The sequence below is a fragment of the Diprion similis genome, chromosome 4 (genome assembly GCF_021155765.1).
Source record: "Diprion similis isolate iyDipSimi1 chromosome 4, iyDipSimi1.1, whole genome shotgun sequence".
Classification (NCBI taxonomy): Eukaryota; Metazoa; Arthropoda; class Insecta; order Hymenoptera; family Diprionidae; genus Diprion; species Diprion similis.
The window spans coordinates 20,005,685-20,218,945 of record NC_060108.1 but is presented as its reverse complement, the minus strand read 5'-3'; the positions used below and the strand labels follow the sequence as shown (position 1 = coordinate 20,218,945).

The 213,261-nt window shown below is 43.0% G+C and overlaps 1 protein-coding gene across 5 annotated transcripts; it reads left to right on the top strand.

Moving 5' to 3' along the window:
* Positions 1 to 3,455: 3,455 nt before the first annotated feature.
* On the top strand, positions 3,456 to 178,893 carry LOC124405310 (POU domain, class 6, transcription factor 1). Of its 5 annotated transcripts, XM_046880116.1 has the most exons (14): positions 3,456 to 3,470; positions 18,396 to 18,501; positions 97,920 to 98,212; positions 167,010 to 167,187; positions 167,952 to 168,110; positions 168,472 to 168,663; positions 170,124 to 170,285; positions 170,388 to 170,689; positions 170,885 to 171,104; positions 172,084 to 172,264; positions 172,775 to 172,831; positions 173,991 to 174,074; positions 175,387 to 175,538; positions 175,627 to 178,893. In XM_046880116.1, the coding sequence occupies exons 3-14, from the start codon at positions 97,949 to 97,951 to the stop codon at positions 175,752 to 175,754; spliced, it is 2,079 nt and encodes a 692-aa protein (XP_046736072.1). In that variant the 5' UTR covers positions 3,456 to 3,470; positions 18,396 to 18,501; positions 97,920 to 97,948; the 3' UTR covers positions 175,755 to 178,893. The 5 variants fall into 5 exon arrangements, with proteins under 5 accessions (XP_046736072.1, XP_046736073.1, XP_046736071.1 ...); XM_046880117.1 differs by lacking the exons at positions 3,456 to 3,470; positions 18,396 to 18,501 and adding an exon at positions 83,741 to 83,889 and having other exon boundaries at positions 175,402 to 175,538; XM_046880115.1 differs by lacking the exons at positions 3,456 to 3,470; positions 18,396 to 18,501 and adding an exon at positions 83,741 to 83,889.
* The last annotated feature ends 34,368 nt before the right edge of the window (positions 178,894 to 213,261 follow it).

Genomic DNA, 213,261 nt, shown 5'->3' with positions numbered 1-213,261 from the left:
AGCGCGGTAAGGAGCAAGAAAAAAAGGAAAAGAGATATATATGTATAAAGATTGTATGAAGAGAGTGAGAGAGATAACGGAGAAGAAGAAGGGTGAAAAAAAGTTGGATGAAACTACCAAACTACTTTTCAACCAGCTCTTCCCCTGTATATCCCCCTTCCACGCTTGGCGGCCAAGATTATAATTAAAACGTCGCAGTCTGGGATAATAAATTAATGCATAATTAACATAGCTAATTATAATACCAGCAAAATTTTTCGTCGTGTGTATAATATATAATTTACACACTTATATACACCTCCTACCGCAAGTGCGTCGTCCCTGCGAAACTTTCATGTACTATGTATGTATACCTGTGCGAAATTTCAACCTTATACATGTATAATCTGCACGTATATAACATTGTACATATGTTTCGCATTATACAGAAGCGGCACGAAGTAGAGAAGCGCGGCTCATGCGGAGACCGCGAGGCAACGGGGAGAACTTCATGGAGTGAGAAAGAAGCCCCTTGATAATTTATGATCAGACATGAAAAATTACCGTCTCGGAGGGTTTAATCACCCCCTCCTCTCGCCACAGTCGCTGGACCCTCACCCCTGCCAACGCAACGCGCTGGACTTAATAACTTATTATTATAATTCGCCGCAGAGCGGATCTCGAGTTGCCAACCGGTGTGATCACTTGCTGAGGTTTATAATATTTCTTCGCGTACGATTAAGGAATTGGAAACAATAAAATTACGAATAGTGGATGGATCAAGGATTATAACTGAGAGTCTGTGGTACTGCACCCTTGAACGCGCTGCGGAAATCTGTCAGAGCGATACCCGCGAATTTGAAAGATGCAAATCGCTAGGTTTGAAACGTGTGCATGCAGTAAGAGGGAAACAGGAAAATATTGGTAGGTATGTATGATCGCGCATCGTGCAAATCCGTAACAGCTACGCGGCTGCAGACGCGCTGGTTCGCGCGGATCGTGCGATATAAAATCGCAGCTGGATTCCCTGCAATTAAAACGTCGACGAGCGTCCCTGAATAATTCATATATCTGGGCTGAAATTGATTAGAAGTTATGCGCTACTCCCGGCTCCTGCGCTGCAGCAGGTACAATTTTTATCCAATCTCTTCACGCGCTGCGCTTTGTACTCTATACATGTACACACGAATCCTTCACCTGCTACATGCACTCCGATCGAGCTGTCGAACAACTGGTGAATTCTTTTTTATCTCTCTCTCTCTCTCTCTCTTTCACCCTCTCAATTCTTTGCGGTGAAATTGTGCAAATTACCATTCTCGAGATTTGCGAAATTACAAAATCGTCTAAGCACTTTTGTAAGTGTGCAAAAATTATTGCTACACATAACTAACGCATCATGAGTGGAATGTAGAAAATAGCAGGAGGTAAATATATGCTTGTGTATTTACATTTAATCGCACACCGATGCGTAGGTATATTATATTTTTGCGAGGAATGTGTGTGAATGTACATTTCTATAAATATTATACCTACTATGCATGGTGTTAATGCTGCACGTGGTTGAGAATCGTAACAAAAAAGGTAAAATAATTAAATTAGCATTATAATCCAGGCACGCGGAAGATAAGCCGCAGGATGAGTTAGCTTTGTTTTCAGTTTTCGCCACCGTAAAACAATCTTGCTTTATTCGCAAATACTCTACCTTACAATTAGCGTCCAGCTCAAAAACTATACACGTATGAATATTAGCGTGCAGAGAATATAAGAAGCGGACGTTCAAGTAGTTATGATGTGAATTCATTAGTTATTCCATCTTATTAACAATATAGTAACGTCCACTTGTAAAATCTCATTATAGCATAACTCCATTACAAAGTAATTATAGTTTATAACGAGTTTTTTTTTCTCTTTTTTTCTATTCATTTCGTTGTTTTTCTTTCATTTTTTTTTTCTTTCATTTTTATTTTCACGCCGTCGTCCGGGTTCTGCAGCTTTAACACAGGTCGTAATAAATTCAAACTTTATACGTAATTTTTAAACTGAACTACTACGTGTGTATGTGTATAAACTGTACACGTAGGTGTGTATACATATAATGTCACAGCTATAACTGGCGAAAAGCAGCCGTCGCATCGCGTCGCCCAAAATCTCCCCGTCAGAGTTCTCTCTTGAGTTCTCTGTTTGCTGTCGCTCAAAACGCAACTGCTAAAGTGCTTTATACCTTAAACCGCGGTGTAATTCGCACGCCTTGTTTGTCAACCCTTAAACCGTGCAGTCGGGGTTTTTGCTGCCCCTGCATGCGAATTATAAACTATAAAAATTATGCAATTCATCCATTCCTTGTGTCATAAAGATGTGCAAAAACTTGTTGTTAAGATCGGTCTTATTGCATGACGAGAAAGTTTTAGTTTTAGTGAGGAATGACGTATTGAATATTGACAAAACAAAGTGGCTCGTATAATTGTTTAAGTTTTTTGTTACCTTCACAGCGTTGGTAAAATATATAACACGCGAAAGAAAAGTGGTAGGAATTTTTTTATTCCCTCGTTCAGTAGATCGAAGCCTGTATAACTGGAATTGCGGGAAGAAACAGGAGTTAATTGTCAGAGAATTACAGCCCATTTCGAAGGTACGCAGAGATACCACCTTGAAGGCACGAGAGAAGTGCAATTATGTGGCAACTAAGAAAGCATAGAATGCCGCGGAATTAAATTTTAAGTGCACATAACAGTAAATAAAGTGGAGAATGCACGTTGACCTCGTAAATGTAAGCGCGTGCAGGAATACCTACATCGGTATAATATAAGTGCAAGGTTTTTGTCGCCTCAGAAATCGGATGTAAATTTAACGACTTCGGTTTAAGACATTCGCGTACTATTTACCACCGAAACGACGTATAACTATATTACGTATACACAATCTAAGATGATTTTTGTATCTGTTTGATCCTTAGTTCTAAGATTACAAAACAATAAATTTGTAGTCTCTAACCCTCTAGCAATTGTTTTTAATCATCGAGAAATTCACAATTTTCACCGTCAATTCATTATTTCAGAAAATAGAAGGTTCGAGAATCGAATTTAAACGTGTCAATAACTTGTACACTTACCTCACATCAACAGCAACGCTCTTTGTGTACAATCAAACGTTTCAGTTTGGATTCCTGACCTTCGGCTTCAGTCTCGGTTCATCGGCCGAAGCGGGAACTTCGGTCCCATAATTCGCGAGTGTAGTGTATACCTATCCCTACGTGCGAAATAGAGGGGGGGGGGGGGGGGGGGGGGGGATGCTCGACGAGCTTTCGGAGTGACGCGGTATGGAGAGGGTGAGGTGCTGCCCGGTCGAGGGATCTCAGGGTCGTAAACAAAGAATTAGAAATTGGTGTGGGTGCGGAAAGTGCGGAAAGTGAAAGTGAAAGTGCAGGAATACGAGAAATGAATCCAACCGAGCAGTAATGCACGTGCAGCGGACGTTATCTACCTCCAGACCAGGTATGTCGTGCCTACGTCTCCTAGGTATGTATGTATGTATGTGTGGGTGTGTGTGCATGTGTGACTCGCAGGTTGGTTCTCACAGATAATAATTTGTTTGCTTATTAACGTGTATAGTCCGATTCATTATACGTATCCCTGTACACCTTCTGCGGAAGGCAAGCTAAGGTTCTAAAAACGTGTTTATAAACATGCACGCCGAGCTGGTGCAGACTGTGGTTGTGTGATAAGGACTTAAGAACGTTGTAAATATCGTCATCACTGTCTGATTTATCGATGCCAATTACGCCTCGGCAGCAACGACGTCTTGTTGCTTATAATCACTCGCCTCTTGTGTACCGTGCAAGTAATATTGCACCGTATTAGGTGTGTTTTCTTGGGCAGTATGGGAAGTTATAGAAATGAGCGAATTGTTTAGTTGAAATGGAAAATAATTGATCGGGTGCAAGGAACGTACACGTTGAAAGTAATTGTGAGTTTTCATTCGGTGGACGTTTATAGATTCAACCGAAATTCTAAGTTTATAAGGGATTTGTGGCCCTCTTCTCTATATCTCTGAAATTCGATGTTGTAATAGCGCGTTAACTTGCCGCTTTTCAAATCCCGTAAGACCCAACCGAAACGATGAAATCCTAGAGAAATCCATTGAATCCCTTTTAGACCCCTTCGTGAAACCTCTGAATTTTCACTATAATATCCATCGGCTTTTTGATACATGATACCGCGATACGCATGCCATATTCCGTTAATTCCCTGAAACGTTAGCGATTACCTCGATTCCCGATCTGAGACGGTGTAACGAACGAATCAAGAAACCCGAAAATCGTCGTCGTGATCATCAATTTCCGCGATCGTTAAAAAACGTAACAAGTCGATATAAAATCGTTGGCCAACATTGATTTCGAAGATAGGTGAAAGGTTGCCAGAGGATAAAAGGGGAAGTGCAGGCGTGGGTGTAAACGCGTGTAGTAATTTGTTGGCGTTATCCGCGACCTGGGCACGGCGACGTACCGAGGCGTCGGATCGCTGGAGGGTGGCGTCGAGGGCGACGCGACGGGGACGTTCGAAATGCGAACAAATGAGTGAAAACGCGTCGAGCCGTCGCGCGAGCGATTTGACATTGTCGAAAGTTAATCAATGCCCAACGGCTAACTGGCGAACGCGGCTCGCGAAGCGGAGTTTCGTCAATTTTTAAAAATTAAATCACTATCTGTCCTTGTTAAATGCGTTTTCCGGATCCCAGCCGCTTCCATGTTGCACCTAATGACGGACAGTTGCCGGGTGAAAAAAAATTCTCCCAATTCCTGTTTCGAGTCGAGTGCTCTGCCGCCGTTGCAACGCGACCAGTTTTTTCACCCCGCTCGCATGCTGTGCGTTATATACCTACGCAGGTATACCTACGTATACCTACATATGAACCAGCTGCCTCTCGGAAAAGCTCACTAAATGCCCCCGGAATCAAAATAATGGCTCGAAATATACACCGGGATTAGCGGAGCCTCCATTTGTCTTCTATTTGCAAGAATTTAAAACACACCGTATCATTTATAGTTTTCATATCCTCGTCCAGCTGCGGGGCGGCTCTCCCGCCTTTTACACGTAACCTACCCTTAACCCCCCGCATCCCCAACCCCTTGCTTTCTAAACGACGAGTAATCTCGTCAGTCGAAACAGTCGCGACGCGACGCTCGAATTTGCGAATCCCTGCGCCGCGCTCGATGTCACCGCAATTTTCCACCCCGCATTTTTTCGTCGCAATATGTTGGATAAGCCAGTTAGGTGTCTATTGTTCAACTATTTCGTTAGCTTTGATTTTCGATAGGAAAAATCTAAATTTGCGGTCACTCTGATTGTTTTCTGGAAAAGTGCTTTTTTTTTTTGGTTTTTTTTTTTTAGAGGAAAAAAATTCGGATATCCGTCAGTCACGGGTATCGCCAGTGCGACTTCCGAACTTGAGTGATTTATTTCAGTACGATATGATCTTGAAAAATTAATTGCGATGCATGGAAAGGAACGAATCTCTATCTTTTATCGACTTCACTGAATGACTGAAAATTTTTGAAACACGAATGAATCCACGCTTTCGTCGTCGTCTGTCAACGACGTAAATTCTTACTATTATTCTTCGGAATAAACGTCATCCAAGTTTCGTTCTGTTCTTTTGATTCTTCCTGATTACTGACCGTACAGTTTTTCGTTAATAAACTTACGGACATGGAATATGCGTGTCCTGAAAATATACTTTAAAAATGTGAGTGCCTGGAGAGTTTTGAGCTTTCTTGTTGATTTTTAGCCGGGCACGGGGTAATGCGTCCGCTCGTCGCGTTGGGTGGATTTTGAGTGAATTCGAAATCGAGTTAAGAATATATATTCCGTATACACATTCCACGCGTACCCTTATGCTGCGTAAACACGTGGTAATTAAAATATTCATGACTTTAATATCCGCACGTATCAGGCCGTGCTCGCTTATAATACAGACAGAGGGAAATCCCGGTCGAGGTGTCACCTGCTGTCACGATATGTAACGTACAAAAGGAAGCTTGAGAAAACATCAGGACGTTTTTCTTTGGGGGTAAAAAAATTAATCGATCAATTTTGAAATCGCGAAATGATCTTCGTATATCATATGCGTTATGCGTAAGTGAAATAAGAAAACGAGGCGAGATGAAAGGAACGGAGCAAAAGCAGCCCCGCATCACCGCCGGTGTACTCGATACGTCAGGATGAGGATGAATGTTCATTCGCGAAGGCTGGAAGTCGCCTCGTTGCTGCTGCTGCTGCTGCTGCAGAGAACGCAAAGCAACGCAACGCAACGCAACCGCAAATCTGATTGGCTCATGAATATTAAGTTGGGCCCGCAATTATTATCTGCGTTATAAATCGAGCAGCCGGGCTGTCCTGCGCCGCGCTTTAATCCCTCGACGCTGCACGAGCTGCGTTTCCTTCGCCTCGTTTCTGCACAGACCAGCCCCGCCTGCATCTCAACGCTCACCGAGTGTTAATTACTAATCTCGATTCGACTAATTATAATTAACGTCTCACCGAGCTCCATCACGCAAATTCACCGTGAAAAAATGGCGTCGACTCGGTGGTAGAGGGGAAGAAAATATTATCAAACGGCAAAAACTCGAGTGATGGATGCAAAATAATTATAGGTATATATGATTCGGAATGCATTACAATCTTGGAAATCAATTTGATAGCCATGGTTTACGGATAAGCGTATAGGAGTAAAATTTTCGCCTAAGAACTGATCGGTTTTTTCCAATCTTGAGAATATTTTTATCGTTTCCTTTTTCCACCGTACATTGACGCCGATTGTTTGGAATAGGTTATTCGAGAGGGCGAGGTCCGCGCTAAATCCATCGCGTATAGTGTTTCGCGGGGCAGCTTGGCTACCGCGGGCGCATCTCGTAACCGGAGGCTGTGTGGCGGGTGTGCCTCATTAAAATATGCAAATATAACGAAGTCGTCCTTTCCGCCGCCCCTCGCGTACATTAGAGAGCACGCGTGTGTGCGTCGTCGTCGTCGTCGTCGTCGTCGAAGTGTTTACGACCCCGGCAAAATTGAAAAAGTGCCACTAAAATACTGCCTAATACCTACGCGTGTAACAGAGTGCCAATCGTTAGGCAACTAAGTATGTTGATGTGCGATCCTCTCAAGTGTGCCGCGTCCCGATTAGATAAGATCGAAAAAATGAATAATTAATTTACTCGATAAATTTCTGCCGTCATCGGCGGATAAATACTTTTGAATTTAGTACACTTTCATCGACGAAAGTTATACTACCCGTTGCGCGCAAAAGAGCGAACTAAACTGCACGGGATGTACCTAGCATAGGATTTACTCTCTAGTGAAGCGGTGATTTTTATGCTGATCGAGGTGAGCTAACGAGAGGCGGTGGTGCCGCTGATACCACCCTTCTTGTTCCTTCTCTCGATCTCCGCTCTCTCCTCCTCTCTCTCATCCTCTCTCTCATCCTTTATTTTCCTTCCCTCTTTTAGCCGCGAAGTAAACTCTTATGCGACGATAATTCTTCATTATCGCACATTGTTGCACTCGCCACCACCGCCAAGTGCCTCCGCGAGCTACACAAATATTTTTACGAGACGAGTCGAGAAGCCCCCTGCCCCCACTTCTTCGTCTTCTTCTTCTTCTTCTTCTTCGCTCTTCTCTTCGTTACTCCGCACCCCGACCGTAATCAGGACGGGTTTTAATTGCCTTCGTTTTTGCTGTTCTAAATTTGCTTTTTACGACACGTCAATGTTTGCGAAATGCATATCGTTCCCGCGACAGCTTCAAAGTATAACCATGAACTCGTTTTTCTTCTTTGTATTTGTATGCATACTATAGGTATATTACATATATATATATATATATACACACTATATATATATATATATATATATATAGATATAATAAGACCTTTTCGATCTTGGCTTTTGGACAAATCTGTGAGATTGAATCGCGAACGATTTTTTCCAGATTTAAAAATCTGTTGCAGATATACTTTCGGAGTGATTCGTTTTACTGATGGTATAAAAAAGTGACCCATCACCATAGTCGTCTCAACAACTGTTATAATCCTAAACACTGTTTCAATTTCTCCCGGACTTACTTTTGCGGAGACTGTTTGTAATTTATTGGATATCCCGGAGAACGTGTTCTGCGGAAAACAGAGGCGAGAAACATTGCAAACAATTAGCGGTATAATACAAAGAAGTATTTATCACTAGCAAAGTAGAATAAACGGAGCGCAAGTTTGCAAGGCGAGCAATGTTGATATCAATTTTTTAACATTTTTCCTATTTACATTGTCGGCCAATTTGTATGGATAATACAATTGAAAGGAAAACATAAGTGATTAGTGTCAGAATGGCGAAATGTTTTTTCTTTGCTCCGGGTATTAAAATACGTGTTCACGGCGCTGGTTAAAAATCCGAACTTGATTGTGACGGGCTGCTAATTATGGGCAACGAGGAGGACGGCCGTTGGTTGCGGTATTATAAATTATGGAAGGCATACGTGACACACGTACCTTCATATATAGGTACTGCATTTATGCATCATATAAGTTTATAAGCAATGGTATTGAGTTGGACAGCTTCCCAATTGCACTCGCAATAAATATGGCGACGCGTAGCGAAGGATGAAAGATGGCGAGACATTCGTTAGGTTAATGCTCGATTTTATTGCGTCCCTATTCTTAATTATTCTCATAATGACGCCCGGAGAGTTGGACCGTAGAATTACAGTCGACCCTCGGAATTTTTATTTCAACACAGCTCGGTCTTCAGAGTGACCTGAATTTCAATTGTACAAAAGTTGCGGCGGAAGCCGCGGTGTGCAGATTCCGTTGTGGAAACGCGCTAAAAAGAACATTGTACTTCGATTAAATGCACCGTTAACTTGCGGAGATTAAAAGAACCGTGGCACAGAGCCACGCGGCGAGCTTAAGCTGCTGTGGCTGCAGCTGCAAATCTCCAATCTTCTGGAGGCTTTATTTATTTCCGCGAGCTATGAGAAGAAGGAAAATATAATTCCTCCGTCTCGGTGACTTATAAGAAACGGTTATAAGTACGAAACGCGGGCAATTAGGGTACAGATTCAAGACGTGTGGCGCCAGAAGGAATCCTTTGATATACAAAGGCTTGTTATACGCAATCTTACGTCGGGTTTATTTAGTCCCTCCAGGCCGATCAATCATTGAAATAAATTGCACACCCCTATCGCTTTTAATTCGCAAGGAAATCCTGACAATAGCGAAAACGGTGAACGTCTTGCGGGAGCTGTTCTCCGAAACCGAGTGGAATGAAATTCCTAAATTATTCCGATGCACTCTCATCACTGCACAGTAGTGCATCCTCGCTGTGTACGTATATATACACGTACGTATAACGGCGTCGCCCAGTGTAAAGTTTCAAAGGCAGTCTATACTTATCCTCATTGGGTCTTCTGATTTATCCACGCCCAGTAGCCGCCTGTTTATCATCCCAACCACGTTATTACCCATCCTTGTACCAAATGATCCGCTACATGCCGAGGAAAAGGGATCGCACGATGCTGCATTTAGAGCTTGTGTACATATTACCCGCGTATAGTTATACGCTAGAGCTCGCAATTAACATGGTTCTGTAATTAGCGAGCGTCGTAAAAGAGCAGAACCGAGAAACGCGTCACGACCATACCACACCGCAACACTCGAACCACCTTCGGAAACAAACCGGAGAATCCTTCCAATCGGCAATGCATGCATCCAATTCCAATCCATTCGTCCATCAAGTACTACCCTATCGATAACAAAGATTACGGACCTGCCTCGTTGAAATTTCTTCGGGGATGATATCACATGAAACGTTCGGTACATAAGCAATCGTTAGAAATCTTCACCCTACTCGTAAAGGACGTTGGTGCTTGTACACGGAATAAATAATGTTCAGCTAGCATGTCTGATGCAGAAGCCGAGTCAACACTGTATATACCTGATGTTCTTTTATAATGACGAGAGGCAGATGGGCGGGGAATCGAATGCCGAGTAGATCAACTTACTTCTGATCGTCGTTTAACGAGGATGATTGCCTCCGGGCGAGTCGTTATCATCGGCATAACGACCGTAGGGGGAAAACGTGCGAAGGCGTACATACAGGGGGGATAATTTTTGTTCCCGTTTTGAAGCGTGGGTAGTAACCTACAAGGCGGTTATAATTGTTTGCCAAAGATACTTTACGATTCGGAAAAAGAAACAGAGTCGGCAACCGAACGAGAACTAAGTTACGGTAGCATCCTCGCGATAAATTTCGTCTCACGCGTCGCCTTGGCAAATTGAATTGCAGCACATTTGGCAAAATGAAAAAAGCTCACAGAGCGAGGTTCTGCCAGGGATAAAAAAAATTAGCATTATACATGTTATATATATTATACATATACATATATATTGTGTATGGATTGACTGCATTTTCACCCTTAGATAGAAGGGTTAGTGCTGTACCTACACAAGCCACCCAGAGTAGTTAGTTCTTGATTGTTGGACGGACCCTTTGCCGTATAGCTTCTCGTCGTGTGTTGTCCGCAGACACTTGACAAGGAGAACTCTCCCATCCTTCAATATCGTTCCCACCTACCTTCACCGGTGTCCTTGTGGCCAAAAGCTTCCCGGCACCCGGCAGACTCGAGACTACGGACTAACTTGTGTTATTATAAGTTAACCCCTCGCCCGGTCGCTTGGTCAGATTATGGCCATCGGCCAGCCGGTCGCGAGATCCTGGGATCTGGTACCTGCTTCGTCCATTCTGAACAGCGTCGTCGAACTCGTCTGAGAGGGTGGACGGACGGGACTTCGTGGCCCTTCGAGTTTACGCAAGGAAGTGTCTTCGCCTTCTCTTTGGAATAACAGATCCTCTAAAGCTCGGCGTTGTCCCTGCACGCCTCAAGTTCGTCTTCGAGATTCTCTCGTCCTGATCATCCTTCTTCAAACTCCATCGTACTTTCAGCTGCACCGTCGCGCTTTCGCAGTGATTACCGATGCGATTTTCTGCGTAACGGGTTCGAAAAAACGATCATGGACTTCCGTTTTATCACACCATAATTATGTCGACACTTCATATAGAGCAACTTGACTGGCACATGTTGAACCTTAACGAACGAATGGGCCTTGGTCTCTTAGGTCAGATTGAAAATCGCTTAGCCATTATAACCGCGGTCGGATGGAGAACCGATGGAGCGTCGGGACGACGCGGTTGCTGCAGCGGTGAACGTGGCTGAATTACGAACGGTGGCAAGAAGGAGAAGGAGGTGGAGCAGAAGCAAGGAGAGAAGGAGAGAAGAGTGAGCGAGAAGCTCAACTTTACGAGAGCACAGAGTTGCTTTGGGGATATAAAGTAGCAGCCTGGGGTATAACTTACAATCAGCCGAGGAGGATTTCTTCCTCTACGGTGCCTGCCCGCAGCCTTGTACCTTCGTTGTCGTCCCGGGTCTTTGCTTCGTCCTCCGGTTCTCCGGATCAGCGTCCTTCCTTTGAATCTGGATTCCGGAGTCGCGAAATCCCTTGAGTTGACCGGCGACAGGCGTCACTGCCTTTATCGTTGGTATACGGACAAAAGTGAAGAGGACCATTTCGTTGAAGAGGAATGCTTGAAAAACTGCTTGCTGGATCGAAAGCTTACGCAGACGGTTCAAGTTATCCACCGTTTATCCACCCGCTCTGTGCGAGTTGTTCATTTAACGAGAGACGGCTTTCAACCTTAATTACCTAATTAATCTATTTGTATTCATATCGTACGTAGGTACGTTTGGATGCAGAGATTGACCTTCCGAGTATTCGTAAAATGGCGTATGCCTATATCGAACTACGCATAGCTCGATCAATTAAGACATGCTGTCCGCAGATAAAATACGCGTTTGGTCGGTAAATGTTTCCAGCGAGTTCCAATAGAGAAAGAGAGAAAGAGAGAAAGAGAGAGTTGAAAGGAAAACTGTTACAGATCTGAAAGGGGAAAAAGAGAAGGCGAAATATTACGAATAAATTGATGTCTTAATTAAGAACGAAGAGAGTAGGTATAGCCGACTTCTGGGAATTGTGGATCGTGTATAATCAATTCTGCTGTATTATATCCCATAACATATATACATCTATACTTGAAAATACTTCTTCGTCAGTCATAAAATACAAACTATCGACACTGGTTTCATTAACTTATCTTTCACTTCACCGCGTCAAGGCGCATGCGTGACTCTGTGAAGTAAAATCTGCCAATTACATGCCGCGACTCTTACGAAAAAAACAAAACATAAATAAAAAGTGTAACGAAAAAACGTGTGAGAATGAAAAAAACGGCGCGAGCAAAAATGGGACGAAACAAGCGGCTCACACGTTTTTAAACCACCGACGCGACTTGTTCGTCATTCGGTATTATGACGATAAATTATAACGCCCTACTTGGCGACAGCTTGGCTCATGCGAGGTCGTTTAAAAAAACATTTATACGTGCCTCGCGACGGTAAAATAAAAATAAATGAAAAATGGAAGAAATTTGCAAAAATAAAAAAAACATATAACGAATAAAGTGGAAAACGGAAAGAACGAGAGTCGCCGAAAAATTATAAACGAAATGTTTCACAATCAGTTGTAAAATCTTTCAGTGTGGATCGTACGAACGATGCATATACCCTGCATCAGCTGTAACTTAACACCGCCATTCGCTATATATTCAGTCCGATCGCGTTTCAATCGGCGGCAAATGATATTCTCCCGTTTCTGAGAAATCGATTTTTTTCCGTCCCCTTCCTCCTTCTCTTCGCGGAATGAATGTCAAATCGCGAATTTTCGGTGAAAACGATTCGACGGGAGTGGAAACGCGGCGAGGAGGAAGAAATTCAAGTCGATCGACGGCAAATACAGAAGGAGAGAAGACCGGATCGTCCTGGCTGCACTGCAGTCTGCAGGTATTACTAACGGGACAATACATACCCCGCGGACAGTACAATGGTCATTGTAAATCAGAGCATTTTAAAAATCTGACAGGATATATGTTGACTCGGCCTCGTATATCGCCGTGTCACACGCGCGTACCATTGCTGCCCATTAAATACAGCATTATGCTACCCGACGTCCGGCCCAGCATGGTAATTGCCAAGATGTATTTCCCCCGACGTTTTCGGTCCGCGTCTCATTGTGAGCGACTTATCCTACCGTTCGATCATCTCTCCTTCTCTCCAATTTCTTCCTCTTTCTCTCTTTCTCTTTCTCTCTCTCTTAAGTTTTCCTTGTCCCTCGTGCGAATGCGAGTGTTTCCATTTGCGACTGCCAACCTGCTCGCTCTTCATTTTCCTCGCCCCCCAAATTTGCAAAACATCATTTTTAAGAAATAAATACTATTTCTATTTCTCTCCATCTTCTGATCTCTCTTGTACACGTTTGACAATCGTTTATTTTCGTTGACGTAATTAGAGAAGAACCGATAAAACTTTCATCTTTTATCTCCTTTTAAAAACACTTTATCTTATACAGATAGATACACCTTTGAAAATAATATATTTGAAAATAGTGTAATAACTTGATCTGCATTATTTTTGTTTATTTCTTTTCCTACTTTCTGCATAAGAAAATTCATTGCAACAGCAAGAATCCCGATGTCACTCATTTCTTTCGGTACAGGCTGAATTTGACACCCACCTCCCAATAGTTCATGAAAATTATACGTGTGACCGCTAATCGCTGGAGCGTTATAGTCTAATCGACACATATCAGAATATAAGCTGATTGTGAGTCTCGGTTGAACTAGAAGTCTCCATAACGCGTGAGCAAAGTAGGTGTGCAGAATAATTGCACGACTGTATTATACATCTATATATGCGATATCTTACTGCCGTTCGACACGCCACTTTCAAACTTATATGTATGAACTTAGATTATACGCCGCTGCAGTTATAATCGACACAAGAAAGTGACGATGTGTAACGGCTAATAGCTGTAGATCCGAACTTAGGATCGGCGATCGGAGTCTTCGGCAGTTGCTCAGGTTTTATCGTGTGATAATTGATAGGTGTGAATTGATGAATCTTGCATTATCTGAAATCTGAATCGTGGAGATATCGCTAGTTTCTCGCCTCTTAAATGCGTGTGGGATCCTCGCTGCTGATCGGTGTAGGTGTAACGAGACGTCGTGCAATGAAAGCTGAGGTCTAATCTCAGCTTCGCTCGAGAAAGTCCCGGTATCCAGCGATTTATATCCTCCGTGTATCTACCTGGTTACCGGTATAGCGAATTAATTGCAAATAGTTTCTAGGAACGTGTTCGGGTAGGAAAACCTGTCCTAATCAGCTGGCCTAATCAGGATAATACGCCCGCTAATTCCTGGTACGGATAGAACCCGTGAGCCATGTTTGTAACGGGAGAAAATTTACTCTACAGCTGCTGTTTAACTTTATATTCGTTGTAAACGTCATCAGCAATTCTACACTTGCAAAGAACACTCGCATAATTGTGAACCGCGATACGTCCGGTGAGTTTCACTTTACCTTTAGCGTAAGCACCTGCAATTTTCTAAATTGTAATTCAGTTTGCAAGAAAAATTAATCACCGATATATGCTCAGACAATATTGTTCTCATCTCAGTTGCCCTGTTTATGAAACTTTTTACACGCTTTGTATACCGATTGTTCATCGATTACTTTTCATTATTCCTGCATGCCGAGAAGAAATTGCACTTGGCAACTTCCGACCGCGTGTCACTCGATAATCAACCGTCTGTATCTAATTCCTTAAGTTGAACCGACGCTAATTAACGCTGATTGGTACCAGCTACTTTAGATAATTTGCCGTGACTCAAGCGGTAATGATCTACACACGTCCTTGCACCGATTAATCGACCTACTTTTATTTAGGCACAGTATAACTAATTGATCAATTCTACTAATTTTCACACAGCTACGATATATAGAATATTGTAACGTGTATACGGAGAAACGAATGAAAAGATTCAATGCTTGACTCCGTGAACTACACTTTGCCTTTCTAATTATATAAGCCATGCTCTTCGAGCTATGCCATTAAATTACACGACGGAAAAAATTGGTGATTTGTATTAGGAAGACGTCATTTCGGAGAGATAGTATTTTTTATTTACGTAATCGTGTTTTCTTTTTTATCTATTTATAGAGGCTTTGAATTTACTTCGGAGGCATTAAATTCTCGTAAAAGTGCGGTAAAACTATTTTTCTCACCAAGTATCTCTATCCCAGTGATTTAATTCAATTTTTTTCTTGCATTCTAATGATCAACTTCCTAAATCGAATTTCTGCTAATGTAGATCCTCTCGTATTCGTTACCCAAGCCTTGGCCTGACCGCGTAAGGTAAAAATGAGCTCCACTGTTGGCGGTATAACAAGTTAGCTGAAATCGTAGAGTTAACAAGAGGCTATACGTTTAGGGGTAGTAAGCGTTAATGTATTCAGCTGTACAGAAGTGAAGCATGCATATTCTAGATATATTATAAATAATTACTCAATTATATCTTTGGAAAGGTGATGAATAAAGATGGTCGGGTGTTGCGGTGGCGCGGAGAGGGTAGCCGAGCTAATAAAAAAAACTTATGTTGAATATTCAAACGCAACAAACTAGGTACATTGGTTACGGGTCCTTTTCCTCCGCCACCCGAGGGAAGACGGAGGAACGCTTATTTCAAATGGAGATCCATATTACGACGTTTTCGACGGAGAAGTTCAATTTTCACCCGGGCGAAGTGGCGAAAATTTTCTCCGCGGGCTGTTCGGGCGTTTACTCCAAGCAATAGAAAGAAAAAGATAAACAGTTTGCATTGGTTCAACTGCTGCAAGGAAAAACTGCAGTTATGTAGTCGGTTATTTTTTAAATATTACTCTGCATAAATTTCACGTGTACTTCTCTACCGGACACGATAAGTTTAAAATATCGCGACAAACGAATGGAAACTTCTCTGGCCCACGTGCAGTCGGCTTAGGTACTTCCTCTTCCGCCAGTGATAATATGCACCTATGAATTTACGACGTGTGGAGTGTGCGTTGAAAAGAGAACCATTTACGGAAAATATAAAAGCAGAGAGATCGCGCTGGGGAAAAAGTAAATATAGAGCGGAAAGAAACGAAGTAACAAAAAACACTTTGTACAAGCTGTGCAGTAGGTAATACATACAACCGATGCGATGCAAGCAGGCGGCAAGCCCGTCGTCTGTCCGAAAATATTTTCATAAGACGAAACTCGCCCCTTCAAACCCCAACGACTTGGCCCCCTTATAATGCAGGACGACGACCTTTCTCCGCTGGACATGATTGCCTACTGATAGAATTATCGAGGGTGGAGTTCAGAGCCTTCGAAACGTGTACGCGGCAGCAGAGGACATCCTCGTCCCCGAAAATAGACGTTAACGTACCGCATACGTCGCCCGAAGCCTCCTCGTTGCACGAGGAGAAGAGTTTGTTTTTTTCCTCCCCACGAAACTGGCTATCGGGCAATAATAAGAGTCGAGGAAAATCTGAGCCAAGGAATTGGAGGGTGGAACGGGGAGGAGGGAGGAAAAGGGATCTTGATGTCATCCCGGGTGCGCCCGAGCGCGCGGGATATGGACCGAACGTGAAATTCATAAGATCATGAGATTCGAGCAATGTCCGGATGTCAGGGGTTGCGTGCCGCGCGGCGCGAGGGCGCGATACGCGTTGCAGCATCGAGGGCTGCAGGACGGGGTTGCGAAATTGAAAGACTTGAGTGGCATTTACGCCAATTTCCTTCGCCATAAGTTCATAATTTTATTGCCAATTTATGACCCATTACAACCCATGACGTATATAGGGGTTGCGCCAGTTTTCGCCAACCGGAACGAAAGCTAAGACAATTTCGAGTACGAGTACCTACGGCGGCTGTGTCATAGGGCGAAATAGAGATTTCCCGCGAGGCGTTTCATGCAGCGGATCGTGCGGGAAGAATCGTCCGTATAGTTTTCAAAAAGTTGAGCACGTCACTTTATCTTTGTGATAAATACGACACGGTTTACGCGCATTATTCCACCCCCACACCGCGGACGCCTACATCTACATCTGGGTGCAATGGCAGGGGTTGTACGGTTGGAATCCCACCACCACCACCACCACCACCACCACCACGTTCTCGCGCCGTTCCACACATAGCCCATCTTTTTTAATGTTAGGTAGTTATATCCGCGCAGAACGCGCGGAAAACCCCAGGTCAATTTTTATCACGCAAACCGAGCGGTCGCCCAGTCGGCCGGCCGGCCCGAGCGTACCTATAAAAAATGCCTCTTTACGTATGGGGATTGGTCCGCGGAATAGGGTAATGTTGTTTTTTTCAACCCTGGTGGAAAAAAATTCGCCCCGTTCGTCGATTGGTCGAGAGGACAGATGACGCGGTGAGCGACGTGCCAACCTTCGTCCCCCCTCTTACTCCACCTTCCCTATGACTACGACATCGTGGTGGGGGTGCCGTTACCGAGTGGGGCGCACGGCGGGCGGAAGGGGATGGATATTGGATGGAAATATCATTACGTTCGAAAAGCCTTGGTACCCTTGCCAATGAAAAAAAAAATAATATGGGAACGAAAAAGAATAATGATCAGGAGAGATGGAAACGAATGAAAAAATTTTTATACAGATGAGTAAGCAGCTCGGATGATGCACCGTTTCGATGGACAACATCGTCGGTATTGCTTCTTTGACTATTTCTTGGGCATTTGGAAATCGCGAGTGTATGATTTTACAGTCTCGGAGACTTGGTGCATCATCGAGAAGCGCTGGTAGCAGGCAAAACGTCTGAAAAAATTGACTTTCAGACCTAGAAAAAGTGACTCGAAAGTCACAGATTGTAAAATAATTAAACGACAAGTGTTCTTGATCTCGTTAAAAATAGTCGTATTTTCAACCGTGTCGCTGTATATGGGTTATCCTTGTTTTTCAGGCCTTTTTCGAATTATGAGAATGTATCACCGCACACGACATTTGGTAAATGAATGACAAGTGAACTGATTTATGAATTTATTGTCCCTTCGAGCGAAAGTTTTGGATACAGAAACAATGAACAATGTAATCACCGTTGATTTTAGGAAAGCAATCTGATGCTGTTTTCCATGCTAAAAATACTGTAACATTTGACGAACAAAATTTTTTATACTGGTTACCGCATGGGAAAAAATTGTGTGATCAAATTTTTTATGCACGAAACTCAATTTCGATCATAAAAGTGACTTGAGTGACCATTTGTTACAAAAAGTGATATAAAGTGACTAATAATGGGAAAAGTGATCGAGTAACAGCCTTGAACGAATGATAATCACAAAAAACAAGTCATTTTTTCACTGCTCACTGCTTTTGTTTCTCCTTATAAATTCTTCTAACTGAATATCCCTGCATCGTTTAACATACGTTGACTTCTTTTTTCAGGCGAGCATCATGAAATGATTTCGTCACGTCCACATCGTAAGAAAATTGTGCTCGAGAAGTGGCTGAAAGTCGCTGTTTGCTGGAATTATTAACTGCAGCTGCATCGGTGAGTGAGATTTTTTCTTCTTTGAATATTGATAAAACATCTGCATATGAAACGTGTAATCAGGAAATTGAATAAATTCCTACGTCAATCAGAGAGATTGCGAAGAGAAATGGTAATTTTGTATGAATTATCTCAACCATGAGTTTCGCCACTGTATTCTATGCGGTCAAGTTTTTAAAACGCTGAATTTCTTCCCGACAATGTTCAATTTCCAAACGTACAACAATTAGCCTGCAATAATTTACCAAACAGACGATGACGATTCGAGAAATATTATCCTGGAAATGAAACGCTCCAGCCAGTCGAACGTTTGGCTCTTGGAACTTACGGTAAAACCTTTCAATCATGCAATTCCACAATTTTGTTTGGAATGTAAGAAACATAACGAAAAAGGATATCATTATAATGAATTCTGTGACTGAAAGGGTTAATCTAGGCATATTACACCTCAACCAGTCGAGTTGACTTGTTGAATAACTTGAAATCGTAACTTCAAATCCCGGTCCATCAGCAGCTGAGTCTCTGGGTTTTGATGGGAATTTCCGCCTGGTCTGAGATTGATGTCTGGTCAGTGTATAAATCGCAGTACGTAACCGCGTGGGTCGTAAATATGAACGTCAAGCTAAAGATTCCCTGGGACTGCAGGCTGCATGTTCCGTTGAACGACATCAGGCTGCAGGTATGCTGCGATATTTATTCTGCACTTGCTCCCGACAGTGCAACGTGATCAGCGCATTAACCAAGCGGGCTTGGCTGGTTTGGTTCGCAATTTTCATTATCTTTTTTTTTCTCTTCTTTCCTTTTTTTCCAATCCTTCATTGTGCTCTATTTTTTCACCCCCATTTTTCCCGCTTCCCTCGCAACAACGTCCTTTTCCGACCGGCGGCGCCTGCCTGGGATGCGTTTTTATCGATTCGTAGAGCCCAACCGATGCCCCTGTGTGTACATACACGTGTACATGCGAGTATGTACCTACCTCCGCCTACGTTGCAGCTATCACCCTTGTGCATGTCCGTGCTATCCTCTATTCTCACGCCGCGTTTTTACAGATAAAAAACTTGACAGATTGGTGCGTGAAACAACAAGCGAAAACATTTTCTCCCGTCACTTTTACCCTCCCGATTCATACTTCCGACTTTTTTCTTCTTACCTTTTCGTATACCGAAGTATGCCAAATTCGACTTATACTCGCGTAAATTTTTAAACTACCGTACAGTACGTATCAGTGAGTTCAATCTTCTTGATTCTAATTTTTTTTACTAATTGTTGTATGATGTATGTCATTATTCCGTGTTACGGTTTACTTGTAAATTATTGAAAGCAAAGTTCCTTAACTTCAAAAACTTTACCCGTACAACCGCGTGGATTCTTTTTGAAAAGAGCGGTATTCTAGTTGTTTCCGAAAGTGTCAAAACACCTGTGGATTGTCCACACCTTGGATGTTTAGAATAATTAGTAAAACGTGAGCATATAACGCATCGCGACGGTAGAGGATTGACTATAAAGCGTGTTTGACACTTGATTAATTACATGAAATAAGAACTCGTCTGCAGTGTGAATTTAATATCGGGAAAGAAGCAATTTTCGCAACTGTAGGCCACTCATTCCGTGCGGTATGTATGAATATTTACCTCGTACAGTTTATCCTCCTTCCTGTACGTATGCACAAGAGAGAGAAAAGGAGAGAGAAAAGGAGAGAGAGAGAGAGAGAGAGAGAGAGAGAGACACGATTGGCGGCGTGACACGGAAGAAAAAACGACGGTGTGTGTAGATCGGGAAATACGCGTCTCTCTTCCACTCTGTTTCCGTAACTCCCCCTCACCTCGCTTCACCTTTCTCTCTCTTTGCCACCAACACCTTCGTGATATTCTCTTTGCCCGCTGCACTACTGCGTCGAGTCTACGTAACGGGGGAGAAAAAAGTGGAACAAAAAGGAGGAAAGAATGAAAAAGGAGGGAAAAAAAAAGGAAAAAAGGCGGGACCCGACCGCAGATTGCTCCGGCGTTCCCGCTGCGGACCGCCGAGAGCCCAGAGGTGGAAACATCCTCGACGGCCTCTGTGTGTAGTAAGTGATTCGGGAAAAGACAGAAATGACAAACACCTGTGGAATGGTGACGATTCGGCTAAGTGTTGTTCAACACCCCTATTACACATACCTGCGCATATACAGGGAATCGCGTTTAAACACGTTTCATTTCTCATCTTTCATAAAAACATGTGATAGATACCCTACGACGTGCAGAAGGACAATCCTCATCCCTCGATTCAACACTTGGTTTGACGGATTAAACTCGAGCTTCAGCTTGATCCGCATGATCAGCATCGCCAAGTCAGTCGCACAATGTCCTCCAACGATTCATCGGAGAAGACACGAATCAGGTGGAATCCGATTCCAAAGAACTAAGCAACGGAGCGCGCGCGTTGCAGAGGTGCGTGGCGAAAATGATCTGCGAAGTCAAAAGTCGCGTGCATTCGCTGGTCCTCGACCTTCTCCACGTCCACGTTTATCGTCCCCCTTCGGGATTCGGGATCCCGCGCGTTTGTAACCATGGAAACCCTAGCTCATAATGATCTTCCACCAGCAGGCTTGTGCAGAGTCCAGCAACAGCACCCTTCTCACTTACCGCAGCACACGACTATCGCATCAGCTGGGGGATGAGGACCGGGATGGGGTGAAGGGTGGAGGGTGGACTTCGCGCATCCACTGACCGGCGAAACGCACGTGTGGCTTCGGCGTGTGTTGGTGCGTCGAAGGGTCATCTTATTACAGTATAAAGTTATCGCTAACTTCGTTCCGCAACATCGATCGCCGCCCACTATCTAGTGCTATAGCCGCGGCTAACTGCTCTTCGCGTTCTCTATCGAGGGACCCTCTTATAGGTACGCCTCTCGGCCAACAGATACTGACTGGTCAAGGGAAACGGAAGTGACGAGCTCTGCAAGACTCGATTATACGTTGTCCCGGAATTGGTCACTCTATACGAATGCTGTCATCGTCAAAGTTCGACCTATACATGCAGACTCTCCTTGTAATTACCTATCCCACCGACGACTGACTATTACCTCGTCGTACTCTCGACACCCATGCCGAATAGTACCGCACGGACATCCTCACCTCCGTAATGGTTCCAATTTATTTCACTGGGTAGTCAATGTTTCCCATCGAAACTTGAACTGATGAATTTTTTATTGCTATTTATTCACCAGCTACCAGCATCCGTCGAATTAAATCGGAATTTTTCGCTAAATTCGATCTAGTCTTAAGATAATCCGCCATAGTGTGTAACAAGATATCAAAGGATGTTGAGTCTCCGATTGCTAGAATTAAACTCAGCTACCGAGACGTACTATTTTTATTTTTGAAAAAACTGTTAAACTTTTTGACTCTCCATTTATATTCAACTTTTTAACCATTTTATGGAATGCGCTGAGTGAAACGGATTTTGGAAATTATTCAGTGCAGGAGATATTTTTTTCAACGGGACGCAAATCTTACCTAGCAGATTTCAACATTAGACAAGTAGGTTTCGTTTTTAATTTATTACGACTAAAAAAAAATTCTTGCTTTTCATATTATGATGTACGTATAGAAGTCAGAGACTCGTGGCACAAGCTTCGTCTAATATACCAGAAACAGGATAAAAAATTCCATTTTGCCGTTTATGATATAGTGGATAGTATACGAATATATATATATAACGATCTCACATTGATTACCATCCCCCCTCCCCCGCGCCATTTTTTTTTGTTCTGCTTTCCACCCTCATAATTTCAGTCGTTGAAAACGGCGATTGAATTCAGGCTTGATTTTGGGGTGATAAATTTTTAGTCCCAGCTACAAAGGATACGCTAAAAAAAACATCGGGGTTGAATTGTTAGGGAAGGTTTCGGTTGAGCCAATATAATGTTCACGAAGTGCTGAGTGTATTCCGGAAAACTCCTCTTTGATTCCAGCTTTGAATTTCTGGCCACATATACATATGTGGGGTTACAGCCCCCAAAAGCCGTGCCTGTAAATTCGATGATTTTATGCAAAAATTGCACAAAGGGGCAACACTGCATTGCAAAAGTATAAAATAAAAATGAAAATGGTTTTAGTAAAAAAAAAAAAAAAAAAAAAAAGGGTTCATTCTCTATTTGGACATACTCTTTGCAGTTTGCGCTATTCATGTTTTAACAGCAATTCTCATTTCGGAAAATTTTCACACGATGAAAAAGAAAATAACGGCAAAATCACCACTGCCATCACTATTTTCATCGTACCTTTTTTCCCAGAACCGGAAGATAGACATCGTAAAAAATACAGCAGAAAAATTCGGAACACATTTGTTTCATAAAAAATGAATTCGTAATTTGTTTCTTGGGCATTGCAATCAATGGTTCGACTCGGTGAATTAATCCTTTATCCTGGTTGCATGCGGTGTACGTAGAATTTATACGCACAGCAGCAAATCCATTCCGATTTTGTCTTGACGATCGAGGTTGACTTTGTTACAATCAATAAACAATTAGTAAGCTGGAAATAAATGCGGAGGAAAATGCCGTGGGGTATGCTGGTGTCTAATGCCCGTGGAATAAGAAAGACGAAGAACGAAGGAGATATCCTGCTGGAATGAAGAGAGCAGCGATCACTCACTTCAGAGGTAGACCGCCCTCGAGGGCGAGGAGAAAGAAAATCGCTTGCGGGTAGGCGTAAATAACAATTGTGCAAGATAATGAGAGCAATTAAATAGAGTTGTTAAAGTTGATTACCTCCAGGACGGCTTGGTATGACGATACAGCGACATTGCGAGGCGCGTGGAAACGTAATTTGAAGAAGAAAAAACGCGATACAATCTGCCCACTCGATAGTAAAAAATGGAGACATCGATGTTCGCGCTTTTCTTGGTAAGAGAAATATTTTAAATCACACAGGAGCCAAATATTTTTGGATGAAGGGCTTGTTAATTAGGCGAGGAAAGGTGTTGTCTAGTAATTAAAATAATTTAAACTCGTCTTTCGTGATATTTTATATGGATATTCTTTTTATTCCTAATCATTTCCTATTCATCGCTTGAAAGGCTCTTGATTTTAAGTGCAGCCTTTGATAATTTATAATAAGGCTCTGAAAGGCCCTGTCATTTTCCATGTAAGAGCCGCTGCCCCTAGCGAGCAACCCACTTATGCAAATTGCCAAGGGTTAATTTTACCCCTTAGACTCTCTACTCTTGTTAGGTGCAAGACTGACGTGACTAACTACAAACTTCTTCCGTTTCTTTTCATTCCGCTGAAATTCCAAACGAATCGTACATGCGATGGTAATTAAAAAATCACTAGGTCTGAATTAAATCGCTTCCTCGTTTAATTCCTACTTTAGAAAACCAATTATATATGTATATATTTCATGTCCAACAGTTTACATTGACTCGAAAACAAATAGAGCTCTTTCCTTGCAGAAATTAGTCTGAAGCTTTGGGAGAGGGGGGAGTTTGTAAGTATAGAGAAAACCGAAAGCGGTCGAACAAATGGCCTTAGGGATCGTAGACAAGGCTGCTGATTTCACGTTCGACGCATTCATGGCATCATGCACTTTTGTATAACTGCCCGGTCGATAATTGCGTGAAATATCATTTTCACCCGGGGGGCGTGCGCCGCAATATTTCCGCGATTTCACAGCTCAAGGCCCGTCCTTAGATCACTGGACACGTGCATAAAACCAGCTGTAGTTAATTATCCTTTGCACAACGTGCCGATCCTTGCTGTTACGCTAATTCAACTTCTGACGTGAATTTTATTTCCAGAAAACGCGTAAATGTGTCTAATATCATGTTTTTATGCGTCACAGACGAATTCCAACGGCTTATTAACTCACTGCGAAAACTTTTTTGGCGATTAGCTTGACTCTTCGGGGGTCGCGAATTTTGCGAAACGTAGTCGAGCACCCGCTAGGAACATTACTAGCTTCGGGAAATCTCCGATGTTGAAGTTATCCCGCAGGCAACCCCTGTTCGGTCGGGCTTTCCTCCTTATTTGAGGTACAGACGCCTATCTACAACCACCGCTACTCATTATGCTAAGCACCAAAATCGATAGCATTAGAACGGCAAACCCCAGCCGTCTGATTTCGCGCGACCCTTTCGGTCCCACAATTGCTTCGGATCCATCAATATGCAAGTTTCCACTCTCGTGCCTCTGCATACCTAATTCAACGTAATTCCAGCTAGATTTCCAACTACTCGCGGCATTACACACACACACACACACACACACACACACACACAAACACACGCACATTCGTGATTTACGTACGTACAATCACGCTTACACCAACCTGCCATCTTTGTTCAACCCTGAAACTTGTCGATGTCTGAGTCCTCGATTCATCGACCCCGCTCAAATGTACTCCAGACTTACGGAGACGAATCGTTTTGATAGACAATTCTCAGAATATCAGAAAATTAGGAGCGTTTGTAAATTAGCAGCTACAGTTTTGAGAAATCGAGGTTTTATTTACAAGCGATTTTTCAAATCTATGTAAATTCGTTTCGAAAAATTTCGATATGATTCTGGAGTTTGGCGAGGATCGTTACCGCTGTGTTTGAAAACTGTGTTTATTCGATACTTACTACGAGTTATTCTAAGCTTCTCAAAAACCTACTGTTTCGACTTATCAAAAAAAAAAAAAAATAAAAAAAAAAAGAAAGTAGAAATTGTAAACCATATTATCACTGCAGCGGTTTCATGACATTGCTGAAAAGCATTTCGCGACTTTAACTGTGAAAGAATAATGAGAGTATAGAGAAAATCTTGATGAAAAGATGATAGGAAAGCGGGGGAGTAGAATCTCTCTTCCGATTTCACCAGCCTCTCGGCATCCGACCCTCCGGTGTAGATTCATCTCTCGGTCTCTCCGTCTCTCCTCTCATTCTCGCGCTCGCTTGAGGTTATACTCGTGGAGGGTAAGTGATTAAGCGATACACTTGCCTTAAGTCTGAGCAATTTCACCACTCACCGGACGATCTGACTCCCTGGATATAACAATAGGTGTGAAGCGAGTTATATACGTATAGACGCTGGGATAGACGACGAGACATCATATCGGGTGTAGAAAAAAATTCCATCGAATTATACGAGCTGCAGGGATGAAGAATAAAAATAATGATAAAAAAGAAATATCGAAAAAAAAAAACAGAAAGAGAAGGAAAAAAATTGAAAAAGAAAAAATGGCAACGTGCGGAAAAAGGTCGGATCGCATCGCGGAATCATGGAATCGTAGTCAGGTCGTAATGAAAGGTGGTTGGGATTGGACCCCCTTCGGTGCCGGAGCTCGAACATCCGAGTGAACATAATTAGAGGATTGGGGTGGAAAGGAGGGAGGGAAGGGCGGGAGAAGATGACGTAATCAAAGGGTGGTGGACATGGGACCGTCAGAGGAGTGGGGATATGGGCTCGGGCTGAAGGGGTGAGGGGTGGAAATTATCATTCGCCGAGTGGCGGGAGGGCGAGCTCGGCGAGGCTCAGACCACCATATCACCCGGCACCCAGCACCCAGCACCCAGCACCCTGGACCTTCCTACCTATCCAGCCTGCACCTACAACGGTGAACAACTTGATGCCGAGGTGGTGGACGGCAGGACCATGGCCTGTAGTTTTGTCATTAGCCGATAGAGCCGACCGATAGACGACAGATACGAGATTATTGGCTAGGTTGGCACTTGGCCTCAAATGGCCCGAAATGCTTCGGATTAGGGGGAGGGAAATTCGTGATCGTCGCTAATGAGAATGGATTCAACTCGCGTAGACGCCGGCAGGACGTTAATAATTAAACTCCAGGCGTCGGCGACGTCGAGGTGTCGCCGTTCCTTTTTGTCGCTCGACCTTGCCATGCTGTTTCTCTCACTCTCTTTCCTCTCTCTCTCACTCTCACTCTATCAATTTTTCGTTTACTACGAGATAGTTCAGCAGCTATCCAAGTATCGTTAATCATTGGTTTTCAATCAACCGAAACGCTTCCCGAAATTAGTCAAGTTCAGAGTATATTGTTCTTTTTCACGACTCGATGAGATTATTGTCATTCTAACTAACAGCTAGTTTTTTAAAAGTCTCAAGTATCAATTTTTACTACGGTAATCTTGTTCAATTTCAATTACTTCGGCAAGTACTTTGCAGGATAGATACGTTTGTCGAAAGTTTAGCAATAGAGAGGGAAAAACGGATTCCCGATAGAAAACGGAGAATTTTCTCGATCGGAAAAATTGAACGAAATTATCGTTGCAATTGCTATTATGGAACCTCGGCAACGGGTGTATGGAATATATAGGATTGCGAAAAGCAGCGCGGAGGCGCAGCCAGCATCTATATGTAAATATGAAAAACGATATTTTTCGAATCATTCGTTACTGTTTGGCATATATTATTTATTCTGCATCTCGTATATCTTTCGTTTGTACGCGGGAGCTGCGTTCGGCTCGAACGAGGCGAAAGAGAAAAAGTTTTGGCAGAAGTAATCGATGGGGCATCAATAATTACTAGGTTGAACACAAAGGCGCGGGGACAAGAGATTTCCCGTTGATGTTCGCAATTTTTTCCAACCAAATGGAGTCACGGACGAAAATTATAACGCGAAATTTTTTCAACCGATTTTCACAACCGAATATTTTTTTCACGTACAATAGTTTTACTGCTCGAATTCTCTCGCCCGTTTTCTACCGAATATAAAATCATATATAGGTGGCTCTTCCAATACACACGGGGGCAATTCGAAACACGGCGCCACTCGCATGCCGTCGAAGACGGTAAAATTCCCGTTAAAATTCCATTATGATCAACTTTTGACTACGCTTGCTTTTCCCGCCTTTCCTTCGTGGATCCCCGTCTACATCCACCTACGTATGCATGCTTCCAATAAAAACTCTTTCGTCCCGTCAAGTGAATTTATTTTCATCGATACGCGACTCTCTTCGTGTTTTCTACTCTCCTCAATACACTCAACACTTGTCTACATAATTTTGGCGAATTCGATACGTTGTTGGCGTTTAAAAATAATCGCTTGTTTACAAATAATTGATAATTTTACATTTACTGACGTTTTCGAGACTCATTCAGCGCTCGTAATCTCATCAAATCTATCGAGATAAATTTCTCAAAATATTTCATTTTCCTTATTCCCATGCATTAATTCTCATCGTACACATTATTAAATACGCTTATTTCACGGAAATAAAATAGACAGCACAGCCGTTGATATTTTTACAATTCTAATTGTCCTCGTGGCGAAAGGCGTTTGTTAATTGAAGAGATTTGTTAGAATGTTTTAGATAACGATTTCTCGCCCGTATAGTTAAGCCCCTCGCATGCCGTTAAGTACTTTCGAGGCATAGTAATATTCAAAACAGAGGGCGTTTCTTCGCCTACTAAAACATACCGTATTTCAAGGGGGACTGGATGAGCTGGACATGATAATTATAAACGAATATGAGCTGAAATATAGAGATATTATACGCCGAGTTGGGGGGTTGTTACTTCATGATTTTTCAAGAATTATTACGGAAGGAAGTAGCCATCTGTTTTGCGGAAAAGAGGTTTGTTCCTTCGTCCTTGCATATCTCTCGTATAAGATTATTCTTTGATATATAACTGTTGCTGTTATTTCGGTTTAGTTTATCACAGTACCTACCACAGGAAAATTTTTTATACTATTGCTGCACTTCTTCAAGTAACTAAGCATTATTTATTTTGAAAATTACCATTGTTACAATTTTTTTTGCTCTTCTCTTCTGATAGGAATAACTATAATAAAAATTCTTCGAAATAGAATTGATAAACGATCATTACTTTTATCGATTAAACTTTATTGTAACCGCACTACGGCTGATTGCGATGATTCTTCGGCACGAGCTTCGTTTAATCCGATATCCGGCTCCATGAACAGACATCTCAAAACTTCCGGGGGAGAGGATCGGCAGCTTTGGGCACAACGAAGGCGGTGAACCCGACTTCGACGAGGTTATATAACTCAGAGCTCCATTATTGCACGTCGATTAGCTACAATTAAAATATTTCGGCGTCTTGCGTGCACCGGGAATATTAATACAAGGAGAGGGATGTATGATTGTGGAAGTTGGCGTACGTAGACACGGACGTTACGTAGGACGTAAAGGTGCGCGCAGAGCGCGAAAGCTCGTCCGATTATATGTAAATTATTGGCAAAGCCCCGCATACCGTCATTGATTAAATAATCTTACGGAAACTCTGGTAATCACTTATTTATTACGGCAATTATTTAACCGCCTATTAGGTATGCCGACGATCGAGATATTACGCTTTATCTCGTAAATTCAATTAAGATTTTACAAGAAATTCATACCATATACCCATGCGCTGACGCAGAATTTAATCGCAAATGTACGCATCCTTGTCTCACCGTCAGTTAAAGAAGTTTCTTTTCTGCAACAGCGGTTTTATCGGCGTCAAACCAAGTCACGTGGACTGGAATTATTTTTGCCTGTGCCGCTGCAAAAATATCACTCTTTTCGTTATATTATACCATGCAGATACCTGCGGTATGGGGGTATAAACCGTAAATGCGTAAGCCCCATTGATCACTGTTGGCCAATAGTATATCGGCTTAAGTTATACTCCCGCCTGCCGCTGCAGGACTTTTCTAACCATCCGAGGCACGCTGGTGCGCATAATAATTTTATCTGTTTCATCCATTCATTCGACACTATCGCTATAACGTAAACGTTTAAACCTGGCTTCTATACCGACGCCCCCCCCCCCCCCCCCCCCTACGGTTCTAGGGTTGCATAAATTATCGGGGAATCGTTACGAATAGTTTTGTGAATATATGAACCTGAAAATTAAACGACATTCTGGAAACTTTTGGCTATAATTTTCGAGCTTCAAAATAGTTCGCTCTATAATTAATTCTCTCAACTCATGCCAGAGACCGGATGGAGATTCAACTAGGCGTGCCTTCGACCGATAATATAATCGACCCCCACATTTCTTTGTCCGCAGTGCATCTGGTGGCTTCGATTATTTTTACATGTGAAAAAGTATAAATGAACGAGGCAGCGGAATTTCAAATTTTCACCTACGCGTCGCAGCCACGGTGACTACTCGCATCCATGTGTCGTTATGTGTCTATATCGACTGATCTTGCTTTGGGGGTTCGGAGGCATGGCATTTATAGCATTTAGCTTGGACGAGGCGCAGCGGCGAGGGTGTCGTCCTAGCCAGAACGGAATCAAGAGAGGCTTACTAAATATTCAAGCATTACGTCTCTGCATAAATTCATTTCATTACACCGCCACCAAATATTGCTTTTGATGCTCTCTCAGCCTCTCTTTATCTCTCTCTCCCTCTTTCTTTCTCTCCCTCTCTCTTTCTCTCTTCGGTGCCCACAAGCTAGGATCGTACTTTTATTTAGACCGTGCACTAGGATATCAAATCCACAACAGTTTCAACCAAGCTTGTACCTTACGATTCCTGATCGGTAAAAATATATTTCTTATTATTTTCAATGACAAGATTTGAAATACGCATTGAAATATTTTGAAAACAGTTTTTTTAACGCGCTCAACAATTGTTACGAAGAATTAAATCCTGCCGTTACGCTTTGTTTGCAAATTCTCATGAAAATCAGTCTATCGTGTATTATTCGACTTAATTTTTACATTTTTTCGAAAAAAAAAAGAAAAAAAATCATACAGACTCGTAAGAGTCGTAAGTCAAAAATATTGAAAATAAGTCAAGTTGCGTGCCATTGGCGATTGGAAAAACGGAGAAAGGGGAAAGGAAAAAGGTGTCGACACGTCACCGCAGGCGGAAGAAGAGAGTCGGGCCGAGCTTGTAAGGCAGCAGCTCACGTTGCGAGCGAGGCGTCGGACCGGCCTCTCATGCATATGGAGCATTTCATTACATTAAACCCTTTCAATGTATAATTTACTTTTACGTGAGTCATTTTGGCATACCAGCTTATGCGAACGATGGTCTCCGCCATCGGAAGTTACGCCTCGCCTCGCCTCGCCGCCGGCTGATCTCACCGAGGAATCGCTGCTCGACCTCGTTTTCGACATTCCGATTTAGCACGTATCTGCTCACTAACGATAAGAATTGAAATTTTTTTTTTCCCCCCGAGAGCGTGGAGATTAAGCGTTGATCTCTTAACGAGGCTGTAATGAGCCCAATGGCGAGTCATGATACATTTTCGGTACGCGAAATGGCCGCTCTGCGAATGGCGGATTCTTCGCAATGCTAGTCGTCCAGAAGTTTATTACATTCCTTGGAATTAATATGCGAGACTATAAATTGTCCTCTTCCGCGGGCATTTGCATTACCATGCAGCCGGTAGAACCTAGTTTTTAATTAATGGAAGCCTTGATTCATTATGTAAATATGGGGATGATTATTATACGCGAAACTAGTGTAAGACACCCACCATCGTTATTCTCTTTCACTCTCTCTCTCCTCCCCCCCCCCCTGCCCCTCGCTTTTCCTCTTTCGCCTCTTCCTTTTCTTTCTTTCGTTTTCCTCCTCATGCTCCACATCGTCGTACTTCGATATCTTACGGGGTGGGAGGGGGGGGGGGGGGGGGGGGCAAGTCACAATTAAAAAGAATTATTACCTGCCGACCGCAGGGAGATATATTGTTTGAGGAAATTAGCGGACCAAGAGCCGTTGAAACGTAGGGCAAATACAGATGTTTGAATGAAAAAAAAAGAAACGAAAAAATAAGAATAAAATAAAACGCAAAGGCCAATTGAGAATAATACTTGAAAGAGGTTTGAAGCGATGGTAAAATTTATAAGTTCCATTGTCTTCTTTATTATGCCCGCCGTTTCCGGGGAAAAATCTCTCAATATTTTCCTTTGCTTCAGCTTCTGCACGCCGTGCTCGAGTCGACATCGCTCTGACCCAAACCCCGACGGAAATTAACGAGTGTAATTTTAATGAGAAAATTATTCAAAAAATAACCCCGCAGCAGAAATAACAGCCTTGTTCAAAGTTAAAAGGGGGACGACGGGGGGCGGGGAGGGCGATAGGGGGTCAAACGAACGGCGAAGAGGGGTTTTTGTGATTCAAAAAACAAAGGAAGGTACAAGGCATCTTTTTTCCCGGTCACTTCTCTTCACATATATATATATATACAGACGCCACCACCGTGTGTATCGCGGTGGTCATCTGGGAAGCACGTAACTTCATTACTCGTTAGTCGCTTCGAAAATTACTTTCATCCCTCGCAGAATCTCTGCAGGACAATTCAGTTATACGTGAATTATAATACGTTCTTTGCTCTTCGTGACTGCAAATGGTGAAATATATATATATATATATAAATTTTTTTTTTGTTTTTGTTTTTCTTGAATTCTCGCTCGCTCGTACGTATATCCGTACAAAAAGCAAAAATTACATTATTTTTTAGGTTGTTTCATCAGTGCTAAAAAATATGCAAACCACCCTTTTTATCTGTCAGAGGAGTAAAGCCGCATTTCGGATCCTCTCTGCCGAGCGTTGGGGTTCGCTGGGTGAATCGGACATTCACAGTAACACAATTAGACCAACAATCGATAGGAGCTTCTAGTGATGGCTGCGAGTAACCACTTCAACTCCGTTTTCCTCAATTCTTTCTGCCGTTTTTTCCTCACCACTCACAAGTGACGTTCCAAAATTGTGTGAAAAAAATAGAGACGACTTGTGACCTGATTTCCTTGACGAGTTCAATCGTTAGAGCGGCAATTATCCGCTGACGGTAAATCGCCGAGTGGCCAAATGAGGGAACTAAGCTTGGTGGCCGTTTTAACTTTTAAGAGTGTAAAACAAGGGAAGCAAAATAACTGAGTGTGAAAATTTTTCGAGTCCGTTTGAAACGCGTCGGTCAACGCTTTTTTCATTACGTCAGGAGGGTGCGGGGAGCGTTTTGTTCACGACAAAGGCTGCTCTGACCTCTTGCTAGGACACCATCCTGACGCTGCTCTGACGCTACCCTGACGCCACCCTGACCACCCACCTTCCTCACCCCCGCCCCCGCCTCGCCGCGCCCTTTGTCCAGTGTAGGATTTCATCCCCCACGTCCTCGCCTCGCCCTGCCACCGCGGTTCAATCCCCCCACTCCAGCAGACCATCCCCTATCTCATTTGGCCTCATTGTGCCTTAGCATCCATTGTTTTTTAAATTACAAACCCCACTTCTCCAGAGTGAACTCGATTCCATTTCGATTTTTTTTAGACACAATCACCCAGTTGAAATATTTCCCACGCTCAAGATTAACCGGTTAACATTCTGATCAACAATAGGCTACGGCATTTCACCTTTTGTACCCTTGTGTGTAATATACACGGCATACCCTTCGAGTAATTGGAAGTAAGCTCTTCGTTGGTAAAACATTTGAGCTTTCTATGCCTATTTTGTAACCTCTTTTATCTCGGATATTGAAATTTTGCCAGCAATCGCTAGCCAGTAGTAAAACAGTTCTTCATCAAGGCATAAATGAATTTTCATTAATTTTAAGCAAATATTTATTCTAACTTCGGGCTCCGAAACGATGAAAATTCCAATTTAAAACAACCATTTACCAAAACAGTTTTTCGAGTAACTCAGTAACGTTATAGGGTCTCAAACTCTCGACCGCATATTTAATGACAATAGACATTGCTCCGAGTCGTTTCTCTTCAACAATCATACTCGATTTTCGATAGGAAATAATTTGAAGCATGTGACAGAATGAAAGCGATGTTCAAAAGCTGCAGACCAGTAACGTATACCTATGGAGACTTGAATAACTCAAGAAATTTGTCAGATTCTTTGCTTTTGTTGGTAAAAGATCGAGAGAGAGAGAGAGAGAGAGAGAGAGAGAGAGAGAGAGAAAGAGAAAAGAAGAAAAAAGAAGGAGAAGGAAAAACTCTCTAGCAGTGATTTTGAGTCCGTCTCTCCCTTGGCAACTTCGCCTCGGTCTTCTCAAGTCCTATCAAATATTGTATCGAACGTTCCAACTGACCTGAACTTGGTCTGCTCGCGCGTCAATGAACCGATTTCATTACTTTCTGGGGCATGAATCATTCGAAAGGAAAACATTACACCCCCGCACGACCAGGGAAATTCGCCAACACTGTACGGGCGTGCAAACAAAACGGGCCAAATGACGAGGAGCGAACATCGCGATGCTGCGCTGCGGGATGGGAACCAGTTGTGACACCACCCGGGCAACGGTCACTACGCGTGTAAGCCACACGGTGCGGGCGGAGGTGTCCTAGCGTGGATGACTCGTCATTGCCGCCGGCAATCGGGCGCGTGCCACGCACACACGTCGGGTTAACGTCGACGCGACGCGACGCGACGCGTCGCCTGCAATGCAGGGTAGCTCTGGGTCTGGGTGTGGGTGTGGGTGTGGGTGTGGGTGTGGGTGTGGGTGTGGGTGTGGGTGTGGGTATAAATACGTGAGGTTCGGCACACGGGCACGCATCGGTTCGCAGTCATCGCGGGTGGCCTGCACCACCACCACTCAATTACTCGGTTCCCGCGGCCCACTGTGGAATCATTTACCCAATCATTTAGTTACATCAACGCGACGCGGTGCAGCTCTGCCCACATTCCACATTGGTCATTCCACGTGTCATACTCTCACCCCCTCGTTTTAGCCGGTTATCGTCCTTCCGAACTGGCCCGCGTTGATTTCGCTCTATGTCGGGTTATCATCGCCCTGTGATAGTCTCGATACTGATCCAGATTGAATCCGCCTCGAATTAGTTTGATGGCACCGTTTAAATTCTACTAGAATTAGGTGACATCGCCGATGCACGATGCACACGACGCCTAAGCCAATTTCGAACGTACCTTTCACGTTTTGTATCTGTTGAATCTAATCCATGTTCCGGTTCCACCGTGGAAGATCTCATTCACAGATTCTCGGTACGGAACGATATTCGTGGATCTGCTCGATCTGGCGCTGTTTTTCACTAATTTTTTTAACGTCTTGTCAGTTGTGCGAAAATTGTCGAGAAAAAATCGAGGTCGTGCTTGATTTTCAATTGATCAGAGATTACAGAACTACACAGCATGCGTCTTGGGAACGTAAGAATTTCAGATATACTGGATTGCAAAAATTATTTCAATCGTCCTTATTCTCCTCGTCCTACGAATTCTTTGATCGTATTAATGTTGTGTATAAATTTCACTTGTTTATGATCAATTAGAGATCAAAAGATCTGAGAACTGGGCTACTACGGTTAATTTGATTCTTTACGACGGCTGATTCCAGTTTTACTTATAGTGTATTATGAAACCGTGGGAGAACTACGATGTATATTCGCGAAATTGGGTCGTTCTAAAATTTACGAATAGTCGATTTGTGGTCAGAAGTACAAGAGTTTTTCTTTTATTAAGTTATAACTTTTTATTTTTTATAGTTGTATATTATGAGGAGATCGATGGTGCATCAATCAAGTTCGGACGCGGGCAACCCCGTTGAATGATTCAAGGGTAAACTGATTTATCGAAATATAAATTCTTGGTCTACCTACTCGCGATATGTATACGCTACGTATCAAGGCAAGGCAATGTTTGTATAAACTTTTTAAACTAGGCGACAGGTGTGTCACTAATAGACTATGTTTACCGCTGCGTATACCCTGGCTAACCTATAACAATTACGGATCTGTTGAGCCAATTCGTTCCTTTAAATAATTCTAACAATTGTCTTTTGTACTCTAAGAGATTTGAAAATTTTCTCCAAAAATTCCAAGAGCGATGATTCTTCCGTCGTATAAACGAATTAGGGATATTTTTTTTTTTTTTGTTGATAACGTGATGCGATGTGATGTGTTTATGTGGAAAAAATAAATTATTTAATATGCAATGTCATTACGACAGTTGGATCACGTCAGATGCAAATTGTAATTTATTTAATCTCAAAGTATAGAAACTTCAAACTGTTTCAGAAACGATTTTAAAACGGTTCAACACTTGCTTTAATTCCCTGCCAAAAGATACTCTCAAGCTTTTTTTCACACACAGAATTTCGCCGGAATAAAATGCGATGTTTTTTTTTTTGCTTCATTGATCAGAGTTTACGATAAGGTGTGTATTTAAAAAAAAAAAATCATCGGGTTCTGGTTTCTGATCTGGAGATACCGAATCCGCGCGACGAGACTGAAACAATTTGTGAGTTCATGCGGATGATTTGTTAATTTTTGCAGTCGTTTTCGCATCATTAATTCGATTAGTATTAGTTGATTATAATTTGGTCAGGCACAGCCTGATAATATCAAACCTCGGATGAACTTGGCGCAGGTAATGCTTAGCGCAGTGTAGAAACGATAAATGTTCGACGTGGGTAAATCGTCGATATCTGCAGATTTGGGAAACGGAAAAAACAGCGATACCGAGCAACAGGAAACGAAATGGCGGAATGAAGCGAAGGTAATACAACGAACGGCGGCTCGGGGTGGAGTATGGCAGATCAATACAATTGCACGTTAGTGCTAATAAATAATAGGCGGTGAGCGCGAAAAAAGCGCGCTCGTGGGGAGGGAAGATCGGTGAAAAAGAGAAAAGTGTGGGGAAGAAAAAAGGAGAACCGGTGAAATAAAAAATGCGGGCGCATTGCAACACGACGACCAAAGCGCGCGAATAATACGCCTCGATATTCCTACAACGAGCCATTCCGCGCCTCCACCTGATCCACAGCCTCCGCCTCGATTCCACCCTCAACCTGCGAAGCCAACCTCCTGATTTTTTTTTTTTTTTTTTTGGTTTTTTTTTTTTCCAAACCGTGATTATATTCGAGATAAATTCTTGTCAATGATGATTTTTCCTCGAATGCTTACGAGCGACGTGTCCGAGGGATTTTCTTTTGATTCTCACTTTTGATACGTTGGAAAACGCCGTTGAGATACCGTGTACGTTATACCTACCAACGGTCGAAGCCGCGTGAACTAAAACAGGAGCCGATACGGTGTTTTATTTTCCGCCCATTTCCATTAATTAAACGTGATTAATGCTATGCGCGGCGCTCTCTTTCCCCCTGGTCCAGCACCCCTGGCGGACACGGGTGCGTATAATACAAGCTCGTCGTTACGGCTCAGTCTCCGACTACGGCATTCCTGTCAAACGTGTTTCGTTAATTTTGAAAAATAGCGCTAAACACTACGGACCAAGTTTTTAACGTGGTCACGAATTTTGACTACCTATATGCATGTACCTGCAGCCCAATTCTCCGCGATATCTACAGCTGTGCACCCCTTGTAGAAACCAGGAATGTATAACTCCCTCCTCTTTCTCTCTCTCTATCTCTGTACACGTAGGTATACTATACGTATAAGCGAGAGTGGCTGAAAAATGTACGGCAATTTTTTACGTTTTAATACGCTGGGTCGCTGTCTATGCGTGATATGTAGCCACTCGGGTGGGTCGCGGGGCGAAAGCCGGGCGCTGCAGCAGCAACCACCCGGGCTTTTTTTTCACCCCGTCGATAATTTGTTTGGATAATTTCTCCGCAACGCATTGATCTGCACGAGGAGAGGAGGTAGGTATTGGTGCACCCCGGCACCCCCCAGCACCCGCAGCTGAGCAGGAGAACGCGACACACAATGCAGCCTAGAATTTCGAACAAAGCCACCCCCGCGGCGCTGATGCCACCGCGCCGTTCTGTGCCGTGTAAAAATCGTACGGGAGAATTCCTGATCGTGAGTTACTGACGATTCGCTATTTATCCGTCGCTACGCTCAGCGGCGGCAGCCCCGCCCTCCCCACTTCCCTAGCGATATCGGCACTCGCCGAGTCTGCAGAGTGCAGCTATCCTAGTCCCAGATTGCAAACAACAAGTGTAACAGATACGGCGACGCGATATTTTCCAACGCTTTATACCCAGGAATCCGGAAAAGCCAAAGCGACGCGACGCGATGCGACGACTCGTTTCGGCCAATGATGCCGCAAATCGACGAATACCGGCGACAATCGGTATTCGTCGATCGATCGGCAACGAATTTTCAAAATTCGGCGGGAATTTGTTATTACGTGGGGGAAGGATAGTTTCGTAAACAGACCTGAAACTCCTTTGTATTAGACTTTTTATTAGAAAATTTCTCATTCGACAAAATATTGTTCGGATTGAGCTTGAAATTATTTGCAAAATTTATGTGTGATGTGTAAATATGATCTAAAATTGTAACCTTAGCTAGAAATAAAATTGAAGATTCGATGATCTGTCAACACAAAAATCAATTAGTCAGTACCTTGTGCTTTTGATTGAAGTTATTTTAAACTTTGTACAAGTTTTGCGATTTGCAATCGAACAAACGTTAAGTATTACATGAAACACCCGGGACTCAAATCGCAGAAGTTTATAAAAGTTGGTGTAGCTCATCTGAATGAAATTCACAAAGACAGAGATATATAGCGCAGGTGCATGATTGCGAGCATGATTCGTCCGACTAGAATAGCGTCGAACCCTACATCGCGACAATCCATATCCTCTAAACCACAAACAGGGTTATTCTAAGAATTGAAGTATCCGAAGCAAAAGAAAAAGAAAAAGCAAACGAAAAGACAATAAAAGAAAATAAAAAAGCAAAAGCAAAAGAAAAGAAAAGAAAAGAAAAGAAAAGAGAACCGCTCGCGGTCATCAAGTCAACGGGGGCTATGAGGGGGGGGGAGGGGGGGGGGGATTGTTCCACGAGGGTGAGAAACGGGGGAGGAAAGAGTGGGTTGGAAAAGGGACGGGAGACGAGACGAGACGAGACGAGGGAAGGAGAAGAGAAGAGAAGAGCGGAGCTGAGCGTCTGCTTTCGGCTTGCGTTTCACCCCACTTAACCCCTCGCGGCCAAGTTGGGGTCTTCCTACCTACGAGTGAAGTTTTAATTAGCTTTTCCGAATTACTGATGTAGCAGCGTCTGGCTCGCCGCTTCACACTCCTTTACTCCTTGAAACAAAGAGCTGTCCGTTCACCCCCTTGGCTTTTTTCGCTCCCGCTCCGCGCTCGTTGGACACCGGCCAACTTATTTCATGCTGCTTATTTCGGCAATCTTGATGAAGATTTTTTACATCTCAAAAATTCTGCACCCTTCCGACAACTTGGGATTTTTCTTTACCCCGGCTTTTTTCTCCGTATCAAATACGCGGATTAAATGATATTACTGGCACGCAATAAATTCACCCTACAGACGTGACAATGTTGCGAAACAATTAGAACCTGCGTTCTTCATTAACGCACAAGCCTTAGGGTATTTTTTTTTTTTTTGTTCTTGTTGTTGTTATACATTTACACCCACTTGCAGCTCTGCCACCGGATATGCTAATTGATAAAAGAGTATTTATTTGTATACAACAGTTAAAATAATACGTTTGTCATCTTCTTGCAATTGATTAGAAGGAGCCACCTTTACTCTATACCTAACTGCACTGCACAACTGATTAACGGAAGTTCGGCCGAAAAATCAATTTCTTTCGTCAAATTTTCCAAACCGCGTTCAGAGCTCGAAAATGTCTTTATAAAAAACTAGGAATTGAATTTCATAACTGCGATTGTATTATTTCTTTTCAATTATATCCAAAATTTTCGACAAAATTTTTTGACATATGACACTTTTCTGGATATATCGGGGAAAAAATTAGAGAACGAAAAGGAGATCATCCTGCGCAGAATCTGGCATGATCTCAAAATTGAATCTTGAGTTGTCACAACGTAGGAAGCAAAATTTCCGGTATTTTGATGCCGATGGCATTAGGGTTTTGATTAAATTTCTCGTACTGGTTTAAGGAAATTTATGAAAATTCTTAGAATTTGGAAACAGCGTTATATGTATGCCTGATCCACGCTCCGTCTATGCGACGTCAAGAGCGTGAATATATGAGGCAAAGGGTTTCTGAATAAGATCAAACGGCAACTAAATTACACTTCACCTTGCACCTTAAGGCAATCTTACAATTAGGCTCACGTCTTACCCGGTTCGTTGTCTTAAAGCCTCGACTTTCCTCGTGTAAAACACCTCGGAGTGTAAGTGTCTTTCATAGATGTGTAGGTTCGCGATGAAGATTGGATTCGCATTCGCTGTAAGGTGGGTGACACATCTCATGTCGGGGGACAAGTTACCGATAATACGTGTAACGCGTACAGAGATTCAGAGTTTGGAGGAAGAGAGAGAGAGAGAGAGAGAGAGAGGAAAGACGCCAAAGTAGTCGTTATGTGTGCACGCACGTGTACATACATATATAATATAAGTATATGTATAAATATTGTACATATATATATACACACACCTACTATCTACCTACCTACCTACCTACCTTACGAGAATTAACATAAAGTGATTTAAATTCAAATTAACATCTTAATTAAAATATGTCACCTTGATTTACAAAGTGCTAAATTGCGCGCGGCGAGAAGCACGAGGCCTGCAGGTCGCGGGTTCCTCTTCACCGTGGGAGTCTTTCCTGCTTCTCTAATACACACCCCTGGATTCAATTCTATTAATTATTTGTGTACGAAATTTTCCAGCCTTCGTCAAGGACGACGATTTCTCGTCTCAAACGAGAGTCGCCCTCTGCAAAGTTCCTGAGAAATTTTCACCTTTATTTCAACACCGGTTTAAACGGTGCTGCAGGAAGTTCCGCAACTCTCTCTCTCTCTCTCTCTCTCTCTCTCTCTCTCTCTCTCTCTCTCTCTCTCTCTCTCTCCACCTCAGCTTTACAGGCATAGCTGTTAATTGAAATTCGCCAAAAAGTTTAGCCTCGATCTGTACCAGCTTCTGATTCATCTTTACACCGAAGTTCACGAGTCGATTCCTTTATTATGAAAGCCAGTGCTAATTACGGTCCACCGGTGTACTGCAGATACCTTCGGTCTCTTCCTTACGAAAATCGATGCAACACATCCTGAGAATCCAGTCTCATGCATGCGGCTGATTCGCAGAAAACGAAAAGTAACGACGGAAAAAAAGCCAAAGCAAAGACTGAAATGAAACGTGGATATAAAGAGAAGGAAAAAATCGGACAGAATCAGCAGTCCGGGAGTAACAATGGGGGGTTCAATTGAAAAAATAATTTAATGTGTCCTTTTAATTAAACAGAGAGGGACAGCCGAAGCGTCGAGGAGTGCAGGGTGATTGGGCGGTGCGGAATGGCGGGTTTTGGTGCGAGGCTGCCTGCAGTGGGAGGGCTGCTCGGACGGACGCGGAAATTTAAAACCTGATCAATTGATAGGACGGAATGAAAAAAGGTAGGGTTGACGGGAGGTCGGGGAGACGGGTGCGGATGCGGGATTGCCAGGCATTATTCTGAAACGTGAATTTGTTCATTTGTTTGTTCCCGCTGTATGCGTCTGCACGCCGAGCACTGCGGCGCACGGTGCATCCTTTTATCGGCCCAAATCCAGGCTTCGAATTACCGTGCAAATGAATATTTTTTATCGCCAAAAGGAATTCGCATATACGCCCGTTGCACACGCCTGTTTCGCCTGAGTACAGCAGACTCTGCGCACAAACGAAAATGCGGCCCGTCGATGGGGAAAATCAGAGTCGATGACGAAACTCGCGAAACTGTCAAAATTTTTTCGAGTTTTACTAAAGCTCGGATTTTTCTCGTGGCTTCGGGAGGAAGAGGAAGAGGAGGACCTCTACTCTCTTTCTTTTACTCAATCCGCCCCGCGGGCTGGTGCCGCAGACGTATTTCCGGTCAGTCTGCCGCATCGCCCTCGCGGAAACCTGTACGTCTGTAAGCTTCCTTCCATTGGATATTATTACGAGATGAACTCGAGCATAAGTAAACTCCGACTGAAGGGATCTACAGTTACCATAAGGCAATATGAAACTCTTCAATCTAATATAGCTTGAGGCGGCGACGAAGCGTGACGTCACATCCCTCCCGTCCGTTGGTCATCTTGAATATTGAGTCCACTGCCAGCGGACCGGAAGTTATGAGATTCGTATTCTTCCCCTTCCCCTTCCCCTTCCCCTTTTCCTCGCCCTTCTCCTTTGACCCCTCACCGGCGATCCCGATCCATCCCCGTGGATACGCACCGCTCCACCTGAGACTTCATATTTCAATCATTCCATTTTTTTCACCGAATTCGAAACACGAGCCGGTTTAAGTAAAATAACGCCAGGAATCGCGGTATCCTCATTCCGCGTATCCTTGTCGAAGATTCTCATCCTCCGGTATTTCTTGACCACGTGACGCGATTGATTGGAAAATTCGTCACCGTATTCGGATTTCACACTGTCTCAGGCATAATACGGAAGAAATTTTATTGTGTCAATTATTCCAGTTTTCCGCAGAGATATACCTACATGTATGACGAAACTTTCGAGATATACGCGTATAAGGATGAACGAGAAGTCGTGCTGCAGACACTCGGCGGTACAACATGTATGGATATATGGATCGGGTATAATGTATAGCAGGAAATTGATGAAAGTTTAGATTTTTAATGCAGCCCGTGGTGCAGGAAATACACGTATATGTATATACGTATGTATTATTTTTTTACCACCCTTCTACGGTAGATAATAAAGTTGTTGACCGTACTCGTTTACCAGCAGAGAGCCCAGCCCGCCTGATTGCAGTGCAGGCAACGTCGATTGGAAATGTAATCAACTATTCAACGCTAACTAAGTGTACTTTTGTTCATCAAGGTAGAAATAAAAATGATGGAAAAGAGAAAGATAGAGGGGCGAGGGGGAGGAGGGGGGACGGGGGAGGGGGAGGCATTGAGGAGACGAGAGGAGACGGAAAGAAGGAAAAATTGTATAGATCCAAATACTTTGAAAATCACAGAGAAAGAGTTCGAGGGTGAAAGCAGACCCGGCTGGTCGGTGTGCCCATTAGTATTAATTTATCTACCAGTACCGGAAGGGGGAGCGAAACAATCGATAATTAATTTGTTGCGTCAATTAAAAATGTAATTTAAAAATATATGAAAAGGGTGGTGGCACGGATTGAGAGAGGGAGGCGGGGGGGGGGGGGGGGAGGGAAGTGGGCGAATGCAAATGAATTATTAAAAATTTAATCAATCGAATCGTTTGTACCTTGCTCGCCCATCGTCGTTGTAATGACTATTCATGCTGAGAGATGGTTTGCGCAAACGAATATTTATAATTTGTTTATTTAAATTGCGTTGGCTCGAACCGCGCCGCGTCCATTCTCCCCGATCGAGTTATTACATTCATCATTTTTGTATAATAATGTCTCTTTCTCCGTCTTTCTCTCTCTCTACCTCTCTTTCTCTCTCAATAAGGCGATATTTCGTCCAAGAATTATGTCGAACTGAAGCTGATCGACGAATAACAAGTATATATATATATATATATATATATATATATATATATATATATATTTACATTACACGATACTTGTTCGAATCGATGCACATTTCGGGCAGGGACTTATTTTGCTGTGAGCATAACGCTGGATCACTATTCTTTTAGCTGTTCAGACATTTTGATACAACGAAACGGGAGGCACATCCCTCGTATATAGAATTATTAAACTTTTGGCGGGTGATGGGGGAGAATTGTGAAGGAGAAAGGGGATGATAACCTTGGACGATTAAGTGAAGTGAGACGGAATCCCCTATACTTGAATATATATACGTGATCGTATTCGGCCCTGGTAGGTAGGATATACATATCCTGCACCGGCAATATCGATACGATTTGGTCCATCTCGTCTCGGCGGCTGCGAATCCGCAACCCCTCGACGGCCGGCCAGCGCTGCCCTTGAAGCCACGCAGCATCGTATTCCAATGTAATATCGACCCATCGATCGCCTCATTTAAATGTTGACCGCTCCGGCAAATATAAAATTCAAAGTATCTTTATAGGTATTTTTATATGCGGCCGTCTCCCGAGGATCTCTCAGAGGCATATCTAATGTATTTATGCAGGAATATATGCATTCACCTATATGTATATATTACATATACATATAGGTATACGTGGGTATTCGAAGGTATACGTGGACCTCCTCGAGCTGGCGCGGTGCACCTATACATATATATATATATATATATATATATATGGATACATAATTTTACATACGTAGGTTATACCTATATATATATATATATATATATATATAGGTATAACCTACGTATGTAAAATTATGTATCCACCCGCTTTCCCATCTCTTGCGCTTTCTTATACAATATATACCGATATTCCGTCTATACACACGTATTTACTCAATATAACCGATGTACATACGTAGGTGTATACCTCTATGCCATATCCTCGAAATCGTTATAACCACTCGCCTTGTATTATGCTGAGTCGTCCTGCGGTAAAAATGCAAACGAAACGCGCTTGACGTGCTTCGATTTTATTTTATTTCGACATTTTTTATTTTCATACGATTTTTCTTTGTTACAGTTGCGCTCTTTTTTCATTCCATTAATGACCATTCGCAAGCGTAACTATATTGCCGCGAGTTTAGGTACGAATGTGCGATGTATGCATGTTTGTATGCATGTTCCTCGTACTGCATGCAGCGACTAAAATCTGAAACCGAATTTTAGAGGATTGATGGAACGAGAATGCGAGACTAAAACATACACGGCATCGAATATATTCCGCGAAAAAAAAAGAAGTCAACGGTACGTTGAAAAAACTTCACTTCCAATGTTGACAAAAATTATTCTCTGCAATAATCGCAAATGTTTTCTGAAATTTTATTCAACAATGGCCGTGCAGAGTATCATACGTATTAAAGTCATATTTCAATTCACCATGTATGCATCGAACGTTCAAAATTCTTGTGTCAACAATTAACCACGGATCACATAATCTTTGTAAGATTCCGTTCGTAATCTGGAAATAAATATCACCATACGTGAAAAACTTACAAATTTCTTTTGTGTTTTATAAGACATCAAAATATTCCGTCTCCTTGTTAAAATAATAAACCATTGATATAGCGAAGAGAAAACACATTCAAACTATATATTATATATGTATAGTCATCACAAAGCGAATAATAATCATTTCTAAGTCCTTTTCCAGATCTTGAAGCACGGAAAAAATGCACATTCATCCAAATAACAACAATTTTCAGATTCGTGTATCGGAATTCATTTGATTCTAAAGTCTCTTCGTCATCTGCGAATATATATATCTTTATATATATATGTATGTAGATATGAGTATGTGTGTTCCACACCTCTCGGAAAGGGATGCAATTGTGCCGTTCACGGATCGTGACGGGGATAGAAGAGGGGGGAGGGCAGGAGGGCTTAAAAATTCACGATTTTAAAATTCACGTTGGCAAACAGGCGCTCGCGACTCTCTTCCTCCCTCTCCCATTTTTTTTCCTTCTCTTCCACCCCGTCGCAATCCGTCCCAAACCCCCGGGTCGGTCGCGACTCTTTTGGCCGAGCGGCACCCCCGGCGGCGCCAATGGATGACAAAATATAAGCTTGAAGCCTGGATTCAATCAGAAATGGCAACGCCCCACTCCACACGTACACATACATACGCATTCAGGTTCGATTTTTCAAACGAGTCGGCCACCACCGGGTGAAATCCCCCCAGTGGTGGGAGGCTGGGGGTGGGGGTAGGTGGGGGTGGCAGGAAGGGTTCCTCCGCTAATACATAATCATGAACGTCGATTTTTTTGTCCACGTATTTAAAAATTTTTCATATTTTTCACTTATAAACCGCCCCTGCGCGTCAATGCCTTTTCGGTTTATTACGCTTTCGATGGGTTGACCGATGGGACTAAGTGCCCCGTTACACATATACATGCCGATCCATATATTATGTACACCTGTAGGCCATTGCGCAACTCATGGCGGTATTTTAAAAAGTCTACCGATTTATCCTCTGTGTACGTGTATATTCTCTTTTTTACAAATTTTTATTTTTATTTTTATAATATATATACTATACTTTTGTTTTCTTTATAATACACCATCGTCGCTATAAGACCGACTCGTTATTTTATATGGTGGAAAATTGTTTTCACATGTTACTGAACGTTGTATTGTAATTCTGGACGTTAAACAAAAAACGACACTCGCTGCAAGCGCGTTAGCTATTACAGATAAGGATTCGTGCTTCACTGCAAGTATTACATTCCGTAAGCTGCGCGTTGAATTAAATTACACCAATACGTAGCATGCCTAGTTGCGTGTAACCACGTATCACAAAAGAATGATTCTCTTTCGCAAATATACGGTACAGGAGTCAGAAACTGACGCCTTACGCCAGGTGTTATATCGCATAGATGTGCGCATTTGTTACGTTTTGTGTAAAGGAAAATATATGATAACTCGCAAGTACGTTGTTTTCTGCTTTCGATTGAGAATTCAGTGCAAAGCTAGAGCCGAATACAGCTGTAACTGTGTGCACAGTGCACAAGTGAAAGAGAGAGGGAGAGAGCGGGGTAACCGGAAATGAAAAATATTTGTGCACATACGTACACACACTAAGTGCATATATATATATATGCAGATATTACAAAACCAAAAGTCATTTCGCGAGGCATGCCTATCCCTACAGTGCCCATTTATATTTCAAATATTGCTATGGAGAAAAAAATGTAATACGTTCGGATTAACGGTGAAAAAATATCACAGAGAATCAGCTATGGGCACGGGAACGATTGGAATAATAATGAAAAAGTGAATAAAAAAGAAAATAAATAAATAAATAAATAAATAAACGATAGTGAAAAATAAAAATGAATAAATAAAAGAATATTCGAAAATATTATTAAAAGCCGCTGGATCACCGCTGCGCGGCAGATATCGTAACGTGGTCAAGGGGTGGTCAAGGGTAGAACGTGCGAAGAGGGGTACGTCCAGGGATTCGGGAAACGGCGATGGGGGAACTTGGTTATCTTCGGTGGGCAGCCGTATATAACCGATGGCTCACCAGCGTTTATTCCCATGCATGTGTTTATATATCCTGATACAACACGCACACACACACGCATATTACGATACAAGTGTAATAAATACAGAATGTATATATGTATATGTATATATTTAAATGCGCAAATGATACCTACGCGGGGAAAATTCGCGAGACATTCAGTGCAGGTGCCTCAACTTCAACACCCCATAGATCATTAACTTTCTACACACTCGTGCTTCAAACGATGTACGAAATGCAGAATTAATTACGTCGCGTAATTATATTGCAGAATGAAAGGAGAAGAATTAACTCTGTGAACTCGATTATATTATTAACACGTATTATTGCACAGTGTACTATTTATGGTGAGAAAAAAGTGCAATGATTTTAATGCGCTGATCAAAGTAATCGAATATACTTATTTGTCAATTTATTCTTGCTTTCAGGTTATATATGTACGCACAATATTTATCCTCGTCGTTCACGGTGAATAACGAAATCGTATCGATGGATTGAGAGATTTCAAAAACAGAAGGATAGAAGATGAAAGAACTTTTGTGAACAACTCGGCTGTTTATCCATTATATACCGTATAATAGTTAAGGTAGAATTGCGCCATTCTATCATCTCTAGAGCCGGCGTTTCCAGCCCGCCTGCGGCAACAATTAAGCTGTTTATGTAATTAAACGATAATTGCACGGTTAATTTGCATGTTAAGCTGGATCAATAATATTCTATGATATTTCTCTCCAGGGATGTATTTCGACCCAGTTATCAAAATATTGTATGACGAACATTGAAAGATGACTATATTTGCCTTTTTATTTTAATGTTAAACAAACTTAAAACGAAAACATTCAATTCATTGTCAGAGAAAATATAACACAAGACTCGCAATTAGCAGACAATGATCAACGATGAGTACAAGAATAGATGCATGATTATACCTTTTTATATTAAAAAAAAAAATAAAGCGATGAGTATCGTCAGAAAAATAAATTAAACAACAAGTTTTCCGTTATTCTTTTCGACGCTTGCAGGGAGGCAAATTTTCAACAACTTCACGCTGTAACTAGACTGTTGGAAAATAATTAATTACAGCATCGTGGTCCGCTTGATATTAATACCGTAGATATTATGCAACTGTTTTACCGATAATTCATCCGTCGTTGATACGCCTTGATAATAAAAATAGCGATACAACCGAGCTGCAAAGTTTTGTCCATTTTCGACGGACATCGAAGCACTTTAAAACTCAATCATGAAACTTGGCCGAAAATTTCTCCGGATTTTACCACCCTGCGATTTTCCTGATTTCGTTGATCTCGTGCCAAGACTAGTGATAGATTCTTACGCCGTTTTTCATCCAACAACGGCTTTCCAACGGGCGTCAATAAAATGCCGATCACCGTCAGGATGTCACCAGAGATGAGATAAATATGGGTATTTGAACGCGGCAGATAATGCAAACAAACCCCCGGTTTGAGTTATGCTTCACGCGCGTTTATCCACAATACGATACGCTCTACCTGAAATTTGCTTTAAATAACCTCGAGGGGCGCCGGTTCGCCTCGATACCGATCCTGCTGCTACGTCATTATTACACCCATACTTCGCGAGATGAAAAATTTTCAAAATAATCCATTCCGACTGCTAGACGTACGGAATTCAAAGACACTGCAGACAGGATTTACAGGACCGATTTAGCACGCCTCGGGAACTCGATTTCGGCTTGCCGTGTGCGTCAACGTTGACAAACGTAATCCGAATTACAGCTGTGGATTGATGCAGCAGGACTATGGCATTGATTCGGGGGCCACAAAGGGATACCGGCGTTTTCGAGGCGAGCTCTCTGCGTCAAAGGCCAGTCGCTCCGTGACCTTATTATAATCTAATTTCCCCGTTCAATGAACTTACCATTAGACGAGCACAACTATTGGTCCGAGTAACGGGGAATATTTGAGGGTGACTACTCGGTGGACGAATGGAAATTCGATTGAACTCTCGCGTCGATCGAAAGTCACGTGGATTGTGGGGATCGAGGTGTGCAGTTTCTCAAATGAAATCCAGATGAGGTAGACCTTGGCACGAAATCTTTATCTGAACCCTGACCACGGTCTCTTGTTCACAGCTCTAATCCGACTTACTATAAAACCGTTGTAGCATCGCATATATAGTAATGGTCGCCACTTTGCGTAAATGACATCGTACATCAAGAACGGACCAAAGAAGTCTCGTTTATGGATGAGTGAGCGCGTGATAGGATAATAGTAATTCACGTAATGGTTAATGGTAAATTGTAAATGGAGCCATTCAAGGGGCAGATATTCAGATGGCACTCATAAAGGCCAGCTGCCGTATCACCCCTAATAAGTACAAGTGGTACAAAATAGCTGTAATCACATCACATCACATCGCATCACGAACCTAAGATTATCAAAGTCCTCGTACGCCAACGTCTACATGCCATGCCCACTCGGCGAGCGATCGTGGCTAACAGAAGGCGTGAAATATCCATACGCAGACGGTCTTCTCCACACTTTATTCCGTCAATCATCGATGCAGACTTATTAATGGAAACATTACATGAACCCGTAGTTGTTCGAGAACATTTAATCTTATCGGTTTCCCTACTTCCACCACCTCTATGATTTATGGTTTATGAGGTGTAAGCAATGGTCCTCATTACTCTCTATTTACTGACGACAGAGATTTCGGGGTTGGTTAATTTATTTGTAATAATATTTATGTGAGTAATATTTGTAACCCGTTATTTTATTCCACAATGCAAGTTCGTTACAAAATTATTAATCGTTCAATTATATTACTATAATTGTTTATTTATTAACTATCCATTAATTAATAGATAAATTATTTGCTTGACAGGCTAGCTGACTTGAAAGTCTTATATATTTTATAATTATTAACTCAAATATGAATCAACTACATACTATTTTAACCATTAGAAAAATGCTTCCGATATTTTAATCTATTATAATCATATTATTGATTATCTAATTATATTACTATAATTGTTCATTTATTAGATATCGATTTATTAATAGTATAGATAAATAATTTTTCGCCGTTGTCCTTTTCCGTCGGTGGTTTAACGAATAAAACACGAAGAAGAACTCTTTGTACACTTACCAAGGTTTTTTATGGTTTACTTTGAAACTGCAGTCATCATAGATAAAAGACGTATAAAAGCTTTCATATGAGATAAAACGAATAAGGTTGCTGCGTCGACCAACATTATTGTAAAAACATTCTTGTTTCTGACTGCTATCTAGGAAAACGTATCGCTAATAAAAGCATTGTTCACTACTTAAGTTTATCAGAACAATAGGAACATTCAGTCTATGTAGTCACTAGTTGATAATAAGAAATCCGAGGTTCAACTCGTTATAGTTGATAGAAGGAAGGATTAAAATTCTTTAGATGAGAATTGAAAGTGACCTCTGAATGAGAGTACAAGAAAAAATGCATTCTGATTAGTGAGTTAACTATGCAGAGGGCTTTTCTCCCATGTTAAATGAAAAATAACTTCATAGTATAATACGAACTTGTGCAAGTTAAGGAAGACTTCATTTGCGCCGTACGACTTGCTCAGTAAGAAACTGTTTTCTAGACTGAACTTTAATTCTTAATGAAAATGAGACCCTTGTAGAGTCACTAGGCTGGCACACAAGACGAAAAGTGGGAAAAGAGAGCGGATGGTGTATACGTTGTAGAGTGAAAGAAGATGAGGACTGGGGATATATAAAGTGAGAGGAGCGCGTCGAGAGAGGCTGCGAACAATGGATGTCAGAGGGTCGTTCCACCGCCTCTGGCCACGCGGCCTCCGGTCATGTACTTAACGCTGTAGTTTCGAAATTGTCGACGATGTTAAGCGGAACGGGAACAAGAATCTCCGCTTCTGAGACCTGAAACGAAATCACTTTGACGGTACCAGGTGAATTAGCAAATTTCCCGACAAAAACGACTTGACGATCCATTGATTGAAGGCATCGGTGATCGATGGGAGTAGGTATCGCTGGATATTCCACGATGGACCTGAGAGCTAATATAGCGCGGTTTGCTTCGACCTTTCACCACTCAACCATTATCTCTAAAGATGAGCGTATCCGGAGGCGTTTCGAACGTGAATGTCCAGATTAACAAGAAGCTGTAATTTCTCGTTTGTATAAAAACTGGGCATAACTTCAGCAGCAGCTTCACGGAAGCGCAACGGACGAGAGTGTCTGTAGAATAGATGCAGCATCCGTCTTCCTGATCGACGATGGTCCGTAGTCCTCGGAACTTTTTCCGTGGGTGTGTACACCATTGACAAGGGTACCGCGTATTACCGTTAACTTACCTTACCCAACCTTATTCCTCCTCAGAGTCCATTTCTTCGTGGTACATGACAGCTTTGACGCTTGTCAATAAAAGTCGTCATCCATCTTCTGCGTTTATAGCAAATTTCCAAAACCCTCTCTTTGGTCGTCATCGACTCGACGTCGAGGAGACGGCTGATTGCGAGAGGTTAGACTTGATGCTTGTAGAAATGGCATTGGATGCCACCCAGAGAATCGACGTCCAGCAGTGTTGGCGAATCAGTCTGGCGTGAGAACACATCCCAATTAAACTGCGCCCGTCTGATGAAAATCAACTACCGATTGTGAAAAAATAATTTTCAAAGAAGCAGACTGCAATGTTATAAGTAAAATCTTGCTCATGAAAGTCCCTTTGCTCTTGTTTAACAATGGGCTCGGGTGCTCACGCGGAATCAAGTGTTCTCACACTGGCGCAGTACCGGGGGCGGAGGGGCGCATGCATAATACAATGACCCTGCTTAAGTACTATTTTAAAACAATGCTGAAATTGCTTTAGGGGATAAAAATGAACGAGGCTGGTAGCTGGGTGGACCTTCTCTCTCTGTTTCTTCATCCAGCTCCGCTCCCTGCAGAATCTCTCTCTCTCTCTCTCACTCTCTGTCTCTGTCTCTCTGTGCGTCCTCTCTCGTCGCGTCCATGCACGAGTACCCCTCACACACGCTCCGATGTACCACGATGTACTTACAGTACAGAAACGGCTCGCCCTGGGTACATCGCTAAGCCTTTGAGTCAGTCCACCGACCTGTACGTTACACGTGGAAGAATAAAGTGTGGGCATTTTTATTCTCTTTATACGGATGTGAGCAGAGTAGGCAGTAGGTATACCAGCTACGCCAGTCGACCACCACCACTTGAAGGAACTAACCGTATCACGAATTATTTTAATTAGACTTTTCTGCAGAAATTTTACCAGTCCTGCGAAGAAAAGTTGCCACAGTTTTTGAGAGACCCGTCAAGCCCGTAATCCGTCATGGAATACGCCATATATAAAGCATCGGGAAAGTTGAAATGAAATTGTTGATCTACCGCAGGGTGACGACAGAAGAACTCTTGAAGATTCACCGACTCCGGCACAAGGAAAGGGTTTATACGGTGCAAGGATCTTTCGATCAGTCTGTATTATGTACCTAAATTTCATCGTCACGGTCTATCGAGTAATGTGGCTCATTCGTTACGGGAAGAAGGGAGTCTGGAAACGCGATGTGAAACAAGACGAGGCAGGGGGGGTGCTATGGTATTTTGGTGGGGGTTGAGGCCGCTTTCGTCCTCGTCGTCTTCGTCGTTTAATCTTCGGCATCGGGAGGCAGAATCCATTAAAAAGTATGTAACTCGATTAGCCGCTTATTGAATTTTCGTCAATTGGCCGCGTTTGATTACTGCCATCTAAATAATATAATTATTTTTATCGAGTCAAAGGAAAACAGTGCCTCGGTCGCGGGATGGATACATGTCATCTGTATATATGTATATATACACCCTCAATTTTACCTGGTAATGGCTTATGTGATATCAGAAACAAAAAAGCAAAAATAAACCCTGACAATAATAAAATCAATGATAATAATAAAGACGATTTAACCTCATTACACGCACGTGACTTTCAACCCGAAATTGGACACTTTGTTACGACCAAATCAAATAATACGCGTATGCTGCATACCCGCAAGGGTGGTTTACTTTGGGAATCGTAAAGCTCGAGGCTTTTATTATACTCGCAGCGTTACACCGTCGTTGAATAATTCGGCGATCAGTCCTCGGACTCACTCTGCGAAGCCTGTTTTTAATCAACAAAGAAACACCGAAATCTCGGCGGCGAACCTCTCTCGATTTTCATTATTAAATGATTCTTATATCTTCAGTCGCGGATCCTCAAGCGCGTGTTCCTTTCAATCGCTGCGATCTACTTCTCTTCTGTTTCTCCATTCCCGCACTAAAGTAGCTATCAGCTACGAACTACGAGAGTTTCGCTTACAAAGTCGGACGCGGGGGTGTAGTGCCAGAGGGAGGGAGGTGGAACGGGGGGAAGGCGACAACTGGCGAGCGTCCGCAGCCCCGTAGCCCGTAGTCAGGTAATTAGGTGATTAAAATTAGATCTCGCATCAGCCAGAAACTCAATTAGCAATTAAACGTGGCATTTTCTCTAATTACGATACGTTCTCACTAATTACAGTAGGTAACCTTCCTCCCAACCCCCCCGCCCCGCCCCCCTCCCCCCTGCCACTCCCCCTCCCGCCGAGTTTCACCCACAGGTAGCAGCAGCGGTTGCAGTTTCTAGAGACAGAATTAGTTTCGCAGGTAGATGGATGTAGATAACTGTCTTTGTCACTACGCACGTGAATAAAAGAAAGAGAAATTTTTGCTGCAGCTTCGCCGCTTCGATAAATGTCTTATCCGTTTCTAATACCCACCCCTCGCCGTGTCTGAAGACAAATTGTAAGCTCGGCACACTTGACGTAAACTTCTACCCTAATACGCTTAGTACGCAAAATTTCTAAACATGTCACCCACACGGTTATGACGATAATTGGAGAGATCAGAACACCTCGAATTAGGTCTAATTGTGATGTAAGGAGATCACGTAGCAGATTCTAAGACACCTCTAATTATTATTAGACTATGAGAATAAATTCAATCAATTTTTACGCTTAGGTACACTGACGAATAGCACAGCTTGACAAACCTTTAAAATTAGTGATGTGAAAATTCTGGTTACCCGCAGTGATTTGATGTTCTTTGCGAACATTTATATATATTATACGGTATTTGATACGGTGGCTTTATTTTTAACGAAAAATTTTTCTGCTTCTGTCGTAATAATATATCCGGCGTATTTTTTAAACAAATTTCAGTAGAAATGTATCAATAAAAATGAAAACTCGAAACAGATTCACGGAAATGAATCAACTAAACTGGATAATGCAGCAGAATTTGAAGAATGATGATTTTTAAATTTATTTAGCCTGTACACCTCATATCATATTATAAAAATTATTGAGATTGTATTAAGATGTCACAATTTTTATACGGTAACAGAAAAAAAAAAAAAAATCAGTTTCGCAATCTTTGTAAAACGAAGAGATTAACCTATCGTGCAGGAATCGAGCAAAGCTGTTAAACTTCTTCTTTACAATTAGTCAACTGTGTCTACCTTTTTTCTGTCCTTTACAGCCATCCTGTCTGAGGTTATGGCACGAGCGGTAGTTACAGAGTTGGGCGGTGTATTCGAACGGGCACTCACCCCCAATAACGTACATTGATACTTACGTGCCAGTAAGGGTACAGAAATAGACCACCGATTATAATAATCGGCGTGGAAATATACCACACACATCCCCTCCCCGCGTACCTATACTCACGTACATGGCATACATATGCATATACATACTCCATCGTCGAGCGCCATGATGAATAATCATATGAAATTACCCACATAACTAGCCAGCGGTGCTCAACCGCAAATCTAATGAGCATATAGCAGACGATGTGTACCTAAATTGGCAATTCCGATGAATTTATTACCTAGATCATTGTAACCTCATCCTGCGTCTTGTTGCCGGCTTGCACCCTTACACGTGTATAATGGCGTGCTCACGTCGTGTGAAAAAAATATGATTCAAACGCAAAGTGGCGCGTTTTAGATAAATTTGAAAAATTGAATTGAAATGAATCGAAAAAAGCCTGAATTTTATTTTTACCGCCACGGGTTTTGCCAAGATCACTGATTGTACTGACTATATAGCATCTGTAACACGGACTGCTGGCTGCAGGCAGGTTTGAAGGTAAATGCCGATGGCAGGTGTATCTGTAAATTCATCCGCCTGGGAAATAAGCTCGCGTGGTTGAATAATTTAAAAGGATTGCTTCGAATCAATGCTCGGCTAACGCATTAAGGGAAGTTAATTGTGTTGGCATTTCTATATATGTATATGGAAAGTGAAACGTTTCACGTGTTTTTCGAATAAAGGGAAATAATTACGACGCGCGGGGTTTGAACTGCGTTGCGTGTACACGTACACATACATGTATATATATATATTTATATATACATATAGAATATATAAATGTAAGCATGTACGCATACACGGATAAAACGAATTCGCCGCGTTCCGCCATGTTCGATCAACGTTAAAAGCATTACGCTACCACGATCTGTAATTAAAGTAATATTTGGGCTTGGTAATGATGGATAATTACCCCCTCCCGCAGGAACTCGACGAAAAATCCAACTCCGTTTCGAGTCGCTACATTATACATACAACCTGACGGGTTCGTTCGAGTTACTAAATTACGCCATTGGCCGTTCTGAATCGGGCGAATCTAGATTGACGACGATTTTCTCTTACATCTCGTATTTGCCTGACATTTTGAAACACGATAATTCGCTCAGGTCGAAGATAATTTTTTATTTTTTTTTTTTTCTTCCAATTTGGACTGAAAAGGAACCAAAAGTTTTTGGTTATACAGAGGAGATCATTGGATAAGGACATCCGATTACATTTATATTTAATTGTTTGACTAAATGGAGTTTGAAATAATTCGCGTCAAGGCTGCAGGGGGAGGATATTTATAAGAGAGAGGGTGCATTAAAAAAAAGACATTGAAACAGCGGTCAGGAATCGCAAGCTCAGTTTATATTACGCAAGCTTTCACGGCTTGTATACACTTACACACAGAGCGTTTGGTTTTTTTAATGAACCGCATTTAAAACATCTGTCGTTTCTGCGCGAGGCAGCCGGTAATCGCTGCGATTAAAATGTCTTCAAGTGTAGTAGAAGGCAACAACTTGAATTGCAGAATACTCTCTGTCTGCAGCATTGTATTACGTGTATTATATCATACACACCCACAAGTGTAATCAATAATATCGTCCCTGGTTCGATTGTACCTACGTAGGTACATCAACGGTCATTTGAACGAATAGTCATACGTACTAGATTTCCTCTTTACGGTCACAAAACCAATGATTTTTTGGTAGATATTTTGTACCATAAGCCAGAATTTACAACTATTTTGCCATTATCTGCCAAAAGATTCGGAGTCAAAATCGTGATTGAAACGGCTACACGATGAACTTGTTGCGGTTACTGTACATCCACTTCCTCGATTTCTAAAGCTTAGGTGCACAGAATTAGAAATCGATTGATTCGAAAGGGGGGGGATGGAGGGAGATTCTGGTAGGGAAATTAACATCGTGTTTTTAATGCTGGGGATAATTGTAAGGGTGGAATTATACGAGGGGTTCCTGATGAGAAAGTTATACCTAAGTGCATAACCTGCGCGAGTTTCGTCGGTTGTAATGCAGACATAAGATCCTCGCGCTGCTTAAATGTATAATAAATGTCTTGCGTTATTTCCTAGTCAAAGCCGAGGCTATAAGCGCGTAAATTTTGCAACGGCTGTTGGGTTAATTATCGGCCTAACACTGACCATTAAAAAAAAGTCAATACGTAATTGACTTGGTGGGAGTTTAGTTTACAGCGAGTAGCAGCAGCTTACAGCTATAATAGGTGGTTAGATAAAGGTATACATATATACACTACCGTCCAAAAGTATGGAAACACTCGCTCCGATGTCGAGCCACACAAAAAGTTCCATCCTTCTCTGAAAAATGACGATATCCCAATTTTCCAAGCGGCGTTTTAAAAAGGACATATAAATCTTCATTTACCTTTTTTGAAAAATTTTTACGATTTTTTTTGAGCCCGGTACGCACTTTGAAAGTTGGTCGTTTTTTTGGCTTTTTTTGGGGGTTGCAATTTTAGCGCACGACTTGTAGGAAATTTTTTTCACTTTTTTTCCAGCGAAAACTTAAGGCGGACAGTAAAAGCTTCAATTTACTTTTTTTAAAAGTTTCGTATGATTTTTTATCGCATAACTGTTGAACTTTTTGCAAAAAATGACTATATTTATAAAATGTTGCCTAATTCTGAAACTGTTGAGTTCTCGTAAAATCACCAAGAGGGTAAAAAAATGCATACAATCGTTGTGGATGCACCTAATTTTTTCAGAATTAATAGAAGAAAAAAAAAATCGATCTTGATAAGCGTGGAACTGTAATTGCTTAGCAGAGTCACATGGATAAATTGATCGAACGGATGCCACGGCTGGTTCAAGCTGTGATCCGAGCGAGGGGCGGTTTTTTCGATGAAAAAACCGTGTAAAACAGGTAAGAGAACGGATTTTTGAAAATATAAAAAAATTTCGTCGCCTCTTGAAAATAATTTTTTTTTTTCTTCTATTAATTCTGAAAAAAATTAGGTGCATCCACAACGATTGTATGCATCTTTTTACCCTCTTGGTGATTTTACGAAAACTCAACAGTTTCACAATTAGGCAACATTTTATAAATATAGTCATTTTTTGCAAAAAGTTCAACAGTTATGCGATAAAAAATCATACGAAATTTTTTAAAAAAGTAAATTGAAGCTTTTACTGTCCGCCTTAAGTTTTCGCTGGAAAAAAAAGTGGAAAAAATTTCCTACAAGTCGTGCGCTAAAATTGCAACCCCCAAAAAAAGCCAAAAAAACGACCAACTTTCAAAGTGCGTACCGGGCTCAAAAAAAATCGTAAAAATTTTTCAAAAAAGGTAAATGAAGATTTATATGTCCTTTTTAAAACGCCGCTTGGAAAATTGGGATATCGTCATTTTTCAGAGAAGGATGGAACTTTTTGTGTGGCTCGACATCGAAGCGAGTGTTTCCATACTTTTGGACGGTAGTGTATATATGTATACCTTTATCTAACCACCTATTATAGCTGTAAGCTGCTGCTACTCGCTGTAAGCTAAACTCCCACCAAGTCAATTACGTATTGACTTTTTTTTAATCGTCAGTGTTAGGCCGATAATTGACCCAACAGCCGTTGCAAAATTTACGCGCTTATATCCTCGGCTTTGACTAGGAAATAACGCAAGACATTTATTATACATTTAAGCAGCGCGAGGATCTTATGTCTGCATTACAACCGACGAAACTCGCGCAGGTTATGCACTTAGGTATAACTTTCTCATCACACCGGCTTACTTATTGTTAGTTAAACTATCGTCGAGGATCGATGAGCAGTTTGTACTGTTGTGCGTGTTGCATCTTTTAACCTTACTCACACACCACAATATATATATATATATATAGAATGCTTGCTTTCGTCGAGGTATGGTCATGTTTGAAATTGTTTATTGATTCGTATAATATAAAACGACGTTTCGGTCGGGCTACCCGCCAACCATCTTCAGGAAAATTATGACACCCTTCATGCTTGATGTTGATCACAGCATCGCCATGGAGGAAGTCTTCCTCCTCATCATCAAGCATGAAGGGTGTCATAATTTTCCTGAAGATGGTTGGCGGGTAGCCCGACCGAAACGTCGTTTTATATTATACGAATCAATAAACAATTTCAAACATGACCATACCTCGACGAAAGCAAGCATTCAATATTTCTCACCATGGTCACGAACTCATCACCTATATATATATATATATATGTATATTACCGATCTAAATCGCTGAAACTTTCTTCGAGAAAACCTTCCACGTCGAGAGACTAATTGTCGAGTGAAATAATCGACGACTGGTATAGTTAGGGGTTTAAAGTTTCCTGATTCACTTTTTTTCTTAAGTTACATAATTCAAACTCCGTGAATTGAATGCTGCACAATAACTCAAGCTCCCTCTTTTCGTTGCATAAAAAAACAAAACTGCAATGTACCAGCTTGTACTTTATAACTTTGATTTTTGTCATTCAATTTCATTCAAAGATTAAGTATTTCAGACACGACTATTTCGCCCCGAGGCAAGTTTTGTACGTAACGAACAGGAATACATTCGTAATTCGTTCGTGATGTGAACGTTGTTTTGTTTATCGTAAAGAATGTTTTTTCATTCAACAAGGAAAAAACAAAAAACGAATGAGAAGATTGCATTTTTATATCTTTCCGCAGAAATTGCCTCGGCGATAATAAATCGTGATTATTTGAGTGGAAGCATTTTGATGTGAATTTTTTTTTATTTTTTATTTCTTATTTTTCATTTTTTCACCCGTTTCTTTTCTGGTTTTCACTGTTTTTTTTTTCCCTTTGTTTTCTGGTTTATCACAAACTCGCCGAGGTAGTATATTTTACTTAACACTCATTGGATCATGTAGTCAGTCTCCGCGATGTGGTGCAGGGTATTATATTTTTAAATGGTTTTTATGTTTTGAATAATAATGACCGGATCTGTTCACTTCTCTTCCCTGTTCCCCTCCCGACTTCGTCTTACCACCGAACCATGATCGTTGTGTCAGACGGGCGCCAAGCCTCATTTGCGAAGCTTTAGCTGGAACTTTGCGGCCAAGAATTATAATTAAGAACCACCAGGTTTCATACCACCCACCACCCCCACTCCACCTCCTCCCTCTCCACCTTCTCATCCTCCCTCCCCTCGCCTCGATATTACATTCCATTCCAAGCTGGATCAATCCTCTAATGGGCGGAAGTTTAATTTGTACCGTGCTACAAAATAATAATAGAGAAAGCGAGACGGGGTATTAATCATAGTTGTTCGAATTCACCTCCATAGGTATTCTTATGGTGTACTACTACATAGTGTGTTTGTTTACACGTATAGGTATACATACACTTAGATGTTCATTAGAATTGATGTATTTTTATCTAAATACATTTAAATCCTTCTTTCGGAATAATTCTTTCCTCTCGCTTAGAGAATTCCATCGCCAATTATCATTATCATTGTATCTGTGTAGATAGTGTACATACCTATGGCTATATGGGCTATTGAGAGCTCTCGAAAACGGATGTGGCACCCTATCTAATCGTTCGGAGCTCGGTGTGATAAATTCTTTTTTTTTTGTCCAGAAGCAAGCTATCCTGTTACCGAAATGACCTCATATTAAACCGTTATCAGCCCCAATTCAGCAATACATTTTTTCACGTCTACTACAGCCTATACGTTAGGTACACATGTAACGTGTTTATATGCCCCTCGACTGGCAAGGGCTGACCTGTGCTTGATCGCCAAAAAGCTTTCGTTCTGATCGCATTGTACACCTGTACAATGTACCCTGAGAACAAGGGATGGGAAAATTTGATATATTCACGGAATTTTTAAACAAAGATTGAAACGTTCAATTCAGCGATACGCAGGTTCTTTTCCTCCTCCAGCATGGTGACGAAGTGTTCGAGTTCGATTTTTATCCAGTCCCGATTTGTAACCCTTCGCTAAAGGGAACCCCTTCAATCGAAGGAAACTGCAGCAGTATAATTGCGGGGATACACGTACACATACACCTCGGATACGTATCTTTGTGTATGAGTGTAATAATGGCGGTGATTTTCGCGGTCCGCGTAACCGACATGGTGGCTAAAACCGTTGACTCGAGTGAGAAGCAGTACCGCGGAATGGGGATCAGCCATGAGTCACCTCGGTTGTTACAAGGAGCCAATTGCCTGGGCACCATGCACTCGGTGTTTTCATCCGATTCTTCATCCGAAAGTCTCACTTTTCAAATCCAAGCCGCCTTTAGCCTGCTCGGATAAGCGTTAAAATACTCTTCTTTTCACGGCAATGGACGAATCTTCCAATAATATTCGTGACGTAGATTCGATCCGTTCTGTTTTAGGCATGCGGCCGAGTATCGACTTCTGCGTCATTCTTTGACGGTCTTATGCTGTAAAAGGGGGTGAGAACCACTGCCATTACGAAACTCGAACCCTGCCGCGGGCTGCGCAACCCCTCGTATAATTCCACCCTTACAATTATCCCCAGCATTAAAAACACGATGTTAATTTCCCTACCAGAATCTCCCTCCACCCCCCCCCCCCCCCCCCCCCTCGAATCAATCGATTTCTAATTCTGTGCACCTAAGCTTTAGAAATCGAGGAAGTGGATGTACAGTAACCGCAACAAGTTCATCGTGTAGCCGTTTCAATCACGATTTTGACTCCGAGTCTTTTGGCAGATAATGGAAAAATAGTTGTAAATTCTGGGTTATGGTACAAAATATTTACCAAAAAATCATTGGTTTTGTGACCGTAAAGAGGAAATCTAGTACGTATGACTATTCGTTCAAATGATCGTTAATGTACTTGTACTATATTTTCTAACAAATATTGCGATAATTTGATGTTGTTGCAAGAATAAATTGACGACAATGCCGTATTTAACTGGAAATATGTGCTCAACCGAATAGGTTAATGTTCCAATCAACAGAAAATTTCGTATCAACAACTATAATCACACTGAATAGTTACTCGTAGCACACTTTCTAATAAATAATTATAACAAGTGTAATTTTCTTGACACGCAGCAAAACGGAAGCATGAACGTACGGAAATTTTATTACCCTAGTTAAAAAGTCCAGTTTATTGAAAATAGTGGCTAGTGACAAAAAACTAGTGGCAAATCGGATCGTATCGTTGAAAATAAACAAAGTAACAATTTCTTAAAATTAGAGACTCCTCATTTGGACCTGAAAATCAAAAAAGAAAACCTTGATATTTGAAAGAAAAAACCGTATCGCGCACTCTTAGATTTGAGACACAAATTTCCTGTCACTCGAAGCTTTTCACTAATCCTCGCACAACTACACGCGTGACTGATTTTCCACCCTGCAGCGAAGAGGCGAGCTCTGATTACAATAATTTCTGGTGGGCGTGCATCGGGTGCGTTCGGAGCTGGTATAAGGTGGATAAGGCGCAAATTATATGCGTTTTTAAATTTAAGGGTAAGTTTTCAACCCCCGTCTTGACCCTGGCATCCCGCGTCCCCTCCGCCGTTTCGCGGAGCAGCCCTTCTGGCTCGGCCCGCAGTGCGTGCCCAAGTGCCCAAGTGGCGCAGACACATAATACAGACGTAGGTACGGGGGGTGGCATAATTAGGGGTTTGAAGGGGGGTAGAAGAGGCTGACAGATGTGGGAGCATTGTTTTACGAGGCTCCCCCGTGCGCGTCTCCGACTCTACCGAACTACGCGAACGACGCCCCGTCGCGTGCGTCGTGCTGCGACTTAAAATGGGGTCCGTGATTTTATGAATTCACCATTACGCGAGCCGCGCTTTTCCCGTACGCTCGTTTATGTCTGCCTGCACGTTGTGTTCTTACGCGTGCGATTGCCCGTCCGCCAACCAGCCTAACCGTGAGATCTTTAATTCGCCTTTACTGGCGTGTGAATTTTTCTACATACCTAAGTTGGTGGAAATGTGATATGTAATAATATAATCCCATTACACAGTTGAAAAATTGATTTCCTTTTAAATTGATTTTTGCCGCCAATTTTCCGGTCTGAGAACGTAGAATTTACTTATAAAATCAGGGGGGAGTGGGGGGGGGGGGGGGGGGGGGCGTTGGAAGGTTTTTAAAATAGAGACGGAAGGATGTCAGGATCGGTGGGATAGTGACATGATGGCAGATTACTGCTGGACTCAAAAAACACATAGTTCCCAAAAATCTTATCAAAGAAAATCTCATGAGAGAAGTTTGTGAGAAGTATTATATTATCTATATTTTTTTTTTCAATTTTGTCCAAATAATTAAGGTATAACTAAAGCCATTGATAGTATATTTTGATAGATTTTATATATTGAAAAAAAATCGCATTTTTCATCTAAATATCACTTTTTTGAGTGATTCATGAAAATGTTGATGAAATAAATAACTAGATCCGATTTTGAAAAACTACGCCCACTCGTAGGGTCGTTGACATCAAACATTTTTAAGACCATTCAAATGTCAAAGGTGACAAAATCACTGTTGATCAGTTATATCGGTAGTAGATTACATAGACGCGTTCTGTGATTAGTTTTACTTGAACTTTCAGGCAATGACTACGCGGATTACACATTTATTTGGAAACATTTTTTTTTTAATCCTGTACTAAGGTGTTTTGAGATTTCTTATTGCCGCTTAAAATTCATTTTTAATCTAGAAGTAAAAAGAATTTACTTTTTGATTATTAAACATGTTTAGCCGTTAAAAAAAAAAAAATTGCATTCAGCGTCTTTGTTCTTCATAAACCATATCTCATAACAATTTTTTAATTTTTAAATTTTACTCTCGAAAAGTTATCGAGACTTTGACAATTCTGGTGAAAATTCCAAAAGAATTGTTTTAGCAGAAAAGAAAATCCGTATACCGTTCAGCGTTTTATCAACATCATCCGCTGTAATCATGAAATAATATCTTCTTCCGTCGAGACTTATAGCTTTTAGATTTGAGAACCACATTGCGCTCAGAGATTGCGTACTTCGAAATTAGTGAAACGAATCTCAACCGTTCAACGATCGAGGTTTTATTAGATTTCCTAACAGGAAAAGGCGATTATCGAACGTTCGATTATACATATATAGAACATCACGCTGGAGCCTTAAGGACAGCTCGGTGACTCATGCGGGGCTTTATATATGTTTTAATTTCTGGCTTCAAGTTCTGGTTATAATCAGAGGGTGAAGGAGAAGGCGAGGGGACGGGGCGAGGGCGAGGGGGAGGAGGGGGAGGGGGGGCGAGGGGACCAGGGATGAAGAGACCCGGAGAGCTCGCGAACATGTGCAGTCACACCTCTCATTAGGTTTTTGACAGCCCTTCGTGCTCGGATCAACCCCCGCTCCGATTCAACCCCGCCCCGGTCTCCCGCTTTTGTTCTTCGCTGAGCGAACGCCGCTGCTTGCAACCCTTCTGTTTGCCGGCTAAAATCTGCCCGACAATTTGCGCGACCGGTGATCGACTCGAGTCATTCCGATAAAACAATCCGTATTTTCATTCGACCTCTCTCTCTCTCTCTCTCTCTCTCTCTCTCCTGATTTCTATAACATTGTTTGTTTTTTGTTGTTTTTGTTCTGTTCCCTAAACAGATTCGTTATGCCTTTAGTGACTGATGTTTCACCTGACTCGCCCAATTCGGTAATAATTTACACGGCGAGATATCCAAAGCGAGAACAACTGATATAAGTCGAGTGTTAATTTATGGAGCAGAACGTTGCTTGGCACGAAAACGCGGGGACAAAGGGTCCCGGCCTTACCTCTTCACCTTTCACCCTCCACCCCCCAACCCCCTATGCCACCCTCTCACAATGGTCGCTACGTTCATTCTTTCCATCTCGCTCGTCTTTGCCGAGATCGTAATGTATCCAACGACGAATCGAGGACCCGAGAGAGACCGAGGGTTGTGTAGGACGTAGACCCCTAGAAAGGCGAGGCGAGGGGTCGAACGGCTACGTACCGCGAAGCGACAGACCGCAGCGGCAGCGTCGCACGAGGAACCAGTGCGTGGCTTAATTTCCTGCTAAATTACTACTTTAATAGGAAAGATGAACGCGGAGTTGATGAGGAGGGTTAGTCGGAATATAAATAGGGGGTGTCGACTCGAAGGCTTGTCTCCCCTGCGGAATGAAAAGGGACGATTCGCTTCTCCTGCCAAAGATTTTATCTATCAAATGTGTTGTGACTGTTATAACTGAACACATATTTGTTGGAGAAAAAGTTTAATGCCATTTCGATTAGTTTTCACGAATTACATCGATCAAGTTCTATGTCGACGATGTGAAAATTATAGATCTGGATGAAAAATGATTTAACAATGATACTTGAAGTATTGATACAATAATAATTTATTAAGCCGTTATATCGGAAATAATTATGGCAGCCAGCGGTAAAGGCTCCGGCAGATGTGTGCTTAATATACAAAGAGGAACCCGGTGAAACGTCTGCTCCGCAGAAGTAACAAACATTGTGTTCTTATCTCTCTCCGGCACAATTAATGCTGGCAACCCCTTCGTTGGTTTATCCCGTTCCCCTCGCCACCCCTTCGCCTCCCCCCTCGTCTCCCCGCCCCTTCTCTAGGAGCTTCTCTTAACGCGGTATTACTTATGTAGATGAGCCCCGCGTTTCCTATACATTATTTGCGAGCAAGGGGGTGGAAGTGAGGGGTGAAAGGCTCGGAACTTTCAAGATTGCCAACCGTTCTGTATAAATTTCAATCCCATTCTAGAGAGCTGGCTCATTTCATATTAAGTGTTTCACGAAAATGCGCTGCCCCCATTCTACACCTCTTTCTCTTTCTCTCTCTCTCTCCCTTTCCCTCTCTCTCCCCCCTTTCTCCGGCCATCTTCGCTCTTCTCGCTCTCATCCGCACGAGACGCGCTTCCATGCATATTATATTAGAAATATACCAGGCATACGTACATATAGATACTTATACGTATCGCACACACGCGCACACACACCCCTAATCTTCAGGTAACTTTATACCCAGGCTTACCCGATCATCGTACTTACGCTATTCTATTATTCGACAAGTGAGAAATAAGCGATTATCACAAACACATTTTACACAGATCATATGTAATAACGTGAGCAGAATAAAATCATTTTTCATTATTAATTATCGAAACTTTTTTCTGATTTAGCGGTTGTTCTTGCAATCCCGACTTTTGTTTTCAAATCGTAAAAAACTTGTTCGATTCATCAATGCTTCGAAGGTGTTCTTCACACATGTTCCGACGTCTGGATGTATCCATCCTTTTATCGTTTCTGTCTAGGCGGCACACGCGCACCATTCACACATATATGATCTATCAGATCCCTGAATGTAGGTGAAGGTGGCTGGATGGACCGAAGGCCCAGCAGGCTTAGTTACTTCTGACGGTAGATGCAGCGCTATACGTAGGAAGAGAGAGGGAGTAAGAGAAGAGGTATAAGGCTGTGGCTGTGGCTGTGGCTGTGGCTGTGGCTGTGGTGTTATGAGCGCAGGTATACCAATACTAAAATCGCCCGTAAAATTGATATACAGTCTCTCTGTTCGTACCGATGCAAAATACATTTACATTCCGATATACGGCGCGATAAAAATGCCACATCTCCTCTCATGACCCGCCGCAGGATGAACCCTTGAGCCACGCAGCGCCTCTCGAAGTATATCAACTTCCTAAACGCATGTGCGTTATGCGCTTGATGGAGCCAAAGCATTCTAATATCACGCTCTCATAGGAAACGTAAAGTAATAGTAGACAGGAAAAAATTAACGGGAATATTTTTTGCCGTAATCCGAAAAAGTTTTGTACGGTATGTTTTTTTTTTTCATTGTTCACTCATTTTCGTTTTGTAGGTATCCATGATGATTATATCGATGTCTGCATTACCTACAATATGGTGAAAATTTTTTGGGGAAGTTTGGGATTGTTCTTTTCTATTTATGGAAAATGACGCCATTCGTTTGAAAATGGGGAAATTCAACGTGAGCAGGTGGAAAAGACGAACCGGAAAATACGCAATTTGCACTGTGTACTTTCGATAGAATCAATTGCACCACCGCTGCAATCGCGGGATGGCGCAAATTGATATTTTTACATTTTTTCTCATCTGGAAATTGAATTTTAACAAATAATTTTACCAGGCGGTAAAAGAATTACAAACTGGATTTGATAATTTTTCTAACAAGTGATGTACGGTATTGAGTATTCCTGGTTAAGAAGAAATCAATTTGTCGAGTTGACTGTATTTGACACGAGTCTAAAGTATCATTAGTTCACTGTCCGATAGTTTGGAGGAAAATTTTATTTTCCGCGTTTGCGAAGGAACAAAAAAATAAATAAAGTGATTTCGGAATAAAAATCTGTACTATAAAAGAAAATTTATATTATCGAAATTGACATACTTTGAACTAAATTACAAAAGCGTTTCAATCTTTATACGAATCCCATATGAAATTACATCGCTTCTGCTACTTCAAACAATCTTTACATGGTGATTTTCCGTTTGGGATAAAACTATTTCAGAATAACACATCTACTGTTGCTGTAACAAAACAGGAAAAAATTAATGAATGCAGGTCACGTCGTTGAATACGCAGGCACAAATAATTACTATTGAAATTATCTCGGAGTTTTCGCCGAGTTGCACAATACCGTAAACTTCGAAATGTCGAACTAAGAAAAGTGGTTAAACCGCTATTAAGAAAAGTCTGTTTATACGTGAATTAGAACTATATAATCGATATATAACTGGACCAATTACACTGACAACTGTTCGAAACGGGTTTTACGCTTTAATATGCACGTCGTACAGAGAAAGAGAGAGAGAGAGAGAAAGAGCAAATTAAACTATCGCGATATCGAGTAGGTACAGGAGCGAACATTGCAGACACAGTCATTTAGATATGTACATACTATACATTCATTATACATACAAAGCAAACGCCTGGAGCCAGCTCTCGGCATCTTCGGTATACCCCTGAACTAATCGAAAATAATACGAGTCGATAATTGGCTACCATAATCGATATTTGGCGGCGGCCCAGGGGGGCAAAGAGGGGGGGGGGGGGGGGGGGCGGTGATATGATTTCGATGTTCTTCTCATTACCCCATCGGGGCCCTGGCCCAGAGCGTGCGTAGCGAATCTGGCCTCCAGGCTCGCGAGCACGTTAACGTCGACCAACGCATATCGGCCTTCTTCGCGGGCTTCTCGTTTGAAAATTGTCGTCGGCTTTAACCCTAATTCTTTGGAGATTGAACGCACGGATAATTGTGAAAAGAACGACAATGGGAACAAGGGGGGTTAATTGCTTCGCAATCTAATTCGCGAGTTCGCGAAACAATCAAATTTGTCCCATATATCAGCCAACTGAGGTGTGTTTGTCTGTCTGTCTGTCTCTCTTTAACTCAATTTCGATAAAAGTACAGGTTGACGAAGTGAAGTGAAATTACACTGAAATAAGGCGTAAGGGTGGGCAGAAATGCTGTTTTAAATGGTTCTTTCCGATTCCCTATTTGAGGGAATTCATTTTCAAGTATCAACATATGTATGCATGAGGAACTGGACGACTTTGTTAGCTGACGGAACGTCGTCCGCATGACGTACTTCTATACGTATACACACATCCCTGGTGGCAGCGACATGTAGGTATATGTGATAAATAACGCATAAATTTTCATTGAAAAATGCACAAGAGGCCGATTCTAGCTTTATCTGCAGTTTGATTATAGATTATTGATGTTCACCCTACCAGCACCCCCGTCGACCCCACCCCCGTGTACGTGATGCACCCACGTCCGCCCATCCGCGGACAAGCGAGAAGCGCCGCCCGTAAAAACCCAAAAAATCGGTGGCAAAGGGAAGCCCACCCCCTGCAACCCGCCCACTGAGTGCATCGCTCTACCGCCGCCTGTACTTTTGTTGCGCGTGCAGTGCAGGATGGAAAAAAAAAACATAGAGAGGGAGAGAAGGGGGGAAAAACGGAAAAGTAGAATGGAAAAAAGGGGAAAATACGAAAGGGAGAAAAAGGAAAATGAAAAAGGTGAAAAAATTCAACAGCTACGATCGAGAGAGACGTGTGTTTGCGCCCGCGATGGCCGGCCGGCCGCCCCTGCAACTCCGATCGCGTTGTTCCCGATATGCGAAACACACTGCACCACCACCACCACCACCACCACCACCATCATCGGCGGCCACTAATTTCATAGACTTTAGCCAATGTTTAACGAAGGCCTCGAAATTGCGCGAATTTCATTTAGTAATTTCCGTATCGTACACGTATGTAAGTATATATACACACGTCGATCAATCTTAGGAATTAAATATAAGTTTAGTGTTGGGGTTAATTGATCAGTGGACTTTCTAATCATCTCGCAAATAATCTCACGCAGTGGGTATATAATCTGTCAGCAGGTATGGATTACTGTATTATTTTCAGAGATTCGACGTTGCGCCTGCCACGCATTGTTCCCATCCGTTTACCCTGAGGCGATAGATCGTCACGTGACGCCTAGCTCGGCAGTGAAGCACTTAAACGATCTCTGGAGGCTGCTTTTAACCGTTGATTTAACGGTTCTGTTCATTTCTTCAGTTATAATTCTTTCCAGGAATGCAATGGCTGCAATGCGATGAAGTTCAGGTGCGGGACATCGGCGGAAATCGAACCAACTGTGACGGTGCAGGTGAATATGAAAATGTGGCGAGTATCCTGGCGGATCCGCCCAACGATTTCCGGACTTGCGGAACGCCGCGCGGCCCGATAATTCCCACCTTTTATGCGAAATAGCGATTTAACGCCGAGCGTAATGGCCGACTAATGCGAGGACACGGAGGAGAGTGACCGTGACTGTAAATATCGCTGTAATATTATATCGGATGACGAATCCGGGCATAGCAAAGCCATAAAAACCCGTCAGGCCGGACAGATACGAGATACGTCCTATTACTGTCGGGCAATGCGCGGCGAACGCGGATCGGATGCGAGGAACTCGCCGGCATCAACGCGCACCTCGGCTAACTAAATTACCAGTTACATTTTTTACTGTCGGATCCCTGCGAGCTTTTTACCAGCGTATTGAGCGCAATGAAACGCTCGCCTGGCCGAGCCGCGGCCGCAGCCGCTCCTACAGCCACCGGAGGTATAACGCCGTGCAATACGCGCACGGCGAAACCTCTGCAGGGCAAACACGAGCGGGTTTTCACCCCACCGTTGGTTGCAGCGTGTAAAAGGATTGCCGAATTCCGTTCAAATCGTACGTATATAACGCCTCGTTGGCTACGTCTCGCGTTGACTCGCCACTTCCGCTTTCGATATTATATTGAGAATTTTATACCTTGTAAGCCGTTCGATAATGCTTGGGGTAATTCTTATCCATTTTGTTAGGATGACGCGATACACCGGGAGGTTCATGGTTTCCTACTGATCGATGAATGACTCATAGATCAATCGGAAGAACTACAACTTGATTGAACTCAGATCTTTTGATTTCTTATCATTCGTTAGTGCAGCTCGATAGCTATGAGCAAGCACTTGAAGACTTATTTATCAATGTAAAAAAAGACGAAAGTAAACTTTATAAGTTATAAATGAAGATTTTTTTATTTTTCGATGCGTAGAATCAATATTCATTTAAATATAAACTCTAAAGGACAAAAACGTTTTTTGCTGACTTGTGATTAATTATTATTTTTTTAATAATAGAGATTTAAATGCGAAAGTAAAGTTTGTTTAATTGTTATTTACGGTAAATGTTTGAAAATATACATATTTTTTCTTAAAATCCGCGAAATATCGTTCTGGTTTCTCCTAAAACAAACTTCATCTAATGAAACCGTATTCTTTCACTGATGGGAAGGGATGACGGGGTGAAATTGGCTGCGGTCGTAACAGCGTCTTTAAGGCCACTGGAGCGATTACACACATGGCGAAGTACTCAATTGAAGAATTAGTTCCAAGTCTTAGCGTTAATAGCTCGATCGAAGAAGAAAGAAGAGGATAGATTAACCGCGTGGATGAGCCTTGCGGCTTGAGGAGGTACAGTAAGGCATTACTTGCGCTAATCATTCCACGTAATTAAGCCAACATTTCTTAAGTGGATTTAATCGACGGAAGATGTAATTGCAAATGTATTATTCAAAGTATCAACCTTTCTATTCCATCTTAACAATTTCATTTTATTCATTATCTTCACTTCTGTATCGATTAATTGTACATGCACGCACTGCGTTCTTTTTTTTACTTCAAATTTTGCTGTACATCCATAGGCAGAATTTTATTTACATATATATATATATATATGTATATATTATACGCATGTATATTCGAGGGACGGTTCGGTATTACCTGCAGGTATGTATGTTGTATGCATGTATCTGGTGAATAATAATAGAGAGTCTCGGTTGTGTCGTAAATAACAAATTTTATCGAACACCCAAAAGTGCGGAAGAAAAATTTATTAACTGTAAATCTACCCACAACCATCGCTGCTACAGAGACTCGTAGGTATACAACGCAGGTACCTACATATATCTCTATATATATTTATGTATACGTAATATAACGACGCGAGTCACTCGGTGATTTTATTTCGTCGAAGAATTTTATTAGGCGGTCGCAAAATCACCAATAACTAATATTATTTTACTATTGGTCAACCTCGGCGGGCAAGGTGAGGTTATAAAATAAAATGTTACATGTTTACGCGACGCTGAAATATAACCGAAGGTTTTAGAGCTTCGTGTGACTTAGGGCGGTACAGAAGCGATCGTACATACATTGTTGAATTTCCGTACTCAGATGGTAAAAATAATGATCCAGATTATTCTGCAATGACGTCAAAGCGCCAACCAAACGTCACGTAACATACTCTCTGACGAATCCGTTCCGAGATAATATCTACAATGAAATTGTGATACTTGTGCATCATGGATTAATTTCGATACTAGTCGGCATGATCTAATTCGCAGGATCAATGCAATCGAGGTTTCACGCAGTGCGGTACGGGAAATCTCCTCGCAGAAGCCATCCGATGCCGCGTATGTTCCCGTGCAATACGCAAAACGATCGAAGAACAACGGTGGCCGTGCAGTTCGAGCTCAACGCCATACACCGTCAGCCATAAAGATTAACCGCACACCTGTAATCAGCAGCGCGACATAACCGGGTTAGATTATGAAATTGATCAAGCCGAAATAATCTCCGTCAACTGCTGCGCGAGACCAACCGCCTGTGTACCTACGTAGGTATATGGTTATGCCCCATAAACGTGCACTGTACGAGCAATACGGACTGCTGCAGCATCAGCTCACCAGCAGGCATCGGATCCATCACGGATCTGCATCTCGTCCTGAGTGCAGGCATCGGTAGGCTTATATAAACGAGCGCTACCTAATACCCGTGAATCCTGACACAGGTACATGGTGTATGAGTGTCATTCCATTGCAGTTATTAAACAAATCCCATACCTCAAGATGACGCATGTTTATACGGGTAGCCGAGTTACCGTGTACACTAGGGTAGTCGTTATATGGTGTTTTGGGAGGGATTTCAATGTTTGATGGTCGTATATCGGCTTTAAGTATAAAGAAAAAACAAATCTCTAATTTTGTTAGATTTTTATTTCGAGCCCTGAGTCTCTTTGCTGGCCTTTTTTGTACTTAATTCTTGAGCACTAGAATGGAATTCTCCGCGCATTTTCTTTCTATATAATGCTTGCTATCCCTTCGTCCCCAACCCTTAGTTTTGCAGGCTAAACCATTTCATCCTAACGGTATCGACGTTACTCCAAAGTACCAAAAGTCTTGATCCGTGAGATGGCATCGGTTTCACGGATGCACTTACCTACTTGTGTTCGGAGTTCGGTTTCATCGTTCCGAGTACTTTGGTTACAAATTTCGAAGCTCGAACCGTCAGTTTGAGAAACGAGAAACTGTACGTACAGCCGACTGCAACGCGGGTGTGCAACTGCACGGATGAATCTTTTCTTTTTTCTTTGCCAAAGTAACAAAGTGACTCAACGTTTTGCCCGGACACACAGTTTCAGCCTGTGATGTTACCTCGACGAATTGTGGAACCAATCGAAAACCCATGCAGCTTCGGCACATGTATTCACACGCCGGTAGAGCGGTGCGGGATAATGATTATGGTAAGTCATGATTTTTTTCCAGTGTCTGCACTATTGTAACGTGTTTACAGTGTAAGTCGGAGGTGGGAAATAATTTTCAGATCAAATCGTGTCCCGTAACGCTTATAGTTTATATCCAGGAATCCAGGAAACAACGATTCGTTGGAATCTGTTCCAGGGATTCCTTGTGCCCGAATACTAGGCCGCATATAATGTTCATTGGAAACGACGATGTGGTTTTGATTGTCGCGTTCACCCGCAGGCGGGACGCATGTTGCGAATTTAAGCTCCTGGAACTCCGTAATCGGAGCTTCATTCAGGTGGCTGAAGCGAAGATTGCACTCTCGCAGTTCGAAAGTGGTTTTCTTTCAAAGGATGGAGTTCGCACACTGAGTGACCGTTCGGCCATATAGGTATTACCGTAATTCTGGGCTTCGAACGTAAAACGCATTTACGATGCAGCTGCGTTGTCATTATATACAGAGGCTTGTATACCCGCAGCTATACGTAGTCGCAGTAACGCCGGTCTTCAGATCGATTCACATTGTATATCGCCTTTCGGCTCTCACGGTTAGATGAACCTTTCATCGAGTCAACCTTGTTGCACCCGACGACTTCTCGATACAGGTTACTCGCTCGATCTTCATTCCGGACCGGCATTCGTTGTAGGTACGTCTTGCATTTACAAAATACGCGAGATAGTCATCGATCACTAAGTAACCTTCTGAGTATAACTCAATTGTAAGTAATACCACTGGAGAAAATCAGTGCATACTTTACACACTGTGAATTGTTGAAAAATTTGTGATAAGTTGCTAAATCCTGCGTATATGCACTCTTTGGTTTAAACGGTTTACTTGTAGCTGAGAATTAGTGGGTCTTCACACATTCAAAGTTAAAGCAAAGGATGAAGTTTCCTTTCTCGCATATTGTAAGACTGCAGTCGAGCTCGAGTCTACAATTTAAAATTCCAGTTGACACTTTCCGATGAAACGTAGGATGTGTGAACTGTGTCACTGGTTGTTACAGCTCTAATGATCCCCGTTGTACATTACCGCCGGTTCATGGCGTAGATGATTCAGACGTATACCTCGTAAGGTGGATCACACCTACATGCAACTGTCGTTCGATCGCAGAACTTTCGTTGAATTGCTGATGTAGAATCTCGGTAATATTATATGCCTCTTATTGTTAGCTGTAACAGCTATCGTTTACGTTCAAGGAATCAGCGTAACTTGCAAAAGAATCGTCATTTTCTCTTATCCACTTGCAATTGGCCCAACCTTATTCAACGATTTTCAAGCTCAGTACTTACAATGCACGCACCATACGATGCACTTTTTTAACCCGAACTATACGTGTGGACCGAACTATACATAGCATCACGATTATTATTACATCGGCGAAGCACGGCGGCATGAAAGGTACCTATTCGCGCATATCCTGGCATTGTGCGGTGCAAGAGATTCCAGCAGATGATATCCTGTGGACGAGAAGGAGGAGTAGAAGGCAAAGGAGCAGAGAGAGAAAGAGAGAGAGAGAGAGAGAGGAGAGTATTCGGATAGACACAGTGGCCTGTGGCGCGCGGGAAAGAGGGAAAGAGAGAGAGCCCTGGGGGGAATGAGGGATGGAGGGGTCGAGGGGTGGGCTTTACGCATCCCGAGCGAGGCGAGCAAGGAAGGGTTTAACGATTCGCGTAGCTGCGTCGATTTACGACCCCTAAAACACATCGAATGTGCTTTATATGTATGTAAATTAGGTCAGCCGCGGCGTCGTTTCGCTAGCGCGAACGCTGCTGCTCGCTCGCGATCGCTTGTTACACGCAGGCATCCCCCCATCCACCCAGGTTTTGGACTTTTCACCCTTCGACATATCCCCACCGTGTCCCGGGCCGGTAAAACTAAACTCGCGACGATTTGACGATATTTATTGTTAGTTGATCACGGAGGCACCATCGCAAGTCACAAGCTTGCAAGCGCATCCATCGATGCGCATGGAAGGTGCAGCGTAAGATTCAAATGACTTGAGATGCATCATGACTTCGAACCGGGCTGCACCACTTCGACGAAAACCTCTTGAGAAGTTTGAAAACCACATCTGTGATGGGAAAGTGATCGATATCCATGCAGAAGGAAACGAGTTACAGGTTATATTACAGCAATATGTAATATCTGGCAAAGTTTTGTATTTTGTGTGAATGTTCAAATTATGGCAAAGTACCGCGGGCGCGGTTTCCTCCTGCACGATATTGTATAACTGCCTTCGCGGAGTCTGAGCAGTGCTGCAAGTACGGAGGCGGCATGGCAGCTAGGCTGCAACTCGAGCTCTAAAAGTAACCACTTTAAAGTAACTCCATAAAACAGCCCTTAGCTACACATTCAGATCGCATGCTATAAAACGTCCGCGGATAGGCAAAGGTGTATATCTCAATTTCTCACTCGGCAAGTAGCAGTCCAACCTCCAGGTCTGACGCCGCATCGGCAAATAAGAGAGAAAGAGGAGAGAAGCCATTAATGGCCTACCTTATACATCTGCGGAACCTCTCAAGTTCCTTCAATTCCCTCCACCACAGCGTTGGTATATCAGCTCTTAAAGAAACTAGAAAATTTTGGACGCTGAAAAAATTGGACTCATAATCTCTTCGTTCTTTCACGCTTGTGGTGCATTCGACAATAAGCAAAGCAGAGAGAAGGATATCAAACTACTTCTCTCTCTTCTCCTGAACCAGGATAATTCAGAAGCTACGATTCTACATCCAGCCGTCACGGGCTGAGCGATATTGTCTTCGGTAGCCTGTCGTGGTTATAAAAGGTACAAAGGGCGGGCGTTACCCGCCACCGGCTAGGTGAATGGCTACTTTGCAAACACTGCGTACAGCTAGAGCGTATAATGCACATGTATAGACATCCATGCGGCACGTATACTACATGCGAAGGGGCTTGAGGGCCCTGCCTACACGTAGGTTGCAGTTTGAACTATAAAACGACCTAAATTATGGCCGCGGATTGCAATATTATGAGGCTATATACGCACGTTTAATGATCGAAGCTACCGCGAAGCGGCAGGCGGTAGAAGTTTTGTCTGAAAGCCGGAGGAGAGCCGGTCAGAGGCGCAGAAAACGCCGCTCGAATCTTCCTATGATTTTCCAGAAACTCGGGCGCGATTAGCGGCGGAAAAACTGAGAAGAATCGAACTTCCGGTCCACACGAAATCGCGGGATACCGATGGATATCGTCCCCTAAACTCGGGACAAAATCAAACCAAGAACGCGGACGGTATCACCTGGAATAAGCGCATTAGGCTTGGTAATAATTGGCACCTGTTTGGATCGAAGTTTCGCAAAGTTCCGGAGTTTGACTTTAGCGATATTTGAATTTGAAAGGCGGGAATGAACCTCGCTGAATCACCGCCGCAGAACCGGAGTCCGAACAGTCTTTCGAACCTTTATTTTCGCCCACAGAATAACCGACGTCTAATTGTGCGGGACAAAATATCGGCACCCCGAGCTCATTTAAGTACCCTAGCCGCATTTCGCGTGGTCGGATCGTAACGTTACCGACGTAGGTAGGTACCTACCTACCTACCTACCTACCTACCTACCTACCTACCTACCTATATCCTTCCTTCTCTCTTTGTGTCGTGCACTCTGTTCGTGCAGGGCGCGTAGGCGGAGAATATTAAATTTCATCTCCTGCTCTGCAGCTCAGCTCAGCTCTGCACTGCACAACAACTTGCGTACCTCGCTATCCTTCCTTGCACCGGCGGCCGTTGCTACACCTTCACACGCGCCAAGTATCGGTTATGGCTGCACTATAACGCGGGATGGCGAACATCAAATTTTCGATCACACCTGCCTTCACCGCGATCATTTTTGGCCCTGATAATCTTCTCTATTACCATCAATTCTCACCAATTTATCTCTGTCTGGTGATCGAACTTATTTTTATTCGAAAGAATTTTACGAGGACCGATATGTTTTTTTTTTATATCTACTAAACGAGATTCGGGAAACGAATTATTCCATCCGGTGATCTAGAATATAATTCGCATTCTTTGCTGCTTCTATATATATGTATAAAGTGGGCACCCTAAGAAATTCACGGTTCAAACAGAAGTTTAAGTTAATGGTTGTCTAAATTTTTACCGAAAAACGATAACCTGACTGATACCGAGTGTTGAACGTCGTTACATGAAAAATCTAAAAATTGCGGGTAAAATGGACACTCTGAAATATTTTATTACTTTTTAAAATCTGAAAAGTGTTATGAATTTATTTTCTATATGTATAAGTGGCTTGCAGAGAAACGGTGGGCAACATGGGCCCTTCTTCAAACAAAGTTTCAAAGTTTTGCACAATTTTTTAGGACTGTCTATTTTGCCTGCCTCTCCTTAACTTTTCAAGATACATAATGGATTTTGTTTTTAAAGTTTTCTAGAGCAGGCGAATAATGAAATTTTGGGACGTTTTTCTAAGTTTAAGAAAAATTACGAAAAATTTTCAGGGGTGCCCATTTTGCCTCCCGTCCTTCCTTTATAGTATATGTATAAATATTTAAACTGTAACAAGAATTCTTCGCTTTAATTAATGATCGAAATGCATACGTGACGGAAGAATTGACGATTCACGGAAAAACTTGAAGCGATTGTCGCAACCAATTTTGGGAAAGATAACAATTCGGGAAAATCACTGAAGCGTTCGTCTCACTTTCAAAATTGTCCATCATTAAAAGATGGGGATGAAGAAAATTTTACCTACAAATTCACAGCCCTTTGGACTCGGATCAGTTTTATATTCCTTTCTTATATTCTCTGTATTACATCGGCCTCTATTTCGATTGAGAAAGATTGCGGAAAGGGATGAGGATCTGGAGGTGTTATTGCTCGTGTTTTTTACCGAATGAAGAAAGGAATTTGCTACAATTTTTCAAGCTATTTTATACCTGCAATAAATCTAAAAAGGAAATCCTAGTTATAACTGGCTTACAAATTCTTTCTAGTATAAATGCTATAATATTCTCGAGCATTTTAGAACTCGGGTTAAGTGTTAAAATTTTTTGCTAACTCAGGCCTGAAACACAAATATTGCATTTATTCGTTTTGGATATTCATCTTATTTCACAAAAAAATGCCAAAAACGAAAGAATCAATCTCGATTCATAGAAAAAAATTTCTTCGTACCGGACTTCCGGCTTCACCTAAGTTTTTATTTTCCCAGAGTTTCTTGGACACTCGTTTGTTCGACACTGATCGAAATCTAGGTTATTACTTTTCGTGAAAGAACAAATTATCTGGAATTTGATACTTTTTTCCGAACACTCTTCCCCAACGCTCTACTTCCCTTATTTTTATATATATATATATATATATTTTTTTTTTATAGACAGGAATGTTCGGAGCAATGCATCGAAAAAAAGTCTCGTTGTACAGCAGCTATCACATGAGAAAATTCAAAAAACTACGAGGCGTTGCGAGGCTTTCGTAGGACTTAGGGTGAAGGTTCGATCCCGATCGAATCCGATTGTCTTTAGAGCTGATCGATCGCACGGTGGCCACTTTGTCACTTTGTCGGTCGGTATCTCGACGAATTAGCTCTGCCTTTCTCCTTCTCTCCTTCACTCCTTCTCTCGTTCTCTCAATCGCTCCTCGCCCTTTTTTTTGTTTTTCTCTTTCTCCCCCTCGGCGTCGTTTTTCTCCTCTTTCTTCTTCTCTTCTTTTTCTTTCTTGTCGCGTACCTTTTTCCCTTCAGCGCAGAGATCGGCGGCGCTTCGGCTAGTCTCCGGTCGACTCTCGCGCGAACAACTTTGTTGAGGCGCATCGCATTAATTAGCCGCGGATTCCACCGGTGAACGCACGCCTTAGCAGCCCGAGTCCACTCGCTTGCCTCGACGGCACGGCTCGGGCTCTCTTATGCACGTCGTACTGCGGTCTTTTACTATACACAGAGGGAGAAAGAGAGAAATAGAGAATCAGAAGAAGCCCGTGCTTTCGGTTTATACTTCTGGGAAGGCGCTCGTAAAGACTGCCGGCTTCCAGATACTCTGTTATTATCCGTGCGGCAGCAGCTCCTAAGGCGAATGGGGTCCAGGAGCCCGTCGTCCTCCTGCCTCTCTGCACGCTCCTTAAATCCGATCGAACATTTCGCCCCCTCTACACATTTCTCCACACCGCAAGTGCCGCACTTACTTTTAATCGTAATTATACATTTACCTTATGCACGCCCAACTGTGCAGTGACCGTACAATAACTGGAATACGAATAAAGCTGTCTGACGATGAAAGAAAGAAAAAGGTACAGAAATTGTCGAGAATTTTAGGAAAGTCTCATTCATTCCGAACCTTGCAATTATACCACCCATTATATTGTACCTAAAAGAATCACCACGTCAAATGATACGCGAGCGAATTTACCCCGACGGTTATGGGCCTTCGGCAGGTAACGTGGACGTACACATGCACACATATATGCCTCGAGTCCCGGCCGACGCGAGCAACAGGTTCGAAGCATTCTTCCCAAGACATTCTTTCTATAGGTATGAGACTCGACGATTCCGCTTGTTGGCAGGATCGTAACGCGTAAACGATGTCCCGGTGAGTTGATTCGTTTGGATGGCTGTATACGTACCTGCGGATGCGAGTCGCGATTTGCCGATGATACTTTCACGGCGATACTTCATCCGCAGGATAACTACGCGAAAAATCCTTCGAGGCAAAGTTGCAACTGGGGCTTATCCGTTGACGCATTCGTAGCTAGTCCAGCGTTAGCTGCAGCGATGCTTTGACACTGTAACAGCCCTCGAGACGCCCCCGACTCGAGAACTCCTTTCTCAGCATCCCTTCACGCCCCTCAGGCAGAACCCTTTGTTCTCTCCCAGATGCACGTCCGTTTGACGGTACGTAACTCATGATGCTGCTTATACTGTCGCTACTGTTTCACTATGTACGCATCGACGGAATCATCGGTCTGCAGAGTCGGTGAACGCCAGTCGAAGCTGATCTATCGCCAACCCCCATCCCACGTTAAAGGAGGTTGGGAGTGAATTTTCCTCGTTGTATCAGCATCTACGAGTGTGCTTTAAGAGGTGGGATTGGTGAGAGAGATCGATCCTGGCATCTTCGACTATTCGAAGAAATCGAGTGTCGCTTAAATCGGTCATTTACCTTGTCTTTCAGTAAATCAGTTTTTAATTGGTTTCGTCATATTTCATTACTCCAGATGACATGAGCTGTGATACAGAAAAGATTTCAAACCAAAGATTACAAACCATTTCTTGTAATCCAACAAAAGTGTATTATGTCGCATGGAACTATATGGGATAGGAAAAGGAAATGTTGATGGAGCGAGAAGATGAGCGAGGTGTTGGCGAATGCAGATACATATCTATATACCTATAAATGAAGCAAAAAGTAGCGGCGCTGCGGTGACTGAAAGTTGGAAGGTGGAAGTTCGAAGTTGGAGAAGAGTTGGTAACCCAGTGCCGTCGTCGAGTGGCGGGAGCAATATAGCCGACCGCGAATGAACGTGGCAACGGATGGAGAGGCAACACTTTGTAGTTTTAATCGATCCGGTGGGACGGGGGACGAGGACGCCAAGAGGGTGGGAGAGAAGAGAGAGGAGATGGAGATGGAGATGGAAAGGGTTCGGAGCGAAGAGACGAAGAGACGAAGAGACGAGGAGAGAGCGAGCCGCATCGCGCCGAGCCAACTCCTACAACTTGAACAGACAGCTGGTGAGCTACAGCGGTTCCGCGTGCAGGTTGAAGATTTCACCCTTTCCTACGGCCGAGTTGTGCAGGGTTCGTGCGAAGGTTTTCCTCGTCCTTGCCGAGGTCCTTTGTTCAAGTGAGGAGGGTGAGGTGGCGCAGAAATTTCGTTACATTCTGCCTCGGATGCGATTCCGAAACGCGGACTCAAAACCTTCTTGCGATATGACTAACTCTTAGGTAGGTGTGCAGGGTTCAAACCTTTCGAGGTTCTTCGTTCTTTCAGTCCTTTTCAAGATGGAAATCGCTCTCTTATCGCCGAACTCCACGGTAAGAAAATAAGAATTTTTTAACAACTCGGATAAAAAATTGACTGGCATTTGGCATCACTGGGATTTGATTTAATGATCTATACATCGGCGGCGCGGAGGAAGAATTAGGCATGAGTTCAAACAGCTACCGCAATCAACCCCGAACAACTGTGCGATCGATATACGACCTTTGCCTAATTGCAGCGAATGGTAAGCCTGAGTAAGCACCTATAGCCACATTGTGCATTACAGATCCAACCGCGCCTAACTTCCTCGTCATTGAACTCTGAATCCAATTCCTGATCGCGCCACAGCTGGTGATATTATACGTATAGGTATATAGATGCGTTACGCAGTCCTATACGTACTTCGAGAACTAACCAATATCACGTAATATGTAAATGTGCTGTGATATTATAATCGCGGATCGTTATATTGCAAAGAGCTAACATTTCTTTCGTTAAATTTCGAAATAATCGTCATTATTTGGGGAAATTTTTCGATCTCGTTGCCCTCCGATTACTTGAACGGTTGGCGTGTCTTTTGTGGAGGGAAATTTCAACTATCAACGAGGGAAGGAAAGAAATAAAATGAACCTTAATTAAACGAATTTATTTGTAATATCTTTACGAACAGACTTTGCGGGCAAGCATAGAAGCGTTTGAAAATTTTTTACCTACAACATTCTTGAGCTTCCACTTTGACTGTATAAATTGTGATGTTAAAATTACCAAAAATCGTTAAAATTACTGAAAAAGATTGTTGTGATCTATTCGAAAATTCAATATTAAGTAAACTTCAATTGACAGCAATTTATAGTCTATAAAAGTCGACATTGGATTTTTCTTGCGGTCTAAAATTCACATTCATTCCTATCGCAATGTATAAAGCGACATTTTTTAGTCGAGGTTAAACTGTACCGCGATAACGAGCAGCGCTTACAATTAGCCCGACGGCTATTACTACTTGTTTTGCGGCCGATCGTCGGTCCGAGTCCTCACGACTTGCCGGACTTCAGGCTACGTTCGCTTGCAGCGAGGGCGAGGGTGAGAGAAACGAGCTGAAAGGGCGTCACAGAGAAAACCACGCGAAGCTGGGGAGGATTAAAGTGGACGAAGGGTGCGAGTCGTACGGTTGCATTGGTACCGAATGATCTATAAATTGCTCTGTCAGATTCTTGAACGGCAGGTGAACACCTTTTCGCCTGTAAGTAACTGTCTCACTTTCCATACCGAGAAAAAAGGTTACTTGCTGTTAACAAACGTATATTTGGTCACAGTAAAATGAAAGTTTCGTTATTATTAGAAAATTTTAGTTGTCAGCTAAATACGATTTGTTAATTATTAACAAATATCTATCGATCGTTATTTAGCTCAACTGAAATTTGATTTGAACTTTGAAATTTGAACGTATCCAAATATATGTTTGTCGATAGTGAATAAACTCCTTTGTCACAATCTTGTCTAATGGTACCAACCTAGAACGAAAAGTTCACAAACCTAAACGTCGCTTCGATTCGGTCGTCTGGATGAAGAAAAGTCACAGTTACTAATGAGCAACAGATTATCGCGTAACTTAACATTTTCTTCTGACACCGAATCCAGTCGTAATAAAATGATGATACATTTCTTTCAACCAGCCCAGCAAGGTCTGAACTCTCTCAGAATAAAAACTTGGAATAAAAAGTATCAGTGATCGATCGTGGAAACCATTTTACATATTTTATTCACAGTGCCGCTTAGAAATGACCAATTATATTACCGTGGCGGTGGGATGAAACCCTTGCCTGACGAGGGTGGATCGGAAAAGTGTGAGAAAAAAGGATAGACCATATATACACGGCAAACGGTATCGATTCAACGTCTTCAAGACATAATTCTTCGAATCGTGGATCAAGTCTGCACACCTGGCTACTTGAGAAAAAAGAAAAAAATATGAATATCCAACTAAGGCGGGAGACTTCAATGCGGCGACGATACGATCTTCTCCGATACGATAAAGTTTTTCTTCCAACCCTCGGCGGTATACCCCCACATTACGGCGACTTCCTGCGCAGCTTTTCTTTTTATCCTTTTATTCTAGCTTCGTCTTCCAATCGTTGACTATAATAATTTGAATTCTATTTCAAATAATTCAATAATAATGCGACAATACACAAAATTATTTGACTAACATGCTAAGGCCACCCTTCGGAGATGGATTTTCTGTTCATTACTATCGCATAACTCTTACTATCGTATATTGTATCGTTGAAATGTTTGTACTTGCAAATCTACATCGAATCAGAGTACGTAACTCATTTGGTTCAATTCAAAAAATCATCAATCATGCACTGTACAATGTAGTGTACAATTCAACTGTCAGTTCTCCAAATACATGGTGGTTGGTTTTTTTCCTTTTTCTTTTCTGGTTAGTAAACTTCTCCATCCCCACTCATCTGAGACAAAACTACGTTTTTTCCTATCAGTATTATAAGTATAACGATATACCAATAATACTCGCGAATAAATTCACAACTCAATTAATTCTGCCCAATCACGACTACAATAAAACCTCGCAATTAAGTAGCTACTTTCCGTATCTTGTCCGACTGTTCACCAAAATTCAGGGTGCGTCCGAGGCGTCGAAATTTCGAGTCATCTACCCTCTCGCCAAGTATCTGCCAGGGCTCGCAGGAGTTCGAGTCTCGTGTCTCTGGTGCGATTTGCATCGCGGGTCCAGGCGTCGTCGTGGGTATGAGGAAGGGTGGCTGCCGCTCGACGGGAGGGGGGTGTATCAGAGCTACACCCCGTATTCCCCGTTCCCCACCCCCGGGGTCCCGCGAGTCCCCCGAAAGGCTGCTCGGACACTCGGTAACAATCATAACAAGCCGATCTCGGGACCGACCCGCAGCCCTCCTCCGCGCACGGCCCGCCTCCGGCCACGCCCCCCACCCCCTGCCCGCCGCCCCCGCGGCCTCTGCCCCCACCACAAAACCCCGAGAGGACAGGAGCAGCGAGAGGCGGCGAACCCTCGTCATCGCACTACGCAGCCAGACTGCGAACCGGGAAGTACCGGGAGGCATTTACGCGCGTTACTTTCCAACGCGGGCAACGTGACGCGCACGCCGTTTACCACCGTCCACACAACATACTCGGGGGGAAGTACCAGCGCCGAAGGAGCAAAGGACCTCGGCGATAAGGCAACCAAGGTCCGAGAGGCCGGAGGGTGCGCGGACGATCGAAAGCTCCGAGTTTTCTTCGACTGCCGTCATCGACGGGACGAACTTTTTCACCCTGCGGTAGTCAGGTTGTGGTTAATTATTGTGATTTGTGACCGTGTTTTGTGGCCAGTGGCCATCGGGTTCTCTCAAGTTGTTAGAACCAACGCCGCGTGCACGTGGGAACACACGAGGTGACTCTTGTAAGTAGACAAGGACCATGGTGATTTCGCGAAACGCGTGAAACCAATCTCAACGCGGAATGATAATTTTTGTGAGTGGTGAGGTGGTGACGATGATGATTGTGATCCTTCTACAGTAAATCCGTAATCGTTCACCCGTATCACGTTGTGACTTTGTGACTTTTCAAAGATACGAAGATATCTCTTGCGGATCGTTGTTGTTGTTGTTATTATTATTATTGTTGAGGAAAGTGTTATTACTCTCGCGTTCTAATTTTCATCTCACGAAAGAAGAGGACGACTGCTTCTTCTCCCGACGTTTTTGCGGGGGGAGAGACTTCGATTGCCCGGAGGGTTTGCATCGATTTATCGGATCCCAAAAATACGTTCTCAGCATTCAGGAATCACTCAACGGGAAACGTTGAATCGGTGAGTCAAAACACTTGCGACTTTCATCTTGCCAAACTGTTGTACTGCACAGTGCAGGTCATTCGATTAACACAGTATAACAGTAGAACAGCAGCGTAGAGTTGAACCCGATTGGCTTTTCGATGAAACGACGAATCGTCAATTGAAATTTATTAACTCTCCGCGCTGATGGAAACCGGCTACCAGATGGTGATAGTGACGTAACGAATCCGATTGTGCATCGCGATGCCTTCGGCACAGAATCTCGATGAAACGCCGAACGATGTTCTCTGTAGTAGAAAGAATGAAAGTTAATTATATACGTATATTATAGTATTATATAATTATGTAACCATAATTCGCTGATTTGTTGGGCAAGATTAACAGTTCGATATACATATATCCAATCCACGACATGGGTGTTTATAGATCGTATGATTATTTTCAGTAAATTCCTTACATAGATCTCTCTCTTTCTCTCTCTCTTGTGTGTTTTTGTGTCCTCTGGAACTCTCTGTTTACTTCTATTCTGTTATCATCTTCTTCAAGTTCCTTTGGAATAAAACTTATAGAATATCCGGCCAGCAAAACTGTTCATTCTTAACCGGTACTAATCACAATATGCCTAACTCACAATATTTTATTAACAAATTTTCGAGCAGTAACTCGTAACTCACACATGCATGTGGCTTTTAGGATTAGCTTATAGTTGACTAGTTTTAGCAATACTATTCCGATTAGCATAGCGTTCTTTAATAGGCAGAGGCTTGATTTAAATATTATATACTTTGCTATTATATATGTTCCTTTTTTTCATTGCGAACTCTTTTATTAATACACTTGTGTAGTCCTTAGGGGACAACCTTATTGCTCCAGGACATTATGAATAAATGCTCCTCTCTCTCTCTCTCTCTCTCGATATATATATACATAGAAATATACATATATATATATGTCTATAATTAGAAATACGAACCGTGGTTACAATGTTGGACAGTGAATCGTAAGAGTGCAAGCGCGTGAATATTTTACTTTTGACATTATCACCTATACTTATGAGTAGAGAGTAGATATGTGGTGGAATTGTATAGGCGGGCAATACGAGCCTATAATAATGTGCGCTGCTATATACTCGGCACACTCGTACTTTGAGCGGGGACTGCGGACAAACAGAATAATTAAAACCGCATTAACTGGCTGCAGAGCTGGCCGTCGTAAAAATACGAAATGATGGAGAATTAAGGAAACCGTCTCGGTAATTACCCAATATAAACTAATAATAACAAGTTGTTGGAAAGCTCGCGTTTTTCGTAAGTTTCTCGCGAGATACGGATACACCTATGGATCTAGGTAAAACACATTGTTTCTACATATACCTACGCAATACACAAAAGTACACTACAGGCGAATCGCTGCACGCTGCACCGACTTATATACGACACATCGTTACGTCTCTTCGGTACGTGCAGTATACGTATTATACGAAAGGAATTGTTTTATCAGCGATTGCAATTAAGCATTTGTTTCTTAATTACCTCTAATTGCACGCAATTATATACACATTCACGAGTATAATTAAACAGTCTGATGTCACCGCTATGGTACTATGTACTCGGTGTATACGTATATGTATATGTATATATGTATATATATATATATATATATATATGTTTATACACACGTGAATTGACATAAACCCATACGGCTAAAACTCGTACCTTATTATACTTCGCACGACTGCATGCATCGCGATATTACATGTATTTAATAGCCGTACATCACGTGCAGTCTGATTATCATTGAAGTGCGCGTTCGAGTATATCGTTATTTTCATCAGATTGTGAACCTCCAGCGATCGCGCAATCTTTCAATCAGCCGCGCATATTATTATACGTACTGCAGTTACTGCCGGTTAATACTATGCAGGACCGCTTCGCGATCTCACAATCAGCGAATACGGGCGAAAAGCAAACACGAATTATCGCCTTGTGCGTCGTCGTGACTCTGTGCATGTGCAGCTATAAACTGCAAACCCACACGTCGAGAGTTAATTTTCTATACACGTGATATTATATTAGCAAAGCTTCTTGGACATTATATCACGCTGTACGTTTAATTAAACCTACGTGTGCGACGCGAGTCTGCATTCACTGCCATTTTACAATATATTGTATACATCGATGCTTCTACGAGGCGATAATTTGTTTCAACTGCCAGGTAGAAATAATAATTCACCTATATTATACTTTACTGCGCAAGAGAGAGAGAAGGAGGATTTCGCAATGCTGCTGATTGCTAGAGGGGAGAGAGAATTTGTTGAAAGAGGACAATCAGCACGCTGCTTACAGAAAACGAGTCTCGGACGTTGTTGTGTATATCTGTGTGTGTGTGTGTATGTGTATATATATATTCACACTCGTATATACGTATGTATATGCGATCACCGTCGCGGCGAACACGCCTCGGGACTCTCTTTCTTAAGCCTGATTACCTCGAGCTTAGTACAATTAAGTTAATCTCGGCAATTAAGTTACCTACTTTAATGCACCGCTCGGGCAAGAATGTCGGCGGCTGGAACTCACTCGGCTCTGCTTACGGTTCTCCACTCTCTGTATAAGCTAAAACGAACACATTTCAAGCAGCACCGATGCTACAGCAACAGCAGCCCGGAGCGGAGAAGAGCTGGCGAGTTTAGAGCTAGCTCCTATGTTATACCCACGTATATCATATACGCAAGGGGCTTCTTCCAGCACCCAACTCTTCTGTGATAATAATTCACTGACTGTAGTCTCGACTCCCGGCGAGAGGACGCAGCGCGGGCTACTTATAAGCCCTGTTGTGATAATTAACTTGGTAATTATACACGGACGCCCGCGCAATTCAAATGCGGCCTGGAACCGCGAAAGCACCTAGTCGATGATCGAGGCTCGCGTTCGTCTTATTATTATTATTATTATTATTATATTCTTCTTCTTCTTCTTCTTCTTCTCATTTGCGGGGAACTCTTTCCTCCAACGTACCATGCTGACGAGTCGAGTCAACAAGCTCGTTAGAGCCGTGCCACCCTGAGCTTTCCGGTTCCCGCCTTCCCGTCTTCCCGCCGCCGCGTGCGTGTGACCGCAGTCAGTCTGGATCACGACGTGTAAACAGAACCACGTGTCGACGGCGTGACGCCGAGTTGCGGAGGGGTGGAGCGGGGGTTGAAACGCCGGTGTTGCACGAGGTGGAAAATCCGTGCGAGCTCGACGCGGTCTCGCCGGTGGCGGTGGCGGGGGTGGCGGCAGCTTTAAGGGTGGTTTTGCGCCTCGCGCCTCGACCGAGTTCTTTACTTCGCCTCTCGGAAGTCGCGGGGGAGCTGCTCCTCTGGGAGTCGAGTCGAGTCGAGTCGAGCCGGGGGTGGAGGTGAGCGTGGGGGTGGGGGTGGGGGAAGCCCGAAGGACCAGCCACTCCACCCGACGGCGAGGAGAGATCTGAGACGATATTGTTGCGGTAGGTACTTGAATCCCGCGAGGAGCCGGAGAAAAGATCTATTCTTTAAAAGGCTGGAAGCCATCCGGCGCCAAGACTCGAGTCAAAGCTTCTTGAATTTCCCTTCTTTGCTTCTTCGTTCATCCCCCTCTCCCTCCCCAGCTCCTTCCCGAATTCCGTTCCCCTCCTCCGCTTTACTTTACAACCTTCGTTATATTCATGTATATGTATAAATGTATACAGCTTCTTATAAGCGACACCGCGGTTCCGGTTCCAGCTACTTAAGATCAAGACTTGCCGCTGATATGGTACATTTTTGAAAAGTTTGTAGATTGCCTTAACATCCTACTTAGATATTATCAGACGGCTATTAGGTAAATCCAAGAATCATTGATAGAAGACAGAATACCGGAATGTTCTAATTTTATAAATATCTTTTATTCGAGGCTGGTGAATTATAATCGATGGTTAATATTTTGTGGAGCAAAGAAAAACAGGAGACACTGTGCATTTGTGGTTATGAGGTCATTTTTGACCTTCGGCTTAAATTCAGATGCAGGTATAATAAAAGTTTGCGACAGATCTATGCATTACTTCGGCTTCGATTGTGTGACTATTACAACTGAGCAAGGAATTATACTTTCACTTTGTGTACCGGAGTAAATGAAGTTATTCCGCTGAATAACAAGAGAAGAGAAGATTGTACGTACAATCTGCATAATAATTTCTATCCTTGCGTCGATTAGTAAGAAAATTAATTTAGAGAAAACAATAGAAAATAATATAATTATACATTATACATCGTATATAACGAGCCGAAAATATTTATTCTCCGTAATTACTCGTGTGTCTAACAATAAAGTGGCACGGTGCAGTGCTCGACCAGTTGAGGAAATAACGGCGAGAGGATATAGTCGTACAATTCCAGAGAATGGTGGGTTTTCCCTACTGCAAAGTGATTCGAGCCCGGCGTGCGAACCGACTTCTCTTCTTTTCGCCAGTAATTATAATGTACCCAACTCGCACCGCAAACGATTCACGATTTTATGCATTTTCCGCACGTAGGTAACGACGTGTGACGACGTGTGACGCCAGCAAATTAATAATGGAATATGTATTCGCAATCTTGACATTCGTGCAGGAAATGTTTCGAGGCGAAGTTTTTCCACCCACGCGCGTGGATCGGGACAATGGATACAACAGGATCCAGTTTGCCGGTTTTAACCCTGACACGTTTGACTGAATACTTTTTCCTCTTCGCCTTTTTCTTTTCTTTTCTTTTTATCTTTTTCATTACGTTTTAACTCGACGCGACGTATTGACTCACCCCACCAGTAAATCCTCGCCCCGTTTCCTCTCTTCGAATTCCACGCTCGTTCCGCCTCACAATTTCTTATTTCTGCATCAAGGCGCTACATGCGTGCGTTTGTTTGCGGAATGTGCTAACGGCGCATGCGGTTTTTGGGACGGGAAAGAATAATATCCGAAGGAAAGAGAACCGCGGTCGAATCATCCAACGGAACGATCCAATGATCGCGGATATTAGCGATCGACTGTCTCATTATCGCGTTGCGCATCGATGCAAAGAATGCAACAAATAACCGCAAGAGCGACCTGGACGTTCACCCTCACGACCTAACAGACCGACTCCCTCAACAGCAGACTCGAGGGTGCAGGCGACGTTCCGTGTAAGGGAGAGAAAATGAAATGTTGCGGAGGTCAAGAAAGCGGATCGATGTTAGCCACCCACCCCCGCCTCGGCGCCTCGGTTTCTCCACCCTCCTTAAATCCTCTCGCGCCCCCGAACAGCCCTTCGCTTTGGGTTCTCGCTCTCTCTCTCTCCTTCAGCTCCTCTTCTTTCACTCCACCGCGCGTTTCGCTCGTTCTTCTGCTAGTCTTCTTTCTTCTTCAGCTTTTCGCGCTCATTGAGATCCTCTTGAATCGCTTCTTGTGTAGATACTATCTATATACGTACAACCATTTGAAACGGTCCGCGTCACATGGATACGGTTTGAATATCTCCGATGGGAAATTAAACCGCACGCTTGCAGCTGCGGATAAATTTGCTCTTTCAATGCCCTGATCGTAAGCCTACACTAAGGAAAGAAAAAAGTCATTGAATTAACTAAATATGCGGTCACGAGCGGCGAAGCAAATATTTATTTGTCTCAATTAGTTGATTTGACTAAATTTTCTTAGACCAACAATAGTATTTCCTTGAATTGAGTAAATATTTTGTGTTCGTCACATTTTTTTTTTTTAAATCAAACAAAATCACTCGACTCAAATAATCATTTCCTTCCGTATAACTGGTGGCGTGAAACTTATTTCGAGTCGTATTTGAACCACGCAGACTTTGATATATTCACTTAAGATTTTACTTATAGGAATATATTAAAATGCTTTTGCAATTTTCGAACATTGCACGATTAGAAAAATATTCCCGTGCAATAAACAAACTGTGATATGGAGTGTACGAGTATGTATAGTATATCCTTGATCCAGCATAACCAGGAAAATCCGAGATCGTCTTATTAAGGGCTTATTTTCTTTGCAGGGTTCACGAAGCTTCGTGACTCCCATTCCGCGCACCCCACAAACCTTAATGCCAAGCGAAGGGTGTCATTAATTTTAATAATTTGACAAAACGGAGTAAAACAGGAGAGAGAAGAAACGCTGCGCGGCATGCGGCGGCAGGGAGAAGAGAAGTTGGAATAAATAAAAAAGCACGTGCGACCGCCGACACGCACGTGCCCTTGCTCTCTCCTCTTTTTCTTCTTTTCCCTCTCCGTCCAGCGGGAGTCCTTCCGTGCCCCGTTGTTATATACATACCGTGTGTCGCGTCCTTATATCCACCCGCGGCTCTGATAGCGACACGCGAACCACTCGCACAAGGGTTGCGCCGGCTTCCTCGAGTGTTTTTGCACGCTCGGTACTTCTAATGGACCTAATTTGAACGCGAAAAATCCTCCCCGGCTCCTATACGCCACCCCAGACCGCACGCTTGATGCGTCTCTGCACGTACCAGGAGATTTTATCAACACGCTGGCTATAAACTCCCTCCTTCTCTCCTCCTCTCTCTCTTTCTCTCTCCCTCTCTTACCTTCTCTGAAGCGCAATACGTGCTTCACATTTTACCAGTCATGTTATGCCATGTATATGTCGTAGCCGTTTCCTGTTATTAATTGCACTTCTTCAACAACCAGCAACCCTCGAATCAAATATTCCACTCGGTGAGAGATCATGATAATATGAAATCAATACAATTCTCAGAATATAAATTGAGATTTTTTTTTTTCAACACGAAGGTTTGCTTTCTTTCGTTTGTTTTTTTTTTTTTTTTTTTTCTTCGAAAGTTCTCATTTTCTAGTCAAACGGCATAATATTAGAAAATTTTTGAAGACGTTTAAATACAGTGTAATAAATATTTCTCATATGAAATTTTAATCATTGTACATCTTTTTTTTATTCTCATTCCAAGGGTTCATCCTGTTCTATTGAAACTTTGACAAGGAAAAAAATCCGGAAGAAATCTTAAAAAATAAACCTACACAACCACCACTTGATGATCTATCCATGACACTGGAAATCAGTGAAAGGTCTTATGTTATACCATGTGATTCTCTGGTTCTATTCAGAAACGGAGGAATATTTGTGCGAACTGGTTCTACGTGTTGATCAATGAATGGCGCGTTGACCATCATGAGGCGGTCAATGAAAACGGTTAACCCCCCTCCCCCCCCCACCCTTCTCTCGCCTCCGTCCATCGAAGTCATCAGCACCGTCGACACATCGTGTGTGGGTGCAACAGCGTGCATATTGCCTGCATGTTTATACGTGCCTGCATTTAGAATCGCACACCCACCTACCTAGTATACGTAGATACTTGTTTTATTTTACATCCTGCACGCGGAAACGCGACCGAGACGAGTCCTTTCGAGGATACGCTCTGAATTTTGATATCTGCAGGACATTATACGGCAGTCCGTGCGTTTAATGTATAGGATAGATATGCAAGCTCATTACACGCGTAGTTTATGGTGTTCGTTCTTTGGGACTGAAATATATATTCTCAGTGGGGGGGAGGCGGTATTGTAATATGAACGCGTATGTACGTTATACCTATATACGGTTGACTTCTATTTTCGGTTATTTGGAGTTTAATGCACTCTACAGACTTTATTTAGCTTGTATCTCACGTTTTCGTTTCATCCCTGTAAACTGTTATTGTACAACCTTGCACGTGTATGACAACAGCTGGAAAATGTTATGTCAAAAATGAAACATAAGTTTTTTTTTTTTTGCCTCTTCTTTCAATATATCGGAGCATAAAGAGCTGCTGTGGAAACTCTATTTAATACCGCCGCATGGCTAAACGTGTGCTTCTAACGATACGAGTCCCATGGTACGAATATATCAACTTGTACGAATCAATCGATTTCAACTGAATACTTTATGCGGGCTACTTACCGGCTAATGACTCTCGGTGATTAACGTTCATTTTTCACGCTTGGCCACGGCTTTCAAGCTTATGAAATTATTCATCAATTACGGTTGTATGCATAGTTGATATCGGGTTGAACTCGAGTCGCGAAAGGGAAACGTCCAAGATACTTAATCATGTATAATCTTAATTACACAACTTTACAATCGAATGTTTAATTTTATATTCCTTCGCTCCGCGGCTGACCCCTCTCATAGATATATGTGAGAATATACACGTATATGTCGAGGATGATGAAAGAACAGGGTTGCCGATGCTTTCGTCTATTAGTCTGAAGAGTTGCTACAGAAACGAGGATCACGTACGTGTCTTTCTTAAATTGAATATAGAATCTCTTTGAAAGTTCCGTTAATCGCAGTTCCGTGTCTTCTTGTAAAATAAATGGTTTACGACATACATATAAAACTAAAAGCTCTGTAATATTTGTAATTATAACGAGCACAGTTAAGAAAAGGTGTCGACATATTACACTGTGTTGAAACGCGTGAGCGTACATCAATAAATTATATCGACATCATTACCGATCGATTAGAGAAAATGACGCGCAACTTATAGCTGTCATGAAGCCAGCTCGCCAGGTATTCCTACAGGCCATTTCTGAAATAGATTTGCCCGTGCGACAGAACAACTCAGTGCAACAAAATAGAACGAAAAATTTATTATAAGCCGTGTGAAAACCTCCCCTTTTCATTTGAAATGAAAAATTATAGCTTTCGGTTGATAAAATTTTGTTCATCAATCGATTTGTCATAACGAAGGGAAATTCCGTAAGTGGTGGTCGTTGTATAAATTTTTGTCTACCTCACTTTGTTACCACCACCGTGGTTTTATCGATGTAACGAAATTCAAATTCCCGGTATAAAAGTTCAGATAATGGTTAAATAATAATTTACGCTAAGCAGTATATAATTGAGCAAGAATAATTATCCTTGTCCAAAACTCAATTGAACGACGATTCGATCTGACGGTCTGATTACGCGGTCTGTACATCGTTCCATAAATTTCTCCCTGCTGCACTACAGCGAAGTTTCTCATATACTCACGTAACCCCCCCACCCCCTTACATCCACAGGTTTATACGCGGGTATTGACACGCACGCACGCACACACACACACACACACGACACACGCATTAATATAATAAAACGCACCGTTTCAGTTTAATCCTTGCGTTTCGTGACTTGGAACAAAGCCTCGTGGATTTCCGCTTGAATGGGATCGCATGAAACGCCTATTACACGTTATATGCGCCCACCTTTCTACCTTGTACATCATAGGCGGTATACTTTAGCGTCATACACACACACAAATACACACGCTTACTCTCACGTCATATCACCTAGCAACTACTCTTCTTATCCCCCCCCCCCCCCCCCCCCTCTGCCACTAGCAGCTTTGCACATACTTACGTCACGCTCTTATTCGAAGCCTCACATGTTCAGGGTTGAGGGTTTTCCTTGCTCAATGAAAAGAATATACCTACTGATAGATGATATATTCGTAGCGTCGTGATTACCTCGTTTCGATAATATTCAGTTTCGGACTCTTCAACTACCTGCATGCACATGCGATTGTATTATTTTGGTGAATTGAGTATACCTACCGTTTCGGAGCTTGAAACGAAGAAATATATAAATAAAAAATGACCGTTTCTACCCTTCCACAGTGTATTTATTTCACCGGCGAGGCAGATCGACGGTCCAGTAAAATTTTATATTCACGATCCTGACGCTGTTTCCAGACTAGCCTCGCGTGTTTTTATTTATTAACAATATTCACCTTCGAAACTCTTCAATACCGAATTACACGCTAAGTCTACTCAGGCTAAACTAGGTACACGTATGTATGAAAGCAAACGCGTGTATAGTATAAATTACTGAATTGATTTGAAAGTGAGCAGAAACGAGAGTTCGGCTGTACAATGACGCGGTAGGTGGTGGTAACCAGCCAACTGTTCCCGCTGCGATGTTAATTCAAGTAGGTACTACCTATATATGGACGTAAGTACGGTGCATGCGGACGACCCGATGCACTCCGTGCAGCACGGATCCCGACATAAAGAAGCCGGCAAACGGCGAAGTTTGGAAAGCCTTATACAATGTGGAGCGAGAGCATCGCGGCGGCGGCGGCGGCGGCGGTGTTGCACAGGCGACAGTGAAAGACCGGGGCTAAAAATACACCCCACTCGATTTATCGAATGATACTCGCTTTACCCTGTAGGTTCGAATTAACGCTAGGCGAGGCACCCGCGAGTTCGGCTCTTCGTGTTGTGTGCACCACGTCTCTGCGTGCGTATGCGTGAACGTGCTTAAACGAGCTGCTGGTACTTAACGCGGAGCAACAGCTGGATACGCGTTTTAAAGGTTTCATTTTTACCTACGTCCACACGTAGGTACACGAGGCACTCGCTCTTTCAGCTGGACGGATCTAATGCGTGAATTTAACGGCTGGACCGAGACAGGATGGATGCTGCGAGAAAAGCTCGAGTGACGGTGAAGATGAGGAGGGGGGGGGGGGGGGGGGGGAGGAGAGGGTATTTCCCTCTACGAGGGATGCAGAGACTTTGGCGGGGGGGGGCGAGGGGGGCGATTATACGCTCCAGTTATTTATTAGTCTTTCTATACGTCGTCCGAAAATTCTTGAAAACAACTCTTCCAATTGGCTTCATAAATTGTAGCCGTATATATCCGTATACATGTATAGTCGATCCCGGAGGTTCGTTTGGGCCCCTCGGGCGTTTTGGCTAGGCGGAGAGCCAGACGGACGGACGGACAACCAGTCTACTTCTAACCCACGTTATCTCCTCCTCGACTTGCCCCTATAATAAGCTGTGATCTGAGACCGTATATATTCCAGCACACGGGGAACATCGCGGTTGCAATTACAAACTGGCCAACATATAATTATCTTCAATGACCATAAATTACTGGATTTTTATCCACAACATTCTTAATTACCCTTTGAATTAACATCAATCAACCCCCTTCCCCTCCGTGACCCCTCCTTCTTCCTTAATTATTAGGTATCTCGTTCTATGACCAAGATACACGATTGTAACTTGGAATACGTGAGCTGTATCATTTTACGACCTCTTCACCATCCTACGACTTCACACACATTCGCGTCGCTACTTAACGCGTCGCGTCTGACTCGTATGGAAAGAGTTCGTTTCACGGAAATACTCTCGTCTGTTATACGTACTCGGACATTACATCTTCATTTCTCATTAACTTCTCGCTGACAATAGTATGGAACGGTGATGATTACAACGAGGTGAAAAACTACAAAAATATTCTTGTCAGTTCCAGATTTGTTGGTATGATTTTTTATGTATATATATATATATATATATATTCAGTCAAATGTAAATCTTTCTGAAACCAAATAAAATATAATAACCGTTAGCAAGACTCATGTACGATCGTGGGACTAATCGAAATAGCCCGTTTCATCGGGGTGCAGATTTTTTCGATCTTATGTTAGAACGATCATTAATTGAACGGGAACTTGATTCTCATCTATCCGCTGTTGTTGTGTACTGCATCGTAATATTCTTCGTTGTTGAACAATATGGCGTTGAAGTGATTCAGGTCGTGTTTCCTCGAACGAGATGAATCAGATGTGTGATTAAAACGGGACGATTATGGGGGTTCAATTCTTGAAACTAATTGGTCAAAACCTTCTAGTGCGTCTGTAATTATCTAAAGAAGTTGATGCAATCACTACAAACAAGAGCTCGACTCCTTAGACACCCGATGGTTACGTAGCATAATAATACTAGGGCTCAACACTAGACGCGTAATTAATATAATCCGGGCGAAAATTAATGGCCACCTCCCCATCCTTCACAAAGGGAATAACCCGCCACCAGCACACGTATAACATTATACCGGGATACATGGGAGTGAGAGATGATTCTTGGGGGTAGTGCGGTGTGAAAGAATGTCGAAAGTTCGTTTAAAAATACATATTCGAGTGCATATCCCCACAAGACTACATATGTTCTTTCATAGATGCATGGCGGGGTGGGGTGGAGAGGGGGATAAGGGGTAGCCATTTCTGCAGTCTGGCGAAATAAAGCGAAAATAGTAACCGTGCCCCGACACAAGGAATGTTAATATCATACCGCGGAATAAATCATCGAGTATGCCGAGAGAAGGGAAGATAGAAAGAGAGAGTGAGAGAGAGAGAGAGAGAGGGAAAAAAGAAAAAGGCAGAAGAAAACCCGGTGAGCCGTAAGTGACAAACAAGTATAATGAAACCGACTGAACTCGCCAAATTACGACCACTATAATTACTACTCAGGCCCATCCCGCGGGTTCTGCATTCCTGACGTTCCTCGGACCCGCTTTGTTTCCATCACACATGTACACACGACAGCCAGCCCGAAAACTGATCCGGCGATTTCCTGCGCGTGTTTTTCGACGAGTCATCTCGTTAAACTCGTAATTTTTTTTGTTTCTTTTTATTTTGGAGGGGGGGGGGAGGTGGGTGGGGGTTTTTTATCAACCTCGGTCAATATGCGTGGCGCACGGCGTTAAACATATGCCCGACTTGTCACTCGGCTTTGGGAATGACACGCGTTTTGACAGGGCCTCGCGCGGATGTGTGCGTTTAAAGTTGAAAAATGAAAATTGCTCGCCTCGCCGGTGGTATTGGGCGGGCGAAATGATCCATCCATCCATCCGTTCGTCATATGCGCGGACTGACTACCATTTGAAAAATAAAATTTTGGATACTGGCCAAAGCAAAAATAGAAGCAGATGTTGTTGGTTGCGTTTCGAACGCGTACGAACGAGCCTTAAGTCCGCGGGACGAAGGGTGCAGACGGTAGATGGTAGACGGTAGACAGTCTGCAAACGGAAAACCGGCTCTTGGCTATCCTTTATATTATAGTATAGAATCTCGGTGATTCCGGCACCCTTGAATTCTCACTAACCGTACGCGTTTAGATAAAAATAATTACACCGCGGTTGGAGAAGAACGTGCCGTAGATATGTATGCAAGCAGAGAAACGGCGTCGCGTGCCCGACGAAACTTTTTTCTCTCTCCCTCTCCCTCTCCCTCTCCTCCCCTTCTTCGTTTTATTTCTCATTTTTTCTTTCTTTGCCTTTGAAGTCGGTGGTGGCTAAATGAACTCTTTATAATTTCTCTGTCTGCCTTCTTAACAGATGTTTGCTCGCGTTAATTATATTTAGCATATATTCAAATGAAATGAATCGCGTGTGCGTCTTTCGATACGCGTTACTTGCAGTACACGCATACCTATGTATATACTTATGTTAATTGTACATTTATGACATACATGAGTACGCGATCGCGCTCGATGCATTGTATTCATTGTGACAATTTATCGTATTATGTACGCATGTATAATCAGCATTGCAAGAGCTCAACAGGAATCGTGCAGTTTTTTTCCCCGTTCAACATCACGATTCGAGGAGTAATTTACCGACAATAAAAAAAAGAATAATAACAAGTTTATAATCGTCGTTTCATCATATCCGCGATATATTCCCAATTATTATAGATCGGAATCTGACGGTGAGAGTAATTACACGCAAAGCTCGAAACTGGATAACTACTTTATGTTACGGAAGCCACCGCAAGCTTGCAATTAGAACGGCGCGATTATTTTCCCGCCATGCGCCATCCTCCGACCCCTTCATTTGTCAGGGCAGGGACGTATTATAAACACGCGGATGTGTAATAACTGCCGCGATCCGGTATAAAAGATATCCCCTCGAGTCACGTGTTTATTCACGTAAAGCGAGGAATAGAAAAAGTAAGCTCACTTTCGGCTAGGTATAATATACAGCAGAATACGACGTGCATGGCGACGCTCGTAAGACGAGAGAATATATCTCTTCTTTTCTTTCCTCTTTATTCCTCTTTTCACGTCTTCTCGTCTCCGCTTACTTCCGCCCTTGTGAAAACATCCGTGTGAGAATCCCAATCCGTCCTCTTTTAATCACCTCTTCCGCGGTGAAACTGAAGAAATAAACACCGCTAAGCAGCAGCTAAATCTCCCGCAGCTCTGGATCTACAATAATCTCCGTTCCTATCGTTCTTCCCGTAGATCACGGCAATTCGGGATGCGAGGCTGACATGGCGGAGGGCTCGGCCGAAGAGGAACAGAGCAGCACAGCGGCACCTGCTTCGCCCCCAGCTGACCTCCGGACCCTGAACACCCAGCTCTCGCCCCCCTACTCGCACCACCGTCTTCAGCACCACCTCCAGCATCGGCAGCATCGCAACATGCTGGCGACCGCCGCCCCACCGCGGCACAGTCACACCCTCATGTCCCACCAGATCAAGACGGAAGCAGACCTGGACCCACCCTGCGACGTCCCGCTAAACCTGAAGAGCGAGGTGAGTAGAATTATTCGTCGATAATCTCCTAGCTGGAATGTTTTTACCGATGTGTTGATCGATCGTTCGTTCGTTTCCCGTTCGACCTACAATGAGCCGGATTTTCGTGGGTTCAACGGCTTCGCTTCGCACCGTTCCAAATCTTATACGATCCGGTCGGTTTTACGAATGACTTCACTGACCTCCGTGTTGTTAGCATAATGTTGGAGCTAAGAGACAGTAGAAACGCGGAGTTGTCCTGACTGCCTGTAACGTGTGTATACGCGGAGATAATGGAGATACGGTGAGTGAGATCGAGAGAGAGAAAGAGAGGGAAGGAGGGAGGAGAGTTCAATAGCCCGGTGATTTGGTAACTGAATAATTTCATTCCTCGATTCCTTATCGAGGTGTTGACAAAATCGACTTCCCGACGCAGGCTTGGAGAATATTTTCTATGCATGTATATGTATAGATATAGTGAATAAATTTTGTGCTGCAGCTTGTTTGTCCTGGTCCACTTCAAAGAGAAATAAATATTACCTATAATCGCAAAAACAAAGATAATCGCTGTATAAACTTCCGGGTGTAATACCTATAAACGCTCTCCGCGCGAACAAGACATTAAATTAATTTCACACTTCCGGTGAAATTATGTAGGTACTACTCGTAACCGTCTAACAACTGCACGCATGAATTATGCGGAAAATTGTTGAGGCTAGAAATGTTTTAGCTCGATTTCAATCGACGTCTGAAACTTTTATATTGTTTCTATTTTATATTTATATTTATTTAACCGTTGTGTTCGCTGTAGTGCAGCTCGTCCATCCCTGCAGTCGTAGCTTCGGTGATAGGATAGAGCTTGTCCCATCGTTGAGCACTTGTACACATAAAGTTTGATCGCCTCTATCGAGTAGAATGTTCATGTGCAGGGGAAGGAGGCAGTGAGGACAGGGTAAAATTCCTTTGGCTAAAGGCGGAAAGGGGTAACGCAGGTTCCACGGATCTGGACGAATGTCGATGCAGCAGGTGTATCCACACGTCGTAGGTGCTAGATGTACTCGGGGAGTCATTGACATGTATGGAACGTGCAGTCTTGGGAGTTGCCTCGTATACACCGTGTTCATCCATTACGCTATTATCCCCTTGGCAAACGAACCGTATATACTCTCCTCATCCCCGGTACTGCACGCATGGACTTAATACCCACTGCTAGCACGTGTCTGGGCAAGTAATTTACGCTCCCAGAAACGTTGGAAAGTAAGCTTGCTTGACCGTCGTTCACGTCACTTCACTTTACTTCGCTTCGCTTCGCTGCACGGGTCAAAGGTTGGAATTTTACTCGAGCCTTTAAAAGTGGAAAGCATGAAAACGTGTAGAGGGTTGATCGAACGTTGGGAACAGACTTCCTCCTTATCTTGATAATAATAATCATTATCGTACCTATTACAAGCAGCGTAATAATTCTTCCGATCAGTTTTAAAGCAGCGCGTGTCTCTCTGCATAGACGAAGATACTATCATCTCTGGTTGTATTTCACCCGCGGAAGCTTTTAATGGCTCTCTTCTGCCACCTCGCCAAGGGCGTGTGTAAGTCTTTTTATAATTTTATACTCGCGGTTTATTTCACATTCCCACCAGCCATATTCTTGTCCTTCATTTCTTATTCAACAACGCGCAAAGTGCCAACTATGTTGTACCTTCGTTCGCCGCATTCCTTCACCGAAGGGTAATATCCACTTTGCGGTTCAAACTCGGTGTGGTGTGCATAAGTGCGCCTGTCATGAAGTGATTGAAGGCAAACGAGATCGACGCATGCCCTCTGGGCTGGCATCGCAGCTGACTGCACTGCAGGTACTTGGAGAAGCTGCGATTCCGAGGATGGGATGAAGGAACATCACATCCTCGTTCGCTTATCCCCCGGGGATCGTTTCACCGTCTCAATTGCGTTTCGATCCGATTTCACTATTATTATTACGATTATTGTTCGGTAGTTGCTGGCTGCGGCTAGCTATGCGATCGTACGATTCAACGACGAATCTCGCGTGAACGGCAGCTCTTTTCAGACGCAATATTCATCGGCAATTGCAGCAGCCTTCAGCCCTCTCGATCGGTACGTCGACGGTGTGGACGTAAAGAATCCTTCGCTCCGTGCTTCTCACCTGCGAGTCCACAAGTACACCGATGACATTTCTTGCTCCAATGTTTTTTACCGTCACAATTCGCTCGCTGCGTGATAGTCGAATTGTGAGACAGAACAAATTTGGTAAGTAGAACGGATTCAGCGAGGAAAGGTGAAAATGGACGAGTGAGATTGGACGAAATTGCATTTTTGACACGTACGCAGAGCTTTTTTCCGCCTCCTATTGGTACGTTGAAGGGAGAGAGAGAAAGAACGAGATGGACGAACAGGTGAAGCGGCAATAGGGCGGCGGGGGTGAAGCTGAAAAAAGCAATATTCCGTTGTGCGGGATAGCTCATTTATTTCTCCGGGAATATCGACTGGATGGATGGTACGTTCGGTGGTGTGGATATACTGCAGGTGTGGGATGTGTTTCTGTGTGATGGAATGTTTATCAATATATATTAATCTCAGAGATCGGTCGGATAGCTTATGCAATCACCACGGATGTCCCTTTGTACGATTAAATATGAAAATACTGTTTCAATTCGCCTCTGTGTATGCGGAGTATGCAACTCCCTCAATTCGTCGTTGTACGACGACGATACGCGTATATATGTATGTATGTGTATACCTGTACGTATACACTATAGATTCGTCGCATTCAATCCGTTCATACATCAATAGATCGCGCTACCGTCCATTTTTCCATTAGATTGAAACTTGATTTAATTGAAAATCTGTCAATTTAGGAAAAACCTACTACCTACCCACTATCCACAGCTTATATCGACGTTTTGTGTGCTACTCGGTGCTCGTATAGTGATTCGTTGAAACTTCCGGTGCGTCGTTTCGTAGTTAGGGATAACCCTCAGTCGTAGCAACGATATTCTTGCCTGTATATTAAAAAATTTTATCCGATCAACAATTCGATTCACAATTCTACGATTATCCGTACAATTGGCGTGAGTCATTATACTTACTTGGAGTATATTTACCGTATAGCTTGAAGGATAATCATGATCAATAGCGGGAAGTGAGAACTTAGAGGAAAAGGAGCGTAATCAAAGTTTTACGATTCTTTTCAAGCGCTGAGAAGAAATTGAATTATCTGGCTTCTTAGTGCCGAGTCCCGAGTGCGAAATTCGATTCGTCGTTGGAGGAATTCTCTTGATTTCCGCGAAGGTGTAACGCGTGGAAGATCCATCCTTCCTTCCTTCCTTCCTTCCTTCCGGTCTGCAGGGACGGTCGTGATCCGGGGGTTCGGCGATGTTTCGAATGGGAGTCGAGCGTGCAAGGGTAGACACCCGTTGACCTGCAGCGTGGGATTGAACCTTCGGAAGGTTTTAAAGTCGAAAGTAGTCCCGAAACTCCGCGCAACCCCGAACCCGTGCACACAAAGTGCGAACTCCCAGGCGGTGCCAAATAACAACGGGTAGTCGCATAAACAAGAAGACAAGACAAATACCTGGTTCGTGACCCCAGCGGTTCGGGACTCGGAGTGGACAGAGTCCGGTTCCTCCCACTCCGCTCCACCCCATGGTCAGGAGGGTGAGAGAGACTCTGGTGGTAATTTCACGGTGTCTTGCATCCCTGAGCCCGTGCCATCCTCCCCCGTCTATTCCCTCCGCGCTATCCGACACCCGCGGAACATTATGACCGACGCCCGCCCCGTACGCCCGCCGCCGCATCATGCGCTCTCTGGTGCATTAATTATGCGCGAGTGGCTATGCAAGAACAATCATTGACCAGTGCTCACGTGCAGCATCAGCCGCGATCCTTCTCTCATACGGATCTGCTAATTGGAATCCGGGAAGCGATGAGTCCACACCCGTCGCGGCGTCCCTCTTCACCGATTGTGTTTCACGTTGGTGTATAAAGTCTCCAGCGAAACGCGTCTCTTTATGTTTCATCACATTGCGAAATGTATCTGTCAATAAGAAACGGGTTCAATTCAATTTTCCCTAGGCCTTAGAGTCGTGGGTCACTTCCCGAGGGCTACAAATTTACTTACCTATATATATATATGCAGGAACGGCCAATCCCTTGGCCGCGCGGTGCTGAGCACTTCTCTGACAAATTATACGGGCACGAACTTGGGGACCCCGTGCTACCGGAGTTTTTCTTCAGCCTATCCGCCATCCGAATCATAAATCAAATTATCAAGAGAGATTAGATTTCTGTTTGGCTTCGGTCGAGTTCGAACGTAGATTTGCCGCTGCCGCCGCCGCCTAAGCTTCGGAGTTTCTGTGTGTAGTGTAGTAGCTGTGTTCCGCGAGGTCCAACATTAGTTAACGATTAATCAAGGCGCTTGTAGCTCAACATATATCATTAAACTAGTTAGCGAAGTAGGGTCGGCCAAGTGTGCTGACCACTGGCTCTCCCCAACTACCCCCGAACAACTCCACCCACCCCGCACCTCCTTCCTCCCACCGCCCCCTTAACCACCCGACCAAACCAGCGCCCCACGGCGACGTGCTCGCCTAACAAACTAAACTCTTAGGACTGCCGACGCCGACGAGTTCTCACTCAACCTCGACACTCCAGTTCCCCACGTCTGAGCCCCGGGATCTGATTTACTCGTTGAACTAATAGTCATCGTGCGGGGATGGCCGCATTTCGCAATCAGTTTAACCGTCGCTGGAGTTTCAACTTCTCTGCAGCCGTAGTCGTACAAGGTGCGGATTATATGTATGCATATATATATATATATATATATATATATGTAGGTATGTATGTATACATGTATAGTGCTGGGGTAGCCAAGTAAGTATACCAAAAGATCTCAGGGGGTCCGCTTCTTATCTTCGTAGGAATTATTCAACAGGAATTTTGCCCGGGATCATTTGAATATGACAATGCAAACGATCTGCTCAATCCATCAACTGATTTTCCTGTACTCGTAAACATTGAATAATATCCATCTATATTATATACCTGTGGTATAGGTATTATACATTGAAGAGATTCCGATGCTAATTTCGGTGAGAAAAGTTGGCGAATCACTCCTCTTCCCTCGATGTTCCATGCAGAATGTGTATATGTATATATATATATATATATATATATATATATATATATATATATATATATATATATACCGTACACGCGAACCGTGGCCGATGGCCGTATTTCGTATTCAAATTTGTTTGTCAGTTTACTGGCATCTTCCCACGGGAGTAAGAAATTGATCGGTGATTTTCTACACACTTCCAGCAATGGTTCGACTCGTTCGACGCGCCTAGGCTTCAAACTACCTCTTCCTTGCCTCCTTCCTCCGTCCCTTCGTTTTTTATTGTTTTTTATTATTATTTTTTTTCCCCAATTACACACCAGCTCGCTGAAAGCTGCTCAAACCACGGCGTTTGCAGCAACACGCTAACCATTGCGAACCGTTTCTCCCCTTATAAATCCTCCGTAGAAGGACTACGCGGGCACTAATGTACGACTGTTTGCTAGTATAACTTGGCCCTGACACGAGGAGCGGGTGGCGGTCGGCGGGCAGGGAAGGTTGGGGTGCTTGTCCCCACAACGGAGCTAAGCCAGGCTAAGGCTGGCCCGACCAGCCATTCCTCACTACCCAACACACAACCCGGCGATGCGCTTGTCTTTGCTTCTTATCCCTGAGTAAACTTCACTACCAACGGTTCACGAGTGCTCCACCGAGATAGAGATTCGTCGATGCATTTACGACACGCTCGAGTTAACGCATTCTCCCCCTTTTCACATCCCCGCCCCTTTTCTCGCACCTTTATTACAGGTATTCTCCCACGTGAAAGTGCGAGAAAGAAATCCGGGTCCTCCAGACCTCCGTCGGTCGATTGACCACCACTGTCCGGCTCCAGGAGATGGTATTAAACTGCCACCAGCCACCCTTGCTCCGGAGAGACCAACGCCACTGCAAGACATACGTGTGCACATGCACATCTCCGGCAGGGCCTGCAGGGCCAGCGAGACCGAGGCACCAGGCACCAGTGTCCGGCGGTGTCGTCGGCAAACGTTTGCTCGCCAAACAAACTCCCGCGGCATCTCTCCGCGTCCTGCAGGACCTGCCTGCCTTCCTGCACCCACGCACACGCGCACACCACATACACGGTATTCCGTTTCCCTTGGCAAATGAGACGGTTCTCGTCCTAAGTACCAGATTTCACGGAGGGATGCTACTGTCCGAGACCTCGACGTGTTCCTGCCCACTCGCTCCCTCCTCATCGTCCTTTGGAAGCGTTTTTGCCCACTTCAGAGACTGGTCAAGGACAACGTGGTACCGTTCACGTACGGTACTGAGGCGGAAATCTGCCGGCTACAGCTCAAATTAACCAACCATCCCTTGTGGTGCAGGATTCAAAAGCATTTATGGTGCAGGACGCCGGAGTGCCTCTGGTATTGGGTTACGATTCACGATGGTTTTGAGCTTTCGGGATCAAAGGTATCCTGTGGTTTTTACATTTCATATGGTTGCGATCGAGAACCGAGTATATTCGCTCAATCCTTCTCCCTGGAAACTCACCCCGGAATAGTAACGCGACTACGCCAGCAGGGAGGCCCGAAGCAGAGCTAATTTGCATGCCTAGGATTGGGCAGGGCGAGGGTGGCGAAACTTTAACCGGCGCTGCGATGAACCCCCGCGTATTAGGCAACTCCTTGTGTTTGTCCAAAGAGGATCCCATCGGACCCTGGACGCTCCCGAGGGACGCGGAAACCGGACGTACTACTAGAACTAGTGCCTATCTCGCGGACCGTCCAAGAATAAGATAATCCGTTGGCATACACCGGACGAGACTCCCCTGTATTAATGTTTGCGCTGATATCTGTAAATAGCTATTACCAGTCGGTTGGTTTCTCGCGCGGTTCGGTGTATCTCAGATCTGGACCGAACCGGCCGAGTATAGTCAGTGATTCTGCGCAGCCCCTCTCGCCGTGTTTGGATATTAGTTGACCACCGGGATTGGAAACTCGCCTAAGGCCTTCCCAGGATTATACCCGGGCTCTCGGACCTCGCTCGGCGAAATGACTTAGCGACGAGAGTCCTTGTGCACCGATTTGCGGTGTTACAACCACCATATCGTGTGTATACACGTAATATACGAAGTATCGTCCAAGTATTTTTCCACTAGGTACGTCCACCTGTTCCCGGATATTTCTTACCTCTCGCCAGCATGATGAGATGTGTGCAAAGGTGTGACGTTGTGCTGGATCAGTGTTTTTCTTTTTTCTCATCTATTCGGCGTTGTCTCCGCACGCCGCAACGTTTTGTCTATTACATATATACATGTACATACATATATTTATACCACATATAAGGTCTTGAAAGCGTGGATAATTGGGTGTCTGCCACGCGCAGACTAAAACCAAATCAAATCACGTCTGGGCGAACACTAGCGTTGGTGTTAACTGGACTCGAGTACGTGTATGCGCTAATAATTCCGATGCAAACATGTACCTAATGTACTCGTTACGACCTCCAGGACCCTTCCTTCGCACGGCGATAAGTGCAGTCAGGTCCGATCCGAAATCTTGGACCAAAGCCAACCAGCGAAATGAATCTACGACGGTAGTCTTTCGTCATAATTTTATTTATAGATCGCACGGCCGAAGGATCTTGAGGCATAATCGAAATTCAAATGTATAAGGCAACGGCTCTTTTCGTCGAGTTTAGCAGCCATTAGCTGCGCAACACGCGTGTTACATACGGCTGCGTATGTCCTTGCTCCCACAAGATGCGGAGTAATTTCGTCGACGGATAACCGGGTGGAATGTACTATAGATTGCGGTACGTTCGATTTTATCCACGTGGGCGGTAGCTGACCGGAGGGATCGACGTATTATAGCCACTCGACACGACATATTTAAATTATCCTAGGTTGTAATTAAGCTGGTATACATATACATATATACAGTGCATTACCACCCCGGCGTAATTCCACCAGGAAATTGTCTTTCGAACGGTTCATGTACATAATCGCAGGTATACCTATATCTATAACCCACAGGTATAATATAACCCTGCTGGCCGAGTTTACTACGCTTGGATCACAACTCGGCAAAATCGCCTCCAGCCACTCTCGAGTGCGTGCAACGCCTCACCTATGCAAAAATCTCTCGTTGACATTTATGCACCTGTAACATAACTCGCCACACTTTGTCCACGCCTGCTCCAACTAAACTCCAACGAAGCTAACGCTTGTCGATTTATCCGGCTGTCGCTGTTATTTGTGGCGGTCCATCGACAGGTGCTTGAGAAGAAATAACACTCAAAGAATTTTCATTTCAGTTTTATTCTACCACATTTATATGCGAGTATTTTCGGTTCCAATATAAGTAGGTAGGTACATGAAATCTGAATAACACGGTAGACATCTGGACTTGACAAAATACATCGAGGCATGGATTTACGTAACGCGTTGCTGTTGTGTTCTCAAAATAGTATGTTCAATTATTTTTTCATTTCCAATTTCGTGATCGTCGTACGTGGTAATCACATCGGATGTTTCAAACGCTTTGATATTCGTTGGATCTTTTTATGTCACACCTGTGGCTATGGAATGTCGTCTATGTGCATGCACGCATGCCGGAATGTGAAACGCCCGCTTCTCATCACCGGGTCTTTATCGTCTCTGTTGCCCTGCGTTTTGAACTGCTCTGGGCAAGTGGCGAAGCTATTGAAGCGCCAAATTCGACCTGCGGAAACGTAACGCGCCGATGTATCTGATTGCCTAAAACTTTGACTATTGATAACAGGTTTGTAATCAAGGTGTGCAACTCGCTGTACTAATCGATACACCCGATTCTAAAATACTAATTAACCGTAGTAGAAAAGACTTCGGCGTAATATTGGAGGAAGACAAATCAACGACTAAGTATGCACCATATCGACACGATTGGAAAACTCTTCTTAACGCAGAGTGAAAGGCAGTATGCACCTACGGCGATACCTAACATAACGGAGGGGACGATAACAATGAAACAATGAAGTTTCCCGGGGTCTAGTATCGCCGCGCAGTTACGACTGATTTGGGTTTGTTGTCGTGGGTATATCTCGACTGCCTTTTATTAGCCCGGTAAAGCTCCGAACGAGCTACACCCCCGCGGGAAAGCCGGGCCAAGTTAACCGGAGCCGAGCGAGGTAACCGAGCCCGCGAATCCTGGAACGAGTACCCTTGGTGTAGGCATCGGTCGACTGCGGTACAACGCCAAGTATGGATGTGTTATGGTGTAGGTACGTTATGGGTGGATGGGTGGCGACGAGGGGTGGGTGGGTACCCCGCACCGTTTGGTGCTCGGTCTACGGGAAGGGAAACGTGGTGGTTATATCTATATAGGTACGCGGGCGAATTGCGAGTAGCAGAAGTGCGTATTTACGAGCGTTTCCGACCATAAACCAGCCTCGGCGCTGATTTTGATACATTCTCTGAACCGAGTGGTATCTCACGCGCGAGGTGGATACGACCTATGCAGCAGTCGTGTTCACGAAGAATTTATAGACACTTGAACCAGGAGAGTAGCTAGCTAGCTAGCTACTAGCTATCTTGCATTATATTCCTACACCGAGGTCTGTTGACCTTTCAATACCGATCGGCGATGCGTGCCGAAGTTGTGGATGCGGCGAAACTTTCTCCCAGAAACACGCCGAGGAAGAAGTTTATTCACCCTTAACAAACGTATATTTGAGCACGATGGAATAATACATTTTTCGTTATTGTTATCGAATTTCAGTTGAGTCAAATAATGATCGATAAATATTTGTTAATAGTTGAAAAAAATGGTAACTACACGTCATGTGCACGTTAACGTTGTTGCTAGGTATTTCGTGTAATATGGGCTGCTGCTGTAAGCGTGGGTGCCGGTTTATAAGCGGGGTCGTTTTAACGCCGATCAACAATTTCCCTTTGACGAACCGCGGACGGGTGACGCGCAAATTCAATAGCAAATAGTGTAATTAATTATATACGTAATATCCCGGAAACGAATGACAAAGTAGATATTTGATATAACCTATCGCCCGCGTGCGTCGCGAGTGCGTGTGTGAGTGAGTCAGTTGGAACATCACGTGTCCTTTGTGTGCGAGCCTCATCTACCCTGCATGCGGCGTTAATCGACATCGATCGACGTCACCCACCGCCGCCACCAACCCAATAACAGTAAGTATAATAAAGTTTACAAACTCAACGACGAGATACGTCCAAGTCCCACTTCTAGATGACCTAATTCAATCCAATTTTCTCATCGGTTCACTTTTTCAAATTTTCTCCTCATTACACCTTATCATCATTTTTTTTATTATCCTGCGCCGTTTTTATTATACACGCATAGGTAATAGCTTGTAGGGAAGAACTGTGTAAACAAATATATTCACGATTTCATTTATATTTGTATGAACGTGAATAAATGTATAATTCTGGGGAATAAAAAGGGATTCGTATTAGCGTACGTGTATTTTTTTATATACGCATAGGCTGTGGTATTTTACTATAATATACATATCTTCGTGTGTGGATCGCATTGGATTGTCCAGTCGACACAAGAATGCATTTCGTACACCTACATAATGCCACAGTGGCGAGAATCAGGCAGTTTCAACCCTACGTCGACGAACCGTACCCGCATATTTATGTAATACATATACCCACATATATCGTAATCACAATATTATACCGAAATTGAAAGGGACGAGACAACCCCGTGAATAGCATCTCTATATTTTAACGGCCTATCCTGCAGGAGCTTCGATGGTAACCGTTCGAAATATTCATTACATGTTATGGTTGTGGTAAAATTTTCGATGCGCATTTTGCTGCCCGCAATGCAGACCTCTCAATTTTTCGCATTTTTATTTATTTCTTTGTTGATTTATTTTTTTGTTTTCTTTACTCTTGTTCTCATTTTTTTTTTCAACCCGCGTGTCTAATAATTTGAAAACTGATGTTCCGAGCCCTCGTGGCTAATTACCACGCACCGGCGGCAAATGGCGGTTTGGAAAGTTTAGGAATAAAACCGCTATAACCCAGCACCTTATTATACTCGGCTAGATGGAATACCTACTCGCGAAACTCTAAATAAGCGGGTGACTCGCACATTAGCATAATGTATGCTGCAATTATATTGTAATAATTGCCAAAGTTTCCACGGAAACTTGTTCAATCTACGCTCCGCGATATTCGTTATATCGTTTCACCGAGTGTAAACCTATATAATGTAGGTAGGTACGTCGTTTTACGAGTATAAAACTATAAAGTCGCGGAGAAGATTCGGCGGTAAGCATATAAAATTTTCATACCTACACCTATATTCATCGATCAAAATCTTTCCACGGTGTAGTCACGACGTCGCGCAAGTTAATGTTCCACGTCAATTTCTTTCTCTGAAAACAACCTGCAACTGTACATATTATATGTATACCTACCCCATACCCCGTCATATCCTATGAACTTACGCTCCCTTTCGATGCAGCATGCTGTCGGGTGAAAGTTGGCGGTAAAAACTCGCCGGTTGTTTTACCTGCCTCCAAACGCACCGCAGCCGTGAATATTATAGGGGGGACGGGGAGGGGATGGGGGTGGGGGGCAAACTTTCCGTTTGCGAGGGGGCGAAACGCGGGGTTGAGACTCGCTCGTTCGAGGGTGGCTGCTGAAGTTGGGGCGTCGCAACGCGTCTGTAAAGTTCTCACCGAGCTTTTTACCAAGAATTAATCACGAGGAGGTGGCGACTGTTCTTCTTATTAAACGGCTGCAACCACAGCCGTTTACATTCGCTCCGGTAGCAGCAGCAGCAGCAGCAGCAGCAGCGGCAGTCGCGACCTCCGGCAATTCAATTTTCACACCCAGAGACACGCGCGTCGCCGCGCGAATTGGGAAAATCCAGCGCTGCCCCAAATTCGCTCGGATGGAAAGTTGATACCCTTCTTACCGGATATCCGACACAATATAATCGACGGGAATAATTTAGTCGCGCCAAAATTAGCTACGATTGCTTTAATTTACCGAACGCGAGGTTGAAAAAATTTTCAACGTTACGTTGTGTGATATCTTTGTGTTCAATTGACTTGCAACAATTTTTAAATTTATACAATTTGCAATTTGTGACGTACACTTTATTTGTAAAACTTGTTAGAAAAAGTTATACCGAATATATATTCGGTACGATCGTATACTTTGAAAACATACACGTAGGTATCCTGCGTTTGTACGCGTTGGGGAAAGTGTGACAATTAAGCATGTGATGCCGGGTGGAAAGCATTTGAATATATGTATAATACTTATAAATTCTTTAGGTATACCTATATCAGCACGGATGTCCAAAGAGTGGCGTTGATTGTCAATTCATCGTTACTTGTTCTAATTTTATTTTCCATTTTACTTCGTTTAACACTAACTTCCTTGATCGCGCTCTATGCATATAACGTATCGCGTCGATGATGGATACACGTGCTCGAATCATGTAACTTTTATATATATATATATAATTATATATATATATATATATATATATATATATATATAAAACACACGAGTTCGCTTAGCTGTGTAATAGACATAGGAAACTGTCTATTTTTATTGAAGGTAGGGTAATTCCGTTGACGCTCAATTCTCACACGAATAACCGACTGAAAATAATCTATGAAGGGGAAAAACATATGTCAATGATAAACATACGATTTTGCTTGAGATCGGTGGATTATTATTTACAACTTGTTGTATTTTTAAGCTCGCTGCCAGTTAGCTATCATGGATCTGTAACCGATGCCTCTTCGCCTCTTCTTTTTTAACTGTTCCGAAGTTTGTCTAATATATACACAATATACACGTGAAACTACAAAGAAGTGGATAAATGAACCGTTTTCCAATACTCTATCGTTACGGTTTTACAATTACGATTACCTAATACATTGTCGGATTGACGAGGAAATAAATTTTCAAATTTTAGACTAATTTTACTGTAGAGGCATCAGGAGAGGTGATAATGTATTTATATATTTTTTCAAAAAAGGAAAAAAAAGAGTCGATCTAGATTATTTTCAATGTCTGGCCTAATTAACGGCCGAACAGAATCTCGTTATGCCACACAAATTACGGTTGGTTTTTCGTTTTTACATGGATATGCGCTGTTACTTTTCATTCGTAAAAATAGAGAAGGCTTCAACTTCCGTGGCAGTTGGACATTGTAATCGGAAAGTGAGCGTAGAGGATAAATAATTACGGCATGAGAACCATTCCCTGCAGCGGCGTGCCTCCCAGCCAAACCGGGTGCATATAATGCGGGTCGCTGAATCATTATTTATTTTTATATTTCATCCGCGTTGTGAAGCGTTTTTAGAACGAGGACTCGCAGCGCCTCTCGTTCGACGATTGTAATTAATCTCTATACTTATAACTGATTATATGTGTATCTTTCATGCTGCGTATAATTACTGTTCGTTCTTATTTAATAAAAGTTCGTTCTTCTTTGATTTAGAAATAATTTTTTAAACCCTGTGTTTTTGTTGAATCTAAAATTTCCACCATTGAATTCTGCTTGCCCACTACCTTTATACATACAAACGTCGACAGCTTATTCCACATCATCTTTATTAAAAATCTCTTTCGCTATTCGCCGAGCAATGAATGCCAATTATTTTGCAAAAAATTGAATATCGAGGTTTGAAAGCTCGCACTGGTGTTCGGAACATTTTTTTCCCTACCCTTCACGTTACATGTTACGCGTGCAGAGGTGGACAACGAATTAGATCTCTTATCTGTAATTATTACTTTTCAGTCCGCTTCGTTCGACAAATATCCTGTTCGCAATGCGAACAAACGTCGCCCCGGCTTGTACGAAACGATACGAAACGGTAAACCTACAGAATATAACGCGTTTTTCGTGACATCTGCAATCCGTATACTCCATACCTATATGTATAAATACCAGCGTTAATTATTTTATCCATAATAATTAACGAGGCGAATATTATTTCGCCAAGTGTATAACCGATCTAAGCGAGTTGCATAATCGTCGTGGAGTACGCCGCTGCACGTGCATCATGTCTATCTCTACCAAACGCGTATGCATGTGTAACAGTGTAATACCCATGTGTGCGAACAACGCAATATATTGGCACGCTTTGATGAGAGGCTTCGCCAAATTAATCGCCTTACACTTGGCCTAGGACCTGCGGGAGCGGATTGTTTCTCAATAGGATTGTTGCGCCGAAATTGAGTTTATAGACATGCGGGTATAATAGCTGAATTGGGAAATAAACAGGGTGGCAATTTCGGGTTTCAATTTCTTAAAAAAAAAACACCTTTCTCACACATATATGTATTTTGCAATTGTTATAAACAGCTGATATGCGGCCTAGCTTAACCCTTCACTTTCGTCGGGTTCTAGCATTTTTCCCCAACTTATTATCCGGGGCGGAAGTGACGATGACACAAGCTGCGATACGATACGCACCCCCCGTGCTCTCCCCCTTGAACGAGGCACACACACACACACACACACACCTTCAAACACGGACAGGCTCCCCTGCACCGTCATCACCGTCCGCGTAGTACCCAAAACGAGGGTGTATAATTTCAAGAGTTTCATTCCGTGTGTATCTCCACATATTAGGCACACGCATGTGCGAATATAAAATTCTGTCAGGAATAAATTTCTCTTTGTTTTCCGACCCTTCGCAGGCGTGTGCTTCACCTTTTGTGGGAGGGTAGGATTACGATGTAATCAGCGCGTATTACGCAATTCTGGTACCTACCTACTCGCAACGTACAGTCATATTAAACGCGGGGAATACAGATTATGCGCTATACACACGCATTTCTCCATACCAATATAATTCTTATACGGTAGGCCTGATGCAGGCTTACGGATAAGTTGACTTAACTTTGCGATAAAAATTGGAAAGAAAATTTTCGAGTACGTATTACATGTGGTTATTATTATTGTTGTTGCTGTTGTTGTTCGTATTGTTGTCCTTATCGTTATTATTGTTTTCAATCAAAATAGGTCTGAATTCGTTAACTTTGGCGAATGAGGAAAATATAGACTGAACAATGTACACTGCATATTCGTTTTATCTTGTTGCGTGAACAGGTTTTATTGTAACGATGTAAAAAAATCGATCGCATCAATCGTAAAGGGACGCGTTTTTTGAAACTTGAATTTTATGATATCACATGGTCATTGGCATTGAAACTGATATTGAGGTGAAATCTTCGGTGTTACAGCATCCTAGTTCGTCGTGTAAAATTTGTAGGAATACTTCTTTGCTGTCCTGTCGAAAACGATCGAAATATTTAACAGGAATCAAAGTGGAAAAGATTAAAGCAAGTAAATGTAAAACAAAATTGTGTCAAGTTCGAAACCTTACGACAGTCGATTAGATTTTGTGATAAAAAAATAAAAATAAATAAAATAAAATAAAATGGTCACTTTTCCATAGACTGAAATAAATTTCGAATAAAACGTGAACATTTGATACATATGACAATGACGAATTTTAATTTTTGACATTACGATAAAATTGAAAGTCTATGAAATAATTATCGTTGTTACGCAAGTAAATAAGTCTGTATCAACCTGCAATTGAACGCGCGGTTGTTCCGAAACTAACTGTAAGTTTTATTTACGGTCAAATCAGGAGAATTGCAAAATTCAGTGAACAAGGAGGTCGGCGCAAAGTGCGAAAGAGACAGACAGAGGAGTTGGGGAGAGAGGAAGAGGGAAAAAGATATGCCGATGGCTCTTGACGGGCAATAAAATTAATTTCGTTCAATTTAGATTAACTTCGTTTGTAATCACGTGAAAAATAAACACCCACGGTGCTGGAAGATAATTTGAGTCTCTCCCGCCGTTCCTCGATCCTCTCTTCCAATCCTCCGTCCATCCATTCGGTTGTCCGGTTCTCGGCTTGTCCGTTTCTCTCGAATCTGGAGCTGCAGGCCGGGCTGAAAAGCAGGAGGAGGCGTCCTTTTACTTTTTCAAATGACGTTTTTTGTGCCTCGGGATCTCCCGCGGACCCGCACTGCCATATCAGAAACGAAAGGAGTAAATGCAGTGTAAATAAAGCAAAACAGTTTTAGAAAAAAGCTACCGTAGCTATATATTAAAAGGCTCACTTTGATTCTTGGATGAAAAAAATCCGCTATTTCATTAAAATTCTTCCAGCCATTTACGCCAAAAACTTCGCTTGGTCCTTGCGCTGAACGTTCATTCAACCGACGACGTTACACCCCACCTGCACGTTCATTCACGTGTTAGTTTTTTCTCTATTTCTAGTTCTTTCTTTCATTTTTTTTTCTTTTTTTACTTGGAGGATTTTCACAACCGTAGATAACACCACAGCATTCTGTCCATGACTTTTGTTCGATAAATAATTAAAATTAAAATTGTACACTTCTGAAAAGACGGGCATTTCAACGATTATTTCATTTTAAATATTTCTTTGTTTTTACGGAAAGAGTAACGGGTGTACCAATCGGACAGGTAGGGTTGAAAATCGTTGAACAGCAAAACGAGAAAGGGTTGTAAAATTAAAACCATATAGAGTATGAAAATAATCAGATTTCCACGTATATTATTAACGGAGGTTCACCTGCCCCCTTCTCCTGCCCACCCCCCACCCCCAGCATGCGAGCTTTCGTATCGCTCTCCGATATACAGGCAACCATACACATTGAAACGCCCCGTGCGAGCGTCGAGAAGCTGGCAAACTATTGACTTCAATCAGACCGACTCTCCCTTCAACCCCTTTCGCCTCCCCCGCGTGCCCCCTCCTCTTTCACCCCCGCTGAGCCCCCTGAATTCAACTCATCCAACGTGAATTCGAGTTCACGTGTGAATCACGCGCTTGTTCGCCCGCGTTTGCGTCGACTTTCCCCCTATTTACCCGTCTCTCTTACTCTCACCCTTTAGCTCTAGCTCTCTTCATTCCCGCGTTGCAAGGGTGTGTGAACGAGGGAGAGAGGGGGTTGGTTGGGGGCGGCTGTCCAGGGCAGAGAATTTATAATACGAAAAAACACTGGAAATATCCGGACAGTCTACGCGCTGGCTAGCTTAAGTTAAATACGGTCTCGACGTGCGAAACATTGTTTTTTATTTATTTATGTTTTTTTTCCTTTTTTTTTTCCTTTTTCACTCACCTTTCTCCCCGACAATGTTATCAGTCGCAAAACCATGTTCGATTATTCATCTTTCACCGCGTTTATGTAATATCGTTGCAGTTGCACTGTGCGAATCGAGTCGAAGTTCAAGACTCGGGTTAGTTTCGTCGGGTGTTTACTCGCTGAATCGCAAATCCGGGCTACTTCAGGGATCAAAATCTGGTTACACAGTTGTTCTATATTTTCTATGGATCGGAATTACGCGGCTCGAATATCACAATTTCATATACTTTTTTGTAATCAAAAACTGCAATTGGAATTGCATATACCTGCATGAAAATGAGAAGGAAAAGTCGCATATTATCTGGAATAACTTGAAAACTTTTAATGTCTATGACGTCATTGTTTGATCGATTACTGGATCCTGGATAGAAAATCCTGGACTCTGTATATCTACCGAAAAGATGCTATCTCTGCTAAATAATGATAGAAAAGGTTTTCCTAATAATAATAAATAAATTCATTAGCCACATCGGCGATAGAACGTCACGGTCCTCGATCGTATCTCGGCTCTGCAGGAACAGTCACGAGTATAGATATTGTAACACTTTTCGGTGTTACGGAAATTAATTATGGGTTCGTTGAGCGATAAAGAGTTGACCAAGGCAGACAAAATGAAAATATGGCAAAAATGCGCTCAATAGCGATACGTATTATCAGTTTAAAATCTGAAAAAGGACTGTTTTTACAATAACGTTTATTGACGCAGCAACCTTATTAACTTTATAACATATGCGAGGTCTCACATGTCTTTTATCTATGTCTACTACTAGATCATCAGGAAAAGAGATTAAGACGGGTTATTTCACCCTATGTAACAATATTACACGTATTTTATCCGAGGTGCTGTGGAAAGTTCATTACGAGAAATTCTGCTCTCCTATCGGATGAGTAAGTTTTTGAAAATTCGACGACGCAGTGATTTTTCGAATCGCCGATGTCTCTCCGGCCACCACGGCGTATCCAGCGTCCAATCAAGGCTCCCCGCGGCGAGCACATCTCTTTTCTTCGGCGCATATCGAGCACCAATCAGCACGCATAATCTGCGTGCTCATTATTGTCGACGGGTATAGGGTTGAGGGAGGAGGGAGGAGGGAGGAGGCGGTGGGTTCAGGGGCTGGGAACACCCTGGCGTTCATTATAGAACCGAGATGGCATTGTTTGCGGAACGAGAGGGTGAGCGCTACGCTACCCCCAAATGTGTTATCCCTTTCCTGTCTCCTCGTCCTCGGTTGCACACGCTCTATGTATATATATATATACATATATATATATAGTTTAGCCGTGTAGCCAGCGTGATGACTGCGACGATGACGACGAGCTTACATTCTCTTCTTTCTACCAATATTCGCTTCCTGCAGTTGAATTCCATATAATCGTTGTTCTCCGCGATCCATTTCATTGCGGAACTAAGCCACTTTAACCCTATATGTATACCTATACCTATGTATGCATACGTAGGCGAGTGTAAAGTACAATCGATGCTGCGACAGCAGTTTCCTCCAGATCATTTCCGATGCATGCCTCCTTCCTCTTGATCGTTTATTCGAACCGATCTGTGTCCCTGAATGCCGATGAAAAGTTGCCACCGCGTTCGTTCCTCTCTCGCGAAATCTAGTCGCGAATTATGTCTCGTGTTAACTTGTGCCTGCCATCAAGCGGTGCAATTATCAATGCCTTTCTTCGTGAATAATTACAATCGCAAGAGAGTCGATATCGTTTCACCCTGCTCCTCGCTCGCAGACCGTCCAACGAGCCTTCCGCCGCGCCGGCTGGAAAGTCGAGGTTAGTCGAGGCGAGGCGAATAGGGTGGTTGAACTTGGTCCAACCCCCGACCGGGGGCAACTGCTCGGAATCGAGGAGTACGTGTTACCCTTGGAATCCCCGCTGACGACGCGACAATATCGTCTCGGGCATGAAACCGACCCTCGAAATTTAACCGAAGAAATTCGTACGCTGGAATTGGCTGGTCGACGCGATTGAGGATTTAAAAGAATTTCAATTGATCATTAAATGCTTGAGTTTTAAAGCGAAAGCGGAAAGTACATCTACTTTCAAATTTCTAAAAACATTATTATTATATCGCTATACAGGATCAATTAAACTTCGAGTCAAAGTAATCTCACAGCATAGAAAAAGCGGATTTATTTTGAATTTTAAAGTCTGGAGACTGATTGTTATTACGATAATATTAGTTGCCTGAATAACCGTACATTTGTTGAGAAATGATTAAACATTTGATGGCTGAATATTACATCAACGCAACTTCGAAACGTTGCGATTCGGTAAATTTCTTTTAATTTTCTTTTTCCCTCTCTCTCTCTCTCTCTCGCTATCTATCCTCGCGTGAGTTTACCAATCGAGGGCAAAATTTGCAGTTTGCAAGCATGAGGATAGTTAGACGCTGCAGCGACTGCCTGTAAAACTGCATACGGTTGTGCACCCACTTCGGCGCAAGTATAATATCTGGCGCGGACAATAATGAACGAGCCACGCTTTATCCGGAACGCAATCTGCACACACGTAGTCGCGCGCCCGGTGAAAAAAAATGCATATTCATGCGCCGCGCGAGTACACAGAACCCCCGGCATGCGAAATGAATCACACATGTGTATTTTCACCGTGCTAGCTTTATTATTGCAAATTTCGAATCGTCATACCTACACACACCTACAAAGAACGCCTCACGTCCGGCGACCTCACTCACTCACTCACTCACTCACTCTTTGGTGGATAACACTCGACGATGCTTACGGATGTATCCTCCCCCCGAACAAAGAGGAAGAAAAAATTGGGGGGAATAATATTATCGCCCGGGAAATTTGACGTTTTCTTTCGCTCCTCCAATTTCCCATCATCCTCTTTAATTTCTCATGCAGATACGTTATACGCCTAATTGACGGAAAGAATCTCTACGCGCGCAGCAACCAATGAATCACTGTCAAGTTGTTTGAAAACGAAATCGCTTAGCGCAGGGGCGGAACGCGTGAGGTGTAAGCTAGCCGCAAGGTATTCAACGCCGGATGCAGCACGAACTTGGCCAAAGCTCTCGAGCTTTTCTTCTTGTTTCCGTGGCGGCAGCGTCGACGAGAGCGAAAGCTCCGCTCCCTCGCCTATTTCCGCCTCCGCGATTTCACTCTCCTCCCCCACATCCCCCCATCACCCCGTCCTCACCCTCCGAACGCCGAGTCACTGGGTCAAACGTACCGAAGGTGCAGCGAACAGCGAAACACCGTGTAGATGCTCGGGAAAATCTCGCGTTAAAGTTTTCATTCCCCGCCAACCCCTCCAGCCTCTCGCGTTGGAATTTCTTCACCGTTAAACCGAGCTCCGATATATTTATTTACACATCTGTACAGGCTGTAAGAATTTACCCTCGTGTATAAGTATATATATGCGATATACTATTTAAAAATATTTGTTAACACAATAGGTATTTCGTCACGGCAATTTTGCAGGTTTGAAAATCGTCAAAGTCCCATATAATTGCGAGTGTATAAGGTTGTGGCTGAAAAGGACGGGGACTCCCGATCCGAGTTGTGCCAGTTTTGCCGCGGTGTGGGTGAAATCGCGCAAACGCGTATATTCGGCAAGTGTACAAAACCTCATTACATGGTGAAAAATCCGTAAAATTGCCATTCCGACGGTCTGGGTTCGCCGTTAGAAAGGTTCCGTCCACCCGCTTGTCCACCCCTGGCCTCGCTACTAATCAACGCCCCTCCGGCGCCCCGCGTGCAGCCGCCCCCACCGATTCTGGGGAGGGTTCTGTCCCCCGCCGACGGCCCCCTTACCAATTTATACCACTTCCAATCCAGCTAAACAAAAAAACCCTTTTTCCCAATAGAACGCGCAAGCGAGCGAATAAATGAAAATGAAATGGGGCGCGAGCTTGTGTGAATTTTCTCTGTGCATGTGCGTGTGTGTTTTTCGTTCGTTGTACGAACGCCGCGATGCCTGTACAGCCTTTCTGTTCACGCATCGTGTATGTGTGTGCGTATGTGTATTTATACCTATATATGCGTGCGCATGTGGTACGAGAGAACTGCCAACTACCGGTACTGCGAATGAAGAGCCATTCTTTTGTTCGATCGAAGCACAACTCGCGATAGCTGCTCGATCCCAGATCCTGCAGAGACTGACCGCGAGGCCAGACTCGGATTTTTCATTATTTTCATCTCATTTTTTCATTGTCAAATGTACAGCTAATTACGTATACCACCCGTTCATGAAATTCTGTAGAACTTTCAACAACGATCTGAGGTAAATTGAAAACGCAAGAACATAAATACAGCCAAATGGAATATCTCAATTATACCTATAATATTCTATAACGGTCGTAGATTGTCTTAGCCCAAGATTTTTTGCCGATTTAAAAAAAAATAAAGAATAAAAGAAATCGTCTATTTTTTTAATATTTTTCTCTAATAATTCACGATCAAAAGATGAAAAGAAAGAAACACGGCTATACTTTCTTACTCACTTGATTTCGCCCTGACGCGTGTATATCGAATTGCAAAAATGTGAAATCCGCATAAAGTATCACAGTATATACGTGTGACGAGCACGAAAATACAACCGGACCGCAGTAAATAAATACCACAAAGCTCGGGGCGAATGGCCGTTTGGTTATTCCGAAAGACAAGCTCGCACGTTACTTCAAAGTTGACGTTATTATGTTTGATCTAATGAAAAGCTTCGCGTATAATGTATATTTATGTCCACCCCCATATTATACGAGCGTGTATATATAGGGATACATTGATATGTACCGGTGCAGACACAGAAGCGTAACCAGATAAATTTTATTTGCGTGCGTTTTATCCTCTCTCTTTTCTCCCTCTCTCAGGCTGGACCAGCACCGCAGTTTGACCGATCAAATTGAAAACGCCTGTCTTTCAGCATCGCTTCCCTCCTCTTCACTCGCAGTCGAATCGGTTTGGCAGTCCCTCGTATAAATCAGCTGTGCTTATCGGTCTTTCATCGTGCCGGAGGTGAACTCATTTCATTCTATCTAAATGCGAGTTTCGTTCGTTTCTTTTTTTTTTTCTTTTTTTTTTATCTTCTTCCTTTTATATTCTTCTCTTTTTTTTACGCGTTTCCCTTCTTTTTTCTACTCTTTTCTCTGTTTTGTCTTTTCGTTTTTGTTGTTGTTGTTGGTTTTATTTTTTTATTCTCTTTTGTCTTGTTTATTTTTCTTGCTATCCGCGAAAAAAGATATTTCGATTAAAACGGGGCCGCGTTTCACATTTACCGGATTATAAAAGTCCGGCTGCCGTCTCTTCCCCGTTCATATGTGGGTTCGCACGTAGATACGGTTGAATCGGTTTCAAAGCGCATCAATCGGTGTTCGGTTCGTTCAAATTAAACCTGCACAGGATCGAATGCCTTATATTATACACCGTGCAACGTATAGGTATACTATACCTATAGGTTCACGGATCGATTCTTCTTTCATTTAACAACGGAATCCCACTTTGATTCCCCCGATCACTTTTCGTTTTCTATACTATATACCTTCGCAAACTTTTGACTATTCGCCAGGTAGGAATTTGGTTTTCATTAACCGCCTAGATGAAATGGGATGACAACGAGGTTCTACTGTAGAAGGTCGAAGGTACAATTATCAACACGAAGGATCGCGGTCGCAATTATCCACACAGGAATAAAGTAGGCGTAAGGCGTAAGGCGTAAGGCGTAAGGTACAAGCTGTATATAACAAAGAATGAAGTTCCGCCGGCAACGAAATTGAATTACGTGAAATCCAGTCATTAACGAAATTAGTCGGCATTACCAATCTAAGCTACGATTAATTACGCGCCTTCGTGCTTCGTTCTACGGTTCTCGGGTTCGGTCCTGCAAACGAGGACGCGCCTATTCTGTTTACCGAACGCATCAATCTCGGCGCGCCCAAACCAGCGCGGATATCCATATAACTGCGAATCGGAACAAAGTTGCTCGCCAATCAATAACGATTATAAAACTTCATTTGTCAGGATCACCGGCAACGCATTCTACGAGGATCGAATCAGAACCTCCCGAGAAACCGTTTCTTAAGCTGCGGCCTGCCTCTGCCAAAACCCTTCGAGATAGGACTCGAATCGAGGATACGTAATTATGTGCCGTGCAAAAAGAATTCTCAGAAAACTTTTCCTTCATTCGCGATGATCGTATGTTATAGAAGAAATCGAGAAAAGAAGGCAGTTATCTCGAAAATGGTAGAAGAAACAAACCGCATTTCATCTCGCCGAGTTATATAATTTCAATGAACTTACTTACCTACGACAAAACCGTACAAATTATACTTTGGTGGAAGGAAGGTGCAGGTGATAAAATCTGGGTAGCAAGCAAGGTCGAGTCGAATCATACTTTTGATCTGGTCAGACCTCGCGCCTAAGTAGATTCCTTGCCGAGATTAACCGGTGCAGAAATCCGAAACGAAACAAGAAACTATATAGGTATTGTCTGTAAATGTACGCTGTGGGAAATTAAACGAGCTATGTTACCTGCGTATATTCATTCAATATATATATATATGCAATGTGTAGATACACGTTTTTTACACGCGTGTTTGTAAACCATCCTGCTTTTTATTCGAGCTTCGCGCGCGCAGGTGCGCTCGGGGTTTTTTGATTGGATTTCTGGGCTTCGGGTAATTCTTTATTTCCTATAGCATTGACGATTGGAAACGATCAGAAGCATCCCCCCCCCCCCCTCATCCCGCCCCTCCCGCCCTAAATCAATCCCGTATACGAATTAGTCGAGAGAGTGAGAGTGAGAGAGAAAGAGAAAGAGAGAGAGAGAGAGAGTAAATTACAACGTGAAATGAATCAACCTATATACATACACACATATGTATACCGATATACGGAGGAAACGCGGGGTAATAAAAAAGGGATGATCAGTACCGACGGTATGTATAGGTGTAGGTGTATGTCAATGTGTGTGTGTTTGAGTGTGTATACATACATAAATGTTTTGTGTGCGAGTACACGTATCACTCGGTCCCTTTTGTCTTCGGTCTCCGGTTTCACGAAAGAGCTGGCAGTGGTTGAAAAACGAAAATTCATCATTCAACGACGATTAACAATGAAATTTGGTGTGTTCGGTTGAAAAAAGGTTGAAACCAGACGAGTAGAAGGTAGAAAATAAACAAATGAAAATGAAATAAAAAAAAAAACAAAAAACACAGAAAACGAAAAAACGAATTGATCCATCGACGATCGTCGTTCTCGTCGTTAACTTCGGTGTTAATTTCCTGTCTAATGAGTCGCGCGATGTTACAGTGCGCGGAACCGGCTAGAATGCATGAGAATATCATTATATAGGAAACGGCAAGTCACGAAGCTCGGCTATTCCGTCGTCCTATTAAAATATTAAAACACCTCGTCCAGGTCCGAAGCGGTGCTAGCAGGGTGTGAAAAAAATAAATCTACCTTGTCATGCACAGAGCCCCTCGTCGTACCTCTCGCTGTCTCCCTATCCTTCCACCCCAGCAAAAGCTCCGATCCGTTTCAAAGCGCGATCAAGCCGTGCAGTGACGTCTTTTCGACGATCTCTTCGCCTTACGATTTCAATCGTCGGAAATTATCGCGCTCGGCACTTTACCGACGAATTCGAAAATTTTTTAACACTTCTGTGTCTCCCTGATGAATTCTTTTCCTTTGGGACACTTTGAGTCGACGTGAAAATTATTTCCGCCATTTGAAAGCGACATCCGCTCCCGAAAAGGATCGCCTCGATCGTTGTTCGTATCTTTCGCTATCCCGACGCTATTTCGACCTGGCTGGACTTGTCCAGCCGCTCATCAGTCAGAGTCATTACAGGGATAATTAATTACATTTGCTCCCCTCGACTCTCATTCCTTCCCCCCCTTCGCCCCACTTCACGTGTCTCTCACCCCTTACCCACCCCCAGCGTCGACGAATCAATGGAAAAATACAGAATTAGGTATCGGACGTGCTTTTGCGCTGTACGTGTAGGTATGTGTGCGAGAACGTACGAACCTGCGCCAATGGATGTATAAATACGTATCTGCGCTATGCCCCCTGGATGTGAAAGCGATCCGATGCACGCCCACCGGGGGATCGGAACAATGCTCACTGGGCAATTTTTGTAAAATCGCTTCAAGTCATTTTGTTTTTTACCATAGCTGGATTAAATTTTCTTTACACGTTGTTTTAATATTTCTTTATAATTTTCTCAAAAAGTCGAGCGATGTTCAGCGACAATGACGCGGAAAAAAAAGGAAAACAAAAAAAAACTAAAAAGTTCTTACAAATATCGCTGCGTTTACCGATTAATGATGAAAACTACTCTAGATTGTGTATTCTGTAAGTTGAAATTTTTCGTCGTCGACGGCAAGATGAGAAGGACAAAATTGAAACGACGTTAATTACACACGTTATAATAACAATTGCAATTGCAACACGCCCATGGAGCTGGACAACTAAACCGAGGTAGTCGCACAATGATTATACCTGCCGCACTCGCACTCTAGGCGAAGCTCCACCGTTTTTTCTCTCCCTCTCGCTCTCTCCGTTTCACTTTATTTCTTTCTTCTTTTTCACCCACATCTAGGTGGGTGGGTAGGTATAACGCGAATGAAAAGTATTTTCATTCCCTTTATCCTCGAGGTTTTTGTACGAAACCACTCGGGTAGTTTTCTGTAATTTACTTTAATTCTGTGGTGGAGAAAAGAGAAGAAAAAGAAATTACACAACTACATGCTGCAAAGCTACTTCGAGTTTTCATATCTTAATAGTTGTTATTGTATCCATGCCTCTGTCGAGGTACACAGCCTCTCGTAACTGAGCTCGATGAAAAACGTGGCAAAAAACTCGAAATATTTTGTCTTTTCTTTCCTTCATTGTGTTTTCAAAAATAAAGTTTGCGAAAATCCGAGGGTTTTTTAAACGCAGGGATAAACCCTGTAGGTTTACATCATAATTTACCGGTAATGCACATAAGATGTAATTTGCACGTCAACGTTGATGACGGGAACAAAAAAGTAATCCCTGAGTCGAATATTTTATATCAATTTTTTTTTCTTCCAAGAAGAGAAGAAGGAGAAAAAAATTGATCAAAGTTTCCTGTCTACAATTATTTTTGTCTAGACGATGACTACTCGAGTTTTCCCATAGCAATTGTCTGGTAAACAAATATAGCTGCAAAGTAGTACACACCGTTTAAGTACAACAAGTTTATTATTCAGACAGCTGTTGAACTTTCTACAAAGTTTTCTTCCCTTGTATGCAATTGGTGATACCGTCTGTCCTTAAAGTAAAGGGTTACCACCGCTTGCACACAGAAATAATATATATCCACGCACCTCTATAATTAGCTGGGTGCGCTCAATTTCGCTTCAGTTATAATTTTTCTCAGTACCCTCGAAGCACTTCTAACCACTCCCTCCCTTACACACTTCCTCCACCTACGTCATGTAGTACTCTTTATTGTTTTTCGTGAAAAAAACGGACAATTGTAAAAATCAAATCCATTCTAACCATTATATACAATATATAAAAAAAAATTTATTATTAGATCCCAACTCACGGTATTATGAATAAGAGTAAAATAAATACATATAAAATATCCACCTCTGTGTACATACGGGTATGAAAAACTGATGAGCAATAATTTTCTATGACGAGTATATGTACAACAATTTGTCATCCCTTTTTGTCCGCTCAGCCTGACGACATGTTATAATGTCTGCGCATATCAAGTATAATAATGCGAGCGTCAAATTCGTCGTTCCGTATTGTCATGGGGGTTCGGCACCCCCAAACGGGACTCTAGGTATCCGAACCTCGGGTATTCGGCCAGCCATCAACCGGTACATGCGACGCCATTTTAAAAAATGGTTTATTTTCCACATTTATCAGTGTACGCTCAGATCTGGCTTCCGTATCAATGCCCGAGCACACACCAAACTCAGCCAATCGCAGCTTCGCACACGCATACATTGTTCTGATCGGATTGTATGGATTTTTTTCCCAGGACACAAACTCCCCCTTCCTTTTTCCACCAAGCTCTGCACCCCCGGCATCCACCTTGACTGCAGAACTCGTCCGTCCTACGCTGCAACTGTAATTTTAAGCTAAAAGGACCGATTTGCGTATTTCGCTGCTATTTACGGTATTGTTCGATTCATTCGACGCATTTTTTCCCTCTGACTTTTTCCCTCCGCATTCCATCTATATCTCGATTTATTTCTCTCTTTGTCCTTTCTCCTCTTTATTTTTTTATTTATTTATTTTATTTTTGTTTTTCGCATCCCGCGTTTAGAACAGAACACACAAAATAAAAACTACTAATGATTGTAACGCTCGAACGCCAAAGAAAATCATTGCCGCATATACACGTATAAACCGGCGAGCTTTGTTACTTTTACAATTTCCTTTATTATATCTATATGCGGCTAATTCTGCTCGCGCGGGTGCAAATATACCGATTAAAAGATACCCTGCAGTTTTCCCAATTTATTCAGCCTTTCGTACAAACGTAGCCGTACCTGTATCTCTAGTACATACACAAACCAACCAACCTACCTACCTACCTTTCTACACACGTACACACACACACACATGCAGAGCCACATTTCAAACGAACTCGATTTCGAGCTGCGTATTATTCGGCGTCATCGAATACACCGCTATCTACACCGTTTCATTGTCGGTACAATACCCCACCTAATTAAAGCCTGTGAAAAGGTACGTGCAGGCCAAAATGCCGCCGCCGCCGCCGCCGCCGCCGCCGCCGCGCTTCAACAGTTTTTGGTAGAAGAAAAACGTGCCGGCGAAAATGATGAAATTTTTTTTTCACCGGGATGGCTCAATTCATGATAATTGGTTAAATCGTGCGCGAATCACAGAGCGTATAGATATCTGGACGGAGATTTACATGTTCAATGTCCCGAGCCTCGAAATCGGAGATCGATGTCTGAATAATCCAAAGACTTTTGACCAGTGCTAAGATTATACCTGCAAACGTGTCGGAGGGCCGCGGCAATCCGGGATTCCAGCTGGTTAATAGATGATTTCCTTCATCAGCGGTGCCTCGTATCAAATACATGAATCATTACTCCACGGTTCACCGACAATTCTACCCTAGTGGAAACGATCGTCATGCTTCTCCCCGACCTATGCGTATTCACAATCAAATTCACTCGCAACGACATCAGCGTTTTTTCTACCGTTAGTTGAATTGTAGATTTTGACTTCGAACAAGTGTCCCGTATCAGCATTCGTCAAACGTCATTTCCATGACTTACTATCCGACGTTGAAACAAGCATGGTACCGTTAATCAAATCGACAAAATTTTCTTGACGCTAGTTTGACAGAAGAAAAAGAACGAGGGATTCTTCACACGTCAAGCTTATATACGGACACGAGTTGGGTGTACGTGTAACTTAAACGACGTCGTGTGCCAAGTGGTGGCACCCTCGATAATCCCTTGTCGACTTTCGTCTATATACATCGATCGACCTTCTCCGTAAATTCGTGATGCCAACAACTTATACCCTGCATTTTCTGCAAATAAGAACTCCGTAATAATTAATTACATCGAACGAACTGACAAACGAACTGAACACGATGAGGGTTATACGTTATAAGCGACCTGCGAGCACGCGTAGTAACACCTTTGGTCGCTTTGGTACATGGTATATGGTACCTACTGATATTATCGGCATGGCTGAGCGCGGGCCTACAGGTCAGGGGCCGGGGAAGCGGGTGTTGAGTTAATGTTTGCCAGCTGATTGATGGTGTAACATCATCTCGGTTCCCATTCTTCCTTCCCTCTTTTCTCCAGCCCTCATCCTCGCATACGTATGCAGGTAGAACCGCGACCCTCCACGCACGTATAGGCAATACCCATACGCCAAACCGGCATTCACGACAATTTTCGTTTCCCTTTTCTCCTCCAAAACGTCCGCCCGGTTTACCCCGGAATTACATAGAACTGGATCTGTAAAAAAAGAAGTAATAAAAATAACATGCCTGCCTGTATAACATGCTCGTATGTGTACGTAATACTGGATCTAATTAAAAACTTGTTTTTTTTTTTTCATTTTTTTTTATTCTCCCTCGTCTCTAATCCTTTTGTTTCTTTCGTGTTTCAGGTGAGTCACGATTGTCCGTTAATTCGAAAGGTCCGTGCGTCCAGACGGTCATCGTGAGTATCAGACATTGCTTTCATATATGCGTACACAGATTGTATATGGAACAGGCTATACGTATATGTATATATACGGTTTAACCCCGTGCTTGAATAATAATTATTCAACTTGACAGTTATTCTGCGTTGTAATTACCGATTTCCTACTTATGCATGCACATGTTATAGCCCGATAACTCGTTGCCTTCAACGTCTAGGCACGTGTATGCCTGTGGATATATTATGCATATACTTATGTGAAGTAGGGCTGCAACCTACCCGACGGGATATAGCCTAGTTTTCCCGCGTTACTAATTGTGCACAACTGATCTCGATCGAAATGCTCATTTCCTGTTTGCCGACTGACGTAGGGGGGTCCAAAGAGGGATTCGCGCGGGAAGGCGGAGGGGAGGGGGAAGGGGGGAGGTTTCGGCGGGCGAAACGGGAGGCGAAGGTTGCCGGTGCATGATTAACTTGATTAATGTCGGAATAAATCAGAAGCTCGGGAATGGAGCAGGGGGTGAGTGAGTATAGGCTGGTTAGTCGATAAATCGAATGATTGTTGGATAATCATAAGCAAATATGGTATAACAGAGAAAACCGATACTGGCAACCATCGTGTGCATTGACGTCGGTCGAATAACTTCGATTATGTCACCCCGCGTTATTCGAATTCGTGTGAAACCTGAGAAACTTCCTTTACATCCTGTAGAAGAATCCTACAGACAGCTTGTCATGCAGGCCGAATTTCCTCGTAAAAAATATTTCTTGCAGCATGCATGGCAGACCGATTTCACGTTCCTGATTAAAATCGGAAAAGTATACAGAACACTGAACACCGGATGATTAAGTGCAAACTAAACCCATGCTATATTACAGAGTTGAAAAAGGCGCGAGCAATGTTCTTTGTAAATTTCTTGACACAATTACACCGGTCTTCACTTCTTACTCCGTTGCTCTTTCTCGTATTTTTTCTTTTTTTCTTTCATTCTCTTTTCTTTCCTCGCTCGTCGCTGTTTTCTGACTTACACGTAATACGCCAGCTCATGTTGTCTGCGGCTGTCTGCGTGGTGGTGTGTCTCAGTGAAGCGATAGCCGCGATCAGCTTCCTAAACTCCTTTTCAGTCAGGTAACTACTTCTGGTTAGAACGAGGGCTAGACAAAAAAGGGCGGGAAGAGAGAGGGAGCGGTGAAGAGGGGGGGAAAAAATTAGGACAAAAAACCTCCTTTTCCCGATCTAATAAAAGCTTGTCATTAACTGACACGCGTTCGTTAGTTAACTTACCGTATCACGAAGGGCCGCTGCCAGTGGCGGGGATGAGTAAAAAAAACAAAGCTAGCAAAAAGCATGAAACCGTGTCGGACGTTGAGCGCTTCGCAGCCTCTTCTCGCACAAAGAGACGGTCCGAGACCAATCAGCGATCGCATCGGCGTCTATGTTAATTACAAATAAATTAAACTCACCGCGTTTACTATATTTATTTGCTTATATTTCCGCGCCATTAGCCTTAAGGCTTGCGTTTTCTACCCGCAACCGGAAGTGAACGTTACCCCATTTGTAAAAATCGTCGCGTCATCTTGAATTGATCATTTTTCAATCTGCAAATGAGTGACAGGGATTTTTGCAAAGAATATTTTCAACTTTTTTTTGTCGATCCAGGGGTTCGATCGACTCGTGTCTTCTTTTTCGGTTCAACGCACTCACATCTCAACGAGTTATACGAAAGTTACAACAGAGCTGAGATCGTTAATTGAATCGTACGATCATTAGTCATTCCGGCATTATAGGTAGGCGGTCAGTCATTGCGCCGGCGCTTGTTCGAATCGGATGCAGCCTTGGAGATATTTATATGTACCATTTCTCTCACCGTAGATTGGATACACGACGTTCCCCTCGTCGTCAGATCGCTTGCTGCACGTCGGCGCGGTACGTTTCGGCGAGAAATCATAATCACGGATATATCAAGTTTGAGCGCGGGCTTAGGAATATATCTGATTGCGCAACATCGGAATGAGCGTATTTTTTATCGGCCTTATTAGCACCGTTATTACCGTCATCATTGTTGTTGCTGTTGTCATTATAATTATTGTATTTTATGGCGCAACGCTGTACGTATATGTATGTGTATATCTATGTATATACAAACGTGTACAAGCAGCTTAACGAATCCCGCTGCGGGATAAAATGTGCGCCGCTATATAATAACGCGAAACGTTACGGTCAACTGACGTATTATTTGAGAGAGAACTTATTGCTAGAGAGCCTCGTCATTGTTATTTTTAAATACATCGCGCTTTTGTATGGGTGTAATTGGAGCCGATAGCGCGTTACTGCCGGGCTTAGAGATACGTACACACATATATACATGCATGTAACAACACACGACGTGTAACAGACGCGCCGTTTTATACTTACTGCGGCAGGGCTGCGCAGCCGAGGTTTGAATCTTAGAACCGTGCAAGCATCAGTCTCTTAATTTTTAACTGAAACCCGAGAAATGTTAATTGAGTCGTGTATTTATAGAAACTGGTACGTATAAGCAGCTGAGATCGGCGAGCGTATAACATGTATAACCCCGGGAACATGTGTACGTATATGCGGCCGCATCTCGTCCCATGTTAATGGACACAATTAGGTATTTTAATTAGCGTTCACTGGCAGCTGTCTCCGAATTAGGCCTCGGCGAAACAATAATAACTGTACCGATTGAAGAACCTAATTAACGCGAAATTTTCTTCCCCCTTTAATCGTCCTTTTTTGTACGCAATTCCTTCGCTAATTCTCCCGTGCAGGCAGGTTTGCAATTTATTTTGTGCATTGCCAAAATCTCGTACCTATATAGATTGTTGGTGACTTTCACCATCAGTCTCAAGATCAGGATCGCATGATTAATCCCGGGATTCCGGCAGCAATATTCGCGGAATTTCCTGTAATCTGATTCTCTGCAGATTATGTACGTATAACGAAAATAGAAGCATGACTTTGGGTAGAATTCCTGCGGCTTCAGGCTTAAAATTAAATACGCGAGTTAGTAAAATTCGCCTGCAATTCCAGTCTGCAGTTCTACGTATCCACGAGTGCACTGAGTGCTAGCACAGGAAGAAATCCACGTACGTACGGATGTACGTTGTACCTAAGCGGGAAAATTTTTCCTCTGATCTTTTGCGGCTTCGCAGCAGCAGCAGCAACAGCAGCAGCCGCCGGCTATCATTCGTTAAATCCCCGAGTTCACCGAAACGTCTAACTATATTCAAGTGCTGCAACTGATCGAATTTGAATGATCATACGGATGCGCAGGTATGATAAAGGATTTTGCAAACGATGAAGCAAACATAGCTAAAAAATTCGTACATATTTCGGATCAAATTAAAAACTTCGGACCAAGAGCGTGGATTTTACATTGACTTTACTATTGCCGTTGGTATTTTCATTAACGTCTGAGACCGAATCTTCGGCTGGTCACCGCGACCTCGAGAGCTTTGCACGGTTAACGCAGAACGTTTAATTAATGTTTCGTATTAGCATACAAACTCGAGTAGCCTGTAATAGTAACGTGGTTCTCTGTCAAAGTACGTACGTCCATCCGTCTGGCCGCCGTCCGTTTGCTCGCAAGTAGAAACGGCGAGGTCTGCTCCCTGTGGACGAGCCGCGTTAGGCACTCCGGAGCTCCGACACCGAGAATTACGAAGCCCCTCTGCACCGACGCGACGGCTACCAGCTACTAGTTACATTGACTAAGGTTTCAATAACCTAATGAATCCAGCGTATGAATCGCGGAACTTCTCCGTCACCTGCACTCCGTTGACGCTCTTCTCGTTCCCTCCTTTGACCCCTCATTCTGCGACCTCGGCGACCTCGTCTTCGAACACCGAGTTTCAGAATTTCCTTCGATCGGTGGAAACGATTTGCATTTGCTACTCGTAGGTCATGTGGTGATTCGTAAAAAAAGTATAATCGTCCAAACCATCTTGTCTTTTTGTTTGCTTCTTTTCTTTAAATCATCTCATTTGTACTCATCTCTACAAAGAATCAGGGTGGAATATAAGGGTCCCCCTTTGCAGATGTTATTTCAGTTTGTACAATGACGTAATCAGTGACAGTCCAGAACGCGTAGGTACACGTGATTCTTTGTATGATTTTGGTTGCGAGATGCGAATGAAGAGGTAGGTAGAAAGAAAGAAACGACTGTACACCCACGTGTACAAAATGTAAGCCAGATCATTAGCGGGGCGATTAAATTAAAATATTTGATTGCCAAAAGAGTTATCCTCGCTCAGCCTGGATGTGCGTCTATACACACACACACACACACACACACACACATATATATATATATGTACTCGTATATGCATACGCATACGTACATGTACGTCTGTATCGCTGCCGCTGGCCAAATTTGAAATGCTAAACAGTAAATACGCCTAATGAACACGTATATTAGCCCGTGTCCGTATGTTGGTAACACCGGTGACATTAATGCCGGTGTATTTGCTCTGTTAAGCCCTGAGATAATAGATTCATCCTTCCCGCTTCTTAATTAGAAGTTAAATTTTGTTAGCTTCCATGCAGCTATACGCCGCGGACCTTTTGTTCTCCGTAATACATCGTACGTCTGCACCTCACGCCAAACTTGGTGAAAAACACGTTATATCGAGGTTTCGGATTAGACTAGATTATTATTATTACCAAAGGTGAAAATTTATCAGGAAAATTAACCGACGTTGAGAGAGGGACGCATCCGTCGAGCTTTTGTCTTGGCACACTGCCGAGAAATTGAAACTTACGGGGAAATGGCGTGCCAACCGTAAGTAAAACGGTGTTCAGAATCGGGCAGGAAAACACTCAGCGCGGTTTTCTTGGGCGGTTGCCCGATTCTACGTCAAGTCATTCTTTTCAACGATAATCAAAAACGACATACAGCCCCACGTTCAACTGACCAGACGTACCTATAACGCACGAGATGCAGGGAACAAGGCTCCACGGCTGACGTTAAATCGTACCAAGAGGGTGGAGAACCGCGTTTCCTAAATTTATCGACAACCTGTACTGCGGAGGAAGAGGAGGAGGTGGTGGTATTCCACCGTGAGAGGAGACCACCTCGCTTTCCTCCGGGCATGGCGTCGTAGGTGCGAGGAGAGAGTCATCACCGTGTACGCTGCAAGGCTCTGGAACAAGATGACCGACCGCTCGCTCGAAGGCCAAGATGTAGATGAGGGTTGTACGTCCGAGGGTCGCGAAGCGGGGAAACACCGGGAAAAGCTGGGTGGTGGTGGGTGGCCGTTGGGAGGAATAAGTTATCTGCAACTAGCAACCCTCCTTGGACGGAACGAGGTTCTCAATGTCCGAGGAATGCTGGAACGGCTTCCGTTCCTGAACTCAAGTTGCTTCTTCGCTCTCTTGACCTGATAGCCACTCGCCAGTACAGGTGAAAATGACGAGCCTGTTTTTTTAAGGGTGCAAATTGGAAAGGTGTACCGTTGTGAAAAAATCTGTGCTGGCGAAACCGTATCTTCGATGACGGAAACCGGGTATTCTGCTTCCGGCAATGAGTCGACCGCACGCTTTAACGTGTGAGATCGTCTCTCGAAGATGGTAACCCTGCCATTTCTCTCCGCTCGTCTCTCTCCGTTAATGACTCTAAGTTGGGAACCCGTTTCTCGAATGGTTGGAATAAGGTAGAAGGAGGCTGAGGCAGTCGTTATGTCCAGTGTCTCGGAGTGCGGCCACGGAGGGTGGTTGCGGCCAGTCAACGGGGGTGGAAACGTATAGTTGAGGGGCGAGGATGGGGCGATGGGGGCGAATAGGGTTCGGTCCCGAGTACACGCGGCGCGGTTCGGACTTGAGAGATCAATAAACGACCCTCCAACTACGACCTGGACACTCAACCCATCCAACGTCAGCCCACACCAAAGCTCCTTTGCTCTTGCCGGACACACGTCAGTTACAATTGCCACCCCTCCTCTCCAGTCCTCTTCTCTTCTCTTCTCTCCTCTCCTCTCCTCTCCTCTCTTCTCTCGAACGAACGCTTTGTTGATAAGAAAAAGCTTCAGGGAAGGTGGTGGTCGTGGTGGTCGTCGTCACCTCGCCCAACTTTTATCCCATTCAGGGTAAGAACTACGCTAGCAACTGCTTTTCACTGCGATTCGGATGCAGTCAAGCCTCGCAAATCCTATGGTCACTCTCTCTCTATGCAGCAAGGATACTGTTTTTGCACTTTTTACAGTGAAACCGATGAGTGTTGTTTACTGACTCTTCTTTACTGGAAGTTTATTGACTCTTCAATAAATCAATGCATGAAACAGAACTGTTCCGTTCGATACTGGACGACCCCGTTTGGCATTCATCTTCTGACCCAGGTTTCTTGTTTGGTATCAGGGCGTTGAGTAGCGGAGGCAGAGTTTGGGACTTTTATGGCAGAGCCAAAGCTCTCTTTCGCACCCTCGTTCCCGCTCTCGTTGGCGGTGGTGAGAGGCGGAGATTCGTGGGTACCGCGAGCAACTGGTGGTGGAAAAACAGCCCCGTTCTATCCCGGATCGCGAAAGTCTCTCTGAACACCCCACCCGGCGAAGCTCGGCGTTTGCGACTCGCGTTCAAAGCTCCTTCGATTCTCTTCGAGGAACCTCTTTGTTGTAACGGGAGCGTTAATGGCGAAACGTTAAAGAAACAATGATTGTGACGGAAGGGAAATTATTTCGAATTTCCACCTTAATTAATATCCATTAATACCAACGTTGTTTTTACTCCTATCAAGTTACCGGATCACTTCCAGAAATCGGGTAAACCGGATGTTATATTCGAGTGATTTACCGGCGGTAACATAAGATTTAAGATAAGATTGTTGGTTGTTCTACGATTCAACGGCGTGTAAGCTAAATCGAATCTAAGAATTCTCGACATCTCCGTGGGCGACGGAGATAACAGAGAACATCGGTAGCGAAGATTGGGTGAATAAGTTTCCGGCGTAGGGCGTTTAGGCCTGTCGACTCTGTTTTTTAATACCCTTCGACGAGGACCTAATTCGTATAGCTGTTCATTACGGCAGGCAATATTCACGGACTTAATCCCTCAGATCAGTAGGCGGGATCCTAAGCCGTCATTAAGACTCGAATAATTCAGGTTAATAGCAAACTCCGCGTGGGGTAATCCTAATTTGCATTTCGGTGTTTGCACCGAGTGCCGAACCTCGCCAACCCTACCAAGAATAAACATTCTAGGGTTGAACGTCGGACGTTGGACGTCGAAGGCCGGACCTCGCGGTGTCCCTACCACTAGTAGGAACGTCAGCTGCCGCTGTTCCCGAACTATGGAACGGAGTTAGAGAGCCGCGACTAGTTGTCTGGGAGTTTCTTAGTGCACCCGCCAGCCTGTTTCCCACTTGAATATACCCACCGTTAATTACCACTTCTACTGAAATTTCCCGCGACACATTGTGCCCAACCGAGTATGTCCGCTGGTCCGCTGCTGCCACTTCCAGGACTTCACCATTCGATAATATCGTTTCGTCGAAGGAGATCAGCCGATCTGTGTTTGTAAGCTTTTCCTGGAATTACGAGGCAAATTTGGAAGGTAAATCGGAAGCAAGGAAGTGGTGGAGTCATAACTACAGATATTTGGTAATATTATTTAGCCAGAAGAAGAGAGGTGAGTCTGATTTCTGTCCCAAAAAACGAAAACAAAATCTAACGTTCGGTTCAAATTCTCGAAACAACGATGGGCCCACATAACGTTCCGCAGTTTCTACGAATATTGGAAAAAGTTCAATTGGGATGATAATTTCTTCCTCGATCGACCGCAGCACGAGATTGCAGACTGCATTGAATTTCTTCGAAGTAGCTGACCAGGGTGAACAAACGGTGCACAGTTTACATGTGTATTGTTAACATTACGTTTTATAAGAACCGGGTGGACGTGGGTATCCTACGCTTGCCTTAAAAGCAAACGCATCTAATTTGATTGTCTGGATGAAATTGCCTTCTTCGCATCCGCAGTAGTCCGAGGGACCCTTCTGCGTAGCGGTCGGTGGTCACTCTTGAGTCGAGTTCAGCGGAGGCGGTCAAGTCTGGTGAGAGAGAGAGAGCGGGGGGGGGGGGGGGGAGTAGGTGGGCAAATACAGGCTATGCATAACAATCGATCTCGTCGGAAACTGAGGGGGTGGTGAACATCCCGAAGAGGTGGACGAAGGATGCAGGCGGGGTTTGGAACTGGAGCTGCGGGAACGTCGGGGGTTGGAGAGACGACGCGGGGGGATGAAGATGGGATGGACTAGGGACTGCAAGACGAGGGAAGTCTGAGATAGCCACTGGCCAACACCCCATCTGCTAACCCTCTCGCACCACCCCCGTAATTCTCTTGCTCAGCTTAAAGGAGGCTTACTCGTCCGACACAAGCAGTGTCCAACCCTGACTCGGATTGGTCTTGCCACTCGGACAAGTTGTTGTACCATTTGCCGGTTAATCAATCCTTGGCGTGGCTTGCGCGTGTCTCGTAAGATGTCCGTCTTGTGTCGAATTTCGAACGAGAAAAGAGGGAAAAAGAAGTGCGGATGGGTCATCTGCGGGACGAATAATAGAGACTATAAAGGAGAAGAGAAAGAATTTCGAGAAAATCGCTGGATGGTCGAAACTGTCGTGGCGGTAAGGCTGGAGCGAAGTCATCGGTCACCGAGCATTACAGAATTTGCATGTTATTTACTCGCGAGCTACCGAGTACATTTGTTTGGATTATCCCTGAAATAAACCAGTGTCCATCCACTCGAGTTTCGCGTAGGGAAACAGACAAATGGTTCCAGTTTGTCTACTTTATGCGCATCTAGATCATTCCGGAACACTCCATCCAGTCACGGTATTTACTCTTTCTAGCTATTCCCGACGCGTTTCCTCGTTCCATGCATATCAGCTTTTACGAATGATACGCTAGATCCGGTATACTCGGGTCGAAAATTCCTCAGACGGTTTAACAGAAATTGTCAAAAATATTCTTCGATGTCGGTCGTCCAGCAGCTGCCTCGCGAATCGTTTCTGTGAGAATAATCGTTCGACTCTTGCTAAAGATGCGAGGAGCGTAAGGTATGTGCGACACATGTATGTTTGTAGATTCAGGTAAGCACGGGATATACGAGGACGGCATTGCAAGTATAAGCAGTGCGCCGTCGCGTCGTATTAAACGACGGTTATAAGCGACGTCGATTGAGCCGGTAGCGAGGAGTCGACGAGATCCGAAAACGGCCCGATTCGCAAGGCCGATTACCATTGGAAATCGGAGGAAAATTGCCAATCTCTCTGTTATGTATTCTTCCCTAATCAATATTTATTGAAATTTATTCTAAATATTCGTTGCGCTCGGCGAACGACGCCGCGTAATATTCGCAACTTTATGGCAAGCCAGTCAATTAAATCGAGTACGGCCAAGTCATAACATAAATATGTAAACTGCGATACATGATTCTCCCGGTCCCCTCGACAGCCATATAAGCTCAGCTTGTCCATCAATGTCGGCGGCTGGTCTGCCGGCTTCTCCGCGATCTTAAGCGAGCTTATACATCTCCGAAGCGGACAAAATTTAATGGAAACTGTTTATCTTACTCCCGGTATCGGGGAATTTCGCGGATAAATTACTTTTACATTTTGTCCTGTACGCAGGCTGCACGGCACGTACCGAGAAGAGGAACGTTTAACCTCCACTTGTAAATACTAAATTTATTGCCATCCTATCGATACAGCATCAAGATCTGATTCCAAATCAGATGTAAACGCGCGACGCGCGCGCGCCTTTCCTTCAAACGGTTGAAGATGCAGTTTCACAAAGTGTCAAGGAAACGTTTCGCATCTGTCAATCCTCCGATCCGTCTTTCCTTCGATTCGATTTATTATCGCCGTTATTGTACATACAATGCTCACGAGGACGTGGAAAGTGACCTATGAATTATAAAATTGATTCGGCGACGATCTCCTCGAGCCTTTTTTACTCACCGAGTTGTCGGCCGGTGCCTTCCATAAACTGATTTGGATTCGCTGTGAGTTTGTTAGGTGAAAGTTGTGAGCGACGCCTACTCATCTCCTTCGCGTATACCTTAGACCTTAGACCTTAGACTATACTGCAAGCTTAAAGGGAAGTAGAGATTAAACGCTCTCTCTATCTGCCGCTCGGCTCGCAGTAGTGTCTCTGATTTAAACTTCCTAAACGATTTCTTAATATTCCCTCGCACCCATTTCCTGCGCTTCGGCTCGATTCATCCCATTTTAATTTTGCCCAACCCCGCTATTCTCCGCAAGGACCCCTTTGCCAGCCTGCAGCCACCCCCAGAGATCTCCCTCCTCTTTCTCTCTTTCTCTCTTTCTCTCTTTCTCTCTTTCTCTCTTTATCCCTTTCACCCGTTGCTCCCCTCCCGCCATCCCATCGCCGTGGCTTCGAGAGCGTAATTAATGTTTAGCATCTACATTATTTGTTTAGTTTCATTTCATTATCTTCGGAGGCGCCGGCTACGACGATTTTATGCAAATAGAAACGCGAGACAAAGTTTTGCCCGCGTCTCGCTCGGTCGGAACCACCCGACTCGACCCCCTCGTTTTGCACCCTTAACCCCGCAGCTATACCTAGTATACGTATACCGTCAACGGTATGCCGGCATCAACCCGGACCCACCGCCGTTTTATATTATTATATTTAGCTCTGTACTTCGGTTCTCGAATAATAAATGCTATTCATAATTCATTATGCTTCTTCGGCGCTCATTAATCCTTTGATTAACTGTATTTCATTATTTAGATTAGCCGGCCTTGTCTCTCGCCTTCGAGAGCGACTCCTCGATCCCCGGCCGGGTTCTCGAGGGTGGTTAGCCGGTGGATGAATGCACGGGGGTGTGCGATATGGGTGTATGTAGGTGGGGGGCGGGGGTGGAGCGGGGTGAAACAGGGCGAACAGACACACGTTCGACGAGAGTTGTTAATGACGTACATTCACAAAGTTTGCGTTACAGAGATGAGTCAATTGTACGAGAAATGTATGGCTTTTCAATTCGCATCCAGTTATACAACTTACAAGACAAAGTTTCGAATAAATTTAAATTTCCCCTGAATCTATGCGGAAGGTGGTGGTGGGCTTGACTTTGGTACCTACTCCCTGGGTAAGTCAAATGCTCCCGCATACCGGCATTGTACGTAAATAGCAATTGTCACCCTGTACAATAATCGGACAATAGAGATTTCTTAAACCACCCGTATCAGCCCTCTGCCTGCAGTGGATACATCCTAACCCGACCGGATTCGACATTTTTACCATATTACCAACCAGCGCCAATTTCCCTCCTATTCCACGAATTACCTTCCGCCTTCAAATACGCTCCTTGCTAATTCGATTTGAAAAACTTTATAAATAGAGCAGGCCTGACAAGTACATGGATTTCCTATTCGCACGATGATCGAGTTCCACAATTCGGTGAAATTAAGTTACAAGTTGATTGTATCCATCCACATATAGTATACAGAACTTGATCAACGGTATTATATAAGTATATTATATAGTGATTTAACCTTAATAACCCGGTGAATAAAATAATTATTAACTCAGCCTGGTTTTCCCAGAATAGGAAATTCCAGTTCGGATATACATATAATTGTTGTACTATAGAATTCAACCATTTTCCGTACAATTTGATAATCAGTGCAACGTTTGACGTGTATGTAACACGCTTACACGATAAATACAGTACAAAAGCAGACTTCAAGCAACTAGTCAGAGCCGCATTCGCATGTGTGAAGTGCCGCTTAAAGACTGATAAAAACAGTGGAAATGAAAAGGAAGAAAGAGCGCATAAAGTGTCATCCGTATCGCGATGGCGGAGGCGGAGGCGGAGGCGTGAGGCGAAGCTTTTATTATCCAGTTTTAATTTAAGCAACCTTGGTGTGTGAATTAAACACGCTACGCTCAGCCGCTAACAATGCATTCGTCCACCCACGTCATCGTTAATCGTCTGTGTTTGTCCGCTTGCCGGTGTTACACGTTTCAACGAATGCGGCCAGGAAGAGAAGAGAAAGAAGGCCGAACGAACGCGAAAACCGCCTAAGCTCTTCGTACAACTTCAAATTTCAAGCGTTACGGGTATAATACGGGGTGTAACTACCCCAAAATGTTTCACCGCAGATGCCTGCTGCAGTCGGCCGAGGAGGCGAGGGGTGAGAATTTGCTGATTCGAAATTAACGAAAATTAATTATGTACCAGCGTGATATTAATTTTCAAGATTAATCCGTTCCTTCTCGACATAATGAATCTAAATTGATGTATTATGCCTACTTTAGAGATCGCGTTGTACGAACTGTACGGAGATGACTCAAATACAACAACATTATTGAGCAAACTCGTCGTGTGACGTCGAGGCAAAATCTGCCTGTCTTTTACTTTTTTTTGCTGTTCAATAAACTTTTTCCTATTCAATGATTCTCACCGTTTATTATCGGCCAACTTTTTAAATCCATAATTCATAAATTAGCGCAACCTGCGCATCGCGGAGCATCGCATTACCTACGTGCCGTTACGTCACGCGGTTGATTCTATAATAATTTTCCGCAAAGTTAACACGCGTACTGTAATAGGACGTATTACACCTCCTGGGTACCTACTAGGTGCAGTCGAGACTGTCGGTTTTATACGACCGCGTTTGCAAGATAGTATAAAAGTCATAAAATCTCGTATAATTAAACATTAAAATATCTTTGCCGACAACTTACGAGTTGTGCACTGCAGTCAGGGTAGTAGGGTATAAAGTGGTTGTGGTGGTGGTGGTGGTGGTGGTGGAGGTGGAGGAGAGAGAGAGAGAGAAAGAGAAGAATAGAAAAGAAAAAAAGAACAGAACACTCTTTATTACAATGAGCTTTAATTAACGCACGGGTGGTAACTATTCGCATAACTCATTTTCTCAACATTAAATTACAACGGGAACTGAAAGACCGAGTTCCAAGAACTCCTGTGCATACACAAATGCAAACGCACGCACACACGTTCGTGTACATATATAGGTGAACACTTTTGTCCCGCGCGAATTTTCTCTTCGGTAAAATAAAGTTGTGACACGCTCTAGCAATTTAATACATGAAAGACGCACATCGTTATAAGGTATATAGTATGTATTATATAAAATATAGATATAGAAACGAGTGAAATAATGAGTAACATAAAATTGTCGGTCACGAATAGAGCGGGTTATAAGTACTTGACTTATACCGATTAAAATCTCACATCAAAGCCGGGTTCTTATTTTCATACCCACACAGGCCGTTCGTTCGTTAATCACCGTCAACCCCACACATTTATCGATCACAAAGTAGACAAAATTACTTTTGAATTGGAACCTGCGCACTCCGATAGCAATTACATATCCTAACCACTTATCGTTTATTTTATCGTATAACCTATTCCACGTGAATTCTGCATAATTCACATGCACAAGTGCCGCAGGAAAGGCGCGGATTCGGAACGCGGTTTATAGTTCTGCATCATACCGATGCTGTGATGCTGATGCTGGTGGTGCACAGAAGTGCGGCTACACCCACGAAAGTTTAAATTTATGTACAGTTGTTTCTGATCGATAAGTGATAAGGGAAGCAGCAGCCTAGCCTATGCGGTGAATGACGAATGAGCCAGTAATGAAAACTGACAGATACTACGCGCGGCGGATGAACGCCGGAGTATAAATTCAAATGATTTAATGAAACCTGGTGCATCGCGCGAACACAGAAGCGTGAAACGTCCGTGCATGCTTCGCGATATTCTCGATAACGCAGCGCACGATGTTATACCTGCTCGTCATCGCTCCTGCGTTACATATCGCACAAAGACTGCTCGCCTCTCGCCAATCTATGGGAGGGTAAACTATTTGTCTACAGGTCACACCTGTAACTTTGAGATTGGGAAAGTGCGTGAGTATTTACATTATATTACATTATAAAAAATAGGCGAACTTTCAATCGTTTGTAGTTGAAATGAAGAAATTTCAAAAATCTGTACCACTGAACAATGTTAATTCCAGTTTTTGACCAATTTGAAGAAAAAGACAATTTATGTCATCGCTTCAATGAGCAGTCGACGCCCCCTGCAGTCGTTTCTTGTGCACGATAAACCGATGCCTGGGGAGAACGGGTCTCGTTCAATTCGCGTTTATGATTTCTGCGCACCTATAGGTAGGTGTATAAAATCGACGTCTGGAGGGGCCTCTTTTGGAGGAATAATGTGGAAACGTGGGATACACTGTCCTGAAATTACAGTCCTGGAGCGGCGTAGGGTCGACGGGTCGGGTGCTTAGGTGTTACAATGATTATTCGAGAGGGACAGCGAAAGGTAATTATGCGCGATAGGATCGGGCCGTGCGGGAGCGAGAGGTGCGAGTACCTACTTTGCATCGGGCGCGAAACAAAGACGGAGGAACAGCTGCCATACTTTGCGCAGCAAAGGACACCAACTGTTCGTAATTATAGGCTTCTAGCGAACCAAGCCGATCCCAATTCTCGAACTCTCTGGCGCTGTTTATTTTCTTTCTATATCGTTTTTTTTTTTTTTTTTTTTTTTGTGTTATTCCTCTTTTTTTATTAATTTTTGTTTCTCCCTCGTCCTTACACTCGTCCTCTTTGTATCCTTCTCTCTTCACTCAATATTTCGTCCAATACCTCTGCGCACTCACCGCGTTCCAGCTTTGTCAATGCCCTAAATTTCGAACCTGTCGTTATATTTTAACCGCTCGAATAAAGCTGCGCTAACACCGAATGACACTATGATGTCAAGAGCGAAGCGTTACGGTCAATTCCATAAATATTTCGTATTTAATGCTAGTATCGAGTAGCGTCGATTTTGTATCTACTCAAATCGTCATCTTCGCCGGCTGGCTCGAGCCTACTCACTGTGAGTAAATTACGTCAATTGAAAGGTAAACGACTACGATATGACAAGCAATTACTCGCCATATTTTCTACGGTTCTTCCAATGTATATGTGTGTGTGTGTGTGTGTGTGTGTGTTTTGAAACGGGCAAAACATCAAATGAATAGCGTTAATTAATATTCCACCCATTGAACACCGTTTCTCATGCCGATACTTCTATGTATAGCATATACTTTCATCGCCGAAAATTTCTCTGCCCACTGTGTTTTCCCAATTCTCGGGTGACGTCTGCAGTCCTCTGCCTGCGTTATATCGCCTGACTGGCTTTATAAGCGTCAAGACTTGTATCCGAACGGTGTGCAGTCCTGGAGAACTCGTGCTCCACGCTAACTTGTTTAGAAAAAAAAAAAAAAAAAAAAAAAAAACAGAAGACAAAAATTGTATTCGAACTAGTTACAATACCCGGAACTCGTTTTCGTCCGACGCGACGGCCGAAGCGACGCGATAATTCACTTATTTACTTCAGGAGATTCTAATTAATCAGAATCAACGGCAACGATCGTGCTATACCTTATACCAACTACTAATTACTCGTCGTGTTCCTGCGTTTACAGTCTAGTTTTCAATTTCGGTATAGGTGTGAAACAAATTTCAGGCCGAAGGTGTTTTCACTTTGAAGTCCAGAATCTGCATCGCCGGTTTAAGAGAGTTCCGCTCAAAACTCGAGCTCTGGCGCAAGGATCATTACGTAATATCGTAATAATCAAGTCACGAAGCTGCGTGGCTGCTGTAACACGTAATGATATAAAAAGTTTCCACGGGCCGGGCTAAAGAAATCGAGCATTAAACTGGTTGTTTAAAAAATAAAACAAGGTAGGCAAAGCATTATACATACGTAACAAAGTAAGTACATACATATAATTCAGCTTTCTATTTATATTTCCTTGTATGTACACTGTTATACGCGCATGTGCGCAAGTACGTAGCGTGTCAACTAGCGCATTGCTATCGTGATCGTGATCGAGATCGAGATCCTGATCGACTCGCGTTGTTCCCATACGACAACCGATCGAGACTCGCTCTCTTCGGCTCTCTAGGAATCGGACAAAACCGATTATATTATATGAAACGATCGCGCGGTGGTACAGAGCGTAATAAATGGCATTCGTTGATGCAATCGGCGGCTCGTTTGCGAGTAGAGCTCATCACCGATGTGATGTACGTACTTATTATAGCTGCTTATTACCTCGCTTTCCGGACACGAGAGGCAAAGAGAACCGCGCGGTGCAACTTAAGCGAGGAATAAGTTATTCCAAGAAGCCTTATTACTCCTCGCTGCTGCATACATCCCGTATTATACGTAGACTGCAGAGCCAATTTTTACCACCATATAGTTATATGTGTATATATACATATGTTATAGTCCTTGAGTTACACAATCGCACGCCGGCAATAAGGGTCATTAGCAGATGCTTCTGCATTAACGAACGTAATTCTATGTTATTATAATGATATTATAATGCCAACCAAGTGTCGGAATTACACCCGTTGTAACCGGGGAAACCTCCGACTTTTCGAAGACTCATGTCCTTTTGTATAACAATAATTGGTAAGAGAGTAAAAAAGTATTATTTGTAATAATGTCTATATAAGGTAATATATCTTATCGTGCAGGTTTCGCGCGGGTGTGTAGATACTTCCTCTGAGGTGACGAACTTTGCGCAACTAGAAGTGTATATACGTATATAATATGCGATATTTTGCAGAGCAGCTTCATATTAATTACATAACACCTCTAGCGAGTTGAGACTTTAACCCTTCGCTCAACCTTCTCAGACTGAAATCGCGTTAGCTAATCTTCGCCGAGTCCCGAGCGCGCGGGTGGCTTAATTTCCATCTCTTTGATTTTTGGCCGACCCCCCCCCCCCTCCCCCCCCCCCCCCTTCCTTGTCTGCGCTTTCCTCCTCTCGCCGCTTGCCGTCACCTATATATATATATATATATATATATATGTACAAAACATAACGGAGCTGGCGCTAAAGGAGAGAATGAAAAGCGGGCAGAGCCAAAGACTGAGCTAGCAGCAGAAGACTCCTTCGTCGCGAAGAGGCGCACTTTGCCGGGTTTTACTTTCTCTCTTTCTTCATCTCTCTCTCCCTCTCTCCCTCTCTCTCTCTCTGTCTCTCGTCACTTCCTAAGCATATTCCAACCCAACCGAACGCAGCTTGCAGGGTTACGCCGGATTACCGGCGATCTAATAAACCCACCCTTGCCTTAAAGCTCGTCATGCGAGCTGCCTTCTTTGATGTCTTCCCTCACCTTGTAGGTGTACTCGGTAAGCAAGTGACTTTACTTTATGTAGTTTATATTGTGTTTTGACGACTACGACACGCCGCACCTTGTGCTGGGATTAACCCGAGTAATAGGTTTCTCGGGGGTTGGGGGAGGCTCGGGATCTCTCGCTACGAGGCACTGCACAGGTGTGCGAATCTGCACCTTCCCCGCCTCTCCGTCCCTCGGCTATCCCAACCCCAGTCGCGATTACTGCATTGACGCGTCGTCACCCTCCTCGGGCAAGAGGATATCCACAGGTATGATAGCGGGGAGGGGGAGGAGAAGGAACGCATAAGAGAGACAAACGACCCCGACCCGCAGTTCGAATTCCTCGCGGTTTTCCATGGAATTTCGGCTCGCGCCTCGTGTTTGTTGCTCTTCTTCCTGCAGGGGGTTGGTTGACGCCGCCACGTTGTGGAGGGGTGAGAGCATTTCGACTCCACGACTAAACGATTGCCCTGATTTATCCCTCCTTCTCTGCACCGGCTCTAGGTCAAATTGTACATTGCGAATTCGGGATCTACTGCGATCGGGATTCTCGCACTTGTCGTGATGTCCGGAAACACGCGTCACGTGGCGTTTTTCGAGTAATCCAATTCAGGGAAGCGGCCCACCACTGCGGCTACGACACGTTTTTGATTAATTGAAAAATAATTTTCTACGCCGAGATAGTAATTCGTTCCGTATTAAATGACCAGAAAATTAGAATATGAAATTCTTCTTGGAAACAAGCAGGTTTTATCGCTTGAATCGATCGAACTAGACATACATATGTTGTTCAAGTATTGAGCAATCACAAATCCTGTTTGATCTAATTGGCGTATTTTCTCCTTGGTTGTAAAACTTTCCATTTCAGTGTCATTAGAATGTGCTTAACTAAGTTGAAAAACCCGCGAGATGACATGTCGGGAAAACCTTAATATTTTAGCAATTTTCTTTATACGTTCAAATCAACGCTCTTGAGAGTCACTTCTCCAACTTAATTCGTATACAGCAAAGGTTTGATTTGCCGTTAATTTAAACTGTCTAAACAATGTACACACATACATGTAAATATACATATATACACTGTGTACGGATGATACATAGAACGACGACGATGATAATAACAATAATGCCATCAACATCCTAATCGGTGATTGCTAATTACGAAGGTCTAATCCATGCGCGGGCGTAGAATGACACTCTTGGTAATCCCGCTGCGCCGATTCGAACGGATGATCGCGAGGCAGCGGCGTTGGTTCGGCGTTATCGATCATTCGGTAGGCCTCATAATTAGCAATTAACTATATCCATTAGTTGCTGATATAATTACCACACACCCTTCGCTTCCCCCTGTTCCCCCTTTCCTTCCCTCCTAACCTGCACTCGGTCCCGGAGAACGGCGGGGGCGGGTGGGGGGGGGAGGATAGGTGTGATAAGTAACCCATAAGTGTGCGCATTCGGTGCTCGTACGTGTGTGCGCGCGCGAGAGGGTGACTAGCAAGGGGTGATTTTCCCTGCATTAGTAAATCAGGATAATTATTAGATCGATTATCTTCGATGGTGGGGGTTCGACTCTGCCACCGCGGCCCAACTTATACATATACCTACCTGTGTATCCTATAATGTACCCACCCTTACAGCCCGGTTCTATACCTAGTTTGTGAAGCAACTTGCCCGCCCGACGGCGCGGCAAGGCCGCTCGATTCGACCGTATTCCGTGCTAAGGTTGGATTAAACTCAAAACAACAAAATTTGGTGAAATATTACACCAACTTCCCCCTCTGCCGTTTTCGGAGGGGTGCAGGCCGGACAGTGGTGCGATTGTTTCGCCCGGAACCCCGACGCGTGTTTCGAGGCTTGGTCCGCGGGCCCGCGTGGCGCAACCTTTCATGTTTTTCGGACATAGATTACCACGCCGCTTTTTACGATCGCTGATTATTGCTTCTGAGAGCTGTCCGGCGGGGGTAAGTAGGAGAGACCGCGAACCCTTCTCTCTCTCTCTCTCTCTCTCTCTCTCTTCTCTTCCCTTTCCTGCCCTGCCCTGCCGCTCCAACACCGATGCGAGGAGTTGTTGGGTGCGCGCTTCGCGTTACCTAGCCGTAGGATCAACCTACAACTATCCTGACTACTGCTGATTGCGGAATTAGAATTTATATGGATACCCGCACGCAAGCAGTGGCTGCCAACCACATGCCGAATCAGCGTGAACGCTTTCCTCACTTTGGTTCTGCGGAAAGGTAGGAATACTTTGTAACGGCAGGCTTGCTTGTTTTTGAATTCTGGAGAATACTTTGTACAATGACCAAGTGATACGAGGGATTTTTGATTGGGGATGTTTTTCGTTCTTTCATTGGTATATTTTTCGAACGAACAATTTTCCGCCGTACTTGCTTGACGATCTTATGCATATGTAAGACCCGCTCTGGGTTCCCGAATTGATGAAATTTCCAACAATAATTGTATCACAATGGTAATTGAATCTGCGGAGCAACGTCTATTTGAACAATAGTTGGTTATATTATGCAGATTTCCTACGTAGCTGCCTCCTCCACCCCTTTGGCGGCAGCAGGCGCCGCCGCTCCGCTCTCCTACTGGTTAAACACAGACGGTGGATATTCCAACTGCAAACCCGCGCCACGTGAACGCCACCCGTGACTTACCTGGGTATAAGGCAGGCGCCGACTATAAATCACCATTACAGTAATTGCGCGTTCGGTTCTTAACCCGCCAAATTTAACTGACCTCTCACGATCACGCGCAACCTTCAAACGGAATCGAGAATCATAAATTCGGTAACGTAATAAGAAGTTACAAATAGTCTGCACTCTTTACCCATCACTTTTCGGTACTAGAATAGTTTTTCAACGAGATTCGTCTAGCGAAAGATTTAGATATATATATATATATATAAGTACTCGGAACCAGAGCTAGGTATAACCACCGAGTAAACTACCTCTTTTCCTGCGATCCTGCGAGCATTATACCTTCTACACGTTTTTCCTTTTTAATCCCGGTCTTTCTTCGGCCTTTTGTCATGTTACATGATGAAAATACCCCAGAGATCGTTTCGCTCCATCGCGTGTCACTTGCTCAACGGTAACGCTAATCGTTCCATACCATCGCAGGGAACAGAAGCCGAGAGGTGCAACGGTGCGATGTAGGACACGCGTAAAACCGAGGCGTGGGCGGAACGGGACGAGGGATGACAGAGGTGGTGGAAGTGGAGGAGGATGCGATGGTATTACGGACGTGTTAGGGGTTATCGAGGCGTCCCTCAGGGGGCGACAAAAGGACTGCACGCGCCAAGACACACCGATGGACATTGTCATATTGCCACGGAATCGACGCTAGTGCGATATACCGGTTCCGTGACCTAGAACAACTTTTGACCAACTTTTCGGAGCGCAAACGACGCGCTACAAACGATCTGCAGACGTCTCGATTGTCTTTACAAAATACGGTTATACTGATAACGAATATCGTTCGGTGTATGAATCGAAACCGATCCACGGATCCATGATGATCGACGATAGAAATCGAAGAAGAATCCTCAAGAGTCCGTCAAGCGTCTGGAAACCATGGCACCATGGTTCATATACTTTTACTTGATCGCAGGATGCGCTGAATAAGGAAACTTGACATCGAAATCAATTTGCGAATTCGCGAGGTTATCCAAATGAATATTCCACGACTGCAGGTTCTTGGAAGAAATACGTACGTCACGGTCCGTCGCCTGCATAAACTTCCTGTACAAATCCGCGTCGCGTCCGTGCGAGGTGTTCTCCTCTTAAGGGTGGTGTCTGAGGGGTGCGGTATCTGGGCATTAGGAATTCTGCCGCGACGAGGACGACTTTGGGTTTAGTTTGGTCTGGAGAACAGACGGATCGGTGCTGGCCCGGGTAGGCACCGGCTAGTCAATGTCCCGCCGGTTCTCCACCACCACCACCACCACCACCACCATCACCACCGGAGGCAGAGGGTCTACACCGTGGACTTTGTTGGCGAGCGATAGTGGTGATGGTGCGGAGTTGGTAGCCCTGCCGGTCGCTGGCTCGCCTGCTCGCCTGCCTGCCTGCCTGCCTGCCTGCCTGCCACCACCTCATTTGAATTTCTAATTAGGAAACCTCCATGCAATTATTGGATTAATGTAAATTACGAGAGCGCGCTGGGTCTCCGCCACCACCCACTACCACCACCACCACCACCACCATCGCTGCCGCACCGCGCAAGGGTGAAGTTCTGTCCCTTCTCCTCACCCCATGTCTCCTTTCTCCTTTACCTCTATCTTTCTCTTTCTCACTCTTCCTCTCTCTCCATCTCTCTGTATCTTTTTCTCTCTAGAGGGGGATAATTAAAATCCCTTGATTAATATGTAAATTTAATAAGATTACTGTTCTAGGAATGTCCAAGGTAGACACTCGAGACTGTGTATAAGGTAACTACTCGCACGCGTGCCTTCGCATGATCGGTCAGTCGACGTGACGCAATCAACGCGGTGCACAAGGTATCGCCACGTTCGCGTGTCAGAATCTGACAACCTGTCGTTTTTTGACTCCTTTCACGAATCTGTGTGAATGAGAGAAAACTGAAGAACCTGAACAACTGACAAGAAGGACGTTCGTTTCTACTCAAATCGTTATCAGCTCAACTAACAGTCGCTACGTGTGACGGCTCCTCAAGCGTTTTGTTCTCTAATTATATTTAGATATTTTTCTCTTAGGTTGTTTCTGAATTTCTGTACAATAACACGGCATGCGTCTTGAGCTGGGACGGGAGGGTGGCTAGGATTTTTATTTCTTTCCGGTCTTGTTCCAACGGCAGTAAAGTTCTTAATTTACTTATACAACTTGGAAAGAGGCGCGGGATTTTGTCGAGTTCTCGAGTGTCTCAAGGGAAGCTTTTGATAACCCAGTTTCGTTAGAGCTCTCACACCTTTTATATTTATAATGGCTGTAAATACATACACTATACACATAGACATGCATGTATATATATATATATATATATATATATATATATATATATATATATATATATACCCAACATATAGGGTGGTTCATGCGGCAAAGAATCAAATCACTGAAGTTTAGTTTAAAAATATTCTTCTGTTCCAAAATAATAGCCACCATCTGCAGTCAGATTGCTTTATTGTGAAATTTCGTTTCCTGGCCATCGACAAGAACAACTCTGTTTCAATTTTCTGCACACGGATTATCGTACCTTTGCTGAAACCTTGGAAAATATCAGGTGCAATTTAATGAACCGAGCCTGGCTAATTTCTTGATTTTCGCGACATCTGAGAACAGATTGGCAACGACAATCGTTGCGGAGTCGTCGCAGTTCTCACGAGCGCAAACCGTTTGATCCCGCGATATGTAAATCGGGCGCAACTCGGCACCCTCGCAATTACAAAGATATTGTATAAAACATATGGTATAAAAAAGTGTATAATGCGCGTTCACCCGGTAAAATAAAAACGAAATTTTAAAATGCACGTCTCTCCAGATCTTCTCCCTCTCTTTCTCTCATGCTGTAAAAGTCATTCCTGTCAGTCCGGTACATTGTATATCCCGAGGGACAATACCGCGCCCCGTCATTCAAGGGAGATAGGTCACAACTTTTCTCTGGAATCGGGCGTATGCTGTAACCAACCTTTGAATTATTCCATTTGTCATGGATCAGCATTCGACGGAATTTCCGTCATCTGCGTAACTCGTATTGGATATTATATAAATTTACAATATTATACATACCAAAGTCAAGGATATTTCGAATCATTAATAAGATCAGCAGACAATTATACCGTCTTAATTACTTGCATGAAAGAGGAAACTAATGGGACAATTTACAATTAGTAAAATTTAAAAATAAAGCGACCCCTACTCGTTAAATTGCAATTAAAGCAGAATGAAAATAGAGAATTTAAAGTAAAAGAAAATAATATTAAATTTATCCAATTTTCTGTTTCAAAAGAAAGGGAAAAAGTGACTGTCCGACGACAGGGAGAAAATTTCGTCACTCCTGCTACTTTGTAATAATCGTCTGGGCGTGGAAAACGGTCCCCGCCTGCACGTCGCGGTTACTCGGAACGCACATCGCACACGTTACGTACATACATACAAATAACAATAACCAAGTACACACGCACACGTAGGTACAATACGTGTATCGGTGTAACTTGCGCTGTAACAAACCCAATAAAAATAATGCACTTTCATGCATTTGCAAATGAACTTTGTCATTCCATTTCGGTTTTGCATGCTCTGTCTAGTCGTCGCCGCGCGTTTCGCCCCTCCGATTTCAAAACGGAGCAGCTGGGGTCGCCGGTGCAAGCTCAACTCTCACCATAGCCAGTTAGTTATATGTATACCATGGCTATAATTATGGATATTGAGAATGGCCATCGTCGATGCAGCCCGCCTCTCTACCTGCACCCTGAACATCGTTCGTTCGTCGGTGTTAATGCACCGACCGCTTTTTCCCCGTCGGATATAATTACTCGCCCCCTCGACCGTAGACATGCACTTGCAATGATTCGCCTCCGAAATTACGAGAACACGTAGGTCTTACACTGCACGTTGCCACTGGTTCGCTAATTAGTCAACGACTCGCCGATCGATCATATCGATCCAATATTTCTTTACTCTGACCTCGCCTGACCTGCGGTGAAGAGAAAAAATTGTACGAGAGAATATAATTGGACGCATACACCTGGCAGTCATCAAGTTGATACAGTTTAGCCTAGTAATATTTTAAAAGCTATCTTATGTGAGTGAATAAAAAGAAAATAGAAAGAGAACCGAACTCTCTCTTTCTCTTTTTCTCTCTTTCTCCCTCGCGGTGAAGCGGCGTCAACAACGCTAAGCCCTTCGTACTTATTGTTGGCCAAAATTCAAGCTCAAAACTTGAGCCGCGATGATAACACGAGGCTAAAACAATGCCGGCTGGTTAATGCAGATCTGCCTCTGAACCTCCGTTCTTCCCGTCGCTCGTGTGGGGTATGATATATATATATATACATCATATATATATATATATATATATATATATACGTATTACTTTTGTGCCCCGTTTTTGGAAGACAAAAGCGTTTTATTTCACCCCCTTCTCCCTACCCAGTACGCCCTCCTCGGGCTTTCCACTTCTGCTACCCCTTGATCCGTACCATTGCCAGAAGCTGCGAATGCTGTATAAAATATTGTAAAAAAAGAAGAAGAAAAAAAAAAACAAAGTAAGTTATGCAGATTTGCGCAGTCATGAAAATTATCCAATTTCCTTTTTAATTGTGATCGTTTTTCAAAAATACTGAGACGCATATTCGTATTTTTAATGAAAGAAAATATTTTTGTTTCATCCTCGTTCACTTTATATCCTCGACATTCGTAACCTACAGTTGGATTATAATGCTAGGAGGATGAACCATCAGGCTCTAAAGTAGGTGCGTACAAAAGGTTGATATACCCGGTGAGAGGATTGCAGGGCGACGCGCGACGGGAGCATGTGGATTATACCCCGTGTGTCCTGTTTAATTAATCAATTATTGAGGATATTATTGTTTTGTTTAATTAAAAATAATGAAGCTCTTGTATAAAATGTCGCTCTCGTCCGTGATGTTATAGCAGTACAACACTGGTGTGGGCAGACGGATGTGAAAGCCGTATGACATATGACTGTGTTATGAAAGCTTTTGTCAATATGACATTTTTTCCATTTAATTGCGTAGCCTCGTATCGCGTAACGATATTTCTTTTTTTTTTTTTTTTTTTTTGTTTTTTTTCATCCACGTTAATTAATTTTTTTCCCTCCTTTTCTCCGCATCTCCCTGCATGGTAACCGGTCACGATTTTATACCATGCAGGTAATTTTGACTCTGCCCCCCTTTTTTTTTTGCTCGGCTGTCACGCGTCAGTATAACTGTATACGAAATTTTTTATGTAAATTAAAAGAAGTTTGAAATTTTCTTCGGAGAGAGGGAAATAGATATAGTTTAACCACTTTCTCTTCTTCGATAAGTAATATTAAATGCGTCGATTTATTGGACATCGCCTCGATTATCACGACGGTGAAAAGTTCCGTAGCGATATCTCTGTATAGGGGGGTTAAAACCAGTTAAAACAAGGGTGCAAATGAAGCGCGACTGACGTGAAAATGGCCATGCTCAAGCTCCGCAGGCGGATAGCAGCAGGAAATAACCGCCCGCGATGGCTTATAGTAAATATATAAATAGTAAAGAGAAATAGACAGAGAGGATTGGCTTGTTACCCGGGGCAGATTCAGATTTCAATAGACTCGATGTAACCGCGCTCTTTGTAGGCACTTTCCAATCGAATGCACTGATTTTAAAATATATACCTAACCACGCTCTCGAGGTTTCGGCTTCGACGACAGCCGCCGTCGAGCAGCGAAACAACGTCAAAGCTTTTTTCAAGCTCCGTTTGCCTCGCTGACCCTCGAAAAAACCGACCCATCCGTGGAATCTTTTGTTTCATAATTTTTTCATCATTATTATATAGGTGTACGAAGGCATGCGCGTACGATATGTTGTACAACGGCGGAATATTTCGATTCAGGTGTACAGCCTACATTTTTTCAATTTATTTCTCACCCAGCAAGAATACAAGCATCTACGTAACACTTTGCAAAGTAGCTCCGTTAACCGTGAGCATAATTTCTGCGCTTTTAAGGCTTTGTGAAAAATACTCTGTTAATCCAAGTCTATACACAATTTTCGTGACAATGAAAGCAAAATTTTTCAAAAATTTATCATCAAATACGCACGAGCTGTTACATATTTATAGGAGAATAAACGCTAATGGAAAATCGTCGCGCGTATACATATATGCTTAACGATATCGATAAATCAAACAATCAATGAAAAATTTTCTCATTAACGCTGAAATAAAGATGGCAGTATACGCATCTGTATATGTATGTGTGCAATCAGTTGATGCACTCGACTAAAAAGCATGGTTATAAATTACAGAGCATTATGATAGGGTTTCAAACGGCGAGGCAGGGGGTGAAAACGCGAGTTAGGGGAAACGTCTACGGGGTGAAAAGAACGGGGTAGAAATAATACATTTAGGCCCGGGCTTTTTATCGCGTCATTCTATGTTCAGTCTGGATTTGCAACAGCGGTGTGAGTTGGTCTTTTTTCATTTCGTTTTGTTCGTTTTTTAAATTTCCAATGCTTTATGTGAAGTGCACTGTAAAATTTCATTATATTTGTGTACGGAATGAACATATTGTGTTCAATGCTAGAATTACTTTCCCCGTATCCCATGTTAATTTACTCGTACAATTTTTTGTTCTGATCGTTATTTATTTATTTTTTATTTTTTTGCGTTTTTTTGCGTTTTTTTGCGTTCCTCTTTCAACCCGTTCGCATATTTATTTTACACACCGATTCTGTTGCGAATATGCGATTGTTGCAGCCACGCCGCAAATAGCTGCACTCCAGTCTTCACAATTATAATTCGTGTTCATTGGTATTATTTGGTATGCTCGATATTATTATTATTATTTCATTGCAACGTTTTTACCCTGACAACTTATTCTCTCTCTCTCTTCTCTCTCGATGTTCCAATAAATCTACCTACCTCTACATATCCGCGAAGATTCTGCATGTCTGAAAGTAATAAATTCGCATGTATTTATCATAAATTTATTCCAAGAGAATATTATTACATTTGTTACTCGATGCAACGCCGACGACAATCAACGGATTCAAATGCAAAATGCAAATGTAATTGTACTGGTTAATTTTATTCGTATAATCTGAGAAAATGAGACGAGTTTCGTTTAAACGCATCCCCTTCTGAATTCCGTTGGGCTAAATAAAAATCATTCACAAACCGCGGGTGATCCTCGTTTACGTCGTCGTATCCCGAGAAGAAATCTTCAACAAATAAGGCTGACGAATTTTTTATTCATTTTATTGTCTTTTATTTTCATTTTATCCAACACTCTACGGACTTTTCTCACTGATAGAACATGCGAGGCGGCGGGGGTGGGTATTGTAGGTGGAAGGGCGCGTTGAGTGTTACTAAATATCGATTCTGCCGAGGAATTAACACGCAGTTTTACTCGATAAACGTCTCGTTCCGGCACCCTTCTCAAGTCCATTCAATCCCGACCAAAGCACGGGGCAACACCGTTGACTGTTCGCGTCGCTGCGTCTCTCTCGTTTCCTCTTTCACCCTGCGACCTCCCGCCTCTTCTCTCCCTCGCTCTCTCGCTCTCTCGCTCCTCTCCTCTCCTCTCCTCTCCTCTTTCAACCACCCTCTCCCTTCCTCTCTCAGGGCTTCGCGTAAAGCGAGATGGACACAGTTAAGCTCAGGTTGGCAACGCGACCGAGGGGTTAATGGCGCGTCGTTGCGTATTCCAGCGGTGTTTGTTTCCTCGCAGTTGGCAATAAACTAAGATAAATGAATGTTCGTAGGACTAGCTCGCTATTATTCCTTCGCCCGCTGCTTACATTTAGTTATGTTACGGCCCTGCCGCAGGAATACGAGACACACACCGAAGGTGTTACATTTATACGTCTACCTCGGCTACCTGTGCAAATTTTCAATCTCGACACTGCACTTTCTACTTGTCAGCAATAATTTCAGCCAATAAATTGCCTCGTCAAATCATTTCTCCGCTCATTCTTATGTCGACAGCCCCGAAGACGGGAGCTTACGGGGAGCAATGTGAGTGAACATACATGTATAATAATGTATATATACACACGTGTGTCTGAAATCCAGGCTTGAAATGAAAGAGAGTAAATACAACAGAATTCTACGCAGGTTACCACACGTGACACCATCACTCCCCTTGTATAATATGACGCAGGATGTGATGAAGTATTAATTGTTTATTCGCTAAGCGAGTAGCTTGGTCGAATAATAGGTGAGTTTGGCGAAGGCCGTGTACAATATACACGGTTCGCCGGTAGCAGGTATAATGTCTTTTTAGGTACGTTAATTAACAGTATTCATTTTGTACAAAGGTTTCTAATTACGCACTGTATAGAGCCATAGACTTAGTGCCACAGTCAGCGGAGAATGTTATGTCCTGCGAATTTACCGAAACTCGAAACGTTTGTGTGGGAGTTGTTGCGCGAGGGGGGGAGGAGGGGGATTTCTTTTTTTTTCCCCATTGACGAATCAATAAAATCGATCATTTGACCGTATTTTTCAGTTGACAAGCGCCGCCGATCTTTCCGCCATTTCTCGCTAGAGCGACGAGAATCGGAGGAGGTGAAGTTGTTCTATTTAATAAAATAGGGCTGATTCGGTATACAAGTTTAGTCAATAGTTGTCCGTTCCTGCCGAGTTAGCAGTCGCATTAATTAATTATAATTAAGTTTTAGTTGACGTGGGCTTGCGGGCGGGGTGGCGAGGAGAGGAGAGGCGGAGGAGAGTGGTGCGAGGTAGGTAAGCAAGGTAGCTACGCGACTCGCATTTTGAGCATTACCGATATTATGCAGATTTCCCAACCCCTTTTACGCCTGCCAAGCGAGTTAGAGAATGAATTATTTACTTATTTACGGTACATAAACGCGGACTTACAAGTAATTTATTCGGGGTTATATAGCCGAAATTAAGCATAACTTTGTTTGCACTTTGTTTAACTTTCGAGTAAACGTTACACGAGTTTCCGTTCACATTTCAAAAGCGGATCTCCTCCTCGAGAGCTGACGCAAAGTCATGATGCGAATCTTTTTGTCTCTTCGGCAAAAGTATAGAAGGACTTTATACTTACAGGACTTTATGCAAACACGGTCAACCTTCTACGGCATCTCTTATACATCGCTCGTAATTTGCAGAAGCTTAATTATATTCTTTGGTATCGTCGAATGATTCTTTCGCTTAAATAAATATATATGTATACTTCAATCGTGGCGGCTGCTAGCCTGAATTCATTTGGGCGTTAGCATCAAAAGCAATAAATTTACAAACCCAGAAAAGCTACTGGAGCAGTACTGCAGGCGTATCTGCAGAACCTTCGAAAGCTCAGTCTAGTAGATGAGTGGCAACCTCCGCACAAAATCTAGAGAAAGTACTTCGGATTCAGGCGGGAGAAACTCAACAGAGTCTACAACACGGGAAGACGCATCCCGGGATATTAACACCGTCATTGCCGCTGCATATTCATGCCTCGTATTATAATGAAAATTCAGTTTATTACCGAAGATTAACAGCTTCTTACGCTACACGGTCGAGCCAGAGTTACGCCGCAATTCTTTGTGCAACGCTTCCAAGAGAGAGGTTCAAACTATCAAGAAGCTCTTTTAGCGCTTCGCGTTGATTGATGAGTCGATGACTATGTACGTGGTGACTGCAGTGAAGAATTGAACGACGTCATTTCGACGTACAAGTGCCTGAGAAATGGTTTCAACGACAACGAAATAATACGAGTATCGGACCGAATAATAAGAAGCACACAACCGATCGTCGCTTCTTCTTCCCAAATTAATTTATTCGCTTTGTTATCTTTTCGCAGGCTTGAAGATGGTCGGGTTTGAATTTACTCGCGGTACCTATGGAGTCGAGTTCGGCGGGTAATTATAATATGAAAGGCATAAATCAGCAGCTTTAATTAACGGGTTATTATTATCGTCATTATATTCGGGGAGGAAATTATAATATCCTCAATGAGTCTGGAAGGTACGGTCGTCGTCTTTATTTTTTACCGCCTGCTGAACCGGAATACTCGATCATACCTACCTATAGTACACCCGTGGTATAAACGAACAATGATATTTATTCATAGAAAGATTTTTATAGACTGGAGGTATATTAATTTTAGCATCCACAGACACCGGGTTAAGCTTCGCTTGGTTTCGCACTTAAAACCGTCGTCTCAATCCTTCGATTACGGATAATTTTCCTTCGTATCAAATACGGACTCTCTTAAATACGTCCTGGCACAAAATTAATTCTTGCGAACCTTGTAATTGAAGATTTATAAATTCGAAACAACTTGCTAGATTTTATCGAAAGAATTAGAATGTCTCAAGATAAAATAGTGTCATAATCACGGTTTTAAAAATTATGTCAAGGAAGGAAAAGCGCATATCCTGATACGTGATGATGATGAAGATAATAACGTTACGTTAACGATGCATGATCAGGAAAAATCGTTACTTCGCACCGTTAGCAATGTCCTAAGTTCAGTAAACCATGAAATCAAAAACATACTGTTATTTTGAAAAGCCAACTCCTTGAAAATCATTCTAAAATTTAGAAATAACAATTCTTTAGCCTCATAATATGTGAGCAAATTTGTCGCCCCCCAAAGTGAGTTTCCTAACCATTCCGTCAGCCAATCCAATTTTTGTGTTTTTTTTTTTTTCTTGCCGTTAACAAGTGGAGTGACGTATGGGTAAAACGTATAAAGAGATCCAAATGATATTTGATTTCTAATGCTCGCGGGCTGAGAACACCTTTTTTGATAAAACTAAGTGGCTCGCAGAGTGATTTCAACCCTGCCGCCTGCCGCCAACCGTTACACACTAATTCATATTTAATCGTATAGCTACCTCGCCGCACTTTACTCTCATCCGTACTCGCCTCTATCCATCCACTCCAGGGGTCAGTTTATATCGTCATTTAATTAAGCTGAACGCATCGGTGGGATATGCGACGATACAGTATAAGGTGGTATACCTATCGTTTGGTGTCATTAGTGGCACGGATATAGAAGGATAGTGTGTGTGTGTGTGTGTGTGTGGAGGGGGGGGGGGGGGGGGGGGGGGCTCTAACGGAGAGTTTTTCGATCGTCGAATTTAGAGCTGCCGCTGTCTGGAGAGGGGGAAAAACGTTGGTACGAAATCTCGTCTGTCCCAATTTGCAATCGGACAGGCAACGCGTATACATCGTTCACTCGAAACTCATGATCAAGTAATCAGAGATGCCGACGGAATATCGAGTGCTACGTGTATCAGCTATCAGTAGCTAATTCCCCATCAACAACTGCATTCTCTTTGCACTCGGGCGATTCTCAACCTGACCTCCTACCACGGCTCCCTGCACACATTTCCAACTTTCAACACACTGGTAAAAAATTATTCTCAAATACGATCCGTGCACACACACGGTCATGCATAACCACCGGTGCACCCCGGAGGCGAACAACCCACACGCTGCTAATGCAGGTATATTTTTTAATTAATCGAATTATTGAACTGCATCGCAATTGAATTGCACTAAGTGTCAGTACCGTAAGCTAGTACATACACGAGCCACGTTTCATCGTCAATTCAGGAGTGCGTAATTCTCTGTCGTTACGGCTCTCCGTTTTATCCCCTTCACCCCCCCCCCCTCCCCCCCCCCCGCGCCGCGAATCGCAGATCAGCTCTGCACTCGCCTTTTTTATTCCTACTCAACCCCCCTTTTCGCTCCCCTTCGACACTCTACTTCGAATCCCGCTCTCAACGGCATAGATCTTCCATTAATTACCTATTCAGTTGCACGGATCAAGATCGTAGGTAGTTTCGGGATAGAGATACTAATTGCTGATATTATGACCGGCGATAATCCCGGTTCTTAAGACACTGCAGTTTACAGAGACGCACAAATTTTGATTGGTAATAATTGTTAAATCTTTTTCGCTCATGAACTGCACCCTATGTATATATATTGTATATATATTTATATATAAATTTTCATCCGTCCCCGATCATTTTCCACTGATTTTCGATCACTCGGTTCGTAAGCTTTACCGGTTTTTACCGAAAGCACATTTGGCAAAGTTTTGTACATTAATACACTTTGTTTTACCGATTTGGAATTGAAATTCGCAGACAAAGTCGAGCGTTGTCAAAGACGTCGACCAAAACTTGAATCGGACGATCGCAAGAATTATAATGGGGTGGGTTTATGTGTATATACCATGTAGATATGCATGTAGCACGGGGGTGGCGCGGTGCAGAGATCGGTCATTCGTTCGAACGAAGAGTGCTTCTGCCGAGTGTAGTTATATATATATATATATAGGTATATGCCGCGGATGGTCTAACCAAACTTAATTGAATTCGGTGCCGAATATATAATATGTAGTCTGCTTGCATAATGCCGCAAGGTGACAGAGGTTCTCAATTATCTCGCAGGTGCCTGGAAATCGAGGTATAATTAGTCTTGAACATATTTAGCAAAATTTTGAGAACCACTTCCGGAATTAGATATACAATAATGTAAGCAGAGCTCCGAGTTGTAGAGTAAGGGTTGGCGGCAGGCGGGGTCATGTATATTCATGCTTCCCCCCCCCCCTCCCCCCTCCCTCTTTCCCGCCGCCCTTCCCGCCCCTCATTCTCCCTTTCTCCAGACCTACGCTAAACAAGTGGAATAGCGGTGGATTCGCCCCACGCATTCTTCGGGCTTGCGGATTCCGAAAGGCCGTGATCTTTCGGTTGGAAAAATCGCATCGAGCATCTCGTCTTTTTAGAATAGCGTGATTGAATCAGAAATGTGTAGGTTAATTTTTATTCCCTTCTCGTCTATGACTAATGATTTATTATACGGTGTATTGATCGAAAATTAACGTATTTAGTTACTACGTTTGTTGTATGTTGTAACGACACATGCTCAATCGATTCGATGTCTATAAAATGCTCATTTTCCTGCCATGTGGTTAAAAATATATTTTAATATATATGTATTTATATATGCAGTACCTGCATTACTTGCGGATGGATGCATTTGATGGTTTTTTTTACCTACCGCCTGAGTATACTTGTAGATTTTTATTTCAAATATGGTATGTATATATTATTATGCAACAATAGGAAAACGATGGAAATTTTTGTTCACTTGTAATGATTTTCAGTTGCGTCCCTGCCGAGTGCCTTCGGATACTGGTAGGTATATATTTAGTCTTACGGGCGTCCCTGTGCTTCCGACCCTTCTCCAATTAAAATTTTATAAAACTTGTTTCTGCAATAATGAAGCTAATACTCGCCATTATATTAATTAGTACTCATGATTATTAATGACCGCCATTCTTATGCATAAAATCAAACTTCGATAACAGGGTTGGGGGAAACAAAAAAACGAAAAGAGGAGTAATGAAAAAATATTCCGTAAATATTCATCCTCCGTATACGCGTGTAATGTGTTACATATATATGCAATAATATCTTTTCGTATACATCGTTATACGTTGTTAAACATTTATGTATGTATGTTTGTATATTTATATGTATAATGTATATGTGTGTATGGGTGGGTGTAATGTAAGAATGGATATTTGGAAAATTATTCTCTCACCGCAAGTAGATATGTTCAGCAGTCGCAATCTACCCTTTCTATCAGTTCTAATTTATGTTGAGTAAGGTAGCTTCACCCCCAGACTACCCTCTCCATTCCGGTTGGCCGGGAGCTCGGTAATGTTTCAAGTAGCTCGTCTGTTGTTAATTTACCCCATCGGGGCTTGATGGGGGTCTGTCTACCCAATGCCGGCGTTACCCGGACCGCCACGCCACTTGGTGAACACGAATTGAGTATACATATAGGAAACGTACACCTCCGTCGATTTAACTCGAGTATCAAAGTTTCATTTCAACCGAGGAAAATCGGCGTGGATAAAAATTTGTAGATAAGTATGAAGATAACCGATCTAACATCGGAATCGATTCGTTTGTACTAATGGAATCTGGTAGAAAAGGGATTGGATCGACTGGCGAAAATCATAGGGCATGAATTTACGAGGCGTGACCTAAATTTGATTTTCATACCGTTCGCAGCGGGCGACATCGTCGTTACCGGATCTCCTGATCAAATTGATTTCGCAAACGCTTTTCTCCGGATCTCAGCAAGCAAATACGCGGGTATTAAAAGGCCACCCTGCAGAAACCGTACCACCAAAATTCGTTTCACCCCCGCGCTAGCTTCTACTCGGGGGCCATCGGCGAATGGCTACAATGAAACCCTTTGTTCCAAGGCAAAGCCCTATTCTTCCTTGCCAATTAAGTACCTGTGATTTGCATAGGTATATATACCACCATATCCACCAAGCCGCGAGAATATTGAGTTCCGGTAACCCCGTCGAACTACTAGCCGCAAATTTCACCCGATGGTATTACCTACGCATTTAACTTGTACTTCTTGAAATCGAATCGTGTGACAAAAATGAAGGGAAAACGACGAAAAAATGGCGCGAGAACGTTGAAAATTCCCGCTGATTTTCGCTACCGGTTCGTAAAATATTTTTGCACAGTATCTTGGTGCTGGACCGTATGAAAATACCGTAAACATATGAACGCGCGACCGAACCCTTTTCTCCGCGTTCCCACCCTCCTCACACACCCCTCACGGTCCGTGGGGTGACCGAGCAGGGTGGAACATTAATATCGCGAAATGAAGCTCATTTGCATATAAATAAGGTGGGGGGCAGGATGAGCCACCCTTTCACCTCCTCCGCCGCCGCTCCAGCCACCCCCATGTTCCGTCTCTCACCCCTCGCGGGCCTCTTTCCGAGGTCGAACGCCTCCCACTTCCTCCTACTCACCCTCCTGCCGGACTAATTACACTTACAGACAAAGCGGCTCTGCTCTGTTCTCCAGAGATACTCGAGGGACGGTCAGTTCTCGACACTCGATATCGTGCAAGGTAAAAGTACTTAACTATAATAAAAGTGAAAGTCGACTCCTGATTCCTGATTCCTGGGTATGATTAAAATCTCACTTCCGTATAAGCGGTTTAAAGACGAGATACAAAAGCTTCAATGTAGCAGCTCAAGTCCGTCCAATTGGAATCCTATAGGCGTAAGTATACGGAAATGGGAGTGGAAACCGCGGACAGGATGGATATTAGTTGTTAGTCTCCGGGGTGCAAAAACCTATCGTTTATATTAGGCGCAAAGAGATATTAATGTATTTTTACACCCGCCGGTAGGAGCAACGCTTTCGTACCTAGACGTCGTGTATTGTATAAGCTGGCGTGTGTGTATTTATACGCATATGTATATGTGTACAGTTGGTTGCTCGAACGGCGGGCGCGGGTTCGAAGCCAAATCCAATTACTTTTATTCGGGCGAAATGAGTGCAGCTCAAGTCATTAATACTAATCAATGGGCGTACCAGGCGCGCCACAGGAATTACCCATAACTCAACCGGTTAAATTACTTTATTGCAAAAAACTTGTGTTTTTGCCAATGTCTATAACGCGTCGATGTGACTGCTTGCGTATTATACACCCTGTTCTCTATATGCACGCATGTCGCGCGTATTGCAGCATTGTTGTGCATGGTAGGTACGAGTACAATACGTTGAAACGGCTTGCGATAAGTAATGTTTATTGTAACATTTTTTTGCTCCATCCATTTTTAGTCTCTCGAATGTTCGTTTGTTGTTTTTTTATCCCTCTCTCTCTCTCTCTATTTCTTTTTTTCCCTCGTTTTTCGCCGGAATCTGGCGTTTTTTTTTTATTATTATTATTATTATTATTATTATTTTTATTTCACCGAGTGCAGTTGCAGCATTTTTCGCATTAGCGAGATGGGGCGCAGTCTGCTAACGATTTTTTGTTGTCGAACGCTGAATGGTTTCATGTAAATTTACAACCTACACTACGGCACGGTATTGCTCTCTCACCATATGTATATATATATGTATATATGTATGGTATATCCATGCATCCGTGGCTTAAACCGTATGGTGCACCAACACGCCTGTGCCAATAATATCGCGCATCCGGCACTATCCTGAACACCGCGAGGGATGAACGCGACTTACTTGACCCTTTTTTTCGATACTATTTATCCACTTCCATACTTTATCCCCTGCCTCTTTCCACCCCCTCGTTCCGAATGATCAAACCCCTAAATTCGCAGAATCGGAGCTATCTACTCGCACTTTTGTATTATACCTATATGTTTAACTGTAACAGCGCAAGAAAGGGGACAGAAAAACGAAAGAAAACCCCTCACTGAGTCTGGAGGAATGGAAAACTATCGATAAAACGGGGAGGTTAATTGGGAAGGATTCTTCGTTGTTTTGAAAACGGATATGAAATCTGCGCCAAAGTGGATGACATCAGGGGGGATTTTGTGGGGGATTGTGACCGACCGAGAATAATGACTACGTCTTGTGATTAATAATTCATTTGGATGGTATTGAAGGATTTCTCCGTCTAGACGTTAGGCGAAAGCGTCTTCTTCCTTGGGTAAAATTGGCGGGAGGAGAAAAAATTCTTTTAGGTTTGTGAGAAACGCAAACAGCTTTTACGATCCAATCCGAACTGATTATAATTAATTTTTACGTCTCTACGCGCGCCGCTGCCATGGCTGTCTCGCTACAGAATAGCCATAAATATACATTTTTCCACCACTTAAAATCTATCCCATCCCTTTTCCGCAGCCCTATCGACGATCTCCTCTCGAACGACTGACTTAACCCCGACCAATTTATATACCAAAGGCTCGAGCCTTGCTCCCCTATCCGCACGTCAATTAAGTATGTAATATGCAGCCGAAGCTACACCCTGCCGATATGTTCTTGCCGTTGGCGAATTTACGCTGAACTCGCGATGAACGATGACGAAAAAAAGAGGGGAGAGAGATAGAGAGAGAGAGAAAGAACATTATACCAAAAGAGAAAAAATTAAACGTTCAGTTTTTATGTATCCACATGCGAGCGATTGTCATTCGTTGGCTTTCGACGGATTTTATATATTTTTTATGCAATATGAACGAGATTAACGTATGCTGAAAAGGGGCATTCGTTTTTGTTACTGCCCGTAGCAGTCGAGCGTGGAGTGGCGAGAGTTGGAAAATGGAGGGAAAAGGCAGTAAAAAAATAAAATACAAAAATGGTTTGAGGGGCGGGAGGGGGGGGGGGGTAGGGAAGCAAAAATACAAGTGACGGCTCACGGCTTCGTGTAACACCCACTCCCCCTCCCCTGCCCCAACCCCCACACACACCACTTCACCCCGTACTACGGACACATCGGGACCAGCCGACCAACCCTCACATTGATCAAGGCCTGCTATGTTATGCGAACCTCGCTGCTTCAATTAAAAGAATTATTTGCGAACCTTTGCGCATCGCGTCATGTGCTCTCGGTAGTGGGTATCGACCCTCTATAGACACATATACGCACGTGCATACATACACCCACACCTCGTGTATTATAATTGCCATTTTTCCACCTAACCGACTGTTTTCGTAGGTATATCATACACTGAACGTATAACGACGAGTGATACCGCCGCTGAAAAAATATCACGAAGAGTGAAACGGAAGCGCCAGGTATTATGTACGCGTGAATCTTTTCAAATTTATTTCTCATCCCTGATTTTGTTGTACAAGGATCGAGAGGCAAAGAATATATATACATACCTATAATGTATAATTCAGAAATAATTCGTTGAAATTTTTCTTTAATAATTCTCTGGGTAAAATTTCCCTTCTCTCTCAAACTCTCGTTTTACATACATTTAATACACAGTCTGTAGAGATCGAAACGGTTAATTTGCGGCACAGAACGGCGATACACGTTCCGGCATATTTCCATGCCATTATGCAAATAAGCGGCGTCAGTATCGCACAGCGATATGTATAAAATGAACGAAGGAACGGAACGGAACGGATAGACTAAGTAAGGCATTGCAAAACCCCGTCTACCCCCTACACCTATACACCCAGTCCATCGATTTATTGTAATTTGAATTGTCTACTAAGAATCAAGCGGTAGACAGGCAGGGCGAGCTGATCGTTGCGGGTATCTTGCGGGGCAAACGCCGTAATTACTCTTATAAAATCCTTTCCTGATATGATATAGATTCACGTTGTACACGTGCCCGGATCAACGGGCGATCTCTAAGCACAATGAGATCGTTACGCATCAGTGATCTAGAAAAATTCATAGCTGCCCCGTAATATCTTTGATACTTTTTTTCATTTCATGAAAATTTACCTATCCAAGTGCCAGAAACACAGCGAAGAACTGGTTTCAACCGTTTGTTTGCCGGGTACGTGCCAATCCGAGTTAGTTTATACGCATATAATTTACGAACATTGACCAGAGCTGGTTGATGATTTAGTGCGTGGCTATCTTAAGAGGACCTCGGCGTTGAATCGAGGCAAATTAATACGCAGAGGACGGTCTGGATGTGTAATATACAGCGAAACGGTTCGTTACGGTTTACAGCAACATCCAAGCACCGAACGAAATTTCACTGCGGATAGAGGATTGTCAGATGCCTGTTGTAGGTGTGCGAAAGTCGCTGAGAGACTTTGGCGCATGTTCGCCGTTCGATAGTTTATAAATATAATTGTTGAACAATTAATTCTGGCATTCAACAGCTGCGTAGGTTACTGGTGGTCCCGCTGTTTAAAAGCAGAACGTACGCTAACGTCGCGCTAACGAACCGAAAACGCAATTCACAATTTCAACGAAAATTGTATGTGTATCGAAAATTTTCGTATCTATATGCATATTAAAATTTTCCACCCTGTGTCTACTGCCAGTAGCAACTAGACCTGTATGTTTTTACCGAAAAGTATTACACCCTAATTGATTTAACATCGCAAATAGCTGTGCCTGTATGGCTCCAAAAACCGCTCATTGAATTTTGGCCAGTCCTAACAGTATGTTTTGTAATATGCCTGATTTAATACCGAATCACCATGAAACTACATGGCTCGAAACCTCTCCTTCAGCTAATAATCTTCAGTAAATTTAAGTGTACGGCTCGAACGCACCATGCAATTTTTCCGAGATTGGATTATCACAAGTTACTTTTTCAACAGAAATTCCAACTGCTTTTATCCAATTTGGGGATTTAATTTGATTATTTGTACTAAACGTTAAGATATGAACCTTTTAATATGAATAGCTTTAGGTGTCCATACATGTTCTTCCCCCACCTTTTACCTATATACATATATATATACTCGTATATAATCTGTCGCAACGCGGAATATGCAGCAATGGATAATGCGCTACAAGACGTAGAAATGCGCAGCAGACCGGGCGACATTCCAACGGCTACTCACTTGCAGTCCCACTTATATTCGCGTTTGATTCCATTGAATAGGTACCTATACCGCGTAACCTTAGAGCCGATCGGCAGCCGGCTTGCCTACTTTCACGTAGATTTTCCCACGAGGTTATAAACGCGATAGGCCATATCCTAACATTTTCTAATCACGCAACGAACGGTTTTGCGTGACATTGTGCGATCGGCGCCTCCCCATTGACTCGCATTACAACCTTTTCCTCGTTTCTGTTTCAGGACAGCGACAGAAGCAGCACAGGAAGCCCTGAGCCGGGATCCGGAGCCGCTCTTCACGAGCACCATATGCTTATGGGGGGTCTGAGGAGTTCGCCCCAAAGAGAACCCAACACACCTCCGGACACCGTAGACCACGCCAAAGCGGCCGCTCAGGCGCAAGCACATTTAAATGGAACAAGTACGTGAGCATAGACACTGACCGGTGTAGTATAGGCTTTGGTATCTTGCCCTGAAACGTTTATCCGGGTATTCGAATCAATGTGTTGAAGACCTAATTGCGATGCTTCACGGTGGATTTGCAGAACCACAAACGTTAGTTGTCCGGCAATCTGGAGAGCAATCCTTTCTTTTTGCCCTCTAGCTCTATGGAGATAGTCATTCGAGCGTAAAATTTTACATTCATCTGTGTATAAGGTATATAGCAGCAACTGATGAGGGGATATACCAGGAGGAAAAACTTGTTAAATCCATCATTACCGTTTCAAATAAAACGTTCAGCTGCACGAATAACTTGTACTTTGAAATTTATGCACGGTTAGTACTGATCACCTCTGCAGTGGTGATAGAAAAAAACAAAGCAAGAAATAGTGGATTTCTGCTGGTGAGGGTTCAAGTAATTTTACATACAAAAAATTATCAGACTATTACAATCTAAAGATTGGATTCTAGTCGAACTGCACGGTGAATTAACAAATCTGGTTTTAAAGAAACAAACGGTACGCGTTGGTGTCTTCACTTTAAACCGATAACGTCCATTAAACCAAACCACTGTGAGGATTTAAACGTTGTTTGAAGTACAAACTGTATACCCCGTAAAAGTAGAATATCCATTGGTCCGAGATTCTGAAAGTGGCAATGAACTCTAACCCAGAAATGATAACTGCTCTTCTTGCTTGCTGATGGCTTACTGAGTCTTGTGTTGTTTGATTGTTCTTTCCATAGTGGCCGGGATGGTGACCCTTCAGAACCTGCAAAATTGGGCAAATCTTCAAAACCTCCCCCAGGTCGCGTCGCTGGCAGCTGGTCTCCAAGGAATGACCGCTGGCTTGACAAACAATCAGCTAATCAACGCGCCGCTCAACCTTACCGTCAGTTCGTCGGGTGAGTCAGAAGAGATACGAGGTTAAATTAGTTAAGCACACTTCGCTTCTCGGCGCAGAACGACTTTGTAACGGTAAACCTCTTAATCCGATCCTCTTAATTGTGCAACAGACACCAGCACTCTGTCCGGTTTATTCAGACCTGCAGATTTCAAGTGATTCCATTCTCGGATTTTCGTTAAAAAAACTTGCTACCTAGACTGCAGCACGTGAAAGTACGATACATGAATAACGCACCGAATCCCTCCCGATTAGCCGAGTCCTCCCTACCATTACCCAATTCCGGGTGAACTTTCCCCGTAACAATTAGCCGACGCACAGACAGACGAGGATTAATCCGGAAACGGAAACTCTGGTTTCAGCTGGTACGATACCAACGTCGTCGAACACGGCAACCACTTCGCACCTTTTACCCCAAAGCTCTGTGACCGTGGCAACGCTGCCTCAACTCCTGTCACAACCACAGCCGGTAGCTATGCCTCAATTCGTCCTGACCTCCGGACAACTCGTCCAGGGCATCCAAGGGGCACGATTGCTGATACCGACCTCGCAAGGTAAGCCCCAGCTGTAAGAAAAATATCGAGCATCATACTCCCTCGGGAGGGTGACAATATTTGAGGGAATCGAGAAGCAGGCTTGAAAGCACCCTTGACTAGTCCCGGTTATCATCCGTTTCCGTTTTCCAATGCCATCACGGGAATTATCACGAACGCCATACCACCTGGCATGATATTGCATAAGCAAGTCTGCGCTATTAATGCCGGCTATCCCTGGCAAGCAGTTTGGTGGATTAGGTGAGACCAACGGTCAGCCAGCTCTGGTTCCTACGTAGGTACCCCTCCTCCCCCTCGTCCATCTATTTCCTCCCCTTCCGCCACCCGGAGCCCACCACCTAGCCGTTCGGTCAGGCAGAGGGCAAACTCTGCAACTAATTTCAATGTATAATTAACGTCTCGCTAGCCACCCCGTCGCCTTGGCGGGTGGTAAAGGGTGGGTTTCCTGGCCCACCTTCGCCTCGGCCTCGTCCCACCCTTTCGAGACCCAAAACCCAAGTACCCACTTGCGCTGGACATCACAGCCCACGGATTCGGCCACTATTATATCGATTGCGGTACTCTGCTAAACTTCGTTCCTTCGACGTTGTTCAGCCGCGGAAAAGGGGGAAGAGGTCCCATCCTGTCGACCTGAAACTTGCAGATTGCTCCAAAGTGGATTGAGATTACAGGGAAAGCAGAATCAGTATTAGCCTGACGGTTTTCGCCGTGTTGCAAGGGAAGTTTTCGACTTCAGTGAGGAACCTCCTACATCCTTTTAACTCATATTATACTCGAAGAGAAGTCGCGAACAAAACCCCCGTCGCTGTAGACCAGTCACCCTAAAGGCTTCTTCCTCCTTAAAGCGGGGTAGCTGGCTCGCAGTGCTTGAGCACGTGCTATTCAGGGGTGGGTACAAGGATCGTTTGACGGCGCGGTAAAATCTTGGAGGACCTCGCAGAGTGGGCGAGGCAGCCTGCGTTATATCGCACGTAACTAACGCGTCAGTATACCGAATAATATAAGGGACTCGCTTGGTAACGGGATGTAGTATACGTATACTCGTAATCGGTAATCATATTAAGCGTGTGCACCAAGTAATCTGATTAGCGATGCCCGGGGTGATCCTGAGAACTATTCTAAGTATGATTAGGAGTCCAGGAGCGGTACACCACTGGAACACCTAGTCTAGCCTGTGCACTATTGAGACGGTGATAATAGTTCGCCAACTTTGCTGGTCGTGGGGTTAGGAGCTCGTTGGGTCGACTAATGTTCCCTCTATGAAGCTCCCATAACTCGGAGGGATAGTGCTCTTACCTCACTTCGCTTCGCCTCCCAACGGGTCCGAGTGTGCAACGAATCCAGGGAGAAGGGCAGACGAGTTCTTATTCTCTTATCCCGATACCATTCGAAAATCACGCGAACTTTGCGAAGGGTTCGAGCCGCAGGTTGAAATTGATGTCGTCTCGTTTGAATCGCAGGATTTGAAACCCAGACGATTCTGACAATACCCGTGAGCCACGTGACGAACAACCAGATGGTCAACCTCGCCCTCAGCAACGGACAAGTGGTCTCGACGACGCTGGCCAATCTGCAATCGATAGCCCAACCCCAGAGCATTATGAACACCCCATCGAGCAACGGTGAGTAGTGGCAGCGGGACGGAGGAGCGAATTGTATAATGGACACGTAGGAGAGAGAGAGATTGGAGATAAACTCTCGTCTAATCTCTTGGCAACTTTCAGTACCGACTAGTCCGAGCCTCGCTTCCGGCCTCGGAATCAATCCCGCCGCCCTGCCCCACCTTCTTGGCAATAGTTCGGCCAGCCAGCAACTTCTCAACGCCATGCAACCCCAGCAAATTCTTCAGGCTGCTCAGGCTGCCCAGGTAGCTCAAGCCGCTCAAGCTGCTCAAGTCGCTCAGGCCGCTCAGGCGGCTCAAGCTGCTCAGGCTGTTCAAGCGGCTCAAGCCTCCCAACAAACTCTGCTCACCACCTCGCCCCAGCAGCACGGGAACCGGCACAGTTCACACTCGAATCATTACCCGGTAGGTTCCACTTGTTTATTATGTACGCAAGGACTCGGTAGACGTTTGAGGGAAACTGATTGTGAGTGGATACGCTCAGAAATGATTCTGAGGTATTCTCATCGCGTCATATCTCCTCGGTAAAAATGAACGTCATCGATTGACTCGTGAAAAGTCCTTTATTAACGAGATATTCTACGTGCCTTGTCTCTTCAGCCTCAAGAAAAACACCACAGAGAAAGACCAGAACAATCATCGCCGCTTAACGGATCGGTTGGATCCGCAGCATCGGCCTTAAATCGACTCGCCGCCAGCAACGGCGAGATCACGATCACGACGACGCATGGACCCAGCGGCGGGGTCAAGCGTCAAGCCTCGCCGAGCAGCTTGCACAGCCCCCGGGACGAAGATGACGACCTTCTGAGTGACTCGCCGAGTAAGTATCGTCCGGATAATCGAAAACGGCTTCTTACACCCTCAAACGCCGTTGGTGGCGGCTGTGCGGGAATAAATCGGTATAATACCTTCTTTTTACTGTTCTAATGAACGTTGTGAGTCACTTTGCATTCGGTGTTCCGAATCAGAAAAGTTTCTTTCTCTCTCTCTCTCTACTCGAGGGTATAACAAAATCCATCGTTGATTCTTCGTTTCATTTTTTTTTTTTTTTTTCTATCTCTCTTTCTTCCAAGTAAGGAAACTAGTTTCTAAAGAGCCGTCAAACCACCGTAAAGATTCTAATTCTACGCGCAAAACTGATTCTTCGATCGAACAATGCCTTATTGCCTTAGGCAATTCCAATAACTCGCGCAACAAACATGACTATGACCGATACCTATTACCGAAAAAAGTATACTTCCGTAATTCCTGCTCGATTGGTATTGAGTAACCGTGGCCAGCATTCGCGTTTTAACGACACTCAATTATTCGTTCGTTCGTGGCCTTTATACGGCGAGTTTTAGAACGCCGTCAAGATTCCTGTACGTATAATTGCTACTACATAGTAGTAAGGTTTAGAGAGAATGTCTCATACACGCTGGAATTTAATCTCGGCCTTTAACCGCCGCAATGTGCCAGCAGTTGTCGCCGATTAATTAAGGGCTACTTATCAAACAGAGTGCAGCCTATGGATTTTCTGTTTATTGCACGGAAACGGGGCAAACCTGTTAGGCTAGTCCCCTCATGTGGGTATTCACGGCTTAGGCTGCTGCTGCTACGGCACGTGAGCTAACAGATTTACGAGGGAAATCGACCTGATAGTACGGCTGCCGTAACGAAGCCGATCGATTCTGTTACTAAAACGTCGTTCTATTTTGCGCATTTGATCAAAGAACGCAACAGCATGGATGCGGTCGTAGATACTTCCTGAATCCGCGCTCTTTTCGCCACCCTAAAAAGATCCATTTCGCTATTCGCAGATCAGCCAACCATCAACGAAGCAACGAATAACGTCGTGGACGGAATTAATTTGGACGAGATCAAGGAGTTTGCGAAGGCTTTCAAACTGCGGAGACTTTCGTTGGGGTTAACACAAACGCAAGTGGGACAAGCGCTAAGCATCACCGAGGGACCGGCTTATAGCCAAAGCGCCATTTGTAGGTAAGCTGTCCTTGGACGTAGGAGGATCTTCGGGAATTTTTTTCACCGAGAAAAAAAGGCCTTGCAGAATAGTAACACGTGCCAGGTCACTGGATATGGCATTTTCATCGGAAAAAACACACGCAATTACGATATATTTTTGTCAAGTTATTTTTTCAGTGCGCTCTATCACAGTTCGGTAGCTAGAATCGAGCGATTATATTAATTATACGGCTGCAAAGCATCGTCGAACGAATATGGCCTTTTGCTCGCAAAAAGTTGCACATCATTTTTATATTTATTTTATTCTCTGAGCGAGCCAAGTTATATCGACGAGAAACCTGACGTCGCACAGAGCCTAGCTCGTTTCGAATAGAGCAGAAACGATAGAATCATCTTTGTCGTAACGGCCAAAATACATTTATACATATATATATATATAAATATATCAGCGTGGAATATGAATTTATGTCTCACGAGTCATACACGTTTATTCTTTGACTAACTTAAGCATTGGTGATTGTTCCCCAGTGCCCTGGCTACCCAGATGTACGCTGCCTCGCAGATTGCCTCTCAGCAGAAAGTTATGTACGTTAAACCCACATGCTACTTATTTAACTTAAAACATTGAAAGTATTAAACTCTATGAAATCCTTTCCTGCAGTTATATCCAAGTGTTGCAATCATACGATCTTTCACGGTTCTGAGTGATACTTTGGTTTTAATGAATATTCGGCAGTCGTCAGTGGGAATGACTTAAGAATCTCTGAGAACAGAAGTATGAAAAAAGAAAAGAAAAACATGAAAGGATTTAACAAATCAATTTAGCGATTCAGCCAAAAGTATCTAATCAAACGTACCTAAATTATCGTTGCGCAGTTGTACAGCTTGATGAATAATATTTTTTTTACTATCGCATTATAATTTAACTGTTAATAGAGTTCTTGCTCCGTAACGTCCCATCAAACTTTGTTTCATTCTTCATCGATTATCGGAGCTTACGACTCAATGATCGTTCAAAGAAACAGCGACGATACATGATAAAAATTGCGATCTGTGCTTTTCCTCTCTACATCCTAGGTTCTTCCTGATTTTTTATTATATCTGCCTACCATGTCTTCTTATTCACCTAGAAAAGTTCGCCACTGTTTTTTTTTTCTTCATCCTTTTTTTAGAATTTACTTTCTCTCCTTGTTGTCGTAGTTGAAAGGATAATATTTGGGTATAGCTGCAGTCAGATTTGAACTATTTTTCTCATGATAATTTCGTTGAAAAGGGAGCATTACTCAAATAACAATAAGTAAGTTTTTCGAGCCAGGGCATTGGCAAGCTTGGACCAATGGTGTCGCCAACACATATTGAAAAAAAGTCAAATGAATTTTTCACTGTAATAATTTTTCAGATATTTCTGTGGGCAACCTTTTATCTTCTTCTTCTCTTGTAAAATTAATTTAGTTTGCGTTGGCAACATCATAAGCAAAACATCACCAAAACTCTTGCATGACCGCCTTGTCAATGTCCTCTTGTGATGATTATTGAATCGAATTATTGCATGTCGATATTTCGTATGTTTAATTAATGCTCCTTTAGCCACCGATACACACAACCTTCTTCAAATCACCTCCTTCACTTTGAATACGACATTTTTTAACCATAACTCGTTTTTCTCTACTCATTTGCGCAGCCTCCTTCACCATGATTCTAAAAAATCTACGTTACATAAGTAATTTCCCACGTTTGTCTTCAGGTTTGAAAAACTAGACATCACGCCAAAGAGTGCGCAGAAGATAAAGCCGGTATTGAAAATGTGGATGCAAGAGGCCGAGGAGAGGTGAGTTGCGATCAACATCAATCAACGAAATCCATTCGAAATCGATCTTTCGCCAGTTTCTTTTTTTATTTTATATACCCCACAAAAATATTCACGGATCAGGTCAAGCGCGCGTCGTAATCGGACACCATTAACTAATTTAACCCGACTTCGATTAATCGGATATCCGAGCCCTTCAATAAATATCGGGTAGGTTAATTAGCCAGGGTTAAATCGCGAAATTTTCTCATTTTCGGCAGTAGACCGTGGAGCGAACGATCGTCAAGTCCACAGATCATCACGGCTCGAGTCTCGAACCGCGGTCCGAGCATCGCCGATGAGATCCGTACGCCTGTGTATTATAATCGCGGCGGTCACGCCCGTAGCATGCCTTACCGGTTTGATCGGTAAGTCATGCACGCCTAAAGAATTTCAACCGGCAATCGGCCATGATCGGAACATCATCACGGATGCGGACGGTTTAACAATCGTAACAAAAGCCGTCGAGTCGGTCTAGCTGTCTGTGTGTGTGTGTGTGTGTGTGGGCGGGGGGCGGGGGGGGGGGGGGGGGGGGGGGTAAATTTGTCGGTACAGGATGCAGGACTGATGTTGTAGACGAGGGCGTCGTTTTCTAGAATTTGCGGTCGTCCCTGATACCGAAAGTTAGGGACTGCAGCGGCTGGTTCCCATCTCGAAGTCCCGGAACGTAGCTTTTAAGTGCAAGCGTGTCTCGGGGCTCGTGTATACGAAAAAATGAAAGCAGCTAGTTTATGCGGTGCACGTGCACGATTTATCTGCCGAGTAATTAAACTGTGGACTAATTAAAATCAGGTTCCTGATGTACCTCCTTTTCCCCTCGACGCTCTCGCTCTCCGACCCCCCCCCCCCCCCCCGCGCCAACTTCCATGCAGCCTCCTTCGAGCTCAGCGGATCTCCATTAGCATATTGTTTTCGTCGATTCGTAGAAATATCTTGCAGCCATTCTAATTCACTGTGTGCCTTTCGTCGCTTTGTGCGGCTTATTGTTAGGCGAAAATTCACGCGATAAATTCGACCCTTTAACCAGCACCGTGGTATCCGTAAGCTTTATTCCCAATCTCCGGAAATCGACTACTTCACATGTATGTCCAATACAATTGAAAAAATTCTGACACGCAGTTACCTTTCGGTCCGCACAGCTGACGCGATTATTCGAAGCTACGAATTTTCTAGTTCACTTCGTAGAGAATATATATATCGAACTTAATGTTAGTGTAGATTCGTGCAGTCGGGCGATTGTAACGAGGAATCTTTCCCGTACGCCGAGAAATCGTCAGACTTTCACTCAAAACAGTGCAAATGATTACAGGTACAAAAGCGGAGCTAATCATCTGACGGACTTTATCGGTGTTGAACCGAGCAAGAAACGGAAACGAAGGACTTCGTTCACCCCGCAGGCATTGGAACTGTTGAACGCACATTTTGAGAGGAACACTCATCCATCCGGTAAGAACTCGCACGTCACGCTAGAGCCTATTTTTACTCTTTTTCCTCTGCTCATTCGGCCTGCAATATTTTCGTGCTCTTGTTTTAGGTACCGATATCACAGCGTTGGCTCACCAGCTAGGATACGAGAGAGAAGTAATTCGAATTTGGTTTTGCAATAAACGACAAGCCCTGAAGAACACCGTCAGAATGATGTCGTCCAAGGGAGTCGTCTAAGCGACCTTTTTTCGCTCTAACAATAAATTCCTCTCATTTGGTTGGCGGACTGAAAAATGTTATGCGACGAGTGCGTGAGGCTACTTAGTACGATTAAGTGCACACTTACGTACGTAATACTGGGAAACGGGTGGGGAAAAAAACTCTAATGCTATAAAACATACTTTATACATGCATGTAGGTGAATGATAAACTGAAATCAAATTGCCTAACATTTTTTATTTGAAAATCTTATACACCGTTCGTGACATATAAACGCAACAATATATAGTGAAAGTTGGAACTTTGTTTCATGTTTACTTTTTTCTCGAATAAATATCAAAATAAGTGGAATACAATTACGCGTCTCGGAGAATGGATTTATCGCACCAATTTCAACATCGTTCTAACGTGCGGTGTAACAATCCGTGAATGAAATACAACATAAACCGTACTTTCCGAAGATAAATACATTAATAATGTTATTCGTAATGATAATGATAGTAATAATTGAAAAAAAAACGCTCGTCACACATAATGGATAAATAATAATAATAACAATTACAATAACGATAGCTACGGTAAATTGAAATGTGACAAGTAATACGTACACATGTAATGCATATATATATATGATACTAAAGAGAAAGTATTGTGATCGTACCTATAATTAATACACCGCGTAAAGAAAGTGAAAATGTGAACCAACGCAACAGACGTTGAGAAAGTTGTGTGAGTGCGTAAGTATGCGTGTGTCTAGACTTTACCCGGAAGAACGGGAACGAAATAGAGTTGCGATATTCCCGCGGGATCTGCTGCGATAAGGCGAAGACGACTGGAAGTTGAACCAAAATAGTAATACGTCCAAATACGAATGAATAAATTGATCAGAGTACAAGTTTTACTCTCTAGAAACTTTTCGTCTGCGTACGTAACCATAATATAGGTATTTAATAACGAAAATGCATATTTAAAATGAATAAATGACAAATGGATAAATAAAATACCTACAGCAATCATACATATAGTAAACGAATCGCAATAATGTCTTTGAAAGTGCACGAAGTACGCGTATACATGCATGCAAGGTTCTTCTCAATACCCTAAAACGTATCGTATCGATCGGTTGTATTTATGACTTAAAAGTATCGAACAAAAAATTTCCGCTTTTCATTTTGATTTGCTTTGTTTTTTTTTCTCTTTTTTTTTCACGTAACGCTAGTCCGCATCTTTTTTGCCATACATATAGAAAGTGTAGATTTTAAATTCACAACCTCGTCTCATGTCTTCAGGTTTAATGATCGCGTTTTCTCAGTCATACTGAAACTCCTTTTCCGGGGCTTCATCGAGAATCTTTTTCATTCATAAATATCGACAAATTATTTTTCGTCCCCACTGCCAAACCACTCTATGTTGTATGCGGAAAATCCAGCATTCTTGGAAAACTTTTCTCTTATGTAATCCCGGTCCATATTCAATCTGAGATTTAAGCAATAAAACGACGTGCAAACGACCCATTGTACGTATCAATATGAGCCAAATCAATTGTTTGTTCGTGAATGCAGTGATGGTGAAATATAATAATAGGATATATACTTGGTATGTATCACAACGGTACTTGAAATCTCGCGTTTCGAAGCCCCTGGTGAAATGGATCTCATTCTCAAATGATTGCAAGTTCGGTATATGTGCATAGGGTATGATACATATACGAATATGAATATATATCTTTATAAATATATAAATAAATATGGATTTATAATAAGTATGTATAAAAGTATTCTAATTTAGATATTAGGGGCTAATTCATACCCATACGTTAAACTGTTAAGCCATTAATAAATATTATTATAATGATCTTTGAGTCCGCAAGGATAGCCTGTAAATAAAATCGTATAAATAACAAAATACAAAAATATACTTTTAATGTTGCGGCTATGAAATAGCTAGACTCATGGAAAGAAAATTTACATGGTTAAAATAAATTGACTAAAAACAAAAAAATATTTAAGTAAATTTACTTTAGGCAAAAAAAAAACAAATGAAGAGCAAAGTAATTTTATTCCTAAAAAATTGTATGATAAAATTCAAAATTCAAAATTTTGATTGTGAAAATAATTGAATCGTGCGTGTTGTCCTTTTGATAAAGATGAAAAAAAAACGTTTGTACAGAGATATTCCGGTTATTAAATTTTGTTATAAAAAGAAATGAATAAATTGTAGAAATCATGTGTATTTTCTTCGTGAAAAAAATGATATATGTACAATATATATATATCATAGACATACATACGAACACCTATATATAGGGTATACATGTATATATATATAATTGATAGGTCATTAAATATTAGTATCGAGAATGTGAATTGTATTCGTGAGTGTCATATTTCTAAGGAAGATAGATCCACGGGCAAATGTTTTGTGGCAGTTTTCAGAAAAAATAATCTAACGCAATTTGATAATATTGCGGGAACAAGTAATTCTTGCGTAGCCCCACAACAATGGGAAAAAAAACACTTGGCATTAGTCTTGAAAATCGAAAAATATAAGAATATTTGAAAGAAATTTATCGAACCATAGATAGGAATCAAAGTATTGCCGCATGTAAATAATCATTCGAAGAAAACTGCCTCCAAAACATTGCCCAGCGAAACCAAAGTTCCTACTACGTTTTATAAATAAACTGGACTGCAAATCTTGGAATGTAAATACGGAATGCAAATTAAGCTAATCAATCACAATACAACTGGCAATTCATTAAAGTTAAGACTATATTGAGACTGGTACGAAGTCAACTAATTCTATTTCCAGATGTACAGATATTAATTGAACGAATGTCGGTAGGACTTGATTGAATATATCCTGTAACTACGCGATTGGATGTCTTTTCCGTTATAATTACAGTTCTAACGAAAGGAGAGTTGACTGATTGTCAGTGCTGGGAATTTGAACAAAACATTTATCTTGAGTACTATAGTATACAGCTTGCCGAATAAATATTTAGTAGTAACAAATCAGTATTTCCACATGTATGTTACTCGAATTGGTTGACTCCCTGACCGCACTAAACACAGTCGACAACTAAGCACATAAGTATACAATTAGGATAAACACTGTAACTTTAGAATCAATGTTAGCTCGTGTATTACTAATTTAATGAACACAATTTAGTACGTAAGCTGTGTAAAACCTATTAGGTGTCCACAAGAATAAAATTAAATAAACAAGTATATTGTGGTAAAGACTGGGTAATGTCTATTGAACACAACTAGATCTAAATCATTGTAATTGTGATACTTGCTCGTTGCAAGCGAACGAGAATATCGCACATGGCACACCGATGATTTCTGAGCTTTTGCCTGTATTTGATTACAACGATCCCCAATAATTGTGACTGAACAGATCGTGCTGTTTCGGTTTGAAGGTTTCCTCTTCCGAAACAGGTTGAATCTTGGAAACCAAGTTCCGTTGCTGAACTGCGACATTGGGGTTTGTTTGGGAAGAGTTTTCTGAAATGCTGATGGTCAAATGCGCTGGGAGAAACAGATCGAAAGTTGAAGCCAAAAAACGGAAAACGTATTTTCTCCATATTTTAGCTGCTGGACTGTGCGTAGTAATTTCTCTGCTGTTGGTCCGATTCTCTTTTTGCTGTATTGTCTAAGTTCCTAGGCGTCCAATTAATCCAGAAGAGGTCATAAAAATCGATTCCGAGAGAATAAATTTTCGACTCCGAAAATGAGCAAAAAAGAGAGACTAACCCCTTTGGATTTTTGGCGAAATATTCGACGATTTTGAAAAGTGCTGCAATAAATTCGTTGAGGCACTATTCCGACGTAATTTTGCGAGAGGAATCGATTAGGCGCAGTCCCGATAGGCTGCGAGCAACGCATCATAAGTTACAGCCAAAAAACTGCAGATTTTCATCGTCATTTCTCTGCTGCTGGTCCTACGCTATTTTTGATGTGTTTTCTGAGTTCCTGGGGGTCGAATTACTCTAGAAATGGGCATACAAATCGATTCCGAAACGAGAAATTTTCGGCTCCGAAAATAAGCAAAAAAGTAAGGCTAACCCCTTTGGATTTTTGGCGAAAATTTCGACGATTTTGAAAAGTGCTGCAATAAATTTTTTGAGGCACTATTCCGACGTGATTTTGCGAGAGAAATCGATTGGGCGCAGTCCCAATAGGCTGCGAGCAACGCATCATAAGTTACAGCCAAAAAACTGCAGAATTTCATCGTCATTTCTCTGCTGCTGGTCCTACGCTATTTTTGATGTGTTTTCTGAGTTCCTGGGGGTCGAATTACTCTAGAAATGGTCATACAAATCGATTCCGAGACGAAAAATTTTCGGCTCCGAAAATGAGCAAAAAAGTAAGGCTAACCCCTTTGGATTTTTGGCGAAAATTTCGACGATTTTGAAAAGTGCTGCAATAAATTTTTTGAGGCACTATTCCGACGTAATTTTGCGAGAGGAATCGATTGGGCGCAGTCCCAATAGGCTGCGGGCAACGCATCAAAAGTTACAGCCAAAAAACTGCAGATTTTCATCGTCATTTCTCTGCTGCTGGTCCTACGCTATTTTTGATGTGTTTTCTGAGTTCCTGGGGGTCGAATTACTCTAGAAATGGTCATACAAATCGATTCCGAGACGAGAAATTTTCGGCTCCGAAAATGAGCAAAAAAGTGAGGCTAACCCCTTTGGATTTTTGGCGAAAATTTCGACGATTTTGAAAAGTGCTGCAATGAATTTTTTGAGGCACTATTCCGACGTAATTTTGCGAGAGAAATCGATTGGGCGCAGTCCCAATAGGCTGCGAGCAACGCATCAAAAGTTACAGCCAAAAAACTGCAGATTTTCATCGTCATTTCTCTGCTGCTGGTCCTACGCTATTTTTGATGTGTTCTCTGAGTTCCTGGGGGTCGAATTACTCTAGAAATGGGCATACAAATCGATTCCGAGACGAGAAATTTTCGGCTCCGAAAATGAGCAAAAAAGTAAGGCTAACCCCTTTGGATTTTTGGCGAAAATTTCGACGATTTTGAAAAGTGCTGCAATAAATTTTTTGAGGCACTATTTCGACGTAATTTTGCGAGAGAAATCGATTGGGCGCAGTCCCAATAGGCTGCGAGCAACGCATCATAAGTTACAGCCAAAAAACTGCAGATTTTCATCGTCATTTCTCTGCTGCTGGTCCTACGCTATTTTTGATGTGTTCTCTGAGTTCCTGGGGGTCGAATTACTCTAGAAATGGTCATACAAATCGATTCCGAGACGAGAAATTTTCGGCTCCGAAAATGAGCAAAAAAGTAAGGCTAACCCCTTTGGATTTTTGGCGAAAATTTCGACGATTTTGAAAAGTGCTGCAATAAATTTTTTGAGGCACTATTCCGACGTAATTTTGCGAGAGGAATCGATTGGGAAGAGTCCCAATAGGCTGCGGGCAACGCATCAAAAGTTACAGCCAAAAAACTGCAGATTTTCATCGTCATTTCTCTGCTGCTGGTCCTACGCTATTTTTGATGTGTTTTCTGAGTTCCTGGGGGTCGAATTACTCTAGAAATGGTCATACAAATCGATTCCGAGACGAGAAATTTTCGGCTCCGAAAATGAGCAAAAAAGTGAGGCTAACCCCTTTGGATTTTTGGCGGAAATTTCGACGATTTTGAAAAGTGCTGCAATGAATTTTTTGAGGCACTATTCCGACGTAATTTTGCGAGAGAAATCGATTGGGCGCAGTCCCAATAGGCTGCGAGCAACGCATCAAAAGTTACAGCCAAAAAACTGCAGATTTTCATCGTCATTTCTCTGCTGCTGGTCCTACGCTATTTTTGATGTGTTTTCTGAGTTCCTGGGGGTCGAATTACTCTAGAAATGGGCATACAAATCGATTCCGAGACGAGAAATTTTCGGCTCCGAAAATGAGCAAAAAAGTAAGGCTAACCCCTTTGGATTTTTGGCGAAAATTTCGACGATTTTGAAAAGTGCTGCATTAAATTTTTTGAGGCACTATTCCGACGTAATTTTGCGAGAGAAATCGATTGGGCGCAGTCCCAATAGGCTGCGAGCAACGCATCATAAGTTACAGCCAAAAAACTGCAGATTTTCATCGTCATTTCTCTGCTGCTGGTCCTACGCTATTTTTGATGTGTTTTCTGAGTTCCTGGGGGTCGAATTACTCTAGAAATGGTCATACAAATCGATTCCGAGACGAGAAATTTTCGGCTCCGAAAATGAGCAAAAAAGTAAGGCTAACCCCTTTGGATTTTCGGCGAAAATTTCGACGATTTTGAAAAGTGCTGCAATAAATTTTTTGAGGCACTATTCCGACGTAATTTTGCGAGAGGAATCGATTGGGCGCAGTCCCAATAGGCTGCGGGCAACGCATCAGAAGTTACAGCCAAAAAACTGCAGATTTTCATCGTCATTTCTCTGCTGCTGGTCCTACGCTATTTTTGATGTGTTTTCTGAATTCCTGGGGGTCGAATTACTCTAGAAACGGGCATACAAATCGATTCCGAGACGAGAAATTTTCGGCTCCGAAAATGAGCAAAAAAGTAAGGCTAACCCCTTTGGATTTTTGGCGAAAATTTCGACGATTTTGAAAAGTGCTGCATTAAATTTTTTGAGGCACTATTCCGACGTAATTTTGCGAGAGAAATCGATTGGGCGCAGTCCCAATAGGCTGCGAGCAACGCATCATAAGTTACAGCCAAAAAACTGCAGATTTTCATCGTCATTTCTCTGCTGCTGGTCCTACGCTATTTTTGATGTGTTTTCTGAGTTCCTGGGGGTCGAATTACTCTAGAAATGGTCATACAAATCGATTCCGAGACGAGAAATTTTCGGCTCGGAAAATGAGCAAAAAAGTAAGGCTAACCCCTTTGGATTTTTGGCGAAAATTTCGACGATTTTAAAAAGTGCTGCAATGAATTTTTTGAGGCACTATTCCGACGTAATTTTGCGAGAGAAATCAATTGGGCGCAGTCCCAATAGGCTGCGAGCAACGCATCAAAAGTTACAGCCAAAAAACTGCAGATTTTCATCGTCATTTCTCTGCTGCTGGTCCTACGCTATTTTTGATGTGTTTTCTGAGTTCCTGGGGGTCGAATTACTCTAGAAATGGTCATACAAATCGATTCCGAGACGAGAAATTTTCGGCTCGGAAAATGAGCAAAAAAGTAAGGCTAACCCCTTTGGATTTTTGGCGAAAATTTCGACGATTTTAAAAAGTGCTGCAATGAATTTTTTGAGGCACTATTCCGACGTAATTTTGCGAGAGAAATCGATTGGGCGCAGTCCCAATAGGCTGCGAGCAACGCATCAAAAGTTACAGCCAAAAAACTGCAGATTTTCATCGTCATTTCTCTGCTGCTGGTCCTACGCTATTTTTGATGTGTTTTCTGAGTTCCTGGGGGTCGAATTACTCTAGAAATGGTCATACAAATCGATTCCGAGACGAGAAATTTTCGGCTCCGAAAATGAGCAAAAAAGTAAGGCTAACCCCTTTGGATTTTTGTCGAAAATTTCGACGATTTTGAAAAGTGCTGCAATAAATTTTCTGAGGCACTATTCCGACGTATCTTTGCGAGAGAAATCGATTGGGCGCAGTCCCAATAGGCTGCGGGCAACGCATCAAAAGTTACAGCCAAAAAACTGCAGATTTTCATCGTCATTTCTCTGCTGCTGGTCCTACGCTATTTTTGATGTGTTTTCTGAGTTCCTGGGGGTCGAATTACTCTAGAAATGGTCATACAAATCGATTCCGAGACGAGAAATTTTCGGCTCCGAAAATGAGCAAAAAAGTAAGGCTAACCCCTTTGGATTTTTGTCGAAAATTTCGACGATTTTGAAAAGTGCTGCAATAAATTTTCTGAGGCACTATTCCGACGTATCTTTGCGAGAGAAATCGATTGGGCGCAGTCCCAATAGGCTGCGGGCAACGCATCAAAAGTTACAGCCAAAAAACTGCAGATTTTCATCGTCATTTCTCTGCTGCTGGTCCTACGCTATTTTTGATGTGGTTTCTGAGTTCCTGGGGGTCGAATTACTCTAGAAATGGTCATACGAATCGATTCCGAGACGAGAAATTTTCGGCTCCGAAAATGAGCAAAAAAGTAAGGCTAACCCCTTTGGATTTTTGGCGAAAATTTCGACGATTTTGAAAAGTGCTGCAATAAATTTTTTAAGGCACTATTCCGACGTAATTTTGCGAGAGAAATCGATTGGGCGCAGTCCCAATAGGCTGCGGGCAACGCATCAAAAGTTACAGCCAAAAAACTGCAGATTTTCATCGTCATTTCTCCGCTGCTGGTCCTACGCTATTTTTGATGTGTTTTCTGAGTTCCTGGGGGTCGAATTACTCTAGAAATGGTCATACAAATCGATTCCGAGACGAGAAATTTTCGGCTCCGAAAATGAGCAAAAAAGTAAGGCTAACCCCTTTGGATTTTTGGCGAAAAGTTCGACGATTTTGAAAAGTGCTGCAATAAATTTTTTGAGGCACTATTCCGACGTATCTTTGCGAGAGAAATCGATTGGGCGCAGTCCCAATAGGCTGCGGGCAACGCATCAAAAGTTACAGCCAAAAAACTGCAGATTTTCATCGTCATTTCTCTGCTGCTGGTCCTACGCTATTTTTGATGTGTTTTCTGAGTTCCTGGGGGTCGAATTACTCTAGAAATGGTCATACAAATCGATTCCGAGACGAAAAATTTTCGGCTCCGAAAATGAGCAAAAAAGTAATGCTAACCCCTTTGGATTTTTGGCGAAAATTTCGACGATTTTGAAAAGTGCTGCAATGAATTTTTTGAGGCACTATTCCGACGTAATTTTGCGAGAGAAATCGATTGGGCGCAGTCCCAATAGGCTGCGAGCAACGCATCATAAGTTACAGCCAAAAAACTGCAGATTTTCATCGTCATTTCTCTGCTGCTGGTCCTACGCTATTTTTGATGTGTTTTCTGAGTTCCTGGGGGTCGAATTACTCTAGAAATGGTCATACAAATCGATTCCGAGACGAGAAATTTTCGGCTCCGAAAATGAGCAAAAAAGTAAGGCTAACCCCTCTGGATTTTTGGCGAAAATTTCGACGATTTTGAAAAGTGCTGCAATAAATTTTTTGAGGCACTATTCCGACGTAATTTTGCGAGAGGAATCGATTGGGCGCAGTCCCAATAGGCTGCGGGCAACGCATCAAAAGTTACAGCCAAAAAACTGCAGATTTTCATCGTCATTTCTCTGCTGCTGGTCCTACGCTATTTTTGATGTATTTTCTGAGTTCCTGGGGGTCGAATTACTCTAGAAATGGTCATACAAATCGATTACGAGACGGGAAATTTTCGGCTCCGAAAATGAGCAAAAAAGTAAGGCTAACCCCTCTGGATTTTTGGCGAAAATTTCGACGATTTTGAAAAGTGCTGCAATAAATTTTTTGAGGCACTATTCCGACGTAATTTTGCGAGAGGAATCGATTGGGCGCAGTCCCAATAGGCTGCGGGCAACGCATCAAAAGTTACAGCCAAAAAACTGCAGATTTTCATCGTCATTTCTCTGCTGCTGGTCCTACGCTATTTTTGATGTGTCTTCTGAGTTCCTGGGGGTCGAATTACTCTAGAAATGGTCATACAAATCGATTCCGAGACGAGAAATTTCCGGCTCCGAAAATGAGCAAAAAAGTAAGGCTAACCCCTTTGGATTTTCGGCGAAAATTTCGACGATTTTGAAAAGTGCTGCAATAAATTTTATATGGCACTATTCCGACGTAATTTTGCGAGAGAAATCGATTGGGCGCAGTCCCAATAGGCTGCGAGCAACGCATCATAAGTTACAGCCAAAAAACTGCAGATTTTCATCGTCATTTCTCTGCTGCTGGTCCTACGCTATTTTTGATGTGTTTTCTGAGTTCCTGGGGGTCGAATTACTCTAGAAATGGTCATACAAATCGATTCCGAGACGAGAAATTTTCGGCTCCGAAAATGAGCAAAAAAGTAAGGCTAACCCCTTTGGATTTTTGTCGAAAATTTCGACGATTTTGAAAAGTGCTGCAATAAATTTTCTGAGGCACTATTCCGACGTATCTTTGCGAGAGAAATCGATTGGGCGCAGTCCCAATAGGCTGCGGGCAACGCATCAAAAGTTACAGCCAAAAAACTGCAGATTTTCATCGTCATTTCTCTGCTGCTGGTCCTACGCTATTTTTGATGTGGTTTCTGAGTTCCTGGGGGTCGAATTACTCTAGAAATGGTCATACGAATCGATTCCGAGACGAGAAATTTTCGGCTCCGAAAATGAGCAAAAAAGTAAGGCTAACCCCTTTGGATTTTTGGCGAAAATTTCGACGATTTTGAAAAGTGCTGCAATAAATTTTTTGAGGCACTATTCCGACGTAATTTTGCGAGAGAAATCGATTGGGCGCAGTCCCAATAGGCTGCGGGCAACGCATCAAAAGTTACAGCCAAAAAACTGCAGATTTTCATCGTCATTTCTCCGCTGCTGGTCCTACGCTATTTTTGATGTGTTTTCTGAGTTCCTGGGGGTCGAATTACTCTAGAAATGGTCATACAAATCGATTCCGAGACGAGAAATTTTCGGCTCCGAAAATGAGCAAAAAAGTAAGGCTAACCCCTTTGGATTTTTGGCGAAAATTTCGACGATTTTGAAAAGTGCTGCAATAAATTTTTTGAGGCACTATTCCGACGTATCTTTGCGAGAGAAATCGATTGGGCGCAGTCCCAATAGGCTGCGGGCAACGCATCAAAAGTTACAGCCAAAAAACTGCAGATTTTCATCGTCATTTCTCTGCTGCTGGTCCTACGCTATTTTTGATGTGTTTTCTGAGTTCCTGGGGGTCGAATTACTCTAGAAATGGTCATACAAATCGATTCCGAGACGAAAAATTTTCGGCTCCGAAAATGAGCAAAAAAGTAATGCTAACCCCTTTGGATTTTTGGCGAAAATTTCGACGATTTTGAAAAGTGCTGCAATGAATTTTTTGAGGCACTATTCCGACGTAATTTTGCGAGAGAAATCGATTGGGCGCAGTCCCAATAGGCTGCGAGCAACGCATCATAAGTTACAGCCAAAAAACTGCAGATTTTCATCGTCATTTCTCTGCTGCTGGTCCTACGCTATTTTTGATGTGTTTTCTGAGTTCCTGGGGGTCGAATTACTCTAGAAATGGTCATACAAATCGATTCCGAGACGAGAAATTTTCGGCTCCGAAAATGAGCAAAAAAGTAAGGCTAACCCCTTTGGATTTTTGTCGAAAATTTCGACGATTTTGAAAAGTGCTGCAATAAATTTTCTGAGGCACTATTCCGACGTATCTTTGCGAGAGAAATCGATTGGGCGCAGTCCCAATAGGCTGCGGGCAACGCATCAAAAGTTACAGCCAAAAAACTGCAGATTTTCATCGTCATTTCTCTGCTGCTGGTCCTACGCTATTTTTGATGTGTTTTCTGAGTTCCTGGGGGTCGAATTACTCTAGAAATGGTCATACAAATCGATTCCGAGACGAGAAATTTTCGGCTCCGAAAATGAGCAAAAAAGTAAGGCTAACCCCTTTGGATTTTTGTCGAAAATTTCGACGATTTTGAAAAGTGCTGCAATAAATTTTCTGAGGCACTATTCCGACGTATCTTTGCGAGAGAAATCGATTGGGCGCAGTCCCAATAGGCTGCGGGCAACGCATCAAAAGTTACAGCCAAAAAACTGCAGATTTTCATCGTCATTTCTCTGCTGCTGGTCCTACGCTATTTTTGATGTGGTTTCTGAGTTCCTGGGGGTCGAATTACTCTAGAAATGGTCATACGAATCGATTCCGAGACGAGAAATTTTCGGCTCCGAAAATGAGCAAAAAAGTAAGGCTAACCCCTTTGGATTTTTGGCGAAAATTTCGACGATTTTGAAAAGTGCTGCAATAAATTTTTTAAGGCACTATTCCGACGTAATTTTGCGAGAGAAATCGATTGGGCGCAGTCCCAATAGGCTGCGGGCAACGCATCAAAAGTTACAGCCAAAAAACTGCAGATTTTCATCGTCATTTCTCCGCTGCTGGTCCTACGCTATTTTTGATGTGTTTTCTGAGTTCCTGGGGGTCGAATTACTCTAGAAATGGTCATACAAATCGATTCCGAGACGAGAAATTTTCGGCTCCGAAAATGAGCAAAAAAGTAAGGCTAACCCCTTTGGATTTTTGGCGAAAAGTTCGACGATTTTGAAAAGTGCTGCAATAAATTTTTTGAGGCACTATTCCGACGTATCTTTGCGAGAGAAATCGATTGGGCGCAGTCCCAATAGGCTGCGGGCAACGCATCAAAAGTTACAGCCAAAAAACTGCAGATTTTCATCGTCATTTCTCTGCTGCTGGTCCTACGCTATTTTTGATGTGTTTTCTGAGTTCCTGGGGGTCGAATTACTCTAGAAATGGTCATACAAATCGATTCCGAGACGAAAAATTTTCGGCTCCGAAAATGAGCAAAAAAGTAATGCTAACCCCTTTGGATTTTTGGCGAAAATTTCGACGATTTTGAAAAGTGCTGCAATGAATTTTTTGAGGCACTATTCCGACGTAATTTTGCGAGAGAAATCGATTGGGCGCAGTCCCAATAGGCTGCGAGCAACGCATCATAAGTTACAGCCAAAAAACTGCAGATTTTCATCGTCATTTCTCTGCTGCTGGTCCTACGCTATTTTTGATGTGTTTTCTGAGTTCCTGGGGGTCGAATTACTCTAGAAATGGTCATACAAATCGATTCCGAGACGAGAAATTTTCGGCTCCGAAAATGAGCAAAAAAGTAAGGCTAACCCCTCTGGATTTTTGGCGAAAATTTCGACGATTTTGAAAAGTGCTGCAATAAATTTTTTGAGGCACTATTCCGACGTAATTTTGCGAGAGGAATCGATTGGGCGCAGTCCCAATAGGCTGCGGGCAACGCATCAAAAGTTACAGCCAAAAAACTGCAGATTTTCATCGTCATTTCTCTGCTGCTGGTCCTACGCTATTTTTGATGTATTTTCTGAGTTCCTGGGGGTCGAATTACTCTAGAAATGGTCATACAAATCGATTACGAGACGGGAAATTTTCGGCTCCGAAAATGAGCAAAAAAGTAAGGCTAACCCCTCTGGATTTTTGGCGAAAATTTCGACGATTTTGAAAAGTGCTGCAATAAATTTTTTGAGGCACTATTCCGACGTAATTTTGCGAGAGGAATCGATTGGGCGCAGTCCCAATAGGCTGCGGGCAACGCATCAAAAGTTACAGCCAAAAAACTGCAGATTTTCATCGTCATTTCTCTGCTGCTGGTCCTACGCTATTTTTGATGTGTCTTCTGAGTTCCTGGGGGTCGAATTACTCTAGAAATGGTCATACAAATCGATTCCGAGACGAGAAATTTCCGGCTCCGAAAATGAGCAAAAAAGTAAGGCTAACCCCTTTGGATTTTCGGCGAAAATTTCGACGATTTTGAAAAGTGCTGCAATAAATTTTATATGGCACTATTCCGACGTAATTTTGCGAGAGAAATCGATTGGGCGCAGTCCCAATAGGCTGCGAGCAACGCATCATAAGTTACAGCCAAAAAACTGCAGATTTTCATCGTCATTTCTCTGCTGCTGGTCCTACGCTATTTTTGATGTGTTTTCTGAGTTCCTGGGGGTCGAATTACTCTAGAAATGGTCATACAAATCGATTCCGAGACGAGAAATTTTCGGCTCCGAAAATGAGCAAAAAAGTAAGGCTAACCCCTTTGGATTTTTGTCGAAAATTTCGACGATTTTGAAAAGTGCTGCAATAAATTTTCTGAGGCACTATTCCGACGTATCTTTGCGAGAGAAATCGATTGGGCGCAGTCCCAATAGGCTGCGGGCAACGCATCAAAAGTTACAGCCAAAAAACTGCAGATTTTCATCGTCATTTCTCTGCTGCTGGTCCTACGCTATTTTTGATGTGGTTTCTGAGTTCCTGGGGGTCGAATTACTCTAGAAATGGTCATACGAATCGATTCCGAGACGAGAAATTTTCGGCTCCGAAAATGAGCAAAAAAGTAAGGCTAACCCCTTTGGATTTTTGGCGAAAATTTCGACGATTTTGAAAAGTGCTGCAATAAATTTTTTGAGGCACTATTCCGACGTAATTTTGCGAGAGAAATCGATTGGGCGCAGTCCCAATAGGCTGCGGGCAACGCATCAAAAGTTACAGCCAAAAAACTGCAGATTTTCATCGTCATTTCTCCGCTGCTGGTCCTACGCTATTTTTGATGTGTTTTCTGAGTTCCTGGGGGTCGAATTACTCTAGAAATGGTCATACAAATCGATTCCGAGACGAGAAATTTTCGGCTCCGAAAATGAGCAAAAAAGTAAGGCTAACCCCTTTGGATTTTTGGCGAAAATTTCGACGATTTTGAAAAGTGCTGCAATAAATTTTTTGAGGCACTATTCCGACGTATCTTTGCGAGAGAAATCGATTGGGCGCAGTCCCAATAGGCTGCGGGCAACGCATCAAAAGTTACAGCCAAAAAACTGCAGATTTTCATCGTCATTTCTCTGCTGCTGGTCCTACGCTATTTTTGATGTGTTTTCTGAGTTCCTGGGGGTCGAATTACTCTAGAAATGGTCATACAAATCGATTCCGAGACGAAAAATTTTCGGCTCCGAAAATGAGCAAAAAAGTAATGCTAACCCCTTTGGATTTTTGGCGAAAATTTCGACGATTTTGAAAAGTGCTGCAATGAATTTTTTGAGGCACTATTCCGACGTAATTTTGCGAGAGAAATCGATTGGGCGCAGTCCCAATAGGCTGCGAGCAACGCATCATAAGTTACAGCCAAAAAACTGCAGATTTTCATCGTCATTTCTCTGCTGCTGGTCCTACGCTATTTTTGATGTGTTTTCTGAGTTCCTGGGGGTCGAATTACTCTAGAAATGGTCATACAAATCGATTCCGAGACGAGAAATTTTCGGCTCCGAAAATGAGCAAAAAAGTAAGGCTAACCCCTCTGGATTTTTGGCGAAAATTTCGACGATTTTGAAAAGTGCTGCAATAAATTTTTTGAGGCACTATTCCGACGTAATTTTTCGAGAGGAATCGATTGGGCGCAGTCCCAATAGGCTGCGGGCAACGCATCAAAAGTTACAGCCAAAAAACTGCAGATTTTCATCGTCATTTCTCTGCTGCTGGTCCTACGCTATTTTTGATGTATTTTCTGAGTTCCTGGGGGTCGAATTACTCTAGAAATGGTCATACAAATCGATTACGAGACGGGAAATTTTCGGCTCCGAAAATGAGCAAAAAAGTAAGGCTAACCCCTCTGGATTTTTGGCGAAAATTTCGACGATTTTGAAAAGTGCTGCAATAAATTTTTTGAGGCACTATTCCGACGTAATTTTGCGAGAGGAATCGATTGGGCGCAGTCCCAATAGGCTGCGGGCAACGCATCAAAAGTTACAGCCAAAAAACTGCAGATTTTCATCGTCATTTCTCTGCTGCTGGTCCTACGCTATTTTTGATGTGTCTTCTGAGTTCCTGGGGGTCGAATTACTCTAGAAATGGTCATACAAATCGATTCCGAGACGAGAAATTTCCGGCTCCGAAAATGAGCAAAAAAGTAAGGCTAACCCCTTTGGATTTTCGGCGAAAATTTCGACGATTTTGAAAAGTGCTGCAATAAATTTTATATGGCACTATTCCGACGTAATTTTGCGAGAGAAATCGATTGGGCGCAGTCCCAATAGGCTGCGAGCAACGCATCATAAGTTACAGCCAAAAAACTGCAGATTTTCATCGTCATTTCTCTGCTGCTGGTCCTACGCTATTTTTGATGTGTTTTCTGAGTTCCTGGGGGTCGAATTACTCTAGAAATGGTCATACAAATCGATTCCGAGACGAGAAATTTTCGGCTCCGAAAATGAGCAAAAAAGTAAGGCTAACCCCTTTGGATTTTTGGCGAAAATTTCGACGATTTTGAAAAGTGCTGCAATTAATTTTTTGAGGCACTATTCCGACGTAATTTTGCGAGAGAAATCGATTGGGCGCAGTCCCAATAGGCTGCGAGCAACGCATCAAAAGTAACAGCCAAAAAACTGCAGATTTTCATCGTCATTTCTCTGCTGCTGGTCCTACGCTATTTTTGATGTGTTTTCTCAGTTCCTGGGGGTCGAATTACTCTAGAAATGGTCATACAAGTCGATTCCGAGACGAGAAATTTTCGACTCCGAAAATGAGCAAAAAAGTGAGGCTAACCCCTTTGGATTTTTGGCGAAAATTTCGACGATTTTGAAAAGTGCTGCAATGAATTTTTTGAGGCACTATTCCGACGTAATTTTGGGAGAGAAATCGATTGGGCGCAGTCCCAATAGGCTGCGAGCAACGCATCATAAGTTACAGCCAAAAAACTGCAGATTTTTATCGTCATTTCTCTGCTGCTGGTCCTACGCTATTTTTGATGTGTTTTCTGAGTTCCTGGGGGTCGAATTACTCCAGAAATGGTCATACAAATCGATTCCGAGACGAGAAATTTTCGGCTCCGAAAATGAGCAAAAAAGTAAGGCTAACCCCTTTGGATTTTTGGCGAAAATTTCGACGATTTTAAAAAGTGCTGCAATAAATTTTTTGAGGCACAATTCCGACGTAATTTTGCCAGAGAAATCGATTGGGCGCAGTCCCAATAGGCTGCGATTAACGCATCAAAAGTTACAGCCAAAAAACTGCAGATTTTCATCGTCATTTCTCTGCTGCTGGTCCTACGCTATTTTTGATGTGTTTTCTGAGTTCCTGGGGGTCGAATTACTCTAGAAATCGTCATACAAATCGATTCCGAGACGAGGAATTTTCGGCTCCGAAAATGAGCAAAAAAGTAAAGCTAACCCCTTTGGATTTTTGGCGAAAATTTCGACGATTTTGAAAAGTGCTGCAATGAATTTTTTGAGGCACTATTCCGACGTAATTTTGCGAGAGAAATCGATTGGGCGCAGTCCCAATAGGCTGCGAGCAACGCATCAAAAGTTACAGCCAAAAAACTGCAGATTTTCATCGTCATTTCTCTGCTGCTGGTCCTACGTTATTTTTGATGTGTTTTCTGAGTTCCTGGGGGTCGAATTACTCTAGAAATGGTCATACAAATCGATTCCGAGACGAGAAATTTTCGGCTCCGAAAATGAGCAAAAAAGTAAGGCTAACCCCTTTGGATTTTTGGCGAAAATTTCGACGATTTTGAAAAGTGCTGCAATGAATTTTTTGAGGCACTATTCCGACGTAATTTTGCGAGAGAAATCGATTGGGCGCAGTCCCAATAGGCTGCGAGCAACGCATCAAAAGTTACAGCCAAAAAACTGCAGATTTTCATCGTCATTTCTCTGCTGCTGGTCCTACGCTATTTTTGATGTGTTTTCTGAGTTCCTGGGGGTCGAATTACTCTAGAAATGGTCATACAAATCGATTCCGAGACGAGAAATTTTCGGCTCCGAAAATGAGCAAAAAAGTAAGGCTAACCCCTTTGGATTTTTGGCGAAAATTTCGACGATTTTGAAAAGTGCTGCAATAAATTTTTTGAGGCACTATTCCGACGTAATTTTGCGAGAGAAATCGATTGGGCGCAGTCCCAATAGGCTGCGAGCAACGCATCATAAGTTACAGCCAAAAAACTGTAGATTTTCATCGTCATTTCTCTGCCGCTGGTCCTACGCTATTTTTGATGTGTTTTCTGAGTTCCTGGGGGTCGGATTACTCTAGACATGGTCATACAAATCGATTCCGAGACGAGAAATTTTCGGCTTCGAAAATGAGCAAAAAAGTAATGCTAACCCCTTTGGATTTTTGGCGAAAATTTCGACGATTTTAAAAAGTGCTGCAATAAATTTTTTGACGCACAATTCCGACGTAATTTTGCGAGAGAAATCGATTGGGCGCAGTCCCAATAGGCTGCGAGCAACGCATCAAAAGTTACAGCCAAAAAACTGCAGATTTTCATCGTCATTTCTCTGCTGCTGGTCCTACGCTATTTTTGATGTGTTTTCTGAGTTCCTGGGGGTCGAATTACTCTAGAAATGGTCATACAAATCGATTCCGAGACGAGAAATTTTCGGCTCCGAAAATGAGCAAAAAAGTGAGGCTAACCCCTTTGGATTTTTGGCGAAAATTTCGACGATTTTGAAAAGTGCTGCAATTAATTTTTTGAGGCACTATTCCGACGTAATTTTGCGAGAGAAATCGATTGGGCGCAGTCCCAATAGGCTGCGAGCAACGCATCAAAAGTTACAACCAAAAAACTGCAGATTTTCATCGTCATTTCTCTGCTGCTGGTCCTACGCTATTTTTGATGTGTTTTCTGAGTTCCTGAGGGTCGAATTACTCTAGAAATGGTCAAACAAATCGATTCCGAGACGAGAAATTTTCGGCTCCGAAAATGAGCAAAAAAGTAAGGCTAACCCCTTTGGATTTTTGGCGAAAATTTCGACGATTTTGAAAAGTGCTGCAATAAATTTTTTGAGGCACTATTCCGACGTAATTTTGGGGGAGAAATCGATTGGGCGCAGTCCCAATAGGCTGCGAGCAACGCATCATAAGTTACAGCCAAAAAACTGCAGATTTTTATCGTCATTTCTCTGCTGCTGGTCCTACGCTATTTTTGATGTGTTTTCTGAGTTCCTGGGGGTCGAATTACTCCAGAAATGGTCATACAAATCGATTCCGAGACGAGAAATTTTCGGCTCCGAAAATGAGCAAAAAAGTAAGGCTAACCCCTTTGGATTTTTGGCGAAAATTTCGACGATTTTAAAAAGTGCTGCAATAAATTTTTTGAGGCACAATTCCGACGTAATTTTGCCAGAGAAATCGATTGGGCGCAGTCCCAATAGGCTGCGATTAACGCATCAAAAGTTACAGCCAAAAAACTGCAGATTTTCATCGTCATTTCTCTGCTGCTGGTCCTACGCTATTTTCGATGTGTTTTCTGAGTTCCTGGGGGTCGAATTACTCTAGAAATCGTCATACAAATCGATTCCGAGACGAGAAATTTTCGGCTCCGAAAATGAGCAAAAAAGTAAAGCTAACCCCTTTGGATTTTTGGCGAAAATTTCGACGATTTTGAAAAGTGCTGCAATGAATTTTTTGAGGCACTATTCCGACGTAATTTTGCGAGAGAAATCGATTGGGCGCAGTCCCAATAGGCTGCGAGCAACGCATCAAAAGTTACAGCCAAAAAACTGCAGATTTTCATCGTCATTTCTCTGCTGCTGGTCCTACGCTATTTTTGATGTGGTTTCTGAGTTCCTGGGGGTCGAATTACTCTAGAAATGGTCATACGAATCGATTCCGAGACGAGAAATTTTCGGCTCCGAAAATGAGCAAAAAAGTAAGGCTAACCCCTTTGGATTTTTGGCGAAAATTTCAACGATTTTGAAAAGTGCTGCAATAAATTTTTTGAGGCACTATTCCGACGTAATTTTGCGAGAGAAATCGATTGGGCGCAGTCCCAATAGGCTGCGGGCAACGCATCAAAAGTTACAGCCAAAAAACTGCAGATTTTCATCGTCATTTCTCCGCTGCTGGTCCTACGCTATTTTTGATGTGTTTTCTGAGTTCCTGGGGGTCGAATTACTCTAGAAATGGTCATACAAATCGATTCCGAGACGAGAAATTTTCGGCTCCGAAAATGAGCAAAAAAGTAAGGCTAACCCCTTTGGATTTTTGGCGAAAATTTCGACGATTTTGAAAAGTGCTGCAATAAATTTTTTGAGGCACTATTCCGACGTATCTTTGCGAGAGAAATCGATTGGGCGCAGTCCCAATAGGCTGCGGGCAACGCATCAAAAGTTACAGCCAAAAAACTGCAGATTTTCATCGTCATTTCTCTGCTGCTGGTCCTACGCTATTTTTGATGTGTTTTCTGAGTTCCTGGGGGTCGAATTACTCTAGAAATGGTCATACAAATCGATTCCGAGACGAAAAATTTTCGGCTCCGAAAATGAGCAAAAAAGTAATGCTAACCCCTTTGGATTTTTGGCGAAAATTTCGACGATTTTGAAAAGTGCTGCAATGAATTTTTTGAGGCACTATTCCGACGTAATTTTGCGAGAGAAATCGATTGGGCGCAGTCCCAATAGGCTGCGAGCAACGCATCATAAGTTACAGCCAAAAAACTGCAGATTTTCATCGTCATTTCTCTGCTGCTGGTCCTACGCTATTTTTGATGTGTTTTCTGAGTTCCTGGGGGTCGAATTACTCTAGAAATGGTCATACAAATCGATTCCGAGACGAGAAATTTTCGGCTCCGAAAATGAGCAAAAAAGTAAGGCTAACCCCTCTGGATTTTTGGCGAAAATTTCGACGATTTTGAAAAGTGCTGCAATAAATTTTTTGAGGCACTATTCCGACGCAATTTTGCGAGAGGAATCGATTGGGCGCAGTCCCAATAGGCTGCGGGCAACGCATCAAAAGTTACAGCCAAAAAACTGCAGATTTTCATCGTCATTTCTCTGCTGCTGGTCCTACGCTATTTTTGATGTATTTTCTGAGTTCCTGGGGGTCGAATTACTCTAGAAATGGTCATACAAATCGATTACGAGACGGGAAATTTTCGGCTCCGAAAATGAGCAAAAAAGTAAGGCTAACCCCTCTGGATTTTTGGCGAAAATTTCGACGATTTTGAAAAGTGCTGCAATAAATTTTTTGAGGCACTATTCCGACGTAATTTTGCGAGAGGAATCGATTGGGCGCAGTCCCAATAGGCTGCGGGCAACGCATCAAAAGTTACAGCCAAAAAACTGCAGATTTTCATCGTCATTTCTCTGCTGCTGGTCCTACGCTATTTTTGATGTGTCTTCTGAGTTCCTGGGGGTCGAATTACTCTAGAAATGGTCATACAAATCGATTCCGAGACGAGAAATTTCCGGCTCCGAAAATGAGCAAAAAAGTAAGGCTAACCCCTTTGGATTTTCGGCGAAAATTTCGACGATTTTGAAAAGTGCTGCAATAAATTTTATATGGCACTATTCCGACGTAATTTTGCGAGAGAAATCGATTGGGCGCAGTCCCAATAGGCTGCGAGCAACGCATCATAAGTTACAGCCAAAAAACTGCAGATTTTCATCGTCATTTCTCTGCTGCTGGTCCTACGCTATTTTTGATGTGTTTTCTGAGTTCCTGGGGGTCGAATTACTCTAGAAATGGTCATACAAATCGATTCCGAGACGAGAAATTTTCGGCTCCGAAAATGAGCAAAAAAGTAAGGCTAACCCCTTTGGATTTTTGGCGAAAATTTCGACGATTTTGAAAAGTGCTGCAATTAATTTTTTGAGGCACTATTCCGACGTAATTTTGCGAGAGAAATCGATTGGGCGCAGTCCCAATAGGCTGCGAGCAACGCATCAAAAGTAACAGCCAAAAAACTGCAGATTTTCATCGTCATTTCTCTGCTGCTGGTCCTACGCTATTTTTGATGTGTTTTCTCAGTTCCTGGGGGTCGAATTACTCTCGAAATGGTCATACAAATCGATTCCGAGACGAGAAATTTTCGACTCCGAAAATGAGCAAAAAAGTGAGGCTAACCCCTTTGGATTTTTGGCGAAAATTTCGACGATTTTGAAAAGTGCTGCAATGAATTTTTTGAGGCACTATTCCGACGTAATTTTGCGAGAGAAATCGATTGGGCGCAGTCCCAATAGGCTGCGAGCAACGCATCAAAAGTTACAGCCAAAAAACTGCAGATTTTCATCGTCATTTCTCTGCTGCTGGTCCTACGCTATTTTTGATGTGGTTTCTGAGTTCCTGGGGGTCGAATTACTCTAGAAATGGTCATACGAATCGATTCCGAGACGAGAAATTTTCGGCTCCGAAAATGAGCAAAAAAGTAAGGCTAACCCCTTTGGATTTTTGGCGAAAATTTCAACGATTTTGAAAAGTGCTGCAATAAATTTTTTGAGGCACTATTCCGACGTAATTTTGCGAGAGAAATCGATTGGGCGCAGTCCCAATAGGCTGCGGGCAACGCATCAAAAGTTACAGCCAAAAAACTGCAGATTTTCATCGTCATTTCTCCGCTGCTGGTCCTACGCTATTTTTGATGTGTTTTCTGAGTTCCTGGGGGTCGAATTACTCTAGAAATGGTCATACAAATCGATTCCGAGACGAGAAATTTTCGGCTCCGAAAATGAGCAAAAAAGTAAGGCTAACCCCTTTGGATTTTTGGCGAAAATTTCGACGATTTTGAAAAGTGCTGCAATAAATTTTTTGAGGCACTATTCCGACGTATCTTTGCGAGAGAAATCGATTGGGCGCAGTCCCAATAGGCTGCGGGCAACGCATCAAAAGTTACAGCCAAAAAACTGCAGATTTTCATCGTCATTTCTCTGCTGCTGGTCCTACGCTATTTTTGATGTGTTTTCTGAGTTCCTGGGGGTCGAATTACTCTAGAAATGGTCATACAAATCGATTCCGAGACGAAAAATTTTCGGCTCCGAAAATGAGCAAAAAAGTAATGCTAACCCCTTTGGATTTTTGGCGAAAATTTCGACGATTTTGACAAGTGCTGCAATGAATTTTTTGAGGCACTATTCCGACGTAATTTTGCGAGAGAAATCGATTGGGCGCAGTCCCAATGGGCTGCGAGCAACGCATCATAAGTTACAGCCAAAAAACTGCAGATTTTCATCGTCATTTCTCTGCTGCTGGTCCTACGCTATTTTTGATGTGTTTTCTGAGTTCCTGGGGGTCGAATTACTCTAGAAATGGTCATACAAATCGATTCCGAGACGAGAAATTTTCGGCTCCGAAAATGAGCAAAAAAGTAAGGCTAACCCCTCTGGATTTTTGGCGAAAATTTCGACGATTTTGAAAAGTGCTGCAATAAATTTTTTGAGGCACTATTCCGACGCAATTTTGCGAGAGGAATCGATTGGGCGCAGTCCCAATAGGCTGCGGGCAACGCATCAAAAGTTACAGCCAAAAAACTGCAGATTTTCATCGTCATTTCTCTGCTGCTGGTCCTACGCTATTTTTGATGTATTTTCTGAGTTCCTGGGGGTCGAATTACTCTAGAAATGGTCATACAAATCGATTACGAGACGGGAAATTTTCGGCTCCGAAAATGAGCAAAAAAGTAAGGCTAACCCCTCTGGATTTTTGGCGAAAATTTCGACGATTTTGAAAAGTGCTGCAATAAATTTTTTGAGGCACTATTCCGACGTAATTTTGCGAGAGGAATCGATTGGGCGCAGTCCCAATAGGCTGCGGGCAACGCATCAAAAGTTACAGCCAAAAAACTGCAGATTTGCATCGTCATTTCTCTGCTGCTGGTCCTACGCTATTTTTGATGTGTCTTCTGAGTTCCTGGGGGTCGAATTACTCTAGAAATGGTCATACAAATCGATTCCGAGACGAGAAATTTCCGGCTCCGAAAATGAGCAAAAAAGTAAGGCTAACCCCTTTGGATTTTCGGCGAAAATTTCGACGATTTTGAAAAGTGCTGCAATAAATTTTATATGGCACTATTCCGACGTAATTTTGCGAGAGAAATCGATTGGGCGCAGTCCCAATAGGCTGCGAGCAACGCATCATAAGTTACAGCCAAAAAACTGCAGATTTTCATCGTCATTTCTCTGCTGCTGGTCCTACGCTATTTTTGATGTGTTTTCTGAGTTCCTGGGGGTCGAATTACTCTAGATATGGTCATACAAATCGATTCCGAGACGAGAAATTTTCGGCTCCGAAAATGAGCAAAAAAGTAAGGCTAACCCCTTTGGATTTTTGGCGAAAATTTCGACGATTTTGAAAAGTGCTGCAATTAATTTTTTGAGGCACTATTCCGACGTAATTTTGCGAGAGAAATCGATTGGGCGCAGTCCCAATAGGCTGCGAGCAACGCATCAAAAGTAACAGCCAAAAAACTGCAGATTTTCATCGTCATTTCTCTGCTGCTGGTCCTACGCTATTTTTGATGTGTTTTCTCAGTTCCTGGGGGTCGAATTACTCTCGAAATGGTCATACAAATCGATTCCGAGACGAGAAATTTTCGACTCCGAAAATGAGCAAAAAAGTGAGGCTAACCCCTTTGGATTTTTGGCGAAAATTTCGACGATTTTGAAAAGTGCTGCAATGAATTTTTTGAGGCACTATTCCGACGTAATTTTGCGAGAGAAATCGATTGGGCGCAGTCCCAATAGGCTGCGAGCAACGCATCAAAAGTTACAGCCAAAAAACTGCAGATTTTCATCGTAATTTCTCTGCTGCTGGTCCTACGCTATTTTTGATGTGTTTTCTGAGTTCCTGGGGGTCGGATTACTCTAGAAATGGTCATACAAATCGATTCCGAGACGAGAAATTTTCGGCTCCGAAAATGAGCAAAAAAGTAAGGCTAACCCCTTTGGATTTTTGGCGAAAATTTCGACGATTTTGAAAAGTGCTGCAATGAATTTTTTGAGGCACTGTTCCGACGTAATTTTGCGAGAGAGATCGATTGGGCGCAGTCCCAATAGGCTGCGGGCAACGCATCAAAAGTTACAGCCAAAAAACTGCAGATTTTCATCGTCATTTCTCCGCTGCTGGTCCTACGCTATTTTTGATGTGTTTTCTGAGTTCCTGGGGGTCGAATTACTCTAGAAATGGTCATACAAATCGATTCCGAGATCAAAAATTTTCGTCTTTGAAAATGAGCAAAAAAGTAAGGCTAACCCCTTTGGAATTTTGGCGAAAATTTCGACGATTTGGAAAAGTGCTGCTATAAATTTTTTGAGGCACTATTCCTACCTAATTTTGCAAGAGGAATCGATTGGGCGCAGTCTCAATAGGCTGCGAGCAACGCATCAGAAGTTACAGCAAAAAAACTGCAGATTTTCATCGTCATTTCTCTGCTGCTGGTCGTACGCTATTTTTGATGTATTTTCTAAGTTCCTGGGGGTCGAATTACTCTAGAAATGGTCATACAAATCGATTCCGAGACGAGAAATTTTCGGCCCCGAAAATGAGCAAAAAAGTAAGGTTAACCCCTTTGGATTTTTGGCGAAAATTTCGACGATTTTGAAAAGTGCTGCAATGAATATTTTGAGGCACTATTCCGACGTAATTTTGCGAGAGGAATCGATTGGGCGCAGTCCCAATGGGCTGCGGGCAACGCATCAAAAGTTACAGCCAAAAAACTGCAGATTTTCATCGTCATTTCTCTGCTGCTGGTCCTACGCTATTTTTGATGTGTTTTCTGAGTTCCTGGGGGTCGAATTACTCTAGAAATGGTCATTCAAATCGATTCCGAGACGAGAAATTTTCGGCTCCGAAAATGAGCAAAAAAGTAAGGCTAACCCCTTTGGATTTTTGGCGAAAATTTCGACGATTTTGAAAAGTGCTGCAATAAATTTTTTGAGGCACTATTCCGACGTATCTTTGCGAGAGAAATCGATTTGGCGCAGTCCCAATAGGCTGCGGGCAACGCATCAAAAGTTACAGCCAAAAAACTGCAGATTTTTATCGTCATTTCTCTGCTGCTGGTCCTACGCTATTTTTGATGTGTTTTCTGAGTTCCTGGGGGTCGAATTACTCTAGAAATGGTCATACAAATCGATTCCGAGACGAGAAATTCTCGGCTCCGAAAATGAGCAAAAAAGTAAGGCTAACCCCTTTGGATTTTTGGCGAAAATTTCGACGATTTTGAAAAGTGCTGCAATAAATTTTTTGAGGCACTATTCCGACGTAATTTTGCGAGAGAAATCGATTGGGCGCAGTCCCAATAGGCTGCGAGCAACGCATCATAAGTTACAGCCAAAAAACTGCAGATTTTCATCGTCATTTCTCTGCTGCTGGTCCTACGCTATTTTTGATGTGTTTTCTGAGTTCCTGGGGGTCGAATTACTCTAGAAATGGTCATACAAATCGATTCCGAGACGAGAAATTTTCGGCTCCGAAAATGAGCAAAAAAGTAAGGCTAACCCCTTTGGATTTTTGGCGAAAATTTCGACGATTTTGAAAAGTGCTGCAATTAATTTTTTGAGGCACTATTCCGACGTAATTTTGCGAGAGAAATCGATTGGGCGCAGTCCCGATAGGCTGCGAGCAACGCATCAAAAGTTACAGCCAAAAAAGTGCAGATTTTCATCGTCATTTCTCTGCTGCTGGTCCTACGCTATTTTTGATGTGTTTTTTCAGTTCCTGGGGGTCGAATTACTCTAGAAATGGTCATACAAATCGATTCCGAGACGAGATATTTTCGACTCCGAAAATGAGCAAAAAAGTGAGGCTAACCCCTTTGGATTTTTGGCGAAAATTTCGACGATTTTGAAAAGTGCTGCAATGAATTTTTTGAGGCACCATTCCGACGTAATTTCGCGAGAGAAATCGATTGGGCGCAGTCCCAATAGGCTGCGAGCAACGCATCAAAAGTTACAGCCAAAAAACTGCAGATTTTCATCGTAATTTCTCTGCTGCTGGTCCCACGCTATTTTTGATGTGTTTTCTGAGTTCCTGGGGGTCGGATTACTCTAGAAATGGTCATACAAATCGATTCCGAGACGAGATATTTTCGGCTCCGAAAATGAGCAAAAAAGTAAGGCTAACCCCTTTGGATTTTTGGCGAAAATTTCGACGATTTTGAAAAGTGCTGCAATAAATTTTTTGAGGCACTATTCCGACGTAATTTTGCGAGAGAAATCGATTGGGCGCAGTCCCAATAGGCTGCGAGCAACGCATCAAAAGTTACAGCCAAAAAACTGCAGATTTTCATCGTCATTTCTCTGCTGCTGGTTCTACGCTATTTTTGATGTGTTTTCTGAGTTCCTGGGGGTCGAATTACTCTAGAAATGGTCATACAAATCGATTCCGAGACGAGAAATTTTCGGCTCCGAAAATGAGCAAAAAAGTAAGGCTAACCCCTTTGGATTTTTGGCGAAAATTTCGACGATTTTGAAAAGTGCTGCAATAAATTTTTTGAGGCACTATTCCGACGTAATTTTGCGAGAGAAATCGATTGGGCGCAGTCCCAATAGGCTGCGAGCAACGCATCATAAGTTACAGCCAAAAAACTGCAGATTTTCCTCGTCATTTCTCTGCTGCTGGTCCTACGCTATTTTTGATGTGTTTTCTGAGTTCCTGGGGGTCGGATTACTCTAGAAATGGTCATACAAATCGATTCCGAGACGAGAAATTTTCGGCTCCGAAAATGAGCAAAAAAGTAAGGCTAACCCCTTTGGATTTTTGGCGAAAATTTCGACGATTTTAAAAAGTGCTGCAATAAATTTTTTGAGGCACAATTCCGACGTAATTTTGCGAGAGAAATCGATTGGGCGCAGTCCCAATAGGCTGCGAGCAACGCATCAAAAGTTACAGCCAAAAAACTGCAGATTTTCATCGTCATTTCTCTGCTGCTGGTCCTACGCTATTTTTGATGTGTTTTCTGAGTTCCTGGGGGTCGAATTACTCTAGAAATGGTCATACAAATCGATTCCGAGACGAGAAATTTTCGGCTCCGAAAATGAGCAAAAAAGTAAGGCTAACCCCTTTGGATTTTTGGCGAAAATTTCGACGATTTTGAAAAGTGCTGCAATAAATTTTTTGAGGCACTATTCCGACGTAATTTTGCGAGAGAAATCGATTGGGCGCAGTCCCAATAGGCTGCGAGCAACGCATCATAAGTTACAGCCAAAAAACTGCAGATTTTCCTCGTCATTTCTCTGCTGCTGGTCCTACGCTATTTTTGATGTGTTTTCTGAGTTCCTGGGGGTCGGATTACTCTAGAAATGGTCATACAAATCGATTCCGAGACGAGAAATTTTCGGCTCCGAAAATGAGCAAAAAAGTAAGGCTAACCCCTTTGGATTTTTGGCGAAAATTTCGACGATTTTAAAAAGTGCTGCAATAAATTTTTTGAGGCACAATTCCGACGTAATTTTGCGAGAGAAATCGATTGGGCGCAGTCCCAATAGGCTGCGAGCAACGCATCAAAAGTTACAGCCAAAAAACTGCAGATTTTCATCGTCATTTCTCTGCTGCTGGTCCTACGCTATTTTTGATGTGTTTTCTGAGTTCCTGGGGGTCGAATTACTCTAGAAATGGTCATACAAATCGATTCCGAGACGAGAAATTTTCGGCTCCGAAAATGAGCAAAAAAGTAAGGCTAACCCCTTTGGATTTTTGGCGAAAATTTCGACGATTTTGAAAAGTGCTGCAATGAATTTTTTGAGGCACTATTCCGACGTAATTTTGCGAGAGAAATCGATTGGGCGCAGTCCCAATAGGCTGCGAGCAACGCATCAAAAGTTACAACCAAAAAACTGCAGATTTTCAGCGTCATTTCTCTGCTGCTGGTCCTACGCTATTTTTGATGTGTTTTCTGAGTTCCTGAGGGTCGAATTACTCTAGAAATGGTCATACAAATCGATTCCGAGACGAGAAATTTTCGGCTCCGAAAATGAGCAAAAAAGTAAGGCTAACCCCTTTGGATTTTTGGCGAAAATTTCGACGATTTTGAAAAGTGCTGCAATAAATTTTTTGAGGCACTATTCGGACGTAATTTTGGGAGAGAAATCGATTGGGCGCAGTCCCAATAGGCTGCGAGCAACGCATCATAAGTTACAGCCAAAAAACTGCAGATTTTTATCGTCATTTCTCTGCTGCTGGTCCTACGCTATTTTTGATGTGTTTTCTGAGTTCCTGGGGGTCGAATTACTCCAGAAATGGTCATACAAATCGATTCCGAGACGAGAAATTTTCGGCTCCGAAAATGAGCAAAAAAGTAAGGCTAACCCCTTTGGATTTTTGGCGAAAATTTCGACGATTTTAAAAAGTGCTGCAATAAATTTTTTGAGGCACAATTCCGACGTAATTTTGCCAGAGAAATCGATTGGGCGCAGTCCCAATAGGCTGCGATTAACGCATCAAAAGTTACAGCCAAAAAACTGCAGATTTTCATCGTCATTTCTCTGCTGCTGGTCCTACGCTATTTTTGATGTGTTTTCTGAGTTCCTGGGGGTCGAATTACTCTAGAAATCGTCATACAAATCGATTCCGAGACGAGAAATTTTCGGCTCCGAAAATGAGCAAAAAAGTAAAGCTAACCCCTTTGGATTTTTGGCGAAAATTTCGACGATTTTGAAAAGTGCTGCAATGAATTTTTTGAGGCACTATTCCGACGTAATTTTGCGAGAGAAATCGATTGGGCGCAGTCCCAATAGGCTGCGAGCAACGCATCAAAAGTTACAGCCAAAAAACTGCAGATTTTCATCGTCATTTCTCTGCTGCTGGTCCTACGTTATTTTTGATGTGTTTTCTGAGTTCCTGGGGGTCGAATTACTCTAGAAATGGTCATACAAATCGATTCCGAGACGAGAAATTTTCGGCTCCGAAAATGAGCAAAAAAGTAAGGCTAACCCCTTTGGATTTTTGGCGAAAATTTCGACGATTTTGAAAAGTGCTGCAATGAATTTTTTGAGGCACTATTCCGACGTAATTTTGCGAGAGAAATCGATTGGGCGCAGTCCCAATAGGCTGCGAGCAACGCATCAAAAGTTACAGCCAAAAAACTGCAGATTTTCATCGTCATTTCTCTGCTGCTGGTCCTACGCTATTTTTGATGTGTTTTCTGAGTTCCTGGGGGTCGAATTACTCTAGAAATGGTCATACAAATCGATTCCGAGACGAGAAATTTTCGGCTCCGAAAATGAGCAAAAAAGTAAGGCTAACCCCTTTGAATTTTTGGCGAAAATTTCGACGATTTTGAAAAGTGCTGCAATAAATTTTTTGAGGCACTATTCCGACGTAATTTTGCGAGAGAAATCGATTGGGCGCAGTCCCAATAGGCTGCGAGCAACGCATCATAAGTTACAGCCAAAAAACTGCAGATTTTCATCGTCATTTCTCTGCCGCTGGTCCTACGCTATTTTTGATGTGTTTTCTGAGTTCCTGGGGGTCGGATTACTCTAGAAATGGTCATACAAATCGATTTCGAGACGAGAAATTTTCGGCTTCGAAAATGAGCAAAAAAGTAAGGCTAACCCCTTTGGATTTTTGGCGAAAATTTCGACGATTTTAAAAAGTGCTGCAATAAATTTTTTGACGCACAATTCCGACGTAATTTTGCGAGAGAAATCGATTGGGCGCAGTCCCAATAGGCTGCGAGCAACGCATCAAAAGTTACAGCCAAAAAACTGCAGATTTTCATCGTCATTTCTCTGCTGCTGGTCCTACGTTATTTTTGATGTGTTTTCTGAGTTCCTGGGGGTCGAATTACTCTAGAAATGGTCATACAAATCGATTCCGAGACGAGAAATTTTCGGCTCCGAAAATGAGCAAAAAAGTAAGGCTAACCCCTTTGGATTTTTGGCGAAAATTTCGACGATTTTGAAAAGTGCTGCAATGAATTTTTTGAGGCACTATTCCGACGTAATTTTGCGAGAGAAATCGATTGGGCGCAGTCCCAATAGGCTGCGAGCAACGCATCAAAAGTTACAGCCAAAAAACTGCAGATTTTCATCGTCATTTCTCTGCTGCTGGTCCTACGCTATTTTTGATGTGTTTTCTGAGTTCCTGGGGGTCGAATTACTCTAGAAATGGTCATACAAATCGATTCCGAGACGAGAAATTTTCGGCTCCGAAAATGAGCAAAAAAGTAAGGCTAACCCCTTTGAATTTTTGGCGAAAATTTCGACGATTTTGAAAAGTGCTGCAATAAATTTTTTGAGGCACTATTCCGACGTAATTTTGCGAGAGAAATCGATTGGGCGCAGTCCCAATAGGCTGCGAGCAACGCATCATAAGTTACAGCCAAAAAACTGCAGATTTTCATCGTCATTTCTCTGCCGCTGGTCCTACGCTATTTTTGATGTGTTTTCTGAGTTCCTGGGGGTCGGATTACTCTAGAAATGGTCATACAAATCGATTTCGAGACGAGAAATTTTCGGCTTCGAAAATGAGCAAAAAAGTAAGGCTAACCCCTTTGGATTTTTGGCGAAAATTTCGACGATTTTAAAAAGTGCTGCAATAAATTTTTTGACGCACAATTCCGACGTAATTTTGCGAGAGAAATCGATTGGGCGCAGTCCCAATAGGCTGCGAGCAACGCATCAAAAGTTACAGCCAAAAAACTGCAGATTTTCATCGTCATTTCTCTGCTGCTGGTCCTACGCTATTTTTGATGTGTTTTCTGAGTTCCTGGGGGTCGAATTACTCTAGAAATGGTCATACAAATCGATTCCGAGACGAGAAATTTTCGGCTCCGAAAATGAGCAAAAAAGTAAGGCTAACCCCTTTGGATTTTTGGCGAAAATTTCGACGATTTTGAAAAGTGCTGCAATGAATTTTTTGAGGCACTATTCCGACGTAATTTTGCGAGAGAAATCGATTGGGCGCAGTCCCAATAGGCTGCGAGCAACGCATCAAAAGTTACAACCAAAAAACTGCAGATTTTCATCGTCATTTCTCTGCTGCTGGTCCTACGCTATTTTTGATGTGTTTTCTGAGTTCCTGAGGGTCGAATTACTCTAGAAATGGTCAAACAAATCGATTCCGAGACGAGAAATTTTCGGCTCCGAAAATGAGCAAAAAAGTAAGGCTAACCCCTTTGGATTTTTGGCGAAAATTTCGACGATTTTGAAAAGTGCTGCAATAAATTTTTTGAGGCACTATTCCGACGTAATTTTGGGGGAGAAATCGATTGGGCGCAGTCCCAATAGGCTGCGAGCAACGCATCATAAGTTACAGCCAAAAAACTGCAGATTTTTATCGTCATTTCTCTGCTGCTGGTCCTACGCTATTTTTGATGTGTTTTCTGAGTTCCTGGGGGTCGAATTACTCCAGAAATGGTCATACAAATCGATTCCGAGACGAGAAATTTTCGGCTCCGAAAATGAGCAAAAAAGTAAGGCTAACCCCTTTGGATTTTTGGCGAAAATTTCGACGATTTTAAAAAGTGCTGCAATAAATTTTTTGAGGCACAATTCCGACGTAATTTTGCCAGAGAAATCGATTGGGCGCAGTCCCAATAGGCTGCGATTAACGCATCAAAAGTTACAGCCAAAAAACTGCAGATTTTCATCGTCATTTCTCTGCTGCTGGTCCTACGCTATTTTCGATGTGTTTTCTGAGTTCCTGGGGGTCGAATTACTCTAGAAATCGTCATACAAATCGATTCCGAGACGAGAAATTTTCGGCTCCGAAAATGAGCAAAAAAGTAAAGCTAACCCCTTTGGATTTTTGGCGAAAATTTCGACGATTTTGAAAAGTGCTGCAATGAATTTTTTGAGGCACTATTCCGACGTAATTTTGCGAGAGAAATCGATTGGGCGCAGTCCCAATAGGCTGCGAGCAACGCATCAAAAGTTACAGCCAAAAAACTGCAGATTTTCATCGTCATTTCTCTGCTGCTGGTCCTACGCTATTTTTGATGTGTTTTCTGAGTTCCTGAGGGTCGAATTACTCTAGAAATGGTCATACAAATCGATTCCGAGACGAGAAATTTTCGGCTCCGAAAATGAGCAAAAAAGTGAGGCTAACCCCTTTGGATTTTTGGCGAAAATTTCGACGATTTTGAAAAGTGCTGCAATTAATTTTTTGAGGCACTATTCCGACGTAATTTTGCGAGAGAAATCGATTGGGCGCAGTCCCAATAGGCTGCGAGCAACGCATCAAAAGTAACAGCCAAAAAACTGCAGATTTTCATCGTCATTTCTCTGCTGCTGGTCCTACGCTATTTTTGATGTGTTTTCTCAGTTCCTGGGGGTCGAATTACTCTAGAAATGGTCATACAAATCGATTCCGAGACGAGAAATTTTCGACTCCGAAAATGAGCAAAAAAGTGAGGCTAACCCCTTTGGATTTTTGGCGAAAATTTCGACGATTTTGAAAAGTGCTGCAATGAATTTTTTGAGGCACTATTCCGACGTAATTTTGCGAGAGAAATCGATTGGGCGCAGTCCCAATAGGCTGCGAGCAACGCATCAAAAGTTACAGCCAAAAAACTGCAGATTTTCATCGTAATTTCTCTGCTGCTGGTCCTACGCTATTTTTGATGTGTTTTCTGAGTTCCTGGGGGTCGGATTACTCTAGAAATGGTCATACAAATCGATTCCGAGACGAGAAATTTTCGGCTCCGAAAATGAGCAAAAAAGTAAGGCTAACCCCTTTGGATTTTTGGCGAAAATTTCGACGATTTTGAAAAGTGCTGCAATAAATTTTTTGAGGCACTGTTCCGACGTAATTTTGCGAGAGAGATCGATTGGGCGCAGTCCCAATAGGCTGCGGGCAACGCATCAAAAGTTACAGCCAAAAAACTGCAGATTTTCATCGTCATTTCTCCGCTGCTGGTCCTACGCTATTTTTGATGTGTTTTCTGAGTTCCTGGGGGTCGAATTACTCTAGAAATGGTCATACAAATCGATTCCGAGATCAAAAATTTTCGTCTTTGAAAATGAGCAAAAAAGTAAGGCTAACCCCTTTGGAATTTTGGCGAAAATTTCGACGATTTGGAAAAGTGCTGCTATAAATTTTTTGAGGCACTATTCCTACCTAATTTTGCAAGAGGAATCGATTGGGCGCAGTCTCAATAGGCTGCGAGCAACGCATCAAAAGTTACAGCAAAAAAACTGCAGATTTTCATCGTCATTTCTCTGCTGCTGGTCGTACGCTATTTTTGATGTATTTTCTAAGTTCCTGGGGGTCGAATTACTCTAGAAATGGTCATACAAATCGATTCCGAGACGAGAAATTTTCGGCCCCGAAAATGAGCAAAAAAGTAAGGTTAACCCCTTTGGATTTTTGGCGAAAATTTCGACGATTTTAAAAAGTGCTGCAATGAATATTTTGAGGCACTATTCCGACGTAATTTTGCGAGAGGAATCGATTGGGCGCAGTCCCAATGGGCTGCGGGCAACGCATCAAAAGTTACAGCCAAAAAACTGCAGATTTTCATCGTCATTTCTCTGCTGCTGGTCCTACGCTATTTTTGATGTGTTTTCTGAGTTCCTGGGGGTCGAATTACTCTAGAAATGGTCATTCAAATCGATTCCGAGACGAGAAATTTTCGGCTCCGAAAATGAGCAAAAAAGTAAGGCTAACCCCTTTGGATTTTTGGCGAAAATTTCGACGATTTTGAAAAGTGCTGCAATAAATTTTTTGAGGCACTATTCCGACGTATCTTTGCGAGAGAAATCGATTGGGCGCAGTCCCAATAGGCTGCGGGCAACGCATCAAAAGTTACAGCCAAAAAACTGCAGATTTTTATCGTCATTTCTCTGCTGCTGGTCCTACGCTATTTTTGATGTGTTTTCTGAGTTCCTGGGGGTCGAATTACTCTAGAAATGGTCATACAAATCGATTCCGAGACGAGAAATTCTCGGCTCCGAAAATGAGAAAAAAAGTAAGGCTAACCCCTTTGGATTTTTGGCGAAAATTTCGACGATTTTGAAAAGTGCTGCAATAAATTTTTTGAGGCACTATTCCGACGTAATTTTGCGAGAGAAATCGATTGGGCGCAGTCCCAATAGGCTGCGAGCAACGCATCATAAGTTACAGCCAAAAAACTGCAGATTTTCATCGTCATTTCTCTGCTGCTGGTCCTACGCTATTTTTGATGTGTTTTCTGAGTTCCTGGGGGTCGAATTACTCTAGAAATGGTCATACAAATCGATTCCGAGACGAGAAATTTTCGGCTCCGAAAATGAGCAAAAAAGTAAGGCTAACCCCTTTGGATTTTTGGCGAAAATTTCGACGATTTTGAAAAGTGCTGCAATTAATTTTTTGAGGCACTATTCCGACGTAATTTTGCGAGAGAAATCGATTGGGCGCAGTCCCAATAGGCTGCGAGCAACGCATCAAAAGTTACAGCCAAAAAAGTGCAGATTTTCATCGTCATTTCTCTGCTGCTGGTCCTACGCTATTTTTGATGAGTTTTTTCAGTTCCTGGGGGTCGAATTACTCTAGAAATGGTCATACAAATCGATTCCGAGACGAGATATTTTCGACTCCGAAAATGAGCAAAAAAGTGAGGCTAACCCCTTTGGATTTTTGGCGAAAATTTCGACGATTTTGAAAAGTGCTGCAATGAATTTTTTGAGGCACTATTCCGACGTAATTTCGCGAGAGAAATCGATTGGGCGCAGTCCCAATAGGCTGCGAGCAACGCATCAAAAGTTACAGCCAAAAAACTGCAGATTTTCATCGTAATTTCTCTGCTGCTGGTCCTACGCTATTTTTGATGTGTTTTCTGAGTTCCTGGGGGTCGGATTACTCTAGAAATGGTCATACAAATCGATTCCGAGACGAGAAATTTTCGGCTCCGAAAATGAGCAAAAAAGTAAGGCTAACCCCTTTGGATTTTTGGCGAAAATTTCGACGATTTTGAAAAGTGCTGCAATAAATTTTTTGAGGCACTATTCCGACGTAATTTTGCGAGAGAAATCGATTGGGCGCAGTCCCAATAGGCTGCGAGCAACGCATCAAAAGTTACAGCCAAAAAACTGCAGATTTTCATCGTCATTTCTCTGCTGCTGGTTCTACGCTATTTTTGATGTGTTTTCTGAGTTCCTGGGGGTCGAATTACTCTAGAAATGGTCATACAAATCGATTCCGAGACGAGAAATTTTCGGCTCCGAAAATGAGCAAAAAAGTAAGGCTAACCCCTTTGGATTTTTGGCGAAAATTTCGACGATTTTGAAAAGTGCTGCAATAAATTTTTTGAGGCACTATTCCGACGTAATTTTGCGAGAGAAATCGATTGGGCGCAGTCCCAATAGGCTGCGAGCAACGCATCATAAGTTACAGCCAAAAAACTGCAGATTTTCCTCGTCATTTCTCTGCTGCTGGTCCTACGCTATTTTTGATGTGTTTTCTGAGTTCCTGGGGGTCGGATTACTCTAGAAATGGTCATACAAATCGATTCCGAGACGAGAAATTTTCGGCTCCGAAAATGAGCAAAAAAGTAAGGCTAACCCCTTTGGATTTTTGGCGAAAATTTCGACGATTTTAAAAAGTGCTGCAATAAATTTTTTGAGGCCTAATTCCGACGTAATTTTGCGAGAGAAATCGATTGGGCGCAGTCCCAATAGGCTGCGAGCAACGCATCAAAAGTTACAGCCAAAAAACTGCAGATTTTCATCGTCATTTCTCTGCTGCTGGTCCTACGCTATTTTTGATGTGTTTTCTGAGTTCCTGGGGGTCGAATTACTCTAGAAATGGTCATACAAATCGATTCCGAGACGAGAAATTTTCGGCTCCGAAAATGAGCAAAAAAGTAAGGCTAACCCCTTTGGATTTTTGGCGAAAATTTCGACGATTTTGAAAAGTGCTGCAATGAATTTTTTGAGGCACTATTCCGACGTAATTTTGCGAAAGAAATCGATTGGGCGCAGTCCCAATAGGCTGCGAGCAACGCATCAAAAGTTACAACCAAAAAACTGCAGATTTTCAGCGTCATTTCTCTGCTGCTGGTCCTACGCTATTTTTGATGTGTTTTCTGAGTTCCTGAGGGTCGAATTACTCTAGAAATGGTCATACAAATCGATTCCGAGACGAGAAATTTTCGGCTCCGAAAATGAGCAAAAAAGTAAGGCTAACCCCTTTGGATTTTTGGCGAAAATTTCGACGATTTTGAAAAGTGCTGCAATAAATTTTTTGAGGCACTATTCCGACGCAATTTTGGGAGAGAAATCGATTGGGCGCAGTCCCAATAGGCTGCGAGCAACGCATCATAAGTTACAGCCAAAAAACTGCAGATTTTTATCGTCATTTCTCTGCTGCTGGTCCTACGCTATTTTTGATGTGTTTTCTGAGTTCCTGGGGGTCGAATTACTCCAGAAATGGTCATACAAATCGATTCCGAGACGAGAAATTTTCGGCTCCGAAAATGAGCAAAAAAGTAAGGCTAACCCCTTTGGATTTTTGGCGAAAATTTCGACGATTTTAAAAAGTGCTGCAATAAATTTTTTGAGGCACAATTCCGACGTAATTTTGCGAGAGAAATCGATTGGGCGCAGTCCCAATAGGCTGCGATTAACGCATCAAAAGTTACAGCCAAAAAACTGCAGATTTTCATCGTCATTTCTCTGCTGCTGGTCCTACGCTATTTTTGATGTGTTTTCTGAGTTCCTGGGGGTCGAATTACTCTAGAAATCGTCATACAAATCGATTCTGAGACGAGAAATTTTCGGCTCCGAAAATGAGCAAAAAAGTAAAGCTAACCCCTTTGGATTTTTGGCGAAAATTTCGACGATTTTGAAAAGTGCTGCAATGAATTTTTTGAGGCACTATTCCGACGTAATTTTGCGAGAGAAATCGATTGGGCGCAGTCCCAATAGGCTGCGAGCAACGCATCAAAAGTTACAGCCAAAAAACTGCAGATTTTCATCGTCATTTCTCTGCTGCTGGTCCTACGTTATTTTTGATGTGTTTTCTGAGTTCCTGGGGGTCGAATTACTCTAGAAATGGTCATACAAATCGATTCCGAGACGAGAAATTTTCGGCTCCGAAAATGAGCGAAAAAGTAAGGCAAACCCCTTTGGATTTTTGGCGAAAATTTCGACGATTTTGAAAAGTGCTGCAATGAATTTTTTGAGGCACTATTC

Excerpts from the sequence above, each read along its gene's own strand:
- LOC124405310 (XM_046880116.1), top strand. The coding sequence starts at position 97,949 with ATGGCGGAGGGCTCGGCCGAAGAGGAACAGAGCAGCACAGCGGCACCT. Across the intron at positions 168,111-168,471 it reads CCTTACCGTCAGTTCGTCGG|CTGGTACGATACCAACGTCG; the intron begins GTGAGTCAGAAG and ends CTCTGGTTTCAG. Across the intron at positions 172,265-172,774 it reads AGCCAAAGCGCCATTTGTAG|TGCCCTGGCTACCCAGATGT; the intron begins GTAAGCTGTCCT and ends ATTGTTCCCCAG.